At 43.7% G+C, this 278,313-nt stretch overlaps 19 protein-coding genes and 1 long non-coding RNA gene across 29 annotated transcripts; 7 read left to right on the forward strand and 13 right to left on the reverse strand.

Moving 5' to 3' along the window:
• Positions 1-13,558: 13,558 nt before the first annotated feature.
• LOC139928419 (SUN domain-containing ossification factor) lies at positions 13,559-29,397 on the reverse strand. Its single transcript, XM_078287807.1, has 24 exons — positions 29,195-29,397; positions 26,147-26,261; positions 25,724-25,849; positions 24,435-24,679; positions 24,002-24,109; positions 23,392-23,530; positions 23,172-23,289; positions 22,827-22,951; positions 22,639-22,706; positions 22,384-22,491; positions 21,931-22,036; positions 21,360-21,380; positions 20,778-20,833; positions 19,681-19,763; positions 19,244-19,309; positions 19,075-19,140; positions 18,695-18,785; positions 16,618-18,009; positions 16,349-16,436; positions 15,895-15,999; positions 15,287-15,444; positions 14,813-14,904; positions 14,433-14,488; positions 13,559-14,289 (listed from the first exon to the last, which is right to left on the reverse strand). Exons 1-24 carry the CDS (start codon positions 29,257-29,259, stop codon positions 13,822-13,824), a joined length of 4,065 nt encoding a protein of 1,354 aa, XP_078143933.1. The 5' UTR covers positions 29,260-29,397; the 3' UTR covers positions 13,559-13,821.
• Positions 29,398-32,720: 3,323 nt separating this feature from the next.
• On the reverse strand, positions 32,721-50,522 carry dnm3b (dynamin 3b). Of its 4 annotated transcripts, XM_071920974.2 has the most exons (21): positions 50,362-50,522; positions 48,272-48,345; positions 47,905-48,054; positions 46,814-47,017; positions 46,205-46,303; positions 45,385-45,545; positions 44,851-44,993; positions 44,521-44,656; positions 44,245-44,312; positions 43,390-43,528; positions 43,131-43,217; positions 42,847-42,917; positions 42,515-42,569; positions 41,629-41,658; positions 40,706-40,819; positions 36,456-36,565; positions 35,352-35,466; positions 34,722-34,886; positions 33,895-34,127; positions 33,572-33,745; positions 32,721-32,822 (listed from the first exon to the last, which is right to left on the reverse strand). In XM_071920974.2, exons 1-21 carry the CDS (start codon positions 50,520-50,522, stop codon positions 32,780-32,782), a joined length of 2,532 nt encoding a protein of 843 aa, XP_071777075.1. In that variant the 3' UTR covers positions 32,721-32,779. The 4 variants fall into 4 exon arrangements, with proteins under 4 accessions (XP_071777075.1, XP_071777076.1, XP_078143579.1 ...); XM_071920975.2 differs by lacking the exon at positions 41,629-41,658; XM_078287453.1 differs by lacking the exon at positions 41,629-41,658 and having other exon boundaries at positions 40,706-40,828.
• An 8,630-nt stretch (positions 50,523-59,152) lies between these two features.
• Positions 59,153-61,732, forward strand: LOC139928418 (myocilin-like). Its single transcript, XM_071920971.2, has 3 exons — positions 59,153-59,636; positions 60,288-60,392; positions 60,661-61,732. Exons 1-3 carry the CDS (start codon positions 59,153-59,155, stop codon positions 61,461-61,463), a joined length of 1,392 nt encoding a protein of 463 aa, XP_071777072.2. The 3' UTR covers positions 61,464-61,732.
• A 2,086-nt stretch (positions 61,733-63,818) lies between these two features.
• On the reverse strand, positions 63,819-66,560 carry LOC139928425 (polyisoprenoid diphosphate/phosphate phosphohydrolase PLPP6-like). Its single transcript, XM_071920978.2, has 2 exons — positions 66,075-66,560; positions 63,819-64,554 (listed from the first exon to the last, which is right to left on the reverse strand). The coding sequence occupies exons 1-2, from the start codon at positions 66,451-66,453 to the stop codon at positions 64,166-64,168; spliced, it is 768 nt and encodes a 255-aa protein (XP_071777079.1). The 5' UTR covers positions 66,454-66,560; the 3' UTR covers positions 63,819-64,165.
• Positions 66,561-67,144: 584 nt separating this feature from the next.
• On the forward strand, positions 67,145-71,328 carry LOC139928420 (peroxiredoxin-6-like). The gene is made up of 5 exons (XM_071920973.2): positions 67,145-67,276; positions 68,004-68,160; positions 69,071-69,220; positions 69,392-69,538; positions 70,194-71,328. Exons 1-5 carry the CDS (start codon positions 67,185-67,187, stop codon positions 70,320-70,322), a joined length of 675 nt encoding a protein of 224 aa, XP_071777074.2. The 5' UTR covers positions 67,145-67,184; the 3' UTR covers positions 70,323-71,328.
• Positions 71,329-71,858: 530 nt separating this feature from the next.
• Positions 71,859-83,544, reverse strand: fggy (FGGY carbohydrate kinase domain containing). The gene is made up of 16 exons (XM_078287746.1): positions 83,481-83,544; positions 82,891-83,098; positions 82,482-82,593; positions 81,737-81,888; positions 81,344-81,432; positions 80,811-80,926; positions 80,456-80,584; positions 79,219-79,322; positions 78,310-78,417; positions 77,053-77,114; positions 75,626-75,782; positions 75,368-75,442; positions 75,098-75,218; positions 74,635-74,729; positions 73,506-73,567; positions 71,859-72,458 (listed from the first exon to the last, which is right to left on the reverse strand). Exons 2-16 carry the CDS (start codon positions 83,086-83,088, stop codon positions 72,377-72,379), a joined length of 1,662 nt encoding a protein of 553 aa, XP_078143872.1. The 5' UTR covers positions 83,089-83,098; positions 83,481-83,544; the 3' UTR covers positions 71,859-72,376.
• Positions 83,545-86,374: 2,830 nt separating this feature from the next.
• Positions 86,375-88,563, forward strand: LOC139933436 (transcription factor Jun-like). The gene has a single exon (XM_071927513.2). It carries the CDS (start codon positions 86,729-86,731, stop codon positions 87,668-87,670), a length of 942 nt encoding a protein of 313 aa, XP_071783614.1. The 5' UTR covers positions 86,375-86,728; the 3' UTR covers positions 87,671-88,563.
• Positions 88,564-88,884: 321 nt separating this feature from the next.
• Positions 88,885-93,744, reverse strand: tada1 (transcriptional adaptor 1). 2 transcript variants are annotated; one of them, XR_013507103.1, is made up of 9 exons: positions 93,652-93,744; positions 93,069-93,160; positions 92,887-92,952; positions 92,387-92,481; positions 91,449-91,661; positions 90,853-91,004; positions 90,442-90,598; positions 89,793-90,303; positions 88,885-89,745 (listed from the first exon to the last, which is right to left on the reverse strand). XR_013507103.1 is itself a non-coding variant. In XM_078287508.1 (8 exons), exons 1-8 carry the CDS (start codon positions 93,723-93,725, stop codon positions 90,151-90,153), a joined length of 1,002 nt encoding a protein of 333 aa, XP_078143634.1. In that variant the 5' UTR covers positions 93,726-93,744; the 3' UTR covers positions 88,885-90,150. The 2 variants fall into 2 exon arrangements, 1 of the variants encoding a protein (XP_078143634.1); XM_078287508.1 differs by having other exon boundaries at positions 88,885-90,303.
• A 5,604-nt stretch (positions 93,745-99,348) lies between these two features.
• Positions 99,349-108,316, reverse strand: angptl1b (angiopoietin-like 1b). Its single transcript, XM_071927514.2, has 5 exons — positions 108,187-108,316; positions 104,271-105,106; positions 102,479-102,672; positions 101,052-101,322; positions 99,349-100,795 (listed from the first exon to the last, which is right to left on the reverse strand). Exons 2-5 carry the CDS (start codon positions 105,070-105,072, stop codon positions 100,608-100,610), a joined length of 1,455 nt encoding a protein of 484 aa, XP_071783615.1. The 5' UTR covers positions 105,073-105,106; positions 108,187-108,316; the 3' UTR covers positions 99,349-100,607.
• Positions 108,317-110,578: 2,262 nt separating this feature from the next.
• On the forward strand, positions 110,579-122,101 carry LOC139933443 (protein zyg-11 homolog). The gene is made up of 14 exons (XM_071927520.2): positions 110,579-110,611; positions 111,537-111,702; positions 112,134-112,942; positions 113,254-113,394; positions 113,498-113,674; positions 114,111-114,175; positions 114,487-114,586; positions 114,991-115,041; positions 115,511-115,672; positions 119,451-119,498; positions 120,070-120,270; positions 120,374-120,426; positions 121,094-121,191; positions 121,597-122,101. Exons 1-14 carry the CDS (start codon positions 110,609-110,611, stop codon positions 121,776-121,778), a joined length of 2,256 nt encoding a protein of 751 aa, XP_071783621.2. The 5' UTR covers positions 110,579-110,608; the 3' UTR covers positions 121,779-122,101.
• Positions 122,102-129,463: 7,362 nt separating this feature from the next.
• Positions 129,464-135,040, reverse strand: LOC139933440 (leucine-rich repeat-containing protein 52-like). Its single transcript, XM_071927516.2, has 2 exons — positions 134,392-135,040; positions 129,464-129,792 (listed from the first exon to the last, which is right to left on the reverse strand). Exons 1-2 carry the CDS (start codon positions 135,038-135,040, stop codon positions 129,464-129,466), a joined length of 978 nt encoding a protein of 325 aa, XP_071783617.1.
• Positions 135,041-138,161: 3,121 nt separating this feature from the next.
• mgst3a (microsomal glutathione S-transferase 3a) lies at positions 138,162-140,524 on the forward strand. The gene is made up of 6 exons (XM_071927518.2): positions 138,162-138,309; positions 138,785-138,909; positions 139,130-139,203; positions 139,346-139,403; positions 139,546-139,618; positions 139,760-140,524. Exons 2-6 carry the CDS (start codon positions 138,793-138,795, stop codon positions 139,891-139,893), a joined length of 456 nt encoding a protein of 151 aa, XP_071783619.2. The 5' UTR covers positions 138,162-138,309; positions 138,785-138,792; the 3' UTR covers positions 139,894-140,524.
• Positions 140,525-143,928: 3,404 nt separating this feature from the next.
• Positions 143,929-147,080, reverse strand: LOC139933435 (uncharacterized). Its single transcript, XR_011785598.2, has 3 exons — positions 146,729-147,080; positions 145,276-145,596; positions 143,929-144,024 (listed from the first exon to the last, which is right to left on the reverse strand). It is a non-coding gene; the product is annotated as an uncharacterized LOC139933435 (long non-coding RNA).
• Positions 147,081-147,364: 284 nt separating this feature from the next.
• LOC139933433 (importin-13-like) lies at positions 147,365-159,142 on the forward strand. The gene is made up of 21 exons (XM_071927509.2): positions 147,365-147,762; positions 148,459-148,584; positions 148,873-149,519; positions 150,052-150,192; positions 150,300-150,441; positions 150,866-151,032; positions 151,297-151,417; positions 151,557-151,704; positions 153,133-153,314; positions 154,079-154,105; positions 154,288-154,422; positions 155,261-155,407; positions 155,977-156,057; positions 156,232-156,369; positions 156,493-156,589; positions 156,668-156,720; positions 156,810-156,876; positions 157,258-157,316; positions 157,529-157,618; positions 158,100-158,281; positions 158,536-159,142. Exons 1-21 carry the CDS (start codon positions 147,691-147,693, stop codon positions 158,630-158,632), a joined length of 2,919 nt encoding a protein of 972 aa, XP_071783610.2. The 5' UTR covers positions 147,365-147,690; the 3' UTR covers positions 158,633-159,142.
• Positions 159,143-159,156: 14 nt separating this feature from the next.
• fzr1b (fizzy/cell division cycle 20 related 1b) lies at positions 159,157-166,848 on the reverse strand. 3 transcript variants are annotated; one of them, XM_071927512.2, is made up of 14 exons: positions 166,804-166,848; positions 165,005-165,190; positions 164,683-164,784; positions 164,477-164,540; positions 164,237-164,364; positions 163,661-163,743; positions 163,355-163,538; positions 163,051-163,116; positions 162,848-162,950; positions 162,144-162,325; positions 161,636-161,869; positions 160,648-160,752; positions 160,344-160,436; positions 159,157-159,753 (listed from the first exon to the last, which is right to left on the reverse strand). In XM_071927512.2, exons 2-14 carry the CDS (start codon positions 165,080-165,082, stop codon positions 159,712-159,714), a joined length of 1,464 nt encoding a protein of 487 aa, XP_071783613.1. In that variant the 5' UTR covers positions 165,083-165,190; positions 166,804-166,848; the 3' UTR covers positions 159,157-159,711. The 3 variants fall into 3 exon arrangements, with proteins under 3 accessions (XP_071783613.1, XP_071783612.1, XP_071783611.1); XM_071927511.2 differs by lacking the exon at positions 166,804-166,848 and adding an exon at positions 165,569-165,738; XM_071927510.2 differs by lacking the exon at positions 166,804-166,848 and adding an exon at positions 165,478-165,566.
• Positions 166,849-171,717: 4,869 nt separating this feature from the next.
• Positions 171,718-199,165, reverse strand: LOC139933444 (3',5'-cyclic-AMP phosphodiesterase 4B-like). Of its 3 annotated transcripts, XM_071927522.2 has the most exons (14): positions 199,097-199,165; positions 198,982-199,018; positions 198,099-198,169; positions 197,099-197,148; positions 187,802-187,914; positions 179,461-179,554; positions 177,315-177,538; positions 177,037-177,135; positions 176,452-176,616; positions 175,481-175,580; positions 175,024-175,178; positions 174,800-174,922; positions 174,512-174,694; positions 171,718-174,390 (listed from the first exon to the last, which is right to left on the reverse strand). In XM_071927522.2, the coding sequence occupies exons 1-14, from the start codon at positions 199,126-199,128 to the stop codon at positions 174,040-174,042; spliced, it is 1,797 nt and encodes a 598-aa protein (XP_071783623.2). In that variant the 5' UTR covers positions 199,129-199,165; the 3' UTR covers positions 171,718-174,039. The 3 variants fall into 3 exon arrangements, with proteins under 3 accessions (XP_071783623.2, XP_078144085.1, XP_071783624.1); XM_078287959.1 differs by lacking the exons at positions 187,802-187,914; positions 197,099-197,148; positions 198,099-198,169; positions 198,982-199,018; positions 199,097-199,165 and adding an exon at positions 183,093-183,292; XM_071927523.2 differs by lacking the exons at positions 187,802-187,914; positions 197,099-197,148; positions 198,099-198,169; positions 198,982-199,018; positions 199,097-199,165 and adding an exon at positions 180,155-180,931.
• Positions 199,166-230,587: 31,422 nt separating this feature from the next.
• leprot (leptin receptor overlapping transcript) lies at positions 230,588-233,463 on the reverse strand. The gene is made up of 4 exons (XM_071917662.2): positions 233,337-233,463; positions 232,893-232,968; positions 232,568-232,754; positions 230,588-232,282 (listed from the first exon to the last, which is right to left on the reverse strand). The coding sequence occupies exons 1-4, from the start codon at positions 233,350-233,352 to the stop codon at positions 232,166-232,168; spliced, it is 396 nt and encodes a 131-aa protein (XP_071773763.1). The 5' UTR covers positions 233,353-233,463; the 3' UTR covers positions 230,588-232,165.
• An 8,911-nt stretch (positions 233,464-242,374) lies between these two features.
• Positions 242,375-249,620, reverse strand: LOC139926103 (phosphoglucomutase-1-like). The gene is made up of 11 exons (XM_071917688.2): positions 249,363-249,620; positions 248,057-248,219; positions 247,419-247,565; positions 246,819-246,944; positions 245,221-245,411; positions 244,945-245,099; positions 244,607-244,722; positions 244,272-244,407; positions 243,167-243,350; positions 242,878-243,006; positions 242,375-242,609 (listed from the first exon to the last, which is right to left on the reverse strand). The coding sequence occupies exons 1-11, from the start codon at positions 249,618-249,620 to the stop codon at positions 242,520-242,522; spliced, it is 1,695 nt and encodes a 564-aa protein (XP_071773789.1). The 3' UTR covers positions 242,375-242,519.
• A 1,831-nt stretch (positions 249,621-251,451) lies between these two features.
• LOC139926110 (angiopoietin-related protein 3-like) lies at positions 251,452-255,268 on the reverse strand. Its single transcript, XM_071917701.2, has 7 exons — positions 254,762-255,268; positions 253,778-253,888; positions 253,145-253,265; positions 252,658-252,771; positions 252,420-252,515; positions 251,901-252,173; positions 251,452-251,660 (listed from the first exon to the last, which is right to left on the reverse strand). The coding sequence occupies exons 1-7, from the start codon at positions 255,266-255,268 to the stop codon at positions 251,452-251,454; spliced, it is 1,431 nt and encodes a 476-aa protein (XP_071773802.2).
• Positions 255,269-261,904: 6,636 nt separating this feature from the next.
• Positions 261,905-274,471, forward strand: LOC139926127 (KN motif and ankyrin repeat domain-containing protein 4-like). Of its 2 annotated transcripts, none has more exons than XM_071917722.2 (10): positions 261,905-261,945; positions 266,651-266,730; positions 266,817-268,310; positions 269,430-269,505; positions 270,551-270,874; positions 271,129-271,213; positions 271,359-271,578; positions 271,783-271,925; positions 272,153-272,353; positions 273,657-274,471. In XM_071917722.2, exons 2-10 carry the CDS (start codon positions 266,712-266,714, stop codon positions 273,747-273,749), a joined length of 2,655 nt encoding a protein of 884 aa, XP_071773823.2. In that variant the 5' UTR covers positions 261,905-261,945; positions 266,651-266,711; the 3' UTR covers positions 273,750-274,471. The 2 variants fall into 2 exon arrangements, with proteins under 2 accessions (XP_071773823.2, XP_071773822.2); XM_071917721.2 differs by lacking the exon at positions 261,905-261,945 and adding an exon at positions 263,523-263,614.
• Positions 274,472-278,313: the final 3,842 nt, after the last annotated feature.

Here is a 278,313-nt window from a genome sequence, read left to right on the forward strand (position 1 = left end):
ATTCTCTATCCACTAGTTAATTATGATGAATGATTAATCATTCCTTATATAAGCTCCAGAACTCCTCACAACCTATTTAACACACTGTCAACACTGAGCTACTACCCCGTCACAGCTTAGTTAGGGAGTCGATGTACAGTATAGACTTGGGGTAAAAAAAGAATAAATTGAAGGGCAAATAAAAAGACATGGAGGCTTTTCTCGCATATGTACAACTCATGTAATTAGGGTCATAATGCCCCAGGCTGCTCAGCTGTACAGACAGGAAAAATAATTTCATTCATGAAGGAGGGAGAGCAGAGTATTTGGTTTTCCATATCAAAGAGGTTTGGGAGCATTTTGTTTGAGAGGCACATTTTCAAATTCTACAAATTCAATATTCTCTTTTTGATTAAAATTCCGAGGGTCTGCCCAGCCTCTTCACTTGATTGGAGCGTCAAGGGGTTTCAAGACAAAGACTGTTCAAGGTACTGGATTCAACTCCTTGAGGCAATTGTCAGCTTCGAGTGTTAAGTGCGATGGGAATCTGTGGGGGTGCACACTGCAAAATTTTTCAGACAGCAATTCCCAAAAGCACAGTGGGTTCATGTTCCGTGTACAGCTGAGAGACACAGCAGTGTCAGACAGAAGGCTTGCGTTTTAAGTTTGATCCCTTCTGTCTCAGGGCACCAGCCTTACAGGCTGCATGGCCTTAACATGGCAGCACACACACTGCTCCTCAGTGTTACCATTCACCAGAGCAAAAATGTCTATCAGATCAGACACATTAAGAAGCTAATTGTCCCCCTTGGGGAGAACTATTCATTATCTAAGCCAGTGCGCCATCCAGTCAAGCAGGAGTAGAAATAGAGGCCATGGCAGCCTCACACATACAAGCATGGTCAGTGGCTCCATAAATCACTAACAGGCCTCTACAGACAGTTAGCCTGTGGTTGTTACTACCAAGCTGTGCGTGGTATCCCTCTGTAAACAGTAAATTCCTCTGTGAAATTGTCAAGTACAGTAATGCAATTAATGGCTGGAAGTATCAAACATATAGTTTGGACAAGGTTTTTTTTTTTCCTGAGAACACAACCTGCAAGCAAAAATATTTCAATTCTGATTTGGTCTGTGTCTCCGATAATAAATTCAGAGAAAAGCATAGACCGGAGAGAAAAAAGCTCTTCCACCCTGAGGAAAGGCAGTGCTTGCCATGGTGGTGCATTGTTAACATTATCAGTAATATCCAGTGACTCCTTTTTCTTTGAGAAGAGTGACATGGATTTTTTCGTCTTAAAAATTGGTTCCAGTGGGAGCGATGTTGGACTCCATCCAAAAGGGACTTATTAGCAGGTGAGCATTTAATGCTATTCACCCCTTTCCAGTGAACACACAACAGACCCTGCCCCTTTGAGCTTTAACGAATAACTCTCCTCTTTATAGGCAACGTGTGTCTTTATTTCCACACACAATTGAGTCATGATGGGATTACCCATTGTGTATAGCTGCAGTCACAGGATTAGGGATGACTAGGGATGATGGCAGAGGAAACACCGTTCTACACAACGACTGCACAACGCCAGGCATTGGCTACACTAATGCCAGCTTGGCAAGCCGCCCCAAGACCTGAGATTATACCATTAGTATTATCAACAGATGATAGTGCAATATCCCCCTCTATCTATAGTAAGATGTTCTTTGTCTGCAACATTGTCAAAACGTTTCATCACTCACTTTTCAACCCAACCCACCGACTGAGAACCAAAATATATCAGAGAAAACAGGCTGGGAAGCAAAATTATAACAATAAACCAATAAACATCACAATCATCGTTCAATGTGGCTGGAATATGCCCAAGATACAGTAATACTATGAAAAATCAGAATGGCATATTCCCTTGAGCTTCTGAATTTTGCGTATTGTGTGAGAATACAACACCTTTCCTCGACATAATGTGTCAGGTTTTAAGTAAATCGCCTCCTTCTTGCTTTTGCGCACACCAGCGTGGCTACAGTCACATATTTGTGACTGTGTGTGCACGTGTGCTTGTACATGTGCACAGAAGAGGAGGCATATGACTGTCAGAAGTGATGTGTGACAACTGGGTTTGCATGACATACCATTATCACGACTCTCACACCTCAGGCCTGCGTGTGTGTGTGTGTGTGTGTGTGTGTGTGTGTGTGTGTGTGTGTGTGTGTGTGTGAGAGAGAGAGAGAGAGCAAGCCATGATAACAGGGTACACCTCATGTTCCTGTGTGCCTTGTAAGAGAGAGCTGCACATCTCTGCTGGCAGATGGGCTCAATACAAGTAAAGCAGTGCAGCAGGCGCCATGGGAACGATGACTAACAATGCTGCTATTACACCTCTCTACAAACTGGTAATTTAGTGTAATGCTAGTCAGTGTCACAACAGCACCGATGCGCATTTCAAACACTGTCATGTTCGTCGGAGCCTGCAAGCCGGCGGATCCGCAACCGGCTCTGGAGACTCCGTGTTTGGGGTTAGATGCTCATGTGACGGCGCGACCCCTCGGAAACTGAAGTCACGCTGAGAGGCAGAGATGTCAGACGCGGCCCATGATCAGTGGGGACAGTGTCCAGCCGTCCCATGCCAGCACAAGCCACTGTCATCGGTGTGTGTGTGTATTCTGTCTGGAGAGCGGAGGGGGCGCCAAGGGAGACACAGTGAGTCACACCGGCCTTGCAGCTAGTGGCGAGATTGAGGGAGAGAGAGAGAGAAAGACAGAGAGATAGAAGGATTATGGGAGTCAGTCATCATCACACTTGTCCCCACATCATCCCCCTCCTCCCGTTACAGCCGACGCCACCCTCTGTGATAACGTCACACACACACACACACACACACACACACACACACACACAGTACAGAGTGCATGTTTGCACCGGGGTTACACACGCACACATGCATGCACGCACAGTTATGGCAGTGTATGAAAGAAGTAGCCTCTACATCAGAGTGTCAGAAGAGCTTAGCCATAATGGGCAAAGCGGGCTGCAGCTCTGAATCAAGTACTTATCCAGAGCAGCCATCCTGTATAATACAGTACTCACATTTAGACCAGGCATTCAGAGACAGTGGTTAAAAGCTTGCGCAAATTATCATGTTTTAGTGTCTCTGTCCTGATGCGGGCTTTCCGGCGGTGACAGGTCAGAGCATGCAGTGTTCTACAATTTGGATTTCAGAGATTGAATAGAAAATGCTTATTTGCTCCTGGCTTTGATCGGTCCGGGCCATTTATTTGCCCATGCGTGAAGTGTTATGAGCGGTCTAGTATTGATGCCAAAAGTGTTATAAGCCTGTGTTGCAGTGTGAAAATAATTGCAGCCTTTGAAACATCTAACCTGCCTGCAGTATGGCGACTGCGCGATGCGGCTTATCCACCGCACAGATAAAAAGCTTTCGCGTGCAATTACTAAATTAGTCGAGAAATTAATTTCAACCCAGTGAACTGACACAGAAACGCACTGAACTGCTAATCTGGGAGCAGGAGGGCTAAAAAATCCTTTGGAATTTAAAGTTTAATGGATTAATGATGTCAAGGCTCTCGAGTGGATAGGACTGCAGCACAAAGTAACTCTGGAGGAATTAAATTGCTTATGGGGTATGTCAGAAAGCAAGCCTAAAGAGTCCCCCAGTAGTTGCTTTTCGATGTGGAGCATCCGAGTTCCGCCGTCGGCTGTGCAGCCCTCTGTCTGAGCCCGACGCTGGCAACCATACATAATGTATCACCCAGCTAGACGCAGAACTATTGTAGTAATTCTCTTATGTCACTCGGTTGGCTTTTCTTCTCCATGCGGGGGTCTGTGAATGGGCCGGTGATTCAGTGAAACAAGGTTTTCTCCATGTATGAGATGGACTATTGCTTCCTAAGAGCATCATGTAAGGGGCACCTATAGGACGTCACTGATGGTTCAGTCAGTGACGGATGATTAGTCATAGCCTATGAGTCTTAGGCCCGGAATGAGTCGCTGGGCTATTTCTGATGGGTCTCCACGCGGTAAGATTAACGCGATGTTTTAATGAACGCGGGCCCGAAGGCGGCAGACCGAATTTCTCATTTCGGCAGGAGGACATTTTTTAAGACAGCTCAAGCTATTGTCTTCAGGCGCAGTTCACATGCAGGCTTCAACATGAACGTCTGCTTGGTGAGAAAAATGTCGCACAAGAGCAGAATGTTGTCCATAAAAAAAAATGAAGAGAGCGCTTGGCCCGGCGGAAATGAAGGTCTCTTTGGGAGGGAAAACACGCACACACGTGATCACAGACACACAAACACACAAATACACGAGCACTCACATGCACGCACGTGTGACCATGTGGATCTGGGGAAGCTGTGCTGTTATGAAATGTGACTCAAGGGAGCAGACAGAGGTTGTTGTACAAACGGCACAGATTTGGAATCATGCAAGACCAGAGCCATTCGCCGGCTGCAGACGAGACACAAAAACCTCCTTCGCCCACCAATATTTTCCTCTTGCTTTGCGCTTTTCACAGCAAACAGCGCAACAATGGTGAACGAAATGAAGTGAAGAAAATGAAAATTCTGTTTTCACAGCAGAAGTAAGGTGTGGGGGAAGACTGGAGAGTGGAACAGTGGAGAGGGGGACACAGTCAAGAGAAGATCTTTGTCTGCATTGTCTCATACCGGGAAGTAAAATTAAAGACGTTATGTAATTAGCCTACATAACAAGAGAATAAATGTCTCTGAGGAAAAACCTGTGGGGGCATATTCTTCCCTACCACCTCCTTGCTGTAGCCTCAAACCAAATAAGCACCCTTCATTACACTATGTATGAGCTGAGGGGCGACACGGCATCAACACGTTCCAATACAAGCTTAGTGGATGCGAAAATGACTAACAACATCCCGCTGCATACCCCCAAACCTAAAGGAGGAGAGAGAGCTTTAATTATAATAGACTGAGAGAGGCTCACTGGGGCTCGGGGTGCTCTCTGTCTCACTCTAGATACATATCAATTAAGGTATTTTTAGTCTTCAAGTTGCTGCTCCTTCTCTCTCCATTGAATTCTTTAAAGAGAAACAGAACTCACTTGGGGTATTTTCATGATCTTGGAAAGTTCACCTCAGATGTGCCAACAGCAACATTTCTCACCCAAAGCTAGAAAACAGAGAGCCAAGATAGCGACGGTGTCATCGCAAGAAAAAGTCCTGGAGTCGCTCCGTTTCTGGCAAACGGGAGACTTTGTGTACACGGCGACAATACCCCAGGTAATTTAATGTTTTGTGGTTCTTAACAGTTGGCGTTACAATGAAACGAAGCTCATTTGGCTGTAAAAGCTCCAACAAACATTCCACGGTCCACAGAGACGGTACCTAATTCATTGTCAGTAGAGCAGCACCAGGTTTTGTCCTTACTGCTGGTGGAGGTTAGAGCGTTGGTTCTTTCTTTTAGCTTTTGGCAAGTAATCCATTAGGCCAAATATTGATTAAAACTCATAATATACTTGAACTCTAGCAAACAGCTTAACAAAGTCAGGACAAAACATTTAAACACAACATATAGGCTGCAAATATATATAGACTTTGTGCAGAGAAGTCTTAGAAATCAATGGCACAACAGCGAAGATGCCTTCTGTAGGGATGAAGATTTGACAGTTGTCATTAACAACAGTCAGTATTTCGCTTGTATGCACTGTAAAAACTGTCTTCACTAAAACAAGAATAACTTACTCGCTCACTGAAAGTGCTCATCTCACTTCAATGTTTAAACACACGGTAATGCTATAAAGTTAAGATTAGAGGGCGAAATCTCCTCTCTTTCTATTCATTTGGTGCTGAAACTACCTGTGCCTCCCCACTCCTGTTGTTGCCGGAAAATACATCCTGCTCTGTTTTCATAAAATGAGCTGAAAGGACAAAAATATCAGCCCAACACAACCTTGCTCGGGGGGAGCGCATCCAGTCGAGCCGGCCCTCCTCATCCCCGCTGCGTGCTTTTCTCACCTGGCGAGTGTCTCCCTGGGGAAGGTGACAGAGGTCATGAGCGCAGCATGCCGGGGCTGGTGCGAGAGCAGAGGCCCCCGGGGGCAGACCATCACAACCGGCACCATCATCACCATCATCATCACATCTTCATCTGCAGGACCCCCCCCCATGGTGTGTAACCATGGCGACAATCAGAAAGAGAGGGGGGGCCACTCACTCTCGAGGCCATTGCAATGTCAGGTCAGTGCATTGGCCTTTAAACTGTGTCTCTGCTTTTACACCACTGTGTAAGGATAATTAATTTGTAATAGGGATTTAATCAGTCATAACAATTAGTGTCCTAACACTGGCTAACACTGAATATACACTACCAGTCAAAAGTTTGGACACACCTGGTTGAATGTACTATGTTTTTCATTCTCTTAAAGCCCTTTTGATCTAAAGGCTTCTGCTTAAATGCTTGAAATGTGTTTCTTAGACAAATATAAATAGTGAAGTTGATCCTATGTATGAATTTCTTTCCAAAGCCTTTGCCTTTCCATCAAGGCAAAGGGCGGCTACTTTAAAGAATCTAAAATATAAGATAGTTTTGATTTGTTTAACACTTTTTGGGTCACTGCATAATTCCATTTGTGTTATTTCATAGTTTTGATGTCTTTACTATTATTCTAAAATGTGGAAAATTGTATGTGTGTGTCCAAACCTTTGACTGGTAGTGTATTGTTGGGTGTCATTTTTTTTTCTTTTTTTTCCACTATGACTAACATCTGATATTATCTTCCATGTGTTTGTAATGATTCATCACTCTGGGACCAAGCCAAACAATTAATTTTACATTGTAGACTGCCAAGGTAAAGCGAGAATGCCAACAGGAAAAAACAACCAGTTCTTCTCAAGGTTTCCAGAGATGCAACGGTTTTTGTAGGACACTGGTGATGCTCACACAATGTATATTTTATGTATCAGAGTCTTGGGTAGAACATCTGAGATCACAGACAGTCCATTCAGACCTACTTGCCATTCTGTCAGCACACCCAGACCTAAAAAACACGCCAGAAATGCATCTTGAGGTACCTTGGTGTGTTTTGAGTTGGCGAATGCACTTGCATAGTAAGCAGGGGGTTTCAGTCCTGATCCATGTGCCGCACTGTCACTGCTTTTCCTGTTTTCCTCCCTGATTCCTGTTCTACTCAAATAAAATTCTAAATGAGGGCAGACTGCCCACTCTCCTCTAAAGAACTGCTTACAGTGACTGCACACACTGCAGTCAAAAGTTTGGACACACCTGATTTTTCATTATCTTAAAAAGCCATTTTGATCTAAAGGCTTATGCTTAAATGCTTGAAATGTGTTTCTTAGACAAATATAAACAGTGAAGTTGATCCTATGTATGAATTTCTTTCCAAAGCCTTTGCTTTTCCATCAAGGCAAAGGGCGGCTACTTTAAAGAATCTAAAATATAAGATAGTTTTGATTTAACACTTTTTTGGTCACTGCATTATTCCATTGGTGTTATTTCATAGTTATTTCATGTCTTTACTATTATTCTAAAATGTGGAAAATAGTTAAAATAAAGAAAAATGTGTGTGTCCAAACTTTTGACTGGCAGTGTTTTCAAAGTCCTGTAGGCTACAGGTGAAGGAGAGCCATAGTTGGAGAAATGAAGCCTGATGCCAAAATTAAGAACACCCCGATATGACTTAAAATGTCTGGACACATGCAGCTGAAGACTGGGTACGGCTGTATTTAGAGACGCGAGCCGTAGAAGGTCATCTTTGGCATCTGGGTTATGACTCATTCATCAGCAGCAGAAAGGTTAGGCTACATGCTTCTGTGAAAGTGCATGTCATACATGATCATTCTTCACTCTAGGCTGGGTGGTGAGCACCCGATCCTGTGATTAGTCAACATGTCACATCTCATCTGTGTGTGAGTGTGTGTGTGTCTCATCTGTGTCTCATCCATGCGGGCTTAGCGTGAGAATACGTGTGACCCGGCGAACGCCGACTCAATATTGTATGTCCATATCTGTGCTCGTGTTACATGAATACAGGATGTATGAGTGTATGTATGTGTATGTGAGGGTATATCCATTATTACTCGCACACCTCAGGCCTGTGCGTATGTGTGTGTGTGTGTGTGTGTGTGTGTCAGAGCAGGCCATGATCAGAGGGAACACCTCATGTTCCTGTGCGTTGCATCAGAGACGGCGGCAAATCTCAGATGACAGAGAGGCACAGAGGAAATAAACCCATGAAACATTAAGCAGAAGATCCCCCGGAGGAGACTGTTATTCATATACATGCATCTCCAGCTCAGGGCTTATCAAATGTGGCACGTCTGCCGCAGCTATTTGAATGGCTACTCCGGCCCTGCGCACTGGGCCTAATCACAGGCGCATGGGAGCGGGACTGCTGCGACAGCGGGCTTACTGAGGGGAAGGCATGGCCGAATTGATTTCAAGTGGCTGCCAACGTCTTATCGGCCTCTTGCTAAGCACCCCGCTAAACGGCCCTGTCAGAATGCCATTGTAGCCTAACCATGAAGAAGATTTAACTGCTCCTAAATCACACTACAAGTGTGTTTATTGTGATGTCCGACACTGGAAGGCAGGAAATTGGGGATCGTGGAAACACAATGGCCGCTGTGATGTAAAGAAAAAGAGGGAAATGAGCAATAACGCTCATAAAGAGCGGCGAGGGAGGGGAGGGGAGAGGGGAAGCTATGACAGAAATTGTAAATCCGCATTTTTATGCCGCGGTCTCAAATGGTATCCGCAGAACATCAAAGGACCCCCCCCCACACACACACACACACACACACACACACACACACACACACACACACATCTAAGAAAGCCCAGCACTCAAAGGATTATTCTCCTCCAATCACACATGCTCACACTGACGGGATCCTCCACTCCTCACTCCCTCCCACAGGACAGAGAGGCAGGGGAGGGAGGGAGAGACTGTGTGTGTGTGTGTGTGTGTGAGAGAGAGAAAGAAAGAGAGAGAGAGAGGTACAGAGAGAGAAATGGAGACGAGCGTAGGAGGGAGGAGGTGAAGGAGCGTCGGGGAGAACAAATATAACTAAAAGCGTCGGTGAATCAAAAAAGAGATCTGGGGAGACACGGGGGATGAAGTGAACTAAGGAGGAAAATGGGTAGACGGAAAAAGAAAGTGAAGGTTAGAACCTCTGGAGTCTGGGAGGAGTGTTTGACCTCTTAAAGGACAGAGCGGCATTCTGGGCCAATGAGAACTGACACTTGAAAAACCTAACACACACACACACACACATTAACATCAGTGACGTAGTGGCAAATACAAAGCTGGGTGAACTATGACCTCCAGTCGGTGACCATCATAAGGCACACATGCACCAATATGAGCAAAAATCAAGTATATTTTCAGAAAAGCCTTTTTTAAAACACCACATCCTCACTCTGAATTTCATATTATAAAGATTTATGTCAGACTATAAGACTATATTCTGTAAATAAAAAGGTGGGTAAGATGAGTTAGGATGGGTTTAAAATTCCATTACATCCCTGATTAACATATAAACACACAGAAGTGAGAAAGTGAGCGTGAGCAAGTCGACAGTAACTTTATAGGCGTACTATACCAGCATAAAAGCAGCTATAACCGCATACTGAGAGTAGTCCATAAAAGACCTAGTGATGAAAAAACAGAGTCCCCGGGAAAAGAGGATTGCAGCCCTGCATTTACAGATAATCTTTGGGACGAGGGAGGGCAAGAGAAACCTAGGAATTCTGTTAACAAAATGAAGGAGAAAAAAAAAAGAGCATCAGGCACGCTTATCTCTGAAAGGCTCCTGCTACCCAACCGGGTCAGATGAATAAAGAGGTTTTAACCTAATTTCTCACATCCACCACCACTCTCACCCTGCCTGACCAAAGAGAGAGAGAGAGAGAGAGAGAGAGAGAGAGAGAGAGAGAGAGAGAGAGAGAGAGACAGTGTGTAAAAGTAATAAAATTAATCCAGTTTTTATACAGGAAAATACAGCTGTAACCATATGATAAATGCTTTTGGTTGAGGCTGCACATCAAAAGATCCCGTCTTCAAACGGGTTTTCAGTCCGCATTCTGTTTTCCATGAAACACTTCAAGTGTACACTCCAAAGAGGGAGAATATTTCCTGCTTTGGGAAATAGGTTGTATATTAGAGTCCAACAAGTATATTTTAATGTTATAACAGAAGATAAACAGGATAATAAGTAGAAAAGCAATTCCCAGCGGTTTCAATGCCTCCACGGCGGCAAACACTGAGACAAAAGCAAATGAGTTGGCTTGGTGGAGGATGGGATTAGCCCTTCAACTATTCTGCAATTTACTTAGCCATCCTTAGTAATGACTCATCAGATGGAAAATGAGGGGATGGTGAATCAAAAATCATATAATGTAGGTTTTAACCAAAGATTACAGTGCCCCCTGCTGGACATAGCACAGAAACACTTATATAAGAGAGGTTACTGTAGTTCAGGTTTCTGTTACCACCAGGCCTGCTTCAAACAGTATAGTAACAGTTACAGTAATACAAATGCACATTTTTATTTATATCTTTAGTTTAGATAATTCAGATGTCTTGAAATTTGGTTCGCATGCTCCAAGGGAGATTATTAGCATCAATATTAAGTTGAATAGTGATTGATGCTTGTGGCCAAGAGTCATCCAGCAGGTAAGAAACCCGTATGCATGGAGTGCCAGAACACTTAGCCAATCACAGGAAAGTATTTGAATGTCAGTTTATATAATGTATAATATACTTTTTTAGAATCAGCTATCTTTCAGACACTTGGTCCTGATGCTGTAAACCCCCACCCATCTGGTACTCAATCACAGACACAAAGCATTATATGCAAATACTATTTGACTAATACTTCATGAAGTCATAGGATAATGAGCTATTACCTTTAAATAAAATATTGTGACATTTTACCGATCCCCACAGGCAAATTGTCTTTTCACCTGTCCCCCTTCAGGGAGGTCAGAGGTCAGGGTCAGTGACAGAGCAGCACCTCTGAAGCTGGTAGGGATTCAGTGACTTGCTCAAGGACACTTCAGTAAAGTGGATGCTTGCCGCAATAGAGCTTGAACTCAAGTCGTCCGGGAACTCAACTGCTGAATGCCTCGCTTCAGTCAAAGCATCCCTCAGTGGCATTTGCAGCATCCCTTGGAGTGAGCATCTAGCTTGATTCAATTATAGAACAAATTGCATAAATGAAAGCAATTCCTAAACTAAATGTGACTGCCATATATGAAACAAGAAAAAAAAAAAAAAAAAAAGCTTTGAGGATTTAATGAAAATCAATCAATAAAATGTGTTTTTTGGGCCATTTTTGAGGAGGCCATTTCAAGCTGAAATGGTGATGCTGCTGATATTGATGTTGATTTTAAGTGCTGATATAGAGCAGTGTAAGTGTAGCTGATTATAGGTCTGATAAGTGCCAAGAGCAGCTATAGAGAATTGAATTTGTCATCAGGTTGTTGACCTGATCCAACAAAAATATCAGTAATGGGAGGTGCCCACCCATTTAACAACAGTCTCCTCTTTGAACATCCTAACAAGGTTTAAACACAAGCACTAACCTTATGACACTAAAGATGAGTATCCTACACCAGCTCCTGTGTAATGGTCAAAATATGTGAAATTCTTGCTACCATTTTCAGCTGCAGACAAATAATCACAAGGCATTTATTTGTCTACAGGTATGATTCAATTGTCTTGGTAATGTTGTTCTTTGCAGTGAGACCCGACTGAAAGTCTAGAAAAAAGCAGACAAGGAAAGATATTTTCAAATACAGGCAAGGTCTCAAATGCTTACTCCCTTGTACAGACAAACATCAAGGGCGCTCCTTTGGGTACTAACTCCCCTCCAACCACACTTTTGAAATGATGTATTATAATAACTACGTTACATCAGGCTATCAATAAAAATCAAAAAAGCTCTTCTTTCTGGGCTGTTTCTAAGTCCCCCCTTCCCCCATGGTAACTCTGTCTTCTTTCGCTTTTCAACAGAAGGCTCCTAACTATCTACCACTTCATAAACACAAGATGAATGAATAGATATGGTTATTCATGGTGATGAGGTGTTTGAAGCTTCAGCACCTCGCCTTTCCATTGAAGTGTTCTTGGGACTATAGATGGCAGGCATCAGAAGACATCGACACACACAACTGCTCTTCAGTCTCATATTAGGTACTTTCTGGGTCTTCTTTAGGCCTCCCACTGGTTCCCCATCTGCTCCCCCACTTCGTCTTTCTCCTCAGGGTCACACTGTTACTTATGGCTGGCATTGTGATTAAAACTTCAGAATTTATTTCCACTGCAAAGGGTATAAATGCATTTGTTTCTGATAGGAGAGACCCTTCCAAGTTGTCTGGTCTGGTTTTGTGTTTCAGCCTTCTTTCTGGAGATTTTTGTAGTTTTATCCATATAGCCTCTTAATTGGTTGAGTGGAGCCCACCTTTAGAACTCCTATTCCACACAAGCAGTATTCAAATCCAAACCAGCAGCCCAAATAAGTATGCATCAAAACGTTTAAAGTGACGATTTCTGATAGTAGAGGTCCATCGAATTGCAACGTGGAGCTGCTCAGTGGCCACCAGTAGAAACCTGGTTGTACTGGGCAGCTCCCAGGTGTGAATGTGTGGAACTGTATGAATGTGAAGCAGGGCCTCGCTGGAAAAGAGCATGAATCAGTCACCTTTCCCTAAATAAAGGTTAGAAACAAAAAAACAACAACAATAATTTCTATGCAGTAATGAGTTTAAACTCATTCTATTTTCTGATGGTTACAGTCTTTCCAAATAGTTTATAGTGCGTCTATGTTTCAGTTTGTTTTTTGTTTTTTTTTCTCAGTCCTCTAAATCTAGCACCCGGAAGCTTTATTCCTGCTGGCTTGCCATTCAATTTGGCAGCTGGCAGCAGCAATAAAAAGCCATAATTGCTGCTGCCATGTGCTTAAAATCGCTTGTTGCTGATAATACAAAAGATCCTTCGCACTCGTCTGGAGGAGCTTTTGTAGTTTTATTCTTTGTAGCTCCTTTGAGGTTGAATGAGCCCTGTACTAAAGCTCTTCTTCTAGCACCACTTACTATGTACAGTGTGGCAATAGGATTAAACTCACTTTTCTGTGATAGTATAAGCCCTTAATAGTTGTTTGTATTAAACTTTGTGTTCTAGTCTTTCTTTCTGACTCTATAATATAATATAATATAATCTCATTTGTAGCTTTTCTGCAGCTCTATTTTTTATTCCACTTTCAATTTAGAAGTTGCCAAATACTGATGTCTTTTGCCACTTCTGCTGTGCTGTAGATCCAAACTTAATATTATTTTCTGTATCAATTTCTGTGCTTTTATTTTGAATGCAAAAAAAAGGAAGAAGTCCTATTTCTGCTCATCCTTGCAGGTTTGAGGCAGCTCCCTCCACCACTCCTTTGTCATCTCTCAGGCTACTCAGTGTCAAGCAAGCAGCAGGTTCACAAAATGTTTGATCTGGGGAAACGGTTAAGTTGCAGCATATTGACAACAGTTTCAAAATGTTATTGAATCCCCTCAGGAAATGTGCTCAAGTGAGTCAATATTTACCATCAGACAGAAGAAAAGATTTTAATGGTAAGCTGGGAAGACATTTGATTGGTTTGAGGCATAACAAATATAAAAGTCTGACAAGGATTTAACAGAGAACATGAACTGAAAACAAAACTAAAGCTAAGAGTGAAGGGATTGTCTCATGTCAAAGCTTTAAGCTTCCTGCTGCTACAAGAAATAACATCCACCCTCCTTTCAGGAGAGTCTGGCGGTCAGTGAGGGGGAGTGGAGATTTTTTTTACAGTTTTTTCTACGTCAAGCAGGACCTGAGAGGGTGGCATTTACCCCGAATGTCCCTGAGCTCTGCTCTGTTTTCCTGCTCATGACGTCCTGTAGGGCGGAGATGGGCAAGGATTCGCTCTTGTCCCTGCGGGGGGCCTGAACCAAGTCCACCACCACGTAACCAGGCTTGGGACGCCTGCGTCTTAATGCCCGTTTCTCCGCCCTGGTCTTGGGTGGGGGGAGGCCGTCGCAGATTCGATTGCATGCCGTGGCGATACCACAGAAGGAGGGGTCGTCCGAGTGGGAGGAGCCCTCGGAGCTGCCCTCTGAGGGCGAGTCTCTAAAGGTAGGCTGAAGTAACCGTCTCGTAGGGGACGTGGGGTTTGCGGTGAGAGGCACACCGTTACATACGACGGCTCCATTAGCCAGCTCTGGAGCAGCGTGGAGAGATGGTTTCAGAGTCTCCACTTTCTCACTGGGTTTTACCTTACTGCGTCTCCTCTGTGTGGGTGAGAAAGAACAAGAGAGATGCAGAAGGCTCATTTAATGTGAACGCTCTTATGCTGCTATTCAATAAATTACCAGTATGAAATCTCTAAGACAATGCTCATATTCTGTAATGCACAAAATCCATCTTTACGCACCTTTCTATTAGCTGCAGAAAGCCTCTGTGTCTCCTCTGTGTTCAGCATTTCTGGACCTGTGAGCCAGAGAATGAGGCACATTTATACCAGGCTAAGCAATGGGTAAGATCAGGACTCAAGTGGGTAAGATCAAGACTCAAGTGGGTAAGATCAAGACTCAAGTGGGTAAGATCAGGACTCATTGGGTAAGATCAGGACTCAAGTGGGTAAGATCAAGACTCAAGTGGGTAAGATCAGGACTCATTGGGTAAGATCAGGACTCATACGCCGATATTTACAATATATGAGGGGGAAAAAAAGACTCACACAGATGCTCACAGGTTACAATGATTATTATCCCTGTGGCACTTATGTGGTACAACAGTTACAAATGTACTTGCCTTCGGTGGTGGCCAACTGGAATGACTCAGAGTGTAGCAGCGGATAGGACGCTCTCCTCTTCAAGCCCGAGTCATCACAGGAAGAGAACTGCCTGTTCAGGAAACGGTAATGAAAAGAGTGCATGTAACATTTGTTAAGACATGATTTATGGCTCTGTGATCACTTAAGATGCCATCTGCAATGTTTTTGATGAATAATTGTATCAATAAACTGGCTTAATGAATAGGAGTCATTAATGGTACTGTAACCTGTGTGTGTTAGCTAATAACCCATTTGGCAAAGCTATTAATTGCTCATTCAAATCTGCCCTCTCCACTGCAGCTTTTCCTTTGCCGTCATGGTAATGTGTTCAAAGATGCATCTTTCCCTTGGATCCATTTTTTACTGTACTGAGTCTTGTTAAGCATATGATACTTGTGCATGCCATTATTTGTTTTTCAGTACAAAGTAACAGTGTACAGGTGACTTGCTACCTTTCAGGACAGCAATAGCTGTAGCTCTTGGGGATGGGCGGCTCTGGTTCTGTGTTTGGCGGCATAGTGGAGATGCGGCAGTGGTTGGCACACAGCAGCAGTCCCAGGAACAGACACAACATCAGAGACAGCAGCAGGTAATTCTGCCTGTCTGACACCTACGAGACAGGCCATCGATTATCAACAGCTCATTAGCAAAACGCCGGTAATGCATGATGTGACAAAAGGAGGGACAGAAAGTTACTGAGGGGGAAAAAGGGTGTATAGCCTGAACAATGAGGCATGTAACACAACACTCATTCATAATCTTTCTTGTAGCCTAATTAAAGTAGGAGATTTGGTCTCACACCATTTGTGCCACTTATTGTTGAAGTTGAAGTTAGGACTTTCAGAAGTGGAATCAGTAAAGTACTAAGGCATATATTAGCCTAAAAGATGTTTCTTAAAATGTGTCAGGACCCAGGTCTGCTTCTGCTGAGCAAGAGTACTAGTACATCTTAATGAACCTTGGTCCTGAGGGGGGAAAACTAAATTTACTCAGTTTGGATCCTGGGCTGAAAACCCCCTGATTACTGATGAAGGCTTTCTGCCTGGAGATTTGTATCTACCTCATTCTGCAGCTGGCTGACCCTGACAGATAGGTTGAGAACCAGCTGAGTCACGTTCTCCAGCTGGCCTTGCAGCAACTGGATGGACTCTGTCTGACGCTGGTCCTGTGGGGGAACGGGACAATAAATCAGGTGGCCAACCACACACACAGGCAAAACACACACGCATACAAACACACAACAATCACATATTCGAAAAGGTATGTTAAGGCATTATCAATAATTAAAAAGGTAGAATGCTTTCTAAAGAAACAGTTTTTCTATGGCCATTTTGCATTCATCCTAGCAAGCATTTGGTTAATTCAACTGGGATGCATTTGGAAGCAATCAATTCGATTTCCTCCTGTTTGAATAAATATGGTAGAATGCTTTCGGGAAACCTATTCCAAATTTCGATATAAAACATATATACAGCAACTTTCTAGACCAACATTTGTGTCTCTCCACTGCTCACCTGCTCTTCTGCTATCCTGGAGGTGTTTTGGAGTTTAATGATGGTTTTGTTGAACGCCCTCTGCATCTCCTCCATCTGCTTTCGATACCTTGAAACAAAACAACGTGAAAAAAGAATGGAGGGTGTCATTGCATTAAGCAGTCAACTAGTAGCGGCCTCAACTCAAGTTCAAACTTCAAGAGTCACTGTTATTACCACACTTACTCAACCAACTGAAAGCAGTCTGTCTCTATTTGTCTGTTGTGCTAGTGTGTGTCTCTGTTCCTCACCTCTGGCTGAGCTGCTCCAGGTAGCGTCCGCTGAGTGACATGTTCATCTCCAGGGCCTTGATGCGGTTGTTGAGTCTCATGAACACGGACTCCTTCTGGCTGGAGCCGTGCACCTGGTTCCCGTTCGCCTGCTCCACGCCGTTGTGGAGCTCTGCATAGATGTCTGAGTGGGGTTGCGAGGAGGAGGAAGGAGGGGAAGTTGGAGAGGAGGGGCGAGGCAGCTGACCGCTGCTGCTAGATGATGTAAAGATGATATCTTCCACGAGATCCTCCATTTTGGTTTCCGTGGTGACCGAGTGGCCGCTAGAGGGTTCGGGTTCTGCGACCGTGTTTGGAGCAGGGTGGGATGCTTCGGCGGGAGCGCTACCGTTTTCTGGTACAGCTGTAGGGGCGGGGTGCTGCTCTGAAGGGGGAGAGGTGGTGGGATGGAGAGCCTGAGATTGATCTATCACATCTGGGGTTTGGATGGAGGTGTCTAACTCTGGTGGGTAAAAATCAGTGTTAGGCTTCTCCTCTGTTGGGGCCACTGAGATATCATCCACTGTGGCACTGACACTGGATTTTGTGGAGGCGGAGGCGCTGATCGTGGCTGAAGGCTCCTCATGCTTCTCTTCATCCGGCACATCCTGGCTCTTCTCTGGTCTTAGCTCCTTGGGTGGCTCTTTAGAGGAAAGCTGTGGCGGATCCACAGTAGGGGTAGGCTTGGCAGAGGAAGAGTCAGTGGTGCTGGGTTTGGGGAGCTTTGCGGTCTGACTGGGCTCCAGCAGCGGAGGCTCAGAACTGGACTCTTTCTGGGCTTCTGTGAGGTCCGCTGGAGGATGTGGCTCCTCTGATGGGCTGGCACCCCTCTCACCAGGCCCAGGGGCATGGTCTTTTTCCTGGGGCGGATGTATCTCATTGTGGTCCTGCTGAGGTTCAGGGCAGGCAGAGGGGGAGAGGGGGAGCTGCCATGTGGGTGTTTGGATGTGGGGAGGAATCGTTTGCTCTCTCTCCATGGTTTGGCATGTCCTCTTTTTGGACAGCAGGGCTGAGCATTGCCGCTGGAGATACTCTGGGAGGGAAGCCGAGCAAGAGCAAGAGGAAGAATATGGGGATGATGAAGATAAAGCGAATAGTGCACAATAGTCTAAGCTTTCTTGCTGTCGCTCATGCTGCTCCTTTTTCTCCCTCTCTTCCTCCGTCTCTTCTTCCTTATCCAGAAGGGTGATGGTAGAACTGATAGGTTCTTCCTCATCTTCCTGTAAAGGAGTGACAATCTTTTCCTCCACTGGGGGGAGCTCTAGTATGGTAGTATCAGTAGTGGGTATTTCTGGAACAGAGGGCTCTGGTGAGGGGGTTTCAGTTACAGGGATATCAGGGTCTAGGAAGGTCTGTGCCTCTTCAGAGTCAGGACTAGAGAGGAAGAAGGACATTGCAGTAGATGTCAGAGTAGTAAAGTCAGGGTGCAGTAAAATAGCCAAGAAAGACCAAAAAAATCACTTAAAGCTCAACTTCAGAATATCTGAATAGCATGAATAGCCTCCTCAGCTAGTCCAGCAGCATTATCCCTAGTGTTTTACAGAGTACTGGTAATGAAAAAGCAGATTTCCACATTTGAGAAACTGTACTGCGCAATATCAGATTTGAGAAATGGTTCTGTACTGGGGTTTTCTAGAATTGGAACCTTATTTTGTAGTGTTTCACATCATTGTACCATTGTCAACTTGCAAAAAAATTCAAACCTACAAACACATATCCTTGTAAGTTTATTCAATTACAAAAACAAATTAAGTTGGCTATGCATTTTACTAGAAAAGCATGACTTGTATGCATAGTTCCATGAATAAAACTATGCAATTTTGTTGCTTGCAGATGACAGCAGGCAGGGATGTTGTGTACTTTTTGCAGTTTCAGTCCCCCCTCCTCAGAAACACTGGCATATTTACAGAAATATTAAAAACAGGAAAAAAAAAACATTTTTAAGCAGGTTTTAAGCAATTTTACATGTTGTTTAATGAAACATGTATGTACTGTTTGAAAACACTAGTTCATGGTTACAATACTGAGTGATGTCATAAGATTGCTGGCTGGTACTCACACTGAGACGAGGTCTGTAGTGGAACCCTGAGTGGTGGTTTCAGGTTGGGATGCTGGCTCAGTCATGTTCAATTCCTGGGACGAAATGTTTCCTTCAAAATATAAAGAAGAAACATTGCATCAATGGTGACTGCAGTGACAGTGACTATGACAAACTACAAAAGCCAAGATCACCAGTTTACCAACACAATGCAACAACCTTCACAGTAGAGGACATCAACCTTAGGATTTCAACAGCAAATATTTATTTTTATCTTAACAAAAAAAAAAAATACAGCGCCTGCATCTCTCTCACAAAATGGAGGTTGTGAGATGAAATTGCACGTTAAGAGCTAGCGGACAGAGAAACCCAAATGACTGCATGTGATGTGTTGGCCATACCTTGCATCTCCGGGCCTCCCCCGAGAACGTTGACGGCAATATTACTGACCATGTTCAGAATGACATCTAAAGAGACAATAAAAACGCCAAGACTTAACACATGGTAATCCAGGTTTGGGATCGTAGTTGTGATCTAGATGCACTGGGTATCCGTGTTCGCCAGACTTACCCTTAGCTGATCCAATCAGATTGTTGGAAGACTTGACTTCACCTGGCACGTACCCAGGAGGATAATCTGTAGGGAGCAGAGCCTTCATCAGTGCAATCTAAGCATTTTTATTAATCTAATAATTCACATCAATCTCACACCTATACATGTTAAGGTCATTGTACAAAATGCAATTGTAAAACCACTTAAGATTTACTACACTGGAAATAAAGGCAAAGGCTGAATAAAGGCTGAATCCACTTTGTGTCTGTATACACATTGATGAGAAAACACCATTGACACAAGTGTGTCACATTAACAAAACTCATTAATTGATAGGACTATACTGAATAGAGAAATTATGCAACATTGTAACTAACACATTGTATTGCTTCAACTGACCACAAGCTGAGAACAACGCTAGTTGGGATTTTAGCTATTAAATATATGACACTCACCTAAGTCATCATCCTGATCGTCTGGTCTCTCTGAGGGATCTGCTATCTCCTCATACTCTTCTACCATGCTGGTCCCAAACACCCTGGAGGACAAAGCACATCAATATCACTATAAGATCATTATATAAGAAATGTAACCCTCCAACAACTAAAAAGGATTCCTAATAAAAACTAAATATGGTTAATTTCTAAAGAGTCTTCAATGGCCACTAGGGGGCAGACAGAGCTACACTAAAAGCCCTGCAATACATATGATAAATGGGAAGTCATCACTACAGCAGGTCTTTCCTCCTCAACTTAAGGAATTTTAACACAAATATCAAACTAGTGTTAGACTAATCACACACAAATTTGGCACGAATTTTGAGACAGTTGGCACAAACCTTGAGTTATTAATAATTTATCTAAAATTAGACAAATCAGATGCCCAGTATACTAGTTTACTACTCCCTAACAATAACTATTTTGAGAGGTCTGATGGTAAGCACTGGTAGTAACAATATGTTGTGGTACAAAGTGTTGGTTTCCATAATTTCTACTACTTCTGCTATGCCCGACCTCAAGCCACTTTTACTTTTACAATTTGAGGAAGTGCCAACTTCAACAGCGCAGCTGGTTCCATATGCATTAGTTCTCCTTAGTCCTACCTAATGTTTAATAGTGGGGTGAGGTGTAAGGGTAAGCTAAATCATTACAAGCACTAGCCCTTTATTACATAATATAATTTGACACCCTCTTCCATAAATTGAGTTTAGGCAATATGTATATTTGACCCCAGAAGATAACACCAGAAAGTGTTACTTCAAACACTTATTTCCATTGTGGAAAACAAATCAGTAATATCTTACATAAAACCCAATGACAATAAAATAAAAGAAAACACAAAAGATCATGGTATATACATGGCACAAGCAAAATGTTGTTATTACTGGCCACTTTTCAATTTGTTCCAGAGTAAGGTTCTCACTTCCATTTTGAACAGCTTATACTTGTGCAGGTACTTTTCTAGAGAGAACAAGTCATATTTTACGCCGTCTTTAGAGTATATTATGAAAGCTTTACATTGCCAAAGTTTGAGCCATTTTATTTACACTCACCTTATGAGACTGAGGGGACAGAAGTGTTCCGAGCCAAAGTGAGAGACCAGCTCCACCTAAAAAAAAAAGAATAATAATTGAAAATGATTCACATATTGTAATGGAGATGTGCGCTGTATTATGCTCCAGGCCATTCACCACTCTCAGCAACAATCATGTTATATGCAAACTGCAAAGTCATGATTTTGTTTTGTAGTAAAATCAAAACAATGGGTTCAATTCAAATGTTGATAGTGAGTTGTAAGCGAGTGCATTGGCAGTGAGTTACTGAGCGAGTGCAGTTTGAAGCTGTGGGTGGATCAGTGTTAGTTAAGTTACATTAACTGACATAATATGCTTTATTATATTAAAGTCAACAGGCATTTCATGAATAATCAAATAGTTATTAGTGTGTGATAGGATTGCCCTGTACACACTCAATTTTAAAGGACTATTTATTGCAGGAATAATGTGCTACCAGCGTAAGCTAGTCCTGATTCTGTTTAAGCTTGTTCACCCCACTCAAAACACAGAACACATTCCCCTCCACCTTCTCTACTCAACTTACTCAACCACAGACCTCTACAAGAAAAACAGGCTAACCTTTATGTACTTGGTGAACATCTGAAGCAAGAGAAACAGAAGAGAGAAACAATTAAAGAGATGTAAACATGCATTCAAACAGGACCAAAGAGTGTATGTTGGTTTTGATGAGAGACACTTTAGAGGCAAAACTGCAGTGCTGCCATTATCTCTCCGACTCAGCTATGACCACAGCTAGAATGTTAGATATATTCTGTCCAAATTGGCTTATTCACATTTTAGGCATTTAGCTGATGCTCTTATCCAGAGCGACATACAATGTGAGCAACAGTAGAATAAACTTCCATTTTTATACCACCAACAAAAATTACAGTATTAGCAACTAAAAACATTTTGTGCAGAGGTCAGGACCCTAATGCCCTTGCAATATTCTATTCCACTGACCAAAGAAGAAGAAATGGAATAAAAGCAAAGGAGGCTCATTTCATAGCCAGTGTTTGATCTGAATATTCAGGCCTCTGGTTTCAACTACACTAAAAGATTACAGTGATTGCTCTACACTATATGAACACAGAATAAAGTAAAAGGAACAGATACAGCGGTTGTGAGACCAGAAAGAAGTTGTGCTCACCTTGACATATTTAGCGTAAAGATGCTCATCCAATGGGAAGCTCTGGACTGTGCGTTCATCCCGGGCATGAAAGGTCCCCAGCTTTAGCCACTTGTTTGTTGGATATCTGAGGAAGCAGAGTCATCCCACACAGCAAATTCAGTCAACTGGCTATTTGGGAGCCATTGATTAGAGCAAGGGAGCTCATTGGAAAGTCCGATACTGGTGCTGGTTTTGATAATTCAAATTTTATATCAATTCTGCTTGTTTTGATACCTTTTCTTTCTTTTCTGTGTAACATTTTCTAAACAGGATCAGAGTTTATTTTTTTCAATAAAACTGGGCTAGTAGAAAGTCAGATATCTCTTTGTAAGAAATAGATAAACATCAGTACGGTGCTGATATTGTTTTTATACCTATGACATAACAGAAATTTTCCTAAATAGTATCAAATATAGTAGCTGCAGTACAAACCTATCGCTGATGGAGACCAGAAAGTCTTTGGGAGTGGAAGAGAAGAGCTCAAAGTTAGCAATGTCCAATTGCTTCACCTGGATGGGCTCACAGAGCTCAATGATAAACCTGAGAGAGAGACAAAGAGAGAGAGAGAGAATGGAGAAAAAATGAGGTTTAGTTGGGACTGACAAGGAATTATCTCTTGTTGCTTTTTTGGAAAAAGAGCAGGAATACTTTTTAATGCAGTGATGCATTAACACACATAATACATACCAGATTTTATTGCTACAGGGGTTTAGCATGTACAGGTCCATATTCTCCTTCAATACGGCTGAGGTGCTCTGTGTGGAACAAATCAACAAATCAGTATCCGCTTGTATTTGTCATCATGACAACTACCAATACAATAGACAGGATCCTGTGTTGATGGCTATGTAGAGAGCATATTATCATATATACACCTTAGCTTCTGGGTTAGAGCCAAGGATCTTAGCTCCACACTCCACTGAGGCATAGTTGTTGAAGTTCTTCTGCACCTTCTTCACAGGATGAGAGCCCCCGTTGGTGGAGGTATGAGTAGCCTGAGCTACAGAGAAGAAAAAATACAGAATAGAGAAAATTATAGGGGAGTTTTAAAAATTGACAGGATAGATGTTAAGCTTAAACTGATCTAATTGTCCAGTAGCTTTAGGTAAAATAAGAATCATCTTAATTTGCTTAGTACATTTCATGTACACAGAATTTGATCTGATCTTGCTCATCAAGCTTTACATAGCGTTATGAGCGGGGACAATATACACTCTTACTCTTCTCTTTCTCCACCTCCATCATCTTCCTCTTCCACTCATCAAAGGTGGGGATGTCCTCTGGGTCTTTGCTGCTCACAGTGGAATCTGTTTCTGTGACGACGGTGGAGCTCAAACCCTGTCAACAATAACGAGAATGGGAACACCTCCTCTGGTATGGCAGAGATACGAGAGAAGAATAGTTCAAATGGTATCCGAGTTCAGGATGGTCAAGTCGTACCTGTTCTTTCAGCATGTGCGATGTGTTGGCCTCCAGACGCTGGGTGCCGTGACCCGACTGAGGACTCAGTGGCGGGTCAGTGTGGGTTTTGGTACCCGCAGTGTGAGCATTGGAAGTGTTCTCCAACACCACTGGAGGACTGCAGTGGGGACAAAAGAGCATCACTGCTTTGTTACAGATGGACAGTTACACTTGTCTTTTCAGTGCAACTTTTATCATCACCACATCCCAAGGTGGTCGGGCTTATTGGCTCATATTATGAACAAAATCTGAGTTATGAACATGCAGACCTGCCAGTTAATATGTGATCAGATGATAAAGGTTGGATTGAAAAGACAAGTGTAACTGCCACAAGAATAACTCATAATGGGACAGGTACTAGTAAGGTATAAAAGTTAGTGCAAGAACAAGATTATTATGCAGTGGCTGTCCTGTCCTAACAATTAAAAAGGGCTCCAAATAAAAATTATTAAATGGCAATTAAATTTGACTCTAAAACACTTCATCATAGCTAACATTCATGTCAACTTTGTAACGACACAAGAGAGGTGTTATTTTCTAAGGATTCTCTTTAGCTTACTAAATAGGCCACAGAATCAACAGCACCCACCTAGCGTCGTCATATGGGTTGGCCTCTTCTGCTTCACAGTCAGCTGGGGCCACGTCAGCATCACTGAGCTCAAGTGCAGGAACTTCAGATACAACATCGTCTGAAACACTGAAGTGAGACAGTAATCCATGTTTTATTTTATTGTTGTCGTTACGCTTGGGAATTGATTAAAGTTGAGCAAACTTTGAAGCAGCAAGCTTTCAAGAAAAAAAAACATTTAAAAGGAACTTATACTCATAAGGTACTGTAAACCGTAGCAACTAACATGGCATTCTCTGACAGACCATAAAGGGACAGCAGACCATGCATTTTTCTCCTGTTGTCATTTTTACAGCTAACTGAGAGAGGTTAAGCAAATTGAACAGCTCTAAAGATAAAAAGAAAAACATTTTAGATAAGCCTTTTAATGAGCTTCATTGTACTTATGGCCTGCCTGTTAGGGGTGTCATCCTGGGTGGTGAGGATGCTGGGGTGGTCTTCAGGCTCAGCAGCAGGGGTAGTGACAGGGCCAGCGGATGGGGGTGAGGTCTCAGAAGAGGAGGCAGAGTCCTGGTCTTGAGTAATGGAGGTTTCTGGAAGTTGTTTTTCTGAGTCTTGCTCAGGTTCTGGCTCTGGTTCTGGCATGCCCTTCTCTGGCTCAGGCTCCACTTCTGCATCAGGCTCCTCCACTTCCAAGGCCTGACAGATAATCAGAAAGATATTGAGCTGTCAGAGAAAAGTTAAAACGGTTAGCCCATTAGCCAGAGCAGGAGTGAACTACCAAAACTCTTAATGCTTTGCATGTTCCAGGAACAATCGATGAAAAGAATTGGCCAGGCATACGAATATGCATATAATTGCATATCCAAGTCTGAATCTGTTGTGCTACTCAGGAGAGAGCTAGAGATTACACAATCCAAACAGGCCTTTGGCATCATTACTCACATGTATTAAAGGATAAGGCTGGTATTTTTTAATGCATTGCTTACCGTCAACAAATGAAAATAACAAAATCAGCAATGATTTGGTTTTGCCAGCAAGTCTCGTCCATGTAGCCGGTGCCCAATGCAGCCATGTCCCAGCAGCCGTAGAACTCCATTGTATTAAAAAAACGATTAAAAACACGTCAAAGAGCCATGCCGTTGCTCTGGGCAACATATTTCATCATCACGATGCACCGGGCCAGCCGACTTTTTCCTCAAACAACTTAATAAGCCGGCTGTAAACATTTTGCGATCTCAGGAAAGTAGTTCCGTAGCACCGAAAATAGTCCCCGGCGTAATGAAGAATTTGTTGCCATTTGAATTTGATTTGGTAATAACTACAACAGTCTGACTTTTCATGGTAACAGTTAGCGATTTTTAAAATTGAAACTATGTCTTTGTGAGCTGTATTTCAAGGTTTTTAGCTTACAATTGGAGCCAATGACTTCCGGGTTGACGGCTAAAAACGGTACGTGGGAAGTCAGAAAGTAACGGGAGTAGAGCAAACGCATTGTTGATTTTGTTATTTTCATAGGATTTGTTGACGGTAAGCAATGCATTAAAAAACACCGGCCTTATCCTTTAAGCAAGTCTCATAAGGTGTTGCTGTGTTCCAGCACAGAATCATGCATAAAATTAGTTTTTGGGAATAGTCTTGGTGACAAGTGGAATCACATAGTCTCAAAGTCCCAAATACGCATGTTCATGAAAAATATTACAGATGAAATTCCAACAATATAATTTCAACAAACATAAAAACCTCTGCATCTTGTTCTTTGTTGTCCAGTCCCTGTGTTGTCAGCTCCTCCTTTGGCTGGTCATCTCCCACTATCTGCTGCTCATCTTCAGACAGAGACTGGATATGTAACACCCAACTCTCCTCAACCTAGAGAAAACATTAACACACACCAGGAACAGCATGAAGGGGACGGTGTAGTCACAGAATCCAAATTCCCCACAAACTTCAGCCACAACATGTCCATTGGTCCATATATTCAGATGTTGTCTAACTGCTGGTATTTTGATTTGTAGCTGGCGTGGTGGCGGGCCTCCTATGTGGCTGAATACACTAATAAAAACTTAATGGAGTGTATGAGATGAGTGAGTCGGGCATGCAGGAGCCTGTGAAAGGCCTGCATAGTGAAGCAACTGTTTGGTTGTAGGCCTACACAGCTAGCGCTACCTTGTGATGGTGAGTATTTTCCTCTGGCTCTTCCTCCGAACTGATGTCCTGTGTGGGCAGGAGCCTCTGGGCCTCTTGGTGCGGCTCTGTGCAGCCGACATAACAACTAGGATGCCTATGGGACAAAGAGAGGCACAATCAGAGACACAAATAGAAGCATTTCATTGACTTGTCTGAATATGGGTCATCTTATAATGAGGCAAGGAAAATCCTCCTGGAATCTGGGAGAGAGGCTTAGATTGGAAGGATATGGGTATTCATAAGCTCTCGAATCAAGCAAGCTCAACATCAAATTTGAATGTGGTGAGTCATAAACAGAGGAAGCTGCTGCCCAATGTCAGTGTGACGCAATGAGAAAGACCAGGTGGCCTGGACACCGACGTGGACAGTTTATCTTATCTGTATGCAGAGTCAGGGAATGCTCTCAAAGTCAAAAGACACACCCCAAACCAGTGCCATGTTGCGCAGAGAAAAAAACAACACAGAAACAGCTGTGATTACATGTATTCTGAAAGAGAAATTGTTTTTTGCATAACTGTTTTGGCTAGTAATTAAATTTTCATGTAATATTGTTTGAAATATAACTGTCAGCAAAATACTATCTGGTAGAATAATGAATGGATAACATTCACCTCTTTTGTATGTGATATTTATTGCCTAACTTGTGTAAAGTATATATTAATACCTCTACTTTACTTATAAACATAAAGAACACAATGCTGTTGGGTGACATTGTGTCAGAAAAATGGTCACAGTCACTATGTCCACTCCTGGCAGGAAAACAACAATAATCAGTGGTGACAAGGCTTTAAACAGTTGCAATGATCTCACATTCCTACAGGGAAAAAACTCCTTGTGCTCCAGTTTCAAAGGCCACAATCCAACACCATCATCGTTCACTTTGTCAACAATCCAGGCCATTATCTACATTCTACTTAGGATTTCAGGTCAAGTATTTTACTTGGCCACTGGGCTGGCTGGCGCAACTCCTTTGTTGATCTGACTCAAAAAGCTAGACTGGTCATAAACACTGAAATGAACAACAGGGCGTTTGTCTACTAATTGAAAGCCAGCAGCCATAATGTAACTCCCAAAGGAGCAAGAATGGTTTTAAGGCATGGCTTGCATGAATAATTGAATAAATAGCTATGAACAAAGGGTTAAAGTAGTACACTTTACATACAAAGTGGTAGGAAATGCTTCATCTAGGCATAGAAAAAAGTGCTAAAAGCGGATACAATGTTTCGTTTTACAAATATTGGACAATTTAGGTTTATCCTTGACAATGAAATGGCTATTCTGTGTCTGAGTGGGCCTACTATATATTATCAGTTGTTCTATGTTAGAGACTGACTGGTGAAATAAGATTTAAGAGTAGTATGTGTCTTTGTGAGATTGCAGCTGCTGTCAAATACTTAAGAACAGATTTGATGTGCCAGCTGATATCCTCTGCAAAAATATGTCCCTGAAATATGGATGACATGGGATTAACTGGCACAACAGAGCTTCAGTGTTGCCATGCATGGTTCCTCACCCTGTTCCCTTGACAAAAACAATAAAGTCCCACTTGAATTCCAGGGGTAGGAGTGCCACTCCTGCCAGAGCCCCTCCTCCTGACTAGAGAGTGAACTGGATATCAAGGAGTGGGCTGCCAACTATGCAACCAGACGAAAGAGATAAACACGTGTGACACCAGTGCAAAGATCAAGTGTGTGTGTCCATTCACTTCACAGTCCTTGAGACACATGTCTATGAATGACAGACCATTCATAATGTCTGGGTAATTGCAGAGAAAAGTAAGTTTATTACAAAGCTCAAGCAGTCCAATGAGTCATAACCGCCATATGACATGATGTATCATTAATTACTAGAGTCCTCAACATATAACAAAATCCTACGCAATTAGTACAAGATAGTACGGCTTTACTCAAACAATGATTAAAGTATCCTTCCACACACTAAAAGGCTTCAATCCCGCTCCATTGTTTTCATATCTTTCATGTTTCTTCAGAACAGCAACAGTTTTTGTTAGGTTCATTCAACAAACAACCAATAATTTGGTTAAATTCCCATGGTTACATTACAATAGGACATCTTCACATGTCTTCAATGTCCTCTGCTATCAGATATTCACAGGCCACGAATGCAGTGAGTCACAATGATGGTGAATGTAGGCCAGGTCAACATCATGTACATAGATGTTAACACTATATTACATCATCTCTCCCTCCCTCCCTCCCCCTCTCTCATCTACTAATTCTAATTTACAGAAGTCAGTGTGTGTTATGTTTGGTTGGGATCCTCTAAGCATCATGGCTGAAGCCCATCATCATCATCCTACTTAATCCCACTCTCTCTCTGCTGGCTGGACCGTTTTCTGAGGCGTTATCAGCTTTACTGAGACCTAACAACCTGCAGCTTTCAAGATGACTGACGTGATAGGCGTGAAAGGCCTGCATAATCCTGTCAAGATCTGAGGAGCAAATCTGTGTAACGTCGGCTAACGTTAGCTCTATGACAGTATGGGTCACTGGAAAAATCAACGGCCACTGACTGCATTTAGATTCAGCAGCACCAGGCAGACTCAGTCCACATTGTTTGGGACAGTCATTTTATGGATGTGTTAGTCAGGTTTCTCTCATAAACTAAGTTACACATAAGCTTACCAGGTAGTCCCTGGATGAGTTTCATTTCAGACAGATGACACAAACTTAGGGCAGCTGATCAAACTAAGTCTACTAAAGGTAGATATATATATAAGTTGAATGACATGGGCTGTATCAGTCTCTAATGGGGACAGCTTGTTTATTTGCTGTGTTATAGCTAGCTAGCACCCTGAAATAGCAGCTGAAGCTAACGGGTAACGTTAACAACACACAGCAGAGCCAGGTGCCACATCACAGCATAATAACGTTAGCTAACTAGCTAATGTATTCTAGCTGATGTTAACGTTAGGTAGCCAGACAATTTAGAAGCATAGTCAAAGTTTGTCAACTGAATTATAATAGTCCATTAAATGAAACCAATATAACGTTAGTGATAACTTACCAACGGACTAAAGCTACAAATAGCCACACTGACAAAACTCGCCATAACAGTGGTGTCATCATCATCCTCCTCCTGCTGGGACCGACATCCTCGCCGTGGTGTGAGAAATATATTGCAATTCTAGCTAGTTGTCTCTCTAGCTATCCTTTTAGCTACACAGAACATTCATTCACCCGCTGTGGTCTAGTTGGCTTGGCTAACGTTAGCTGGTGAAGAAGTGTGATGCTTGCTGTCAGACACACAACCTGCTACCGACTGTCAGTCAGTGCGTGTCAGCAGCGTTCTGTCCAATGACAGGACAGCGAAGCTGTTGCGCAGTTCAAACTGAGCCTTGTGTTGAGAGGGCGCGTTTTGTAGCTTCTGGTTGCCCGCATGGGTGGAGCTTCGCTACTTGAGTTTTGGAGCCCAAAGACTAATGCTGCCTTCAAATGCTGTCAGAAACATCGTTATTATGAGCTACACGCACATAAACGACCCAGCAATGTGGTAAATACGATTGGGGAAATCGGAATTTGACACAGGAGTCGCCGAGATGTGACGTTTAGATGGCGGAGAGCATGGAAGCCGTGTCAACAGCTGATGGTAAAAGTGAAGTATCAGCTTTCAGACAATAAATTAATTAAAATATCAGCGTTGTTTGATTTCTGAAATGAAAAAATAGCACCAAGAACTGCGACTGTCGACTATGTTATTATTATGTCTGATCAAAACCATGTGAAAGTCGTATTTATGACCGGTGCTCGGGAAAGGAGTAGCCTACCTCAGGGCAGCATCTCAGATGTGGTTTGATAGTTTATCAAAAGTATGATTAATTCAGTGAACTCATATGTACAACGTGATGCAGCAAATAAGTTCATAGTTGCTACATTATGAGCATTAAAAGAGTGACTTACAATCCATACCTGGTGATTACTGATTGTATGAAACAGTCCAATATCTAAAACAGACGAGTGAACCACATAGGCTACAGTGTGCGCCAAGAACTGCATGTTCGTACTAGTCCAACTGTCGAGTAACGTCTCAGACAAATATAGTTGTATAAGTTTAGACCAGAAATCCCAGTCTTCTTTTTGTGGGCTTGAAAGGAGTCCGCTTCACTGCAAGTGCTTTTACACAGAGCTCTGCTGCTTTTGAGTGGAGGAAACATTTTCATTCTTCATAACCCCTGCATAACCCTAAATTAGGCCTATAGTTTAATGAACATAAATGAGCACATGGTCCTTATTCTATTTAGCAATACGGTCTCTTTGCTTATTGATAACACAATTAAGGTTTTGTGTCTTTGGCTTTTCAGCAAATTTTATATTCACGGGTTTATCGCTTGTTTTGTTTTGGAATGAAAGGTTTTATTAACTCACTAATTAAATTATTTATAATAGGAAGACAATTAAATCATTACCAATTAAAATCTATTGACCATAAGGATGACACAGTAATTTGTTATATCATCCAAACTTTATTTCTATTGTTCTATTTTTTTTCTTTTTCTTTTATCAGTTTAACTATACTTAAGATAAATGGATTAGATAAAATGATTGAATCTTTGATTTGTTTATTTATTTATTTTTATATTTTGTGGAAACCAATTGTGATTCTATTACATAGGCTACATCTGAATGGCAAATAACGTGTACAATACCGTCAATAAAGAGCAATAACAAATGAGTTATTAGCGCTATCTTCTGGCTAAAACGATGTACTACTCTACTATATACTATCTTATTTGTGAAGAGCATCTTATGCTTGGTGCATGCCAGTAAAGGGTCTGCATAGAGAATATATTTGCTGGCCCAAACACCCAGTAGATGAGACAATAAAGACTCCACTGACAGAGAAAGACATTATGAGGAAGAAGTTTATTGAGGAGCGATACAGAGACACAGAAAATAACAACTGATGCAATTCCCCAGTTAAACGTTATGCCCTCTGCTAAACAATGCCGCCTCACTACTACAGGAAACCATGTCGTTGTTGTTCTTCAGCTGGATATTTTAAGTGTGTGTTTCTCTTTCTACAATTAGCTTTGGCAATACAGAATTGTAATTCATGCCAGTAAGGCAGTCTAAATTAGAGAGAAGAGAGCATTTAGTGAATAGAGACATAGAGAACAATTAAAGCGCTAGGATCCTTGATGAGGTCATTATAGTCCACAGGTACAGTACCTCCTTATCATTACCTATATACATCAGAACACAGTTTAGGCCCACGTACACAATAACAAACTGACAGAGAGCACTTGAACATTGACAATACCACCTTAAGCTCTGACACAGATGCTGACTGACTGGCCTAACTGGTTGTGAGAGCAGGAGAGGGAGCAGAGAACAGAGGGGTTCGGAGCAGGGGGGGGGAGTGCTGGTTTTGTGATGTGCATGGAGTTGCATGTGTCGAACCTGAGGAAAAGGCTAAATGGAAACGTCTCAATGCTTGTCCTTTGCTCGTTCGCAGAGGGACTTGCGTTTTTTTGCCACATTAATTAGCGTTTATTCATCTATTTTTTTTTCCAAGCGGCAAGGTGCAGTCCCACCCGTCTTACCAGTCAGCGTCTGAATTGGAGCTTAAGGCTGCAAGGGTCACGACTTGACCATTGAATACAGCACAGGTGGACACCTATGACGAGGTTGAACGCATTATTGAGGCTGTTTCCATATAGAGAATACTGAAGGTGCTCCTCAGCCTTGCTATGTGTGTATGGCTGCTACTACAACACAGGAACAACTCACAAAAGTCCAACATTAAATTACCCCCAAGGGTTTATGATTCATTATTAACAGCTTTGACCATGAAAACAAATACAACTGAAACGCCAACAAACGTGCAGACAGACGGCACATGCACACGTGTCCTCGCGCACCTCGCACACACACACACACACGCACATACACGGTATTACTCGCACATACACACACAAATACGCATGTACACACACACATACTAAGATACAACTTCTGTTCCTAAGAGAACATCAAGCCGATAATGAACACTTAGGGGGCATTGTACAATAAATAATACAATACTAAAACAAACTGAGCCTACATATAGGCAAATTAGTCCCTCCCCCCATACACACACACACACGCACACACACACACACACTCTACATACACACACTCACATGCAATAAAAGCAGCTTATGTGCCATGCTGCATTTTGGAATGAGTAGGGCAGTACCACTGCTGAGCGTATTTTTCATGTATAAGCAGCAAGTGGGGGATGGCGGTTGACGCGGTGAGGGGGTTTGGGGGGGAAAGAGGTTCCAGGACCGAAAACTTGGGTAGTGGATCTGCTAAGCAAACCTGGACCACGGGCGAGCAACAAGCGCACGTACACGTACACCACAAGACAAAGTACCATACTGTACATAGATATATGGACATCGTCACCTGGCGGGAATTCAAGGGTCGAGGGGGGGTGGGGGGGGTGGCAAAGACTCGGGTGTCTGCACTAGGGAGAGACCAGGATCGCAGAGCCATGGCTAAAGAGAGAGAGTGAGAGAGAGAGAGGGGGATGGAGTGGGGAGAGCGAGAGGGAGAGGCGAATGGAGGCCAAGGCCCACAAGATGTGAGGAACCCCCCTGTGAGATGATTATGGTGGGGCTTGTCTTGTTGGTGACGGTGGGGGTCGCCGACTGGGAGGAAGAGAAGAGAAGAGAAGAGAAGAGAAGAGAAGAGAAGAGAAGAGAAGAGAAGAGAAAAGAAAATTAGTCTTCAAACAAGTTTCAAAGATACAGTACTAACACCATGTCTCACACACAGCAGCCAACACTGATATAACAAAAAGCTTTATTGGCAGGATCAAGTAGTATTGATTGTTGCCAAAGCATATTACAATAGTACAGGATACAATAAGGTACAATATAAATGAATATAGGAATTAGAGGCAATATATGAATTACAAATTTAAATTAAAATACAGGAATTCCTAATTATAAAGACTCTATGTTAAAAATTGTTCATATGATATATATGATTCTATGCAATGCTATGGACAATACTCATATGCAGTGCATCCTAGACAATTTCAATTATGATCTTTTTTCATACTTTGGACATTCTGATAGGAAGCGCAATTCTGTTTCTACATCTCTGGGCATCCGTTCTTTTTTATATCTCCCTCTTTCAATATTTATATTATGATCACTAATCCTTAGTTTTGTAAGGATTTTTCGTTCTTTCACATTTTGAATGTCCAGATAATGAGCTAATTCAGCTTTTTGATGACGAAGGGAATAACATTGCATATCATTGCAATTATCTGTTCTGTACACAGTAAGCCTCAAACCGCTTCTATTTGTTAACATCACCACTATCACAAAAAGATAAGAAGAGCGTGTTCCCTGTCTTCCCAGTAGGTGGGGTGTGTGAGGGTTGTACTCACCTGGGGATGCTAGGAGGGGCCCTGTTAGGGCGGCTGGGAGCCTGGGGGCTGTCGGCACTGTTATTGAAGGGCCCCAGGGGTCCCGGGCGGTTCGGGGGTGGGGGGGCCCCTCGGGGAGCCGGGCGCTGGCCCGAGGACATCCTCCTGGGGGCGGTGGGGCTGGGTGGGGGAGACCTGCGGAGAGGGAGGAGATAAAGTAAGGAATAAATGCTTAGGAAGGAAAGAACACAGCTTATCTAGCTAATCTCACAGAAGTCAGGGAAGTGTGACTGTGTGCGTGTGTGTGCGTGTGTGTGTTTGTGATCGCTTCCATTCCAGTTCACCTGCGGCCACCGGCCCCGCCCACCCAGGAGCTGTCGACGGGCGGAGGCAGGGGGGTGGTGATGGTGGAGGTGGAGATGTCTCCGATGATGGCCAGCGCCTCCTTCAGGGCGTGGTGGGTCCTCAGCACCTCGTCCCTCCTCTGGGCCTGCTCCTGGGACTCGTCCATCAGGGCGCTCTGGTCGCCCGCAGAGTACAGCTGGGCCAGCAGCTCCGCGTTGATAAAGTCCTTCACCTGGTGGCAGGGAGAGGCAGCGCAGGGGGATGAAGCATAACGGCAGGAATGACGAGGTTGCAGTCAAAATGATAAAACAATAGGGCAACTGGCAGGAAGTTCTGCTAAGAAAGGAACAAGGAAAGACACAGCCCTTCTGACAAAAGCTGCAATGTATTTTTTTTTCTCTGAGAGTGTCGGTGCCGCTTCAGGGCGCCTACATTTTGGAGTGTCGTCCCTGAGGAGCTCAGACAAGCAGAGTCAGTGCTGTCTTTTAAATCACTTCAAGACTTATTTCTACAGATGTGCTTTTTATGTAATGATATTTTTCTTTCCACTATTGCTTCTTTGTTTTTGCCAGTTGTCCTCTTCTTAACTTGTGTAACCTTGATTCTGTGTCTTTTTTTTGTCTTGATTGTGAAGCACCTATATGAGCTATAAAAATAAAGTTATGAACATTATAAGTAGTAGTATTAGTAGTAGTAATAGTAGTAGTAGTAATAGGAGCAGTAGCAGCAGTATTAGTAGTGGTAGTAGCAGTAGTTGTATCTTTAATACAGTAACAAGGCAGGAAAATCATCTGAAAGGGTTGTGAATGAAGGACTTCTTATTTACATTGTTGATCATGAGATGCATGATGGTCTTGGGCATGAGGTCCCGGATGCACTTGTTGACGATGGCCATGTAGGAGTCCACCAGATTACGGATGGTCTCCACTTTACGCTCCAGCTGAGGGTCCATGGAGAAGTTCTCTGAGGTGGTGGAGCTCTCACTCTCCACCTGTAGGGGGAGAAAGGGGGAATATTACTGCAGGAAAAAAGAGAAGACAGTCAAAAAGAAAGAGGGACTTAGATAGCCCATGGGATTATATTGTATGTATTGTATTGTATGAGATTGATGATCTGATGCACAATGGCATTTTTTATTCTTTTTTTCCCCTTGTAAAGTAAAGATTTTAGAAGAAAATTTAGGAAAAATGTGTTATCTTTCCATCATTGCTTTGTAAAATAGAGAGGAATTCCCCATAGTTGTGAAATTGATTGATGAACTGAAAAACAAGTAATATAGTAAATGAGAGATAACGTGACAAGTGAAATAGGATAAACAAATAAATGATGATATTTTAGGATTAGACAGAGTAGAAGAGATAGAATACAACTTTATGGGTTAACCAAGGCTGAGAAACTGCCACACATGCACTGAACAAACAGATGAATTAATCAATCAATCGATCAATGGGCTAACCGTGGTGGTCTTCTCGGGGTAGACCCCAGCACGCAGGAGAGAGGACTTCCAGCTGTCCACATCGTCCTGAGAGTCACAGGCCAACTCCAGGGTGCGATTGTCCTTGTACACATTCCTGACCGCCACAACACAGGAGGAGAAGAAGATGTTACTCTGCTTCCAGGTCACAATGAAGCATGGGTGGGAATCACCAATGAGCTGATCTTGGTTCAAATTACAGATACAACAAATGTGTCATAATAAACTGCAAGATACTGGCGAGGAGGCATGCATTTAATTAAATAAATAATGAAAATACATCTTTGAATGATTTGATGATTTAACAGAATCCAGCTGATATTGCTCATAGTTTTAAAAAAAAAAGGGGGTTTGACAAAAGAGCATGCCAGTCCTTTCCTATGGGATATGTTGTTATTTAGCCTCATTTTTTAGGTTTTGAGCGGCTGATTTGAATGGCTGCAGACCAGAGCATCGTATTCTATGACATACTGTACATACCTTCAATTGAATGTACAGTAGAGAATAGATTGTTTCCCTTGAACAGAACATCCTGTACCAACTAACTTCAAGCCTAATACTGTACATCTTCCACAGGTCCACAGCCTTATGATGCAGTCCTATCAGGGTAATCGGTTGCTTGTTTTCCCCACTGAATATCCTCATCTGCCTACTATTACAGCATTAAGATGTTCAAGTAACTCTACAAGATTTTTTTTAGGTTTTCCAAATGCTAATTGCTCTCCAAAAAATCTGCATATTTTGGTATTTTACGATTCTGAGTGCTGTCCTCAAGTATCTTGTTACAAACTGCGTTCTGATTCTTAGACACAATAGAAATTACTCACAAAAGGAATGTCATACAGTACATGTATGGAAATACTGCCCTTCTGTGGAAGCTTGCCTGGATGCATACATGCATAACCCAAAACATATTTCCACCGCTCCGCCAGCACACAGGCCTTGAACTCTCTGCCTCCCTCTACCGTGTGTGATTGCTATCAAGAGCTGTGTTTTATTGGCAGCTACATGAGCGGCAAAACCATTAAGTGCTCCAATGGAAAGTAGAAAATGAAAACGGGGGCATTGTGCGGCCTCTCCACTGACCTTGACTCTGTATTGAAAATAGAGAATATGTGCTTGCTGGACATGAAGCTCTTCTCGACGTCGCGGACCTTCAGGTTGTCCAGGGGGAGCATGTACTTCTTCTCCTTCTCCTGCGAACAAGGAAAACAGAAGGAATGGATAATGAGCGTTTTTTACAACTCTGATACACACAATCTGCTGTCTTTGGTGTTGGTTTGTTTTTTTGCACCAAGATACCGGCCGCAAAAAAACAAGTGTCGGTGATAGAGAAAGGTGAGAGGGGGTTTTAAAAGAGGAAGAGAAGGGGGTAAGATAGGGGAGGAGGGGAGGGGAGAGGAAAGAGGGGTAGAGAGAAAGAAAGGGAACAGAGAGGGGGGTGGGGGGGGGGTGACAGGAGGGAGGAGGAATGGGGGAGAAACGAGGGGGGGGGGAGTGGGTGGAGAAGGGGGGAAGCGGAGGAAAGAAAGAAACAGAGAGAGAAAAAGAGAGAAGAGAGAGAGAGAGAGAGAGAGAGAGAGCACATGTGGAAGTCATTACAGTGTGGGTCAAGACGCAGTCGTTCTTCACGGTGCGTTTTTTAAACCGGAGAGGGAGCTGAAGGCTGAGGAAACTCTCTGGCTACGGTGGAGAGAGAGAGAGAGAGAGAGAGAGAGAGAGAGAGAGAGAGAGAGGGGGAAAAGCACCGGAGGAGGCCAGAGAAACGCACAAACGTTCGTCTTCCGCGGTGGAAGCCTGAGCGAGATCCTGAGAGGGCCTGGGACAGATGCTGAGGGTAAGTTCAAGGGGTTCAAGAGGAGAAGGAGCGCTACCACTATTCGGTTTACCCTCCATCCTATAGCCTCCTTCTTCCCTCGCTCCCTCCGTCTCTTTCTTTTATCCCTCCCCCTCTATATTTCTTCAATATTTTTTCTTTCCATTCCAGAGGGGCCCACTTCCTGCCTGATTTTTTCTTTTTTTTTTTTTTGAAGAGAGAGAGAGAGGGGGAGAGAGGGAGAGAGAGAGAGAGATTAAATGACAGCCTGGCGTTAAAACTCAACATCTGGTAGTGCTTAGCAGCACACAGAGAACCAAGGAAGGAGGGAGAGAGCGGAGAAGTTGGAGGGACGGCCCGGGCTGAAGAAAGGAGAGGGCCGAGGAGAAGGAACAAGAAGTGGATTTCCGATGAGATTTGCGAGAGAAAAGCCCGCGTCTGGTCCGCCGTCCCGGGACAGAGACGGTAGAGGGTGGCAGGTAAGAATTAAAGGGCTGAGGAGAGAAGAAGAAGATAGGGCCAAGAAAAAGCGCTGCAGACCCTTTCTGCGTTGTATTCCCCAAGGGGTCACTACGGCCCATATATGGTCACACGGGTCCCTCCCTCTTCCCCTCTCTTTCTCTCCCTCTCTCTCTCACTCACTCACTCCCCCCCCCTCCTTCTCTCTCTCTCTCTTTCCCTCTTTTTTGTAATATCCCCTCCCTGAACGTGCAGCCAGTCTGTCCCAGTCGTCTGAGCGAATGTGCCACGTCAAGGCTGGATACTCTACATGGCCGGCGTGACCAAAATGGACCGCGAGGGGACCGAGAGGCGAAAAAGATCAACCCAAACAAACAAACGGGCCGGCACGACGTACACCAAAAAAAAAAAGGGGGGAAGGCGGCGACGCGGACCTGGGGGGCCCCCGAATCGCCGTTTTTTTGGGGGGCTCCGTAGACGGGATCCCGACTCCTTTGGTGCCAAAATGGAGAGAGAGGGCGAAGGGAGGGCACAAGACGGCAGAGCTGCGAGCATCTGGGACGGCAGAGACACCGCAAGGCCTGGCTCTGACTCCGGCTCCGTCCACCCAGTGTTCAGACTACCTGTTCATTGTCATACTGGTGTACAGTAGTCTGCACATTGGTTAGACTGGGCACGGACCCTCTTCTGTCAGTCTGTCTCTCTGTCTCTCTCTCTCTCTCTCTCTGTCTGTCTGTCTCTCTGTGGGCCCGCTGTGTGGGCATTCCAGGTTTCAAAGATGTGTTTTTTTTTCATCTGTTCCTTACTCTTCGGCCTCTGTTGTTTGTATTTGTGTCTTTTTGTTTTATTTGATTCCATGTGTACTGATAGGCATCCATGCTCTTCGTCTGTATTTTGTCCTAAGTGCATTTTAACACCCTCTTACTTCCTTTTCACTTTTTTTTTTGTGGAATAAACATATATCACAGATTTTCTACACTAACTGTAGATTTTGACAAATTGCTGTGAAAATTAAGCTGTGTAAAGATCTAAATCTCGAGCCACAATGCTGGAAAGATTTAAATGTAAGGCCAAAAAATGTGTAACGGCCTCATAAAATAGTAAGCTCACAAAATTGATTGTATAAGAGCTGAATGAGTAAGTGTGCAGGCTGCTAGCCTGGTGCTCTGATGAAGATGTGGTCCACCGGAGTGGGAGGAGCCACTGTGGCTGCAAAGAATCAAACACAGGCCAAAGGAACGGGGGCCAATCAATCAAGTGGAGTTTGAAAATACAGTCAGACACCTCCAGTGAAGTTATTTAGGTGGGTGGCCAAAGCAGACCTGGTAGATTTAATACAAAGGACACTGATGTATGCTAGATGGCTGTGGTGTCAAATGACTGCAAAAGGCTGGTAAGAAAAGTATTTTGCAGATGGTGCAATAAATACCTCAGCTAAAGCCCCCAGTGCACAAGGGATATAGACTGAAGTTGTTTTACTTTGACTATAGAGTCAATTTAAGAGGTCAGATCGTTATGAGTCTGTTTGTGTTTGTAAGAATTATGAAAAGTGAGAGAATGGACGTAAAACGTCTTAACTTAGAAGTGTTTTTTGGGTGTTATTATCTCTTTAGAAGTATGTGGAATATAACGGACAGTATAGGTATTAAACAGTGAATGGATGGAATGGAGTTGGTCATGAAGTAGTAATTGGTTATGAAGCTGAAAAGTTCAGAAACAGAAAGGGGGGGATATTGATATTTAATAGAGGGGTTTCTCCCCACTAAAACATTGGAGGCTGATGTTTGGATTAAAAACTTGTGATTTTCCTGCCAAGAATGTGCGCAGTTCCAAAGTAACTGCCAACCACACCAAGAGAGGGAGGAGGTGTGTGTGTGTGTGTGTGTGTGTGTGTGTGTGTGTGTGTGTGTGTACATATGTATGTGTGTGTGTGTGTGTGTGTGTGTGTGTGTGTGTGTGTGTGTGCATGTGTGCCTTTGACTATAGAAAGTTCAAGGAGTGTAAAACAGAAATATACAAGGCGAAGGCAATGGAGTCTATAATTTCCTACATCACCACACTAACGTATCAAATAACAATCTGTAAACCCAACGCAGTGCAGTCCATGTGCTGTCTGAGCTGAGTATGCTTTCATTTATTTCTGTGTCTGTGAGTGAACATTTGGTTGGAATTGGGACCGTTCCAAATTTGCAAAAAAAGAAGCAAATGCCTTAACTCCCAGTGGAAAGAGGTGGAGAGAGAAGAAACACAGACAAAAGGGGGAAACTACAAGACAAAGGGAATGAATGGAAAGAAAGAGTGAATGACAGGACTAGGTCTGAATCATCTACGTCCTCCATCCAGTAAACTGCTCTATCACGATGATGATCGACGCTTAATCAAAGACTATATGCTCACAAACTGTAAATTGTCCTGTCACATATGCAATGAGTAATGTTACCAACTGACCGGCTGCCATCCAACAGTTTAAATTGGAATCATCAATCACAGCTGCCACGGGGAAAAATGTGTTTTATATTGGAGGCTGGAGAGGACACTATTGTCTCTATCAATCTGTCTTTTTCATAAAAAATGTACTATACTTCTGTATTTTATGTACTAAACAAGGTCTGTTAAACAAACCAGCAAGAACAGCGACTGGCTGAGGGAGTTGCAGTGTGTCTGCCTGTCTACACTTGCTGTGCAGAATATCCTCCAACCTGTACAGCAGGCACAGACAGGCAGATAGACATCAGCCTGCCAAGCCAGCAGGATGGACCACATACTGCATCCTACCAACACAGGGTCACCATTGCCATATCTGAGATGATGATAACTGATGATGATAATCCAAATAATAAAAATCTGCTTTAAGATGGACAACTTGTCTCTCCTCTTAAAAAAAAGACCAGGATGAGAAAACCAGCAGAGCCATGTTGGGCCAAAGAGTCCATCAACCAAAGGATCAAATCACTATGGTACATTATTCCTCTATAGTATGTATGAAGCTGGTTCCATTCTGCACTACATCAAAATATCAGAATCCATCCAGTGGTCTTAGCTGTAGCAGGACTAAACTCACCTCATCATCCTTGAACCAGGAGAGGCTCTCAGCGGTCAGCACAAACCAGTACTCCTTGGCTCCACCCTTGATGATGCTGATGTTGTTGATGGTCAGCCAGCCTTTGCGGATGACCTGCAGGGAGGGTAAGGTCAAAGGTCAGGTATGGCTGTAGTGTCAAAACAAAAAAAATAGGAAAACAAGAGGGCAACGACAGGAACTCCTCATCCCATAATTCATAGAAACAATTCACCCACTTCCAGTATACAACGACGAAACCGTACAACATCTTGTGGGTAAAACTCACCCAAATCAATCTGTGCAAACCATCAATGCATACAATGCAATGAAATGTGGGGACGCCAGGTTAGGTGTGTAAATGTGTGTGTCTTGGTGAGTCATTCAGACCCGAACTTGTGACAGTGTTTCAGTGCAGTCTCATTCAAGGCACTGTGTTCACAATGCCACAAACAAAGGGCTGTGTTAGCTTGTTAAGTGACCATTGTGTTAAGTGCTTCAAGCACACAATAAGGCATGTGTGTGCTAAGTATCTACAGTGTTAGGTGTTTTAACCCTACAAGCCCCACATAAACAAGCCAGTGGGCATAGCGCCAAGTGATAATAAGGTTAGCTGAGTGTCAGTCTTGGACAGCCTAAGACTCACTGAGGAGGTTACCCAAATCATTATAAAGCCTTTTGGGCCTAAGCACAAATGAGAGAGCTGTTTTGTGGCTGGAACTGTGACAGGAATCTTATATTTAACCCTATGAGTCCTTGATGTGATCATTTTCATTTCAAATTATCAAATCTGGGTTACACAGGGTTAAAGCATGTTTTTTTTTTTTACTTATCTAATTTATATCTAAATCTAGCTGGCAACTCCTTGTAGTCTGCGGGCCGTGGGGGGGTGTTAGAGAGTAAACTGTTAGAGAGTAAACTCTTACAATCAGGCCTGAGGCGGGAGGAGAGGAGGCCTGCAACAGGAAGGAACGGGGGGGATTTAGACACCTGGTGGCACTAGAAAACGCAAGGCAACTTTTCTGGTGCAACATCTCTGGCAGCAAATTTCTCTGCCAAACAGTAGCCTATACAGCCAAATGCCATTCTTTAGCAGTTAGCAGTTCTTTAGCGGTTAGGAAAAACGAGATTGCCCCACTCCGTGTGATGTGACCAAAAAAAAGAGAGACGTTCCTAGAAAGCGGTGCTGGAGAGCACCACACAATGGGCAGAAGTGTTACTGCAGGCAGAAATGACATTGCAAACCATAACCCACAATGAGTGATACTCACCAACAGACACCCATAAGAGGGCAGCTGAGATTCTCACTAAGGGATGGGGATGAAATGCAAAGTGGCACCTTGATGACACAGGAGGGGTTCAAACAAAGGGAGATGTCTCAACAACAACACCAGTGATGATGGTGGTATAAAGTTATAGCACCCGGTTTGATTTTTCTTTTCTTTTTTTTGCTAGGATCAAATCATACCACCACACACCAAGAAGCAAACAAACGACTGTACACAAATGGTGCCCCAAATCAAACATAATATACTATAACACAGCATGCATGGCTAAAATAGGAATGAATAATAATAAAAAACACAGAGGGTGCAGGCTAAAATGTACCTACGGTATAATGTGTGCTGTGCAAAGGATTTACATGAATGAAAGAGAACATCTTGGCTCATATCCCTTTCACTTCGGTGTCTCTTTCTCTCTTTGTGTTTTCTCTGCAGTAGCCAGCCTCCCACTGTGTGGGTGTGCAGCACACTCCCTTGACCTTGCGCTCCGCTGTTTGTGTGTGACACACAAGACATGACAAACGCTCACCTGATTTCCTGCCGAACTCTGGCTCTTATTAGTCTGACTGCTCCTCTGCTGCGCACTGTGGCGGGGGAACAGCGCAGAGACGGCAGGAATAAAAGGATGACAGGGAAAGAGAAAAATATAAGAGACTGATAGTAGATATAGGGGAAAGAGGGAGAGGGAAAACAACAGCAGAAGAAGACAGGGGTAGGTGGATTATCTTCAATTATATATGTGAGTCATATGTCTAAATGAGCCCCTTATGAATAGTCTATTTCCACTACCCCATGCTACTGCTCCATCATAAATACATTATCATGGAGTAAAGCTAATGGATGGCCTCTGGAGACATTTACTTAGCGAAGCCGATGAAGTCTTCGTGGTTAGTGTTGATGTAGGAGAGCTGCACATCAATCAGCAGCAGAACCTGGAACCATACACAAAACATAGTGCAAACCATTCTTATATTTATAGTAGTCTATATATTACATAGAGAATTTGGTTTGTAATTCCTCAAAATTAAAAGAATAGATTTGGATGTGATGCTCCAATCTGAAGAAGAAGACTGAAGCTTATTTTGTGTGTGTGTTCATGTATATACTGTATGTTCGTCTACACAGTAGGAGTCAGTAGGTGTTACCTGGTCTTTGGCCCGACTCTCTCTGTCTCGGATATGGGAGGTCACGATTCTCTCTGTTTCTTCACGCAGCATGGGGAAGCATTCCAGCTGGAAGCACATCACACACCCAAAAAACACATCAGCATTCATCCTTCCTCTGCTCCTTTGGTCCGTGTCATTCTTCCATCTCCCATCCCCCCCATCCTCCATCCACCCATCTATCACCAAAAGTCTCATCCTTCCTTATGTGTCAGTGCAAGAAACGGTGGGGAGGAGTTACCTTGTTGGAGCACTGGCGCACGGTGTTAATCAGCTCCTGGATGACCATGTCCACACACTTGATGCAGGGCTCCTTCAGCTTTACAATCTGCTTCTTCACAATGGCCTCAAATGCCATGTCTGGAGTGAACAGCCCAGTCCTGGAGAAAGAGACAGACAGGCACAATGGTGAGGAACAGTGCTTTTCTTGTATTATATAATTAGATATAATACATAAGTAATATTTTTGTAGCAGTGTTATTTTGGTTCCAAATCCAAACACTGCTTTTGATCCCAGTATTGGTTCTACTGCCAATTGTAGCATTAAAGCTGCTCTTATTGCAATATTTTATTGTGATAAAAATGGTAATTCTAAAATTTGGACACTCAACTGTTTGTGATTTTGGAAGAAATCAGGGCTAAAATTTGATGTTTCTTTAATGTCACAGTCTCAAGCATGGGTGGCAATTTTTTTGGTTGCGGTGGCCTACCGCTGCTGAATGAATATAGAAACACACAGAGGCTGGATGGAAGAAAAAAAACGACACACTCCTCCCTCGCTCATAGATTCCCATCCAAACCATGTATTTTTAGACTGCTGGCAAACCAAATCCAAACATCTGTTTTGTATTTTTGTTAACCTGTCATGATGTTGGCCATGTCAACTTCTATGTATTTGGCTGCATCTCCTGTCAACAAACTGTAAAGTGGAGTGAATTAATAACTTTATAATGCTAACAGACATAAAGTAGGGACTGGTTGCGTTAGCTGTAGGCCTCCAGTATCTGGATGGCCTGTGTGTCTCCTGGGGGAAACACTGGTGAGAACGTAGAGAATGAAAAATAAAAGACACATAGTTTGGTAAACAAGCTCCCACCTGATACCATGGATGTTCTTGATGGCATAGCTGATCTCTCGACGCATCTCCTTCTCATCACACTCCATCTGAGGGGGGACGGAGAGAAGAAGTTAGAAGAGAGAGAATGAAGGAAAAAGAGAACAGGGAGAAAAAATGAGAGAAACAGGAATCAGGATGAAAACAGGGAACAGGTTGAAGGTGAGAGAGGGGGAGCGCAGAACAGAGACCAGAGGAAGAGAGAGACAGAGAAGACACTGCGGCCGGTCTTCCAGCCTGTTAGTGCAGGTGCATCACCTTGACGAGCTCGAAGGGGAAACGCTCGTGGAAGATGCGGTTGATTTTAGCTCCACCGGACAGCTCCACGGTGTCCACCTGGTCTCCCGAACCTTCAATCCTCTTCTCAAAGTCCACGGAGAACTGCTGCACCATCCTGAAAAAGAATAAAATCAAAAAATACGGCAATGACTTCTGATATTGAGAATGTAAGACAAAGAAAAGGTATTGGGGATGGAAGGATTTATTTCTCCAGAGTAAATTGATTCTGCAGTACGCATATTTTCCTATGAAGTACAATGTAAATGCACTTGTGGAAAAAAACAAAACAAAACAGCGAGTGGTACTGACTGCAGCAGCTGCTTGGTCTTGCGGGACGGGTCATCAGGCCGGTATCCCCGGTATTCCTCGGCCTCCTTGTCCAGGGCCAACAGCTGGGACTGCAGCTTGCTGCGGAACGCCGGCAGCGTGTCCCGGATGTGGTTGGTCAGTTGCTATGGAAACACGACGCCGGCCAACCACAATTAAACAAATTATAATCGCATGTGACGTCACTAAGGAGATTATGTTATCGGCGTTTTGGCTCTACAGAGAGGTTTCCTAATCTAGACTGAAACGTAGAGCGCATCATTTCATAATCAAAGAGGAAACAACACTGATCCTTAAAAAAAAAAAAAAAAAAAGTAGAACTGTTGTGGAATGCCTGACTGAGTGACACGCTATATTAAATTATTAAGTTGAACTTTAAAGAGCTGATGAGTTTTCCATCTACTTGCATCACCCAGGTGGGCGCGCCGCACAATGGAAGCGAATAAAATGGGCCACACTCTTATTAATTATGTAGAGTGCGCTTGGGAAAAGCACTGGGAATAAATCTGGGATCACCTGGTTGAGCACTTTCTGCAGGCGGGGGGTGCCCATTTTTTCAGCCATGTGCCTGTATGAAGGGTGGGACAAGAAGAACTTCCGCTCGGCCTCCAGGGCCATCTTGATATCTTTCTTCCCGTCAATGTCCTTTTGACTGCGATTCACCACCCCGATATAACCTGGGGATGAATGAACAGAGAGGCAAATTGAGAGAAATAACGGATGATAATCCTGGGGGACAGAGGACTGAAAGGCAGGGAGCAAGATAAACAGAAACGAAAGGAGTGGAGGTGCAAATCAGATGGAGGATCAAAGATGGGTAGAGTCAGTTATTGCATATTGCGATTTAGAGAAACACAGGAAGAGAGTGTGAATGTGTCTGTTCGCACCACCATTATAAAAGCATGTTGCTCAGCCAAGCTTTGTTCAAACCCACAGAACTTTATTTTAAATTCTAGTGAAGATCCCAAGGTTTCCAAAGATACCAAATATGTCAGGCTGAATTACAGGAGAATGTGTAAAAAATGATGCACAATACATCTAGATTTCTTTCATTTGATGTAATGGAGCCATAAAAAAAAACTTCTGTCTCTGGTTTGAATATATCACTGAATATGAGCACGCTATAGCTTCAATGAAGCACTGGAACAAGCAGATACATGTATGTGTTACTGTTGTACAGTATGGAAAAACTGTTTTTCTAACTTTGAAGGTACTTAATGGGAAATTTAAGGGGAAATCGGAGTGCAAGGGGTTAAAAGAGACTGACATCGAGAAATAGGAAGTGACAGCGTGAATCTGGCTCGCATAGCTCACGATAACACACACACACACACACCTCGTCGCAGTGGCAGCAGCTTGTTCTCCAGGATATCTCGGGCATCCGTGCCTTCGTCCATCAAATCCAGCTTGGTGATGACACCAATAGTCCTCAGACCTGGTGAGGGGTCAAAAGGTCAAAGGGTCAGGAGGAGCATGATGGAAATCTAGGAATACTTTTTGCAAGTTTTCTATTGGAATACAAGTGACAATGTATTAGAGTACAGAATGATGCCGCCTTTGCACTTGGAGAAACCATTCCCAGAGACACATCTGTCTCATTTCATCATACATTAAATATTCAAAATCCTTTTCCTTCTCCTCCACTTGCGCCCACTCCTCCTATTTCCTAACCTCCACACCTTTCTACATCTTCCTTCCTCTATGCCATCCCATGTCTTACTCCTCTTCATCCCCTCTTTCCCTCCTTTCCTCCTCTTCCATGTCTCTTTTCTGCCTCCTATTCCTCCCTTTTGTATCCTCTCCTTTCCCCTCCCGTTTCTCCTATGTTGTGCTCTTCCTTTCCTCCCTTCCACCCCTTTTCCTCACTTTCTTTCCCTCAATTCCTCCTTCTAATTCCCTCCTACCTAGTTCAAACAATTTCCCCCTCCGCATTTCCCTGCCTCACCCTGGGGGTCGACCTCCTTTGCCAGTTTAAGGGCGTCGGAGTTGGCCAGGTCGGTGTTGGCCGGTGTGACGGCCAGGATCAAGCAGCTCTCCCTGGAGATGAACTGCATGATCATGTCCCTGATCTGCTGCTCGATGTCCACAGGCTGGTCCCCGACCGGCACCTTGGTGATCCCCGGCAGATCGATGAGAGTCAGGTTCAACACTGCACAGTCAGAGGAACACAATTCATTTAAAAAAAAATTACAAGATTTATCCACACATCTACAAAAAAAATATACAGGAATACAGCATGTATTCCATACTATTTACCATAGTATTTAGCCTATATGTCAGCTCCATCAGTAGTCATCAGCATGATCAACTCCCTCACAAAACCACATTTACCACTGGCAATTAATGGGAGAGTGGCTTTCATTTTAATGTAACTCTATTTCAGCATTCAAATATGTTATTCTGATGTCCTAGATGTTTGCTCTGTATTGCTAAAACGACGTAATGTTCATGTGAACTTTGCGTTTGCTATCTAGTTTTGAACCAGAAAATATAGTCTTATTCCAACATCATCACTATGGGTTCTTGCAGCACACCTGGATATAGTCAACTTGCTCACAGTTTCTGATTCAGTCTGAATGGAGCAGCACAAGTGGCGCAGCATCACACATTAGGTGGGTTGAACAAAGTCTCTCTCATTTCAAGTTCATTTCATTTCTTATCTCTGGCGACAGAGGATGCTCACTGTTAGAGAGCAAACCATCCAAGGACATCAATATAACACATCTGAATGCTGAAATTCAGTCACATTAAAATGGAGCCTATACAGTATCTGTTTAGCTTCCACGCAGACTAGCCTCCTCTTCACTCCTCATCATGGGGATTCATTCATGTGTCGTGATTTAGCCAAATTCATTCCAAAACCATATTCTTTTTTTGACAATGACCCAGTTTTTAAAAATATGCACCGCCAGCTATTCATGGAAAGAACAAGAATGCGATGACTCACAGCCTGTCATGGTCTATTTTGACTCTAATGTGTTATTGTGTGCTGTTGCATGACAGTGAGAGGAAGGAAGTTGAGTTGGGGCTTCGCACCGTGTGGGGAGTACACCCGCAGGTTGATGGGGACGGGGGAAATGCCTTTGTTGGCCCCCGTGATGCGGTCGGTCTCCGACTCGATCTCCTGGCGAACCTCGTCGAATTCTGTGAACTTCTTCCCTTTGCAGTGTAGGAATTCAGCCCATTCTGAGAAGATGCAAATGAAGAATATATAACTGAGATTACTGGTGTGTGGGAGAGAGATTGTGGGTGCTGCGAGTGTCTCAGAGGAAAATAACGCCAGTATGAAAGGAAAACAAAGCCAGCAAAAAACAGTGCCATTTGCAAAGGAAAGAGGGGGGGGGATTGGTTGTGTCTGTGTGTGTGTGGGTGGGTGTGGGTGTGTAAGTGTGTGTGCGCCCACCTGCATTGGCACTGATAAGCTGCAGAACCAGGGGCCTACGGGTGACAATACCAGATCCGCGGGGCAGAAAGTCCCTGAGGAAAGACAGCCAATCAAAACTCATAGTACAGAAACAGCCAATGTAAATGCTGAATAAAGAGTGTGGGTGTGGCTGTAGGTGGCATAATGATATCGTCTTCTTCAGGCTTCTTTCTTTGAACTCTTGAAGGGCAAGTTGCTTTGAATTATTAATCACACTACATATGATGGCATGCCAACTGTACTTCATAGTGTAGGACCTTCAATGTCATTCATAGGTGTGGTTTAAGGCTCTAAAGTCGATCCAATACAGTCTAGAGAGGAACGGGAGCTATTTTAAAACACAACAACTCCCGTAGCTTTTAGCTGCTGCTGCTGCAACAACAGAGTGCCTCTTAATAAATGTACAGGGAAGTCTGACCTGATAAACAACAGGTCAAAATGAAGAGCTGCATCGCTGGCAGGTAGAGGAGCTCTCTCATTTAAAAACGATGACTTCACTATTTAAAGAGTCCACATCCACTGTGTGTGTGTGTGTGTGTGTGTGTGTGTGTGTGTGTGCCACCTGACCGCCATCACAACTAACTCCCATGCTAAAGACCTGTTGTGAGAAACCTTATTAACACATATCGACCCCTCGGATCTCCCTGAAGTAGGTTTAGTTACAAAGAAAAAAAAAGGAGTCCACATCTTGTCCATTCAGCGCTGTGGGGCCCAGCTCTGGACAGATGGGCCATTACTCAGCATCACAGCTCTCAAGGATGGCTAGAACAGGACAAAGTCTGTGCATCCATCTGGAACTATAGATGGATGTCAAGCGCACCCATGCACTGGCTGGTCACACTACAGAGAATCTAACTTATGGCATGAGTGTGTCTTTTTACAAGCATTTATTTGTCACTAATCAGCTGGCACACGCACACACTCAGCAGCAAAAGTAATGTCACAAGGACCAATGTCACAATAATTGAACCAAATTAGAGAGTCAATTTTGCAATAAATTCTGAAATTAAGTGATTAGCGCTAGTTTCTACTGCTAGAGAAGTACGTTTACTATGGGGAATTATAAGGAAACCGTAATAACCCCTCAATTAAAAGGTCCTCAATCTAAGGAGATGACTCGCTTCAATTTGTTACACCCAATTATATCACAGAAATGAGCAATTGGAGACCACATTATTGTTGCAGCAGTGTGAGATTCTTGTAGCAGACTCCAAACCCTGTGTTTCACAACTACAACATATAGTGTTAGCTCTCTAAGGATAATTTTGGTTGTGGGACCTGATTCTGATCCTATTTCCAAACTTGAACAGACATTGGAATTCATGCTGGCAATCGGATCACATAGCTGATTCTCATCCTATTGCCAGCATCAATTCCAATGTCTGTTGAGGTTTGTGAATGGCTCTGACCTCGATAGCCTACTTATGTTGAAAATACAGGCATTTTTCTGCAACTGCTCATTATTTATTTGTTTGGAGTGACCAAAACCCTGGGAGAGATGTTGAATATTCATCGGCCGTTCCATTTTTTAGCAGTGGGAGTAGGCACTGCAAAATAAATGTAGGATGATGTAGCTTAAAAACAGGCTACATGCACGTCAAACTGACTGTGCGTTGTGTGTTTTACACCACAGACAACATAACAGCATCCCTTATTAACGGCACACACTGATGCCATTTGAAAGGATTGCTGGTCGCTGTAAAGAAAGGGATATTTCTGGGGCTGCATGTGAAAGAGCCTGCCTGGAGTTGGTGCTGATTGGGCTGAAATCCCACTGGTGTTGCTGTAACCCAAATACTGCCTCCCCCGCCTATAGCATAAGACAGGAGTGTGTGTTAAAAATAAAATGGTGATGACCAGGCTCTGGTGGAGAGGAACAGAACGGGGCTATCAAACTGAAGGTCTCTGCCCATCACTCTGTGGTCTGTACCGCAGCTGCACAGCAGTGACTGAAGGCTGGGGAGAGATGGTGTGAACTCTGCCCGCAGAGATTGGCCCGGTAGGCCTCTTATGTCATCCTCAAGGTTAACGGGACGAGGGATTATCCTATTTCTGTTGGTCAATTTTACCTGCCTACAAAGTTCTCCAGCACGGAGCTTTTCCCTGCGCTCTGGCCGCCGACCACCGCGATCTGCGGCAGGTCGAGGTTGCAGGCCTGCCCGATGGAGCTGAAGGCGTCCTGCAGCTTGTTGACCAGCGGGATCAGGTCCTCCATGCCACGGTTTCCCATGGTGCCTTTAGACGGAGGGACTCGGGATCAGCGAATGGAGAGAGAGAGGGGAGGGGGGGAGATGTGGCGCTGCTATATTAGTCCAGGATACCGCGGTGCTTGTTGATGTAGTGAAGTCATCTAGCCGCGCATTGCCCCGAGCCAAGCGAGGGTCGGACCGACTGGGGAAGCGGGGGAGACAGAGAGAGAGAGAGAGAGAGAGAGAGAGAGAGAGAGAGAGAGAGAGAGAGAGAGAGAGAGAGAGAGAGAGACAGACAGACAGACGGACAGAGAGAGAGACAGAGAGAGGTGCAGAAAGAGAGATATGAACAGACAGGGATAGACAATTGCGCAGTTGCTTACCACCACCACCACCACCATAACCTCTCTATCTCTCTTTCTCTCTCTCTCTGTCTCTCTCTCTCTCTCTGTCTCTCTCAAACACACACACACACACGCAACGCACACACGCACACACACGCAGTCAGCCACACATACTTTCAAGGGCATTTGGAGAGTGGAGCTCCACGGGCTCCGTAATCACACTGACAAACCCGAGCGCTCAAAGCTCTGCAGAGCAAACGCGAAGAACGACTAAATAAATAAAAAATAATAATGCATGACGTTGAATGCGCTGCTTACAGACAACACGACAATATACAGTTTAAAAGACACCTATCGGTTCAAAATATATGAAGAATATAATTATTCGCTACGATATTATTTTGTTATTAGCCTACCCCGCCTCAAGATTCCCTCGGTGTTTTCAGTGTCCGACGGTCCCGGTCGCTGTCCAGTGCTGAAGCGACGCGCAGATCAGGCAGCAAAGACAAGTGACAAGACCCAGCGCGATTATACAAGCACCACCTGCTATGGTGGGGCATCAGCTGGATCTCAACGTCCTGTGCATTAATTGCGTTCACCTGTGAGCGTCGTTATAGTCGGATGGACGTCAGAGCGGTCTCATCCCGAACACAAATTCGCCTTTGACAGATTAATCATTTTTTCCCCTTTCCTTTCCGCGGTAATTGCGAAGCTGCGCCTCGCCTCGGCACCCGATCGACGCGCCGGAGGACCAATGAGAGCCGCGGATTTGGAGACGAGGCAGACAAACGCGGCGTCTCATTGGCCGAGCGGCTACAGGTTAGGCCTGTCGAAGCCCGCCCCCTGTTTACATCCGTGCCATTTCTGCCGTCGTGACTCATGCGGCACGGCTGCGCATCGCTGCAACAGCAGGACTGGATGCGCTCTCGTAGATCCCTGCAGTAAGAACAGAAACCGGCTGTCGTAAATTTCATACATGGGCTATAGGCCTACTGTCATTTCATATATGGTGCAGTTATTTTCTGTCGCCCTGCTTGTTGTATACCAAAACAATGCAGCAACACAACACGTAGGCTGTTGCATCCTGTATTACACTGGCGTTGGAAAAATGAAGCCTACAAGGTTTTGCAGCAAGTGGGTAAAAAGTGTGATTTAGTCCCTCAATGCCACTGCAGGCCGAGGCTGGTGGAAGCTGTCATGCGGAAAGGACGCTGCCATTCTGTCTTAACCTCACTCTAGCCAGCATCTGTGCCACATAAAGAGCATTATCTCTCCTCCACTGGCTGTGAACATCGGCTCTCATCAATTTTACATGTTCATCCTGAGCAGAAGGATCTATGAGGAAGGATCTCTCGGACGATTATTGCTCACAGGTTGAGAAGACACCTGGCAGGTTTGGACCGCATAACAGCCAAGGCCCTGTGCGCCACCTCCGTACTAAAATACGTCTATGAAAGTAAAATCCTATTGGTTTAGTCGTTATTTGCCCTTCCCATTATGGTCAGGCCACCACAGCTTGGTCCTGCCGACACATCACGCTGTAGTGTGTTGGAATGTCAGTAGGTGGCAGTAGCGGCCTAGACTAATCACTGAGGTCGGTCTGTTTGGGCCTAATAGACTGTGATTTATTGGTTCTCTGATAAACACCCTTAACAGAAAGAACAATAGTAATCCTAAATAAATTATCCTGTATTATATTTATTATAATTCTATATTGAATTTTAGTACGGATATCACAGCAAAACTATAAGTCCCTATAGGAATATTATATTAAGTGTCTGGTCTTCTGAGAAAGCTTTTTCGTTTTCAGAAAAAGAGTGGAGCTGACTGAATATATTGTTAGGATATTAGGAAGAGTTATTGACAGATTGACTGGATCATAGCTGTGCTCCATCTCAAGTTTAACCCCTGTGACTTAAACTGCCAGAGAAAGGATGCCCCAGTGTGAGGAGAGGTATCCAGTGACTCTCTCTCTCTCTCTCTCTCTCTGTCTCTCTCTCTCTCCCCTTCACTCTTCCTTCACTCCTTCACCCTTCTCATCTTGTGACAAAGATCCTGTTTCCTGAGGTATCTGGGGCAGCAACAGAGTTCATCTGTAGGTCAATGTTTAAAGCTGAGAAATATAGGTGGAGCTGTTTTTAGATCAGGACCCGGCAGGGCCATCTCAAGACTGACCTGTCCACCTTGTCACCTGGCTGAGGGTGTATGGGCCTGTATGGAGCTTTTCCTGGGTACACAGCACATCACAGTTAGAGCACAGCAGTTTGAATCTCAAGCAATCAGATACACATCTGAAGTAAATATAACTACTGGACTGTGAGCCTAGTTGTCACAGACGGAAGCACTTTGATATAGTATAGTAGCCTATAGTATAGTATAGTATAGTGTAGTGTAGTGTAGTGTAGTTTAGTGCAGTGTCGTGTAGTGTAGTGTAGTGTAGTTTAGTGCAGTGTGGTGCAGTGTAGTGCAGTGTAGTTTAGTGCAGTGTAGTGCAGTGCAGTTTAGTGCAGTGCAGTTTAGTGCAGTGTAGTTTAGTGTAGTGCAGTGCAGTTTAGTGCAGTGCAGTGTAATGCAGTGCAGTTATGTGCAGTGCAGTGTAGTTTAGTGCAGTGCAGTGTAGTTTAGTGTAGTTTAGTGCAGTGTAGTGCAGTGTAGTTTAGTGTAGTGCAGTGTAGTTTAGTGCAGTGTAGTGCAGTGCAGTTTAGTGCAGTGTAGTTTAGTGTAGTGCAGTGTAGTTTAGTGTAGTGCAGTACAGTTTAGTGCAGTGTAGTGCAGTGCAGTTTAGTGCAGTGCAGTGTAATGCAGTGCAGTTTAGTGCAGTGCAGTGTAGTTTAGTGCAGTGCAGTGTAGTTTAGTGCAGTGCAGTGTAGTTTAGTATAGTGTAGTGTAGTGTAGTATAGCACAGTATAGTATAGTAATTCACTTTCAAATCACTCAATTCAAAATGAGTCTACAGTGAGTATAACAATATTTCTACAACAGAGGATTTTTGAAGAAAAAAAAGAAAAAATAAAGGAATCCACTTTGTGAATTGATAAATTTGAAACAGAATTGAACCCAGCCCTGCAATGAATTTATATTACAACAAACTATTTACATTTGACCTCTTCAACTAACATGGCAGACACCACTTCATCCCTATTAAAACGTCCCATGGCCCTCACTGCTCAGTCTGAACAGAATAGAATAATATTAAGTCCCTCAGAGGGATGGTTATTTTGGGTCTCTTGGAAAGGCATTACTTACTGGCTACATGCATCCTAGAGCAGAGTATTACAGATTTTACCATGCAGTTTTACCATGCAGATGGATGGTGAAAGTTGTGTTTGTGTGTGTGTGTGTGTGTGTGTGTGTGTGTGTGTGTCTGTGTGTGTGTGTGTGTGTGTGTGTGTGTGTGTGAGTGTGAATGTGTATGTGTTTATTTGTGTATGTATGTATGTGTAAATTGGATTAGAGACAAATGACTCGGTGCTGGTGGAGAGCAGCCAGAGGTTATTGGCTTGAGGTCAAAGCGAGGCCGGGGAGAACATGTTGGTCCCCATGCGCCAATCCGTCGTCACCCCGAATCATCCATTACCCATGCTCCATTGCAGCGCTGTGTTTGGACAGAGGACGGGGACATCTGCTGAGCTCGTCAGCGCTCACAAAATGATCTTACTGTAACCATTTTGAGCAGCACCAGAACAAAAGCGAGTAAGATCACTGTTTTCTACCGATACAGCGTAGCCCTAAAAGTCCCAGACACTGGACACAGTTGTTAGAATTGATACAGCCTTAGATTTACATGTTTCCAGAGATACAGGGAATTCAGCTGACCTTGCCTCTCCTTCCTCTCTCAAATGAGATTACAACAAGGCCACTGACATGTGCCAAGGAGAAATATATGAGCTCCTGTCATCAAAAAATGAAAACACATCAATGTTTACATTAGGAAGGATTGCAACCTACAGTACATTCATGGCTCCACTTGTTCAGCTGTTCTGTGGGCATCAAGCCTAAGGGAAACAGAGTTATGATTGACTCACCTTCTCCATTTTCCTCTTTTGAGCTACTTTGATGGCAAGGTTGCAAAATCTTGGCCTGGTCTGCACCGGAGACAAAGGGCCCTGTTGTTAAACTGTCATCAATGGGGAAAAACAGTTGCCCCGTTACATAACATGCACCTTAAAACGGCCCACTCACATAATATTGCATGACATTACACACACACACACACACACACACACACACACACACACACACTCACTCACTGATGGAATGACAGTGTGTGCTTGAAGCAGTGGTGGGAAAAGAGGAATTTATTGAAACTGTTAAATGTATGTGTTACAACCAGAGGAATCCCATAAACCTATACTTATGAAAAAACGTGCCTGAAGGGCGATGCTCTGTGAGGAGACATTACTGGAATTACAATGAGCAGGAATTCCATTATTTTTACACTGTATATTTAGATGATGTAATGTTAGAAAAACAGAGACACGCACTGATTGATGGATAGGTTACAAGGCAATATTTGGGGGGATAAAGATGTAAAATATATGGAAGACATCTTTGTCATTTTTTCAGTATTTAAATCTACAACTTTGTTAATCTATTGAAGTAGTTATCTGCGAGATCATTATGTTTTTATTTTGGTGAAATCTTCGTTGTTAAGTAATCATTGCTGTGTTGTTTTTTCACCTTCCCAGAGATCACCTGTCAATCAAAGCAAAACAGACATGAAAATGGCATGGATACTGCTGCAAAATCATTGAAAATATGCAGTTTTGACTCTGTATGGTATAAATTACATCAACATCAATATTTGGATAAAGTGTAAATACAATGTAGCTCCTAAAGCAGTTACAGCATTACGGCATTGATATTTTAGTAAAGGTCTACAGTGAGATAAGTAAGCACTTAGCTGCCCATCTGGCTCTGCCAATCTGATCTGTATGTTTATATGTGTGTGTGTGTGTGTGTGTGTGTGTATGTGCATCTATGCGTGCGTGTGCGACTGCCTGTGTTTTCGCAAAGGACATTCTTGTGCCATGCCAGTCTGTCTGCATCTCTAATGAGAGCCTGTGGTGTAACACCTGTATCGGGCTGTCAGAGACCAAACAACACCTACTGCACTGTAAGGCGGAGCGGTTAGTGATCCACTGTGATTACACCCTCGCAGTCAGCAGACAGCAGGCTAGGTTCTAATGCTTTACCACGAAAACATCTCATGCCGACCCCCTGTAGGCCCATTTAGTGAACACTCAACCCCCACCCCCACCCCCCCCACCCCTCCTCATCCAGAGCTACTTTACATGTCGTAAACACTTATTTTCCCATTACTCTGTCACTCGTTCACTCCCTTTCCCAGCAGTATGAATCAAAAGCAATGACTCATTTACTTTTTGACAGCTTACATCACAACACGTGCAAAGTGTCCAGACTCCATCGCACTCTCTCGGTGTCTCTCACTTAGAAATACCCGGTCTCAGGCTCAGGCTGTTTGTAGTTCCAATGTGAGCGCTGAGGCATGCTGGGGAAAACGGAATGTCACCTACGTTCAGGTGAGAGGTCGTGCTCCGAGGGTGTGAAACTCCGCTGAGCGTTCAGTCGCGGCCTGAGGATGGACTGCTTCATGTCTGCCTCACCTTGTATATCACAAAGCCAGTCTGGCGCTCATGTAAATGCGCGTTATGCAACACTTCACACCTGTAAATGCATGTCTGGCAAGGCAATGAGCAATAATCGTTGTGTGTGGGTGTTCTTGATCTTCATCTGCCACTGGAAAATTATGTTGCCATTATCTTAATAGCTACTGACTGAGAGTGAGAGAACTGGCACGTCGCCTAATTTGCCACCAAGCTAATTTTCCCTTTCTCTAAATTTCCTTTTGCCTGACTTGTAAATCAATGGAAACTGATCAAATCGTACTTGATGCTGTGTAAACAGCTCTGGTGGCAAGCATTTTATTTTCCACTTTCTTGTCCTGATTCGGCAATCACACTGTTTCTCTCATCATCTGTTTTGTTTTTCCTCTGCGATGCCAATGTCTCTGACAGTCCCTCCTCTTTTTCCTGTTGCATAATATTATGTAATTCGTATTTAACCAAATGTAGCTGTAAAGTGTCCCTTCAGAATTAAACAGTGGAAATCCTAAGCAGCCAGAAATTCTGGGATCGCACTTTTAGGGGTTTTTAAAATAGTTGGCAAAATAACTATGATGCCTACTATTTTCCTCCCCTTTCTCCATCTGATGATATCACTATTATTTATTCTCTTAGACCTCAAATATGAATTCATTCACAGTTCATACTGGGTTATTTTGCTAAGAAATTTAATATTTATCTCCATACAGGTAAATCACCTGCCACAAACACTGTTCTACACTGTAGCTGCTATGTGTGAGAGCTATGTCAGGTTTCCCTTTTGCTATCTTTAACAAATGCTCCATTAAAGCCATAGTAAACATGAAATGCTGCAGAACATGTTATGGCTGAACATCTGGAACAGTGCAACAGCTCCAGTTACATGCCAAGAAACTTACATTTGCATCGTTTCAGTACATGGAAGCACCATATGTCAGACATCCATCCTAAGAATAGTCAGAGGTAGCGAGAGACCAAGCCACTGTAGTATACTGGAGGAGCCATCATCATTAGAAAGTGCATTCTTAGCTCAAGATGTGCGTGTGCAGCGAGTTCTGGCTCCCATTAGAGCTTCGGTGTATTAGAAGGTTGCCTGTGAAAGAGGTTGAGTGTACTTTGTGATCCTCCGTCCTCTTTAGGGCCGATGGAGGAGTTGGGACTAAGTAAAACCGGATGCCCGAGTCGTAATGTTATATAAGAAAAACACACCTCAGCGGTGGAAGCACTGTGGGACACTGCTGAGTTTTCATGGGGAGTAAAACGGACAGCGGGCTAACCAGGCGCTAGATTCTTGTGGAACCAAACACACGGACACATGCTCCTACAGTAGCTGCTTCGGGAGTCGTCAGTATTTCAGTGAAGTATTTGGTAGGGCAGACTAGTCGATTAAGGGAAAAGACGAATGGAAAGGAGGCGTGGGAGACATGAGGAGAAGTGTTACCAGCTCATAGCAGATACTAATGGCCTTTACTCCTTAGAGACCAGAGTAATGTTTTTTGCATATTTGCACTGGGCACCATTGACTCCAGTGGTGATATATTTACTATTTCCCCTCTATTCTCTCTGCCTTCTGAGCTGTACAACACCAACAGACCAGACCAAGTCCCTACAGTCCTCTCTACGGGGGCCCCAAACACACATTTCACTTGGAGACAGAGGGACTGGGGAGAGTCGGGACACAGGTGGGCCACAGGCCTCGGCACGTAAAGAGAACCAGGAGGGATGACTAGTATGCAGTAAAACGGTTTGGTTTCCACTATAATGTGTCCACTATAAAAAGCCCTGAATTCATGGTCCTTATTGATTTATGGTTCCACGGCATGTAAGGGGGGCTTGTGGAAAGTACAGGTTTGGTAGGAAGAAAGGAAGAGCAACCGCACCACATCCCCGTTCCCAGCCAGACAGCCAGCCTATCCTCCTGTGCCAGACATCCTGCCCAGCTGGCCTGGCAGTGGAGGGAAGAGAGAGCCAGTGTGCCCTCAGGTGTGTTGGAGAGCCAGGTTGAGCCCGGCTGGCAAAGTTCTGCCAGATTTCTGGACCTGCTGGGAATCCGACAGACAAACTACTGACAGACCCTCTCCTCCCTCAAGCCCAAATCTAACACCATACCCAGGCCATAAACTCCACTGATACTGGACTTAACAGCTAATTGCACGGTGGTTAAATAGCAAAACGATCCGTCACGGAGGTAAATACGGCTCTCATTTTCAGGCGGTAGACACATAAAGAGATGCTGTCCAGTCAAAACAACCTGCAGACATACCGACTGCTGGGACTCAATGGGACAATTCTCCACAGGAAAAAACAAACATCAAATTGTGTATTTTTCCACTGATTCTGTGTGATATTCACGTTGCTTGTCCCATTCAGCTGCCCACCACCCCCCAAAAAACACGTGGAATTTTATACACACTCCACACCCCTCAGCTATCCCCTTCCCTGACACACTCCTCGTCCCCTCCCACTCTCTGACAGTTCACCGTATAAATATCCTACTCTCAGCATTACTGGAATTCAGACACTGACCTGCACTGACCAGAGATACTCAGGAGAGAAGAGACCGGCTAAACAAACACAACAGAGAATATTAAGAGTCTAAAAAAGGGAGGAAAGAGGGGGAAAAAGGCACTGAACAGACAGAGAAGGAAGAGAAATTATCCATCCCTAAAGCAGAAGATCACCTATTCATTCTGAACCATCAGAATGTGGCTCCAGGTGTTTGTCCTGTATCTGTCCTGCTTGACGCTGGCTAGCCAGAGCCAGCGGGACGACCGAGCCTCCCTGCGCCGCTCCAACGACCACACCGGACGCTGCCAGTACACCTTCACCGTGGCCAGTCCAGAGGAATCCAGCTGCACCGGGGGCGGCGGGGCACCGGAGACGGAGGGCGTCCTGTCCCGGCTCACCCTGCTGGAGGCTCTGGTCAGCCGGCTGGTGGCGGGAGGGGAAGAGGGAGAGGTCGGGACCAGGGTCGAAGAGGGAAGTCTCCAGGAGGCGTACTCCCAGGTGACGGGGGAGAGAAACCAGCTCCAGCAGGACAAGGAGCGTCTGAGCAGGCAGGTCCAGGAGCTTCAGAGGAGGGTGGCGGAGCTGGGCCAGGAGGCAGAGACCCTCAGGCAGAAACCCTGTCAACAGACTCATGGTTCTGGAGGGGGGCAGCATGAAATCAGCCAGAGACCTGCCAGCGGTATGTACATCAGTGACTAAAAGGAAGGCACACACAAAACAAATCCTGAATTTATTTATTAAAGGACAGGTACACCCAAAGGAAAAGAGATAAGATGGATAAAACAGGACAGGAGAATTAACATAGTTTTACTGTATGTATAGTGTTTATTTGCATGTGTCACTGCAACTAGAAGTGCCATTTCAAGGAATTTGTTGATGTTTTTTTGATGAATGTCCATGTGGTTGAGGAGGCTATGAAAAGTCTCCAGGGGCAACAGGTCAGGCTGCAGTTAGCTGTCCCAGGTTAGGTAAGGGGATTGGAATTTACAACACAGACTCTTCTTTTATGGCTTTGTCACTCATGCGTGTCCGTTTAAGCGTGTGATCGTTTTCAGGAGAGCAATAACCAGGTTATGGGGGAACCTGCCATGCTGTGAGGCAGATAAACGAGGCACTTCGACTTTGATGTTGCCAGTGTGTGTCAGGACTGACTCATGTTACATTGTAACTATTTATCCGTTTGTGAGTCTGGAGCTTCCAAAATGACCAATTTAGACTTGTTTATCTGTAGCTTATTAGTATAGCTATAGTTTATTTTTTCAAATTAATAATTGCACAATAGGCAAAAAAAATTCATTCTGCATATTTCTACTTTGTTCTGTCTCTCCAGACCCGGCCTATGAGTTTGGTAACGCAGCCTATCAGGAGATGAAGGCTGAGGTGACAGAGGTTCCAGCATCCCGCCTCATTCCTGAAGCAGGTCACAACTTCACAGGTACAGTTTGGGTCATATTGATATTTTCTGTCCAGAAGTACTTCAAACCACTGTAGTGGCCTATTATAATAGAACATCCTGCTTTATGCTAATGCAGCCAGTAGCCGTTTGGCATTCCACTGTTGAAAATGACTCAAATACCAAATGCTGATGCAAATCAACACCTTTGTGCACATTGTAAATATGCAACAAATGCAAACCCAGTGTTTTGACGTCCCAACTCTAAGATAATTCTTGTAACTCTCTCTTTCCCTCTCCCTCTCTCCAGGCTGTGGAGAGCTGGTGTCAGTGGGGGAGCCTGTGCTACACAGGAAGGCCGACGGCATCACAGGGAAGTATGGCGTGTGGCTGCAGGACCCCGAGCCCAAGGGCCCCCTTTACACCAACAAGACCGTGTGGCGCATTGACACCGTGGGCAAAGACGTCCGTCAGCTCTTTGCCTATGAAGACATGGAGCAGCTCTCCCGCGGCTTCCCCATGAAGGTGCTGGTCCTGCCGGAGCCCGTGGAGAGCACTGGGGCGACGATGTACCGCGGCTCCCTCTACTACCAGCGCCGCCGCAGCCGCACCCTGATCCGCTACGACCTGGCCTCCGAGAGCCTGGCGGCCCGAATGGACCTGCCCCACGCCGGCTTCCACGGCCAGCACCCGTACTCCTGGGGCGGCTACACCGACATCGACCTGGCGGTGGACGAGCGGGGCCTGTGGGCCATCTACAGCACGAGCAAGGCCAAGGGCGCCATCGTCATCTCCCAGCTGGACCCCGAGAGCCTGGAGGTGAAGCAGAGCTGGGAGACCAACATCCGCAAGAACACGGTGGCCAACGCTTTCATGGTGTGCGGCCGTCTGTACACGGTGGCCAGCTACACCGCGCCCAACACCACCGTCAACCACGTGTTTGACACGGCCACCGGCGCGGGGCGGGCCGTCGCCGTGCCATTCAAGAACAAGTACCGTTACAACAGCATGGTGGACTACAACCACGGCCAGAGGAAGCTGTACGCCTGGGACAACTTCCACATGGTCACCTATGACGTCAGGCTGGGCAGGGTCAGCCATGGCAGCAGCTGAAGAGGTCAGGCAGAGGGACTGGTGCCTGCTGGACTGTGATGAACCATGCTGATGCAAGAGGATGTGAATGACATGAAACACATTAGCATTTAGAGTGGTCTTTGTACTAAGATTATTATGAGGCCGCTATGTTTGTGTGTTATTGCCTCACTAGAATCTATTTTTTCTACTTAATGTTTGTATATAAGATGTATCCTGGCAACAAAGAAATATTTCTGTCTCCCAAAGTGGATCTATGATAAGAACTCCCGATGATCTCAGTCATTAATCCAGACAGTAAACAGTTTTAATATTTTTTTGACCTTTTTCATTTTTAATTTAAAGTTGTGCAATATTTTTTTTATGTTATTTGTTATTAAATGTTCATGTCATATGTTATCTGTTATTAAATGTTCATGTCATTTATGTTCTCAATAAAGACTTAGATGATACATTTTTGCTTGTTTGTGTAATAATTTGGTTTGCAACTTCACAGATCCACGGACTGAAACTTTATGCTACCAATTATGCCCCTAATATGAACATAAGGGGGTAATGCACACAAAGGATATTCAGTATCAACATAAAAACTGTCACATATACAATTCCTTTACAGAGAGTGCACAAATGCACATGTATGAAGGGACACTACCCTCACAGGACAGGTAACTGTTTTTGAAATTTGCATGTTACATCCTTTTGGTGTCATTGGGACATGGAGTATCTCCAAAACATATTTGAGATCACTTATATTTATGGAGTTTAGTGAACAAGGTATCGTGATGTGCTGCATCATCATCTTAGATGGTGTTTTTGCTTTGTTTTTGCTAAATTCTGTAGCTTATTTAAATTATTTTGTTGTCCTAATTGATGGGACTATTTTTTATGGTTGGTAACGTATTGCAAAAGGATATGAGGCCTTATTTTTAGTAGCCAAAAGTGTGTTTGCTTTTGTGGTTTCACTGTGGGCTGCAAAAGAAAACTGAAAGGCTTAGATGTCGTTCAGCCCCTCCTTCACAGCTACAGTGCTGCAACTGGCTTAGATTGGCAACACATACTGACAATAGACAGTACATATCACTATACACTCTCAACATTCAGTATATGTGTGCATGCTTGAATGTATTCAGAGAAAGCCATTGTGGTTGCAGTTGATTCTCCAAAAGATCATGCCAGAGCTGCATTTGTCACTCTAAAAAGTGTGCAAAATTGTGTAAATTGTGTGTGAAGCCCCATTGCAGGGTGCATCCCCTCAATTCTCTAATGTTTCATAAAATCTGTACATGCAAAATAACAAGTCTGCTAAGGGCGGATTAATAAACAGTTTTAGTAATTTGGATACTGCAGCAAAGGATTTACAACAATCTCATTATTTGGGTATGCCACACTGTCTGAATACACATACTGATAAAATGCTTAATCTATACATGAAGAGTGATATAGTCTACTGACCTAGACTATATAGTCTACTGTATATTGCATGTCTTGCACAGCCCCCTTGCACTGAATGTGAAGTCCTGTTTCACCTAATTATATTTCTGCAAATTTACCATACTATCATACTTTGGGAATAAAGTGATTATGATTATGATTAGATAGGTCATCAGTTTAAAAGGCCACAAGCCATAAACTCCTATGGCTTCAACTGAATTGAACTGAATTCAGTCAAACCAGCACAAACCCAAATGCAGCCTTCTCCTCTCCTGTGCTGCCATCTGTGGACAACTGGCTGCATCTGCATTGTGCATGCAGGCCTCCCAGCTCCAGCGCCTAACAAACACTTCATTCCTACAGCTTTAATTAGACACCGGACAAAACTGGAGGGCTCGTCTGGGCTCTGGCCTCTCTAATGGTTTAAACCCAGTGCTACATAAACTCACCAACAGAGCCAAGAATTTTTATGGTTTAGGCTGGAAATGGAACTAGCGTGGCGTGTTAAAACGGGAGAGGGTGGTTAGCGTTTGGGAGTCACCGGCACTGTTTAACAACACTGTAAGAGGAGATGGGGATGAATTATAATGACAGTCAGGAGACTCTGCAGCAGCTGATGGAAACTTTGGTAAGTGGTGGGTTGGCTTCCCCCCACCCACACTCACACTAATGCGGTGCACCCCACTGTGGGTTGTGACGGCTCAGTACAATACCACACACTCTGTATAGGCACTGTGCTGCAGCATACTAAGGTGAAATGCTCAATTTGCCAGGAACCAGACCTTTTATGTCACTTTTGTACTACAAACTCACACACTACTCACTTTCTCTCACTTTCTCTCTCTCTCTCTCTCTCTCTCTCTCTCTCGATAAGATATGATACCCAAACCTACTTCTGTGTTTGGTATACAATTCACTTTAATTGGCATATTAAAAAAGGTTCTAGTTAAATTCTCCTTTGGTTTCAGCACTGTGAGCATAAGTCCATGCATCATAAATACCATTGTGCAAACAGGTTGCATGTGCGTCTCAATGTGATACAAAACCCAAATGACTATCCATCTCATCCAGTTCAATATCCCCATTTCTGTGACCTTAATGCTTGAAAAAGAGAGAAAAATCAGCAAAAGAAGTACAGATAAAATACAGATACAGTTAAACACTACAAAAACATACTGAACTAAATTTGCTCAGATCTGATGAAAAATACAGTTCACTTTTTTAAAGACACACTGTCATGCTGCACGTTTTCCCCACATACATTAGATAAAAACAAATGTCCAGAGTCCGCCTTAAATCCTGTTGAGTCTCTCTCCCAGCCGCATTAGCAGCAGGTCCTGCAGGCAGTCCCAGGTCACCCACAACCTTTCCACCAGGCTGTACTGGCAGTAGCCCATAGCCAGGCCGAAGCCCACATCCGTCACGTAGTGTCTGGCCAGCAGCAGCCGGGACAGGCTGACCAGGGCGGCCCAGGCCAGCACCAGCACCCGCATGGAGGCCGTGTCCACCAGCTGGGCCAGGAGGAAGCGGGCGCACATGGCCGCTCGCGTGGCGTGGCCCGAGGGGAAGGAGTAGCGCTCCACGAAGAAGGTGGACAGGATGTCGGAGCGGCTCTGGGCGGGCCTCCGGCGTCGGACCAGGGTCTTCACCACTCGGACCAGCAGCAGGTCCAGTAGCAGAGCTGTGAGGAGAAAGAGAGGCAGAGAAGGGGTTCAGCTTCCATTGTAAGCTGAAAACTCATCTATTCAAGAAGAACCTCATCTCACCCTCTCCCCACTAAATGATATCCACTCACTGTAATTGCTTTTTTTTAAAGAAATCTATCTCTCTACTCTTTTCTTCTGTTTCTTTTCCCAGCACTTCTCTCTTACATGATCATTCCATGGTCACAGGAATATTGTAAGGAGGCTAAGGCCCTGACCTTTGCACTCCTTACTATTGGTTGCTTGTAATGTTTGTGAACTTCGAACTGAGACATATCCTATGGTTGCACTCATTGTGTTGAGTGTCAGCTAAATACCTAAAATGTAAATGTAAGATCTACAAAAAATGGAATTTAAGGAATACCACACCCAGTTAACAGTCTTACAAAAATCCTCTACATCTCTTTGAATTCTGTTAAAAAATGTAGCCCAGGTGAAAAATCATGGAAAAGGCCACCTCTTTCATTTTTAATTGATCTAATTGTTTCCCTGTTAGCCCTACTGTTTCCAAAATAGAACGTCATCCTATATCCCAGGTCAAGAATAGCTCTGGCATTTCACCACAGGACAATATCACAAGAATATAGGACGTGATCTCAAAGATGTCAGTCAACAAATATAATCCATACAAGCAACTAAAGCATCGTGCGCGTCGTGCGCGTGCCCGTCAGTGTCCACAGATGCCACCAGCTGGGGTTGAAAGGAGAAAAGTTTCCATGGCCGCATCCCGCCTCTGTTCTTCGGTATGCGTGAAATGTGTAGTGGTCACGGGGACGCAGAGCCGACAAACGGCCCGTAGGCCTACTAATGCAATATCTGACACTTCTATGGATTGATGCGGCTTTGGCCAGTTATCTTCTGCTGTGTTTCAATGGCCATTAACATTATTCTGCTTTGAACGGGGCTCAATACAGGGACTGACGGTCCAACGGGTTCACAGCGCATGTATTTTGAATTGTCAATGCACTGTGCGTAATAACGCACTGGTTTAGGCTACCCCTAGTGATGTGGCGTTAAATATAAATGTGCGTAAACTATGACCTCGTCACAAGGCAAACAACCATCAGCCTAAACAACAACAAAAAAACAAAACAATTATATTTTCAGAAAAGCTTAAATGCATTTTTCCCTCACAAGACCCCATCCTAATATAACTTCTATTAGTTTGATCTATTATGATGGGTGGGTTGACTGAGTTTAAGTGCACGCTCCACTACATCCCTTCACACTGAGTGCCAAATGCATGACTCACTATGAAAAATTAAAATTAAAAAAGTAAAATGAGTCATCACAATTAGCCTTTGAGTGAATAAAAAGCCTGTTGGATAATCATGAGGATTTCAAGCAATGGGCATGAAATAAAGCACAAAAAAAATAATTTATAACTTGTGATTGCAGCAATTCCAAAACAGTTTGGCCTCATCATGAGCTAATAATTGAATGTCGGATAATTCTTAACAAGAGGCAAACTCAAAACAGGCGACACACACACACTCACCCAGGGTCAGGTTCAGCATGATCTCCTGCTCCATGACGGTCTCTCCGCGGAGCAGGGTGTACAGGGTGCCGACGAGCCAGGGGATGGCGTGTCCGGAGAGCTCCACCAGCCGCACCAAGGGCCTTATGCTGCCCCAGGGAGACTCCTCACAGGCGCACACCCCGAGCCGCTTGGACAGCCACAGGTCTATGGCCAACAAAAACCTCATCGTTATAGTGAATATCGGCTGGCTCAGGCTGACTGAAAAGTCTTCGCTTTGCGCTCCAGAGGAAAAGTAAGAGCAGCCGGAGCCCCGGCGGCGGACATGGCACTCAGATGATGCCCGGTTTCCACAGATACCTCCGCGGCAGCTGTTCCTTCTGGACATGGGTGAGGACATTTTCGCTCGGCAAAGTGTACAAAGTGCCTCGATAACCTAGTCCTCCTTCATTTATCGACTACCTGTAGCCAGTGAACACTTTGATCCTCCGGCGCTCAGACGCAACATCCTCCAAACTGTAGACCCTGCGGGCGCGATGGTTAAAATGTTGCCAATTCGGTGCCTGACTGCTCCGGTCACGTGGCTAAAAAGCCACACTGCAAAAATCATCCCTCTTAACAAGCTATTTAACTTAGTATTGAGTCTTAGAAACTTGTATTTTTCTTTAAAAAAAAAATGAAAAAATCTGCCAGTGGGTTGACATAATTTCACTTATTTCCAATGCAAATCATCTTGTTTCAATAATTTCCATTAATCAACTGTCACTTTGATCTGCCGTATTCTGTCTTGTTTAAATACCAATACTGACATTTGTTTCTAGAGAATTCCTGAAACAAGTGAAACTACATTGGATAGCCTACCAGCCATCTCACCCCACTGACAGATATAGATTTTAAATGGCTTTGAACATTTTGTGAAGTGGCCCAGTGACACCTGAACGCATCATTTTATGAGTCTGCACTTCTTGTCTATTTTGTGGTCCCTACAGTTTTACAAACGCAGTGCAGTGTGGAGACATGTGTAAATACAGTAGCCCGCACGGTGACAAAGCGCCGCCTCCTCTGAACCCTGTGCTATCAGTGCTGTCATCAGAGCCGCTGAACAGACGGAACACCTCCATCGTCGCAAGCATGCCCGGGCTGCTCCTCGGAGATGTATTTCCTAATTTCGAGGCAGAGACCACCAGTGGAAACATTAAGTTCCACGAGTTTCTCGGAGATTCGTAAGTAGGCCTATAATAAGAGAGTTTAATGTATGTTAGAGAGAGTTCTACCTACTGGGAAGCTGGCATATTGAGTCCAGTTCCTGTTACTGCTCTCTGGCTTCTGCTTTCTGTATCCTTGTAGGCTGCTGTATGAATATGAATGGCACATTTGAGCCTATAATGATCCTATTGAATAGCCTGTAATAACATGTATTGTTTAAATGGTTTTGGCATGATCTACTCTGATACTTGTCTCATCATACAGATTACCAGAGATTCACTTATTGCCTTCTTGTCTGGGTCAGTTTGTGAGCTGAGTATGTGACAAGCATCAGGAAGCTGAACAGGACAGCAACCTAAAAATCCCTCTGGTTGATGCTGCACAATCACAATGCTGACTTCATGAAAAAGAAAGTCCTTCACGTCATCATTTTGAGTGACCCACATCTCACATCCTGTCAGTTTGCTCTCAAATGTATCATAGCCAGATTCAGCCTCCAACATCCCATTATGCAACAGTATTAACATTTAGTGTTTGTGTAAAGCACTGCAACATTATGAGCCCGGTTTGATGAAAGGAAAGTCTGAGTCAGTGTGAAATCAGTTTGTGAAATGTCAGACAATCTTTAAGCCCACCTCCCCCAGATTAGTTCCACACAGAGACAGTGAGAGGGTGGGCAGCAGAGACACTGGCATTCCCCTCCTAGGCCCTAACTAATCTCTCTGTCGCTCTGTCTCATTCCAGATGGGGAATCCTGTTCTCCCATCCCAGAGACTACACCCCTGTGTGCACCACGGAGCTGGGCAGAGTAGCCAGGCTGAGCAGCGAGTTCAGTAAACGCAGCATCAAGCTGGTCGCCCTGTCCATCGACGGCCTGGACGATCACCACGGCTGGACCAAGGTGTGACAGCTGTCTGCAGCTTTATGTGTAAAGGACGTGGCATTTTCAACACATCTGTGTGTTGAGTTTGGAGTAACACATCATATATTAGCACCACATATTGGCAAGGCATATGGGGTATTTAACATATAGTAGGGTGAGTTTGGAATTATAACGTTTTATCTGGGTAGAGGACAGCTCTGAGATGTACAGAATCAAGGTTTTGACATCCCAGCTAGTTTGTGATTTTTTTTTGAAGAAGGCTAAAACAGAGAAGGTCATTCTGGATTTGGTTCTATGAGGTTATATCTGACTGTTTACAATGAGGAAACCTCAGTTTCCTCATTGGAAATAAGATAAGAATGCATCAAATTAAATCAATTTTGGTATAGTATTAATATTTGAAAGAGCCCAGAAAAAAATACATTATGCAAAATTGCATCTACTACGTTTCAGGTCTTCTGTAAACAAAAATCATGTTAATATCACAACAAGCTATCTCTCTTTTTAAATATATAGCCCCCAAAAGGTTCTTTTTAAACAAACATAGACTAATATTCACAGATTAAGAATATGTGGATACCAAACTTTTGATTTAAAAGTCACATAGAATCTTTTAATTTTACGCTCATGATGTGCTGTATTGAAAAGAGTCACAAATGTGTTGCTGTTAGACAAGTTAGACATGCTGATGTGTTGAAAATTACAACCTTTTTTCCAAATGACCACATCTTGTTCAAAACATCTAGTTTCACTTTACTGTATGTGCTGCTCCACAAATGCATGTTTCCTTTTGCAGAGCTTTTTCTCTCTCTAAATAGAATTCCCCGCCAGAAGGCTAGACCCTTATGTAACCAAAGCACAGCTCCGTGTAGCACTGGCTGGTTGTAATTGCTAAGCGAGAGCTGGTGTGTGTCTCTGCACTAACTAGGACATCCTGGCATACAACAGCGAGGAGCCTGGCTGCTGCTCACTGCCCTTCCCCATCATAGCGGACAGTAAACGGGAGCTGGCAGTGGCCCTGGGCATGCTGGACCCAGACGAGAGGGACAAGGACGGCCTGCCGCTCACTGCCCGCTGTGTGAGGCTCTCTCTCTCTCTCTCTCTCTCTCTCTCTCTCTCACACACACACACAAGCTTGTTGATGACCATGTATTGCCCACAGACAAATCTAATTTGCCTAGACTGGCCTAGCCTACTCCCTTATCTACTTTACATCATGCCCTCACCTTCCATCTGTGTTTCTGTGCAGGTGTTTATCATCGGCCCGGACAAGAGGCTGAGGCTGTCGCTGCTCTACCCGGCCACCACGGGACGCAACTTTGATGAGATTTTGCGGGTGGTGGATTCTCTCCAGCTTACAGCAGAGAAGCGGGTGGTCACGCCCGCCGACTGGCAGGTATATAGGACACGCCTTCAGCTGGCACCAAGCTTTCATTTTACTTCTGTAGATGATTACATTAGATCAAGCGTACATTGAAATGATTTACCAGAGTACGGTACATGTCTTAACACGTACACTACCAGTCAAAAGTTTGGACACACCTGATTGAATGTTCTATGTTTTTCATTCTCTTAAAGCCATTTTGATCTAAAGGCTTATGCTTAATTGCTTGAATTTCGTTTCTTAGACAAATATAAACAGTGAAGTTGATCCTATGTATGAATTTCTTTCCAAAGCCTTTGCCTTTCCATCAAGGCAAAGGGCGGCTGCTTTAAAGAATCTAAGATAGTTTTGATTTAACACTGTTTTGATCACTGCATAATTCCATTTGTGTTAATAAATAGTAAAAATAAAGAAAAATGCGTGTGTCCAAACTTTTGACTGGTAGTGTAGTGTTGCCAAGGTTAAAAATCCTAACATCAGCCTTCACTGATATATTTTTTACATTTTCTTATATTTCTTTTAAATCATTTATTCTGTAAAACACATCCAGATTCTTGTTGCTGACTCTGCGTGTCTGAGAAAGAGAGATGATGACAATGGGAATTTCAGTGGCCTTGCTGCCATAATGAACTCATCATTTTTTTCTCTCTCTTTTCTCTCCCCACAGCCTGGAGACAGTGTGATGGTCCCTCCCAGCATGTCAGAGGAGGAGGCAGCCTCTTTGTTCCCGGCCGGCGTCTACACCAAAGACCTGCCGTCTGGGAGGAAGTACCTGCGCTACACACCTCAGCCATGACACGGGCAGAGGCACCGCTGATATTCAACACTCACTAAAAGGCACCTTTTATCACATGGGCTGTACCTTAAGAAATGCATTCTAATTACTAATGCTTAAAACAACTGAAAAAATGGTACAGCCTCAGTGACAAAAGGTGCAAAGTTCTACCTATTTTTCTGAGGGTGAATTCCTTTGTGGGAGGGGTGGGGTGGGTTAATATATTTTTTATATATTAAAGAATAGCGAAAACTTTTTATATATGGTAAAGGAGGTTTCCAGTTTTTGTGGCAGTGACAGCACCTGGTGTGAAAAAGTTCTGCAGAATTGGTTAAAATATTGGCATTTTCATATATATATAAATACATTTTCCCAGACACATCTCTTATAGGACCAAAGGAAGAGATAAAGAGGGGGGCAGTTGCCTTCCCCACTGTGGTGCTGTTCATACAGAGCATTACCGAATTACAGCAAGCTGATACTATTGACTCAGGGATAGAGGCATGTCCTGCCTGGGCTCTCACCTCCTTCGATAGATCTATAGGGTTGAACTAGGTTAGCTAGTATGTAATCACTATTCATCCCCCTCTCAATCTTTGCCTTACCAAACTGTGACATTCATTTTGTAGCCTGTTTTCAACACAGATTATTTAGCACTTGGGGTGCTGTTGGGGAATACACTGAATGTGCCAAATATCATGGACACTGCAGGTTGATTTCCCTTATTAAATCTATGCCAGTCACAAAGGAGGAGAGGCAGATAAAGAGAAGCAGAAGAGTTACAGAAGGATTTTTAAGCCTTGAGACAAACTGAGACGTGGATTGAGCAACTCAATATCAGGAAGATGCCCCTGATATTTTGTCCATTCAGTGATTCACTGATGGCCAAAACTACTTCATTTCAATGAAAGTCTTACGGACTGTGTTGTATCTGTACTCTAATGGTTGAGTGTATGAAGTCTGAATTGCCCCAATGCGGTGCCTTATGCTCAAGCGAAAAGAACGAATAAAAAACTTCAGCACAGCACTAAGGTTGTTCATTTTTTTTCCACTTCATATTAGACCAGAGAGTGACGTGTGGCAGACCGCGATCTATAACAGGAAGGTGATGCCCCCCCACCCGTTCATCTGGGTAGCTAGTCCTGTTTGATGCTGGCTGTTAACTCAGCTGTGTGGGATTTGGCGTTCCTCTCACCGGGACGACTACATCAGTGAAGAGATTATCATCTTTGACCCTGGGCACCGCTGGCAGCAGGCATCTCACTGGGACCAACGGACAGGAGGGTTTAAGGACAGTGGAGGTGTTAGATAGAGGAAAAGGAAGCAGGAGAGCGGGGGAAATACGTGAGGATCAAACTGATAAAATGAGCATGCAATGAAGAGAGATACAAAGAGAACAATGGACAGGGTGTTTAAAAAAGAATGAGTGTCACTGCTGAGTTGAAACGCACTGTAAATTATACATCGCAACACATTATCTTGGGGTGACTGTGAAAAGCACGTGGCACAATTCCGTAATCTAAATCATTTATTAGAAATACATTTTAAGATGACAGTACTTGACTTTTGATGGACCTCAATGGCTGCTACTAAATAACACTGTGTCACAGTTATGGTTTGGCCTTAGAACAAGCCAGTCAAACAGTATAAAATCTGTGGAGATGTCACTGCATTCGCTCCTCACCGCCTTCAGGCCGCACAGCAGCGGTGCATCTAAAAGACAGACAGTGGATGTCATCACTTCCTTCGTAGGAGTCTTGTCTCTTGTCGTCTGCCGTTCGGTTCCTGTAATGTCTGAAATGCTGCATGTCTGAAGTCTGAAATCTGCTATGAAATCAGACATTCAGAATCTGCTAACCCCCCCGACAGACATCCAACCCAAGGCAACCTAGGAGATATTTTCCTCCAGGGTATTGAGAAAATGAAAGAAAAAAAACTGGATTGTTATTGATATCGAGGATTGCAGCATAGTGTTACACTTTCCACTTGTCTTCTGTCCCCGTTCCCTTGACTCATCATCACTGTTATGTCACGGAGACTCAGATCCAGCGAGGCCTCCCCCCACCTACAGGGTGTCACCGGTGGTCCATGAGGGCCTGGTACTCCCTCTGGTGGGCGAAGAGGCGCAGGAACACCTTGTACTTTCTCTCATAGAAGCTGCAAAAAAACAGAATGTAAAATTTCTGGCATCAAACATAGCATAGTTATACACATTTTATATAATTAGCACTATATGTTTTGTTTTTGTGTGATAACAAAACATGCAGGCATCTTACACACGTCAGTTGCACCCAAAAGGTCTTTCATTAACCTGGCTTTGACTTGATGTTTACTAGTTAGATTGTAGATTTTGGTTACACCTTGAGACAAATTAATTCGCAAATAGTGCTCAATCTCCCTATTTCTCACATAATTAGTAGTTTCTGTAACTCAGTCAATCAATCTCTATTCATATAGCACATTTCATACCATTGAATGCACTGCAGTGTGCTTCACAGTAAAATAAAAGGTGCATAAAAAACAATAAAATGCATAAAAAAGACAAATAAAAAGGAAAGTAACAATAAAAACTAGAAAATGTGCTCAGTAGAGCACAGACCTCCGCCATGTGTGACAACCACCTTTTGCCCCAAACCACGCCCCCTTTTGGCCAGTCGACATGAAAAGTTAATCAGTTCTTCCTTGGCCCATAACCAACCTTCATAGGTTTTGTGCAAATCCGTGACCGACTTTTTGAGATGTCCTGCTAACAGACGGACGGACGGACAGATGCAGACGAAAACATTACCTCCTTGGCAGAGGTAACAAGAGACAAAATAAAAACAGAAACGGAATAATAAAAATAGAAGGGGAGTATAACAACATAAAAGGAATAGATAGAATAAGAGGGAAAAATAAAAGATAAAAACCAATATAGCAGTTCCTATGAAGAAACAAGGCTAAAAATGTAGGTCTTGAGCTTGCACTTAAAGATGTCTCTCTCTAATGTACAATATATGACATGTTAGTGTCCGATGACACCAAAATTGCAGAAGTTAGGGCATTCTAATTGAGTAGAATGCCATATTTCGTGAGTGATGCATTTCATTAGTACAAATTAATACATTTGTTATCCTGTGGCTCGTTAAATCAAGTACAAATATAACTTTTATAGTATATAACTTTCACCCGATGCTTTGTAAAAGAAACCCACAACTATCTCACCTCTGGAGTTCCTGGTCAGGCCGAACAACTCTTCCCACTTTAGCCATTTTCTCCATTGCCTCCTAAGACATGCATTGTACAGAAAAACATCACTCAATAAATCATTTCATGCACATTCAGTTTTTAGGCCAGGCATGACCCAGTTCCAGTAAGAACACGAGCCAACTCCAGCGGTTGTGGCTGTGACTTTATGACTTATGCAGTGTGGGGCCTCTCTCCTGTCTAAACCTCCATAAGCCAGGCGGTTCAGTGCGTCCAGCTCCACGGATCAGACAACAACAACTGCCTGGATAGTTATGACTGAAAATGGGTTGACAGGTGCAGCCTAGTCCAAACAATAACGTCTTATTTTTAGCATATCTGGCTTAAGGGCTCGGCGTTCCCTTGTGCCGCGAGCTCTGCTAGTGAGATGCCGTCGGGCGAAAGCTTGACCTATCCGCAGATTAATTGTCTCCTTTATATCTTACGCCCACTGTGCACAAGTCTGGCTCTCCTCCGAGACAGAGGCAAGCAGAGACGGCACTTTACCCTTTCTAGTTCCAGCAGATGGAAGCACAGAGTCAATAATTATCCGATCTGTGCTGTGCCAAATACAAGGTTTCGGTGTTATGTGTGTGTGTGTGTGTGTGTGTGTGTGTGTGTGTGTGTGTGTGTGTGTGGCTACATCAGGATACGAAATGTACTTTTTTTAATCTCATTTTTAGGGGCATTTTGGGGCCAACTATATTGAATATGAAATAATACATTTGCATTGCATATTGGCAAATAAACACTAAATTTGTACCATTAAGATTTGCTTTAATTTGAATCGTAATATACTATCACCTAACAATCAGAGATATTTTCTACCGCTTCAGGCTGCGTGCTCTGTTGTTTTCTGATCAAAAACCAAATGTGCTGGTCATAGGCTCACATGAATCACCTACGGTGGCCCGCAGGAGACAATGAAATCTCAATGAAAAAATGTGAATGGGGTGAAACGCAAAAAAGGCTACCCCTAGTTTAGGGGGAATTCTTTGGCCCCTCATTTTTAATTTCACAAAAATTTTATGAACTTTCAAGGGTATTTTTGCCCCGAGCCCCTGTTAATTCCTGACCCCTGTTAACATGTGTCTGTGTTACACTCCACCTGTATACTGATGTAGTCCCGCGACGCACATGCACCCAGGACTGCTGCTCCGACCAACACAGCCTCCGTCTGGTCAGGCAGCACCACAGGCAGTCCTGAACATGCAAGACAACAGGCCAGAAAGAAACGAAAAAAGTTAACCTTCTGGATTGCCCTAAGAATTTCCATGTAAATGTATATTTAGTATCTCTCTCTCTCACTTCCCCTTGCATCATAATCACTGAAGTTAAATATAGCCCAGTGAAATGTTGAAATAGGAAAAAAGTTAGTTTTCAACATAGCATTCTTATAATAGTAGAAATTCTTATAATAGTAATAGTAATTCTTGTAGCAACCGTGAAGGCTGGGCTAAAATTAAGTTCTGATGTATTTTGGGTGAAATGTCTCTTTATCTAATTTGTCATTTGCAACATTAAACGCTCTCAACTCCTGTAATCCCCCCTCCCTTATTATCATTTCATACCTGTAGCATTGGCATGAATCTGTACAAAGAGGGGATTTTTGCTCAGCCCTCCGCACAGGAAGAGGGTTGTGATGTCATGTCCTGCCTCCTTCATGGCCTCCAGAATATGACGCGTACCGAGCTGAAACCAGAGAAGAAGACACAGGGGGGGGGGAAGAGGATTACAACAAGAAACCGAATATAACCTTTCATTGTGGTTAAAGGTATATGATGTAAGCCAGAGGCACAGAGGAACATGCAATGTGACACACGAAAACACAGCGAACTCACAGCGAGAGCTTGCACAGTGGCCAAATAGAGCAGAGCCAGGTCATCTAGGGTTTGGGACAGCGACAGTCCGATCACCTGCAAAACATAAGTCACCCAACATGCAGTGCTTTCAATCTTCAGCCCTGCCATGAATTCAGATTCATGCAAACATAAAAGTAATTTAGCGGGTTCCATGGGGTAAAAAAGGTTGAAGACCCCTGCTCTGCATCATAATATTGGATATCAGCGGGTCCCAAGCCCTGAGCCCCGTCCCCTCACCATGCCCTTCAAGGTGGGGTCGGCCAGTGGGGACCTGTTGCCATGGAAGTCCGGCCACAGGTGAAGACTGGAGCCCAGCAGGTCAACAGGAGACTGGGCCATGGAACACAGGTGGGTGTTCAGGTAGGTGTAGATGTTCTCACCGGTTAAGGGAAATCTGGATCAACAGACGGACAGTAGTCGACATCATGAATTGTCAAGAGTACGGATGGACAATGAGAAATTCAGCCCTGTTCAGAAAAACCACCCATTTTGGATGCTGATGATTTGTTTAAGAAATGCTGCTAATAACAGACAGGGAGCAGATACACTCCCAGTCAAAAGTTTGGACACAGCACATTTTTCTTTATTTTTACTATTTTCCACATTTTAGAATAATAGTAAAGACATCAAAACTATGAAATAACACAACTGGAATTATGCAGTGACCAAAAAAGAGTTAAACAAATCAAAACTATCTTATATTTTAGATTCTTTAAAGCAGCCGCCCTTTGCCTTGATGGAAAGGCAAAGGCTTTGGAAAGAAATTCACACATTAGGCATCAACTTCACTATTTATATTTGTCTAAAAAACAAATTACAAGCATTTAAGCATAAGCCTTTAGATCCAAAGGGCTTTAAGATAATGAAAAACATAGTACATTCAATCAGGTGTGTCCAAACTATTGATTGGTAATGTATAATGAAAAAAGTAGGAAAAACGGCAACAAGCAATACCTTTTTCACATCACCAATCACATCATTGCACACTGATGAAGGTCCTAGCGACCAAAAAGTTGCAACTATCATAATAAAGATGACTTTTTTTTTTTAATGGAGAGAATGTGACGTCTCATCTTTCTTGGATCCTACACTCATTTAAAGCAGCACTTCTCCTTTAGCACGGTGTATCTACTTTACTACAGTTGTTACACACAGGAAATGATGACACGACAGTCTAGTATTCAGTTAGGTTGGTGCATGAGTAATTCCAAACTAATTGTGTGAGTAATTCCAGGCTACTATGATCCACATAGGAGGAATTAGAGCTGCATGGGCACATACTTGAGATAGAAATTAAAATGAAAATGAAATAAGAGTTGAACTGAAAATGATAGCAGCATATAGGGACACATTCTGGAGACTAGATATCAAGTCACACTAGTCACAACAGGGTACCTCAATAACAAGGCCCATATATGTGACTGTTATTTGTGAACACAGACTCTTGTTTATGTTGTGCTGATGTAATAACACTCATATTCATGCTAGATACGTCAGCAGCAACAGAATAATCAGCTACGAGAATTTGGAGACGCACAGCACACACCCTTACTAAGTTTCTAAGCTTCCTAAAGCTTCCTAAGCTTTATCAAAAGTCAGCTGGACAAGATGACTGTGGTGCTAAAAGGTTTTTGGGAAGCCCAGCCCTAGATGCATTAGCTGACCTCAGTTGCGCCTGTTCCTGGAGCTGGGAGTAGGCTGCATGGCCCTTCACCATGTGGTCAATCTGAGGGAGGGAGGAGGGACACAGAGTCAGAACAGAAAAGTCATAGGAAGGATCGGAAATGACACAGTTTACGTGCAACTTAGCATATCACTCATGGAGGCTTGATGCATCTGTTAACGGTGATTCTAGGGCTGTTCTATGGCTTAAAAGTCTACCTTATAGCTTTTCCTTGGTTTCTCTAGCAAATCTATGAGCAACCAACAGAGCTCAAGGGAAGGTTGCACAGAAGGAAAAAAGACAAAACTTCCAAAAGAGGTCTGTAGTATTTAAAAGCCTGAAATGACTGACCAAATGATTGTGTGTAAGAATGGCCCTGTTTACATCTGGCATTAACATGCATCTTGTATCTGGATTGTGTCTCGATATGATTTAGCTGGATTACATTTAAACCTGAAATAAAACAGTGACTACAGTATACACAGTGAAATCTGATTTCTCTTTCCCTCACAAAACAGACGGCTCGGCACTTCCTCTCATAATTTCCCTAAAACTGACAGTAAATGCCTCGCTTTGTTTGTTCCCGATCCGCGAGTATCATGACAATCAAGTATGTAACTAGGGCTGTGTGATAATTCAATATTATCATTTATTGTTTTTCAGTGGAATCATATCGTGATGATATGGTGATGTCTAAATTGATGATAATAAGCAAATTCTATTTAAAAACTCTGACATAATGAGGTATGAAACATTTTAAGGAATATTATTTGAAAATTTCACAAATTGTCGGACATCACACTTAACATTACCATTCGGTTCAATGGGATGAACTTTAATTTGATTATTTAAAACAAGATTTTGCATCCGTGAGCCATATCATGATATATATCAATATCGAAAAAAGTCCTTATGATTATCATGATACTGATTTCAACCATATCACCCATCCCTATATCTGAGCTGCCTGCCCCCTGTTTGATATGTGTGCATTTCCTCGTTGGATCTGTATGTGAAAGCTTACCTCCAATTACATAGTGTCTATATGTGGAGACACATTGCATTTACACTTTCTTGTTAATGTGGCCAAATGTGTCCCTGATCGAATCTTCAGTGCGTCTCGGGTGCATTTATGCCTAGATTTTATGCATTTGTACTCTGATTACAAGCCGCTGTTAATGCCAGGCTGAAGGGGGTCAGTAGCACCATGCGTTTATGTCACCCATCCATAAAGCTTTACAGAGGCTAGTGGACTGACCAGCCTCCCTGTAGCACTCTGGCCTCCCTCGTTGAGCCACATGTCAGGCACCATGGCGGACAGGCAGGGTCCCCACACCCCCGGGACAAACAGAGGCTGCTGGCTGATCTGATGCAGGTAGAACACACAATGCTTTTGTTAAGATTACATATTAATACAGTTGCACAGACATATAACCAGTGATTATACATACAAAATACATGTGCACTGCCCTACAAAAACAAGTAGTAACTACTATTCATACATTGTGTGCCAACAATGCCTTTTTCAGGACAGGAAATTACCTATGACGTTTTTCTCAGTTTCATTACTCATGCAGCGACTGCTGATTGGCTGTACTTAAAGTCTATATAAGATAAAATTGCAGTGAAAGTAGTGTGATCTAATAGATCTTTCTCCCGCACATAACACGCAAGTTCTAAGATATGAATGTAATTCAGCATGGCCCGGTCATTACTATGAATGGGGACGATGATTTATTTTACTCATCTTGACAGATTACTTATCTGTGTGACAGGATTAGTGTGCATCACCTCAGAGGAGTAAAGTCACATTCAAGAGGACAGAGGGCCTATTTTCATAAAAAATGTGTTGAGTATATGATCAGTTATTGGATGGGCTTGGATTAGTCATGTAATGACATCATCTTCTCAGAAGAGTATTGTGTGTAAGCGTCAGAGCAAAACACTGCTAGACTGCTTATCAGAAACAAAACAGGGGAATTTTACTTCCTTTACAGAATTGTATCCTGGAGCTTACAACCATATCCATGTTATTAAATGCATTACATAATGTCATGAGGTTTGCTAACATAAATTACCCTGAAAACAGAAATTGCTGTTGTTGTAATTACATTGTTTGGAAACAACATTTTTGATAACAGGAGACATGCAGCTCTGAACCACTCACTGCCATGTGACAGGTAGACGTCCCACAGATCATCGCCATGCGTGAGCTGATGGGCTGGTCCTCACAAGGCAGGTGGAAGCCTTTCACATCTGCACCTATCACACCTGGAAGGAGCAAAATTACTGAAATAAATACTCATGTTGTTGACATTCTTTTCAAGTCCTGAATATCTGAATATCTGCTTTTTCCACTGAATAAAAGCATCTTGGGATTGAATTTTTTGTGTTGTTCATTTTGGAAGACAAAGTTTACAAAACTCCAGTAAGAGCTCCACTGGGGACAAATCAGTCTGACTCACGGACCTTTGAAGTAGTTCCCCAATCTTCACATGGAATTGAGCAGTGACACTAACTGCTGGAATAATGTTTGCCAAGCTGGTTTGAGTTTAAGGTGGGAGGTACGTGTAAGGAGCAGAGGCCGGGGGTGTACATCACCGTGACATGTACAACAACTAAAAGTGCAGAGTGTTTTAACCTCTGACTGATACAACAATGTGTGATCGGCAGAGGTCACAGCTAGGGGTCGGAGGGCGGAGTTCATGAGCAGTTTAACTCCCTGAACAAAACCAGATGGCCAAGGTCTGATTTCTGGACCAAAGGAAAGGTCTGCTGCTACTCACTGATATACAACAGCAGCAATGATCAGGTGCCTTCCAAACATTTTCACCAAGAATGTTAAAGCTGCTCTAGGCAAGATTTTTATGTAAAACTACACCTGTCTTCTCAGCCTAAATCACAAAGTGAGGCTGCAGTAGAGAAGAGCGTCCCATCCCCACTAACTGAGACGCCATAGATTCTCCTAATTTGCCCCGATGGAATTCTGCTATCAGGTATGGACACTTCTCTGCTCGTGGGAAGTGGTGAATTGAAACTTAGTGAAATACAAACTGTCTCCTAAACAGTGAGCAGCGCTCCGTCCAGAGAAAGCTGGACTCACCAACGTTAGATCTTTTCCTCTCTCGTCTCTTTGGTTTGCTTTGGTATAAAGCATCACAAACCGGCGAGGTTGGTAAACATGAGTGTGCTGTGTAGTTGACTGACATCATGTTAAATGATTTCTGGGTATCAAGGTTCACATTCCTCTCGACCACAGAAGAATTTGATTTACCAGTTTAGATTATGTGGTTCTTCAAAAATGTTTGTTTTTCGTTAAAAGATCTCTGTTGGTTAAACAGCATTTCACCAAGGATTAGTCTAAGATAAATCTATGCTTGTGAAACAGGTCCTATAGGTGATACCTAGGCCTCCAGCATGAGCGTCAATGAGGGAAGAACCAACTGCAGTTCCCGGGTCCAAACCCAAATCAGCTGCTGCCTCCTGGGTGAGGCCCTCTCCCATCGGGGTCCCAGGAGAACAGGTCAGACTGCCTGGATAGACACAAACACAACAGCTTAAAGAAAAAAAAAACTCAAGTATAGACAGTGTATTTGGAAGGATCATAACAAAAACATTCAATAAAATGGGATCTATCATTGTAATATTTTCAGATTTTCATATATTCTTATTATATGCAATATACAATTAATTACAAGTTTCCTGTGTTATGATGCTTAATATCAAACAAGAAGTAATAAACTCGACCATTTCTCTGACCTATTTTGGAACAGTTATTTTCCAAGAGGTCCTCCAGTCCAATAGCAGTCCAAAAACTGGCATCCCATCCATCTGGAGGGCAATAGGTCCACTTACACACCAGAGTACATAAAGACCTGTGGGACATTGCAGAATAGCACATGCCTCACAAGATACTCAGTGAGGTGAGCTCCTTATTAAATGTCTCATATGAAGAATGGGGTCTGATGAAGGCCAGAATGTCAAAAACAGTTTGTCCATCATAAATTTAATATTTCTTAGAGATATCCTTGTTATCAAGGGCAACCACATTCTTTTCAATAGGCATTTGATACAAGGACAATGTAACGACAGGACAATGCAGCGGCCCACTAACAAACAAGAGCCTATTATAGCTGCATCCATTATACTCAATAATAACAAACTGTAAGTCATTATGTCTTTTTGCCTGTGTATCTATTATAACATTTACACATTCATATTACACATAGGAATAATTCAGTCATCACAGCTTCAGGTTTAAACAATCATCATCATGATGCCCCGAAGCTCACCTTGTCAAAGAGCCTGTTGCCTTCCAAGACAGGAAGTCTGGAAGGTCAAAAAAGTGAGCGGCTTCCTTCCAGCAGCTTTCCCTCAGGTTCTGGTGAAGAGACAAGAGGGAGGGGGGTGGCAATAAACTCCTGAGCGCCGAGCAATAAACAGCACATGCATGAGCTGATCGGTCAGAGCGCGACAATAAAACACTCAACGATGTGCAGGACAAGCTTGAAAAGTTTAGAAGCATCCGTCCATCAGATGCCTCCAAAGAAGAGGTGGGGAGGTTAAGGTTGAAGACGTCCAAAACGACAACAGGCAATAAACAGCATGTGCACACGCTGACCGGTCGGTACAGAGTGCCACAATAAAAGACAGAGTGAGCGGTGGTGACCTTTCTCACCTCTCACCTCTTTGAGCCAGAGCAGCTTAGGGGGCTGCATCTCTGGTGACATGACCCCTCCCACCCTGCGCAGCACCCTGTGGCCGCCGCCGGTTATACGAGCGGCTTGTTCCGCGGCACGATGGTCCATCCACATTACCACATTCCTCTGTCTCTCACCTGGAGGAAAGGCTGGGTTTTAGTGAAAGCAAAAATAACAAAAAAACACCTAGGACTGGTTTGACTGAATTCCACAAGTCCTAGTCCAAGGTTAGATTGTTCTTTTGTGAGACAAGTGAGAAAGCAAACCAACGCATAATGGATATCTAACATTTGGGCAGCATGGTGGCGTACAGAGTAGCGATACTGTCCTTCATCTCGAGTATGTGCTTTCTTTCATTTCACAAGCGTAGATAATTCTATCCTCAAAAATACAACCATTTTGTAAGTATTATAAACTTCATAAGATGATTCAGAACTTTGACAGTACCCGACAATGTGCTTTACTTTCATTGCAGCACTCATTTTGTCAGAGAGGGTGTCGTTTTGGATGGAAACACCAATTTATGTCACATATCTACCATATAAGCAGCACTTTAGTGCTCACTCCTACATTCTAAACAGGGCTTTGCACAGTTTCCCTAGAGCCTCCTCTGAGCGGAAAGATCTTCATGCCATTGGCTTATAATGGGACAGAGAGGACCTGAGTGCTGACAGTGATGTGTGAGGAGCCAAGGCCCGGGCAGGGCAGGGTACAGCAGTGTGTCACTCACCGTCCTGATTGACTGGAACAGGCTGAAAGTTCTGGTCCAAAACCACCAGAGAGCAGGTGGCATCAAAGCCGACCCCTCGAACCTGACTCCTCTCCACACTCTGGGTAACTCTCTGGAACAGAAGCACCATACAGTCTTAAACAAGGTACATTGTCTATGGAGTGATCATAAGTGGTCATGCATGATAGAATATATTACTTTAGCACTACTGTATAGTTCAAAATTATTATTATTAGTTTTTAAATGGTTTTCTGCACAAGTAATCAACACTAGGCATGCAGCAGCCCCTTCACATCTGATGTAACCTACCTAGAAAAAATGTAAATTTGTCTTCTCACGAAAGATCAGGTCAAATTACAGTGTTTCAGTGACATTGACACAAACCGCTTGTCCTTTTAGCTCCTGTTACCTGGACAACACTGCAGCATTTGTCCCAGATCTCAGTGGAGGACTGGACATAGTGGTCAGACTGGGGCTCCCAGATGCTGATGGGCTCCTCTGCGGTGTTCTTCAGCCGCCCGTCCCGGGTCACCAGTGCAGCCCTCACACTGGCAGTGCCCACATCCACCCCAACATAATAACACTCTGCCGGTGCAGGCTCTGCCATGTGGAAAGACCTGAAGAGAGGAGAGGAGAGGAAGCAGAGAGGGAGGGAGAGACCGGTTGTAGGCTGATCATTAACAAGATTACAGTGTCAACAAATAACAGGATGTTTTGCAGTAGATGCAAGTCAACAGAGACATCAACCTATATATTTCGCCCATTTGTCTTTAAAAAGTGTTATTTTGCTACATCTTGGCGCACCATTCATAGCATTTTTATGTATCCTTAAGTTCTCGCTGGGCATTGAGGGTGGTACGGTGCTGCCGCAGCACTGAAAATGATAGAAGGAATTTTCTCCAGGAATCTGGACAGAATTACAGCTCGAGTACGCACAACAGAAACAATCAACCACTGTGAACCTTTGCACATCAGCCAGTACAACACTTCTGAACTTACCCGCTAGCCAAAAATGTTATTTTAGCGCAGAAAACATCACTTTTGACTGTCTGACCAGCGTACTTTGAACGGGGACTCGGTATGTGAGAACGGAACGCGAAAGCGGCCAAAAAGGGCCTGATCGCATGTTTCTGGCGAACCCAATCCAGCCATATGGGTTCCTACGTCGATTTCCTGATTTGATTACTTATAATAGGCAAAGGATTATCTCTGACTCAATCTCTCTCAATAGCAGTTAGTATTACTGCAAGGACACAATGGAAAAATCACAGCAAAAATATAAACTACAAATACAGTATATTTTATAGGAATGTTATAGGACCATTATAGTGATAGTATAGGAGATAAAAATAACAATAAAATGCAATCAGGTCACTATAAACTCACTACTGAGTACCACAGACACACCAAAAGGCCCTATAGGAATATTACATTTTTTTTGTTACACACACATATCCAGACACACATCTAAGTCAAGTTTTGTGAGATGGCACCCACTTTTGCAGGATCTTAGATCTGCTGAAAACGAATGTGTCTAGCATAATTATTAGATTATGAGTGGAATGAATATAGGCAATACCCAGATCTATCATTACATTGAATGTGCACTGTTATAGAGCAATACAGAATAGGCCTTAATAAAAAAGTCAGATATAAACCAAGCTGCCATCAAAAACAATGAATCTGTCCAACTTTCTACTCTACTCCATTGTGTTTTTTTCGTAGAGGAGATAAACAGCTGTCTAAAGGAAACAGTGCTGGCTGTGATCAGGGTGTTTGGGCCGGGGATGAACAGTGGAGACGGAGTGCGGAGAAAAACCAAGCAGCGGGACAGGAAGAAACAGATGGTCCTTAACAAACACTGCGAGGACAATGTTTGAAATCTCATCTGTCTCTCTCACTGCTTGTAGTCTGTGTGTGTGTGTGTGTGTGTGTGTGTGTGTGTGTTCCCTGGCTGGTCCACACTTGAAGGTAATCTAAACTTCACTCTGTTGATAGATCAACACATGCAATACCGCCCTCTCTGTGTGTTTTGGTCTCATGGAAGGGTGTGTTTCCATGGGCCCTGGACCGGTCCCACCTCTGGACAACAAAAGCAGGCCTGTTGCGGGGCAGGCAGGGCCAACTCCTGATTAGAAAACTGCGTGCAGTGGAAACAGCTGGCCGGGGCAGGGTGGAGGGAAGCGGTGTTATCTAAAGGTGACCCCGTCGGGCCAGCCGAGGGGAAAAGCTGACAGAGAAACAGGAAGCACGGCCGGGGAGAGGGGGAGGGCAGCGGTAGTGTGATGGGAAAATACTCCTGGTGGGTCTAAACGCAGGTGTGCAGAGAGAGAGAGAGAGAGAGAAAGTGGTGGTGGATAGAAAGTGGTGTGGGAGAGGCCTTTCTATTTCACTGTCTGCTATGTGAAGAGAAAAGAGGAGAAACAATCAAACAGTATGAATTAGTGAAGAAATGTGGGTTTATTATAAGAAATCAGATACAGCCTGAAAAATGTGATTGTTGGGTACAATGAATGGCAGCTGTAGCCTGTGTGTGTGTGTGTGTGTGTGTGTGTGTGTGTGTGTGTGTGTGTGTGTGTGTGTGTAGAGTGAGAGACGCTCATGCTAGCTAGCTAGTCTCTCACACTAGCAGAAAGAAAGAAAGAGTATAGTTGGCTGCTGGACTACTGTTGTTGAGGCCTTGTTGCTTGCTTTCGTTACTGTGGTATTTGCACAATATACTGTATATCTTTCCCCCGCTTTATACCATTTTTGTTATGTACAAGTAAAAAAAAAAGTGTAGCTTCTACATGTATGTGTGCAGAATGAGAGACAGTCTAGCTAGTCTCTCACGCTAACTAGCTAGCAAGCTAGACTTTTGATGTTCATTTAATAAACCGTTATTTTAAAATGAGAAAAGCAAACAAGCAAAAACAAAGAAAGAATTGGTGCTGTTATATTACTGCACTATTGTTAGTGCTTTGTTGCTTACTTTCATTACTGCTGTCTGTGGTATAAGACACAAAAGTTTCCAAAGCATTCCACTGCCGGAGCTGGATTTCTACTTCAGGGTGTCAAATACTTCCAAATGGGTGTTGCGCTGCCATGTTGTGAGGACAAGCATGTCATCTCAAGAGTGTTGACCTCAGGCAGCCATCGCTCCCCCAGTCTGTCTGGGGCTGAGCTCTGTTAACTTATTTATAGTTGGCTTGAAGAGAATGTGTTGAATAATACAAAGGGGGAGGCCAGACAGACTGGACTGTGGCATTAGTACAGCTGCACATTTACCACTAAGGGCCCTATGTGGCTGAACTATAATGAAAAAAAAAAAATGGAATGGAATTTAATTTGCCCAGAGGGGAATTGATCCTGCATGGGAGAATTATGCAAGTAAAGCATTTTGTAAAGACACTAGACAGCAGTTTTGGATCTGTCAGAATTATTAAACATGAAAACCCTATAAGTCAATACTGATTAAGATCAAAAATCATCTCAGTATAGTTTGAATGTACTCTTGTTTGTTGGTCTTTAAAATGTTTACATTGTATATGTGGTTATGGCAATATTGTTTCTGATAAAGTTATGCTAATTAAGTAATTAAATTGCTACTATACCTTAATCAAGGCTAAACTCAACACACCATTTGGACCAGCCTAGTTAAGAATGGGTAACTAATAATTGAGCGGGTAACTAAATATTCAAAAACACTACGTAATCCCAGAGTACATTGCTCCGCTTTCTGCATTACCTAATCCCATAAGCCATCGCGGGGGGCGGGGATATGGCTAGTTGTCAGAGCAACCTGCATGTCATTAGACATACCCCGCCCTCCAAATCATCTCCAGCCAATCAGAGGCTGTAGAAATGACATCATTGTTATTTTCAGTAGAGCTGCAGCTTAGAGGTGGATAAAGTTCGTCTCCACGTTGGAAGTGATAGAAAGTATTATCCCTATTCAGGCACTGTGTCTACTTTATGAGAAGAAAAAGACTACATCAAAGAGGATACTTCGGCTGTGAAAACACTGTCGCCGATTGGGGAACACGTTTTTGTTGTTGATGGTCACACGGCTCGCAAGAGAAAAGTTTTCACAGGACACAAAGTTGTCAAGTGAGTTGAACTTCAACAATAGGCGGACTCTGTCCCAAGGCAGTTGAGAGAGATACCGAGTCGCAATTAGACGTCTGTAACTACTCGGTCTTTTTGGGGACAGTTAATGCTTGGACTTTTGAACGGACAAAATCCTCCCTCAAGGTAATAAAAACTTTATGTCCGCCAAAATGGAAGCGACATTCTACGACGAATCTGTGAATGCCTCCAATTCACAGCACGACGGGACGGGAGTGTATGGGTTCAACCCGAAAACCCTCAAACAGACCATGACCCTCAACCTAAACGACCCGAAGAACTTCAAACCCCAGCTGCGCTCTAAGGCCATCGACATCCTGACGTCCCCCGATGTCGGGTTACTGAAGCTGGCCTCGCCTGAACTGGAGAGATTAATCATCCAGTCCTGCACCGGGCTGACGACTCCCACCCCGACCCAGTTCGTCTGTCCCAAGAATATCACCGACGAGCAGGAGGGGTTCGCCGAAGGCTTCGTGAGGGCATTGGCCGAGCTCCACTACCAGCAGCAGATACCCGGTGGCGGTGTCAACCCTGACGCACAGACCGGCGCCGCCAGCGACATGGCATCTGGCTCCGCTGTGTCCGAGAGCGGTATTCCCTACAGCTGCACGGTGCGCGCGGAGCCGCCGGAATACACCAACTTGGGCAGTTTCAGTCGGGCTGTCGTTTCTGCGTCTGCACCTGCTGGCGAGAGGCACCCATCTAGTTACTCGGCCGTCCCGTCCCAGAACCACATCGAGCACTCGCGGCTACACGCCTTCAAAGAGGAGCCGCAGACGGTGCCCGAGATGTCCGGCGACACCCCGCCGCTCTCCCCCATCGACATGGAGACCCAGGAGCGCATCAAAGCGGAGAGGAAGCGCATGAGGAACAGGGTGGCCGCGTCCAAATGCCGGAAAAGGAAGCTGGAGAGGATCTCCCGGCTGGAGGATAGGGTCAAAAGCCTGAAGAACCAACACACGGAGTTGGTTTCCTCTGCCAACGTCCTCCGGGACGAGCTGGCCCTGCTCAAGCAAAAGGTCATGGACCATGTTAACAGTGGCTGCCAGCTCATACTGACGCAGCAGCTCCAGGCTTACTAGACTGCCAAGGGAAGGGACCGAGGGACATTTCTTTGTGTTGGGGACCAAATGCAGCTCCAAGTGGCCTGATACAGTCTTGCAGGGGCGTCAATTCACTAAACCCTAGGAGTCCCTGCATTCAATATCATTTGCCACCAAAATATCCAAACCCGCCTAGGCTATATCCACTAAATTTCTGCGGACAAAGTGGAGCAATGACTGACATGACTGACAAGATATTTTTATCTGGTCAGTGTGATAAATTATTACACGGAGGTCATCAAACTATCTTGCACATAACGCTCAGGGGGAACATTGGTCCTAATTTGCTCCTCTGATGTGACTTTTTCGATATGGCTTCCAATTAACTTTCTGGGAATTTTGGCTTGATCTTTGCTCTTCGTTATAGTGAAAAACTAGAAGATTAAATTGGACTCAGTCAAGCTTAGGTAGCTGTGGCAAGTGCCAATACCTCGCCATGGCCAACTGACGCCCATGCGGTCCTGCGCCCTGACAGAATGACGACAGAGCCTGTGTGGGATCAAGTTGCCATGGCCAGAAACACAAAGTGAAGCAGGCCTTGCCCAGCGAGTCTCCCACTATGTCCAGTAGCAGTTTATGCATATAGACTTGAGTCTAGCACTGAGTTTTCTCACCAGCGACGATATGTACAGAGTAACACAATAATTAAAAAAAAAAGCATTGTTTCACACCTTTACAAGGACACTGACTCATAGGTGTGTAGGGTTTACTGACAACAAACTGCCTTACTTTCTTAACCTTTACATTGATACGACTTTGTGATATAGGTGTAACGTCTGTTAGACCTGAAATAATACTTTGTAATACTATTTTTACGCCGTCTTTTGAGCACTTCAGAACTGTACATATGACAAAATAAAATGTTGGACACATGCGTGATGTTTGAGTGCTTGTTCCTATTGAATACCGTGTTAGCGGCAGGCAGGTTTATGATAATTAGAGAACCGAATACAGCCTGTATAGGCTACACATTACATTAGGTGTTTGTTGTTGGAGGAACTGGGCCGGACAGGATATTGAGTCACTCCAGTGTAGTGAAGCTCTTGTAATGGTTGGGGACTCTGCTCGACCGCCCATTGGACAGCAAGGTGTCGGAAGCGAGCTGCAGGCGAGCCAAATATGGCAAGAGGCGCTCCGTGCGCACTGGGACGGGTGGGCGTGCGTCTGAATCACCGTCTCCCACTACGACCGGTGATTCCTGGAGGCGGCCTATAAAGCACAGTCAGCTCTGTTTACACGCGTCAGAAAATGACCTGAGGTAAAATATAAAGATTTTGTTCCATAGAATATTTTCATAGTGTTAATCTGTTAGCCATTACACAAGACAATTTGTATAAACAGTAGATAAAACAAGATGTAATGCATTTTATTTCATTTTCTTGGCCATTGCCCTTAATAGAAATTTCAAACAAAACTTGTAGAAAAATGTACTAACTTATATACATTTATATGGTTTACCTGAACTACATGAACACACAAACAGGTATCCAAGTGCATTGAGACATAAAAACTCACTACACCCATTATGGACCAACAATATCGATGATGGAACCTCACTGGCCTTAAACCAGAGACCATTCAACGTTTTTAGGAATACTTGTGAGACAATTTGAACATACGCATGTTAATGAGGAGCATAAAACAGGAGGCTGCTGTGTGTGGCAGTTTTTAAGACACGGTTTAAATCTTTTTTACTTACTGTACGTTGTAACCTCACATTTCAGATTTCAGGTGTTATCCATGCTTAGGTACACTATGCTACATGACAAGCTGTCCAGTATCTTTCTTAATTGCCACAGGAGCCTCATTATCAGCTGTGGTGCATATCTGATATAATGAAGGAACATGAGACAGCGGTCAGTATTTGATTCATAATCTAGGCCACTGTATTACAGCACAGGTCTGGTAGACCTGTGATGCAGCACGCCGTGGGCAACTCACCTCTGCCTCAGTCTGTTAAGTAAGGCTTTTAAGTAGCACATATACCGTCTTATACACACACACCTCAAAACCAACACTGTGCAACCTGGGCAGGAACCTTACTTTTTTGTTCACTGGTCACAGTTGCTGGTAAATCCAAAAATTAACCAGCCACTTTCACTATTTTACCTGGCAATTCGATTTTCCCCATAGAATAGGACTTCCAAATCATGGTTGGTTGCCTGCCAAAGTGGCTGGTGGACCAGACAAACACATTGACCACAGCTATAATTTGCCAGCATCTGGTTGGTGGCTAGTGTTAACTGGTCTCCCTGTGTCCAACTGTTTAGATTCATCTTGCTCTACTCATGTTCTATCCTTCTGTGCACCGGGGATGTGATGTTTCAGGTTATTTTCAGGTTGTCAGTTTTGTGGACACACTTTTCTCCATCCATCCATCTCAATTTGGAGATGACAGTTTTCCATTTGTTGTTCCTGATCACATCCATAGTCCATCTTTTCTCGTGTCACAGTGTGTCTCAGCTGACGAGCACGCCCTCTTTCCCGGCGAGGCGCTGCCGGTGCACATGGTCCTGCTCCAGCTCTTCGTGGCTGGGGTGCCAGAGCCGCGACAGGATGCGCTCCATGTTCAGGGCGTACATGGTGTGGGAGGGCATCACACCGCGGTGAACCTGCATCAGAACAAATGAGGTGTCGAGTTTCAAAAGGATATTAACCCAAATGAACCTCTGATAGATAAATGATGGCAGACCAGAATTAATAACAACAAGAACAACAATAATGTTGGCAACCACTATTGTTTCTCTAACCTGTAAAGCCTCCAGGAGATCAAACATGCTGATTGGAGGGAGGGGTGCCGGGAGACTGTCAGCAGAACAAGCCAATAAGTGAACGGCTTGTTGCTCCGCCTCATCAGGTGACACTTGAGGTGGCGGGCCAGCAGGAAGAGAAGCGCTTGGAGGGGGGCTGGAAGAGAGAAGACACAGAAATCGCTATAGGCTGAAATATGATCAGTGTCATCAGTAGCATTTACTGACACCAAAATAAACCAATTAACTGTTTTACTGTATGGAGAGCAAGTAGAAAGCAGAATACCGAAGTGCTACCTCACAGAGTAGCAAGAGAGACATGTCTTTAGTTCTACAGTAATTGCACTCTCTTTTAGATGAAGCTTGCACATGAGACTCAATAGCTGAGGAGAGCTGCAGCGCTGTCCCTACCATTCAGTAACACTGTGGTAAGCAGCAAGGCTGTTTTTCAGATAAGGCTGTGGTGTGACATCACTCCCAAAGGCATAGGGGAAATGACCATCGCGTAACCGGTATGCCTTTCTCCGGGTGACGACGGCAGTCAGGACATCTTTCAAGTGGTGCTGAAATAAAACGGAGCACAAAATAAGGCTTTGCTCAATCCCTCGACAGTTGTCAGTCATCTTGATAAGTAGTCAGAGCAAGATAAACAAATGTCTAAAATAGACACTCATTTAGGCTTCTGTGTTTGCTTTGATACAGGATGCAAATCTATAATCCGCTGTAATGCTTCGTCTGCCAACATGTTACAGTGCCCTGTAAGTGAACCTTTGCTAGAGATTAACTCTGAGCTAATAGCAAAGGACGTGAACTCGCAATGCATAGACACACACACCAATGCACACAGAAAACACACATCCACATCTGCTTGGACACACCTACGGATACGCAAGAGTGCACTCACACATATGGCCACACTGCATTTGCACAGCACATAGGCACACACATCCACCTCTCTTCAAACTCCCACACACACAGACTCATATTCCATCACCCCCACAACACACCTCCACAGCGCAGATCATGGTGTTGACGGCGTCCTCCGTGACATTATCCAGGCCCAGCTCAAAGGCCGTCACCATCATGCGGGCCTCCAGCTGGCCCCGTGTGGGCAGCAGCAGAGTGTGGGCGCTGAGACGCAGCTCCTCCTCCTCGCCCCCCACCTCCCGCGGGCTGAAAGGCTGGGCGGCGCTCAGGGGGTTCTGAGGCTGGAAGCGATGCTGAAGGCACAAAGAGAAAATACAAACATCCAAATGAGAGAGGCTGCCATTTGTTCAGTTACCCTGAGATTGGTGAGAGGTGACCAACACTGAAAATACAGACATGTAATGTTATCATCGGCTATCTTTGGTCATTTAGCTTACTTGGGCGTGGACAGGGCTGCTTTTAATTTAGGAAGGGGAAGAAAGAGTACTAAAACATCCTAACTCTAGCTAATCTTGCTGAAATTTGACTTAAGTAAAAGTAAAATTACCGGAGTAAATAAAGAAAAGCTCATTTAAAATGTAAAAGTTACTCAGCTGCTTTTTAGAAAAGAAAATATTGTTACATGTGATCTTTCCCATGCAATTCTAAAAATGATTTTAATGGGAAAAATTAGAAATTACACAATAAAGTGCACAAAAAAGCCAAAATACTCTTCTCTTCTTTGCTGACTGTTCACTGTGAATGGCTGCACAACTGGCCAATTTACACTGGTCCAGTTTCGGTTGTTTATGGAGAGCCTACAAAATTTGTACTCCGTAATAGATGTGATTTAAAATATAGCTAAATACAACACTTCAGTGAAAATGTACTTAAGTAAATGTTAAATTATTGACTTTAAAAAAGTACACAAAAAAGCTACTTAATTACAGTAATGTAAGTAAATGTAAGTAGTTACTTCCACCCTTGAGGTTAGGGTTACACAGCCTTCACAGTGTTAACTCTGAGAGTAAGAACTTACATCAAATTTTTGTCTGGAAGAGAATTTCTTCTTTCCTTTGGGTTTGCCAGGCTTTGAAGCAGAGCCACCTGTCCACTGTAATGACCCGGCGCCCTCTGGAGGATGAAAAAAGACATTGAAGACACAGATGAACAAAAAGAGATGCTGTTAAAAAGGAGTAAGTCTCTTTAGTGCAGTATTTCTAATCATCAGTATTCATGCGCTCACACAGGTTTCTGAGCAGTGAATCATACTATCTGTCGCACTATTCAGTAACTGACTAACTTGACAACTTTGGCTTTATTACCGGGTGTCTGAAAATTACATTTATCAAATCTATTTTAATTAAAGCACTGTGACAGATGTAAGATATACTTTTAACTGTCTGGATGTTGACAGCTGACCGTGTCACAACAGATAACAGATAAGCATACTGAAAACTGGAATAAAATGCCACAAGAAAACTGCAGATTCAGAGAATGGAGTAAAATTCAACTTCTATTCTTGAAAACACAGCCTACCTGGCGTGGAGACGATGATTTGACAGCGTGTGAGAATGGCCAGGAGGAAATCATTGTGAACATGTACTGGGGAAAGAAGAAAATGGGGAATACAGAATAAGCAACAATACTTTTTTTTTCTCCAGATAACATCCGTTTAAAAAAAAAAAAAATTTTTAAATGCAGTTTTCCTGCCTACTGACCATTATCCTGTGCCAAGAGACGACGCGCCTCAACGTCAAACTCCTCCTTACTGATCTTTTGTTTGAACCACAGCTTCAGGTTTGCCCAGTAACTGCGTGGAGGAACAACGGAAAGAAAGCATTAATACAAAGCATACACTTCACCTGGAGTTCAAGCAATATGTGCATGTAACGTTACAGCTAGTTTTTATTTGACATACGGAATTCGCAATTGTCATTTCACAACCAAACTCATGTCATGGTCTCTCGAGTAATTTTTGCTTAAAACAAACGTATAGACACTGTTTTTACATTGAAACAAGATGTTTTACGTCATTGAAAGCTATGTAACGCTAGCCAACTTTACACTGCAATAACGTCAAGGTGGATGTAATTGGTAATGTTCAACATGTGATGAAATAATTAATGTGTTAGATATGTGTGTGTGAGTACACATTAAAACTGAAGAGGGATGCTGCAGACGTTAGCAAGTGCTAGCAAGCTGCTAGGTTAAACAGCGCTCCACTCCAGCGGCAAACCTAGAAATTAAGTCACAAACTCGATGGCATGAATGGAAAACAAACACAAACAGCTGTATACTTACTGCTTGACATTATCGCCGATAGCATCAGTTAAATTTTTCTTTGCAATCTCAAGCTCGCTAGCATGGGCTGCCATAACGATTCATAAAGGTTTACAAAGACGTCATCATTCAGCGACGACCCCGCTTTTTCTTCCTCAAAAGAAAGCTGCGTGCAGCAGCACCACCTATTGTTGCATACTGTGTACTGCAGCGTGAATAAAGGTCGTCCCAAAATGGGGTCCTGGGACCACCAGGGGTACTTGGTGGGTTTCAAGAAGGCCCCAGCGTACACAAATTAGTTTAATTTGACTGTTACTGAACTCACTTTAAGTTAGCACAATGTGAGAATGAATAAAGTTGACTGTTTTGATCACCATAGACACTATGGTTATCACAAGCAGCTGTATTAATTCTGTACCATATATCATATCTAACAACAAAGGACAAAATCTTATCAAATGGGGCTCTGTGGTCTGGTGTGGAAAAAAATCTATTGATGGACTTTTATAATGGTCCATGTTTCTCATATAATCTACAGTATATACTTACTAATTATAATGAAGTACTTCAACCATCCTGTCATCTTCCACACTGTGGAGCCCACAGACACAGTTAATGGTAAGGTAGTAAAAGGATTCCACCACTAGATGGTAATAGAGTATGGAATAAGTTCTCCAAAGTCCAGTCCCTGTAGACATCTTGGAACAGCTGAGCTTTATCATGCGAGTGAAAAAAGAATCATCCCAATGCATTTGCAATTAGATATCCACAATATGAAAACCATGACAGCTACACTAACAACATGGTTTAAATCAACACATTTAAACAAATTACAGCAACAACCTTCAGGTGCATTTCCCCTGAAAATGCATTGCCTTTTGGAATAGAATAATTGATGTATCCTAATGACATGCTTATTTGTGATATTGATATTAATAACTGTTCCATAATAAGCCCCTGTTTGATTCTTCTACAGCTCATCTTGAATATTCTCCTATTTAACTTATAATTAAACTAACTAATACCACATTAGGAGTTCTAGATACGCTAAATTCCCTAAAGATAAGTGAAAAAGGAAACCCATTATTTTGCACATTGAACTTCTTTTTAACTTTTTAATCTTTTCCATGTCTAACTGAGGGGGGAAATGCACAACAAACAACTATAAATGTCTCTGAACTGCTGTGTGCTGCACCAAGCTAGCACAGTCAGCTCTGCCAGTAGCTTTTTATTGCTGGTGTAATGTGGTTTCTGAAACTGGGCATGTGTTTTCAGAGCAGCAGGATCCCCTGCTCTGTGGCCCATTATTGTTGAGATCGACCATGTTTAGTTTCAGAATGACCTGTTGTGGTGTTATGGGCTCAAGCTTAAGAGTAGGCGCAGTATAGGTGTGGTGTAGCTGTGTGTAGGTCTGATCAGTGCCAAGAATGTGACCCTAGCTACAAACACTTGAAAATTGCTTTTTACAGCTCAATAAAAGCAAATCTGAAAGAGTTTAATTTTGCCCTCCTAACTCCAGAAGTTTTATTCTTAATGATCTTGGTTCTCTGCTTCCAATACAAAGCCAGTGGCCAGAAACGAATGAGTAATTTTTAAAATAGATAGAGAAAGCCATCAATCTTTTATCCCGTCTCATTAGGACTCTCTGTTCCTGCCTCGGTCAAAAGCCACTCTCAACTAGAATTTGAACTGGTGCTGAATGAAGAGAGCGTGTATTCTGAGTTTTAGCATCTTTACAGTGGTTAGCAGTAAAGCTCAGCCAGGTGTGGCCCTCAGCTGCATTGCAGACCTGTTAGTTCCCCATGAGTCAGAGCCCTCCTGACTGTTCCTCAGTGTGAGTCAAGAATCAAGTGGTTGTGCTTTTGCCTCAAGTCACAACATCAAGTCCTTTCAGTACATTTTTGTGGACTTGCTATAATGATTTGTTATTGCCCGCAATTTAGCTTGTGTTGTTTTCTATGATGTTTTATTCTTAAGCACTCTTTCTTTTGAATGTGTTTCTCCATCTTTATTTCTTTTTTTGATATATTTTACTATTCCTATTAAAATATATCTACTAAAATTACTTAAACTACTAAAAAATCTATCTAAAATATATTCTACTATTCCTGATTGTAATGACTTTTTATGAAGTGCTTTGTATTTTCTGCTCTTGGATAAGTGCAATATAAACTGTACAAACTGTGGGACTGTATTAGATTGTAAGCCAACAGACACTGCCTCCTGTGGGTTGAGAACTCTCAATAAGGCTTAATTTTCACCACCGAAAGTAATATCATCAGGTCAAACAAATAGTGTTTTATGTGTTAGATGTGGAGGTGTAATGATAGCTGAGGGGTGTACAACTGTAAAACTGATGCAAGAGGCCATTTCTTCCTTTTTCAATTAGAATTATAGAAAATTCACATCGTCGTTGCTGGCAGATGAATGAAAAGACGAGTCTTCGCGCTATAGAAACGAATATAGACCTTTTTCTCTCTCACTGGACAGAGTGTCAAAGTTTTCTATGGTTCCTTCTTCTGTCGTCCGTGGCTCATTGGCTCATGCTTCTCCTCAGCGGGGTGAGGCTGTGAGGCCCTTTTGTTTTTCACTGTTTTAACTAGGGCATAAAAACAGCTGAGTAGTTCGGGCAATAGGTCCTCTGGCTCCGTCTCCCCAATCAGAGAGACAGACACGACAGTCACGTGGCCTGTGGCCTCAAACAGACCTCCGTGACTCATGCCATTCATCAGAGTAATTGGAATCATACACAGCACACATACAGTAAACCGTCTTGTAGACCATTAGTGAGCTTCTCCAGTCTGCTGACTAACTTTGAATCCACAGTGGTTTGAAATGATGATTCACACTGAAAGGATATCAGTTTATCATATCAGAAGTTTCAAGGTTTGACTCTAGTATCAACAAACATTTCATGCCAAGCCGCATGAACAATGAAAGTCTGCTGTTGAAAGCCGATCCCCACGGTCCCCGAATGAGCACTAATAGACGTTTTTAACAGACTAAATATCTGTTAACTGGCAGCTGAGACTTGGCCGGAGGAAGAGTAGCACACTTCTCCAGGCTCAAGTTTTCCTCTGTTTGTTATCTCTGGAGCACGTTCTGTGCTTAGATTTACTTCTTTGCGCAATTAAAATAAATTGCATTAATCCTCGGCACTAGCTTCTGCGGTTCACATCTACATGAAATATCGTCCTACGCTTTTAGAGTTATAAGGGAGAAGGGGAAACTTAAGCAGTGTCAGAGTGAGCCTTCCCAGATCCCCCGACATCATCATCCATCTCAAACGAGTGTCAGTTAAGCTCTGAGTCTGAGAGGTGGTTAGGAGCGCGAGTTCGTCAGGGAGTTGTTTGACTGTCTCAGTGAAGACAGGAATTAGTCATGGTGCTTATTTTTAAAGAAAACAGCTCCACGTCCCTTGCGTTGATTTGCTGCTTGACACTAACTGCGCTTTTGTGGGCTAATGAGTCACTCTCACGGACGTTCCCAACAGCAGATGCCTTTTAGCAAACGCCAGTGAGCCGTGGAGCTCACTGGTCTTCCAGAAATCTTCCGAGCCCGGTGCCATTTTGGTGGTGAAATGCACAGACACTGAAGGTTCACTCTGTGACAAAGAGGGCTTTCACCTCTGAGTCCTCCAACAGTCCCCCAAGGACCACACCGCAGCAGGGTTCAGCCATCCTCAGCCGGCTGGCCAGGTATCCGAGGTGGTACGGCCTGAGTGTGGTCCCTCCGCCCGAGCCAAGGATGTCACCTTCTCTGTTCCAACCTCGGGTTTTGGCCCTGTGGGGTAATCTTGCATTTCCATACCTCCAGGAGGCTGTGTAAAGTGTGAGGGTTCAGTGTGTGGTGGGCAGAGTTATCGGAAGACTTCAGTTACAGCTCCTGCGGTGCGAATGACGGAGGATCCCAGACAGCCAGGCAGTAGCTGGGACCTGTTGGCCTAGAGGTTAGAGAAGCAGGCTTGTGACCGGATCGTAGGCGGGTCGAATCCCTGGCCCGGCTGGGGAAAATGTGGGTACTGAAGGTGACACTCAACCCCCAACTGTCAGTGGAACTGCTCAGTTGCCAACAGTAGAAGACTGGATGTACTGGGCGCGTCCCAGGAGGAAATGTGTGGATCTGACTGAATGCAAAACAGGGTGTTGCTGAGAAAGAGCAAGTGTGCTCAGTTGACTTTCTCTGGACAAATAAAAATACATTTAAATGTAAAAAATGATCCCTGTTGGGTGGGACTGCCTAGAGACTTGACCATTTGAGCTGTGCACACCCTAATAAAAGGGTTTATGTGGGTTGATGGGGCATGGTTAACCATTCTCATATATGTACACTTGCATCATTGGACTTGTACTAAAAATGTAAAATCTCAGACACAGACATGCATGTAAACACACAAAAAGCTATATTAACGATAGTATAAGCTTAAGAAAGCTGCATGACTATGATGTGACAGGTTAAAGGTTATTGTCATCATTTCTGCTTTATTGGATGGTAGAAGAGAGAGAGGGAGAGAGAGAGAGAGAGAGAGAGAGAGAGAGAGAGAGATGTGACTCAGGTTGTGAGGCAGGCTTGTACTGCTGACTCGCCTTTGTCTACTCATCCACAGAAAAGTGTTACCACTTGTAGTAAGATGTCTTTGCAATGTGCTCATCTCTTACCACCAGATGTCTTCACTCAAACACTCACTGTCACATAGGGGCACACACACACATTCAGGATAGACCTTACCATCCAATGCAAATATGAGAGCGATACTGTAAGAAGAATGTGCCTCAGAACCCGCTTTCACCCCTTGCTTTCATAAAGACTCACATGAACTGTTTGAATCCGCTATGGGAGAGTGAACAAGGCTTCGGTTTATGACTCACACACACACACACACAGGTAAAGCTTTGAATTTGCAGTGCATCTAATCTCAACAATGACTGCGATGCACTAATTGTGCCTTGGATAACAGCATAAATCACCATGGCAGATGAAAGGAGTTCTTGTGAAAGAATGTCCCCTCAAGTGACCCTACATTTCTCCAGTTATTGACTGCTCAGTTGTGTAATACTGTTTTGCAATGCGAACGCCAGGTTTTCTGAGTCATCTGTTTCTGCCTTTATTGCTGTTTAATTTTAACATCGTAATGTCGCTTTTTATTAGGGACTGTTCTTCACATGTCCATAAACATGTTCCTTTTATAAGTGTTCAAAGTGTCCATCTGGGGTTGACCACTATCCTTGCACTGTTTTCTTGCTTTGTAAAAGTTTGGGTGTGATGGCCATTGCGGTCAATACGAAAAACAATGCAATGAGGGTCTATTTTCAGCGATGAGACCAAAGGACATTTGCCTTTTCATGTGTGCTGTGGATTCAGTGCTGTTGTCGAGAGCAGACCCACCAGTTCAGCCCCCCAGTCCCCCTCTCCTCTGGGATGGTTTCCCCCCTGGGATGGAGCCTTCCCTCCCTACCGGTGATTACAGACTGCAGGGAGCCGTGACTTTTTCAATGAAAGATATTTAAAAAAAACAAAAAAACATACAGTTCAAGCACTTTTGTGTGGAAAGAATGTAAATTTCTCTGTATTTAAAAGGAAGAGGGAGGAAAAAAATAACTTTGGAAATTTGGACCGGTTCCATCCCAGTTCGTCCCCTCCCCTCCCCTCTCCTCTCTTTTCCTTTCCTTTCCCCCTCTCTCTCTCTCTGTTTCCCCCCCTCTCTCTTTCTCTCTCCCTCTTTTTCTCCATCCTGTCTGGCTTTCAGCAATGTGTTTCTCGTTGTCTGTCCCAATGCCTATAACTCTCAACCCGCTTGGTCGGCATATTTTTCGTGCTCCAAAACCACTCAAAACAAAACGTAATTCCATCTTTTTTTTTTCCCCCCTCAACAATGCTTGTTTTTCCCAGGCTCATATTGAAATTTAATCATCAGCAAAATGAGAAAAACATATAACAGCAATTTCCATACCTTATCAGCCGTGCAAGCACACTTTGAGAATGATTGTCATAAATACAGAGAAAATGAGCTCTCTCTCTTTTCTATAGGATCATTTACTGTTTCCTCAGGACGCCTGGTCCGTTTCAACTGTTATGATAGCTAATTGTACACATAAATTATCCAACATTTCTGGCAATCTGCATTAGGAAAAAGTAGTTCAAAATACAGTAAAATAGGTCATTGTAAATACAGGGAGAAGACATAAAACCAGTACTGTTTTTGCACAATCAAATGAACAGTGTTGTACATAAAACATGTAGATCACCTTCATTTCTCCAACTCATTAAGTGGTTGGTCTGATAATTTTAGGTCTTATTAGTGAGTGGTAATAGAAACAGTCATATAACTCTAAATCCATACCAGCAAAATCTCTTTTCCAGCTCCCAGCAACTATAGCACAGCTTAAAGACCGTGTATGAGTGTTTCCCCCAGATGTTTTTCTTGGCGAGGTAGAAAGACCCGCATTTAGACCCTGTGACACTAAAGCTTATGAATGAAATCAATACCAATGGAATTCTTTCAGGAGGTGGCACCTCCTCTACATGGGTTGGGTTCCTGGTAATGAGGAAAACACTGCTGTTTCTTAATCAGGCAGATAGCTTACATTATTTTGCTGTGCAACACTCCTTAAACCTTTGGTAAACTGCACAGGCAGTTATTCTTAATTCCCCCTGACCATCATAGATATTCACACATGGTGGTTAAAGGAGCTATATGGCTTTTAAATAGTCATGTCTCCTAACTCTGTCTACCTCTTCATCTATTATGATATAAAGAACATAATGTTCATACAGAGTCCATGTCTGCTACAGGAGGCAGTTCCAGTCACTAGGTTGGTAATCTCCGTAGACTTACGTCCACCTTTTTCCTGGGATCATGGAGCCCTCTATTCAACCAATTACTATTGACATATACTGCAATTACAATTTAGCATGAGGTCCAAGTATGCCCTCTCCTCCATCGCTGCCCCTGCACCAGCCTGGCTTACAGCATCTCCTCAGTCTATGGGCCTGATCATTATGCGTACAGACTTCATGGAGTAGAAGCCTCCGCCGTAGTCGGCCCAGAAGATCCCGTCCTGGAACTTGCTGCGGTAGACCCCTCCGTTGTACCAGACACCGTTCAGATTGGCCTGCCCACAGGCGTTGTACCACCAGCCTCCTTTGTGGAAGTGGGCACAGTTGCCTGTGTTGGGGGTAGAGGAAGAGTGATGGTCAACTCTGTGAAGTACAACAAGTACTACTACAGTATGGCTTTCATACAAGGAATGATTCACGGAACCGCAGACGAATAATTGTGGTCTTCAGGAAACACGTGCATCTGGACTCAAACACAAAACAGAGACACTTGAAAATAGAGACACTTGAAAACTCAGGAAAACAGACACACTGTGCAGTTCAAAGGAGGCTACAACACTGCACGGGACCCCAGCATCATCTACCTGAGAAGGTATCCTTGTCGCGGTCCAGGGTTGTGAACTGTTTGCCGTTGTGGCTGCTGAGCGAGTCCCCGGCGTTGCCCTGGTAGGTGCCCAGCCTCAGGCGGTAGCCCTCGCTCTCTGGCTCCAGGTGGAAGCTGCTGTACTGAGCATAGACCTTCTTGCCCATCCAGTCCTCCAGCTCCACCAGCAGCTTGTAGTCGCCCTGCCTCCCCAGGTTGTAGATACCTTCCAGACCAAGCCAGTACTCTCCGTCTATGTTGCCAAAGCCACTCTGAGTCACAGAAAGATTACAAGGAAGGTTACAGGAAGATTACAGAAAATAATGCGAGTTGTTTGTTATGTGGTATTCTGTGGAGTTTAGAAACATGAGAGTTGTTTAGGAATATAAAACCTCCGTTTGGAAGGGGCTGTGGGATTGTATCAGTGCAAATGATAATTGCCTTTTTGATGACTTTTGACCACGGTAGTTAAGACAAATTACAAAGCTGATGTTGAAACAGAGACACAAGCACTGTGGCAAGGAAATGCCGCTCTGTCTTTGAAATTCTTCAGACACACATGTTGCAGAATTTATGCTGGAAAATGAGAATCAATCTTCAGGCTAGGCTCCAATGGTTCATCTCTCAAACCCCTACAGATCTCTTGGATCACGGCTAATGGCGATACTGGCCTGTGCGCTTGTGTTGAATAACCACGACCAATCTATGTCTGGCAGCGTGCCTCCAGAACACTTCACATCGTAGGGAAGGTTGTGGTTTGTGATTGTGGATTAACTGGTTGAGCCAGCAGATGATGAATGATGTAGGGTTTCAGTCAGGGGCCTCCTCTCTGGTGCTGTGTGTGTACATGTGGTGGCTTTGTGGGAGAGCGGAGAGGCAAATCAATGTTGAAGAGAGCAATTTAGCTTGCCGTTAAACATGCACAAGCCTGGCCAGGCTGAATGGAACACTGAATCACCAAGGCTGCCAACGCTGATACACTCCATCTCGTCCTCACAGAAAAAGACCCTTGATGAGTGGGCCTATATGGTATGCTGGAGCGAGCCAACCAGTCAACTACCCGGCAATCCATCCAGGAAGGCAGCATAGTAGTAGCGGTTTTGGAGAGAAATGCCTGCAGATTGAGCTGTGGAACATACCTTCCTACTGGGCCATCTAATGTTTCATAATGGGAATCTCAAACCAAATGGCCTCGGACGAATAATGCTGCTGACAAGGCGCTATATTTTACAGTAAGTGAAAACACAAGGATTCTGGCCCTAGGAAATATTCCCCAGGACCCCAGATGGTTCCTCTGGAAAGGTCATATAACGGCACCAATGTTGTCTCTGGATGAACCACACGTTCTACGGGTCGTTCAGGAGAGGAGGGAGAGAAATAAGATCTATGGGGAGCGAGAGCGAGCAGTGGAAGTGTTATTGTCATCACCTTGTAGCTATCCCAGTTCCTGAAGAAGTTAACGGATCCGTCTCGCCTGCTCTGGATGACGGTCCAGCCCCCGTTGTCCATGCCCTGTTCGCACCAGACCTGCACGGGCCTCTCCGCTTCGTCTGGTTTGATCAGGTACATGCCGCTGGTGCTGTGGCCAGCCTCCTGAGCCTGGAGACAGTCTCGGTATGGACCTGAAGGAAAGTATGGTCAGAGAGGGAGACAGGCAGTAAGACAGACATGAAGATAAATACATCAGACCTGGGTAAAATACTTTTGCAAATACTTTGTTTTAGCCTATTTTGGTGCCAGAGGGTTGAAGATAACAACATGAGTGCCAGAAAGCTTAAATGATAAGAAAGCATTTAAGCCAAGGAGTGAGTATATTTCAACCTGGTCTGAAACAGACAGAGGGTTAGGTAGGTAGGCAAACAGGCACACAAACAGAGAGGCAGACAGGAAAATCAAACAAGCAGACAGTAATAAAACCACACTGCAGTAGGTCTACAAAGACACACTTGTTTACTGTGTCCTCCCAGTAACAAACACCAGAGGAGCCATGGGAATCATTAAGTCAATTCATTAAGGAATGATTTGCATCTATTTGTGGTTAAACAAACAAGCCAAATTAGATATCGCATTCACGCACTGTTTAAAATGGTGTATGTCTGCCTTCTTTTAAGGTAATCCTTATTAAAAGATTTTGAATTACAAGCAGATGTGTGGCAGTGAGTTTATTTAGTGGGGGAATAATCCCCACCCGGCTTACAGTATAGAAGTAGTCCACCCACCTTTCGGTTATGAAGTAAACCAGAGAGTGGCTCTACTTTGTGGTTTGCAGGAACATATCATGCCAGCCTGGGTTTTGTCTATGTCTCACATGCAATGGAAAAGTCTTGCAAAGGATTCATTTTCATACACAGCTGCACTGAAATCCTACACACTTTATTATTCTTGGGCAGGAACAATCTAAATGTGTCAGGAATTTCAGCTGATGAGTAAAATCGCACTGGTTAGGTTTTTTTTTTTTTTTTTTAGCCTTTCTTTGCTTTACGTCCCCCACCTTAATTTAGACATTACAGCATTTTTATTTCCATCGTGGGCTGTGTTGTTTCTGGTGAGCAGGGCACCTAGTTCCAGCTGAATATGCAAATCTTTAACCTTTGAAAATGAGGCCATAGGCCCACCTGCAGCCTCACTCAAAGTCAGGGATTGTTTTGTTAGAACTGGTAGCCTGACTCATGACTGGTTTAAATTTTACCACACCTGTTTTGGATTAGGAATGGATGAATGAATGGATGAGCGAATGAATAAATGAATGAATGAATGAATGAATGTATGAATGATTCAACTTCAACTAGGGCTGGGCAATATGGTTGAAATGATAATCATTGATTATCAATGATTCTTTTTTTTCAATATTGATATAGGCTAGGCTATATCATGATATGGCTCACGTATGCAAAATCACATTAAATAATAAAATGAATGTTCATCCCATTGAACCAAATGGTAATGTTAGGTGTGATGTAAAACTGAAATTTTTCGTTTTTAAAGTTTTTAAATAAATTTTACTTGTTATCATCAGTTTAGACAGCAGAATTGTGTGTCATGTATATCCCAAAATCACCATATCATCACGATATGATTCCATTGAAAGACGATACACGATAATATTGAATATAGCCCAGTCCAAATTTCTCACTCAGCCTTCAACATACTCAGCTAATAGGCACTCACTCATTCACCCACCCACTCACTCACTCACTCACTCGCTGCCGCCCTCTCTCACCTTCAGCACTGAAGTTTCCTGGAGGAGGTTTCTGGACTTCCAGGGTGCTGCCTGTGGGAGACGGCCCAGAGCGAGAGCCCCTCTCCCGGGCAAACGCTCGGGTGTTGTCCCTCTGGATCTCATTGGTGAAACGCGGCACGTTGACGGGAATGTTCTCAGGCACCACCTGCACCAGCGGGGGTCCCAAGGGCGGCTGCTCGTGCCTGCGGCCGTACACCTGCAGACAACGCTCCTCCAGGGCTCCGATCAGCACCGACTGGTTGTTCACCACCGCAGACAGGACCGCGTATCGGGCCTCCAGCTCCCGGTACCGGGAGGCCAGGCGCAGCGACTCGGCGGTGGCGTTGAGGATGCGCGTCTCCAGCTGCGCCAGCTCCAGGGAGTTGTCTCTCTTCCTGATGATCTCGTGCAGCAGCTGCATGTAGAGCTGCGTCACCCTGGAGTTCATGTTCCTGCTCTCTTTCCTCAGCAGCTTCATCTCGTTCACCATGTTGCCGTCCACGTCCACCACCAGCTTCAGCGTCTCCATCTCCCGGCGCTGCTTCGACAGCAGGTCGCGCACCGAGGCCACATCCAGGCGCGTCACCCGGTCCTTGTCGGTGGAGTAGCCCCGGGCGGCGCAGATGGGGCCTGTGATCTTCTGCTCAGGGACCAGGAAGGTGTAGGAGCACTTCTTAGGCTCTCCATTGTTCTCTGGAGCCCTTCGTATCCGGGAGAGGATGGGGTTCTTGGCGAGGCCCTCGCTGCTGCTCCAGAGGGACAGACCAAACAGGATAAATAGGCTCCACACTCCAGATCCCATTCTTCCTCTCTTTACCACCAAACAAGCTAAAGATCTATAATAAGGACAGAGAATTGGGCCATTATACTTTATTTGATCCAACTTTATATAAAGAGGTTGGATTTTTTCTTCTTTTTTTTTGCTATACCACACACTAGGCCTATATGTACATTTTGTTCAGTTTTCTATTAGACACATCACTGGTAGTCTGCACTTTAATGCAGATGTTTTCTTTTCTCTTCTAATCCAATAGAATCCAATATAACCATGGGACCTGCAAAGCTTAAACACTCAAAGAGCAAGTGTTGAAATGACAGAGGAGCTGGCATTCAGTCTAGACTCAACACAAGGGTCCTGCTTAATTATGAAGCGAATGAACGTTAAAATGTGAAGTGAAAACGAGCAGACTATGACAGGCGGAGCAGGCATGACCCTCACACATCAGTATGCAGACCTTGGCAAGCTGTGCCTTATGGTTCCTTTGTGGTTCAGCGTAGAGCAGTGCCGCCCAGCTCAAATCTGTTATCACAACTCATATTCTCAATACATTCCCTCATGGCTTCTCTCTTATTATGGCCCATACCACGTCTGTATCAGGTGTCCGGGTGTGTGCAAGTGCCAGGATCTGTTTTTCATATTAGTGTAGATCCCCCTGCAGCTTCCTCGAATCTCTCCTGCAGTTTTTTAGCATACCCACATTGGTCTGAGTGGAGAACTGATGTCAAAAACCATCAAGTCTCTCAAAAGATGAGACTGACAATGAAAATATTTTGTAGAAAATGGAATTTATTTGGCCACGGCCTCGGACAAAACTGGATCTGTTCCTCTAATGGCATAAACATCCATTGCCGGTCTCTGACAGATTCATGAGGTGTAGGACAATATCAATCTTGAGCACAATGGCAGAAGTCAGCAGCAGGTTATCACTGGGCCTCGCTCACTCATTTTAACTTGTGCCATTTTTGCCTGGCTGGTACAAATAGATAAATCTGAATTTGGGGAATGAAAGTGTCTGATGTGTATGAGAAGCAGCAGGAGGAGCAGGAGTCCCTGGTTTATGAGTAATGTTTTCTGGAGTCTATTTTTGGAAGGGAAGCTTGTGTTTTGATCTTATTGGTTCTGACAGCACAACGAATGGAGCAGGGGTGGGTGACGTTCAAAAATGCATGCTAAGTGAAAGATCCCTCCTTCCATATTCAATAGCTGGGCTTGGCTCTGGAAGTGGAGCTCATGGCGGGCCAACTAAAGACTGATTCTGGCACTTGGGCCAGTCCCAACCAGAAGGCAGTCTGTGGAGGATATGGCCAAGGAGGTTAAATAACCTTCATCTAACACTTTTGACAGCCGCACAATATGACCCACTTCACATCAATGCTCATCAAACAAATCCTCTGAGGATTTTAACAGATGCCAAGGAAGCAGAACTAAATGAGTGTAAGACAGAGACAGCAGGGGCTTTGAATCATTTCTGTGGTCTCTTCTTGATGTTTGGTTGCACTGAAGAGTCCCGGCCACAGTTAATGGGACAGATCCCAGAGCATTACCTAAGCCCGAACTGCTGCTGTAGCATAATCGTACCCTTTTATCATTGTCAAAAGAGAAAAACATGCTTACCTCAAAGAAAATAGATGATATCAAGTTTTTGTGTTTTCATAAAGCACAATGAGTTATTGACAGAAAGAAAAGTGCCTGAGCCAAGATTAACTTTCCTTAACTACTTCATTTGGCTTAAAAGTTCTGCAGCACACGATTTCTAAAACTCCTCCAAAGCCAGTATTTTAGACGCAACATATGGAACAAAATTTTGGGGAACAGCAAAGCTGCAGCGTGTTTTGCCTTAGATTATAAAGCATTTGAGTTGCTGACAGTCAAGGAAAAAGGGATTTTAAAGAAATCGGGCCATGTGTCACAGCTCAAAAACACCTTGGCACTGTCAGCCAGTTATTATTACCCAGAGAGCAGTTTTTCCTTTCTCTCCTTAATCACAGGTCATCACCCTCCATAACTCGGCCTCGGCCATTGGCTCGCCTGCGTGGCTCCACTTCCACACAATATGAATCTCACAGCCCCCGGCCTGACACGAGTGACAGTGTTTACACAGAGGCTCAGTGTGTGTCTCAGCCGGGGCTGCGAATCTCATCCGCAGTTATTACCACTGGGACTCGGTCTGTCGTTAACACCCTGCTGGTCTTCATCAAGTCAGCCGCAGCAGACATTTTTTTTGCGGACTTATTAAAAGGGTATTTTCCCCCTCTCCCTCCTCAGAGCCAGACCTGACCAGACCCAGCCACCTCATTTATATTAATGGAGGCGTTAGCAACCAGACAGGTCAAACTTTGTGGTGGCTGGCTTTCCCAGCCGGGAGGAACATGAGGACACTGCCAATCGGCCCACTAGCTGTAAGTGGCACTACTACTCTAATTGTCTATTGGTGAGCTCCTCAATTAAAAGATTTTCTTTTGAATTAAAGACCTCTCCCCTGGGAAATGCTGGATAACAGCGTTTGTGTTCCCATTCTTTTCACAACTGTATTTCAACATATAAACCAGATGCAAATCCAGAATGTCTCCTATATCCAGTCAAACTTTGTGGCGGCTGCTGCTCTGGGCCAGCAGCAGACTAGAACAATGCCAATTAGCCCACAAGCTATTCTGATGGAGCCACTGATTAGATCTGTCTACTGAATGGACGACATGATCCAAAATCTTTGTACATGTGCAGATTATGGCAGTTTAGATTAAAAATACACATGCAGTGAAAAAAACATGAAGGAATGGATGGATGTTAACAGAAGTTAATGACTTTAAAAAAGCTTTTGTATTGCTGAAATAAATCAGAGTGATTTACAGTCATTCCACAATTCTACAGAAATTATGAAAATCTACAATTTCCCTGAAAAATCGGAAATCGACATTCTAACTTGACGGCTGTAAATCATTAAAACTTCCAAAATTAAACTTTTGCATTTGATCTTTATTTTGACAGCTCAATGAATTCCAATTAGTTATTTACAATGATGATCGGGAAGATTTTAAAATTTCAGCAGTTGGAATACTTTCCCAGAAAGAAAAAAATACATATATCATCATATCAGTCACTAAACAGCCTCATAACAGAAGTGTAAAAAAGTCTTACCTGTGTCAGTGGGTCAGTACAGTCTGGTCCAGGAGGTGCAGGTTGGACCCAGGTTGGTCTCTCAGTTGTGTTTCCTATGGAGACTCATGCTCTCCATTCTCCTCGCCTCACTCTCGGTCTCCCTCTGCCTTTGGTCTCATTGAGAATGAAGGCCTGCATACAGCTATGGCACAAGCAAACACAGTCCACTAAGAGAATAGTAGAGGGTGGTCCATACAGATTGGGCAAACAAGGGGGGTGGGGGGGGGTTGGGGGAGGCTGATGGTGTGATTTTCAGTGAAGTTTGAGGAGAGCTGGGCCTGCCTCCCTCCTCTGATGTCATGTACAGTTTAGGAAGAAAAGCAGGGCTCCTCCTAATATAAGGTTGCACAGCAAAAAAAAAAGAAAAGAAGAAAAAAAAAGTAGTTGAGAAATGAGGTGATAAAATGTGATTGGCCTGGAGTCGGCGAGTGGTGATGACACTGACACTGCTTTAGATCACACACACACACACACACACACACACACACACACGAGAATTTCAGTGTAGCTGTCAGGGTTTAAATCTCATAAGGTCTTGTTCATGGGCTTAGTTTGTCTCCCATGCACGCAATCTGTCTGTCAGCCTTGCAGATACAAAGTGTTCCATCTATCTGAGAAGTTGATAACACACACTTAAACTCTCTCTCTCTCTCTCTCTCTCTCTCTCTCTCTCTCTCTCTCTCACACACACACACACATTCTCATCCTCATTCATACAACCACGGCGGACATTTCTCTCAGTCTTATTCCCCCGTCACAAAGCTGTTTTCTATCAACTCTAATCTAATGACTGAGTGATCCAGTAGCTTCATCATAATAATAGGAGGTCTGTTTTGGAGGGGAGCGCTTCCCCTGTGTTTGTTCCACAAGGATGTGTGCGTGTGTGTCTCTTGTGGCCGTCCAAGAGCTATTGGCAGCTGTGTTTATTTGCTTATGAGGACAATATGCAGAGGTCTTCGCAGGCAATGAGAACGCCTCTCGGCTAAATGTTTTGGATTAAGGAGGAAGTACAGGCTTTGATGCATGGGGATTCTCTGCGGGGGAATACTTTAGCATGTGGGAGGACAGATTCGCTTAGAGGCAGGACATTCATAGATGTGGGTGTACGCCAGTGAGTGTGTGTGTGTGCGTGCATTTAAGTGTGTGTGTCCGGAACATATGTGTGTGAGTGAGTGTGTGTGTCTCCAAGGTGGTCGTCTGTATATAGTAGAGGTCGTCCTATCTAAATAAATGATATATAGGAGAACATGTGTCGGGAGGAGAAGGTTCCTGAAAGAAGCTGAGAAAAGACATTACATGCTAATTCCATTCATGCCTGGAAATGAATTTTCTGTAACCGCAATACATTTTTAAAAAATCCTACTCTTGTCTTATTGTATTCCAGTTCTTGAAGGAAAATGAGTCGAGGCTATGGAATTATGACAAATAAAATTGTTTTACGGCCCTATTAATATTCTTTGTAGTTCGTTATGGAAGCAACAGTTGAATCCAGCTGTATGACTGAGTTCCATGTGGATTTATTCCATGTTTCATATTGAATAAAGGGCAATAGATAACCAAGAGAAGACTGATGGGGATAGTGACAGACTTTGTGTTGCTATGTAGATTAGATTTAGAGATGAATTGTTCACTATTAAACATTCACTTCTCACTATAAATAAAACGATCAGTCAGACTTTTCAAGTTTTATTAATCTGCAAGGGGTTCAAAAACTCACTGCAGGCCATGATCCAGTCTCCAGCTCTCTCTGTGAGCCCCTCCTTGTGGCTAAATGAGTTACCTACCCTCCTTTTCCTTTCCTTAGAGAGGGCTTTAATGAAATCTATGGATACTTTGAGTAGTGACATGCAAATAAGTAAATATGTAAATAAGTAAATATAAGTAGATAAGTAGTAAATTTGATAAATAAGTAGATAAATAAGTAGATAGATAGATAGATAGATAGATAGATAGATAGATAGATAGATAGATAGATAGATAGATAGATAGATAGATAGATAGATATGCCTACATACATATACATACATATAGGTTAGAGATATATAAGTGCATAAACAAATAAATGAGTGAATAGAGGAATGAACGATTGAATAAAGAAGCCAACAAACTGTCAAAGTGCAACCCTCCGTTTGATGACGTCAGAGGAACTGACCAATAGGAGGCGACCTGGCTGTGACAGTTACACGCTCGACGATCAGCAGCAGCAGCAGCGACTGTAACCAGAACTGGATAATACTTTATAACTTTATGAATATATATCACTAAATGAAGTGGCCTCTCACGAGGGAATTATGGTCCATAATAATGCTGTCGCTTGATTGAAAATGTTCCTGAGAGTCTAATTATCTCTATTTGAGCCTTCTTGTTTTTTTTTCTTCTTTTGATTGTTTACTTTCCAAACATGGTGAGTGACACACACGTCCCCCCCTCCCCTTCTAAAAATTGCCTATGTTATTTTCGTGCTCTCGTCCCGTCTGCCAATGACAAATGTTCATACAGTATATACCTTTGCTGAAGGGCCTTACTTTTGTCCACTTTGCCCTACAGAGATCAGTTGGATTAGGTGATTTAAACGGGCTTTACTTGTGTGCAGTGCCTCATCTGTTGCGGATAAAATTAGACTCCTGCGGCGTGTACAGATCCTATGTCACTGTGGGTCTGTTTTTTGCCTTGGGGAGGAAAGCCTATGAAGCAAAGAGAAATAACTGTCTGGTCATATATGGGTTTTTCTAATGTCTTTAATGAAGTTGCTGCACACACTGCAAAAAAACATTCATCTTAACTAGTCAAATTTTAGTCTCATATTCAGCCTTCAAATCTGATTTTTCTTATATACCAAGAGAAAAATTCTGCCAATGAGGTGAGATAACTCCACTTGCTTCCAATGCAGTTTCACTTGTTTCAGGAATTTTCTAGAAATAGTGTCACTATTTTGAAACAAGTCAGAAAAAGGCAGATCACTGCACTGCTATCAAGAAAATGACACTTGATTCTAAAAAATTGTTGAAACCTGTTGATTTGCATTGGAAACAAATGAAATGATCAAACCCCATTGGCAGATTTTATTCACTTATTTTAAGAAAATTACGATTTTAGGACTTTAATAGACTAAATGACTTGCTAAGATGGATATTTTTTGCAGTGCACAGTCTAATGAATGACACCCTTAGAGGTCATATAGACAGTTATAGCCCTATTACATAGTCTTATAAGTATTCAAGATTTTTATGCCTAGTTAAATCCACTGCACTTGTCCTTACACCTACACTGTCTTATGTAACAATCCGGTAGCATGACTTCTGCCTGCCTGTTCTGTTGATGTGTTGCAGGATGCGGACGGCCCCCAGGCCCTGTGTGACCTCTGCCTGGCTCAGGTGTGCCGCAGCCTGGACGCTCTGTGCAGCCGGCGAGCAGACGGCTCCCTGCGCCTCAGCCGGGCCCCGCTCCTCCCGCAGGAGATGGCCGACCAGCTACTGCGTAAGATGGCAGCTGAGGGTAAGCCAGGAGGACGGACGAGACTCCAACAGCATCGGACAGAAAGACTGAGGGCGACTGTGGCTACCAAGTAGTGCCACGGTAGTTCTGTGTCAAGTTGGAGGAAAGGACAGAGTCAAAGTCAAACCATGTTGCAGTCTGTCTTGTTCCCAGTCATGTAGTGGTGAATGAAAAGATGGGTTACCAGTCAGTCCAGTCAGTGATCATCTTAAGGGAAACAACCATATAAACAACAATCAATTATATGCTCAGAAAAGCATTAATTTATCCCATCATGATATCACTTAGATCAGTTTACTACCTAGTATGCTGTGTACTATGAATTTGTCAAGCTGAAAAGGTAGGTAAAGTCTATTCCGCATATATAAAGGTGGCTAAACTGAGGTTAAGCTGCTTGTTCCTACAACATCCCTCTGTTTTCTTCCTATAAGGTCTACTGAATGACAGAACCGTCGGGATTTTCCGAAACTGCAAAGAGCTCCGCCTGCGCCGAGCCTCCATCCGCTGCTGTCCGGTGTCCGCGGAAGCTTTCCGCCTGGCCCTCTGCCCTCACCGGCTCCAGGAACTGGACGCCTCCTGGGCCCCCGGGGGTCTCACCGGGGCCGACATCGTCTCGGGCCTGGCTTCCAACCCGGAGTGCAGATCCAGCCTGCAGAGGCTGTCTGTGAACGGGCTGCATCTGGACTGGGAGTCTCTCGGGGAGGACGGAGGGGGCCGCGTCGGCTTCAGCTCCCTACGGGGGCTGAGGACGCTGAACCTGGCCGACACGGACCTGACCGACGCCGTCCTGGAGGACATCTGCTCTCTCCCTCAGCTGGAGAGCCTGGACATCTCCTGCAGCGCCGTCTCTGAGCTCACGGCGCTCCTGGAGTGCAGGGACACCCTGAGGTCTTTGATCGCCCACAGGCTGCGTCAGCTGGATATGTCGCCTGCCAGGCTGCTCTTTGTCCTCGGCCAACTTCACGCTCTCAGGCATCTGGACTTTTCAGACGACCACTTTGCAGCGATGTCCGTGGATGACAGCGACGGGAGGGAGGGGGATGAGACGGTGCGGCAGCTCCTGGAAGGGAGTCCCCAGGTCCTCCCTGCCCTTGTTTCTCTAGATGTGTCGGGGCGGAAGAGAATCACAGAGGCGGCAGTCAGAGCATTTGTGGAGGCCAGGAGCGGGCTGGTCTTCTTGGGACTGGTGGCCACCGGAGTTAGCTCCTGTGATGTCCTCTCTTCACGGAAAAACTTAAAAGTAACCAAGGCTCTGTTTCATTCCAGTAACTCTTTATCTTTGAGGATCGTGGCATTATTTCTGAGGATCTAGCACTGGCATCAAGCATAGAGTTGAGCCATTTCTCTCATGTGTATTTCATTCCAACAATAAGACATTTGCTTCCCCTTCTGATATAATTAGAGATGTGAGGGCATCAGAGAATGTTATGGTTATAGACACAAGCTTCACTCTTGCATAAGCTTCACATATTGTCCTTGTTGCACTATTTTGTATATTTACTAAATACGTATTTCCTGTCTCTTGGCTCTCTCTCTGCTGTGTATGTCCAGGTGACTGGAGAGGCTAATGAGAGCCAGGTGTGTGAGGCCCTGAGAAGGTACCGTGAGAGGGAGTGCTTCATACGAGAGGCTCTTGTCCATCTCTACAATCTGACCACGGACACAGACAAACCCCGACCAGATATCCTCAAGGTACCACAGTCCCGTCCGCTCTGCTCTCTTCACACGGGACATCTGGGTCATTATAATTGAACACTATAATTGACTATGACTCAGACCTCCTGTTTTCCCGTAGCTGGTGTTGAGCGGGATGCAGAGCCACCCCGCCTCCCTGCACGTCCAGCTGGTGGCCACGGCGTGTGTGTTCAGCCTGACCACTCAGGACCTGGCGGAGGCCATGCCCGTCCACCTGCTCAGCTCCACTGTCACCCAGCTGCTGTACGCCATGAAGAACTTCCCCAGCCACCAGCAGGTAAGGAGACACGGTCAGTGATTCAGATTACAGCTCCATGTTGACTTCATGTAGTTACAGAACAGCAAAATATAACAAAATGTGGCTCAGATGGGTCTGTTGCTACCAGACCTTGACTGAATATCTACTGCTCCGATTGTTGGATTTGATTACAGCTCCCACTCTCCCAGCTTTGCACTATATTTTTAGTTTCTGTATAAGAACTCATACATACACCCTTATATTTTGTATATATTCTAATTGTTCTCTCTCACTCACTCACTCTCTCTCTCTCTCTCTCTCTCTCTCTCTCTCTCTCTCTCTCTCTCTCTCTCTCTCTCCCACATACCGAGACATATCATTTTATAAAACACTATACAATGAAATATACATTCTAATACAGCAGATCTTTCCCCCATATGTCTGTTCATTGCCTAAACTATTTCCATCCCTCCAGGTGCAAAAGAACTGTCTGCTGGCTCTTTGCAGCGACTACATCCTTCAGGACGTCCCTTTTGACAAGTTAGTTTACTTTGTATCAGTTACAGTACGTTGTATCAGTCCATGCTTATTGCAGTAGCCAAGAATACCCATGCTCTCATAGAGTTGCATTATATTTTTTCTACCAACAAATTCTGATTAAACTAAAAACAATCAACTTTGTCTTAAAAAGTAACTATGTCAAAAAATGAATAGTTTTGCCAGATGTAAGAGTAGGCTGCAGAAAAAGAATAGAGACTTGGCCAGGAGCTTTGTCTGTGCATTATTGGTATATTTTTATAATACTGTGCTCTGTCTTTGTGTGTGATATCCTTGCTGTGTCCATGGTTCAGGTATTTAGCAGCCAAGCTGGTGATGAACTGGCTGAGCAGCCATGAGGATGCGACCCTGCAGAGGATGGCCGTGGCTGTCATCTCCATTCTGGTGGCTAAGGTCAAGACGCTGCTCACTTACTGCACATTACTCTACCACAGGAGAATAATGTGGCACTTGTTACTCCCACCTGTTGGGAGCTCCATGCCTTAAAGATGACGTCGCCTCAGCAACCAGTTTTAAGCTTTCATTTAGTCCAGTTTAGGATTTATAGGGCTAATTTCCCTGTGAAATCTAAGAAAGCCCTTCCTGTAGACCGGTAAATTATGCATTAAAAGCAGTGACAGGATGTAATAAAATATATTAAGAGAATATCCGACAAGGGTTACCTTGAAACTTGAGCGAGCGCCATCTCAAATTCCATCCAGGGACGACCTTAGTGTTCAGCGAGCTTTATGGTTCCTGTTGGACACTCAGGAGATTGGCTGGGACTCAAACCACTGATCTGTCTGTTTTATTTACAGTTATCCACAGAGGAGACCACACAGCTAGGCACGGATATCTTTATTGTGAAGGTACGCTTACCCTCTCAGGGTATTTAGTTTCAAACTCACACAACGTCCTTGGCTTAGCGCTAGATATGTGTAATTCCAGTTCTTTGTATCTCTCTCTGTCTCTCTGTCTGTCTTTCTCTCTTGCTGTGTTTTCCATGACCTATACTCATTCAGCCTCTGTCACTCCATTCCTCCATGCACTCAATCCTTCTCTGTTTACTATTACTCCGTTACTCAATACTTCTCTATTTCTCCCTCTCTTTCTCTCTCCATGTAATCAAGCCCACCTCTCTCTCTGCTTCAGTCCCTTTCATTTATCGTGTGTCTGGTGTCCGAAATACATTGTATTCAAGACTGTACGCCTAAATTCCAGTGGATGTTTCCTATATTCCTGCAAATTGCAACAAAAATTGACAAAAATATCTCTCTCACCCCCCCTCTATCAATCCCCTCTGTCTCATGCTCTCTCCTTGTCTCTGCGTCTTAACAGCAGCTGCTGGGTATTGTGCAGCAGAAGGCCATGGTGGGAGTGGTGGACACCACTCTGAAGTTCGCCCTGAGCGCTCTGTGGAACCTGACGGACGAGACGCCCACCGCAGCCCGCCACTTCATCCAGTGCCAGGGCCTGGAGCTGTACGAAGAGGTTTTGGAGGTAAAGGATCCCAGAAAACACTGATACACACACTAAAACGTACACTAAAAAGTACACACTGCTATATAGACATGCGTACAGATACATTCGGTAACGCTTTATTTTACACCCCGTAATTACGGTGTAACTAGTTTGTAATTATGGGGTACTAATAAAATAACAATGCTGTAGTTACAGGGTAACAAAACAAGAAGTCCAGGAATTAAGGGGTAACAATTTTGTAATTATGAGAGATTATAAGGATTAGAATATAAGGTAGTTATGGTGTAAAATAATTACAGGGTACAATAACATAATTAGACGGGACAAAACAAATGTTATCGGTGCTTGTTCCCTGTAGCGTTACCATAATGATAATAATTTTATGGTTTGTTTCTTTTTTAGTTTTTTTTTTACAGAACACAAGTGGTATATTAAAAGCAAAATGGACTCTCAGTGAAAAAACAGCCACCTTTAGAATAAATATTGATCATATTGTTAGTAATAGAGGTATAGAAAATGTTAATGGCCAACATATATTTACTAATTCCATTACACTTTCACTGCTTTAGGCTACAGGTTACCCAGAACTGCAGGAATAAAGGTGTGTTTTGAAGAAATGCGCAAAGACATTGTAACAGTAGTGTGCAAATAAATGTATTCAAATAATATGATTCAGTTGTTCAATAGTGTAAAGTGGAAGGAAGATGACAGGAGTTCAGAAGTGGACTGCAGGTGAGAGGGCAGTCAAGCAGGACTTTGGCTCATCTGCTTCTGTCTGGCAGGTCTGTTGGAGCGGCGTCTCTGATGTTGCAGCCATGTTGTCAGCAGATTTCTTATTCTTCCTCCGGAATATGCGGGATAGCCAAGAAAAGAAGCCACGCTTCTTCTTCTTTGGTTTTGTTGACAGGCTGTCTTTGGCACTGGGACTCTGAGGTCCTGCAGGTTCGACCAGCTGGACGGGTGGAAGTGTCTTTTCCAGGGTCAGACAGGACAGATCCTTGGTGTCCTTTACAGTTTCAACCACAAGGCTTGTTGGAGCTTTGACCTCAACCTGGATGGCGGGAGCCTGGGACTCCTGAAGCAGGTTGGTTGATCCTTCCTGAAGCAGGTGAATCAGGGTGTCTTTAGCAGGAGAGACGGGGAGAACCTCCTCTGAGGTGGAGTTATTGTCAGGTCCAGCAGAGAGGACAGTGACTTCTGTTCCCTCACAACATTCAGGTTGATGCAGGACGGTCACAGATCTTTCAGCAGCGGCCTCAATCTGTGCACAAGGGATGACCGTTTCACTCTTGATGATAAAAGAACATTGTTCGTCCTCCTTCTCCAAGTCCTGGAGGAACAGCATCAGTTTAGAATCAGCTTTGACGATTGGCTCCCATTCATCAAGGTGATCTTGAGTAGGGGCATGGTGTGCAGCGCAGGCAGCCATAAATGTAGAACTCACTGATGAGGAAGCATTCATGTGCTTTTGATGAAGTTCCTCCTCCTCCAGGAGGACTGAGAGGAACTGCATCAGGTGAGAATCAGTGCTGCTGACAACAGGTTCCCATTTGTCAAGCTGGTCCAGAGTCGGCCCATGCTGTGGGGAGCAGTCAACTACAAATCTAGAGAGATGTGATGAAGCGTAGAGGAGCTCCTCACCAAATCCCTCCTCCAAGTCAAAGTGGGATTTGACCAGTGGCTCCCACTCATCCAGGCAGCCCAGAGTGGATCCACAGGGTGAGCAGCAGTCAGCCACAAATCCAGATGTGTCACATGGGGGAGCATAGAGGTATCTCTTTCCAACTGCCTCCAGGTGGTAGTCATCGTCAAAACCAAAGGGGGAGTGCTGAAGCAGCCTCAATCTCTCAATGATTTTGAAGTCATCAGTTTGAGCCTCATGGGACGGAGCCTCAACAAGGCGGAGCAGGTTAGACTGAGCCTCAACATGCTGAGCTGGGTGGATGGATGCTCCAGCATTACCTAACACTGTGTCCTCGGTCATGAGAGGAGACTCTTTCTCTGTGGGAGGAAGGTCTCCTTCGTCCATATCCAAGAGAAGTTTGTATGCTGATGAAGCTGTGCTGGCTATTGGTTTCCATATATTGAGGCTCTCAAATCCACAAGCAGGTTTGGAGCCGAGACCAACAGCAGACTGAGGTGAAAGGTCACAGTCGAGCTCAGCAGGAACTCCAGAGAAACTAGAGGCTTCAGCATAAAGGTATTGCTCCTTGTTCAGGACTTTCACAAACATGCAGTTGATGTTTTCATGGCGATCGTCATTAAGGGCATTGAGTCGAGCAACCATTTGCATGGATGCTGAAAGAAATGCAATGGCAACATCTTAATAATCAAATAACCATGAGGCCACCTGATGTAGCTTCATTCAAGGTCAACATGCTTCATCATAGCTTCATCTTATGCTTTTCATCATAGTTTTGTTTCAACAACAAATCTAACTGAATTTACAATGTAAATCAAATTAAGGAAGAACTGGACACAAATGCAAATCCTTCAACACAAACTAGTCTATCCTGACTGTCTGTCTCTGTTGTGTCTCTGTTCAGCAAAATCCTCTGTACTAATCTTTTCCTTGTAAATAATAAAAATATAAACACATGTGGCTTACCAAGATGGAAATCACTCTCCATGGTTTCCTTTCTAAAAGGCAGATGTTGTTGATGTTTCTCCAAATGAAAGCAACGTGAGTTTTCTGTCTCAGTGTGCAGGTGAACACCGATCAGAGATGAAACTGTGAGTCTGAGTCTGTCTTCAGGTCAGTCTGTCATTATGACACTGACATTCTAAATTCTATGAACTCTGCTGCATTGTGTCCGGCTGCATTATGATTCATCAGATGAAGCTCAGGCTCCAGTAAACTTTGATGACAGAGATGTCTCACTTCGTTCATGGTTTATAAACTACACATGATTAAAAAACACATAACTGAATATTTGGAATTTGTATTAAGATACTGTATTTTTTATGCAGAAAACATCTATTTAATTGCGAATTCCTATTGCACTTTCACTGTTTTAAGCCACAAGTTAGCTCACTCTAATCTTACTACTACCTACTTTTGTTACTACTATATATTACTATTACCTATTACTACTACCTAGTACTATCATATCTGAGGGGATACTTTAAGAAAAAAAAAGAAAAGTTATTCATCTCCAATTCACCTTTTCAGGTGTGGAATTTCTTTTTTCCAGAACAACCTGTGCATCAAACCGTGTAGTTACTAGAAACATGGGTAGCACTTTACCATGGCCTTTTTCCAGTGCATGAACCTTTAAGCACCGATAACATTTGTATAGTCCCCCCTAATTCTGTTTGTACCCTGTAATTATTTGTTAAGTATGCAGTAATTATGAAAACAGTTATATCATAACTACTTTATAAATCTCTCATAATTACAAAATTGTTACCCGTTAATTCCCGGACTTCTTGTTTTGTTACCCTGTAACTACAGAATTTTTATTTCATTATTACTCCATAATTACAAACTAGTTACACCGTAATTAGTGGGCTGTAAAATGAAGCGTTACCACACATTTTACCTTACCCACACAAATGAATGCAAAATACACTAAGTAATACATTCTTACATACTCTCCCTGCAAACAGAGAAAGCATATGGTTCATATACTGCTCAGACAAACACACAGAAAGAACCGATCCTGCATGAGCAACCACATACCTGTGCAGGCATGGAAAGGATACTTTCCTATATTTACATCCCATGCATTTTGAAGAGATATGCAGTATACAAAGATCATTCATCCCCTCATGCTGCCCCTCTTTTGCGTTGCAGTCCTACTACACTGAATCTTCCATTCAGCAGAAAGTTCTGGGCCTTCTGGTGAGTTCAGTGTGTGTGTATGTGATGTTTGTTGTTGTTTATAGTTTTAAATATTTATTGTGTGTGCCACAATACTGCGTATTCTAACATCAAAATCCATATTTCAATGATTTTGGTTTGTTTAGACATGATTTTGCTGTAGCTGCAACATGACAATGCGTGCTAAAAGGGAAACTATTCTTACTTTAAACATGAATTTTGCCATCGGGCTCGATCCACTCAAAATCCATCTCCAGTGTTTACATCATTTCCTTGTTTGTGTTTTGCAACCATTCCCACCCGCAGGGCCTATTGTGACAACAAGGAGCATCTGAATTTGACAGTCCTGTCAACTAGCTTCATATTTTCCCAAACCATTTCAACTTAATTGTCCAGCAGGAATAAACATGAGAAATTGAATAGTTTGTTGTGCATGCAAAATAAGCCTGTGAGTTTTTCCAATGCAAATAGAAAGTTAGGCTGCGATAATACTGTGGATGTGCTCTCTGCCACCTGACGCCTCTGTGCAAATGCTACATCCTATATTATTATTACTATCAGTACTACTACTATCATACTGCCTGTGCTGCAGAACAACATAGCGGAGGTGGAGGAGCTACAGGGCGACATGATGGAGGAGGACCTGTTGGAGCACATCCTCACTCTGCTGCAGGACTCCCAGGTGGAGGTGGGGGTCCGCTACTTTGCCGGGGGGATCCTGGCGCAGCTCGCCTCCAGACCGGAGGCCTGGACGCTGGACGAGGAGCTCCGCAATACCATCCTGGAGCAGCTGGTGTGTGTGTGTGTGTCAGAGAGAAAGTTTTGCATGCTGGTTTTCTTCTAACGTACAGTAAATGCATCTCTGGCTCATCTAACCTGTCTCTCCCTCTTTGCAGCACACTTCCATAATGACATGGACCCAACCAGAGAGAGAAATGGTCTCTTATAGGTGAGAGAAAAACTAACTGAACTAAACAGCAGCCTATTCAGAAGCACTACAGCCCGTTTTTCCCATCATGCCAAGCATTTGATGTTATACTGTGTTCCAAAAGTAGGTATGCAATTTAAATAATTCAACATTCAATTGTTACAACAGTTATTAATGCTAAAAATGATACTTCTAGAACGTTAATACCAGGAAATAACACGTTAGTAAGACTTCTGTCCTCACTTGCAAGTGTTCATATTGTTTCCCATCATTGTCAACACATTCTTGCAGTCTCTCTGCAGCGCTGTTACACACTGTCTTGACAGTTCTTTGTCTGCATTGATTTAATGTATATAAAAATGTATACCTGTCGTGCTGCAAATATTGTTCGCAAATACCTTTAATGGTTGCTTTTAGTTTGCTTTAGCATAGGTGCCATACAGGTGGAATTTGCCACACAGAACATTAGTGCCAGAGAAAGTTAAGACAATCCCAGAAAAGTATTTGAAAGTCAATGTATAATACTTTTCTGTGATTGACAGCTTACCTGACACTCTGCTATGATGCAGAAACACCCTGACTGTCTGGTACTTCAAGCAGGATTAAACCAATGCTCAGAATTACTTGCAAATACAATTTCACCCTTCCTCAGTGTGCTCTCCCACCCACCCTTCCACCCATACTGCAGGTCGTTCCGTCCTTTTTGCCCTCTGCTCCAGACTTCCCAGCCCTCAGGAGTGCAGCTGTGGGCAGCCTGGGCCGTACATCTGGTCTGCAGTCAGAACAGTAAGACACACAAACAGATTACCGTGGGGTTACTTTCTCTGGAAGTGTGACTCTGGGGAATGTGGGGTGATCTCCTGTGGGTCACCATATTTAAATTAGATTGTATTATGTGATGGTTGTCTGTTTGACATGCAGTATGTGTATTGTGATACCCATTTAGATGTGAAATGGAGCTGATTGGGAAACCAAATTTCATAGTTAACTCATTTTGTCTTTAATCAATTTAGTTTGCCACAAAATATTACACCTTAAGTGGATTAATACAAACTTGTCTGGTGCATTACCAAGTGAAGTAGTAGTGGGGTCGATCACTTTGAGGCCTTTCATCTGGGCTTCTTTTCTTTCTCTTGTTCTTATTATTTCCAACCCCATCTCTCTTTCTCTCTCGCTCCTTCTATCCTCTAGCCACACATTACAGCAGTATGCTCCAGAAGGAGGGCGTCATTGATCTTCTGACGGCCTTGGCCGCACATCCCGACACACACAGCGACATCAAAAGACTAGCAGAGGCCGTCCTGTGTATGGTAGAGGAACGGCAGAGTCACTCGGGGCCCTTCAGCAACAAGACGGGACCCCAGAGTTCATGACAGAAGTGAGAGGATGATGAATGGATTTCTTTTGAGCCCAGAACTTGCTAGAGATATGAGGTTGCAGATATGTAATACTAAAATATAGATAGGTAAAAAAAAACGTTAACGTCAATCATCTTGGAATAAATATTTATTGTGATGAATTATGTATTATGAAAGTCTTTAATATAGATAAATATAAATGAGTTTTTGATGATCACTGGTTGTGCAGTCAGTCTGAACTCTTTGGCTGGGCTAGAAAGTTATTTGTCATAATCTACATCTCAATTCTGGAGAAAATGATGATGCAGCATGAAATCTGTTTGAAAGTGAAAATTGTTTACAGCGGGAGAGCAGCGAATGCCCTAATTAATATTTGCACTATCTTGTGGAGAAATGACTGCTTAGCTTCAAAACTCATGAGCTTATTTAAGTGTTCCAAATAAAAGTGGGTGACCAAAGCTTGCGTGGCTGAATCATGCAGAGAGCCTGAGACTGTCACCAGAGGGCGCTTTAGCACTGCAGCTCCAGGGCTGTTCTGTCCTCAAGATATGTTGAGCACATAGACATATTGTACATATATAATATGCAATCATTAAGAGTATAGATTCAAGATCATACGTGTCCAGTGGCAAGTTCACAAAACACCCTGAATCGGCTGTGTTTTTCTGTCTGTACTGAGGGTCTAATTATAAAGCAGTCATGCTCCAAATCAAAGAAAGTTATCTCTCTCTCTCTCTCTCTCACGTATCCTAGATGCTGAATTCATTATACTTTATGTAACACAGCTGGGGAGACGGAACTGCTTGTAGGCATCTACAGAGTCTATTCTAAGTTGGCCTATTAATAATTCCTTTTGAAAAGTGGATTAACAAGCTCACATGAATATTTGAGCTGCACCGTCGTGTTCAACTTTTAAGTGTCAAATCCCCTCGATTCACATTTTCAAATCCCCTGAAGCATTTTAAAGGGATCTGCTAAATGGAATATGACTTTCGGTGCTTGTGATTCAGTTAGACAGAAGCCATAGTAAGTCTTAATGTTGACTGTAGATGCTGAGCTAGGGTCAGATTTATCATTTCCTTGTCAGTGGTACACATTAAAAAAAGGAGCTGCAGTAAACTGACCCACAGACAGTGTTTAACAGCGACTCCAACCCCTGAACATGAAACTCGGTGCGGCGGTCTCGTGGGATCCGGGGTCAAGTGCCCCAGTGAACTTGGTGTGCCGTTACTGTGAGAAGTTCAAGTCATGAGAAGTGTGGGAAAACACCACTGCTGTCCAAAGGCAATAAGTTATTCCGTGGCGTGGCTGGTGATTTACTCCTGGTATCAGTTATGCACATGGAAAAATTAATGTAGATGGATCGCGTGCGAGGAAGTAAGGTGAACAGAGAAGACTAAGGCTAATAGTCGTGTGCCTTGTGCTTATCAGGTCTTAAGTTTCTCTCTGTGTCCCAAAGACCCCATCAATATTCAAGTGATACACGAGACAGAGACAGAAAGGCTATCAGAAAGAGTTGTAGGGGAGAGGAAGAAAGAAGGGAGGGGAGGTAAAGAGAAGGATAGTAAGCGAGGGAATGGGCAGATGGTGGAGGCGATGGGGCAAAGGGTGAGACGGAGGGGTAGGAGAGAGACAAAAGAGATGGAAATAGAGATGCACATAACAAGAGGGAAAGTGACAGGTGCAAAAACAGAGCTTAGGGCCCGAAATATCTTAAAAAGAGAGACAAATAAAGAAAGGAAGTGATAAAGAGAGACATGTCGGAGATAAGGGGAACAGAGTGAGGCGACGGAAATTAAAGGCCCTTTTTCACGCTCCACAATTATTTGCGCAAAAAATATACCACAGACCAATTTGCAGATTCCCTGTCTCAGTCTGAAATATCATTGTGCAGCGTTTCGGTCGGAGCTTAGTGTGAGTAAGCATCTCGTTATCTCACTTGTGCAGCCAGCTCCATCGGCTTAACATAATTGTGAACCAGTCTGGGCCCCCAGAATACACTAATGTACAATACAGCGCAGCTGTAGCTCAGCAGTGTGTGTGTGAGCGTGTTGCATATGTGCGTCTGCGCCTGTTCGCGTTCACGTGTGTGTGCCGGCTTTTGCAGCGTATACATATATATGTGTTTGTGCGTCTGTGTGTGTCTCTGAGCTAACTAGACCCCAGTGTACACCATAAGGTCAGCATATGGGTTTTCGACTCGGCCGCTAATTAAACACCCGCTGACCTTCTAAATACCCACAGAGCAAAAGAGGGAAAAAAGTAGATTTAAAAGAGCAGGAAGAGAGGTCAAACAACAAGACAAAGCAAAAAAAAAAACACTTCTCCAGGCACAACTGTGACGCACAAAAGGACACACCATCTCCTCTCAAATGACCTTTTATTGCTGGGGAAGGATACAGAGTTGGCAGGCCCCTGAGCCTGTGTGCAGATATATAACAGCAGTAAGAGACCAACCTCTCTGCCAAGTGGAGGCAGCTGGGGCAACTGGCTTCCTCTTCGTCGTCAATCAATAGCCACTGTACCAGAGGAGGCCGAAGTCGAGCTTGTCGATACCAGGGCCGATAGAAAACGTTTATAACACGGGATTGAACACGCTTGATTTCATTCATGTGAAACGATAGAGCCCAGCTGGATGTGACAACAATGACAGAGATGCTATGGGGAAACTGAGAGAAATGAAAATGGAGAAAGCCCTGGGCAGCCCGCTTTGGCCTGTAATGAAAACCACGTGTCTTCACATTGATCACTCATTCACCTGTGTGGTACAGTAGGTCTGCACCACTTATTCCTCTCCCTGTGCCTTTATACTGTCAGGATATATAAGCTAAGTGACAAAAAACAAAGGAAAAGAAGGAAAAGTACAAAACAAGGAACACTCATAATACACTCATAATATACTATTTATATGTTTACAATTGTAAGCATAAGAAATGTAATTAACTTAATATAAGTTGCAGCAGTATATGTACTATATGTCCAGTTCCAGCTTAGCACAGCAGTGTGGTTGGTTTGATTCAGCGGTGCGGTTGACAGTAAATTGGTTCTGCCATGCATATGTGGCAGTGATTAATGATGAAATATTGTTGAAATAATTGAAATGCGGACACCCAGTTACCAAGCGCCAGCCACTGGAAATATATTTCTCATCTCTAACTTTGGTGTAACTCATTCCAATGCTCTGTGACCAAAGGATTTCCTTCCTATTCTGTTTGTGTGTGTGTGTGTGTGTGTGTGTGTGTGTGTGGGAGTAGATGTGTGTCAGAGGGCAATTATAGGGTTGGTTAGAGTTGCTTTTACTTGATGTCACAGCTCACATCTTCAGGCATTTTACAGTGGCTTTTTTGCCTTCAGCCCAGTAGGTGTTTGATTTAATTGACATGCCATACAAAATGGTGCAAAAAAATACAAGCTAAACAACCACAGGCAGTAAACGGGGCTCTGGGACCTTCTGGATCCCATAGGTGTACGTGGCCTATAATGCACCGTAACACCCTCGCCTGTGTGACTCACTGAGCTGTAAGAGACTAGCCGGCGTCTCTTACAGGACGTGCTGTTGACATGACCGTGGCTAAATGAGGCCGGCCCAGTCCTGAAGCACATGCTGCCCACTACCTGACCCTGGCTGCCCACTGACGGGACACACAGCTGCAGTGCCTCAAACACACCTCCATTCAAAGTAGACAATGTGTAAATTGACAACAGTGCCACTATATGTCAAGTTCAATATTGGATTTCGGGGCTTTGACTATGTCGAATGCTGCTATTCTGTGAAGTGTGAGTAAGAGGTTTAGTGAAAGTAGTGTATTTATATTGAGAGCGCTATAAGTCAGGACCAAGCTTCTTATAAACTCTTATACATTCTGCATTCCTGGGGGTGATTCTTGTTGGAGTCAGTAAGGGAGGCAGAACCAACACATTTCTGTGTGAGTGTGTGTGTGTGTGTGCATGTGTGCGCACACATAAGTCTGGGATGAGTTTGCTGTATGGGGGAGTGAGAAGTGCAAGATGTTGAAATAGTAGTATTGAAATTCAGCACATTTAGCTGCTATACCTCCAGGTCCATATAGAGGAAAAATTGTGAATACTAACAGGGATTTTTCCTTTAGACTGTGTGGTGGGAACAGCATCCATGTATGTGTTTATCAAGACTGGGAGATATGTGGGCGTTCCCCGTCATTCCATCTGGGTCACTGTGGCGACATGAGTTAGGGGCACCCAGCTATCCTATTCCTCGGCCGCACCCTTCCCCTCTTGCCCCACCTCGTTGCCTCATCGCTACGCTTAGCGGAACGTAATGTACCCTTACAGCTGAGACTATCCGGGATATGCATGTATTATGTATTATATGTAGATATAGATGCAAGTTCATTACACAGACCTCAATAGACATGCACATTATGCAAAGCATTTTGGATATACTGGAGGAACCCATGCAAATATGACATCACCCACAGCCATGAAAGCAACCAGCAACCTATAGCTGAAATGTTCTGAGGCATCTGAGCATACTGCTTTAGTAGGCAACTTACAGTTACAGTACATGGGTCACTGACTTGGATTCATACTTGTGGCATACAGTAATGCCATTCCATTAAGTATGTTTGGGTCATTACATGCATAGTTATGCATAATGCTATGAGACAAGATCACTGTCTTACACCCCCTTACATGAGGAGAGTAAGCAAACGCACACACACACAGACACACACGATTCATTCCTGAGTGTCTTATTTCAGTGGTGTAATACAGAAGTATTACACTCATACCAAAGGCCTGTCTTCTTGTTTAGATCCAACGCCACATGTAGCTGCAACAGGAAGAACTACACAATAAAGGTCAAGCAGGAAATGAACTTAGCACCCGACAATGCCGCTCAACTATTCAGAAACAGCATGTTCATACTGTTGGTTCTTTAGTTACACCAATAACATTGTGCATTTAGTTCAGTTTCGACCAATCCCAACAAATATGCACATCAGTGCCAGTAAATGTGTGAGGAAATGTTTTCCAGCAGTTTTGCAGATATAGACAACAGATGAACGGATCTGCCACTCTAATAAATCCAACTGCACACGAATACTTCTGGCTGTACCACCACTATCTCACTCCTCACAACCTAATATGCACAGTACAAGTGCATAAATTGATAGTTTACCAAGTGAAAGCAACTTAGAACCAACATAATTATACCTTGCTGGTACAGTGTCAAGTTGTCACTGTTATTAATTTGTACTTGCCTACATCTTGAGTCTGAACACAGCGTAAAACCTGCAATGAAATGGCAAAAAGTGGCTCAATTGTGACAGTCCCAAACACCCTTAAGATGTATGCAGTTGAATAACAGTGGTGTGATAAAGCCTATTGTGGTAGTTAAAACTTGAGCAGTAATGAATATTTATTCGAGTATCACCACATATTTGTGTTTTAGAAATCTTGCACAAACAAATTGGAACTTTTCAGCAAATGTCTTACCTATACAGTATCTTTGTTGTAAATACCCACAGAGGAAGGCATCCAGAACCTCAAGCAGCCACTTTTAGCCACAATGTAGATGTCCCTCTGGGTTTTACACTAGCTGTGTGCAGACTCAAGAAGTAAAATTGAATTACAGTGATATTGTGAGCTGGTTCGGGTGAAAATCTAAGGATTTTTCCCTTACTGCAGCTGTTGTAGGGATGAAGGGAGAATCACCTCACCTAAGTTTATAACAGTCACTGTCAGGGCCAATGGGGTGCTGCAGCCAGAAGACTGTAGGGGAAAAATATGTCAGTGTTGATTTATGCTGTATTCCATACAACCTTGTAGTGGTTGTAACATGAGGGGTATCAGTCCTCAGACAAAGCAGATGTTGATATCAGGGTTCAGTGATATTTGTCATTCTTGGCTGAAAGGAATTTCCTACTGTGCTTCCTCATAGCATTAGCTGTGTTATTGCTGTACAACTTCCAATGGCTGTAAATTCATTACAATATACACACCAGCGTTGGGGTAAAATCCTTGTCAATTCAATCAATTCAAAATGTAAATAAAAGTCTCTAATTAACTTACTAATGATGGAGCATGAATTACTCTCAAATGATTACATTTAGGAGCTCTGTGGCATTTCTTTTAATCTTTTTTATCTTGCAGAAAATCCCCTTTCCGATCTTAATGAATTTAATTTGTCATTTGGCCCCAAATCTGATACACACCTAGTAAGGCTTTTCGGTGCATCAACAGTGCATGCAGAAACAGAGAGGAGAGGACACTGCATCCGAACCAGTTACCCAACAGAGAGGATGGAGAGGAAATTAATTATCACATTCTCCTGTTTACCTGCCATCCAGCAGGGCCCACTGCCAAAATAGACCTCAGCAGCAGGCACATGTTGGCTGGGCCAGCTCGCAACCTCGCACTCATATCCTCAGCAGAAAAACCTCCACTGGAGATCGTTTTTCTGGGCTAATAGATGAGGGAAGGTAAACTCCCAATACAAAAACACACACCAACGCACAGACTAACACACTCGTCTGCTCACTCACACTTACAAATATGCATGAGCACACTCACACATACAGCTACTCTGCACACTCTCTTGTGTGCATGTATATGTGCGCATAAACGCACGTATAATTACAGAAATATATCCTATCCTTTCATACAGATGAGTAACCACACCACTCTCACTCTCATATAGAGGCTCTGTGTCACAGATCTCCTGCCATGGCTGGCGCCATCATGGAGGTCCACTGGAGAATTGGCTGTGTGCAAATAATGCTAAATATATAACAACCAGGCTAGAAGAAGATAGTTGTAGTGTAGGTGTAGATCCATTCAGTAATGTTATAAGTAAAAGTGAACTGTCTGATAAGGAGTTTTTTTTTGCAAATACAGTATCTTGACACAGGAGACTGTGTCTTAAGCTCTGAGTTTGGTCCTATCTCTACTTCAAGCACAATACGTTGTAACTTGAGAAGAGTCAGCTACCTTAACAAACAACTGGTTTTTGATGACATTATTGAAACACAAAATCACACTGTTTTTTCAGTAGCAAAATCCCTGTTGAAAAAAACAGCCGAGCCGAACTGAAGCTGGTTGATGGTCTGAGCTGGTTTTTGATAGGTATTACTGGTCTTTTGCTGGTCTTAGCTGGACAGAGGTATGCTGGTCAAGGTGGTAAATGAGACCGACGCTGGTAGACCAGCATAGACCAGCATGTGCTCAAAATATACTGAGCTGGTCACCAGCTAAACCAGCATTTACAGTCAGAGCATGACCAGCATAAGCTAACCTCCAGCATAACCAGCATAACTGGTCTAGGCTGTTGTTTTCAGCAGGGATGATCACTTCCCAGTCAAAACCAGCACAGAAATAACCATGTCTATTGGATGTCTATTGGATTCTGTTGAGACGGCCAAGTCATACATTAGTGTTCATGGCTAACGTTTCCCAAGAGCTGAGGACCTCCACTATGGCAGCCAGAGTGTGCGATACGTCACCTGAAGGCCCTCTATAGATGAGCAGAATGACATTCCCACTAGAATGGTTCATCTCACTCTCTGACAACCAAGCAGAGTTCTCTGTTAAATCCTCTCTTTTCCCTTTCAGACAAACTCAGTTTGATTGCAGGTTCATTACAGACTTCACAGACAGTTCTGGAAGTTCATCGGAGGCACTATGGCTAAGGGGATGCTTGCGGGCAGGGTGGGACCAAGTGATCAAACAGTATGTGAGGTTTTCAAATTCCCGTTGCCATGGTTACTTCCGGCCCCCGTGGCGCGAGCCGTCCCGCCGGCCTCCCCTTCGTCTTCCGGATCGAGCTGTTCGTCTTTTTTCTTGATGTAGCGCTCATAGAGTACCATGATGACGCCCATCACCCAGGCAGACACGGTGCCAGCGGCAAAGATGACAAAGCCGATGACGATGAAGAAAAGGTAGTCCCAGGAGCCCAGGCTCTGGTGGCACAACGTCCGTAGCTGGAGGCCCACCTCGCCCAGACGGCGGCTCTGCATGTCAGCAGGCGTGCCGCACACCGTCTGGCCCTCGTCTGCAACATAGACACACAAGGTACAAAGGATATGGGTTGATCATAGAACACAGAATGGTACACATCAAAGTTGTAGATAAGGAAGTATACCTGAAACACTGGGATACACAGGAGACAGCAATGCAAGACAAGATTTTCCTTTATCTGACACAGGAAAACTCCTGGCTGCTGCTATGACAATGGGCCACATGCATAAAACATGTCAGCTGTCCTAACATCATTCAGACCCTTCAGTCATCTTGTTCTGAAGTAAACATGCATGGTGTGGATTGCTTCAGGCTTCTTGACATCAGTCCAAGACAGTGACATGGTACACATGGTCCATTTTCCCTGAACAGCAACCAATAGAACTGCAGCTATTTTGTCAGTTCTCAATCTACAAATTGTTTTTATATCAAAGCAGAGTAGTTCAATGGCAGATGTGATACATTAAAAATGTGTTTAACTGCAGATCATCAGTGCAAATGAAGTAACTTTACTCCCTAAATCCACAGGAATTCTAGTCAGCACACATATGCAACCTTAGCTTATAATTAGCATATGACTGAAAGGATCCTTTGAAGTTGTGAGGGCTTCATCAAAATGCATAGGTAACTCTGCAAGGAAAAGTGATATCAATATTACATGTCATTAAACAGAAGGGACTGGTAAATAATTCAAGCACATTACTACATATCATTTTGCATAACATTTGTGAGAGGTGTATGGCAGCACTCGGAGGTGAAGGAGATATCCATAAGACACCCAGGTCCACACAAATAAAAGACTAACGTAGAAAACTGCACCATAACAATATTGTCGCCCTTATCAGAAAACCACGAGGAATTAGAAGCTCCCTGTGCACTAGTGTCTCGAGTTGATACAGCATTAAATTACCACAAATTCATGGGCGAATTATTCAAACTCCTTTCTCCCCCACAGGATTTGAGAGTAAATCAGGCTTTTGTGTCTCCCCGGCACTGTAGATAGTCAGGTGTCTCGTCAGCAGGCACTAGGTGGGATTACGCATAAAACCTTTGCTGCAATCCACAAATCCTAATAAAAATGTTGAGTTGGTTTTCTGTCAGACAACTAGATGGATACAACTTCAAAGGCCTATCAGTCAGAATGTATTCTGCATGTAGGGAAATTAAATACGCCACATGATGGGTGCTGATGGATGTTGAACTCTGCGGCGGGTGACAAGAAAGGCATTTGGCAGGAAAATAATCCCGAAGCCTGAATGTTTTGTTACAGTGAGCAGAAACTGGATGCAATACCCTGAGTGCCATCTCCATCTCTGCGGCCGCATGTTTTTAATGGGCTTTTGTTGTTTCACAGCTTTTCGTGCTTGGGGGAATTCCCATAGGAGGAGATCAAAAGACTTGGAAGTTTCTGCACAGGGAACTGTGTGCTGCTGTGCCCCTATTTCTCCACCAACAGCCTTCATTTAACACACACTCATTGTGCTGGCATATTGTGCTATGACGAATCTGGTTTGTGCATACATATAGGCCAACTGAAAAGGTGAATATTTCAGACAAAATGGAGACACTTTGACTCTCTGCACACCCTTCAAGACACTGGAGAAAATGGTGGACCATCACAGACTAGACACGTGTAAAATGAAGGTAGAGTCCGTGTATTGTATTGAAAGCTTCACTGCCTTTTGAGTTACGCAATGACTGTAGAGAAACACCCTCAGTGCACAAAACAACACCTTCCTAATATTGTTCCCCTTTTGCACCGCCCATGTCTCACTTGTCTCAAGTCATAATAATCCCTCTTTAATCTGTCTTGTCCCCTTCATCTACATCTTCCCTTTATAACTGAAGTGGATTTGCCAGGGGGGGGGGGGGGGGAGGGATCAAGCTGTAGCTTTCGCTTGGATTCACTTGACCGGTTTATTTCATAGAAAGAGCAAGTTTCGGAAATTTTGATACACTCTAAATCTAAATCTCTGTTTCTTCTTATCCCGAGAGAAGCTATTCAGTGGCTCCCAGATCTGAAAAATAGCATGGAGCTGAAGAACACGAGGACAGTATGCTTCTCTAAGCCGTATCCACCACAGAGAATTCGAAGCCTGCTCTGATCCCCTGAAAGGCGCCTGCTGCGCAATGTTCCCACAATATACTGTCAGACTCTCATTATAACACACACACACGCACACACGCATCCACACGTGCAGACACACACACTAGCAGGCTCTCATACACATGCTTGCACACACACACACACCCACCACGAGACTCGACACAACAAGCAGCTACATTCTCATCTTCTTTCCCGGCCCTTACAGTTTCTTGCCAGAGTCTGCATGTGCGTGTGTGTGTGTGTGTGTGTGTGTGTGTGTGTGTGTATGCGTGTGTGTGCCTCACAGCTAGGAAGGAAACCCTTCTGGCTTCAACCCCCAAAGGGACTGGCATCAAAGGCGAGGGCTTTCCCTCTCTCCATCCCCGTCCACGCTCCACTCTATTTCTAGACGCTCTCCTTATATAACAGCAGAGAGAGAGTGCTAATCTAGCCAGGAAGGCGAGACAGAGGAGAATCTGTTAGTTCCTTCCCGAAGGTTTATTTCTCTCTCTATTGATGCGTTTCCTAAGCCGAGGAGACAAGCGAGCCGTGTTGCGTGGACCAGGTGAGACTCAGACGAGAGATAATAAGGCTTATGGAGACGGAGCTCACTGCCTAAACACAGACGTCTCCAAAATGCCGTCCTTCTGTTTCCCCCCCAAGCCCTATATGTACGCTTTATCTGTGGCTGTGTGTGTGTGTGTGTGTGTGTGTGTGTCTATATGTGTGGATCTGTGAGTGTGTGCATATGTGTGTGTGTGTGTGTGTCTGTGTAGTTGAGTGTGTAGGTGCATGCCTATGTATTTGCATGTGTGCGTGTGTGTTTGTGTGTGTACATGCATGTGGTCTGAGAGAAAATGCTAACGGCAGAGAGAATGAGATATTGTCTGTGCTATTGTCTACATGTGAGAGGGAAAGAGAAAGAGGGAGAAAGTGTGTACATGTATACATAAGAGAGATAGAGAATGTGTCTATGAGTGTGTGTGTGTGTGTGTGTGTGTGTGTGTGTGTGTGCGTGCGCGTGCGCGTGCATGTGCTTGTGCCTTTCTGGCAGCTGTCGCTGGAAGAGACTCCACTCCAAATTAAGCTAGACAAAAGGCAATGAGCAGCAGGAAAATAGGACAGCTCTTGCAGGACTCATTTTGGATTCTGCCTAAGCTGCAGGGGGACCATGGTGAACTGCAGAGTGTGTGTGTGTGTGTGTGTGTGTGTGTGTGTGTGTGTGTGTGTGTGTGTGTGAGAGAGAGACAGAGAGAGAGAGAGAGAGAGAGAGAGAGAGAGAGAAAAGCAGGGGATGCCTTTTTAGTAAGTGTGGCGAGTGTATTATAGCTATGGCGTTAGAATTATGACTGGCCCTTTTGCTCAGTAAGATACACTATAAATAGCAGCTGCCCTTTTTATATATTGACACATCCACACAAAGCATAAGCATAATAAGTCAAAGAAAGGGAAATCAGACACATCTATCAGCTTGACAGTAATAAAACAAAGGGGGGATCAATATTTGATTCGGCACCTATGTGCTTCATTGATCGCACTTGCAGCACAGTGTCCCAGTAGCTGAATAAAATGGAGATTGATTAGTCATTTCGAGTTGAAAGAGTTGGCCCATGCAGAGACTCGCTACTTTTCCTCCCAAACTGCAAATTGCACAGGGGAATTAATGAATACAGCTGCCAATGCCAAGAGAAATCAGATGGCTCCCTGCCCTCTATCTCGTTTCAGCCCCTTTGTTATTTGATACTCTGAAAGCTGCTACGCTCCACTGCAGTCACCTGCGTCTCTGCCCACTGAAAGCTGAGAAAGGGGTGAACTTTAAAGACTTCCATAAACTGGATATAGTTGAGGTTATATATACAGTATACATTACACACTATATTATATATGAAATGATATATTCATGATACACGATACACTATCCTAATGTTGAATATGTAAACTTTCAACACTTCTTGCACCTCTCACAATAATAATGTCCCATAGGTGATAATGGCATGAAGTACCTGTCCTGTGCCATCAGAAGTGCAGAAGTGACTGGGAGTTTTGATGTGACATGTTGTAAGGGAATCCAGTGAGGGCTCTGCATGTGCTTTAAAAAGAGTGTGAACATGGAAACATTCCTTAAGGGGCTGGAGGAGTGGGGCGCTTAACAGTGACATGAACAGATGCTCATTCAGCCATTTTAACAGGAGCCAATTATCCTGTACATCATCAAACACACTGATTTGGCTAGGTTTTTCTTTTCTTTTTTTCCTCCAGAATACAAAATGTATTCACTTTCTGTGCAGCAGAGGCACTTTAAAATAACTGTTTGGCATGTGGGGACCCACAAGCAAAAGGCCCATGGTTTACGCCATTATCCCATAATATATGACTGGAGTGGATCAGTGGATCAATCCTGATGTCTAATCAGATAAAGGGCTTTCTGAGGCACTTGATACAGTGGAAAAGAGCGACAGTAGACTATTTTATGATGATGTGGACTGTGGAAATCTAGAACAGAACTGCTGTAATAAAACTATATCCTATACTTGCCGGACTCATCACCTTGGAACTTGAAGCCCTCCAGGTGGACCCACAGACAGAGGTCCTCGTTGTCGCACTCGCAGCTCCAGGGGTTCCCGCTGAGCCCCACGGAGCGCAGGGCGGGCAGCGCGATCAGCGAGGTGATGTTGAGGACCGTCAGATTGTTCCGGCTCACGTCCAGCACCTGGAGGGCCGCGTTCTCCGCAAAGGCGTCCGGGTGAATCTCCGAGAGCCCCGGGTTGTCCGTCATCCTCAGCATCACCAGGCTCGCCAAGGGGCCGAACGTCCTGTCCTCGATCCGGGTCAAGGTGTTGAAGGAGAGGTCCAGGTAGGCGAGCTTCCGTAGATTCCCGAAGGTGGACTCGGATATCTCCGTCAGGGAATTGTTGCTGCAATCCAGGTACACCAGGTCGGAGAGGTAGTTGAGCGCCAGCGGCGGCAGCTCCACGATGCGGTTGTTGGAGATGATGAGCTGCCGCGTGGCCAGCGGCAAGTTGACGGGGAAGGTGGTCAGGTGTTGCCCGGCACATTGAACCACCAGCTGGTCATCACACACGCAACGGTCCGGGCAGCCCGAGGACAGCGCCGGGGATGTGGTCACCCCCGTAGCGAGGATGAGCAGAGCTATGAGCCGCAAGGATTGCGCACTTGGCTGCGGGGCAAGACGCATGACACCGCTAAGGGCTTCATCAACCCCGTTTGGAGAGAGTCAAACGCAGTCGCATTCTTCATTGATGCATCCTTACCAAGTTGTTAGTCACAGAAATTTGTCCACAGAGGTCAAAACTGACGTTTGCCCGTGGCCACTTCTTGCGCGTAATGTCTCAGTTCATTCCGAGAGTCCGTGTTGTGGCTCCAGCGCGCATCCTGTATCTTGAACTTGACGACCACAAGCCTTCATTCAGTTCCAATTTTCATTAATTTATCAGACTCCTCTTCTTTTATCTCAACATAACTATTCACAAATTGTGACTGGCCACAAAGTCTTCTCGTGCTGCGTTGCGCTGATCACGGTCGGTTGTTCCCCTTCGTGTTTGCCGTCCTCTCTCTTTCCGAAACTGAATCCAAATGAGGGGGACGCGCTCAACTGTATATGGGGGGCGTTGTGGAGTGAGCTCACGCTTTGGAGTGAGCTGGAGTGAGTGTGGAAAGCTCTGTGTGGCGGAGGTAAAGGAAGATCAACAACAAAAAAAACAAAAAAAATCGAGGCAAGCAAAGTGTAAACTAATCCATGCATAGGTTACCAATGTGGAACCTATGTATTGTGTCAAAGATGACCTACTTTAGAGTGCTGCAGCTAGGCATGCAGTAATCAGCCTTCACTCATGCCTCAGGTGTGTGTGCGTGTGTGTAGTGCACAGTAGTCTGTGTGTGTGTGTGTGTGTGTGTGTGTGTGTGTGTGTGTGTGTGAGGCTGCAAATTACCCTGTGTCTGTGGGTGTGTATGTGTGTGAATGTGTGTGTTGCATAGGCATACACTAATCAGCCTTCATTACATATGCCTCAGGTGTGGGGGGTGGGGGGGTGGTAGTGTGTGACACAAAGAAGCAGAGGCACCTGACACCTGGGACGCATGATAGTGCATGTGATCAGATCACACATGTTAGGCTTTAGAAACGAGAGAGGGTCAGTAATAGCACTGAGGGATGGGTGTCTTCCCCCTATATGTTTACAAAAAGCTTCTCTGCCTCAGGTCTACGCACACTACAAACCACAGGGCTTTTACTATAATGACTGACATGCCAGCCTTAGGCCACCCCTAATGCAACTCTGCCCCGCTACAATCAGCACATGATGGGATGGGATGGGACAGGGTGGTCTCGGGCAGCATGTGTATTTCTCTCCCCTCTAGTCTTGGTACGTGTCCTGAGTCTATTCCTGGTTCTGTGTGTAGGTGTTGAAGTGCTGAATCAGACTCGGCGTGATGGAGGAGGAGGACAGATGTGCTGCTGGCAGTCTGTGAAAGAGACTATACCCAGAGTCAAATCAAGCCCCAGCTATCATCAGCACCCGCTGCTCCATGACCACGCACACATACACACACAATGCAAATCGAAGCCTAGCTGTTCATGTAATTCTGCCCCTGTATCAGAAAATAGACCAATACGCCTATAGGCATGTATAACCTAATGCATTTCACACTTGCCATCCTGTGGATTGTCCTAATCCACACAGCTGTCTCTATGTCATTCAGATGTTCAGTGACTTTATGGTGACATCTAGTGGCAAGTACTTGGTAGAACATCTCTATTATGTTTAGTGTAGTGAGCAGCCACTTAGCAACACTTGTCTATTCTTATATAATTCATTCTATCCATGCATTTTGTTATCCAGCTGGGCTGGTTTCCACATGATTCTTGATGGTATTGGTAGCAACTAACAAGTTTTCTTAAATAATAATAAGTAAAGCCTTAAAAAAAATCCATTATTGTGAATAACACAATAAAATGGAAGACAAAATATTCTGAAATAGTATATACAGTTGCAACAGAAAAAGAGTCCAACTAGTCTAATTACAGCTACACATAGTAACATTTGTGATTTGTTATCTTTCCAGTAGGTGTAGAATTGGTCTGTATAAAGGCAGTAAAACCGGTTCTTAGTGGGCTGCAATGCATCCAGTAGCATTGCCATTATAATGACTAGGCAACGTCTAGAGCTGCTGTATGGAGATTATTTGAAATACTTAGTCTTGCATCCAGAATGAATGGACAGATATGGGCTGAAAGCAAATCTCTTCAAGAAGTGGCCTACCCCACATCACTTCTCCCCATTAAATCATAACCCCCTCCCATATCTTTCTCTACTCACTCTAAAAACATTCTAATAAAAAAAAAAAACTCCTCTACCTCTTTGGCCTTTATTCCTATTTCTTTTGCAAGCACTTATCTCTTACATGATCATTCAATGCTCACAGAAATGCTGTCACACCCCTGACCTTTGCACTCCTTACTATTGGTTGATTGTAATGTTGGTGATCTAGGAACTGGAGCTTATTCTACTGTTGCACTAATTGTAAGTCACTCTGGATAAGCGTGTCACCCAAATCCCTAAAATGTTCAATGTAAAAAGAAAGGTAGCTAACAGAGCGATACATAAAGAGGAAGACCATTTTTAGTCAAAGTCATAAGCTATGTTTATGTACTGTAAGTGGAAGTCTAAGGTATAACTGGCTGACAACCTCCTATAGGTCTTGGTTATTCCAAGTTGGAATTATATTAAAATTGCGAATTAGGCTACTTTATAGCCAACCTATATGTAGGTTATGGGCTGTTAACAGTAGCAGCAGGAAACAAAACAATGTAAAAACCATCCTCTGTGAAGTGTGTGAACTACAGCCTGAGAAGGGGAAGAAGCAAGAGCTCTCACTCTGCCAACATTTCCGGGTACCATAATCGTCACCTGAAAGCATGGCGGGGGAACATAGCAGAGCAGAGTCTGATGCATGGTCTGCTGTCGTATTTGGCATTAAAGAAAAAGTTGCGAGATATGGCCTACTGTTGCAGATATCTTGCATGGAAAACATCTTATATCACATTACACAAGCCGAAAGTAGCCTAAACGTAAAGTATACGTTTGTGTGATGGGTAGTTTTCGAGAGAAACCAAACAGCTTTGTTTCAGATGTGTGACATAGTGGTCGCTATGGTAACAGCTTGTGCAGTCTGTCTGGGGCAAAGTTGCAGAAGGAGAGCGCATGCCCGATGATTAACGGCCACTTTTGCGGACTGGAAGTTAACCACCGAGTGATTCCTCACTAAAACATAGACGATCTTACCCGGGTGTCTCACGCCCTCCCCGCCTGTTTATATTCTACGTCAGGCTCTACGCACACGGACATTGAGCTACGCTTTGATTAAGAAACTACAGTGTAATCGGGTCGGTTACTGTACTTTCCCTTGCCTGCCGTAACCCACTGCACCTCATCTTTGAAATCTAAGGTAAATGCGTCTGTTTTAATGGGATTTTCCGCTTTTGCTCTTAAACTTGTCATCTTAACCACAGAAGCCTATGCATGCTCCACTGGTATCCTCGATTGACCTCGTCCTTGGTCTCCTGTGGTCCTTTGCCTGCATGTTCTCTTCGTTGAAATGTGCAGAATCATATTTTTGAAAAGCTGCGAGGACACATTTAACAACGGCCAGAATGTGTTATGTGTTCATATGCTTGAATAGATATCTCAGCGTTTCTTCTTTTCCCACCGACGGTCGTCTTGCCTAAAAAAAGCCCCTTTTCCTTTTTATTGACTATTAATAGGAATGGAAGATGTGTGTTATTAAAATAAAAAAAGTGAGAATTAATACTTTTTAAAATAAGATAAAATAATAAAATATATGGTTTACTGTTTCAGTATGCCTTCCTCTTGATGTTAAGTAACCAAAACTAACTAGAATGTATTTCACTTTCCTCTTCCAGGTGTCAGGATGGTGGTGCTGTCTAAGGAGTATGGATATGTGGTGCTCACTGGCGTTGCCAGCATGTTGATGATTGGACACTTGGCAATGAAAGTTGGCAAAGCCCGCAAGAAGTACAAAGTCTGTGTGAGTAGAGTGATTGAGGTTAGAATGAATATAAGGAAAGAAGTAGTCAACTATTCCTCATTCAGGCCCTATAATATAAGTCAGTGTAAGAATCATTGCCACAGACTGGAGCTTTCCCCTTTTAGTTGAACTTGAAGTAGAAGGAGCAGCATCTTGACCCACCCTTCAAAACAAACTAGCAAGTCTACAGCTTGCTGACATTGTTCTATTTATTTGACAGTATCCTCAGATGTACAGCGATGACCCAGAAACTGGAAATATCTTCAACTGCATCCAGCGTGCGCACCAAAACACGTAAGTAGGCTTAAACACAGTGTGACTAGCCTACCATTTAATAGCACACTTTCACTTACAGCTGTGTTGCATTAGCCTTTCACCATACCTAGGTAAGGCTAAATGAGGTCAAAGTTAACATGCTGTTATCGCCTCCCACCAGTCTGGAGGTCTACCCCGCCTTCCTTTTCTGCCTGGCTGTTGGTGGCTTGCATTGTCCTGTGAGTTCAATATATTATATAATGTTGATTCTTACTGGCAGACACTGAAGTGGAAATATTAGTCATTTGGATTGTAAAATGGTGTCTTATCAGTGTGTGATCTCTGTGTGTGTGTGTGTGTGTGTGTGTGTGGCTACCACAGCGTCTTGCCAGTGGACTTGGAGCGGTATGGATCATAAGCAGGGAGGTGTATGCACATGGGTACTCTACAGGAGGTAAGACAGTTTTTTTAGTGCTTCTTTGGAGATGTTCACTGAAGTCTTACTGTAGGTTTTGTCCAGCATGGCTCAAAAGAAAGTTTTTTTATTCTTGTGGATGCCAGTACTCACCCTGCTGTTTCATTCATACCCAATCAGACCCTAAGAAAAGGATGCGGGGGGCGTTCGGGAACGTGGCTCTGCTCGGGATGATGCTGACCACTCTCAGCTTCGGCCGCTACCTGCTGGGCTGGACGAGGCCGCGGATGAGGCTCTTTGGCTGCTGCGATTGAGGTTTCTTCCACATCCCGCTCCGCCCCCGCTGAGCACGGCGAGGCCCTAAGGATGGGCTCACACAATCGCATTTGAACCGGGCCCAGTCTGGATTAACTACCATACAGAGAGAGTGCTAACCTCTGACCAGTTTTATCATTTTTAGTCATGTGACGTTCATGTTGTCAAGTGACCTGACCGGTTCTCCTAGAAGGGTTGATTAATGAATGTAGGCGATATGTCCACAGGTCAACGCTCCCACGTGATTTCAAGTTCTGCCCGTTTTTCTTGGCAGCTTTTTCAGTCCACCCTGATGTGGAAATTTTGTGTGAAATGGCCACTTGAGCCTTAAATGTGCCCTAAACAAATAGAGATTCTATGAACAAAAGGGAAATGTATTTTTCATGATTGATGGACATAGTCTTTGTAACAGCGTCTAACCTTATTTTTACTCTTACTAAGCTGCCAAACTCAAGTACTTAACACTCATGAATGCGGTCAACATATTAATAATGGAAAACGGTTAAGCAAAAATATTGCCGGTGTCATGTGAAAACCTCCTAATTCCATTCTTTGTGATTTTCATATTTTCACTGTAAAGGATTACATGCTCCTCTATGGGTTAATAAAAATTCTGAAAAGCTTTCAAAATGCACTCAAATACAATGTTTTTACCAGACAGTGACGATATTAAATATTATCCATTGGTTCTAAACAACCACACTGTAATTTGTGTCAGTGGGGGTTGAGCTGGGTGTAGATGCCATGTGAGTTTAGGTTAACATTGTGTTACAGGTTTGTGTAAAGGGAGTGGCACTCCTTACTAATCTGGGTGATTGTTCAAAGTCCACATTGCTTGTTTAAACAAGTGGATTCATAACTCTGCAGTCAACGACAACATCTAGACAACTATAGGCAACTGTTGGGCTCAAACACACCCATGAAACATAATCACGGATGATAAAAAATTTAGCATCAGCCCATGGCTCGGGTTACAAGGATGCAGAATTCTCCAAGATCCCATCCCACTCTATCAGCATGTGCAACTGGAGTCTCAGAATACGGGGGTTTCTATTTTATTATCAAACAGCAAGTCCTTATAACATTCATTTCTGACAGTCCACTTTTCAACTGCATTATATCATACATCACTGTTGGCACTTTAACAGTAAGATAACTCACAAGTCACACCAGGTAAAAACTCCAATAGCTTCCAGCACATTTGCAAGACACTCTAGTTAATATAGATACAGTAACAACAATCTGGATCGCACTAAACTTGAAAATATCCCAATGCTGCAAATCATCGTCTCCAATTCACACATTTGAAGGAGCGCCTCGTGTGACGGGAATACACACTAAATAGATCATTTATAAATATGACTTACATATTTCTGATGATATTTAACAATAACAGTAGTTATACTTCACATTTACATTTTTGATCATGTTTAAATTTTCACCTGCGTTGAGTGTAGCAGGGCCTCTTCTCGGTCTCCACTGGTGAATAAAACATTCGTCATCAAAAGGAGCACAAACAAATCCGAGTTTTATACCAACATCGAAACCAGGATGACATTTTATACGACACGTTCAAGTCCTGTATAACTTATGACTGATCTGGAGTGAAGGCCACAATACTCTGAAGCATCATTTGATATTTCCCACCTAGAATTTGGATTATACTTGGGTGTTAAATTTGTACAACTGAACGATAAATGGCTTCCTAGAGGAGTGAGCTGTCTTTTCTTCCAAGAATATGGCTTTTGAATAATAAAATCACCTTCCCGTTGTGATTTGCATGTAGATTTTATGTAAGACCTATGATGCCAGTGTTAAGACAACCTGTGCTACCAGGCAATTTGGTTTGAAAGAGCACTTCTCTAATATTTGGTCAGCTTGGGGATTACATCTGGATACTCTCACGGCATTTTGGGCATGTTGGAGACTTTCCAAAGGCCCGAAGCACTTACTGTCTCTCCCATCCCGTCTTTGTCCCTCGTTATCTTATTCCTCATTACATAACCTGACAGCATTAAGCCTGAGGTTGTCTATTAAATTCATCGGACACTTTATGCAACCTTGATCCACGTTACCTCTGATCTCCCCTAGGGGGCGTTCATGCCACATTAAAGTGCTGTGCATACATTAGGAGAGTCAGTCAGAGAAAACAACTGTTCTCAGTGGACTAAAGATTTCCAGAACTTTAAAGGGAATGTGAAAATAATGTTGAACCTCAAATTGAAAGGACTTGATGGTCTTTTTGAGAATCCTACGCATGGAGCCACTGATAAGCATTCAGCGCTGACACGAGTTTCACAGTCAGAGGGGGAAACTGATCAGCGGAGGATATCAGGGGGACGCAGCTGCATCCAGGCAAAGGCTCTGCTCGGATCCACCATGGTCATCCTTTGGTGTCTGCTTTGCTTCTGATCTGGGGAGTAGAAGTGACCGATGAGGCGCTTCCATCAGTAGGAATATCTGGAGAGAGGCGTGTCCTCCATCAAATCATCCTGGAGGGGGTGATGAAAGAAGGTGAATTGTGCTTTCAGTGTGGCTTAGTTGTTTAGAATGACTATAGCAACAATAAGTCCTCTTCAAAAACAAGTCCATACAATAATCAGCTACAGGTGAATATTTTAAATCTAAAAAAGGACAGGAAACCACACACTGTTAGAAAAACACTAAGGCTCAAAACTAAAACAATCAGAAAAATGTGATACATAGGCGTGACAGAAAATGCAACAACAAAAAGGTCTCACACTTATTTGTTGTAACACAGTGTGCAGGTTCCTCTCCTCTTTTTGATATAAGTTGCTTTTTTGAAATACGTGTGAATCCGACACTGAATATGAGATCTATTTGTGGAATAGAGTTCATGCAATTTTATAGGCAAAGTGAATTCACATCATATCATCATACATCTCTTAAGGAAAAAAACAATCAGTTAATGTTTTCCTCAAAGAATTGGCCTCATTGATTTTTATCATATGGTTGTTATTTGCCTTGTGATTATCTCCCTTTGTATTTACCACTACATTGTATTGTAAGACATATATATATACTCTAGTTTACCATAGGTAGATCCTGCAGTCGATGGAACTCCGGGTGGTCGGTCCGCTGGCGGAACTTGAGGAAGAGGATGACGGAGATGATGGCAGTGGTGACGATGAGCACTGACAACAGACCGGCTATCAGGGGGTCCAGAGGGGAGCTGGGGCGGTGCGGCCCCTTGAAGTCTACATGGCACAGGGAGGGAATAAAGGTAATGAAACAGTTACTGTAAACACATTTTTAAGGTAAACTGATGGAATTAAGTGAGTGATTGCAATAAAGTTCTATTTAATTGCATTCTATGATCTTGTCCTCAAATCTAATAACTTCAAAGTGATTACTGCCTGAAGTTTATTCAATATGTATGACACATCGTATGTACTACCCTATACTGTCTATCCTTTCTGCTGTCCTAAACTGCTTACTTGCCAACTGAATTGAGCTTATCGCTGTTGTCCGGTGAAAATTGTATTTCCAAAATGTCAACTTTTCAGGAAAGAACAGCCTTGTTTTTAGCTTGATGTCCATGCATTTTTCAGTTTATCGATGGGGTTTTGAAAGGTTTCTATGAGCCCAAGGGTTGCAGAAATTTTTCAACCCATAGAGGAGCATGTAATCATTCAATTTAAGTTAAAACATCAAAATCACCAAAATTGGAGTTACAAGGTTTTGCCCTGACGGCGACAATATGGCAAATGAAATTTGTAGACTACAGCGGAGCATATACAGACAGATGCATTAGCTAAATATTAATAAATGACCGATACACGCCAGACAGTTCCTTTTTCCAATCCCGTTACCTTCATCTCCCACGTTAAGCTCGGATGGGACATCCTGATGTGTGGGCCCAGCAGGGGCGCGGGCCGGGGCAGAGGTGTGAGGGCGGCATGAGGTGGGTGGCTGTGTGGGGGCGGGGGTCAGGGCTTCAGACCGGGGCTGGGGACCGGGGGTTGTACCCTGGGGTGACGGGGCAGAGCGAGGAGCGGAGGTGGGGTGGGGATCTCCGGCCAGGAGGGTGGTGCCATCGGGGGTTGAGAAGTGTCTCAGTGGGGTGGAGCTTGTTAGAGCGGGAGGGGATGAAGGGCTGTCTGGAGCAGCTGAAAGTGGGGAGACAAGGACGGAAGTATGCAGTGTCAGTTTACAACAATACAAAGATCATTTTTCTACAAGCTACAAGGAGGAGAGTAAATACATACGGCGGCCAGTTTATTAGGCACGGTACGCCACCCCGTAACCCCAGTTATTGTTTGACTGAACATTAGAATGGGTAAAACATGTCGGTCAGAAATGGATGCCCTCCTGCACTTTTCATGCAGGATAGAATGAAGGATTTACTGAGATTTGTGCCACAAGCAAAACATCCGGTCAGTGGCAGTTCTGCAGGCAAAAGAGGTCAAAGGAAAATGTCATGGATTGCGTAAGCTGACAGATGGGGCCCGAAAACGTTAAATAATAAATAATAACAGCAAAGTGCAACAGTGGTGTGCAACACACTGTTCATCAGGTGATAGACGGTCATAGTATACTGTATGATGCTGGGCCGGGTTTTAAAAGAACATCTTCACACTAAAATTGTCCTTGTTCCATTGACTTGCAATACAGCAAAGATGAACTCACTGTTCATAAAACAAACTCACTTTCCTGGTCACATTCCAAAAGTTGAATTATGAAGTAATTAAAAGTAGTCAGTGATATAATTTGGAGCTTTTCAAGTGATGAGAAACTCCCGACTGCGGCCTCTGCCGAGCGACGACCTGCACATTACGTCTACAGGGAGAGACAGAGAGGCGATGACAGCAGCTAAAGAGTGGGCCACAGAGAGTGTGATCTGGATTGTGTCATGTCACATTGTGTGTTATTTCTGAGCTGCTCAAAGAGGCGACATGAAGACACAGCCAACAGGGGGGAGTTATTTTTATCTGATCTGTAAAAGGGCACCTCTTAAGTCATGTTGCGACACACAGAGACACAGATACGCACACACACACACACACACACACACACAAACACCTTTAAAGTCAGTCTAGTCATCCCAGGCAGACATGAGGCCACTGCCCTATATATGCTGTTCTATGAGGGGTGTCTGTGTGTCTGTGTCTGTCTGTGTTTGCAAACAGTCCTACTTTTAGTAGGTTGGTTTATTTGAAGACTGATGAGCTACAATGCTCAGGAACATGATCATATTAATAAAGTGAATAGACTGAAATGGAAATGTATAGATGTACAATTGATTGTGGACATGTTGACCATAATTTCCTCTCTGTGTGTTATTTATACCATGTGAGAGTGCATTGTGTTAAAGTGTGCATCATATAAGGGTCTCCACTTAAAAGGTTGATCTTGATTACCTGGGAGAGAGGCGGTGGGCTGACCTGGGCTAACAGTCATGACAGTTGGTACAGCTGTATGCTGAGATCGTGTCGCTCCGGAGGTTGCGGTCGCCAATTTATTCCTGTATGTTGTATCTGTCGCAGTCTCTGATTGGACTATCCCTCCGGCCTTGGTAACGGTTGTGGCTTTAGTTGAGGTTCCGTCCCAGCCTGCAGGGTCACGCACACGCTGTGGGACCTCATCTCCAGCATCCACTGGCAGGACAGGGGGTGCTGAGGCTCCAGCCTGGCTTGGGACGGCAGTCGGGGTGAGGACGGCAGGCAAAGGGCTGCTGAGACCTTTAGAATAAAGATAAATCCCATTATAGGAATGAAAGGATACAATTTTTGCTAATAACACAAAGCACATTCACAGTTTCCTTCAAGACTGGATGTGTGACATAAGATTCATTTCCAGACAAACATATCAGAACACTAATATGGATTCAGCATAAGTTACTGTATTTCTTTAATAGCCTATATGTTTTTTATTTAGCCTTTGTTTTACCAGGAAGTCCCACTGACATTCAAAATCTCTTTTCCAAGGGAGACCTTGCCAAGGAATGGCAGCAGGGGGCTACACGATAAAACATAGAGTAGTAAACAATACAGTAGAAAATAAAGTAATAAGTAAGTAATAAGTAATAAGTAAAATAATAATAAATAATAAGATCACAATTTAGATCAGAAACAGGAGCACACATCTTGCAGGTTGTGTTTAAATCTTTGTAGAATGAATGCAGTTTTAAGTGTTATTGGCAAAGGTCTTCTCTGATAGTTTCTTATCGGTTTGTTGTCTCTAGGATGTTGCCACTTTATTATGTGACTGATTGATTTGGGTTCTGTCCAGAATTTAATGAATCAGGTCAAGGGAGCATTGCCAAGTGGCCAGAGATTCTGTCATATATCAGTTTGACAGCGGTCTAATTAGGTCTGGTAATTAAGGAAATGAGATAACCTGAAAGGTCTGAATTACAAGTGCATTTATTATGCATGCAAGAACGTATCCAAGTCATAAAATAAATGGAAAACATCAGGTCTAATCCTTTATTAGCGCCTGGGTGGTTGGTGGACCGTAGACCAAATGAATAATGAGGATTACATTTAGCTCACTCTAGATCAATACACTGGGTGAAGAGAGGAGATAACCTGTGCACATCATCCAGTCGAGGTGTTGGGTCTGGGAAGCTAATAAGGAACCTGCACAACGTTTATAGGCTAAATGATACAAATGCAGCCAACAGTGTGCGGGGTCAGTATCAACTTTCTGTAACACACTGCCGAGAGCATCATGTGCTCAATCAATAACGAGGCTATCTCACGTCAGCAGGATGTCAAGTCTTACCACATCTCACACACACACACACACACACACACACACACACACACACACACACGAAGACACAGACACACACCGACGATGACACCCTACCTTTTGTCTGCGATGAGCCGGTAAGGACCACCAGCGCGCAAAACACCAAATTAATTGCAATTTTCATCTCATTCGCCGCGTCCTTCCCCGGAGATCGCAGTGAAAATGGACCGAGTGCGCCCTTTCTCCACACCAGCTCCGTTCTTTGCGGGAGATCGGGGTTGTTTCCGTTACGTTATTTGACAGGGCACATCATCAGCGCTAAAAATATCCTGAGGGAGTCGGGCAGAAGAGAAGTAGGGGTGGGGCTGCATGGCAGGCGGGCGGCGGCGGCGGCGGCGGCGGCAGCGGCATAGAGACGGTCCTTTATTCTAATGAGCAAAGTGCGAGCGATCCCGCCGCCAATACACGTTTCACTCTCCACCTCTGTGCTTTCCCTTTCAGAACAATTCACTTCAGCATCTTTCCCTCTGACAGGCATCATCTCTTTAGTACTCGCAGTTCTCCGCCGCGAAGGCTTGGTGGCGCACTCCGCTCAGCTGTCAGTGCGTCAGATGCGCAGTTGTCGGTGCGTCCAGGCGCGCCTGTTGCAGCCACAACGGTGTTATAACATTTCAACGTGCATTGTCAAGCCCGTGGACGAGTGTCACTGTTTTCATTCATGCCGCCGGCTCGCTGCGAGTCTACCATTTGGCTTTAGAGGAGTTTAGTCAGTGCCTACTTACACAGCTGCCAGATCTTTGTTCATAGTGATGTGAGACAACAACTTTTAAGTCCCCAAAGAGGTCAGTATTTCGTCACGCATGAGCGCACTGCCCACATACAGTACAGTTAACAGCAAGATGGACAGCTGAATGACCCACCTCGTCCCTTGTCGGTGTTCTTTTACACTACTGGACAGTGAGCGCTCGTTTTATTCTATTTATTTATTTTTTGTACCAATCAGGCTTTAATTTCTAAAGGATAGCCATAGGACAACAGGAGGAAACCTTCTAATTGTTTGGTCTCACACGCTGCGCCAGATGGAGCCTCCAGCCAGCCCGGGAGAAAGCCCGGTGGTGGACTGGGACTTATCGGTGGAGAATGTGGAGTCGGTAAGTTGTCATTCAGCGAAAAGCCACTTTATTGAATTACTGTTTATTGAATTACAGATGCGGCTTCCGTAACAGCTTTAGGAAACACTGCCGCTAAACTGATTATGTAGGCTACAAGCAAAACATAACCAACCAAAACCTAATATTCACATTCATAATTCACATTGCTGGATATATTTGACACAATAAATCGAGTAACCATGCAACAAATGAAAGGCGAAGGGCAGTGTGTAGCCGATATTGTAGTTCAACACAGGGTTTTTAGGCTTAAGGACGTTTTGTAACATGATACCAGCTATAAGCATATGCTGTCCTAATAATAACCATCACCATGTGCTCTGGATTAGTTGCCATGACAACACATATTTTTTTTACCCCTTTCAAACAATTGGTCATCCACCTCTGTGCATTTGTATGGTGCTTGCTGTAATTGCGGCTCAGCAAGCAATTTAAATTTGCTCTTGTGCAATTGATTGGCTACACAATCAAAATAGTCAATTCCTTGTAGCCTAGGCTGTATCAGCTTGTTGCATAAGATAATATCTTCATGCAAGTACCATGCCTCCAAAATCAAAATACTGAAACAGAAAATAAAGGGTCATTCATTGTTGATTTTGATCATGATTTCTATCCACAGCGACTCTCCTTATCAAAATTCACAGGTTGTTCTGCTCCTCCTCCCCTCCCTCTCCCCAGGCTCTCTACCAGCTGTACTATGACCCAGACATGGAGCATAAGAATGTGGCCCAGAAGTGGCTGACCCAGGCCCAGACCTCTGCACAGGCGTGGCAGTTCTGCTGGGCCCTGCTCCGCCCGGACAAGGTCTGCCGCTTTCTGTTCTCTACCTTTTCTACTGTCACTTCCTGCAAAAGAAAGTACATGATGTGCTAAGGGATCTTGGGCAACGTTATGGTTAAGATAGATGGGTTGGATGTCAGCGTTCCCCCAAAGAGTGCCGGTTGGCGCAGCAATACACGGGGAGATGCTGGATATTTCTCACAGCTGAAATAAAAAGTTAATGTATAGTTATATCATACAGCAGCTATTACATCTCTTATAACGTCTGTATTGTGTGGATCTGTTCCCTGGCTCGTTGCTCTGTCATCACAGCTCCCAGAGATTCAGTTCTTCGGCGCCAGCACCCTCCACACCAAGATCTCCCGTCACTGGAGCGACCTCCACACGGACCAGCACCAGAGCCTGAAGATGCAGCTCCTCACCCACATCTTGCACTTCTCCTCGGGGCCCAAAATGGTGCTGACCAGGCTGTGTGTGGCGCTGGCCTCTTTGGCTCTCAACCTGATCCCACAGGCTTGGCCCCAACCGGTGGCAGAAATGGTGAGGGCGTTCCAACCGGAGAAGGCCGAGCCCGAAGGCGGCGCGGCGGCGGCGGCGGCGGCCGAAGAGGACCCCCACGCCCGCTGCCTCGCGCTGCTGGAGCTGCTCACCGTGCTGCCGGAGGAGTTCCAGAGCAGCCGGCTGGCTCAGGCCCGCCGCGCCCAGCTGAGGGAGGCCCTGGCTGGGGAGTGGGCGGTGGTGTGTCCCCTCTTGCGTCAGCTGCTACAGAGCCAGGACTCCCCCGACCAGGTGAAGGAGAGGGTGCTGCGCTGCCTGTCCAGCTGGCTGGGGCTGGACGTGCCGCTAGGGGAGAGCCAGGGACTGGTCCAGGACTGCTTCACCGCACTGTCCAACCCGGAGCTCTTTGACACGGCCGTGGAGACGATCGTCAACGCCATCTCACAGCCTGACTGCCAGAGGTGAGGTATAAGCTGGAGCGCAGTCATAACATTTCACTGCTGTAGAGTGTGTATGTGTTGTATTTTCAGGTGTATGAGTCAGAACTTGGTTGATGATTAAAGACCCCATCAAATGGCATCTTTACTTCCTGGATTTGATGCATTTCCTGTTGAAACAGGATGTTGGGGGCGGGACATAATGCAGTGAGGGATCATTCAAAAGTCTAAACCACTGGAATATGAGTCAGGGAGAGAAAGGCAGTTTTATTTGATGGGAGGGGTGCGGAGGGGCGGGATTGTTCAAAAACCTGATGGTTTTATTGGTTAGAAATCTTTATTTACGCCTACCAGTGCAGCATGAGGTCACCATGAAAGATCATGTGTTTTCCGGTAAGTAAAAGTAATGGGAGTTCATTTCATGGGGACTTTAAATAATTAGACTTTTGTGTGGAGCATTAGTCATGGTGTGTGTGTGTGGGTTTGTGTGTGTGTATGTATGCATACATTTTCATGCTGCTTGCATATGTGGGAGTACATAATTACATGTGTGCAGGTACACTGATGCTCTGGTGAACCTGATGCCTCTGGTGCTGGGTCTTCATGACCAGCTGAAGGCAGCGGCTCAGGATGGAGACATGGAGACCTCACATGGTATCTGTCGCATCGCTGTTGCTTTGGGGGAAACACACTCCAGGTACACACACACACACACACACACACACACACCCTCATCCTGTAACCTGGCTTCACTATTTGGTTTTTTTGAACTATTTGGTTCTTCATTGTGTTTATGTGTGACAGGATTTTGTTGGAGCAGGTGGAGCGGTGGCAAGAATACCTGGCCTTGGTCAACATGATTCTGTTCTGTACTGGCATCCCTGGACACTACCCAGTCAGCGAGACCACCAGCTCCCTTACGCTCACCTTCTGGTACACTCTGCAGGTATGGAGGCTGCATTACGTTAGAATGGGAATGTGTTAACAAGTTTTGTAGAGAACACTCCCTGAATCCTTCTCAGATTTCCCTTTGGTGTACAGATAAATGTTAAGTTTCCCATAGTGGATGCTGGTTTTAGTTTCAGTTGATTGCAGTTTATTACAGTTTATTAATTTCAAGTTATTACACAAGCAAGTGGGGATCTTTGTGTGCATATTTGTATGCCACAAAACTGGGGCTTCATGGTTTTTTTTGTATGTACATCAGATGATTTTACATTTTTTCTTACTTAGTTATGTGTATATGTGAGAATTTAATTCATGCATGCAGCCGACTCAGAGTGTGTCTTTTTGATCACAAAACACAGAGATCAGCACTGCTTCTTTCATTTGTGTTGTAATGGTTTGGTTGTTATTCCTCCCGTGTTCAGGACGACATCCTGTCGTTCGACGAGGAGAAGCAGGCAGTTTACCTGCAGGTCTACAGGCCAGTCTACTTCCAGCTGGTGGACGTGCTGCTGCATAAATCCCACTACCCCTCGCAGGAGGAGTACGCCTCCTGGTCCTCTGACGACAAGGAGCAGTTCAGAATCTACAGGTAAGACGGGACACCGACGGCTGTCTTTTAAGGAGCTCTAAAAACTTTCAAGGTCTCCCACACAACAAACAAAGCCTCTGGACATAAGTGGACCAAAGGTAGATCTTTCTGTCTGGTGGCTATATTTAGACAGTTTATATTTGGAAGCACAGTTTCTCTATTACACTTGCAGATAGTTATTAACTCCACCTCTAACCAGTTCTCTTTTACATTGAGCTTTGAAGTGTATCTCTATGTGCTCCTATGGTTGTTTTTGCATTGCAGGGTGGACATCTCCGACACTCTGATGTATGTGTATGAAATGCTGGGGGCAGAGCTCCTCAGTAACCTCTATGATAGGCTGGGCAGGCAGCTGATGGACCCCCAACAGTCAGCTGTATGGCAGGTAATGTCATTCCCAGCTCCCATCGGAATACTTAACTGAACTGGAGAGCATGTCCAGTAACTCTGTCTGCCTACCTGTTCCAGAGTGTGTTTTCTCCTCTTCCTCTCTTGACCTGTCCCCACACCTTTTCCTTCTCCAGGACACCGAGGCGCTGTTATTTGGCTTCCAGTCCATAGCGGAGACCATAGATGTGAACTACTCTGATGTTATCCCGGGCCTTATCGGCCTGATCCCCAGAATCAACATCAGCAACGTCATGCTGGCTGACACAGTCATGTACACCATAGGTAACCATAGGTCTCTCTTAAATCCTTTATTCTTTTCCTATTTCTTCCTCCCACCTCTCTTTCCCTCTCCATCTCTCTGAACCTCCTCTCTGACTCTTTCTCTCTCTCTCTCTCTCACACACCCTCTCCTCTCTTGCACTATCCCTCTGACTTACCTCTCCCACTGATATACTGTATATGAAGTCATAGATTCTGCCCTCTTTTCATTCCAAATACACACAAACAGTGGTAAACGCCTACTGGCTCTTCGTAAGGTCAGACTTTTGAGAATGATGCCACACCCCTATATTTAGAATACGGGATGCATGTGATATGGGATAACAGCCCATGATAGGTTGACACATAGGTTAGAATATCACTAATATAATTTTGTCAGAAGATATAAGAAATGTTGGAGTCTTGTTTTATGCAAAGTTACTGTGAAAATCAATATACAAGCACTGTTCGGATACAATATATTTATAAAATAAACTACAAAATATAAGTTTTAGTCTAGTCTCACCAATGTAACCGAAGCTGCACGGGCATTTCAACAAGTATAACATTGGCTCTGGCACAAATGATGATGCCCTTGAGGTTAAAAATGGTGCCAGACTGGGGATGGATGAATGCGTGACATTTAGAAGTAAAACTGCACTGGGCACAGCATGCACACTGTAATTGCTATTCTGTGTTTGGGATACAAATGTACCAAGGTTAGTTCTCTTTAGAGGCAAGTCAGACTGTACAAACATCTGGTGAATATTAGGAGGGTGTTTAAATACAACACAAGGTAGATCCTTGAGCGCGAGTTGTGAGATAATTTAGGGTCTGTGCTCACCGAGTGCCTCTCTAATTCGTCGTCCCAAAGCCGAGTGCTGAAGGAAACAAAGGGGCTGATTACTGGGAGATAGGTTGCATGCCATTTTGGAGACACTGGTTTTACGTAATGTTGCAAAACCAGTTTCAATTCATTTGTATAACCCCTCTTCCTGAACCTTGTCTTTATGATATCTGCCTGCTTCTCAAAGGCAGTTTGTCAGCTGCAGATTCTGCGGATCCTGCTGAACTGACTTATAGAGACGCTTTATCTCAGAGAAAGTGGATGGAAACTATCCATTCTGACTATGTTGCTGAGGGAAACAGACAATTACAAGACACAGCATTGTATAAGAGATTATCTTCTGTAATGCTGTATTCTATATATAGGCGTGTGGCATCACTCTCAAGGGTTTGATCTGAAATGTTGTCATTAAAACTTGTGTTGGAGCATAAGAATGCGGACTATCTTCCTCTCTCTTTTCATTCCTAAAATGAAGCCTGAAGTCAATGTGTGTCACGACTTTCATGTTCTAGCAGCCACTGTACTGACACTTGTTTCTGCCACTTTGGTGATATTTTGGGTATGCTTATCCTTTTACTGGCTCCATGAACTCTCCTGCCCTCTAGGATCCCTGGCTGAGTGGCTGGCCGACCACCCGGTGATGCTGGGTGGCATATTACCCATGGTGCTCCAGGGCCTGGTGAAGGCGGAGCTGTCTGTGTCCAGTGTGTCCACTCTGAAGAGGATCTGCCGGGAGTGCAGACAAGACCTGGGCCCCTACGTTCACGACATCATGACAGTGTCACAGGTCAGAGAGACAGCTTGGTTATAGATATCACCATGTTTATAGCTGTCTTTAAAGGTGCTGCATGTAGCATTATTAAACATCAATACAGAACATTATTGTCATATTAATTGTAATACCTTTGTGTATTTTCCGTAAACAAATGAGACCATGGTGGAGTCGATTGGTTGCCTCTATCTCACATCAGTGGTATTCTTAGTGCTTCTCAAAGGCCACAATTAAGACCACATTTCCCATGAACCCCATTGATTGAAAGAGCATGAAAGAGCATGACTGATTGAAAGAGCTGACGTCACTCAATGTGCATTTGCTTTTCTCCGGCTTTACTGAAGAGGATAAATATGTTGGAAGTGATTTTTCCCTCGGCCTCTCACTCCTTCCACCATCTGCCATCACAAGAAACTCTGAAAGCTTTAGCTCTGTTTTTGCTGGAAGAACAGCAACCCACTTGCTGTTTTGTGCCATAAATCAGTCTCCCTTTCTGCCATAAAGTAATCCAGCAGATGAAATCTGACCCGATGGCACACAATGTAAAATGCTGTAGAGGCCGGTAGAGGCTGCCAATGTTCTCGGCAAATGTCTTTGTTTATGATTATTATACTAATTTCTCAGACTGACAAATGACTTATTGATGTTAAAATGTTAGATATAGCACCTTTAAGTGTGATTTCTTTGGTTTCTTTGGTTTTATATATTTTGTTTCTAGAGGAAAGTTTAGTGGAAATGTGTAAACTTACTGAAATGTGTATGTTGTTTTTATTTTCTAGGATGTACTAGTAAAAGAAATCCATAAGGTCAGTATACAGCCTTCAACACTTAACAGTTCCACGTTACTCTGAGTGCACCAGCCTTCTCTCTGATGACAGCATTTATGATATATGTGTCTGTATGTCTGCATGCACCGTGTGTGTGTGTGTGTGTGTGTGTGTGTGTGTGTGTGTACGTGTGCTGTATGTTTGTGTGTGTCTGTGTGCAGAGCAGCCAGTGCATGTGGCTGATGCAGGCCCTGGGTTTCCTCCTGTCTGCCCTGCCAGTAGAGGAGATTCTGGGCAGCCTGCACTCCCTCATCACCCCCCATGTCCAGAGGCTGGACACACTGGCCCAGCAGGAGGTAAGGCAGACTGGAAGAACCACATGAATACTCAGAATGACAATGATGGTGGTTGTGGTGATGATAATGAGAATACAAACCATCTTATTATTTTGAAGAAATTGTCTATTGATCAGTGTTGGGGTTAACACGTTACAAAATAATGCGTTACTGTAATCACATTACTTGTTCCTGTAATGGAGTAAAGTCTGGCATTACTGTTCCAGTTTCTGTAATCACATTACAGTTACTGATCTAACAGATAGGTGTTCCTTGCATTACATTCTTTAGCCTCTTTAACCTCTTTATTGGCGTAATATCTATCAAAAGATCCCCCTTGTCTTCTCCTGCCTTCAAGTCATGCTGGAAATATCAGAATTATGAATAGAGAGCACATGAATGAGGCAATAAATGATAAATAGAACTCGGAAAGTCGGAATTTAATGCTGTAGGCTCTATCTTTATTAAAAACCTTAAAAGAAAGAGTTTTAGACTACTTCTGTGGCTTAGGTCTACAATATTTATTGGCCCAATGAATGTAAGTAAACCTAGCACAAACGTTTTAGGGTGTAACACAAAAGTAGTGTAACTAATTACTTTACTTTACTTTTACTCAGGGAGTAATAAGTAAAGTAATTTGTAACTTTTAAGAAAAGTAACAAGTAATGTGTAATTTATTACTTTTTTCCAGTAACAACCCCAACACTACAGGCAGAAGCTCCCATTTAAAGCACATATTTGCTTGAAAATTCAGTTATTTCAGACATTTGACAATATCCCCACTTCTACTGCCCTCTTGTACTTTCTTAACAGAGCCTCTATATATGTCTGACCCATCCTCCTCTTTCTCTCTTTACAGCCCAACCCCACTAATAAACTGTCTATTATCCATATCCTGGGGATGCTGTCCAGTCTGTTCACCACTCTAGACATCAGCAGACAGTCAGACGGCCTGGAGGGAGCAGCCACCAGCAGACACACACCGTCCCAGGCCACACACAACCCGGTAAGCCCGGGTGCTAGACTGGCGCAGTGTGGTCACTGCACTTTGAGTGGCTCCATTGCCGTTGGTGGTGATAGTGCAACCTGGAAAACTCCTCCTGTCAGTGGCTGTGAGTAAGACCAACAAGCACAATGTGCGAGCGACTGAAATAGCATTGAAGTGCCGGGCCAAAATGAAGTAAGTTACATGTATCACCCAAATTAGAAAGACCAACCAGCTGCATCCCATTAATAAAATTAGACTTTCGTAGTATTGTATATCTCCATGAACACAGTTACTCTAGTGTCTATCTATCTACTGTTACCTACACTATCCTTGTATACTATTGCAACTATCTTTGGGATTGGTATGGGAAAAAGCATCATGTTTCTTCAACTGTCTCCCAATAGCAGGGTTATATGTGTGGAGGTTTGTTTATTTCCCCTCACATTGGGCCTCATTCACAAAAACATGTAAAATGTTGAAATGTGCTGAAATGAACTGAAATGTATTTAAAGACATTATAGCTCTTCATACAATTTTGTGTGTATATTGCTTAACAAATGAGGCTGAATCTTATTTCATATTTTCAGGTCGTGGTTGTGTTACAGCAAGTGTTCGCACTGATCCAGACCATCCTCAGCAAGTGGCTCGATGACTCAGAAGTGGTGGAGGTAGGAGGGTTTATACTGCTTGCATAAATATGTCTTTCACATATGTGTATGATGTTGTGCAATGTGTGTGCATGTATGAGTTTGCATGGGCGGACGAGTGTGTCACTGTGTGTGTGTGTGTGTGTGTGTGTGCTTACTGACTCACACTCTCTCACAGCGCTCCTCCTCCCCCAGGCAGTGTGCGGGGTATTCGAGAAGTCCGTTCGAACCCTCCTACATGACTTTGGCCCCATGGTGGCCCAGCTGAGCGAGATGCTGGGGCAGATCTACAGCGCCTTCCCACAAGCCTCGGCTCTGGACCTCGCGCGTCAGGTACGCCTCCGCAGTCCGGGGCCCGAGTGTTTTTTTTCAAGGTCGAGCGGCCCGTCAGCTCGAAAATCTGTGGGAGCGTCTGTCTGTGAAATACTGTATATCCGTCATTCTCTGTCATTTTAGATGGTTCACATATTTGCTGGAGAGGAACACCACATCTCTTCCATCAAAAGCCTCATTGAAGTGTTGACATCCGCTACTCTCACCATCTTTCAGCAAGGTAGTAAAGGGCCAAAGACAAATTAGATACATTTTTAGGCCAATCTTTGTCTTTGCTGATGTTATGTTAATTGTGCAGGCCCGAGGGATCATCCTGATATTGCAGAATCGTTTATGCAACTTCATGCTCAGGTTGGTGTGACTATACATGTCTATCTTTATACAGATCTGTGTCAGACAGACACATTTGCCTAACCAGTTTGTATATTTTTCACCATTAGATTCTTAAAAGGAAGCCTGATCTGTACCTGTCTGACCAGTTGGATGTTAAAGCTCTGTTTTACTGTGGTGAGTATCACTACATGTACATGGCATTCTGACATATTTACATGGATTACAGACATGACTGACTCATTCATAGCATCGTTTGAAGATCAGTGATTTCTGAGAAGCATGTCAAAGGAACTATGAGAATGAATGGCATGGCATGAGTTTACCCCTTCTAAATTTGTCTGGGGCTATCTGTGCTATCAAATTCAAATTTTGACCTTGCTAAGCTTGATAAAGTCTTTCAACAAAAAATACCATGTTGAAAATGCTGTATCAACTTTTCTCTCAAAATCTTTTTTCTTTTTCTCTGATCTTGAAAATCTGCCTAGAACAGCACTTTTGTGGTGAAGTAATCATTAAGAAATGTTCTTTTTATCTTCTCTCCTCTCTCCTGTCCAGGGGTTCTGTCACTCAAATTCCCAGAGACGCCCACGGTCAAATCCGCCAGTTTGTTCTTTGTGAGTTGAGGCAGGAGCATGCTTCACTTTAACAGTTAACTCCCAATTTTCTACAACCAGAATGTAAAAATGTTAATAACAACCACACACTGTCTCTGCTTTCAAGTTAAAGAAGCACTTCATTTAAATGTAACACCGCAATCTTTGTCAAACACATCATTTTAGCTCATCAACTTATACACTCTTTGTTATTTCTGCCCCGTCCCTGACAGACAGAGTTGTTGCCTCGCTGTAAAGACATGCCACCCATTGGGGAAGTATTACAGAGGGATGGAAAGCTCCTGACAGAGACCATACTCCAGGTGAACATGTCCTGATAAACCTAGTGAAGGAATATGCAAGACACGATATGGAAACTTCATATGAAAATATTTTTCTTCTGAACCGCCCTGCTTTTCAGCGTAATGGGATATCAATAATTTATAACTAAGATGATGTTGGAGATGAACACCCACCCACTAGCTTTTATGAATTGAGGAATGAATGAACAGAACTGTACGACCGCATCTGTGTTTAACAGGTCTTGTGGTAAGATAGCTCCTATCCAGCTTGCTTGTATATGATTAGTAGCCAGACTACTGGGCTTTTCTGTCTCAAGGAATGCTTACTTATGTATAACAGATGGAACATAGCACAATATGAAAAAGTCTAATGCAGGGGCTCTTCAAGGTTTTTAGCCTGTAATTCAAATCCAGTCAATGCAATGCAGTCTCTCTGTGGCATTCAGTCTCATTACAACATACTATGTTGAAATGGAAGCATCTCTCTTTGCTCCTGTGGCAGGCGGTTGGAGGCGGCTCCCCCCGCAGCCTGACGGAGCACTTCTCTGAGGTGCTGCTCAGTCTGAACAGACACTGTCCGGCCCTGCTGTCCCAGTGGCTGAAGGAGACACTGCAGACCCCGGGCTTCCCCTCTGCCCAGGTCTCCATGGAGCAGAAGGACACCTTCAGCCAGCAGCTTCTACGGTACTATTCAAACTATCAGTACTATCAGTGGCTGATTTGTAAAAAAAGGGTTAACCTGTCCCAGGAACTGGTGCTGTTTAATCCTGAAACTGTAACCCCAACTTTCCAACATTTCTAATTTTTGACACTTAACTCAGAATATATATATACCCCTTTCATCCTATGTGAGGTCATTAATATCAAGCCTATTTGATATTACTGGTGTAAGTGACATGTTTTGATAAACTATATCGATCCCCGTTTCTTCCTCCCAGGGAGCAGACCAACAAGCGCCGCGTTAAGGAGATTGTGAAGGAGTTCTCTCTGCTGTGCCGAGGCCTGCAGGGGACGGGATTCTCCGCAGATTACTAGCCTCAGCTCCCAGCTTTCCCTTCTGACTCCTCCTTCCTCAGCTAAAGTCTCAGAGAAAGATCGAGGGAAAGTTACCAAAAAACTATCTGAATGCAACCATAAATTGGTGCCTGGTGCTGTTGTACGATGACTGACGGAGCCAAATGTGATCGTTCAATTGTGGGTGACACTGGACTATTAAAAGTAATACTAAAATACTAAGGCAGAAGTGTGGATACACAGAAGTAGCATCTACACCGGGTTTCTGTTGTGGTAATGCTTGATTTTGCTGCCAATTAACTGATATTGGAATGAATGGGCCTGTGTGAGACAATATTTTTTTATAAAATACCTTTCTTTGTCAGTTCCGATATACAGTGAGAGACAAGTGTCTTGGTGACAATTACAACAAGTTGTTCCAAAGTGTCCTTTTTTAGCTCTTCTACATGGATGCACGTGGATCCGAGACGACACCTCCATCTTTATGATGATTGATAAACACCAATAAACAGTTTATTCTTTGCAGCTGCATGAGCAACTGTGGGTGGTGTTCACTTATTTATTGTCTTCTGTTGTATACTGTCGTAGATCATATACACACATTATCAAAATATAGAAATCCCCCCAAGCCAGGTCACAGCCAGGCCTCTTCTTCTCTCTGTGTTACAAAGGAGAGCCTCTTAGAAACGTGATGTCATCACCATTATATAGCTTATAACTCTTGTACACGTATACTTCTGCTAATATATAATAAAACATTTTTTCCATCACATCCACAACAGAAAAGAAAAAACAAAACAGGACAGACTTTGTATGCAGACAGCATGTCCTGACTCTAGGCTGCTTGTTTTCAAATCAGTGACATCGCTTCAGAAGGACGGCAGCCGTCGTTGGAAGTTGGAACCGCGTCCTCGGTAGAAAAAAAGTGGAATTGAGAAGTATTGTTGTAGTGGCGGTCGGTGCGCTGAGGGATGGTGCTGTGATGAGAGGGGTGGACTGCGTCTCTGCGGGCTAGAGTGAGAGTATCGTGGGGTGAGAGTGTGCGTTTCCTCCACAGCTCAGCCGGCTCCTCAGGAAACAGTCCTGACCCCGGCCGTTCACTATCGTATTCTTGTGAAGAGGTTCAGCACCGACTTTGATTCCTGAAGAATACAAACAAATTAGATTTGTTTATCTCACATTTACAAATTAGATTTGTCGATCTCAAATTGTCCTTGAAATTGCCTTAATTCGACAGCACGTGTACAAGGAATGTTTTCTTTGTGTTGTGTCATGTGCGGGGTTCCCACACTCACTTGGACATCACATTCAAGAGCTTTTAAATGACTTTCAAGGTGCTGTTTGGTGAAACTCAAAATTGGCATGTTCTGGGATAAAAAATGACGCTGGTCAAAATTAGACATCATAGAGGCCTCATGTTTTTACTCATGACCTTGTCGAGTCATGTTAAACCTGCAGCTATATCAACACAAAATATCCATCAGGATGTGAAGTGTTGATCCTAGGATGAAGAGACGTCCAGAGAGCATATTGATGAATTTGGGTGCCGTATTTGAATATAAAACATTCTTTCACGGCAATCCATTCATTTTCAAAAACTTTCAATGCCTTATTTTTCCTCAAATCCACACGCTTTTCCAGACCTGTGGGAACCCTGCATGTCGTTTGCTGACAACAGCAAAAGTGTGAGACTTGTACAGTATATCATGGATAAAGTGGCACTGTGCTGTACCTTGGTGCAGCGTGTTTTACTGAAGACGTTCCAGAAACGTAGTGTCTCATCCCCAGCGCCTGTAACGATGGCCTCCCCATCTGGTGACACAGCCTGAGCAGGGAGGAGAGAAAAGAGAGGAGAAGGGAAGATAGAATTGGTACATATATATTAAAAAAGCTGAGAGCTCAAAGTTACTGATAGTATGGATGAAGACACTGGAAACCTATACGCTCTCTCCGCATTTTAAAAACTGAACATGTGAATAAGCCAATAGCCCAGTTACGACAGCATCAACAGTGAACATGCATGGCTGCAGTCTCACCAGGTACAGCACTCTGTAGGAGTGTCCTGTCAACTTGGCCACCTGTGTTAGTGACGGATACTTCCACACCAGGATCTGGTTCTGAGAGTAGCCGTGAGTGCTCACCTGAGGAGAAGGGAAGAACAATCGACTGAAAATGCAAAACACAAATGGCTTTCTACTTAGCTGAAAGACCTAAAAAAAAAACACGAAGAAGAAAACATCTTAATGCTTAACCCTGGACAGATTTGTTACTGAGTGGATGAAAAGAAATTTAACAAGATGAGTCACACCCACACAAAAGAAAACAATTGAGGGTAGAGCTCTGTTGGTCCTTTTTTGAGATTCGTTTGCAAAAACATTGTGAACACAAAGCAGATTTATGGAGGGTCTGGGCATTGTTTGTATCCATCTGTACCTATAAATCACAGACTCGTTTTAAAAAGCTGACTCTGCATATATTTGTTAAAGTGTTGTCTGTGTTTGTTGTCTGTTGAAGTAAGCTGATGCAACAGAATATAGAAATATGATTAGCATTTAACATGTTACAGAAAAAGCAAGGGTGGGGCTTGTGGCAACTGATAATGTAATGTTTGTAATGTTTATAAAAATGTAATAAAAACTCCCTCTAAGTGAGCCTAAATTGAAATAAACCCTGTTAATGTATTAAATTGCCAGATAATGTAATAAAATCTTCAGACTGATAATTTAATGCATTACATTAGCCAGCATTAAAAGGGGTTTAACTTTTCACGTCTGAAGATGTGATTAAATTATCTGGCAATGTATTACATTAATGGGTTTTCATTTTATTACATTTAGACCAATTACATATAATGATTGGTCAACTGTCAGTTATATCATCCTTTGCTACAAGGCTACATTCCTCTTTGTAATTTAAAACAACTATGTATTGGCCAATATCCAAGTACAGAGGTAGCATCCCCAGGGTGGCATGTACATTGGTGCATGTGCGTGTGTGTGTGTGTGTGTGTGTGTGCCTCCTCACCAGCTCGTTGGCATGTTTGGACCAAGCCAGGTTGCAGACCTGGGAGCCGGTGTCGGTGCTCTGCAGGGCCTGGCCCGTCAGTGTGTTCCAGAAGCGCAGGCAGCGGTCGGCGGTGCCGCCCCCGGACGCCAGCAGCCCGTGCTGGTGGGGCGACCAGGCGATGGCCTTCACCGCCGCCAGGTGGTCACTGTACTGCTGCATTGGGAGCAGGCTGGAGCTGTTCCACACCAGCAACTGGCCAGGGGAAGAAGAGGAACAGGAAGAGGGGGACGTTTGGCGTAAAAAGGGAAGTTTTGCAAGATGAATAATGCTTGAATCAGTTCACTTTTATGGTCACAGGTCCTGTAAACTAGTCTCAGTTTACAGGACCTGTGACCATATTTTATTCAATATCAGTCACCAAAAGAAAAGAATTACTTTAGCTATTAGGCAGCACAAAAAGTCAGCTACTGCATTTTTAGAGTCACTGACATAATACCTAGGTCAATCTGAATTCTTCATCTCTCACCTTGTTGTCGTTGCCTCCGGAGGCAAGGTGCTGGTGGTCCGGGGACCATTTGAGGCCACACACCTCTTGCCTGTGACCTTGCAGTCTCCTCTCAGCGGAGGGAGGGGTTCTGACGTCCCGCTGCAGGATCACCCGGTCCCGGCTGCCCGACGACAGCTGCTCCCCGTTCCACGCCAGGGCACCTTCAATAGAAAGTGTCAGAGAGGAGGGTCTCATATTTCAGTGTGGCTACTGAGAATTCATCTGGTGTTTCTCACGTGATAATACCGACACATGCCTGTTGGTACAGTGGATACATGGGCGTTTGGTGTAATTCATAGAAAATTATCAGGGGAACAGTCTTTAAGCTGGAAGGCCTTGTGGAAGACTTGTGGAAAAACAAATGGGGGCATGTCTGGGTCTTTAAAAACCAAGTCCATTATAGGCTTAAGTTCAACTACAATTGCATATCTGCACGTTATAAGGAAAAAGGAGAATGTCCAAACAAAGCCATATAATGCAAAAACCCTAACCCCTAACCCTAACACATAAATTGAGTAAAACAGTACAACACCAAAAAAAGAAAACAGTCCTCTCGTAAACCTCTGTTTAAACATGCTCCTTTTTTCCTTTTCGTGTGCGTATTCCGTTTCTTTTCCTTAAAACAGACTCAAACAGCCTTTAACCAGCAGTCTGTAATCCACCTGGCTCCAGCTGTGACTGACCTACGCGGGCTGAGTGACCCTCCAGGCTGGTTAGCTTCCTCCCTCCAGCTGCATCCCAGATCTGGACGTAACCCTTGTGGGTTCCGACGGCAACCAGGCTTCCCTGAGACCAGACGCAAAGTCAATCAAACAACTGGAGCAATCACATGAACAGTTACACTTTCTCTCATACATTAGGAATAGATTCGGGGTTGCCAACTCACCCTCTCGTTCCAACAAACCGACGTAACAGAGTCTCCATCCACCGACAGGTCGCATAATCTTGTCACCTATGCGAGACACAAAATATGAACAATTTCCCATTTCCACTTTATTCCCAGCTATACTAGAAACCTTAAAATAAATCACTTTAATTGAGTCACATGACTACAGTATCTTGCTATTTCTTAGAGTTGTTTTTCAGTTAACTGTACCAACACAGTTCCCCTTCCTTTCAGTGGTGACTGAAGAAAAATGACAGAATAAAACTCAAAATGTCAAGGAATCCCTTCAAATCCTCCCCCTGACCTGGCTGGTGCAGGCACTCCACAGGTAGACGCAGGCCCCCAGGCCCACGCTGAGCAGGTTGCCCGCTGACCAGTCTACCAGATTGAGGTAGAAGTCATCCTGCAGCTCCGGGGCATCCAGCACCTTGAAGGGGATCTTGGAGATCTTGCGGGCCGGTTTACGAGGCGAGCGGAGCAGCTTGTGACTGCAGAGACGAGGAGCGAGAGTCGGGGGGGGGAATGGAGGGGAGGGGTGTAAACGGATGCCAGAAATCTGAACACTGAACACTGTGTCTCCTCAGCGTGAAGCAAGTGAGATATTTCATACCTTTTGTTACTAAGCGGAGAAAGGGAGTATGGTGAGACTTCGTTATCGCTATCGAAAGGCACTCTCTTAGTGTGGACAGTGTACTGTGGAAAAGGAATGAACACAAATTGAATTTAATTGTTAAATAGTTAATCATTATTTCATCGTAATAACCATTTATTTCTCCAAGAGTTTCCTTCTATCCAAATATTTCATTAGTTACTCTCTTCATTGATTTTTATATGTAATCTACCAGAGCACAGGGAGGGATTTTGCAGTGAATTCAATCTGATCACTTCACCAAATAAAAGCACTACACAGATGATTTGCACTGCTATTGGTATTGCAACATTTGTGGGTTTCCTCAGTGGCGTTATCATGTGTCATCAGCTAATTCCACATCCACATATTAAGAGAAAATCCTACACGTAGTGTCTTTGAGCGTCTACCAAAATCTGCTTCAGATCTTCAAGCCATCATTAGCATCATTAATCCCAAGGTGACAACTTCCTCATAAGGACGGCGGTCCCCCGGACTACCAGGAGCTATCTGGAAACATATCACTCTGCAATGGCGAGGCATTATTGCGGCTCGTACCCTAAAAAGGCTGTGAGAGTCTTGAGAGAGGACTGCGTGCCGCCGGTCATCCGTGTGAGGGTCTGGCACAGTCTCTATCCCTGCCCCCAGCAACTCATTCCTCAACAGAGCAGCGTACGCCACAGCATCTGGAAACACATGATGGAGAGATATGACAGAGGATAAACAACGACAACTGTTAGAATTCTCCAGAAGGGGTACAACTACGCTATAAAAGGCCGACATCAAGGGTTTCCCGACCTTTTCCCGAGTCTGAACTGGCGTCCTTCGCCTTGTGGTTCTGATTGGGAGAGCGACAGTTCTCCTGCAGAGAGAAAAAGAAGGCGACGTCAGCTACGGCCGCAGCCTTAATTACCGAGGGAGCGTAAGCTGTAAGTGTCTGTGCGGCACAGAGTGACAGGTCGAGGGAACGGCTGAGTGAACAGGGAGAGGTGCAAGGCGCTCACATTGGCATAGTGGAAGTTGATGCTCCAGTTGCTTCCAGCGCGAGTGGGAATGAAGCGATCCCCTGACTTGACACTGACAGGACTGCATGTAGCACCTACACACTGGGAGGAACAGAGAGAGAGGAACACAGTCATGGGACAACCAATATTGTTTGGGAAAGAATATATGCAAATAAGAGAGAACCAAATTATCCACATATAGACTGCCATCCTACTATCGCATATAAGTGTGTGTGTTAAAATCATGCTAAATTAGAGTGATCACAGATACATTTCCTTTTCTATAGCACACAGTAATATGAAGGCAAGCTCCTGAACTCACCTTGGTCAGGTGGGCCTCTGTCGGCAGGTTCTGGTGGTTGATTTGCCTCAGCAGCCGCCTCTCGTACTCTTGGTCCATCTCTACAGGGCCACCACCGACAAGCAGCAAGGCCCCTCTGCTGCCCTCCCCGCCCACTTTAAACCTCCGCTGCCTCCCGGCGAGGAGACCCACAGCGGATCCCCATCTCTGCGGGGAAAAAACAGGTTCACGTCAGAATGGAAACAAATGCGAACCAGCAAGGCTGTGTAACGTCTCTCCCGGCTGGGTTAGCACGTCCCCAAGATTTAAATGGCCTGGTTAGCCTGGCGTCGCTGCCTGTCAGTGGGCAGCCTTGAGGTTGTGTTACTACTATCGTTAGCTGGCTGAAAAACACACGTGTTCGGCATTTACCGTCAGTTATTCAAACAAGCACTAAGAAATGACAATGTATTTTTTCGCTAAATCGTTTCAAACTGCGCTTATCGTGCTCGCACCGTTGTCATGGCATCATTCCCCCTGCAAACAACAAACCCAGAGCAGAATGTGGTCAGCTGACGACCCTGCTCGATGGCGAGGTTTTCTTACCCGACTGGCAAGGTGGTTTAAGTGACCAAATGAGTTATCATCGTTGGCTGAGAATATCGGCGCTACGGCGGGGGTCTGATGGTGTTTCCTTCCAGATGTCAGCGGTACAGCGAAATGCCAACGCAACTCCTCGGTGTTGTTTATGTTCGGGACAAAGATGGCGACCGAATCAGCTGTAGCAGAAATTCTTTGGTTGACTTCTGCTGCCTGTGCCGTCAACGCGGTGCACGGCTCAACAGCGACGCCCGCTGGCGCTTTGTACTAACTGCATTTCAAAGAGGCCCCGCGTTTCCCCTTCCCCTCTATGGACACAGGGTGTCGCTGTCGCACCGTGCATAGTTTAGTGTTTAGGCTGCAAAATAATCTTCCTTGCAGTCTTGCTCAGGGTTTTGCCTTGCAGTGAATCCAAACAGCAGCCGTAGTGTGTTTAAGCACTAGTAGTATGCTTAACTGAAAACATGAAAATGTAATTGACTAATACTTCATAATGGCATCATACTATCCCCATGCCTGCATCACCAACAACAGGACATGCAGGACACATGGCCCCTGTCTCCTGGACCACCAGGCCTGAAAACCCTGGGTTCTCATGCAAATAAATGTATAACTGAATTTTAAAATTGCCCTCTCACACAGATATGCATGCTATCTCAACTTGTTTGCCTAACCTCTCTGATGGGGTAGGTAATGGTAGGTAGGCTAATGTTCACGGTTGAATGGTGATCACTGGCAGTGCGGGGGGAGGGGGTGTTACAGTTGCCCTAGAGCTCCTAGTGGGTCAGCGGAGACAGGGCATGGCATCTGTGGTGGCACTCTGATCCGCACGTAGGCCCGTCTGCCAGCCTGCCCTCTGATGCACTGCCAGGAATCCACCGCTCATTAACATGTTAACATGCAAAACTGGTTCAACCTACACAAGGTCATAGGCTACACACACACACACACACACACACACACACACACACACACACACACACACACACACAGACGTAATGTTTACAGACTGTCTCTCATCTCTTTTCTGTGCTGTCTACTGTCTCTTTCTTTGATGCACACGAACATAAACACACAAACACAAAATAGGCCTACATAGCACATACACACACACACACACACACACACACACACACACACACACACACACACACATGTGCAGAAACACACACATATACTACACACACATCACACATGCACATACATGCAGCCGCACAGACACAAACACCACGATTACGTACACTATCTGACCATCACCACATTTTGGTTTTAGACAGCCTAGTCACAACAGCGCTTCTTATCTGCATCCTCCATCGGCTCCAGGGAGCAACGTGCAGCCGGGGCCACGTTCGGAGGCCTCATGCCTACGTGGAGGGCAGCGTCTGAGTGGGGGGTGGGGGGGCTGGCAGAGCAGCTGTCTGCCCCAGTCAGGGCGGAGGCTCCAGAGGGGGGGAAACGCTGCAGCCTTATCGTTCCTGTAAGACAGTGCAGCTCAGTGGGCACAGAGGAAGCCGGATCGACGCTCGCTGACTGCGATGCCCTCAGATCCTTACTGGAACTCACAACAAAACAACAATAGGGCCCGGACTTATGTCATCTCATGTATGATGCCAGAAAAAACAATCCATGGTTTCAGGATGATTAAAATTGGGTGAAAGTGTACTATATAAAGAGGCAAAGACAGTGGGCTATCACAGACAATACATGTGAATTGTTTCTGATATAACAGCATGCCATCAGACACGATGGTTACGTGCTGGTATGTAACACACTGAGTTCAGGGAAATCTAGCAGGAAATTGTCGTATAACAACACCTTATCTTTGAATCATTTAAGCAGCAGCGCAGGGTTTCTGCGAGGCCAGGTGCGGGGTCAGAGCCCATATTACAGTAGTGTCAGATGGTTTTGGTGGCATCTCGAAAATCAAGATACAAGCTCCAGGCCCCTATTAGATCCAACTGATTTAGGGGATAACATGCAGCAAAGTTCCCAGGCTGGTTTCAAATCCAGGATGTTACAGTAATACACCTGAGCCAGCTGAGCTGCCAGAACGCCCCGTAGATCTGAACGATTTCTGATGGCAAGTTCACACTAAGCTGCAGCTCTGGTTTGACTGCAACAATGTTTATCTTGCCTCTATAGAGGTGCGTTTGTTTGACGATTTAATATTTTCTAGGCTTCTTGTTCACCCTTAGTTAACACAAGGATCCCCCCTCCTCCTCCTCCCCACCTCTCTCTCTCACTCTCTCTACCACAGGCTGTGCCACTGCAGCATGTTAAGTGCAAGAGCTGTGCATATCCTCCCACGCACTACTTTGACACACCAGAGAGCTCTCTCTCTCTCTCTCTCTCTCTCTCTCTGCCTCTGGCTGGGACTCCTGTGTGAAATAAGGACAAGCATTGATCTGGGCACAATCAAGAGAACAACACAGACTTCATTGCTGTGCACATGATTTGTTTAACAGTAGACCTCTCCGTCTCTGTTGGAGAGCCAACATAGATCATAATACATATTCTGATTGAATTTCACAGAGAGAAGCTGATGATAAAGTATATGTTGAGGAGGAGCCAGCATTTTGTATAGTTGCGACTTTATTATCTGCAATAAAATGGCCGTGCCAGGGAATAATCTGAGATTCATGTGTGGCACTATCTCCCATTTTAATTGTGTATGTAATGTCTGGTGTTATGATAGAATAGAATAGAATAGAATAGAATAGAATAGAATAGAATAGAATAGAATAGAATAGGACTTTATTGTCCCGCCAAAGCAGGAAAATAGTTTCTGGTCTCACCAATTACAACACAACATCACATCCATGTATGTCACATCAATAAATCAGTGCGTTTTCACTGTATAATCAATATTCATTGGTCCATCTTTTTTTCAGGAGGACATAGAACCGTCTGCCTCCATCTCCAAATGTCACATCTATTCATCTGCTATGTCAGCCATAGTTTTCAGTGTGTGTGTGTGTGTGTGTGTGTGTATGTTTTGTGCGTGTGCTCGCAAGCATGTAAGCCTAGCTGTGTGTGTGTGAATCTGTGTCTGCATGACTGTGTGTGTGCATGTGTGTGTGTGTGTGTGTGTGTGTGTGCGTGGGAACACACTCGGGTCTTTATGCGTGTGTCTTTGTGAGTACGCATGCTTGATGCTAGGGGTGAGGTTTTTGTCATGTTCTCGCTGAACGGGGATGACAGTGTGTTCCTGTGCGCGGCTCCGTCCCCACAGGGATGTTCCCTTCCGTGTCCTAACGCTCCCTGGGACGGGTGCACGCTGCCTCGGGAGCCCCGAGGAATCAGCACAAATGCCAGACTGGTGCCACGTCCTTAAACGCATCGTGGCAAATGTGATTTGACACAGACAACTGCTTCAGACACAGATTCATATCCACATGGATCTAATCATTGTTATATCACACACATCCAATGGTCCTATGATGATTTTATGATGATATAAAAAAATCTGGGAACACTTTAGATTAGGGAACATATTAACTATTAATGAGTTGCTTATTAACATACATATTAGTAGTGTATTGGTTCATTATTAGTCATTACAAACTACTTATTAGCACCTTATTCTGCATCATATTCTACAAGTATAGCCCATTAACTATGGGTTTTTCCTCAGTACCCTCCTAATTAATGCTTATAGCAGTCAGTAAGAAAGTTGTTGCACATGAATTGGACTCTTATATCAAACTGTGACTTTTTGCCACAGAGGCAGGAGTTGATTCATATAGCTCAGAGTTGGTATCTATATCGAGACTGTCTTATCCCTCTGAGAAAGGTCAAAAGAACACGTCATATTCTGGGTGTGTTTTGACATTTCTCATGGGTTTTGCTCATTCTATGGATTATATAACTGCTGCTAGGCACATTTCATGTATTTCTAGACATTTGAGACAGTCAGCTTGCACGCAAGAGCAAAACCACACAGAGAAACGCTGGCGTATCTATGATGACTGCCGTCGTGTTTGATAACCAGATGATTTGTGACATTTTTTTTTAGATGGGACGCATCCTGGTATTGTCCAAATCCTACATTTTAGAGTGCATGAAACACACACACACACACACACACACACACACACACACACACACACACACACACACAAACCCTTAGAGGAAAGTAACTGCCTCGTCTGATCTTTTCCAGATTCATCATTTTCTTTAGAGCGGGGCAGAACTGTCTTTTTCCGCTCACTTCCTCACCCATCTGTCTCAGCCACTCCAAGCTGATCTCAGCCATCCACAGTCCTGGGCCTCTATTGAATTACCCTGGAATGCCCCATATTACCCGTATTCCTCCCACTGACTGGCCAGTTGACTTCAGTCCTTACTGTCAACCCAAATAAAAACAAACAGCAGCTGGCAAGGAGAAACTCCAGGAAGACATTTGTTTTCATAATGTGGATATGGAGAGAGCAGGTTTGTTTTGCTGGAAGTGGTTCTCTTCCCCTCCGCCTTGGCCCCGGGCCCCGGGCGCTTTCAGGGCCTGGCTGCTCCGGTGGAGAAAGGAGGTTGACTGACCGACGACTGGCTCCACGTGCTTCAGGGGCCTCCAGCCCGCACCGAGCCCAGTTCACAGGCCTTGCCGCTGGGGTTGGGGTTGGGGCGGCCCGCCCTCTCCCTGTTGACGTAAGTCACTAACAGACCACAGGACTTCTGTTATAGAGTTTCAAACAAGCTCTCTGCCAATTACCATGGTAGTATGGACCTTGGTGACCACCATGGAAAACGCTCGCCCTCGTGTGCACCCGTGTTTACAGTAAACGCTCGCCTCAGTTTTGCTGAATCTGAAGGAAGAGGAAGATGGTTCAGGTTTCCTGTTGCTGTCTAGTTAGTCATGAACTCCAAGATAAACAGTAAAATCAAGATTTTGACTGAATAAATGCTAGATTACACATGTATGTAGCACATTAAACTCAGTCAAGTTGTATCCAATTTAAAGAATTTCTCAGTGTTTCTCAAACCTGGTCCTCTTGGTACTGAGTACTGTTATCCTGTACTGTATCCTACCAGATAGTTTTCATAGCTGAATAATCAGGGACTGTTTACACCTGGGAGGCCAGCTGAATGTAACTAAGTACCTGGCAGAACAGAAAACCAGCAGTACTCTGGACTGGAGCTTCTCTAGATTAATGGCAGTGTAAGTGTATATAAACAATACTTATCAAGATGCTATTTTGCAGTCTTGCTATCCCTTAGTTCTCAATGGATGAACCTCAAAAATCCATAATCATCACCATATATACAGTAGAATTATAACACACTTCGTCTTTGTGCACGAAATGAGTAGTGTGGTTCAGATTAGATCAGTAAGACTCTTGTGCTCTACAGTGCGTACATTAGTATGTGCTTCTTGTTTATGATTCCACAACTAAAATCTGTAAAAGTCATCTCTGGGTTCATGCTAATTTTACTCTGCTCGCCTGCATGTGGATCACGTATTTCAGATCCTTATCTCCGCGGGTCGAGGCACCGCCGGCCATGGGAGAGTGAATGCCCCGAGGGCCTCGCACATAGCACCACTATCTCTGCCCCTTCCTGTTTACACTGCTGCCTCTGTGTCCAGCCACACCAGAGCCAACTGGACTGGACTCAGTCAGAGGGAAGGGACGTCTCCGGATTGAAGCCTCGCGTTTTCAGCGATCCCCTCCGACTCGCAAAACCGGATTCGTGACGTGAACAAACCACAAGGGCAATTATAAATGCAGGATCACGCTTTTGTGTCGGGCCCTGGGGATTAGGCTGAATCGGGTGGTATGTGATTGAGGTCGTTTTACTGCTGCTGAAGGTAGCTGAGGGCAACACAGCTGGTTGCCTTTCAGTCACACTGTAAACTGTAGATCAAACATTCAAACAAAGCTTCACCCCCTGTCCACATGATCAGCCAGGAGGGATGGAAACCTTTTGAACTCTTATTAGAGGCTGATAGAAAACTGCTCTTTTCAACAAACAGATGTTTTTCCAACATGTGAAGATGGCAACCACAGACCAGAATCTACCATCTATAACAAATCCTTGTTTAAAACATTTTGGTGGTCTCAAAGGTATTAGCTCTAATCATGATCATATGATTCACTAATGCTTATGATCTACGTATTTGCATTAACCAGACAGAATAACATACAGAATCAAACAGAGAATTCAGTAATTCATGCCCATTTTAATAATCTGATAGAAAACATTTGTTGAGCACAACATACACCATCTTACCATACATTGTGTGAGGAAAACACTGAAAAAATACATTTGAAACAATGTCATATATTTCAGCAAATATGCTTATAGCTGTACAATGACCCGTCACCGTACACAATATACTGCAGTAACAATCAATCCAGCCTTCATAAGGATCTAGAAACAAAAGAACAAAAAAAACAAAAAACGTCCGACTTTCTCTGCCAAGCACCTCAAGCGAGATGTTGCGCGTTAAGACTTCTGTACAAACATTTTTGTAATTTCAAACTAAAACATACATTTGAAATTGCTAACTCTCCGTTTCATCAGAACATCAAGAAAAGGTCAAAATTGAACGGCATAACTTCATGTTATGGTCTTAGCAAAACCTTGCTAAAAAAAAAAAAAAAAAAAAAAAAAAAAAAAAGAATAAATCAGAACCACCAGACACGTTCAGTCAAACTGGGATTTGACATGTGGTAGTGCATATAAATAATACCAAATGTACAGTGAATATCATCAATCAATATCAATATTATCATGTACAAGGAAAAGATAATAAATACACTGTTGCAAACAGCTGAAGGGTCAGCACGACACGGCTGGGTGCAAGAAGAGATTGTGCGACTCTGTGATCGTTTACACACACACATGCACACACACATACACACACACACACACACACACACGCACACTGGAAAAGAAGTGTCATCATGTTGTGACGCTATATTGACCTCCCTACTCCGAGGGTTGCAACTACTACAACAATGTGGTACCTTTAAGGTAGTGTTGGACAGATCGGCAACCAGCTGCAGAACTGTCTAAATACTCAAAGTGCTGGAATAAAAAAACAATAAGATAAGACTACTCTATCACTAATGGGTTTTCTTGTGTTCATGTGTCTACAGTAATTCAAAGCTTGAAACGCGTCACTTGTATGTTCATTCGATTGGAATGCTGTTAGAAAATTTATGCTTAACCGCAACAGGTGTGTGTGTGTGAGCTCATGAACTAAAAGGAGGAATTAAAAGGTGGGAAATTCCCCCTTGACTGAGATTACTGGAAGAGCTCAGCGTAATATCGTGTGACAAGGTCGTTTTATTCTGTTCTCAAAATAATTTGGTTTAGTTGGCTGTGATTAGCCTGAACTCTTGATTCAGCTCAAAATTTGAGTTGCTTGATGAAATGAGTGGATTCCATACTCTGTTGGAGGATGTGAGGGATCGATTTGACTTCCGCATGGAGGATTGATATGTTACGATTAGAGACTCGTCAAGCATGGCGTCACACTTTTCCAAGGTGGCAGTGAATACGGCAAAGTGCTTTCATCACAAGATCTTTGGAGTTCTTTAGAACTTTTTGGACTTTGGACATTTTTACCAAACACAAAATATCTTTTTTCCCACTTTCAGGGAGACTGAATTATAAGGAAGTGAGTTAATTAACTTATGTGATGAATTATTGGAAATTAGTAAAATGTTTGGATAGGGGCTGTATCTATATTCACATACATCGAATAGAATAATATTTGGTTTTACATGTTTACATGATGTCTTGTGACTTAGAAAATAACTGATGCTTTGTACACTCTCTTCGCCCTGTGACACAAAGTGCAAATTGTGCTGGGAAGTCAAATGATTTTTAGAGATACATCCACTGAACACTTTTTGTGAGAACAAGCTTATACTATTGCCAGAACATCAGGAAGACTGTGTGAGACAAATATGTCCTCTTTGTAGAAAACACCTTTTACAGCTACATGAATGTGTCCAATAAATTATAAAAACACTTACAAAAGACATGGTTGTAAAAAAGGCACACAACGTCTTTAGACAAGTGTTAGAAAAAAGTAAACTACTACAAATACATGTTGACCAGTAGTTTGGTTGGACACTTTACCAGGTGGCGTCCAATCCCAACACAATACAAAGAATCTAAATGAACATAAAAAATGTCCTGAAGTGCAAGCTCAGAGTTCTTTACTTGTCCCAGTACATTGATAGATATCGTCCGCTTCACCTTCTTTACCTGTGAGAACCAGGATCCAGCTCTGCCTCTGCAGTTCTACAGTAGTCCCTTCTTTAAAGAATTGAGGCAGCACTCTTCTTCCTCCCTTTCCGGGGGCTCAAAAACAAACTGCCGCAGGGTTTCCAACCCTCCTCTGCAGGGGGGGGCCCACAGTCAGTCAGGCCCTCTTAGCCAGGCAGCTCCGAAGAGCCAGATTGCAGGATTGCTCCACTGCAATAAAATTAATTCAGCGAAACCCAGACAGCCACCGAGGGGTTCAGCTATGTCTCGGCGGGGGAGACGTCGCGCGTGGCCGTTTCTACCCCGTCCTGATCGTCGCACCCGTCGGCCGTCTCCATCATCCCGCTCTCCGTCTCTCCGCTCTGTCCGTCCTGGTCGTCCAGCGTCAGCTCGAACTGGAACTTGCTCCCCACCGGCCCGCCCTCCAGCTCCCCGTGCGGGCCGCCCTCCCCGTCGCTGGTGTAGAAGGGAGGCGAGGGGCTCTGGGGAATCATGCTCTGGTACCAGTTCCGGTTGTCCTCCAGCGTGTCCAGGATGTCCTGGGCGTCCGGGTGCACCAGGTCGGCCCACGTCTCCCACAGCGGGTGGACGATGTAATCGATGAAGCCCACCTGGAAGAGTTAAGGAGGGTGATGTCATTTAAACATTGACAACTTGGGGCGGGGAGCTGGAACGACTTTAACAGTTACTGTACATCTGTACTGTAATGATACTCTACTATGCGTTCTCTACCTGTGTTCTCTCCACTGAGGCGGTGTGCTTGTCACACATGGGGCTGATCTCCATTCCCCTCTCCCTCTCTCTGTCTCCCTGGTGGAAGAACTCGTCCATGATCCGGTCGGTCCACTGCCGGTACAGATCCAGAGACTTGGTCGGGTTGCTCAGGTCAGCACAGTGAACCATGTTACGCAGAACCTGCAGAACAGCAACCGTTTAAGCATCTGGTGTCACGGTCTTGGTCGTCTGAGTGAATGTGTGTGTGTGTGTGTGTGTGTGTGTATATACAAGCGTGCCTCATACCTGCATCCTGTCTGTATAGTTGTCCAGCAACAGAACTCCAGAGCTGGTGACCTTCTTGGTCTCCACCATGGTCTTCAGGTCAGCCAGCAAGCTCATGTGTTTCGACATGTCAGTTGCCAAAACCTGGCAGAGAGCAAGAGAGAAAAAAGGAAAATAATGTAAGGAAAGACTGAGGGATAATGCAAGGGAAACTCATCAGACAAGATATGCAGACGTTCCCTCACCATGTCTATGACCATCCTCCTGAGGGTCTGCCTCTGTTTCTTGGTGAGGTTTTGGAAGATGTCGCAGTTGTCCTCCTGCAGCAGCTTGAAGCCCACGGCCAGGTGGTGGTTCTCCAGCACTGACTCATCGTTGTACATCAGAGCCAGCTCCGAGTCTGCAGGCAGGGAGGGAAAGAGGGGGAGAGAGAGAGAGAGAGAGAGAGAGAGAGGGAGGAAGGGAGCAGAAATGACAGGAAGAGAGAAATTAAATGGAGCTTTCGCTTTCTAACTCCGGCCAGGTAACTATGGTAACCATCCCATGTCCCTAAAAACACACGATGATTCGAAGACAAATCCCATTAAACCATGCAAACATTTCTGCCTATTTTTTATTTTTTATAAATGTAGACTAAATAGATCAGTGTTGCAGAAATCTGTAAACGTTTGTGAGGGATGACAAGTACCAAAGAGGACTTACTGGTGTTGATGAGGAACTGGTTGGACACTCCTGGGTGGTCCACATCATGAATGGCCGCGGCAAAAATGGCCGCCAAGATCTCCAGATCAGTGAAGACCGCCTGCGTTTGAAGAGAAGGAGGAAGAAGAAAAGAATATAAATACAGCGATGAGCTTTACAGTAAAGGAACTGGCTTAACAAGGTAAGGCTTCAGACGGTGGTGTGATGTCAGTCCTTCCATTTGTCATCCTGTCTGGCATGCAGTTTCAGTGGCATGAAAGTATTTGTGACTGGAAGTGCCAGTCAAAACTTAAAACAATAATCCCCAAGTTATTCAATAAGAGGATACAGAGTAACCTTATCAGCTAGAGACCTCTGTCTGACCTTTGGGGTTAGAAAGGTTCACCGTAGAGCCACACATTTGTTACTGTCTGCCACAAAAGACGAGTTTCAGAGACTAGGACTAGGATGTAAACAAATAGGATGTAAGCAAATAGAAAATACAGTATCTGCAGGTTTTGAAAAGCCAGATTTAAGACTTTTTTAAGATCTTTTAAAGACCTTTTGTTAATGCTAATAGTAAATTTAAGACCAATTTAAAAACCAAAATGAACAAAGAAAGCTGGCAAAAACCAGCCTTTCAACATAACCACTGAAAGTTCTGAAACTATAAATGGGCAGTATCAGAAAAAAAAAAATCTGAAAAAATTAATTGTTAAATCCAATTGTGTTTAGTGGGCATACAGCACAAGGTGAAAAAACCTCTAATAACTTAATTTAGGACATTAATTCTTTTTAAGGCTTTAAATTTAGATTTATGTATTTATGTATTTATGTATTTATGTAGATTTATGTATTCTAAGACTTTTTCTGACTTTTCACGGACCCATGGATACACTTTTAAATCATAGGTGCTGCTGGACAGTAAGATATGAAAAAGGCTGATAACAGAGGAACAGCAAGTTGACCAGGACAGATTCAACGACACTCACATCCAGCGCAGGGGTGGACAGGAGGATGTGTGTGGACTGGGCGACGTCGGCGGCGTGCAGGCTGTTGTGGTAGGCCACGTCCGAGTGGTAGTGGTCCTCCAGGGTCAGCATGAACGTCACAAAGGTGTCCGTTGGAATCTTGAACGTCCTCATCAGGTCTCGCTCCTGCATGCCACACACAGACAGGAAAGGGAAAAACAAAACCTTAACAAGAGAAAGACACTACGGAACTTCTAAATGTTGCTGTAAGCAGATTGATGATCCGGCCTTAAATTCAATTTTGACGCCAATAATTGGCAAATTGTGATTCATATACTAGAGAGAAGGCAGAAAATTGAAAACAATCTGCGCCGCTGCCAGGATGATTCACTGTTAGAAATCAATTTTAAGTGCTCGTTTCCATCTAGCAGATGTTCTTAGGGCTGTAGTGATACTGACAGCTGAACATAACAGAGAACATACTGTACACACTGAAGTGGGCTATGTGTTGGTGACTCACCGCCCTCTTGCCTGCTATAGCCATATGTGCGTGCGTGTGTGTGTGTGTGTGTGTGTGTAAGCTTGCCCGCTTTTGAGGGCACTGACCTGAAAGATGGTGTACATGATGCATGTGAGCGGTCGGTTGTGGGAATGGTCTGCCACCCTGAAGATGTTCAGGCCCCATTTATTGATGTTCTCCAGGTCCTGAGAAAGAAGGGATGGACAGAGAGGACTTAAGTGAAGGTTTTCAGCCAGCACCATACACCACACCATTTTCACCATCTGTGTCTATCACTTTCCATCTTCTCCATGTCTTAATGCTAGGATGAGACTGGGGGAAGTTTCTCTCTGAACTGTCCCTTTCCCAGGTTTTATCTGCGTACCTTAGACAGCAGTTCCTCCTGGTCCGTCTTGACCCCGAAGCGATTGACGGTGCAGCCGGAGAGGCCGGGAGTGTGGCTGACCTTCCTCACCCCGCTGATCTGAGTCATCATCCCACCCTGCTGCTGCTGCAGCTGGCCGCCATGATGCCCCTGGTGGCCCTGCCTCCTCTTCCTCTCCCTGGACTTGGGAACTGGACACGGCAGCTCCAACTCATTCTGCTTGTCTGGGGAAAATGTAAAGGGGGTAGGACACAAGGGAGAAGGAGAAGAAGGGAAGCGAAGGAAAGGAAAGGGGATAAAAGGAAAAGGAGTAAGAGAGTGGTTTCAAATTCTCCCAAAGACAAAAGACAGACTAGACCAAGGGATGCTGGATTACTATCCTGGCCTGTGTTGCCACTGTACTGAGTAAACAAAGTTAACTCTAACCTCTCACATTCAGGCGACACCACATTAAATCATTAGCTCCACTGACAGTTACTCAATTAGCAAGGCAATCCTTCAATTACAGTCTCCAATATTAACAATCCCATTCAGTTCACAGCAGTATGGACAAACAATTGAAAATTAATCAATTATACTAAAACATTCATATATGTTGACAGGAATGTCCTATTGACATAATGGGTCACCAAGAACTAATGAGCTGTTATGAAATCTGAAAGTAGTTCAATGGCCCATGCATTCTGAGAAGCTGAGTGACGTCAAACCATAACAATCCGTAGAAATATGGAAAGTTGGCTCATATTAGGCAGAAATGTTTAGAGGAGGGAGTAGTAAGTATGCGGGTTTATTTGGTGCAGGTGATTCCACTTCCTTTCAGACTGAGTGGGATTCTCACATGCTGTGTGCAGCTGACACTGTGTGTGTGTTTGTGTGTGTGTGTGTGAGACTCCGTCTGTCTGTGTATGTGCACCACATACGCCGCAGTGAAAATAAATATCTCAGCTGCATTCTCTACAAGGCACAGGCACAAATGATCTCACTACACCTGACAGGTGCTAGCTGCAATGCAGATGACAACAAAAGTGCTAAGCTTCAAAGCCAAGCTGAGCCTCCTTCCCTCCTCGTGTGTTTGTCTCTTCTCCCCAAGTGCGGCAATCTCTTTCACCACGTTATTTCTAGTGTTGAGAAACATCTCATTTCTCCACCATCCACCATCCCTCATTCCTCTATTTCTCAATTATCCCCTCCATCTCTGTGTTGCTCCATCCTTCCCTTTTTCCCTCTGTTCCCCTTTGGGGTTTTTTCCCCCCCTCGGAGGGGAGAAGATGGAGGCATGTTTACCAGGCAGAGCAGAACGGCGCAGTGCGCAGTTAAGCAGAGGAGAAGGCAGACAAGCTGTGGAGTCCCAGTGTCAGACCTGCTGCTAACTGTAGTCCGTACACAAGCCTGATTAGCTGGATGGCTGGTTGAAAGGCTGGCAGACTGGCTGCCTGGCCGACCAGCGGACTGCGTTACTGGCTATAGTGGGTTGGTTGGAGAGTTGAAAGGCTGTTGACTGGATAGCTGGCGGGCTGCTGACTGACTGTTTAGTTGCTGACTGAAGCGGACTGGCTGGCTGTGAGTCACGAAAGCGCCACTAGGCTTTTAAGAGACAAGGAAACACTGCTGTCCTCCTGATGAATAATGCAGTGTCTATCTGGCCCTCATGGCTCTCTACACACACACGCACCAACTCGCCACTCTCATGGGTGCACACAAACACTTTTCTCCCCCCACTCATTGCCGCTCTTCTCTCCGGAGTGAAGTCTTCCCTAAGTACAGCCCCCTTTCCTCCCTCCACCTTTCTCTGCAGTGAGAGCGACTCTTTCTCTGTCTCTCCCTCTCTCTCTCTCTCTTCCAGACCAGATCAGACTGGTTTGAGAGCAGCGGTGCAGACCAACTACGAGGTTCTCCACTACTCAGCACATGCTTAAGGAACCTCATGACCTTGGCACACAGGCTATGGCATTCCCCGGAGGACGTTGGCTTGTTTAAGTCTCACATTGTACTGATGCATGTAGCATAGTGTGACTTATGTGTACCATTTTTTGGTACAATGCATGCTTCAATCTGTGTGTACGTGGTTGTGCGTGTCTGTGTGCATGCATGCATATTCGTGTGTGTGTGTGTGTGTGTGTGTGTGTGTGAGTGCTACCATGCTCACCTAGGAAGGTGTTGGAGATGTACTCTGACACTTGGTTGCCAGAGCGACTCATCTCTGACAGGTGGCTCAGCTCCCGGTTCAGCATCCTCTTGAACTGGAGTCATAGAAAAAAAAGAGAAAAGAACACATAAGATTAAGTGGACGCATAATAAAAATACTTCTAGAAAACACACAGGGAGAATCACATTCATTATGTCTTGCATTTTGCGGCCGTTTCCGAGCAGAGGAATAAAGCGTTTCCTGTTATTTTCCATTGGAATATGTCCCATGGGAGCTGGGCCTGTTTTTTTAGACACCATATAAGGACTGTGTTTATGTTTTCCGGGTCCTGGTTCGAGTTAGTCACTAAGCTTGACCGTTTAGCATTTCAGCATAAACAAACAAGACGCATTATCATGTTTATGTACAATTTTTCAAGCAAAAACAAAATGTGGCAGATTTTTCTCAACACACACAACCACTCAGCTAGCGTTGGATATTGCATGATGACAGAATTAGGCTAATCTGCTCAGAGGCATGTAGATATGGAACTGAAACAACAACAAAATCTCTGTGGGTAATGTGAGACATTTGAGCAGCTACAATGCATACTGCAAGACATGAGCATAACTGTACACAAACGAACACCCACGCACACACATACACACACACACACTCAGAGTCCCTTCCAATCCAGCTCTCCGTTGGGACACACCTTGATGTATCCCCAGGAGACAGAGAGCAGGTAGTTGGCCTCAGGCATGGTGCTGAGCTGTGCTGTGCCCCTGGCGCTCCCCAGCAGAAGCCCTGTACGCTCCTCTCTGAGTGGACCCCCAAGGCTGAGCTCAAACCTGCAGCCCGAAGCTCAAGGCACCAGCAAATCGCTGGCTTCCGACGCTCGGCTACGGTTTGAAAAACACAACGAAGCCCCAGCTGAACTCTCTAGAGAGGGGTTGCGACAGACCCCCGCATCCCCAGCCACCTCCTCATCCCTGGTGTCATCCGCCCCCCCCCGTTTTTTTCCAGGACGCGCTCGCAAACCAGCAGCTAGAGAGCGATGGAATCCCCCTCTCCCGGCTGTAATCAATATTTCCCCTTTCTGTCTTTTTGTCTCTGCGTCTCTCTTCCTTGCTGCCTCTCTCTCTAAAACCTCCCTCTCTCCTCCTGCCGCTGTCCGAACGGAATCCGGTGACACGAGGAGGAGATCCAGCGGTCTCCTGCCCGGTCTGAGCGAGGCAGAAGAGGAAAGGCGGGCTCCAAGAGAGGGAGGAAAGGAAAGGGGAAGGAAAGGAGGGGACGAAAGGAGGCGGGGTGGGGGGGCTTCCAGCCGTAGAGTCCCCTGTAGCAGACAGGCTGGTGGAGTCTCTCTCTCTCTCTCTGTCTGTCTGTCTCTCTCTCTCTGCTTCCCTCCCTCACTAAACACTAAGCCATGCACACCACTGCAGAAAACAGGAGCTTGGAGAATCCCCCCCCCCCCCCCCCCCCATCTCTCTCTCTCCTTCTCTCTCTCTCTCTTCCCTCCCTCCCTTCTCAATTCTCTCCCCCTGCTCAGTAATGCAGAACAGATCCAACGCATACTGCGCAATGTGAGGCTTCAAAGCACATCACATGGGCGACAAGACACAGGGTATTAATTGGCTAGTTTGGCTTTGAGTGTTCTTTTTGCAACAGAATAGTACACTAAGCTGCTGTAGACAGCGAGTCCTTCAGGGTAACGCTGTTTCGAAACACCTACTCATAGAATGTACTTGTTGTCGATATCAGTGTACTGTGTCTATTATATATTTTCAGTAAAACAGCGTGTACTTTTTTTGCCTCACTGCAGCAAGCCGTCTGTAGAGGGGAAGACACAAATGGAGATGAGGTAGATGTGAGAGAGAGAGAGAGAGAGAGAGAGAGAGAGAGAGAGAGAGAGAGAGAGAGAGAGAGAGAGAGAGAGAGAGAGAGAGAGAGAGAGAGATCTCAGTCTGTAGCCCACCAGCGTACCACCAATTGCACGACAACCTGAACGCCATGGCAACAGAGTCACGTGGCCCGCTCAGTCGTTCTCATGGTGGTCCCCCCTCTAAACACATCACATCACGCCACATACTCACACACACACACACACACACACACACACACACACACAGGCATGTACCACAGACTCAGAAACAGATAGACCCCACACACACACACACACACACACACACACACACGTACACCGCAGAGATGCTGTAGATAGAGGCACAGCTAGGCTACACACACACACTGCAAAAACACACACACACACACACACACAGTAGTTTAGCACACACTTCCTGAGTTAGGAGCTTCTGACCAACACTGCTGATATCAATTATCAAAATGGCCTTTCTTATCGAGAAATGCGCAACCACAGCCTGACTTTATCCTATTTCTAATACTCAACACACTGGAATAATGGTGCAGACAAACACTTTTCCTGACAATGTGAGTTTTCCTTTTAATCTTTTTGCCTCTTCTTGACATCCCGAATGAGCAAAATTACCATAATATGGCATATGAAAAGAATTTTCAACCGTAATTGTGCCTTTTTGCAAGCTTTTTTTTTTAATCCTTTTAATTCTCACAATGGGGCCTTTTTTCTTCTTACTGAAGCAGGCACTCTCTGGCCTCCACAGCTGTCTAATAGCTGTCAAGTAGACAGCGAACTTCTACTTGACTGTGAAACTTGAACGCCACTCTCAAAGCTTTGGCTGCACTCGAAACCCCCACAAATCTAACTGCCAGAGACAGTCCATAAAAATCAAAGAAAGCTCGTAAAGAAAAAAAAGAAAAAGAACTGAGCTTGGAATCAGGCGGCTTTATTCCATTCAAAGGGACTTGTAATTCATTCTTTAAAGCAGGGGAACGGCGTGTATTGTGTGACCTCTAGGAAATGAATCAGACAGAGCCACATGTCGCTCTGTGTTTTCCCCTCCTGGGTCATACAGTTCGGCTCAGACGCACGGCATATGCTCCAGCATGATGACAGGTCCATGAGTGTGCTCAGGAGGGTAGATTACTCAACGCATGGCGTCAACCCATACATCCTGTTATGTTAGCCAAGAGCGCTCACATTCAGAACAAGCCCTTTTCTTAGGTAATCTAGTTCCACATAATATAGCGAAAAAGCTTGTGGGTCATTCTCGGAAGAAGATGAGCCGCGGCCCCAAAAGAAAGTTTGCATATTCAAAACAGATGGCGATAAGATACTGTGTGGAGAGAGGTGCGTGCTGTGGATGCTGCTCTGCTGCTCTGCTCTCTTTGTGCAGTACGGCCCAAAATGACATCCTGATGTCTTAGGGTGAAAGCCAGAACACAATTTACCGGTGATCATGTTGTGATCAATTGAACTCTTCGGAAAATTGACTCAAAAAGTGAAATGATTTTCTTTCTAGCCCAATATCTGCACAGTGCAAGCTTTGTCTTACTGACCCTAATCCTAAAACAACCAAGCCAATATGAGACACACAATTCCCAATGTAATTCATGAAAAACACAAACTAAATACAATACTTGCCCTTCATCAATGTACCTTCTTAGATAAATTATTTTACCTTGGATAAAATCAATTCAATCAACCACAATCTCCATATGGCAGATTACACTAATTTACAGCACAAAACACAGTCGCTCCATATCCAACTCACCAGTTTCCAACTTGTAGGCATCCCAAAGTTTTTCTTACTCTTTTCAGAACAGCATAGTCCCATTGTCACTCAAGCAAAGCCAAAACACTGTAGGTAAAGAAAGCCTGTAAAGTTCCAAAAGAGAAAACAGCCCGGTTCAGCGTGTCTGAGACTGTGCCTGCCTCCTCTGTGTACTCTCTTCTCTGATGTGGCGTCAGACAGGAAACGTATAGCGATAAAGCTGACTTGACTGACCGGCCTCCACAGTCTATCTGAGATCGATGGCTCCGCCCTCCCTCGCAGGCCCGAGCATGTGTCCCCACCTACTTCCCTTTGCTCCTTCGCTGATAGACTCACTCGCTGAGGTCATTTACTGGTAGACATCCAGCTGCCTAGCATGGCCTCGGGCACCAAACAACAAACATACCTGAGCACTCGGTAAAGTCCCAGATTACAAATTCAGCAAACAGTCATGCTGACGTAAATTAAAAAATGATATGGATGTATTACTAAAGGACTAATCTTTAAGCACTGGCCCAGTTCTTACAGCTCCTTTGACCTTAGATGAAACAGAAAGAGATGGAGAGATAGAAATGGGCCTGATTGCACAGTTTGACCAACATTTTGCAATACCATGCAAGCTGACAAAGCCCAGACTTAGCCAATGTCAGCCGCCTCTGTCCCATTTGCGGCTGTTTACAGTGTCAACACGCCTAAGGACTTTTCACCATTTAGTTGCACTAGAAATACACATTTCCTAGACAGGAGTATGCAGAAAAAGTGTTACAGTCAAAACAAGATTCATATTTACCTTCCTCTTTATGCTTTATTTCCATGATAAATGGCAGCTTATAGATGTAAAACACATTTTATTTACAATTAAGCAGTATAATCACTATTGCAGCTCGTCTCATCTCATCCCCTCACCGCCCCTCCAGTCAAACGGAATCACCACACTATAATTTAACGTCCATTACCCTTGCTAGAGCTACTGACCCGCCGCTACATCTGTTTCAATAATTTTGTCATTTTTTCCCCTCCGAAAGACGGCGGCGCTTCAAAGCCGAAGTGACCACACGTGAGTTAAAGTTTCCTACTGGCTTGCGCTCTGCTCGGGGGCTCGCTCGCACGCTAACCCGCAAAGCGCCGCTCCTGCTAACTGGATTCAGATGGCAGTGTTTGTCCAAGGCCGTCACCAACGTCAGAATGGAAGTGTGGCTGGGGCTAATGATAGTGATGGGGCAGGGGAGCAGCTCCCCGCTCTGAGGTCACAGCGACCGGGCTGGCCGGCGGTCGGCAGGGTGTGTGGTCCCCCCGAACCCCCGGATACACCTGTGCCCTTGGAAAACGAAAGCGGAGACACCCTCGGTTTGGTCATAGGTGGACCGACGTTCTCTATTACATCCTCTCCACGCATGAGCGGTAATGGTGGTCATTAACTTTTGGGTTCTGAAGAGGAGCGGGCGCCTTGTCAGGTATCACGTCATGTTAACGCTGGAGCAGGAGCAGAAGCCTGCAGATGCTGCACACACACAGCCTAGATTAGTGGTTCTCAACGTGGGGTCCGGGGACCACCAGGGGTCCTTGAGGGTCCCCAGCAAATTGATGAATTGTTATTTCACACAATTAGAGAATGTAGAAGAATGACTATTTTGATCATAGTGTGTGTTATCTCTCTACCTACAACACAGATAATCGTGGAATTCTGGACAAAATCACATCTAACAATAAAAATATTCTCAGATTTGGGTCCGAGAGACAAAATCTCATCAAATGGGGGTTCGTGGTCCTAATATAGACTAAATTTGGGGTCCTTGGTTAAGAATCACTGGCCTAGATGATTAACGGTGTCACTGGTGCAAGAATGAAAACGATGTATGATGCCAATTTTGCAATGACTGTGTACATGGGTCCCTGCACAATTGCACAACAATTGAACACATTGGCAAATCTAAATTGTGATATCTTAATCTCTTGACCTCCACTCTTTCAGCGTGTATTCCTGAAAATACAGCATTGGTCAATCATAAAACTAGTGGCATTGGGCCATGCATATGGGAGGAATATGACTCACAGCTAACAATGTGCCATGTAGCATGCCTGACCAAGTGACTGTGTTGTTGTGTGCCTGCAGGGCCTCGGCCTCATTGTCTTGAGAGTCCCAGTGACGCGGATGACTGTAAAGACTCAACCTGGCTGCCTAGCCCAAGAGCTGTCTATTGTCGTCTGGTGACCAGGGAGCAGAGAAGCAGGAGAGGGGGGCGGCAGGGGGAGGGGGGGTGGGGGTCACAGGAAATAAAGAGACAGGAAACCGGGTCACGGTCACAGTCACCCGTCACAGTCTGACTCCCCTCCTCCTCTCCTCCATTCCTCCCCCAGACCGCAGCACCGCTGTATCGCCACTGTGTGTGTGTAGACTACTGGAAGGAAGCGGACAACGCCACCCTGGGAGTTTATATTCTGACGCCGCCATACTGTCTCCTCTGTCTGCGTTGGGGTTGAGTAATACTGTATATAGCGACAGGGGGATGAGGTCTGCACAAATGACAAGGTGTTGTAAACCAGCAAGGTTAAACATTTATGTGCATCAACGGAAAGGGAAGTAATCAGTTTTTCTAGTTCAGTAGTACTGCAGTGTGTTCATTCACTTTCAATTCAACCAATTCAGGAAGTGGATTTTCATAAAAATTCAATATACAAACTTTTTTTGGGGGGGTAAAATATTCCACTTATCCAGTCTATAATGCCAATTGTTGAGAATGGATGCCCTATCATTTGGTACAGTGAATTTAAGTTTCAAAATACATTGTGAATTAGTACACAAAAGTTAATATATTAGTATTTATATATTAGTTTTTCTTGTCATAAATTTTTTAGAACTTTAAAATTGTTTAAAGAAAAGTGATTTTGAAAACAAAATAGATGTCAGTATGCAGGATTTACTGAGTTGATATGAGTGAGTATGATAAAAGGTTAAGTTAAGAATTTATTGTTCAGCTCTAGACTCTAGTCCACCAAATACTGTACTAGAGGTTTTCACGGTGTAAAGGGTAACCTTTAAGCCAGGCTGAACTTTCCTCTAATGACTCCTCTTCTTCACTGTTAATTTTAAACCACGGTCAGGCCAAAGTGGTGTCTGTTAGTTAAACATGACCTTTTATAATGATGTCACTGGAAAAAGTGGGATCCATGTCCTACTAAGCTCAACGCTGCAACAGTGCCACCATCCACACCACACAAACAGAAATGCTAAATGTACTTGAAATGCATGCAGTGTGAATCATTCTGCATGCGTTACTCTGATAGCACTGCTTTCTCTAACATGCTCTGTGTCTGGTGAGGTCATTTGAATGTGGTAAGAAAATTAAAATAGAACAACGCCTTCCATGGAATACAGGCAGTAATGTTATTCAAAGATAACAGGAACTTGGTGGTGATGTTGCTTTGCAAGTGCGTCAATGTGGCAAAAAAGCTATTTACATTTTGCATATACCCTGCAGAGTGACAACTACTGCAACAAAGACCAATTGTACAGTCGTGCACAAGCCAATAAAGTCATCATCAGATGTCCAGTCCAGTCTCAATATGTTTGTGTTCTGCCGTCCGATTACAGAGCAACACCTACTGTGACAATAGTATCCACCCAACAAACCTAATGATTTCTATCTACTATCATAAATCAAAATTAGACTTGAGATTAAACTTGTGATACCCATTAATTAAGTGAGGGGTCTTTGATGTCAGACGTGGCTAATTGTGGGTTGAGACATGACATTGTATAGTGGTGGTGTGATGTGGTGGTGTGGCGGTTCCTGGGTGGTCTTATGGTCATCTGGACCTCAGTGGGTAGAGCATGGCATTGACACAGCTAACGTTAACAGTGTGACTGGCACTGTAAGGCACTAGGAATACAGGCATCAATCATTATAAAGCACGGCATATCACTGTTGTCGTGTGAAAACCTCGTACCTCCGGTTTTGATGAGTTTCATGTTTTCACTACACAATGGAAGGATTTCATGCTTCTCTATGGGTTGAGAAAATTCTCTGATCTCTTAGGCTGATGAAAGCCATTCAAAACCCACTGGATAAACTCAAACATTCATGGCGGTCAAGCTGAAAATGAGGCTGTTTTTCTTTGTTTCTTTGACCTTTTGGAGATTCAAGGTTTTCATCAGTTATATATTATCCTATGAAATCCTCAAGTCCTTGTCCTGCCCAAAAAACTTTTTTCTGCTTGTATTATTTTTTATACCAAGTACTCCTTTATTATAGATCATACATGAATATTATGGGGACAAAGGATTTATTTTGAATTATTCTGCTGCCTGTGCATTGTTGTTTTGGCACTTTATTATTAGCTGAGACAGAGGTTAAAGCTTATTTTATTGTTTGCAATCACACTCTAGTTAGAAGTATCAGAAAAATGTCTAAAATATGAGGGTAAAATGTTTTTGATTCGAGAATGATGGGAAATGTATCTTGCATATCAAGCAGCCCAAATGCACATCCACCATACATCAACTAACAGCAGCAACTTAACCCCCCCCCCCCCCACACACACACACACACACACATCCCTCCACTAAATTTGCTCATGCAAATGGTGGATAGACTTCAACTTTTTCAAGGCTCAGGTAATGTTATCACAAATGCTTCCCACAGATGACCATTTTGTTTGTCCATATATATACACAGTATATATACAATATATAGGGTAAATGCTCGTACCTTGTTGGAGGCCATGTCGCTGACGGAGCGGTAGGTCTGGATGGTCTCCAGCTGGTCCAGACACCAGTCCAGCTCCTCCATGGTCTCCATAGCCAGCTTCTGGTAGGACTCATCTGCCAACAGACACATGGACACGTACTCAGGACCCAGAGGATCCATATCCATGGCAGAGCCCCCCGGCACCATGTGCGGGGGTCCCAGGGTCACAGAGGGTTGTCCCACGGGACGTCCCGGGGACGAGGAGGAAGAGGAGGAGGTGTGCACACACAGCTCCTTCATCCTGTTCCGCTCCACCACTTCAGAAAGTTCAGGCGAGTCGTCCTCTCAGACAGACTGAGGCTAGAGTTACCGTTTGCCGTCTCGCTCTTTCTCTCTGTAGCTCCTTCTCTCTGTTGTCAATACCCCTTCTTTCCCTCACTCTCATGCTCGCTGCATGCCCCCTCCCATTCTGTCTCAATCCCCCACCCTGTCTCCCTCTCTCTCTCTCTCTCTCTCTCTCTCTGTAGCTCTCTCTTCCCCCTTTCACTCCCGCTCTCTTGCCCCAACTCTGCCGTGCGAACTAGGCGGTCTGCTGCCTCCTGCTGTTGATGTGCCAGTGACCCCCCTCCCATCCAAACACACACACACACACACACACACACACACACACTTCTCACATGAGGTTTTCACCCCTAAGCAGCAAACAAGCAGCAGGGCAACAGAAGATCCTGAAATATGGAGCAGGTTGATGCATCACTATGATATCTAATATAACAGGACTACGGGGACAAAAAGAACTGAGGGAGAGAGAAGGAGGTCTAGAAAGGGAAAAAGAGGCAGAGAGAAAAATCAGCATTTTAGGAGGACAACTTGCTTGACACACTTTTCAAAATGTTGCAAAGACAACTGCTACAACTTCCCAAACTTCAAGCCCTCTGATGTTCCCCAGTAACGGCTTCCTTTTTGAAACATGCAGACCACTTCAAGGCGGAGCTGCAACGGCAACTCAGCCTGCACCGCCACGCTAGACCGAACTGGCTCTCTCCTCTCTGAACCTCTCCGAGGGAGAAAAAAATTATATCAAACACCAAACTCTGTGTTTGCACAAGCAACACGAGAGGCAAACTTTGACTCCCTGAATTGGGGGGAGTCCAGACCAGGGTCTGACTGCGTGCCAAAGAAACCAAAGCGCTTCCTCTTTGGCCCTGAACTCGCACAAAACACGGAGCGGAATAGATGAATGATGGAGTGACTGCCGGAGACAATCAGAGCTGTCATTCGACGAAACAACCGTGTTTTTGGGAGTTATGACCCCGCGTGTGGAAGGCACGCAAGGTCTAGAAGCAGTATGGTGATTTATAAGGGATTTGAGATGATAAACCAAGAGGAAGCAAATTACAGCTACAGCCCCAGTACAGTATGCAGACGTAAAGCAGGGAGACTATATGTTGATTCAACTAATTTTTGCCAGGAGGGCGCTAACACCAAACGCATCTGGACCTCCCCACCTTCCTTTTTTCTGTGGAAAACACTGATCTCGACTTCATAGGGCTTCACACATGGAAGAGATTTACCCCATATGCTTAGCACAACAGGACAGCCAGCGTGCTGCTCCCCAATTTACGTCAATATAGTGGATCAAAGCACTTCAAAGCGCAGTGACGGAATACAGGCTCTGAACCACTGGCGTTTAACAAAGAACTCAAACGAAATCACATGCGGTGTACTGTGCAGTTGAGTCTGCTTCTCGCTAATGAAAGGTATCAGCACAACGTGATGACAGCGACTCTCCTAAATCACAAAGGAGAGACAAGTTGCGACTGTATAGGTTTAACTACGTTGTTGGACGTCACGCCATATGTCTACAGCACTGTTTCAGAAACTATAGGTTGGAACCCAGAGTGTCACAGGCTTGTATCCACTGGGTCTTCATGTCAAAAGAGCACACTTAACAGAATTCCCTTAACTTGAGTCCCAGGTTGGAGAATTTGGCTGCAATATATCATTGGCCCCTAAGCCTCATAACCCAAATTATTCACAGGAACCATTGGCATCCCATCCATGTTAAAGTTAGTGACACGGAGCAGAAAGTACGACATCAAAGCGGTGCACTCACAAGGCGGCGGCCTGTTGAAAACCAGGCACACACCAGCATGCGGCTGCCTTGAGCCATAGGGGTAGAGGAGACCGTGCCAAGAAGGTGCGACCACATCCTGCCCCCGTTCCCTCCGATGAGGATATATGGAGACATTAGACGTTTTCACGGGGCAGTCCCGACAACATCAAAGGCTCCATCGTCCGCACCGCCTGTATGACTGGGATTCAGTTCATTTTGAAGCGGGCGGCGATTTCGTATACAGACGGAGTCCAGAATTTGATGGCAGGGCCAGACCGAGACGGACTCTCTGAGCCTAAGATGGTCTAGACTGCAATACAAGGCTTTATTGGCTTCGGCCTCGTAACACAGAGGGGCCTAAAAACCATTTAATTGAGGCCGAACTAAACACACTCATCTGTTGTGTTTCCTAAAAACGAAAACGTATAAACCGGAGCCACCTCCGTTTAGCATGACTCATGTTACAGTCAATGTGTGAGCTGAAGTGGTGAACAATGGAGAGATATGCACACACACACACACACACATACAGCGGGAGTAGATGGGACTGTTGAATCCATCATCACCTCTAGTTGATCATAAATGCGGTGCTAAATGAGTCGAGAGACGTTACAGAGTCACCAGTCAAAAGGTGGTGTGACGCACTTTCACAGTCTGAAAAACCTGCTCCAACACAGAGCGCGACGTACTTTTCCAGACTACAGGCCTGGTTTTTTTCAGCGGAGGTCGATTTTTTTTTTTTTTTTTTTCGGTTCCTCCAGTGAGCCCTAATGCTTTGGCCATATGCTGGAGGCTGCTGAGAGGACAACAGACCTCAGTGTGCAGACGGACTCAGTTTGCCCCCCTCCCCTCCCCTCTCTCTCTCTCTCTCTCCCTTTTCCCTCCATCTCTCCACTTCTTACAGGGCCACAAACCAGCCTCTGTGGGAGCCATCAACTGCACTAACGACCGGGGCTGGGCTCGGCAACCCGCCCCGCCCCCCCCCCCAAACCCCCAACCCGCTCACATCCACCTCACACTGCCCCTTTCTGTGCTCTCACCCCCCTCCCCTCAAAAGCCTGTTTCCCTCGCCGTCTGGCTGCAGAACTGGGCAGCCCCATCTATTATACTACACACTGAAGAGATACAGCATGGTTTCAGCAGCTTACACAGCCTTGAAGAACAGCTGATGTTTGCACAAAGGGCCCGCGTTAATATCGCTGTGCATGTGATATTTGATTTTTCACACACGGGCAACTGATGTGTGACTAATGTGGCTCATGTCATGTTTTATCCATATTAATTTGACTTACAGGAAATAAAGGAGTCAATTACAACAGAGGTTCAATGAGAAAAGGTTTGACTCATTGATGCCGGTTGGAGTGTAAGCATTTCCGCAGTATCGGCACGTACACACACACAAACGCATACCTCGCTTCTCGACCTCACCGCACGATGAAGGAGAAAGCGATTGCGAGCAATGTACACACACTTATGTCGATACATGCACGTACTTGGCGGTGTTTGTGTTTGTCTTTGCGTTACACGTGGGGCCGAGGGGGGAGAGGGGGGCACAATGAATCAACACTGTATCATCCCCCCATGCGCGTCAACTACCTCACTTGTCCAGACAGAGAAAAGAGAGACAGACATACTGTATATGGAGAGAGAGAGAGAGAGAGAGAGAGAGAGAGAGAGAGAGAGAGAGAGAGAGAGAAAGAGAGGTTTGTCAGATCAGACTGAGACACAAGCGGAGATTCTCTACAGGTGAACAGAGTCAACCCAGAGTTATTCGGTTTAGACGGGAAAACACAATAAACTGTAAATACCTTAGATTTCATCAGTGACTGGCCTGCAGCCAATTTCATGCTGTTTGCTCCTTGACTACAGCAAACACAAGCTTACATCATTTGCATCATGTGTGTTTCTGTAAATTTATATATCTGCTTCCTCAGTTTCACGCTTTATTTACATGCACATTTTTATAATGGTTCCACTATTTCTTCCTGTATACACATTGATAATTTTATAACACTGTTTATGTATACTTAGATTTATACATATACATTATATAGCAAATAAGTTTATACATATACTGTATATTGTATATACTTAAACATATTTATTTTTTAGAAATCCATATTTAAGTAAGCAATTGAGACTATTACTATTACTATTACATATAAGTAACAACTGTAAGTAAATCCATGAATGTAAGTAACCCGTATTTCTCACATTTCCCACTCTTACAGTCTACATTTTGATATTTTAGTATTTAGATAACCCCACAATTGTTTATATTCTATAATATTGCTTTTATGGTTTTATTAATGTTTTATGACTTGAATTACTACTACTATTACTACTTTTATAGCTTATTTTTATATTCCATTTATGTGCTTATATTCGGTTTTCTTTTTTCACTGCTCAATCCCATAACCTCCCATAACTGCTGCTGCCGGTAGCCAATGTCCCCACAGAGATTGATGCTTCATCTTATCTTACAAAAACATTTATCAGATTACCAAGAAAAATTTCTCATTGTCTCAGAGCCAGAAGCCTGTTTCTCACACGCCCATTGTCAGATCATAAAAAGAGATAAATATAAGGTGTGTTAATTAAAATTCATTAAAATAAATGACCAATTTATAGAATGCATTTTGATATGATGTTACAGGTGTTGCATAATGTTAAGGAAGCAAACTCTGGGGAGTCTGTGTGGTGTGGTGGACATTCAGGTCCAACCCCGAAACCACACTATCGCTCTTTGTATTCTCTTGGCAAACAACCCTCACTGCTGATTGTGTTTCTTCATAGTTTACAAGTACGGCCTAATCTATTCACCTATCAAAACAACAGACTTCCACTGTAATACACACACACACACACACACACACAAACACACACACACACACACCGCGCCGAGGCCTGTTTGACAGCCCCTTCACAATGCACCATGGAGCTGTGCTGGCACGGGTCGGCTTGAGGGATGGGCCGCAGCGAGCTTTATGGCTGTGCTGACGTCAATGACATAATTCAAATACTTAACCAGGCTGCACGCTTCCAGCCCTCAGGATCCTCTGCTCTGGGCGGGCGCCTGGAAAACCAGACACAGACTCCCACGTGGTGGAGCGGAGTCGCTGCACGGGACGGGACTGGAGCGGACTGCCAAGCTGCAGTGACTGAGGACAAATTTCTTATGCGGTCGATCGATTCCACTGGCAAACAGTGCGTGGTCATCTGCCCGTCTGTGTTTCCATGCACTCATTTATGTATTAATTACTTTAAATATCAAGGAGTACACTACATTATATTGTATGTGAAAGACTTGGGATTTCTGAGAATATATATGTGGTGAGATATTTATTGAGCTGTCCCGCACATATTTAGAAGATCAGTACCTCATTGTGTTTTTTTTTTTTACCACTGAGAGTTTAACATTCAACACCAACATCTAGACTGTGTGTTTAAGACAAATGCTTTGTGCTTTGCTTTGTAAGACTGAGGAATACTGCAGTGTTTATCCACCTTGATCATAATGATATGAACAGTTATCAGAGCTGTTAGGCAGAGGAAATATTGAATTGAATGAAATATTTTAGGAGAAATGCTTGGAAACAGCAGAATTACTGCACAGTCATTGTAACCTGTCTAAAAAATTAGACAAGCAAAAGTATGAGTGGTTCAACAAAAAGTAGTGAGTTACATTTGAACAAAAAAAAAGGTTTTCATCACATATAGACGCTTCATTAATTTTGCTGTAAGAATGGAGACATTAGATGTTTTTTGCTGTAATTAATTAATTTTGCTGTAATTAATGTTACCAAAATAAATGACTGCAATAGAGTAACTGAAGAGTTTGTGATTTTGTGAATTTGTTTTCACCTCTGACATAAAATCTTCCACTATCATTAAGCATATATGGATTTCTCCTCTGCTATTAGGCTGTGGAGGCTTTGCAAGATGTACACACACATGCATGCGCACACACATACGCACAAATGTGCACAAGAAAGATGAGAAACCTGTGCAAACACAATGCTGCCCTTACTTAAAAGTGATTACTCATCTGCATTTACCACAAAACTGCAGATTGATAACCACATGCGATCCCGCCTCATTATGCTGTCAGAATAACCCGTTTCAGATTCCCGTCTCCCATTATTTGACTTTCATGACATGTTTACAAAATGAGACAAAAGATGGATGAGCAATGCTTATTGAGCGGGGCCCACACCCTGGGCATTTTACGCACAAAGTCACATGTCTGCGGAGTTTCAGGGCAAAGAATGTGTGTGTGTGTGTCAGAATGTAGTTGTTTGCCTCGGTTAATTCATTTTGCGAAGTCACATGGTTTGAGCTGCACCAAATTCGTGGGAACAGGCTTGGCGAGCTGCACAAACAAAGCTGCGAATGTAAAGAAGGAGGCATGCATCAGACAAAGAAAGGCAAACATGCATAGGCATTAATAAGATCTTAATGGGGATAAACTAATATGGAGGTGATTTCATGCCTGACTTGGTACTTGCCTGCTGTAAACATACATTTTTGGAGGCCAGTCAGAGATCAGCAGTTAAACTTTGCCATCCCCTCTAAGAACATAACAAGTTGCACATCCCCTGCTTGCTCAAACGACCCAGCCACGCATCCCGGAGCACTTAGCATCCGTGACGATATTCAGCTAACACCAGTGATAACCGTTACAGATTAATCACCGCTGCCTGACGGTCAAAGACGTCAGAACCGCAGCATTTTCCCTCAAAAGTACAATTTGTCAAGCATAATACAGTGAAAAGCCTATAATCTAAATCAGTCAGGCGAGAGTGAGCCTTTTGTTGCCCGGCTCACGAGACTCGGTGCGATGAGGCCAAGACGGGGCGAAGCGTAGAACTGTAAACTCACATGCGGAAAATAACAATCCCCTCACGTTACTAGAGAAACACGGCTAATGAGCGTAAACAGCCCCGCAGTGACGCAACTGCAACTGATCTGATTTCGGCAGACCCCCCCCCCCCCCCATGTCCACTTTCACCCAGTGACTGCGGTTCACGTTCCTGCTCTCTGTGTTTATTTCATCCGATTTGCCCTTTTTTTTCCCGCTGCTTTTCCCATATCTGTTCTGATTAAAAAGTTCAAAAATGCTGACGTCTCTCCCTGACCTTTACATGCGTTTTACCTCACTCTCTGACAACAATCTCTCGCTCGCTTTCTCGTGAACCCGCGGCATCTTTGTCTCCGACTGTAACCTCCTCCTCTCTCTCTTTCTAACCTCATTCTTCCTCTCTGAGAAAAGTTGCCCTGTGTGTGTGTGTGTGTGTGTGTGTGTGTGTGCGTGTGTGTCTCTGCCATTTCTTTTCCTCCCTCTACAGAGTTATTCACAGTCTCATAGAAGCTTTTAAGCAGCCATCTTCGTGGAGCCGTTGCCCAGAAAGACGCAGGTATTCTTTCCACTACAACGCTGCTCATTAACAGTGGGAATATTGCCTCATCCAAAAAACACAGACGCAAAACAGGAAAAATCTGTTCCCCTTTTCCGGTCAATGAAATTCTATTGAGTTGACGAACACAAGACAGAGAGCAGCATAGGGGAGGATATGAGGGCATCTTTCCCTGTGACATTGTTCATTGTTAAAGCCTCCTTGATGTAATATGTGAACAATCACCATTATTTAGCGGCAGGTGTATGTTTCTTGTATGATGATGAAAGTGGTATTTAAAAAAATATACTGTATTGGATATTGTATTTAAAAAAAAACTATATTATTCTGTCAAAACAAGTGTACTGCATCTCAGGTTTTCCAATATTCTAAAGAAATTCAAACGCATATCAGAGTCAATTATGTTTGTTTCTCACTGCATTTTCCCAGGTAGCGAACTAATGGGCGAGCTTCACTCATCAGCAGTTACTTTATAGAAGGTCAAGGTTTTGCAGAAGTGTGGAGGAGGAAGGACAATAAGAGGCTCGCAGTCGTCTTGTATTTTTTCCTGCCGGGGGACGCTCCCAACAGCCCATCTGTGCTGATAGGAAGTGGAGAGCACCCGTATGTGGGCCATATTGACGTCAATTGGCCCCGGCGGAACCAGTGCAGCAGAAACCAATACCCCCCCCCCACACACACACACACAACCACACACACACACACACCTCCCTCCCTCCTCCCCTTCTTTCCCCCATCCTTCCCTCTTTCACATCTACCTGATCTGCATCTGGACTATCAAAGATCGTTGGTCTTTCTTTCACTCTCTTTTTCTCACACTCGTTCTTTCCCCCTCTCAGGTAATTACGTAAGCGAAGCGCGCGCGGGGATTTTTCTGTTGTTGTCAAGTCATAGTTTCCTGAATTGATAACCATGAAGATTACAGCTTTTATTTGCAGGCCTGACAGGTTCAAGGATAAAATGGTTTGTGCTCGCAGTGTAAATATCGATTACAGCGTTTTCATGGAAATTTCGAGACGGAATAACAGTTCTAGTCAAAGTCTATCTGGCATTTGCATATAGTGAAATATGCTGAATACTTACGCTGCAAGGGCTCCAACTGTGTTGGCAGAAGTACACTCCAAGTATCCAGTGTACAGTGGCCTGAATACTGAGGCATTGTGTGCCACTTGCATGCGATTTCCATTAGATCTCATTCAAATTATGAATGGTGATGATAATTTTGTAAATCCTGAGAAATACTAGTCACAGGCCAGTAAAATGTCCAGCTCTGGCTTTAATTTATGGCAGGATTGAGACTCAGCTGTCTGTGACTACTGTAAAATAACATAAAAGTTCTTGACTTATTTATATAAGGGAATGGGTTTATAACAGGTGTTCAGAGCTACAGGCTTCCAACACATTTTTACAAATTCGATTGACAATTACATTTAAATTTATTTAAATTTTTTCTGTGTGTATTTCCATCACTTGGAGCAACATTTCCATGCCCAATAATTCTCAGTGTCTCTAGGTTTGGATATTTTTTTCTGAATAACTGACTGAACTGAAACACACTGAACAAGATGCAACTCAAAATTGGAGGATATGTAACTAGGACATATTTATTTTTGGATCCTTATCTCCTTATCTTAGTTTTTTGTATCTTTAGTATCTTTATGTATAGCATTTTAACCCACATGCAGCTAAGCTTGACATTTGACTGCCTGGAAACAGAGAAATTAACAAACCTCACAAACTACCAAAATGAATGTGTGAGTAGATTCACTTTCTTGCAGAACTCACCTGACAGACAAACTTTGGTGACAGGAGGCTGATTCGCAGCAGGAGACCTCCTACAACCAGACAGAAACAAGTCAGAAAGTATGAAAATGTGCCTGTGTGTATGAAACCCTTTGATATGTAACAAATGGCTGCATTCTTCTCTGTGTGATTTGGTTTCAGCAGCAGTTGTTTTCATAGCACAAACATGAAACAGATGCCTCTTCAGTTCTCTCAACTCTTTGAGGGTCACACATGGTCAGACTGTCTACCATGTGACAGCGTCATGTCTAACACAGTTACGGCTCATAGTGACCCCTCTATCTGAGGTCATATTAACTCCATGTCTTCACTGCTGGCAGGCTCGATGTGACTATTCTGACCCAGTTCGGTGATCACAGAGAGCTTTAGATGTGATTCTGCCAGTCAAGTGAGGCACACATCAAACACATGCCATGTCCAACTGCTACGTCGATTTTAGGATTTCAACACTATAGGATTTCAACATTGTAGATGTAACCAGGTCCTGCAAAACAAGAACAGGACTCTTGGGGAGAGTTGAGGGTGAAGTCTGTACCCGCTTTAGTCTGAATTTGCCAACTAGCGGCGCCGCTTTGAGAAACATCTATGACGCACTGGCGCCCCCAAGTGAGGCATGTTGACATCTAAAATGGGAGCATCCTATTTGTCCCCAAACAACTAGAATCAGTGACATATATTCTTGTCCTATAAAATTTGCATTCCCATTTTAGGGTGGACATGTAATTTTTTGATTTGATTTGAGATTTATTCCAAGTTAAATTGAAGCCGTCCCACACTGAGTTGAAAATCAAGTAGTGGTAAAAGATTGGGGTAATAAAGTCTCCTTCTTTAAGGCTTTCTTTCAGCACCCTAATAATGAAAATGTGCCCAGTATGGAAACTTTGATGCTTAATTAGCTGAAGACATTCTGCAGCATGCATTCACAAAAGGAGAAAACACTACTGCAAGATAGAAGGAAGAGAAAAATAATGAAATGACTTACTTATTGGATGTACACTGTACATTCGTCAAGGTGGTGAAGTTGTTCCTGACAGTGCGAAGACTGGCCAGAACCTAAAAGAATAAGAATGCTGGGGTAATATGAGCAACATATTAACTACATAAAGTTATTTTAAGTTACGTAGCCATCAGAACCATCAGTTATCTGACCATAAGGGGTATTCAATTATTCCTTAGAATGAATAGTCTTTATTGGACTGTTAGGAGGTTTATAGAAACGTTCAAACACTAGGATTTGACAGTCACAACAAGTTTCATAATGAGACAATATCCATCACATGACATTTTGACAGGACCTATTTGCATCCATCAGTGTGTCAACATTACTGTGAATGGTGACATAGTTAAAATGTCACCATTTGGCCGTCCTTGGATGGATTTGCACAGAATCTTGTGGGACCATTTCAAATAAAGGTTGAGACAGCCTTGTATTCATTGCGTGAACCCATCCAGAATTATAAGCTGTTATGAGATGAGACAAATCACAACCAAACTTAACTAACCAATACTTCGCGCTGGAGAATCAGCACCAAATTCTAAATTTTAAAATGTAGAATTTAGAATTCTAAATTCTGTCAATTTTTAAATTCTTTAAAATACAGACATGCATCTTCCCCTTTACTCAACAGTTGTGCCAAGTTTTGTTATGATTGGATTGCTTGATGAGTTATGGTCAATCCATCATGTTCATTGGTTAATGACATAATTTTTATCCAATTGGGCCCATTTATGAATCAGCTGTGTACCAAATTTGATGTTGATAATGTCATAAATTGAAAAAGCTTTTTCAAAAGTTTTTCAAAAAATGCTAATTATGAAAGAATCCAAAATCCAACAGGCAAGAATAATAATATAAGAACTCTTACCTGGGCAAATGGAGTCACAATCAAGTCTTCTCCATGCCTGAAATGAGAAAAGCTATTTAGCTCATGGTGAATATATCACAAAGGTCCATCTCAACGATTGATGCAACCAACTCACAGTTCACCGACGATGGAAGAGTTTCGAGACATGGACTTGGGCGAGAGCTCGTAGTCGCTGTCGGAGCGGTAGAGGAAGGACTCTCTGCGCTGGCCATGGCTCGCCAGGTTGGGATGTAAAACCAGACCCGAACCCGGGGACGCCTGGGGGTCTGAGGGGCTGCAGCACAACGACGGGCCATTCTCCACTTCAAAACTAAGAGAGAGAGAGAGAGAGAGAGAGAGAGAGAGAGAGAGAGAGATACATACACAGTGATCAGTCAGGAGAGGAGAGGAGAGGAGAGAAGAGGTGATACCAGATGAGAGAACTTATCCACTGGATAACTCTACAGGATGGAAAATATTAACACACAAATGAAATCAATTCTGATTATTAAATCATTCATAAACATCTCACTTGCATCACTACAGCAGCAACACCTACTGTACGTCACAACGTGCTAAAAGGTACACTGATAAAACATTACCTTTGTCCTTTCTACCCTGATCAAATCATCATCTACACACATTCGTCATCAGCTATTAAACACTTGCCGCTAAGTAGAGGCTTGCGCAACACGTTCATCCATGCAGTTCCTAGGAAAGAGACTGTTACATAAACCCTGAAATGATTACTCACCCATTCACGTCCTAAAACCCAAATTATTCTGCTCATTAGATGAGTGTGCCTCGCTGTTCAGTGAGACAGGGGCTTGTTTCACTGAGAGCTCCTGTGTTAGTCTGTCTCATCAGTGGAAGAAATGTGGATGATTGTCCATGACATTTCCATTCATTGATTCCCAGATTAGCCTCCTATGGTGTGACATCTGGCATAGATTCTAGTATTCTAGCAGTTGTAGTTGTAATAGTAAACGTATGAAACCTCACGTGTGAAGAAATGCTCAGAGCAAAAGAAGCCAAAGAGCAGCAAATCTGATAGATGCATTGTACATGATGTCCGTATACATAATACATACATGCACAATCCATCCACCCAGACTGCTGGAGGATGACACAGTAAAGCCATCATAGATATACAAATGGATATAATCTGTTAGTCACCATGGAGTATGTGGAGGAGAGGGCAGACTATTGTGCAACCAGATGTGGATCAGAGATGTGAGGTCAGATGGATCAGGGTTTAGAGGGGAAAGGTCAGAGTATCATTGGCCTGCGGGGACAACAGATGCCACAAACCATGAATTTAAAAAATAATACTCTAAGTCCTGTTTGTAGGTTAGATAATATGCACACGGAAGTTGGTAGATGTGTGAGTGTGTGTGTCTGAGCAAATGAGGGTGCATGTGTTCCACATAAGACACATTACGCTTCAAAAGTGTTGTGTTTATATTATTGTAGCATTTTAGTTTCCTATTGCAGCGATGCTGTCCACAACAACATCCCACAGTTGTAATCCCACAGCAGTGTTGCCTAAAACAACCAATGGCAGAAGTGTTTATCTCTGCCTCTCTCTCTCTCTCTCTCTCTCTCTCAAACACATCCCTTGGTACCCACCACTCATCAGCGAGTCTACAGTATATCTTTTAATGGAATGACCCAAAGGCCACTTCAGCATTTGCCCCATATTCACCCGCTGCCTCTGTAATCGGAGCAACATGTGGGATTATCCGGCACATATCCCACTGCGGCGCTCACAATCCAACACCTCTGCCAGAGAGAAGCTCAGATTCATGGAAAATGTGCAACACACACATGCACTCATGCAGAACGGTAAACGTCATTCACGTCGCGTTGTGCGTCATCTAAATACCCACTTCCATGTGCAACATTAACAACATGCTTTACCTACAGTGCACTAATCTCTTAATCTGACACACGCACTAAACCGCAGTATATTAACAACACACATTTTCTGTGAGTCCTGCTCACAGCAACGGTCTGGTACACATCACCATTTCTTTATTCAGTAACTGGAGACTCGCATGCAATTTCTGTAATGCATCAATTGCATGTAGCGATCCACCAGCTGCATAGTCATTCTAAAATATACGCATATAGAGAGAGAAAAGAAAGAAAGGCTCCCTTGTTTGCGGTAACAAGGAGAGGGAGAAGAAAGACGGAGAGAAATACTCCAAGAGACAGTATAGATTAACAAGTTAGCTTGTAAAGATGCATTCAAAAGTGAAAAAAAGAGTGAGAGTGCTGCGGAGTCACCTGGGTGCTGAGAGGTGAGCTGTGCTGACCACCTCCTCGCTGAAGTCAAAGTGCCCCACCCTGCATCTAGGAGACCTCCGAAACATTCTTCTCTCCCTTACGCCTCCTCACCGGACACCAAGACACACTGACACTGTGACCGCTCAGTCACACACTCGCTCACACACACACTGACAGGCCCTCCTTCTGTCCAGCACCAGGCCACGTGCTGGAACAACGTAGGCTTGGCAGACGCTAAAGGGCAGATCTGGGCTGGAACGCAGGGACCGGATTCTCACTCACTCTGTTTATCTGATCGCCTCTCCTTTTCCCTTTCTGTTAAAGCGCTGGAGATTAGTCAATGCGTTCATCATCCCACCCTCCCTTGACTCGGCTGCCAATGATGTCCCATCGATGCACGTAGCAAAGTGTTCTGTGGAACGGGAGGTATTACAGGGGGAAATCCATCCCAAATCAGCTGAAGATTTGGGTTGTTAGTTAAGTGAGCTCTAATGTGCTATACATATTTCCCCATATTTCCCAGGAAGATAGTTTCAAAATGTCAGAAAAGTCATCTATGTTAGCAAAGAACAGTGGAATGTCTTTGCCCTTTCACCTCTACTGTGGTTCCCATGTCGCATCACATCGACTTAAAACTGGTTCCAACAGGAGGAGAAGTGAATTTTTGATAAGAACGAATTAGTGGAATATATCGGACACCAAATCAACTTTTTCAGCTTTGCTAGAATTTTGTTGATAAAACTGATTTTGTCAATTTGCATGAAGGTTACTTTTCCTTTACTAACAATCAAAATGAAGGAGTGACAGAAAGAGATGAGGAGCAAAGGAAAAAGGATAGAAGTGCATCCTTCGCTCAATGCTGCATTATGAGGCTGAAGGCCACAGACAAAGTCTTTTTCCACATTGTTAGAAAATTCAACCAAAGTATTCAAATGGACCTCCGCTGGGCTGGCCTCGTTAGCCATTCACCTCACTTGCGGGAGCTGTGCATTGTGAATAAGATGTAACTGGGGTAGCACAGCAAGGGTGCGGCTCAGTCCTGCAGTGAAAAAAGTGGAGTGCAACGAGAGGCAGAGAGAGAGAGAAGGGGTGAGACGGTCAGAGGAGGAGCTGCTAGTGGGGCAGAGGGGAGTGGGGCAAGGTGCCACGTACTCTGAGTGGCTGTAATACATCCTGAGCCAAACACAAGCAAAGAGATTCAATCATCTCTCAATTCAAAGGGGAAATTAAAATAATTGTGAGGACAGTGATAATTGTGTAAATGGCCAATTTAGGATGATGATGATGATTTCTTTGTCAGACTGCTATCATTACAAAACAGCCCAGTGTTAACATACATATTAAAGTTCAGGCAGAAGACAGTGGTTTTGGGAGCTCAGGCTGAAACAGGCTAAAAGCAAATCTTATGAGTGTGACTGGGTGACGTCTGGAAGACTGAGAGGAACCAGAGCCTACCATTATTGTGTGAGTGGAAACAGAACAGAGGAGAGAGGGAAAGAGGGATAACTTGTCTATTAAGTATTGTACACTATTATACGCTCCAGATAGAGGAAAAACACTTCAGCTCCACTCAGCTCACTCTGTTCAAATGTATTCAATATTAATTATGTTCAATAGAGTCAACATTGTCACTCTGTTCAATTGTATGTCAACATTTCATCATTCAAACATTTCACAACAAAGTTTTCAACGCATAAATAAATGTAGTGATGAGCTCCATGTACTCGGATAGCAACACCGTATTTGGACCGATTAAGACTTATTCAATAAATTGGTCCTAATTAATCAAATTCCCCACTGTGTAATGGGCTCTAGACATCTGCAGCCTATTAGCATCAGCACACTCTTCATATATTATTGCCAGGCTCTACTTCCAGTGTTTTTGCATACCAATGCATCTGTTTGACTATTCAATCCACTGGGCTCTAACTTCTCCTGGGGCAGCATGCAGGGATACGGTTGGCTCAATTACTTTAAATAAACAAGAGTCTGAGTGAGTTAACAAATCCGGCTTGAATCATCACGCACCTGCCATACAGAACTTTATCATCAAAATCAATAGAGTGTAATTTAAAAATATATATATATGAGTTAGTTATTTTACTGTTCGTCCAATATGGTTGAATCTCTCTCTCTCTCTCTGTCTCACACACACACACACACACACACACACACACACACACACACACGCACCAACCAGATCCTTACCAGGTGTTAGCTACAGTGAAGCGCCTGTGTCGGCGGAGAGACTTGTGAACTTGCTTGCGAAAGCGTCTTGGTGAGCTGTGAGGTGAAGCTCTCTGGCCGACAGGAGGAACAACCCTACATGAGTCCGCCTGCTCTGGCCCAAACTCCCTGATTCCCCCACTGGCCTCCATTGGCTGCTCCTGGTTCACTGCTGTTTACTGGAGTCTGGTGTGGGAGAGTGATGATACCCTCCAAGTAATCAACCACTCTTCACTTGCAGCAAGTGTGGAAATCAGAGCCTTTTCTCACTGTTATCTCGCTAATATGTACTGACTTGTACAGTGATCAAGCCACATAAAGTCTCTCTTGCCCTTTTTAAAGATGAGATCTCTTCGCAATATCGCATTCATCACACTACACTAACACATTTTTGAAGTTATATTCAGAAGAAGTTTGGGATTGATGTGATTGGTGGATATCTCCTTTCAGACAAGCCCCTCTGCAATATTCATAAGGCAATACTGCGATGTCATCCTGTGCTGAGATTCCAAACATCATACAAGCTAATTGGCTAATCACTGACAGCTGGGAAATCACACACCAATACCCACAGCTGGGGAGCTTCCATAGTGACATGCAACAAACAGAGTGAAACTGTCCCAGCTCCTGACCCTTATTCCAGATGAGTGTGCTCCACGCTTAATAAGCAGTGGAGCAGAGTATGAGTATGCTTCAGATAAAAGCAACAGATGATGATACAGTCAATAGACAACAGCTGTAGGGAGGGTTCCCATGCTCAGATAATGTCCTGTGTGTCATGTGAGTCAGAGTAGTTGAGAAAAAAAGAAACAAAAAAAAATGTAAAAAAAACAACACTCATACATGGATCTATGTGGGGGATTTCCATACAATAATGATGGAAATTTCCAATCATACATATTTCCTACATTAATGCTTGCTGTTGCCTGAGAAGTGCAGCAAAATTTGAATTCCAGAGAACCAAGGTTATTATCGTATTTTTATAAACTCAAACTATCACTATGGCAAAAACTAGGTGTTAAAAACATTGTTGTAAACTGAAAAAAATAAAAATGAGACTTAACTGAAACTGAACTAAAACTATCTTGTTAACTTGTAAAACAAACTAAAATAAAATAAAAAACATACATGAATTTTTTTGTTGTGTCCACCCTTCTTGTCGGTAAAAAAGAGAATGAATTTTTGGGCAGAGAATTTATGGCTATTTTTGCTGAACTAGGCTACCAACTTGTCAGGCCCCCAGGTCAAAAATAGTTGGGAGAAAACGCTAGACTCCTGTTTGAGATTATTTTGAGCTAAATAATAGCTGTTGCAAACATATACAATATACCTGTTCTACATTTCTATCATTATACCTTTAAAACATACCACCTCTACCAAAAATATTAAAACTAGAACTGAAACTAAATAAAAACTCAACTACAACTAAACATTTCTAACAAATAAAAACTAAACTAACTCATTGCCAGCAGTACCTCATTGCCACATGCAGAGCAGTAGTGTTGTCATTAATACAGTATAGAGGTTTTACTTCACCACCATACATCACATGGTACTGATCTCCTGGAGGTTTGCGGCCTCACCTGTCTGGGTCGGCCTGTGTGATGTCGATGCGGGGCAGGGAGACGATGGGCAGGCTGGTGGGTCTGGTCCGGGTCCCTGTATCCTCTTCGGGCGTCAGCGACCTGCCCCTGTCCCGCTCCCTCTCCGCCTGTCGCCATGACAACGGGGGCAGCTGCAGGTTGCCGGAGAAACGCCTGTGGACTTTGCACAGCTCCACCCCCAGGGTGCTGCTGGTGGAGAACTGTCCCGCGGGAGGCTCCTCGCTCTCCTGAGAGGCAGGGAGACAAAAGGGAAAAATAAATTCCCCAAAGATTATACTTTGTGGTGAGATTTTGGCATTGTGAAGAAAATGTTGAATGTTGAATGGGAAATGTTGGTGGAAGGTTAATGTCTACTTGCACTGAACTCAAATGAGATTTGACTGTTAGAAAATTGTTATGATGGTGACACAAAAACAAAGATTAAATACAAAAGTTCTTCCACAGGCTATGGGAGTTTCACAGAATACATCTCTTTCAATTCTACATTTCCAACAGTACAACTGTAGGGGGCACTGTAGGACCTGGCCAGTAATAATCCCTCTTCTACTGTACTGTTTGATTTGGATTAAAGTCAAAATGAGATGAAATGAATCAATTCCACAGAGGAAACTAAAATGTCCAACTGTTCTTAACAGTATAAACATGAACAAAGAAAACAAAAACATTAAGGAAAAGACATAGCCTTTCAAGGAAATAACTAAGCTTCGACTATGACAACTTTATCATCAAGGGGGAACAATCTTTTCTTCTTTTAAGTCACTCTACAGGGATTAAAACAACTATAATGTTTAAAGACAAACTAAACAATCTGCAGCTACTGATAAAATTCCAGTTCCAGTTCCAGGAAAACAGGAGAATACCGCAGGAGGGGCTGATTTGTAAATACCCCTGCTTTAATAAAGTGCCCTATATTGGCTATATTCCCTTTTTTATGTTATTCATTAAAATTCACTGTTTGATCAAAGCCTATTTCAGGCCCTCGACGACCGAAGCTGCCTGTTGACATCTTTATGGAGCGGTGCGGGATATAAAAGTGTGTGTGTGATGTGTCTGGTGGAGTGCTATGACCCCAGTCAGGCTGTAATGACTGGCCGTAAACAAGAGGAAGCAGAAGAGGCTGCCGGTGCGCGGCATACATCACCCTCTGCTTTTACGCGCTTTGCCGCATGCAAGTGTAAATGAAACACACCGACAGCTCAGAATGAACAGGGGAGATACGGAGAAACGATGAAACAGGGGGGAGGAGGAGGAGGAGGATCGAGGAATTCCTAGAACCCGGCTGGTGCCAGCAAGATCCGTGTCAGTCACCCCACCTGCCCTCCCTATTGAAAGTGACTGACAGACAGTAATGGCAAGAAATAGGCCAAATGACAGAGAGAGAGAGAGAGAGAGAGAGAGAGAGAGAGAGAGAGAGAGAGAGAGAAAGTACGAGAAGTATGAGAAAATAATCCAGAAATGCAATGAATTTGAAATTCAAAAATAACAAAAAACGAATCTAACTGCAAATTGCATTGCAGCCTGCCATAAGCTGAGGGACAGCCAAGATGAGATTTATTCTATTTATTTATTATAGATGGGACGCAGAGGCGTTGCGTTCCACCCAACAAACAAGAGCCAGAAACAAATAATAATCAAAACATACAAATCAAAGTCATACATTCAAATAAACAGCTTCTCCATTCTCACTTTCCATGCTTTCCCAATGAAACTGGCCACACTAAAAACTTCCTCTCTGAAAAAGCTCTCCTCTCTGAAACTCAGGCTTCTTGTTTTGCATTTTCACAAATAAAAGCAGTCTTAGTTCCTCATATAATGTACAATGAAACAAAAAATGGAATTCATCTTCGACAACACCAAGTCCACATACTCCTCATCAATAGAATTGAACCTGCCCACCTCTATTGCCAGAGGGAGGGTACCAGTTCTATGTTTTATGTTACATAATCAGTTGGATCTGCATTTGCTTACAGTTATTCTTACAGTTTGTTATAATCATTTTGTTTGCTTATGACTATTCATTTTTGCCTCCATTATTTATGTAAGCTTTGGCGACATAAGTATGACTTCTCATGCCAATAAAACGGATTGAAAATGAGAAAGAAAGAAGAGACTAAATGAGAAGAACAGGATGAGGCCGGAAACATTTTTTGAATGAGAAAGGGGAGGAGAGAGAGGATGACAGCTAGAGAAACCAGAGACAGAGACTGGATTGTCGGTAAACACGGTTCTGCTGACTCCCCTGCTCCTTCTAGGAAATGTAATTTGTCTGATTCATTCTCCCTGTCCCGGGAAAAGGGGTGGCAATTGAATCTGGCAAAACACAACTCTCTCCTCACTCTGATCCGGGACTGCTTCCCCCTTATGCAATCGCTCTTGTCAAACACGCCGGGCCATAACCAGAGATCTAAATGGCATCCTGTCCATATGTCACAGTATTATGGCCATGTTTATCTATTAACTGTGTATTGATCGCGTCTCTAACATCTGGACATCTAATTCTAGTTCTTTATTGATTCCTTCTCTATTTCCTGAATAGCATTTGGAAAAGGAATTACTGCTTGTGTATTTTCAGTATGCATCTACACAGGCCAAGAGAAGAACAAGGACGCTGATATTTTGGAAAACAACAGTAATTTTAGAAGCCCTACTCATATTGAGCTGTGCCGGAACACTTTATGCACTGACCATGAAAGGACAGGAACTGCGATGAAAGGTAAAACACAATCAGTCTAAAATGGAGGTATACTGTGCCGCCAATGTCAAACAGAGGTGGCGTGGTTGTTTTCAAGATGAAGATGAAAGGGATTTCTTGGCTGTGAACAACTCCACCGCTCTCTGGGATGCTTCCAAATAGCCCTTCTTTTTAAACAAGGTGAAACAAATGAGACGGCGTTAGGAGGGAGGCTTTAGGAACACGGCATGATGTAGTGCCTGGATTCCTGGATGGAGCGGGCCAACAGAGAGAGAGAACGGCTGTCTGCTTTAATTATTAAGGGGCGATGAAATCTGAATGGCCTCAGTGGACCGTCAGGGGCGTTCAGTGTGTGTAGCGGGGCTTATGTCTTCACAGAACCACAAGTTCTCTGTGGTTTCTGTAAAATGGAGAAAAAATGAGACTGGCTTGAAAATGAACAACTAAAAAGACACATGAATGAATAAATAGAATTAGAAAACATGCACTATCTGCCTTATTCGGTACTTTGTGGCCAACTGTGGCTTTGGGAAATACTGAATACGGCAGGAATGGAGGTTGTTGAAGCTAGTCTAATATGCTGAGGGCTCAAAGTTCAAAATATGAATCAAGCCTGCACACACCTTCAATCATACCAGTGGAGTGGAATTAGCAATGTAAGTGCCAAGGCTTTCATTCCAGACCTTTTGAAAAATGAGACACCTCTCACTAAAAGGACTGCTGGCATGAAAGTAAAATCACTATTGAGTATTTCTGACATTATTAGCCATCTTCAGCCCTTTACTCACAAAATAGTAACATTATAGTACTATTTTCCACATTTTAGAGTAATAGTAAAGACATCAAAACTATGAAATAACACAAATGATTTAGATTCTTTAAAGTAGCCGCACTTTGCCTTGATGGAAAGGCAAAGGCTTTGGAAAGAAATTCATACATAGGCATCAACTTCACTATTTATATTTGTCTAAGAAACATTTCAAGCAATTAAGCATAAGCCTTTAGATCAAAATGGCTTTAAGAGAATGAAAAACATAGAACATTCAATCAGGTGTGTCCAAACTTTTTTCATTTAACATTGAGCAAATGAACATCAGGTAACTTTTTAGTATCTTGGCCTGTGAGCTCCTGCTGGACAGTGTCACAGTAAATGATCTGGCCTGCCTGTCCAGTCATAAACACTGGTAGCTTGGAGGAGAAACAGATGGGCCTCTCCGTCAGATCTCTGTCCCTCTTCCTCTTATCCACGTTTTCATTCCCTCCATCCTCTAAATGTCTCCCCCTGCGAACTGTCTTTTAACACCTTTCATCCTCATCCCCCCCCTGTCTGCCAGGCTCCCAAACTCCCCATCTCCCCCCCAACCCCCCCAACTCCCTAACTCTCTCTCTCTCTCACTTTCTCTCACATCCTCTCCCTGAACCGCTCTCATTCATCCACCCCCCCACCACACTCCAAAACACACACACTCCAACACACACACACACACACACACACACACACACACCCCACCTCCCTCTCTGCAGTCTGTCCTGCCGGAGAGCCGTCTGTTGTGTACAGTACAGTCATCTGTTTATGAGTCACCGTCCAACGCTCACACATTCTGCACCTCGCTACCTCGTTGTATTCCCACTAGACCTCGCTGTATTTCTGTTCACATGGAGGAAACAGGGGGAAGGTGAACATTGCAAAAAAAATAAAGGAAAATGAGGTAGTAAACTTTATGGGACAGACGCAAAATTAGGGGTAAAAAAAAACATAAAAAGAAAGCGCTTGGAAATCACTCAGTGGCTGTGCAAAATTGGATGGACGCATGGTTGGATGGATGGATAGATAGATGGATGGATGGAGGGAAAAATCAATACTTACATCGCCTGGTGTAACCCCCAGCACACTCCTGCTTTTCTTCATCCTGAGTGATGTTCAGCCAGACTCACTCTCTTTCTCTGATCCTCTCTCCGCACACACAGCGCTCCTCTGCTGCCTCTCCTCCTCTGGGCAGCCTAGTCCGCCTGCACATGAAGTGGGGAGGAGGAGGAGGAGGGGGGCAGAATGATACGATAACCGTTACAAAAGTTCTTCTCCTGAATTTGCGATATGATACTGCCAAATAAAATGGATGTGTTTACATGCCTATTACGTTTCTCAAATATCCCGTTTGCAAGAGCTGGTATAAGCTGTTCGCACGGAAATAAAATGACTGGGATATTATGTTACATATGAGGAAAACCTATCCTAAATTTTACCTTCACCTCTTCCACCCTGCCGGTTTTGCCGGAGGGTCCATCATTATAAACGCATTTTGCACGGCCAAGCCTTGTTCACACCCACTGAACTTTATTTGAAATTCCAGTCAAGATCCCAAGGTTTCCAAAGACATCAAATATGTCAGGCTGAATTACAGGGAAATGTGTATAGAGTGATGCATAAGACATCTAGATTTGATGTAATGGAGCAGACATAACAAAATTGCATCTTGGGTTTGAATATTTCACTCAGTGAAGTGTTGGAATAAGCAGATACAGAATATGTATGTGACACTGTCGTACAGTACAGAAAAAAAACGAACTTTGAAGCTGCTTAAGGGCAAATTTACGGGGAAATGAGGCTGCAAGGGGTTAAAAGGTATGAGCTATGAATGCTGCCAGATATCTCAGGGTTAAAGGGAGGGTTAAAGGATGGGGTCACTGTGGACATCTATCCAGCTCAATACATGATGTAAGTGCCTAAAGGTCTTTTCCAGTAGTCCGGTCCCGTCTGTCAGCCTGCTCAGAATGCAACGACTGTACACTCATCAATTATAGATTGACCTCAGCTGGCGGAAAACAACCGACAGGCAGGCATGGGTGGCTAATCTGTGTGACAGCAATCAATCAATACATGCCATGTCGTTATTGATCCCCCCTGTCAACCCATTATTTAACAGCCATTGTGCGGCTGTGTTAAAGTGCAGGGCTGTTGGTGAGGGAGGCAATTGTTGCTGCTTCCCAGCTGTTGTTAAGTCAAGCGGCATGAAAAAGAGAATTTCTCAGTGAATTTCTCTGTGACAGGAACAACCCCATCATGTTGTAGCTCAAAACAAACATCTATATGTGAGGCCTACCGGTGCTCTTGGTTACTGTGAAGTAAAACGACATGAGAAGAGAAGCGGCAGGGGATGGCAACGAGCTTCAGTGTGTTGTGAGCATCTGTAAGGTAGCCTCTCCAGCTGCCTGTACGCTGAATTACTCCATAATGTATGAGGCTGCATGGATGCATCCATTATAGGTTTCAAGAAAAGAACAGAAAAACCCTTCTTTTTTCATGATATAGGGATTTCAAGCTGAAGCCAAGGCTCCTCTTCTAAACAATAGTTGTTGAGCTTATGAACTTCACAAATTAGTGCAGCATTTTAGCATTTTTACACATCAGAAGTCATTTTTCCTCCCATCAGAAAGGTTTTACATTGCTCCAAAGCGCATATCATTAATGTATCAATATCAGGACAGCATCCTTTGCCAGTCTGAGTACTTGAGAGCTGGATTGGCAGCGATCCTGATACTGCAGATACTGTTGCTGCACCTCAGAATGAATCACTTGAACGCGCGCTCGAAGAAAAAAAAAACCCATTGAGAAAATCTTTTTCAAATACCAATCTGTCAAATAGTCTCCCTAAAAGGTTTCTCTCAAGTCCCATGCATCTCCATAAAGGTCAGGCTACTACAAATTATCACTGGATGAATAGACCTGCGAGCCAAAAATTACATTAGGAAACGAGAACAGAGGACAGGTGGAAAAAGGTTATGTCAAGTCATGTCAGATAAGTTCAGCGATGTTAGGTTGAGATCCGACAATAGTTCCAAAGGTTTAGAAGTTGAGACTCTTAGGTCGTTTTCATATTAGGTACGATTGCTTCGTACTGTGCCTGAGTCTGATTGCCCCCCCTCTCCACTCCCCCACCGCACAGCTTTCACATTAGTAATGTTGTTCCGTACCCGAGTACACTTACGTATCTACACACGCCGATACAGTAGGTGGCAGTATGCACCTAGTTGGTTTGCGATCCGCCAATAAACACAAAGAAGAAGAAGAAGAAGAAGAAGAAGAAGAGTACACTTGTGTCATCAACTACGTGACATTTGTTTATGTTGTCGCTCCAGTGTAGAAAAGAGCGCCAATCGCAAGATCCCAAGCCCATACAATGGAGTCGACCTTCGTTGTTTTCGTCTGCCCAAATTTCAAGTAAGCATTTTATTTCTTCAGTAGACCAGAGAGATCCTTTCACGGTCATTTTCGCGGTCATGTTTTGAACAGGACAGTTGAATAGTTATGACGTCACATTGTAAATAGCAGTCCACTTCCGTGTTTTGGTGCATTAATCATCAAAGGAAAAGTCCAAAAAGGTCAGGGTGCCCTCACAGACACCAAGTCCCACTTACAGTGTACACCCTGGTCAAAAGGCTCAATACACTGTAACTGTGTTTGTAACCAGCAACCAAGGGATTTATATAGTCCGATATGACATAAAGAGACCACTTATTGTGAATTCAGCTGGCTTACACTCCGTAATAGTTTACTCTTGTGTTTCGAAAGTTAGTTCTTAAAGGTTTTTGTGTCTCCAAGGGGCTGACTAGTTCAATGAAAAAATACAATGTTAGAGTTAGAGGATCATTAAGTGTTGGTTGAATGCTGCTGGAACCTCTGCTCACTGAGTCATCAGTGAAACCTACAGTGGGCTATTTGTGTCTCCCAATCAATACCAAGGATATACACTCCCCATTAAATGAAATTGTAAAGTACGGTTTCAATAAATGCTCAGGTGTTAGGGTCACAGCCCGGTCAAGCTGTTCCATAATGAACCATATTGGGAAATAACATTGGCTGCTGTGTCAGTCAATTTCAATTCAATTCAAGGTGCTTTATTGGCATGACAGTTCACAAACAAACAATATTGCCAAAGCATGTAACAAGAGATTAATCATCAATTAAATTATTACTGTAAATAACAAAAAAAATTAAGTAACAGAAAAATAATTCCATCCCCTCCCATGTATTATTGTGTGTGTGTGTGTGTGTGTGTGTGTGTGTGTGTTGCTGTGCCTCCACTGTCTACTGACTATCATTGTTTCTGTGTGTATGTCACTTGTGTTTCTGAGGAAACATAAACCAGCAAAATATCACCTTAGCCAATTAAAAACAGAACTTTTCACATACATTCATATATTATTCTTCACATTTCTCATTCAACTGTGTGTCCCTCTTCCCTTAAAGTGTGACAGCAATCTACAAATTTAGCAGCTAATGCTGCACACTGACTTTTCTCCCCACACAGGTAGGGCAGTTTGAGAGGATCAGGCACTCTTGCCACTGTATTGATACACCCATGGCGCTTGTGGCCTTTGCATGATTATACTTGATATTATACACTGCCTACTTAAATTTGGGTTAATATGTGAGTGTTTGTGTATTGTGTGTGTGTGTGTGTGTGTGTGTGTGTGTGTGTGTGTGCACTGGCGCATGTGTGTGTGCATGTGGGTGTGTTAGTGTGACAGTGACATTCACCGGGTGTGAATGTCACTGTCACTATGTGGGGTTTGATTTCCACTGGGGCCTCTAGTGATAAACATTTATGCACTCATGGCACTGTAAGGCACTTACACCAAAATGGCATATGTTACGTTATATAAGTAAATCCAGTGAAATTGAATTCATTATATAAATGTACAAAACTAACACTGTAACTGTCTTGTCCATCTCTATATCTCTAGCACATAGTCTTGCTATACATATTGTCTCACTAAACATGTTTTGGTCTCTGCCATGATTTTACAGTAGGATAACTGACTTACTAAGCTTTACCAGCTTTTGCCAATGTTTTGCCTCATTTTGAACCATTTTCAGTGTTTCTGTTGTGTAAAGTGTTCGTCATCTACACAATCTTAACACAGCCTTTGGAATATCATCCTTTTCATGGGGAAGAGTGATTGAAAGCACATCACAACACACTTCAAAAGGACACATCTGTGACAAACATCTCTTTTGAAGCTAAGGTTCTTCATCTACAAGAAGCTTTCGCTATTATGTGGAATTATTTTCTTTTGTCCGGGTGAAAAGAATCTTCCAATTTAGTCTGTATCAGGATGAAACAGATGCAACGCAAATATTTTCTAATAAGGCTCATCAAGACATGGAGGGAAGGGACGTGCCTGTGAGACTCTGAAGAGCCTTCAAACCTAAAACCCAAGACAGCACTAAGACCTCAGAAGATCTCTGGGCAAAAGGCACTGAATTGAAAATGTTGTAGTGTTGCAGCCCACTGTGGCGGGTTGCTGCCTCTTCCTTTTGGAGGAGCAAGTCTCAAGTGACCTCTCATCCTTGTAACCCCAGCAATAGGTCGTCCCCATGGCGGCTGCCTCCGCCTCTACAAGTAATTGGTTGTTGATGTGAAGACAGTAACCACAGTAACAGGGCACTTTGAAATAGCAGGGCAGAAGGCACGGTCACAAGACAGTGACAAGTGAACCCCAAGGATCACTGTGCGAGGCTTGTACCATCACAGCAGTAGGGAACAAAACTAACCTAAGCACACACTGCTTTTGTCTAATTTACAACTTTAGCACAATGCTAAGGGCGGGCTTGGCCTTGAGGCAGCCATTTCCTAGCTACATCTAAATGAACTCGCTCTCAAAAAAGGTTGACAACACAAAAGGTTTCTTCTTTTTGTGAATCTCCATCCTCTGCAGTGTGGGATTGTGTGGCTAGAGGAAGCAGCATGTGTTTGTGTGTTTGTGTGTGTGTGTGTGTGTGTATGCTCTATGCTGTCTCTAGAGCATTGGGGAGAGAAAAGTCTTGAAACACACATTTTACAGATGCAGCTTAACTGGGTCACCTCAACCAAACTTTTTTTCTCCCCCACGAAAAACAGATATACAGAAATAGTATGTTGGAGATATCTCTGTTATATATTGCACTGCCCTGCCCATATCCCATACAATCTTAATGCTCTTGCTTACAGCCTACGGCATGTAAATGGACAGAGCTGGAATGTACTGTAGCTTGCAACATTGTCATGACAACCAAACAAAGTTTGCGTTGCCAGCATACATTTTACACCAGAGGTCAGCCTGGCTACATTTCCAGACCCACAGACAATACTTGTTTGGATGTGACGTCACTCATCCGTTGGCAGTGGACAGAAAAGGTGCCTGTCTGACAAGTCAATCTATGTCACATGGCAGCCATGCACAATGGAGAGCTGTGGAGGGTGAGTCAGTAGCTGTCATACATTTAAAGTCACTGGACACCCACACAAAGGTAGCCTTTGTGGTGTCACAACAAAGGAGGCCCAAGACATCATGTGTTGACTTGCGTTAATATTGCGTTCAATTACTCCCCAGCCCGACAATGAAAGCTTTCAAGGCCATCTGCGCACAATGACCGCGACGAATTAACTTAGCGCTCGTCACATACATGATGTGAAATTCAGAGTGACTGCTCTGCATTCTTTCTTCTATAAAATGAATGAACCACTGAGACTCAAAAAGCAAAACAAAACATGACATACTTTGTGTTCATTAAGCAAATTCCCTAAACTTAAACATGTTTGATCCTTTCAGTGAAACCTCAGATGCTCAATCTCTAGATCAAATTAAGAGTGCTAAATAGAAAAGTGGGTACCATTGTCCACAAGACACTATAGCTCTGTACAGAACAGTCCCACTTTATCCACACCTCATAAACTTAAATTGGGGAACGTAGCAATTTGAACACATGACCATAGTTTTCTACTGATGACACACAACTGTGAATGCCAGTAAAACCTAACCACTAGTCTATGCCTCTTTAAAAATAGCCTAAAAGACAGTGAATGTCCGATGTCATTGGCTGTCTTTCCTCCAAAGTCAAATGCTCAGCACAGAACATGGGTTTTTATTTTTGACTCAGAGCTAAGCTTCAATGAACAAATATGAAAGATTGTACAATCTCATTTTATCATTTCAGAAATATCGCTAAGATATAGTTGTTAACCTTGAAAAGGCTAGCAATGCTTTTGGTTCATCTATATTCGACAGTTCCAATGCACTTTGGTGTAGAATCAGCCAAAGCTCACTACAGCCCACTTGCAACAAAATGTCACAAGACATCATGTAATGAACTGTGTTAATATCAAGCTCAATTACTCCTTGGCCCAACAATGAAAGCATTCAAAGTTTTGAAAAAATGTCAGTTCAGTTCATTTATTTCTCTGGAAATTTCACCATACAGCACTGAACTCCCTTCACTGCTAGCATGTTGAATTCAGAATGGATTTAAACTTTTCAAGTTTCATTTCTAAAGCAGGTCATGGTTTTGCTCCAGCTACCATGTCTGATCTTCTAGAAACACAGCCGAAGGTCAGGCAAATCACTGCTGACAGTTCCTAGATCTAGGGATGAAAAAACTGAAAAAAGTGACCAGGCCTTTGCACTTCTGCCCCAAGGCTACTGAATGATTTGCCTGAGGCCCTAAGGCTTCAAACCTACTGTCTTCTTTTAATCTTTTTAAATCTCACTCTTACAAGGTGGCTTTTAACTGCATAATTCATACTGCTTGGTTGTTTTATTATCATTAATCTGATTGTTGTGATATTGTGGAGTGCAGCTTTTTGTAACCTTTGTTTTAGAAAATGTTCTATAAAAATAAAGTTATTTTAGGAATAGTAGCAGTATAGAAAACAGTTAGAAAACACAGGTAAGCTGAATGGCCAAAATACACCATAATTTATTATTGCCCATGATGCAAAACACACCTGCTGTAGCACAGAGGACACTATGAACATTTCCTTCCTGACTATCTTGTGACTATGGCTGAAACTTGGATGAAACCACTACTACCTGAAAATCAGAAGGTCACATGAATGTGATTTAAATAAAAACTATGGAACCCATTGCTACTTTTTACTGACAGTAATTCTTATTCCTGGAGAGAACTTCTTTGCAACAGAGATCTACATTGAAAATTCATGTTAATCTAGCACTACACTCAACACAAGCCTGTGAAACTGGCCTATAGTGTTATTATTGGACAATTAATGAGCAAACACTGCTTATCAGCCAGTGATACAGACTGAGGCAGACTGGCTGATAGGGCTCCACTGCACTATAAGAGTTGTATGTAGGCTAACACTGAATGAGTGCCGACAAGCAAAGACTGATGTACACTAGAAGAAGCACACTATATAGTATTCCCTGGTGCACCTTGCTCCAGCAGCTCGTCGATTTTTGCCATCTGACTTCTTCTCTTCTTCTCACCTACAGACGTTTTGTGCTAAAGGCCTCTGAATCCTATCTGGCCGACTGCCTGCTTACACCCATCCAGCTTGATGTCATTCATTCAATAGTGAGAATGACAGCAATCAAGACGTGGCCAGACGTGGGACTGGTCAACTGTGTGTAAATGAATATGATTAACTATCTCTAAAAAAAAAAAAACACACTCACTGCTCACTTGGTGGAATGCATTTTTAGGCACATATTCTGTTTTCTCCTCTAATCTTATTCCGCCTACCCACACTGTATGTGTGGGCAAGTGCTGCACATAAATCAGTTGTTGCAGTTCATGCAGGTGTCCTTACATTTGCCGGCTGTGCCAGACATGTAAAATTAATCTGACAATATTATGTAAATGCAACAACCTATTTGCGCATCACCTGTCAATTACAAATGATCATCCTAACTTATTGAAATAATTACAACAGCTACAATTATTCATCTTGGCCATCCCGCTGAGAGAGACAGACATAGTTACAGCTTACAAACACACATCCCAGTCAAAATATTGATGAAATACAGGATGATGAAACCTGGTCCACCACAGCCATACCTAGTCTATTATGAGAAAGATTATGTTTGTCCACCATACAATGAAATTATATTGTGGGGGTGAGGGACCATTTGTTAGTCAAATGTTGGGATGTAGGGAAATGCAGGGTTGATGCATCTTCACACATCCAGCATTTCAAAAATTACACAGATTGGCCTAATGGGGCTATAATTAAAGGTCAAAATTTTTAACTGAAACATATTGTCTCAGACACTACTGATCTGATTTTGACTTCGAGGCATGACGCATTTTGGCACTGTGTTCTAGAATTTAACAAAATTACACTAATTGGCCTGATGGAGATGCTTTATTATAGGAAAGGTCAAAATTCATAACTTTGAAAGGCCCCACGCCTACATCATTACTCTGATTGACACAAAACTTGCTACACACATCCAGCTATCCTTACAAATTGCACTGATTGGCCTAATGAGGATGCTATAATTACAGTAAAGGTCAAATTTTTAAACAGCGATTTTGACGAAACTAGGAGGGATGATGCATTTTTGTCAAAATTTCAAACTAGTAAGTGCTACATCAGAGGTCCAATTTTGATGAAACTTACTGATTGGCCCAAGAGATGCCTGCATTATCTGTGGGGGACAACATGTTTACATGTTTCATCTGGTAAATAAACTCATGACAATGATGTGGCTACTTTCTCTATTGGATTAAAACATTTAAGGAGTGCGTAAACACACTGTTTTCAGCCATTCTCCGCCTAGTTTTGAAAGATGTGAAAAGTGGGGTGGGGAGCGACAGCGAATAGGATCAGCCATCTCTACTGTGACTGCGAAGCATTTGACGCTGCCTTGACATCAGTGATTGAGGTGTGGCCAGAAGTGCAACAGGGTTGACAGTTTCAGCCCATAGAGAGCAGAACAATGATTTTCTGCCCCTAGAAGCGGATGTGGGACTTAATTCAACATTTTTTTAAATTAAGTACAGGATTAATGCTTTTCACTATATCAAAGCCATATAACCATGTTTACAGCTCAAAAAATTTGAATCTAGTGCTGATTCGCTCTTTAAATATCAAAACATCTCAGTGTAAAACAGCAAAGAGACAAGTGCATGAATTCAATGAATAGCTTATGCTGCATGGAGAATTAAAGAATCCATTTTCCTTTACTTTTCTCTTGGATAATAGAGGGGCCCGTCACACAGCGCAACACTCCAAGCACTTAGCAAGGATGACTGGCAGAAAGATTACAGCTGTACAAAGCAGACCCTCGGTGACGTCCTTGGGGTGGACTCTAACCCTCTCACAGCAAAATCATCAGCGTTAATTTAACTCTGAGAGTGTAAATTAATCAACACTATGCCTGTGTTATATAAGTCCACACCCGTAAAAGTTAATTTAACACTTTTAGATAGTTTTGACCAGCCGCTCCTGAGCCATTTCAGTTCTATGAGTGAACAAACAACTCTGCAAGCCACACTTGTCAACTCCGAATAATTGTCGCTGAAAAATCAACAGATATTCACACAGGACAATGTGCTGTGTGTATTCTGCATTCAGAGCAGTGAAGCAAATGCCTGCAGAAATAAACTTTGGAGACTGGTGTGAAGGACAGGCAAAGACTGAGAGAAGAATTTGAGTTTGAGGAGCGAGAGAAACAACACACAAATTTCTGGCAGCTGCAAGATGACATCACTGTGGAGGCCACATGCAGGCAACCTGCTAGCCCACTGTACTGAGAGAGAGAGAGAGAGAGAGAGAGAGAGAGAGAGAGAGAGAGAAAGAGACAGCGAGAGAGAGAGACAGACAGAGAGAGAGAGAAAGAGAGAGACTGGACCATTCAGTTCTGCTGTCACACCATGAGTTTGTCATGTTGCCATTGTAAATGTCATCACTAGTCATATATCAAAGTCATTCTCTCAGTCTGGCACTACAATAGCTGTTGTTACCATGTAGTGGCAGCAGGTACTGATTTTAAGCCCAGCTGTAATGACTAAGGACTTCAAACACTGTCCCATTTGTGATAATGAGTTTGAACTTGCCAGCTGTCTTCATCGGATTCAAGTTTTGCAGAGAAATTGAAAACAATTGAAAAAAAAAAGTGTGCTTGGCTTGGAAAACAAGTACTGCGACTGCATGGCTTGTAATCTGGGTTGACCTGACTCACTAACTAAGCTGTTATACCTCTCTCTTTCTCTTTCTTTTTCAGTGTCCTATTTAGTAAAACTATCCAATGAATGAGCATGCTCTACCCCCTCTCCCCCTCCCCTCCACACACACACACACACACCCTAGAAAAGGAAATTAATAGGAAATTAATACCATGTTTCCCTGCACATGTAATAATAATAGGCATGTGGATATGTCACAGCCCCCTCTTCCATCCCGCTAACCACAGTGCGCTCCTCTGGTCATATTAATGAGAGCAGCATTCATCTCGGACGCTACCCGGCATCGCTCCGCTCTAATTAGAGGGAAGAGGTGGGTAAAGGCTAATTCATCATGAGCTTTTAGTGCTGTGCTACTGGTGCTCACACAAAGAGCTGCCACACCATTCAAACAGAGAGAAAGGGGAAATAATTGGGTGGACAGGATACATTTATCATCCGTGCGAGTCACCGTTTGATTGGAGATCTGACTGCTGCTGAATAAGCACAATAACTCACAGGGAATGCCATCCTGTCAGATTCAAGCCCCCTCACACTCACACTCACACTCACACACACACACACACACACAGTCTAATTAACCAATCACATTCAGGTCACTCCACTGAAAGCCCATTGAGGTATTGTGATTGAAGTGTTGCCTGTGTCAGCACTTCATCAATTAGCCATTCACTGGATGAAACTGTTAGGTAGCCTACATGGATTAAGGTGATTTAGGGTGAATTATCATAAATGACTTGGAGAGTGAGGACATAACAGATGGCTTGGCAGGGCCTGGGGGATCTGGGGCATGGAGAGGCACCTGCTGAGTGTCACCAGTTGACAACCTGCATGTCAGCATGCTCGTAAAACCTTCAGCTGTCTACTGTCTCGGTACAACTCACCAGATCAGTATGCCCCAGCACCCCCTTTTCATTCAGGGTGTCTACTCCAACAGACAATATGTAAGGTGTCCACCTACATGTCCCTTATTTCATTCACTCGTCAATAAAATATGTTTAAGTGATAGATTTGATTTGAAAAAACAATTATCCAAACCCCATCTTTCTATCATTCATTCATTGTCTTCACCCACTTATTCCTATACAGGGTGGCGTGGGGGCTGAAGCCTATCCCAGCATGCATTGGGCAGAAGGCAGACAAACATCCTTGGACAGGTCACCAGTCTATCACAGGGCCAACACAGACAGACACACACTCACATTCATGTCTATATGCAATTTAAAAGTGGTCAAGTGGCAAAAAGTGCTCATTTTCATGGAAACTGATCTCCCTCTGAAAACCAACGAAAAATAATGTCAAACATCAGAGGTGATACAAAAAATCTACTAGTTTCAAGTCAACACAAAACAAATGTCCTATAGCTGACATAATACTTAGTGTATTTGCACTAAATGATTTAGCCCACATTGCTTGTCCACAGCTGAATGTCTAATACCACAGCAGCAGTGATGTGAGGAGGAGCAGCTGACTGTCAGCCTGACAGACAGACAATATACCTCAGATAGATCACTTAACACAACACAATACTCAGCAGTGGCAACTCTGAAAGGAAAAAACCCTGACTACATGACACAGCAACAAGGACTCCTGAAAATGTTAGTTTTTAGTGACAAAAGTAGATACATACTTGCCTTCTGGCAAGCACAAAAGGGAACATATGAAGGTATTGGCTTTGCCATGTTGCCAAAGTCTTTCAAAGACAATGCAATAGAAGGTAGACTGAATGAAATACTCTTGGTAGTTTGGAGTTGTGAGAAAAGTCAGAGGCCCAGAGAAAAAGTTTGACAGCTGTTGTATGGCTTCTCGTCACAGTGGGACTCTGGCACAATTGCTATGCTTCTCTCAATGCATGGCTGTTATTACAATTGCAGTTTGTTTTACAAAAGCAGCACATGCACATACACACAATGCTGTCTGGATTCAGCACTAGCTGGCCTTTCATCAGAAGTCCCAGTTTGACAAACATTCAGTGAAAAAAGAAATGCCTCACACAGACACAGCATGCATTCATCAGTTGGAAGCCAAGCAATCATAAAAAATTTACTTAATGTACAGTAACAAACAATGTGAGGATAGCAACCGGATCAACTGTACCGCCGCTAACCAGCCAGTTAGTCAGTCACTCAGCCAGCCAGCCAGCCAGAAATGTTATCACGGCCAAACATCAGCCAAAAGCAAGAAGTTGGATGTATGCCCCCTGTTGTTTCACAGTGCTGGTGGGGCGGCTCATGTTGAATAAGAATAAAAGGACCATGGCCGGCTGAGTTCAGACCACATGATCAGACCACTGCAGAAATGCTGCTCACTGTCTCTCTCTATCTGCTCTGGGCTTAAAGGGAAATATCACTGGACTTCAGATGTGTAAAATGGCATTCCTTAGACATGTCAATGAGATTTCACTACTGTGGCACAGCTGACAACAGAGAAAAGCTTGACCCACTTTATATAATCTCTGGTCTGGGGTGGCAATATCAGTTTTGGAATAGATGTATTACTGTAAAATAAAAAGTTCAGACAAATATTGAGTCCAAAACACAGTGCCACATTCACTGTCACCAGAACAACTCCAGCCTGTTGACAATAGTAAAGACAATAGAGTCTCTGCATGTTCTGGCTCTAACACAGAGATTTTCAAGTTAATAGTGCGGCTAGTATGACAAATGAATGTGTAAACTGAGAATGCTGGACAGTGCAACATGGCCAAAAAACAAGATTTTGAAAGATTTAAGTCAGAAAAATGTATTCTAAAGATAGGACACCTTGCGTGAGGCTATTTACAATAAAGTAACTTGGATATGTGTTATCCCTTACAAAACATATCTATAGTAATCCCATAATACAATTTTGAATGATGCTACACAAATATCACAGGAAAACTTTACTAAACTTTACAGATACAACAGGTCAAAAAATGGGAGGAGGGGTCAAAAAGCGAGGAGGGGTCAGCTGTAACACCGTCAGTTTGACCAGTCAGAAATGAACTATGGTGGTGTGATCAATATTGTACACACACCCACTCCCTTCTTGAGCTCACAAGAGAACTTTCATGGTTCTGTGTGCAACACTGAGGGTTTTACACACAAAGACTGATAAGGTAAAATGCAAATTAAATAAAAGAGATTTTAAGTTTAAAAGTGAAAAAATTTGTCACATTGAACAAAAAAGATTTTTACAAAAGGTTTTGCCATTTATAAGAAAAAATAACTATCATTTAAATGTATCTTATTGAAAATTGTAGTTTATTCAAACATTCGTCTATATTATTAGTATTATTTCAGCAATGGTTTTTTTTTTTTTTTTTACATCCATCCCCAGTTAGTGTTACAACTTGCCCCAGTAGCGGGGTAGGTTGTAACAGTGGAACTCTTTATATTTGACCTTACCTCACATAATCTGTGACTGTGTAGTAGACCGATTGCTGTAGCTTGTATCAATGTTTGAAAGATCTAGCACAAACAACTACTGAATTATATATGATGAAACCAAAACTGTTACAACCATCCCCGGTCTCCCCTATTATACTGATACCACAAGAGATAAAGTAAGAGAAGGTCACTATAAAGTCACTATTGAGTACCACAGACGCACTATAAGTCCCTATAGGAATAGTCTGGTGATTTTTCATTTGGGGTGCGATAATGACCCTAACTGGTCCCATTTGTCTGGAGAACTGATGCTCTGATGAAATGATGGCAGCTTTCCACCAGTCTTGTCCCGACCTCATTTGACTCAGACCTCTTTTCCAAATGGACACTGATTGATTGTGGCAATGACACACATCACTTGGTTTATAGACCCTCCTCCATTACTGTGTTCCTGTGAGTTCACCCAACCTTTCCATCACACCTGCATTGTGCGCACAAAGGGAGATACCACATAACTCATAATATACACTGGATGTACAAAATGTTAGGGACATCTTCCTGATATTGAGTTGCAGCCCCTTTTGCACAATCCACATCTCGATTGCCTCAAAGCTTAAAGATCTTCTCTGTAACTGGTCTGCTTCTCTTTATCTACGTCTGCTCCTTTGTAATTGGTATAGATTTAGCAAGGGAAATCAATGAGGGATAGTGGCTATTACCTGGACTCACCTCATCAATGTGCTTCATCAAAAGAGGAAGTGTCCCTAATATTTGGTACATAGTGTCAATACAGTTTCAAAATAACGGACACTGACCAAATTGGCCGAAAAAAAAGTCGACTAGGAAGGGAAGAGAGATCTCGACAATGCAAAGTCCTGTGAGAGAGGAAGAAACACATGCAGACAAATACGTAACGTGATATGACTGAATCAAGACGTTTCAGTGGAGCTCAAGACTGTTGAACAGGTTTTCTCGAAAATAGCCAGTAACCTAATAACCTACAGCTCAGGTGGCAAAAGTTCAAAAAAAATAAAAATAAAAATAAAAAATCGTGCAACCATTGCAAGCCATTGGACTCAGCGTACGAAACCCCTTAATCCTGTGATAAACTTTAGATTGATACTGTGTAAATATCACAGCAAAACTTTAAAATATCATGCAAATATAAAAAATCTTACCGTTGTTGTATCTTTCCGACGCGCAGATGTAGTTTTGCACCGATATACGGTCTCCTCTTTCACTCCCTGGCTTCTGCAGGATGCACTCCGGTTACCATCTGATTTTATTATCTGCTGCCTTCGTTGCATTCGCGCTTGTTTCCCTGCCCAGCCCCGAACACGCATCGATTGGCTTTGGCACCGACGACGCAAATCCTTCCCTTTACCAATGGCTGTCAGCGCGCGCGTCCCCTCGTGCCTTCCCTCGCCTCACCTCCCTTGACTTACAGCCGGAGGGACATTGTCTGGATCTGTCCCTATTGGACCAGCTGAATCAAACTACAACACACACACACACTCTCTCACTCACTCTCACTCACTCTCTCTCTCTCTCTCTCTCTCTCTCTCTCTCTCTCTCTCTCTCTCTCTCTCTCTCTCTCTCTCTCTCTCCCGCCCTCCCCATCTCAGTGATTTGACTCCTTAAATATAGCAGTGGAGCTACAGTGTAACACCACTGTAATGACGAATATCCACATTGTCTGCTTCTGATTAAAATTTAGGACTAATTTATTTTCCCAGGTTTATTGGTCTATTGTAATTCAGTCAATTCATTACAAAGAACCATCCAATAAAGAAAATTCAGAGGGGTGCTATCCAAATATGACTGTAAAACCTAAAGTCACCATAGGAACATTGCTTTACAGTAATCTAGGAATTTTATAGGACTATTAAAGAAGTAGCATGGGAGATTAAAAAAAAAAAATACCATGAATTATTATAAGGTCACTAAATTCACTTTTGAGTACCACAGACACTCTGTAAGTCCCTACAGGAATATCATAGTAATTTTTCATTTTTATAGTGGGATGTCTTTACATGTTACATCAAAACTTTTTAATGTGTTGTTGCAAATATAACCTCACCAAGCAGTTACGCAAAAGCTTCAACCCCGTGCCTATCTGACCACAACTTCTTGTTTCAGGAGTTGTAAAAGCTGGCTATACGTAAATACAGTATGCATCTGTTCTGTGACCACTGGGCTCCTGGCAGAGCTGTGTTGTGTCGTGTTGTGTAGTACAGTGTTCTGTTGTGTAGTACAGTGTTCTGTTGTGTAGTACAGTGTTCTGTTGTGTAGTACAGTGTTCTGTTGTGTAGTAGTGTTCTGTTGTGTTCTGTTGTGTTGTGTTGTTGTGTTGTGTTGTGTTGTGTTGTGTAGTACAGTGTTCTGTTGTGTAGTACAGTGTTCTGTTGTGTAGTACAGTGTTCTGTTGTGTAGTACAGTGTAGTACAGTGTTCTGTTGTGTAGTACAGTGTTCTGTTGTGTAGTACAGTGTTCTGTTGTGTAGTAGTGTTCTGTTGTGTTGTGTTGTTGTGTTGTGTTGTGTTGTGTTGTGTAGTACAGTGTTCTGTTGTGTAGTACAGTGTTCTGTTGTGTAGTACAGTGTTCTGTTGTGTAGTAGTGTTCTGTTGTGTAGTACAGTGTTCTGTTGTGTTCTGTTGTGTTGTGTTGTTGTGTTGTGTTGTGTTGTGTTGTGTAGTACAGTGTTGTGTTGTGTAGTACAGTGTTGTGTTGTGTAGTACAGTGTTCTGTTGTGTAGTACAGTGTTCTGTTGTGTAGTAGTGTTCTGTTGTGTAGTACAGTGTTCTGTTGTGTTCTGTTGTGTTGTGTTGTTGTGTTGTGTTGTGTTGTGTTGTGTAGTACAGTGTTGTGTTGTGTAGTACAGTGTTCTGTTGTGTAGTACAGTGTTCTGTTGTGTTCTGTTGTGTTGTGTTGTTGTGTTGTGTTGTGTTGCATAGTGTTCCGTTGTGTTGTGTTGTGTTGTGTTGCGTTGTGTTGTGTTCTGTTGTGTTGTGTTGTGTTGTGTTGTGTTGTGTTGTGTTGTGTTGTGTTGCGTTGTGTTGTGTTGCGTTGCGTTGTGTTCTGTTGTGTTCTGTTGTGTTGTGTTGTGTTGTGTTGTGTTGCGTTGTGTTGCGTTCTGTTGTGTTGTGTTGTGTTGTGTTGTGTTGTGTTGTGTTGTGTTGCGTTGCGTTGCGTTGTGTTGTGTTGTGTTGTGTTGTGTTGTGTAGTACAGTGTTGTGTTGTGTTGTGTTGTGTAGTACAGTGTTCTGTTGTGTTGTGTTGTGTAGTACAGTGTTGTGTTGTGTTGTGTTGTGTTGTGTAGTACAGTGTTCTGTTGTGTTGTGTCGTGTTGTGTTGCATAGTGTTCCGTTGTGTTGTGTTGTGTTGTGTTGTGTTGTGTTGCGTTGTGTTGTGTTCTGTTGTGTTGTGTTGCATTGAATGTTGTGTCATGCTGTGTTGTCTCGTGCTGTGTAGTAGTGTTGTGTTGTGTTGTGTTGTGTTGTGTTGTGTAGTGTTGTGTTGTGTTGTGTTGCATAGTGTTCCGTTGTGTTGTGTTGTGTTGTGTTGTGTAGTGTTGTGTTGTGTTGTGTTGCATAGTGTTCCGTTGTGTTGTGTTGTGTTGTGTTGCATAGTGTTCCGTTGTGTTGTGTTGTGTTGTGTTGTGTAGTACAGTGTTCCGTTGTGTTGTGTTGTGTTGTGTTGTGTAGTACAGTGTTCTGTTGTGTTGTGTTGTGTTGTGAAGTACAGTGTTCTGTTGTGTTGTGTTGTGTTGTGTTGTGTAGTACAGTGTTCTGTTGTGTTGTGTTGTGTTGTGTAGTACAGTGTTGTGTTGTGTTGTGTTGTGTTGTGTTGTGTAGTACAGTGTTCTGTTGTGTTGTGTTGTGTTGTGAAGTACAGTGTTCTGTTGTGTTGTGTTGTGTTGTGTTGTGTTGTGTAGTACAGTGTTCTGTTGTGTTGTGTTGTGTTGTGTAGTACAGTGTTGTGTTGTGTTGTGTTGTGTTGTGTTGTGTTGTGTTGTGTAGTACAGTGTTCTGTTGTGTTGTGTTGTGTTGCATAGTGTTCCGTTGTGTTGTGTTGTGTTGTGTTGTGTAGTACAGTGTTCTGTTGTGTTGTGTTGTGTTGTGTTGTGTAGTACAGTGTTCTGTTGTGTTGTGTTGTGTAGTACAGTGTTCTGTTGTGTTGTGTTGTGTAGTACAGTGTTCTGTTGTGTTGTGTTGTGTTGTGTAGTACAGTGTTCTGTTGTGTTGTGTTGTGTTGTGTTGTGTTGTGTTGTGTAGTACAGTGTTCTGTTGTGTTGTGTTGTGTTGTGTAGTACAGTGTTCTGTTGTGTTGTGTTGTGTTGTGTTGTGTTGTGTTGTGTTGTGTAGTACAGTGTTCTGTTGTGTTGTGTTGTGTAGTACAGTGTTCTGTTGTGTTGTGTTGTGTTGTGTTGTGTTGTGTTGTGTAGTACAGTGTTCTGTTGTGTTGTGTTGTGTTGTGTTGTGTAGTACAGTGTTCTGTTGTGTTGTGTTGTGTTGTGTTGTGTCGTGTCGTGTTGTGTTGTGTTGCATAGTGTTCCGTTGTGTTCTGTTGTGTTGTGTTGTGTTGTGTTGTGTTGTGTTGCGTTGTGTTGTGTTCTGTTGTGTTGTGTTGCGTTGAATGTTGTGTCATGCTGTGTTGTCTCGTGCTGTGTAGTAGTGTTGTGTTGTGTTGTGTTGTGTTGCATAGTGTTCCGTTGTGTTGTGTTGTGTTGTGTTGCATAGTGTTCCGTTGTGTTGCGTTGTGTTGCATAGTGTTCTGTTGTGTTGTGTTGTGTTGTGTTGTGTTGCGTTGTGTTGTGTTCTGTTGTGTTGTGTTGCGTTGAATGTTGTGTCATGCTGTGTTGTCTCGTGCTGTGTAGTAGTGTTGTGTTGTGTTGTGTTGTGTTGTGTTGTGTAGTGTTCCGTTGTGTTGTGTTGTGTTGTGTTGTGTTGCATAGTGTTCCGTTGTGTTGTGTTGTGTTGCGTTGAGTTGCATAGTGTTCCGTTGTGTTGTGTTGTGTTGTGTTGAGTTGCATAGTGTTCCGTTGTGTTGTGTTGTGTTGTGTTGTGTTGCATAGTGTTCCGTTGTGTTGTGTTGTGTTGTGTTGTGTTGCATAGTGTTCCGTTGTGTTGTGTTGTGTTGTGTTGTGTTGCATAGTGTTCCGTTGTGTTGTGTTGTGTTGTGTTGTGTTGCGTTGCGTTCTGTTCTGTTCTGTTGTGTTGTGTTGTGTTCTGTTGTGTTGTGTTGTGTTGTGTTGTGTTGTGTTGCGTTGCGTTGCATTCTGTTGTTGTGTTGTGTTGTGTTGTGTCGTGTCGTGTCGTGTCGTGTCGCGTTCTGTTCTGTTGTGATGTGTTGTGTTGTGTTGTGTTGTGTTGTGTTGCGTTGCGTTGCGTTCTGTTGCGTTGTGTCGCGTCGCGTCGCGTCGCGTCGCGTCGCGTCGCGTCGCGTCGCGTCGCGTTGTTGTGTCGTGTCGTGTCGTGTCGTGTCGTGTCGTGTCGTGTCGTGTCGTGTCGTGTCGTGTCGTGTCGTGCTGCGTTGCGCTGCGTCGCGTTGCGTTGCATTGAATGTTGTGTCATGTTGTGTTGTGTCGGTGTTGTGTTGTGTTGTGTTGTATAGTGTTCCGTTGTGTTGTGTTGCGTTGAATGTTCTTTTGTGTTGTGTTGTACAATGTTGTTGTGTTGTGTTGTGTAACATGTTATGTTGTTGCATTGTTGTGTTGCGTTGTGTAACGTTGAGTTGTGTTGTTGCGTTGTTGTGTTGCATTGTGTAACGTTGTGTTGTTGCATTGTTGCATTGTTGCATTGAGTTGCGTTGTGTTCTTGCATTGTTGTGTTGAGTTTTGTTGTGTTGTTGCGTTGAGTTTTGTTGTGTTGTTGCATTGTGTTGTGCTGTGTTGTGTTCAAGGCCAGACTCGGCGGTCAGTAAGAACAATTTTGATGCCTTGGCAGTTGCCAGGCAACGGCTGTCCTGGAACAGAGATGAATGGGTGTCCCTGGGCTCTTTCTCTTTCTTCATCTCCATCTTTACCTTCATCTTTCTCTCTCTGTCTCTCTACACACACTCACACAAATTATGTTAAGTATAAATAAAGTATGATTTCATCAATTTCTAGCAGTTTCTCCCCCAGAGGAGACATCGCTAGCCTACCAGGCAGTGCTGTTATAGATTTATAGATGCAGTATATCTTCTGATGCACATGGACACAGTCAGTGATGTAACCTGGGCTCACTGGGTGTTTCTTTCAATATCTGTCTCACCTAAGCAACTCAGCCAGAAATGATCAGTCCTCAGCTTCTGTCCAAGTAGCATGTACAGTTGACAGATGGTTTCTCTTGCTCCACAGCCACCTTGAGGCCCTCTCTGACACCTCGTGCTCTGTGTTGGTTCTGATGCCCGTTGTCTTGTGGATTCCTGTCATGCCAAGGAGCATGAAGGTCCTGCACAGAGATTAGCCTGCAAACCCTGTGCAGCTCACCTCAATGGGTGCACACACCAGACCTGCCTGTGGGACTCAACCAGCCAGCCATTCTTTGCCACCTTCATCATTATACATCACCATCCACTTTCCCCTATCCCCTTCCTTCTTCACACTGTCTCTGCCCTCTCTCTCAAACACACACATAAATCACACACACAAGCAAGTGCACACAGTATGGACATTATGTATTGCAGACACACCTTGGGAATCTTCTTTATCAGTGTGTTTCACACAGCCGTGCTGATACAACCCTCAACCTCTCTGTGGGATGTCAGTCCACACAAACTGATGCTTCAGTTTGTGTGTCAGTACAGAGACTGAAATTAGATCACTCGAGTTGTATGCAGTTTCACGGTTGATTCCTATCACATCCTATTAAAACCTGAATACATAATGTTGGCTTTTAACCTCTTTTGTTATGCAGCATTCTCCCAAAGAGCAACGTTGCCAATCTGTATTCAATATCAGTGTTTGTATGTTTGGAGAGAGAGAGAGAGAGAGAGAGAGAGAGAGAGAGAGAAAGGGGGAGAGAGAGAGAGAAAGGGAGAGACAGAGAGTTGTTCTTCAGTAAAAATCATACTAGGCAAAACAGCATGGCCCTGTTTTACATATGCTGAATATTTCAGGACATCTAAAATATTTACCAACTGTTCACACCTGACTTTCTGTCAGTCAAACCTAGAGCCTGACTCTCTTTTGGACCAGATGGTATTGACCCAAACACACACACACACACCCTTACTCTCTCTGTCTCGTGGGAGGTTTTTACCGAGGTTTGCTACAGCCATTATAGCTGCTGTACTGTATAAATAGTATACAGGTGTCTGTTTGAATGCATCATCCATCACCAGTGCCCAGGGACTAGCATGGAGTGCAGCTTTAATGAAGTTAGATCGAGCTCTCCGCCCATTTCACGACTACTATGAGTCCTGTCAGCAAAACTCGCTGTTCATATCAGCACTTTTCTCATCACATCAACAGATGTAAACAGCAAGAGAGAGATGATACATTTGTTTCACTATACAGAGCTTTAATCAATGTTAGAAAACACAATGCAGTCAGGAGTTTTGACAGCTCTTTAACACTCGCTAGTGTTTTCAAAGTGCGCTGGGTCTGGGAGGCACAAAATATGAAGCAACAAACTTTCTCCATAGAGAAGGTATTGAACGCATGTCAGTTGTGAGGCATAGTGTTTTTCCCTTGTTAAGCCGTCATGTATCAGGAATTCTAAATCAGCAATTATATCAAGAAATCAGACTTAATTGAGTGTTTGACACTGACTGTAATTTCAAAATATTTCAGCAACAGCCATTATGAAGTGGGCTAATGAAACAAACAACAGAAAGTCACTAATAATCAATAAATGACATCTTTGAACAACTGACAGCGATGAAAAATAAAACAATTACAATTATAGATTTCCATTGCCCCTACTGGTGCAACATGTAAAAACTGACTCAAATCTCAAACGGACTGCTTTTTGTGTTAATGAAAAATATACATTGTGTATGACAGGCACTTATGAATGTGTGTATAGAAAAAACCCCTCTCCATTAGGACAACAGAGACAGCCTAAAAACATACATGTATATATACACTCAGTGTGTAAAAATATGATTCCCAAATTGATAACATGTCAATATTGTCAATATTATGAATTTCTTTGTCATCTGCAGGTAGGTATAAAGGATGCCAAATCTTTCTTTCTCTGGACTGTTCACTAAACAGTGCTTTCTGGGTTGCCTTAGTTGGCATCTGTGTATCATGACGCTGCACAGCACGGATCAAAAACCACAGTTCAGTGGTGAATATGCTCCATTTTACAGTCTAAAATGATCTTTGGTGAGAATGTAAACAATTGCATCAGGACATAAAGTAAGGCTTTATAGTCTTGCAGCAAAATGCTAAAAAAAAAAAAAAGAACATCTCAATACAAATATCAATATTTTTACCTGATTAGGAGCCCCACAACTAGTTGTCAGATAGAATGGATCAAGATAACTTGTTTTGACCTGCTGTTACATTGGAAACAGCAGTAGTGCTTACAATAAGCAAGCCATATTTCAGCGCAGCCAATTCCCCCTTGAACAGTAAGGACTGAGAGAATGCAGAGAGCATTGCAGTGTAGATTACAACAGAATTATTTATGAAGATCCCTTTATGATATTGTTTAACTGAAGAATAATGCATTGGCAGATAATTGCAATGAACAAGGTGCTTTGGGGGGTTGGGACGACGGTGAGACAAGTTAAAATAAAGGGGTTAAGGTGGATACTGATGGGGGTATAGCATAAGAGGGGTATAGGTATGGTGAGGTCAGAGTCTCTCTGGTCCCAGACACAAGGCACAGGAATAGGGGACACAGTGCTATCTCCAACCCCAAATCCCCCTAACAATATAAGCATCAGCCTGATAATATGCCCCTTAGTTTTGAAATTGTGGGCCCTATACATGAGCATCATCCACCAGTGAGTGCAGGAGACATTGTGCCCCTCAGTCTGCAGTCTACCTATCCATCTATCCACCCATCAACCCATCCATCCATCCATCCGCCCATCTCTCCGTCGATAGTCCACAGGCACTCTACCACTGCTCCCAGCTGAAGTCGTCCCCACCTCCAAACACGATGAAGAAACCAAGGATGGTGAGGAAGATGACAGCGTTACCCGCCATCACCAGACCGCAGGCACCCCACAGGATCTGTAGGAGAGATATATTTAAGTTGGAGTGGCCAGAAGATCTTCTGTGGTCATCTACAGGTTCAAATTTTGAGCCAGTGCTGGCACACTTATCTCTCTTTCCCGAGGTATTGTCTCTCTGCCAAATCTAATAAATACTGAAATAGGATGGACTAAAGTTAGTTTGTTATCTAGATAAAATAAATCAGAAAAAAATGTTGAATGTGTCCACCCTATGCTTACCTGCTTTACTTTTTAAGGTTGGACTGACCCCAAAAACCTCTGAACACATGAAAGAAGAACTCACTATTTGCTTGCGGGCTAGGACAACGGGAAGCCCAAAAGCTGACACAACGATGCCAGTGGTGAAGAAGTACGCCAGCTCCCTGCATGCATTGCTGGTGGAGTCAGTGTCATCACTGAGGCGTCTGGCTATGAAGGTGGGGATGGGGCTCAACACGTAGAAAATCAGGACAAACAGTGGCCAGTATACCCTACAAAACAAGTATGGAACGGTTAAGTCGCATTCATGCATGTCCAGTCAAGTCTGTACTTAACAGGAGTCTAGGAAACGGTTGCCAACACAGGGAAAGATATGCTTCTCTTACACTGAGATATATCCAATAACTTACCCAAACTGTTCCAGTGCACAGCCCAGCATTAGAAATGTCAGCCCCAAGGCACCGCTAAAGGACAAACTAACTAGTGCTGAGGGAAGAGAGACAAAAACGAAACATAACGTCTGTTGTAGAAAACACAGCTGTAACAGTTTGTATGCTAAGTAAACAATTAGGGTGAGTTTCGACTGTGATAGAAGAAACCAGTAGGAAGTGAAAGTATAAAACAATTAATGAAGAAATTAGATAATCATAACACATCTTTATAGCCACCTACACAATGTTGCAATGAAAGCTTTGTAAATGGCTCGGCAAGGCCAAGTGTCGTAGTTAACTGTTGAAAAACTGTAACGTTAGGCTGACAAAGTTGTTGAGGCACTGAAGATGAGGACGTCTGTAAAATGAACGTAAACGCTGCCCAGTGAGTGTGTAATGTGTATAACGCTTAAAATTATTTACCTTTAACACCGGCCATTGCAATAAATAGGCGACGTTTTCTGTCCCACTTTTCGTCTTTTGTGTATTGTTTATGTGCTCAACCTCCCGTTCTTGGTAGACTGGCTTCCTACTTCCTTCCCTTTCTTACTCATCAGGTGATTTTCTTAAAGGTACAGTAGCTCAATATTCTGCTTCACGCTCTGCACGCAGACAACAGGCCATAAAGTGTCAGTAAAATAAATAATTACATAAATAAATACAGAAATATATAATATCATATAATAATAATAATAATAATAATAATAATAATAATAATAAATTAATAATTGATTGATTTTATTCTTTAATTTCAAAAAAAGTAATAATATTATTTCATAATAATTGTTTTCATAATAACATGACTATATTTAGTTGTATTTTTATTTTATTTTTTTATTTATTTTTATTTTTTTTCAAATTGCTTTTATTTCCAATTACATGATGATATTATTCAGAATGTCAATCAAAGTGAATGGGGCGGGATCTATTTGCTGATTGGGTAATCCTTTGCAATCGATTATTTTTCCTGGCTCTGAGGCTGGTCTTGCCCCATGGGCCAAATGACTTTAAAAACTACATTAATTAGTTGGATGTTGAAGGGTATAGTCCAGAGCTATCATCTCTGTTGATCCTTAAGAAGCTCCTTAAGCTTTATTTTTATATTTGGAATGACATGTACACTGTTTATTGCCTATTTTGGTCTTGGCTTTGACTTGGTCTCAACGCCCTTTGGACCTGGTCTTTACTTGAACTCAACTGGACCTGGTCTTGGAATTGACTTGGACTCGATTAAGGTGGTCTTGACTACAGCGCAAAATGTGAATGCCCTGTTCTTTTCCACAGCTGGAGGTCCCATTGCTGACATCCTGCAGCAGGCCCTCCTGCCTGTGGTCAGCCACTCCAACTGCACCAAGCCTGACTGGTGGGGCAGCCTGGTCACCAAGAACATGATCTATGCTGGAGGAGATGGACAGCTGGCTAGCTGCAACGTGAGTCACATTAATTTCCCACAACCCCTAAATTTTATTCTACAGTCTCATGTAATATAGAAATGGAGTTCCTGTGAAAATATACCAGCCTTACAGTTTAGAATAGTTTTACACAGTGCAATAATGATTATTGTATATGTACAATTTCTAAATGTTTTTGCCATCTTTTGCCTCAACATCACGTCTGGTTCTGTTGCCCCTCAGGGAGACTCTGGTGGCCCCCTGAACCGCCAGAACCCTGACGGCTCCTGGGACGTCCACGGTGTGGTGAGCTTCGGCTCCAGCATGGGCTGCAACTACCCCAAGAAGCCCTCCGTCTTCACCCGCGTCAGCGCCTACATCTCCTGGATCAACAATGTGAGTGGAAATGGGCAAAATTTGTTAATATAATATGTGCCTTTTAATGGACGCTTCTGTCCAAAGCACCTTACAGTACAGTGCATAGACTGTGTTTTTTGGCTCCACTTGACAATGTTAGTGCAGTGCTCTCTCTGTTGCTTACAGCTCTGCAGATAGATTCAGCATACTTACGCTTTACTGTCTTTGTGACAAGGCAATTAACGTTAAAACCCACAGCTACTGATGGGCAGCCATTTCTTGGTGGTGATTATGTGGCTCTTAATGTTGGGCTGAAATAAAAGCAGGAAAATGGTTTTACTTAAAAGGAAATCATTGAGTGTTAAAATGTGAATATTCATGAAATTCCAAGTTTCATACTCAACTCCTACTCAAGTGGCAGATAGTTACACAAATTTGTAGGAGTGTGCCCAGGTGTAGAATATCTATCATTGAAGTGTTGTCATGGTCTCCCCCTGTCTGCCATGATCTGCCCCTTTCAGCTCTAGTGTCTGCCCTCTTAGCCCTAGCCCTTGTGTCTGCCATGGTCTGCCCCTGTCTGCCCCTGTGTCCTGGTCACCACCCCTTTTACTCCCCAGTCCTGCCATCCTCCTGCCAGCCACTAGATGCCCTTGGTCTTTCCTCCCTTCTCTGCTCCTTCCCTTCACACCTGCCTGTAATCAGCTCATCACCGGTCTGCTCGTCTGCTCACCTGCTTCCTATCAGCCCACAGTATTTATCCCCAGTTTGCCATCCCCTCTCCGTGGAATCATACACTTTGTTTTTCCATGGACTCGACTACCGTTCAGCCTGCCGGCCAGACTCCAGCCTTCCTGCCTCGCCTGCTTCCCTCGTCGGATCAGTTCGGCTCCCCGCTCTTTGGAGCCCGCTCTGCCTGGCTCACCTCTGCTCTTTGCCTGTCCTGCCTTGGCCCAGCTGCATGCCAATCCTCAGCTCCAGGGTTCCGACTGCCTGCCTAGGCCCTCGCTCCAGCTTCCAGCTACCAGTACAGTAAATAAACTGTCTTTTGAACTGTGCTCCAGCCCCTTGTGTCTGTGTATGCATTTGGGTCCTCACCACACCTCACCGTAACAAGTGTCATTCAAGTGACATTAGACAGCATACTTTGAAAACCAATTGTCAATGGTAGGAGTGCACAGAAATCCCTATTATGTAGGCTATTCTTTATGAATATTCATGTTGCAAATAAAATCCTCCTTTCAAACTTAGCATAGGAAATGCAGTCATTTACCAAAATGAAATACATTGCAAAATGCACATATTATCATAAAATATATACACAAGAATAATATAATCTAAATTTCACTTTTAGACCTTTAAGTATGTGTGGCTCAGATGAGTGTGGATTAGATATACTGTGATTAAGAAGCATCCAGTCCTAGCCTGGTTCCAGACTCCTGACCTGGATTGAAGGAGAAAGGGTCATCTATAGACCCATCAAGGTATGTGAGCATTGTTTATTGCAGTTAAATTGTAAAGATTTTGATCTGATGTATGAATGTAGCATATAAGAGGCTTTTGAGTGACATTATCTAATTTCCTCCAAAGGTATTGTTCAATGTACCGGTGTACAGAGAGACTGTACAGCTCTGCTGGGAGTGGAAGTACTATGAAGTACAAGTAAGAACCACTTTTGTTTCAGGCCCGCACAAACTAAAACACCTGACAAATTCTGGTAAAGTGTCTCCTATGATTATACATGAGAACATCTGATGTTTTCTATTGTCTTGTAGAAAAAAATGATGGTGCAGTTTTTGAGGCTTCAGCAACAAAAGCAGGTCCCATCTGAGCTGACAGCTGAGGACATGACTGACTGGCTGGTGGAGCAGGGCAAAAAATCTCTCAGGGAGCGGTGAGACTTACTGAGACATACAGACAGTTTACCACTCAATCTATCATCAACTCTGCTAATGTTAAAGGAATAGTTCACCCAAAAATGAAAATTCAGTCATTATCTGCTCACCCCCATGCTGTAGAAAATCGGTTTAATATTTGATACCCACTTTAGTCTCTGTTCTGTATGTATTCTGCACAGTGTAATATATGCAGCGTTTATAGTTAAAAATGGCACATTTTATGGCATTTTTCATTATTATTATGACATCAAACATTAATATGGGTGCTCACTTATTGAATTTGACAATTAAATACAAAGTAATTGCTTCAAAACAGTGTTTTTGCGCGGGGTACGTGCAAACGTGACGTTTTTTTAAATCAACAGCTAGAGTGGCGATTTCAGCTAAATAATGGTGTAAATGTCGGTCTTTTCAAGTCACTTTGGGATCTTTTGGCTTCAAGAGACTTGGATTATGCTGTTCATTTTTGGGTGAACTATTCCTTTAAGCTAGTCTGTTACTAGTGAGAAGAAAATAGAGCAACAGTTAAGATGAACCTTCTGTTTTCTTTCCATTTGAAGATTGTGGAGGTTTGATCTCGAGAGTTTTGATAAAAGTGTCCAGCCTCTCCTCACGGTAAGACCAAGATAATGAAAAGACTCAGTTAGGAGTAAATTATCACACAACACTAGATTGATCCTGTACATATGTCAGATCTTAATGGTGCATCCCATTTCTTGTTTCAGATGTGGGAGGTGAACATCAGCATGAAAATGATGGTTATTGAGTTTTTAGCCCGAATCGTGCTCAACTCACCTGAAGCCAACAGTCCTTGTTTTCAGTAAGTCACATTTATGAGATAAGATGAAACTTGAATGATTCCTGTGGGGAAACTGTCTTTCAGAAAATGTGTATTTCAACTCATTTTGAGCGACTCTCATCGACAGAGACCCTCAGATCATCTGTCTGGCTGACAAAGCCATCAGGAGAATGATGGAGAAGCAGCGGCCCAGCTCCAGCCTCCTCGGCCCCCAGGAAGTGGTGATGCTGGTTGTGCCCAAAGTGCTGCAGGGCTTCTGGATTAATCCGGCGATCCTCTCGTCTGTACCCCCGCTGCAGCTCAGCAACCTGGCCGTCGGACTCACAAAGGCCGTTGAGGATAAGCTCTCTGCCTCTCTGACCTCCACGGACTGTCAGCCGCCTTCTCCCGCTCCATCCGAGATGAGAAGGTCTTTTCTATCCAGACCAAGGTCAGAGAGAAGTACACTCCAGACGTCCTGCTGGAGAAGCTGAAGCGCTTTGGGCCAGAGCTGCTGACCAGGATCGTTGACATCACAGTGGGGGAAATCTGTGTGATGTTTGAGCCGCAGAAACACATGGAAATGTCTGTGCTGACCACCACAGAGGTAAGAAGACCTGCGCAGATGTATGATCGAGTAGCTGGATAAGATACTGTATAGTAAAAAAAAATATATATATATATATTTGCTAAAATTCAAACGGCTTCTCTCCCTCTTTAGGTGGAACTAAATGATTCCACCCAGTCAGCTGTAGTGGATGGAGCTGTGTACTCCACCCCCCTTGATAGAGATTTGAGCGAAGAGCCCGGCCTGGAAGAGGACACAACACCAAGCCCAGAAATGGACTCTGCTGTTGGTTCAGCTCCTCTGGTTCCTCTGACTCTCTCTGCTGATGCTCCTGTGGTTCCTCTGAGCCTCCCTACTGAAGCTCCTCTGGTTCCTCTGAACCTCCCTACTGAAGCTCCTCTGGTTCCTCTGAGCCTCCTTACTGAAGCTCCTGTGGTTCCTGTGAGCCTCCCTACTGAAGCTCCTCTGGTTCCTCTGTGCCTCCCTATACTGAAGCTCCTGTGGTTCCTGTGAGCCTCCCTACTGAAGCTCCTCTGGTTCCTCTGCGCCTCCCTATACTGAAGCTCCTGTGGTTCCTCTGCGCCTCCCTACTGAAGCTCCTCTGGTTCCTCTGAGCCTCCCTATACTGAAGCTCCTATGGTTCCTCTGCGCCTCCCTACTGAAGCTCCTGTGGTTCCTCTGACCCTCGCTACCGAAGCTCCTCTGGTTCCTCTGAGCCTCCCTGCTGAAGCTCCTCTGGTTCCTGTGAGCCTCCCCACTGAAGCTCCTCTGGTTCCTCTGACCCTTGCTACTGAAGCTCCTGTGGTTCCTCTGACCCTCCCTACTGAAGTTCCTGCCATTATCAAAAAGACCAAGAAGAAGAAGAACAGAGTCTGATGCTTCTTCCGTCGGCTGTTCCAAACACTGAGGAAAACGGCGTAGGAAACAGAGGGGGACTGAAATCCCACTGCAAAAAATAAATTCAGTGTTGCATTGCAATCAGTCCATGTCAGTCAAGTGTTTTTTCATTTACTGTGAATTGATGCATTATAAAATTCAGAAATTATCATATAGGAATTGCAATATACATATACAGTCAACTCCAGAATTATTGTCACCCTTCATGAAAATGAGCTAAATTTATTGTATAAAATAAATAAAATTCAAATTTTTTTTTTATTGATCTCAGAATCCAGAAACTGTATTGCTTTCATCATTTCCTGTTTCACTGGGGTCAAAATATGAGGTTGCACACATGTAAAATCCATTTGTCATCCATCACTTTGTGGAAAATCAAAGCGCGGAGACAGATAGTAAAATACCACTAAGCACAGTCAGGGCAATAATCAAAAAGTTTTAGAAATCTGGAACAGTTGCAAATTCACCAGGAAGAGGACGCATGTGCATATTGTCCCCATGAACAGGGAGGAAGATGGTGAGGGAGGCAAAGAGGAACCCAAGGATCACAGTTTCACAACTGCACAGTTGAGTGGAATGCTGAGGTTATCAAGTGTCAAAATCAACAGTTAGACGCCTCCTCCATGTCAACAAGCTCTTTGGAAGGGTTGCAGGATAGAAGCCCTTACTGAGTGCAACCCATAAACTGAAGTGCCTGAACTTTGCCAAGTATCACTGGAACTACAATTGAAATTGTGTGTTGTGGTCAGATGAGACCAAAATGGAACTTTTTGGCCATGCACACCATCGGCATGTTTGGCGACAAAAGACGACTGCATACAAGGAAAAGCACCGGATGCCCACGGTGAAATATGGTAGAGGATCTTTGATGCTTTGGGGCTGTTTTATTGCTAGTGGTCCAGATCTTGTTAAGATCGATGGCATAATGAATTCCACTTCCAAGTATCACAATGTTTTAGCCCAAAACCTGGTTGCTTCTGCCAGGAGGTTGAGACTTGGCCATGGAAAGACCTTTCAACCAGACAACAACCCCAAACATACATCAAAATCATCACAGAAATGGTCGCGGGAACACAAAATCGATGTTTTGCAATGGCCATCTTGTCTCCAGAACCCTAGTGAAAATCTGCGGTCTGAATTGAAGAGGGCAGTCCACAAGCACAAACCTAAGAATATCAAGGTTCTTGAAATGTTCTGCATGGAGGCACGGTCCCTCCCAAAATGTTCTCCAGCCTTGTCAGACATTACAGTAAGAGGTTATTGTACTAAACCATAAAACATTTTGTTTGAAGAAAGTATTGTGTTAAAATGAAAGTGTACGACTCTCCCATATGTTTGAGCCCAAAATATGACTCATTGCATGTGTTGCATGCGACCGACCGACCAAAACTTAAATCCGATTGACTCCAGATTTAAGTTGTTATAGTTGTTGTGTTCTAGTGGTTAAAAGTTTTATTTTGGAGTGGAAAATGCAGAAATCGGACATGTAATGACTCGGAAGCGGTATATTTGTTTACAAGTAAACGATGGTAAGTCTGTCTCGTCTTAGCTCTTGCAGTATTCCTGAACACTAAACTTGAAAACTTGGTCTTTGGTTTTACTAGTTTAGTAAAGGAAATGCAAATCTGTATTTACAGTAATTAGTCTATATATCCTGAAAGTGAAATGCTATGCTTTATTTTTTTTTATGCAAATATAAAAAAACATGCTTTATTATTTTCTCTTCTCCCTTAGGACATTCATTCTCTGTCCAAAATATTTTTTTTATGTAATTGAAAAAACAAACAAACAAAAAAAACAACAATGCATCCCAGCATTTTTGACCTCGAAAATGACATCTGTTGAGTGGTTAGGAGGACTGAACAGTCCTCAGATAAACATATTATTTTATATTCCATTCAAAATACTGTTCAAAATTCTATTCAGCTATATTCATCTCTCGTCTTTCATTGTTTCCAAATTGCTACCTCTGCTAAAGACACTTACACTACACCATGATGAGGTGAACATATTTTTATTACATTATGCTTCACTATTTTCTCAGGTAGTGCTGCAATCTCTGACCGAAATGTTCCGTCTATCACCGGCAGAAACTGAAACCCACGCAAAGGCGACCTCAGATAAACCCATGACAAAACTCCCTGTTCTGTCTCCCTCCTGTGGGGGTTCAGGTTCAGTTTACAGTAATATGGAGACGAAACTGGGAGGATACAGTACTTCAAAGGGCATGAGTGATCACAGAGCTGGACCAGTTGTCAGAGGACTGATGCTGCTGCTGTCCAGACAGCCAAATGGAAATCATGTAGCCACCAGAGTTAGGTTAGTTCCTTTCAAAACGTTTTCTATTACAGCTTCACCTGCTGACATTATGCTGTAGTTCACTGAAGCCCGGTAATGCAGAATGTTTTCAGTCACTTTTGGGTTTCATTCACTTTTGGGTGATTTTGCATGCAGAATCAAAATAATATGAAGTAAAACAATTTATTCTGATTCTAACTGGGTCTCATTTATATTATTAGATTAGATGAAACTTGAAATGATCCCCATTGGGAAGTGTGTCATTGCAAGAGCAAAATAAACTGCAGTTTACAGATGGCAATTTTAATAAAGTTATCATTTCATAACCATGATTAACCATTCTCATTACACAATTATCCATGAATTCATCATCAAAGTATCACTTATATTTCTAATTTATTATGGAACTGTGATCACATTACTGTGTTTGTTTTAGAAACTGGTAACATTAACAGTGTGTGTGTGTGTGTGTGTGTGTGTGTGTGTGTGTGTGTGTGTGTGTGTGTGTGCATGTGTGTCAGTCATCCTCCAGCTCCCTGCCACCCCACACACCCGACTTCAATTTCAGCAGGTCATTATTCTCTGAGTGAACATTAATTCCCTTGAATGAAGAAGCATGAATGAATCAAATAATAGTTTGAGGCTTTATGGCAGGATACACTGACTTCATTACTTTGAAAATGAGTACTGGACCTGGACGCACGCTGGAAACAGTTGCCGTTCAAGAGAAGACAGATTGGTTTCTGCTCTTGGGCTATAAACAAGTTTGATTACTTTCTTCCAGCAGTGCAAGGTACTCCTTTCCAAGAAATCACACTGTTTCATCTTGAGTGAGCATAGCTGAATTTTACTAAATATTGTGGCAATAGTCATTGAGATGAAAAAGGTATTAATGTTTTCACAGTAGAGTAGGAAATTAAACCGTTACGTTTCAGCCACAAGCTGCCTTTAATAGGACATTATGTCATGCTTAGTTGTTTTCATCTCTAGGATTGCTGGTGTTTTCAGAACAGCACTGCATGCTACCAATGACTCACTGCTGTGAACTATGACGCTAATAAAGGTGAAATCAATGGCATAGACATCAATTTAAAAGCAGTGACCAGACAGAGCACAAACTGTAGTCTATAGTGGAAACACTCTAATTCACTTTCAGCTGAATGATTAAAGATTCAGGCCGTCTTGCTGCCTGATGGGAAAAACTCACAAACCACACGTGAACAAAATAAGCAGCTGTTTATTGTGGTACAGTCACAGTCACTGAATATATTGATCCTAAAATGCAAACTACTGCAGGTTGTAAATATTGATACATTCTGAACTGAAGCTCGATTGATACAAAAATCTACATAGGCGTGCCGTGTCAGGGAAGAGGAATAAGGACATTATTTTTGGGATGGTGGGTGCAACATATGGGAAAAATCATGTGATGACCGACGGGCCACTTCGCCCCGTCCTCTGATGGAGCTGGGAAATTTTCAGAGCAATAGTGGCCAGGGGTCCCAGCATCACCTGTCCCAAACACAGATGAAAGAGTTAAAAACTATTTACTTATTTATTTAAACTAAGTACATGGTTTTCATAAGGAGCATATGCTATTGATACATGTCTCCATCAATGGACATCAGTGGACACACTGACATAAAGTGCTGTCCAAAAGATAGAAAATAAGGCAACTTTTGACCAAAGAGTGAAAATGTCTGCGGGTAATTTAATTCCAAAATGCACAAATTAACATACTTTCTTTTTAGTACTTATTCAGGACTTCGGCGCATAGTACCTGTGTGTCTTGCAAAATGTGCTCTTTCTCATAGCTGTCTATGTAGACTCGAACTGTCGCCCCACCGCTTCCTGTCCCACTGAGTCTGTAGATGATCCGAGAACCATCAGAGAAGATTATCCGCAGGCCCTGCAGTTAAAAAGCATTGAAGTGTTGAAGGTTTGCAGGCCAGTATCTCAGCCTCTCAGCCTCTAACTTTACCAACATAACCTAAACAACCAAAAGAAGGGTAATGCTGCAAACATTTGGCCAATCACAGGTGTCAGTTGGAGGTGTGTCTGTCCTGTACCTGGTTCCTGGAGATGGTGCTGTCTACTGGGTCTGTGTACTCAAAGTTGTCTGCTTTTTCCACTTGGTAGACTTTGTCTCCGACAGCAAATCTCTGCCCCACGAAGGACTTGTCCACCATCATGATCTCCAAATCCTCCATCATCTCACAGGCTGCATCTAGATCTACATCCTCGTAGTCATATCTGGACCAAGCAACAATAACAACAACAACAACAACAACAACAACAACTGTCAACAACAGAATATGTGTTGTGTGGATATGTTCCCATCTCTCAGCCTACCTTTGTTATCATTTTTTTCCATTACACAACACATTTTTCAGTGTTACATGTTGAGTTTTCAGTGCCAATAATTTGGATTTGACAAGTGTTGATTGGAGTGTTTGAGTTGTTTGTCCACTCATAGAGCTGAAATGGTTGTGGTCTGGGTGTTAAAAACTATCTAAAAGTGTTAAATTAACTGTGATGTATGTGGACTTACATAAACACTAGCATAGTTTTGATATTTAGACTCTTTTTAGTTAAATTAACACTGACAATTTTGCTGTGCAGCATGTTGTGGACATGCACAAAAGGACATAAAAGGTTTTTTGCTAGTGTAAAGATTTACATTTCTTTGCATCTTACTCAAAATGCATTTTTTTTAAAAGATTATTTGTAACTACAAGTCTGTAGACAACATTTATTGCATCTGTATTACAATTAAATGAACATCACAAGTTGTACATTTTAGAATTGATTTGGGCCTATGATAAACTTCAAGTTGATAGTATCTCTGGTTAAGTACTGATACCAACACTAGTCCAATGCAAAAATGTAGGCAAGCATCGGGTGATAATGTCAGAGTTGCTAATATATCTGCTGGCCTAAGTCTTCATTTGTTTTGCCAACTTTCATCTATCAGAACAGTGCAAGGCTTTTAAGAATGTGCAGCAGCATATATTTGCCACTAGATGTCAGTCAAGTCCTTCTGTATGCGTGTTCACATTTAACAGCAAAGAGGAACAAGATGACACAAAACATCATGGAACACATCTGAAGCACCAGGACACTGCAGGTTACAGGCCCCACATTGTTCTGCCTCGGTATCTGGCCACAGCTCACCTGGTGAAGTAGTTTCTTCCGTATTTTAGCCAGTGGTCCTTAACAATATCTTCCACACTCTGCCTCCTAGTAGCCAGGATGGACAGCCATGCCAGCACGGCCCAAAGCCCATCCTTCTCACGAATATGGTCTCCACCTGACATGGGGAAAGATGGGAAGATTTGTAATGAAGTTTACACTGCACAAACAAACATTGGTTCAACTAAACCCATCAGTAACTATTAGGTAATTCAAGGGCCTGGAATACCCAGGATTAGTCGTTCATTCAGACAAGGATTTTTTCCAAACAGTTAAAATGAAATTTCTGTAGTCAAAATCACTTGCTGGAGAGGTACCTGTTCCAAAGCTTTCCTCTCCACACAAAGACAGTCGGCCTGCGTCCATTAGGTTCCCAAAAAACTTCCACCCAGTGGGAGTTTCATATAGCTCTATTTTTGTTGCTTTGGCTACTCTGCAGGAGATACAAGGAAAGAGTATTCAAGGAAGGACAGTAAGCTTGAAACAGTAAAAATAATGTGTGCTTGTGCAATTGCATCTATATATCTACAGCAATGGTTTGATTGGCATGATTAAATCTGTAAAGTACTGTAGGTTTGACCTGGCCCCAACTGTTGATTAAGAACTTGCTCACAGGTTTTCACAATAGTATGTGAATGCCAGGCCGAGGCCTTACTTGTCTAAGGCTGCGCTGGTGGGCATGCTGCGGGCGAAGCCTCTCACCCCGGTTTGCTGGAAATAAGGGATGCAGAAGATGTTGGCAGCGATCACGGCCACCGAGTCAGATGGGGTGACGAAGAATCCGTGCTTACCCAGGATCATGTTACGGTCCTAGAGAGCCAGACAGGGGTTAGAAGTCAAGCGAGGAAAGGGCCTTGGGTCAGGCCCAGTTCATACCTTTGAACCTTTGAATGTCAAGTATCCATTCAAGGTTAAGTATCCATGCACACACCCCATCACCATCAAATGCTGCACCAAAATCATATTGTCCGTCCCTCATGGTGTCAACCAGATCTGCAGCGTAGGTGAGGTTGGGATCCGGGTGTTTTCCCCCAAAGTCCTCCATGGGGACACAGTTGATGGCAGAATTAGCAGGGGAGCCCAGCTCCTCACAGAGTATCCTCCTCACATAAGGACCTACCACTGGGGAGCAGACAGAGAAAGGGATGAGAAAAGACTGAGATTGGATTGACAACAGGGTTAGTGATGAACCGAGGTAATCAGATCTGGTGATTCTTGAAGTTACAAGAAACAACTTTATTACCTTTGTTAAATACTGAAAAAAGCTCAGAGCTCTATGGCTCTGCTTAATCTTGTGTTCCAATCCATTTAAAATTCTTTGAAACTTGATTAATATGGCTGTACCTTTGGCCTAATTACAGGAAAGCCATAAGAGAGTGACTGAAATAGAGAGAAAGGCAGGGGTCACCGTGGTAAATGGGACAGGGGTGTGTGGTATCCTGTTAAAATACGAACCCTATCAATATCAGAACATGTCATGACTTGCCTTCCTGTGAGAGGGGCTTATTGTGTTTCTGTGTGTACATGTAGGTGGGAGGGTGGGAAGGTTTCAGTGTTATCACTTGGGGATACTCTAAATGGATCTGGGACCAGCTTGAGTTTAGTAACCTAATCATTCTGAAGTCGACAGTTTCTACAACTGCGTGTCACCTCTCCTCAAGGCCGAGGTCATAATACGATACTTTTGAAAACTTTGTTGGGTTTCTATATCAAACTGACACGCTCTGCTCATCTTTATCATTGCTGTGAATGTGGTGGATGGGGTCGACTTGGGTCAACTCAAGATTGATTAGCACTTGCTGTCCATGGAATCAACATAACATCATGCAATAGTGAGATGAAGGGCCTTTAGACCGAGAGGCCAAACAGATTCTTGTGTACTGACCACAGGCTGTTTTATTCTGACTTGTCCTTCACCTTTGAGTCAGCAACATGCAAACAAGTGACGAATGTGAGCATCATGAACATGTTTTTCTTCTGAGAACACCCATGACTCACAAATACTTTAAAAACAAGTATAATGTAGAGCCTGGTTTCTGACAAGAACCTAAATACACTAAGACAGTATTTTGTGTGCCTGTGTTAGGGGGTTGCGAATAGGTTTTAATATTTTTGAATACATAATTTTTTGGACATTTTGGCCTAGATAGTTGAAACTATCTAGATTTACTAGATAGTTGAAAGTAGAGAAAGGGGGATGACATGCAACAACGGTCCCAGGCTGGATTTGAACCCAGGATGTCACGGTTACATGGTATGTCTCTCCTAAAACAGTGCTTAGAGCATCTCAGATGGGAGATGCTGTCCTTCTCTTTGCATATCATAAAAAACAAAAGTTGTAAAAAAAAGTTCAGTATCAAAGCAATAAGATAATCTCTATTCAAGCCAATAGAGCAAAGAGTATTTTAATGCAAAAAGAGTATCTCTGTAGAAGATAGTCTTTCCTCCATTTGTTTACAACAGAACAGAGAATATCTTGGTGAGATGAGATGCTCTTGGTCAGTAAAGACGGGAACAGGGTTCGCTCACCTCCATGCATGGCATCTAGTCTTATCTTGATGTGGTTTTCACCAGACAGCAGCTCCTTCAGAGCAGCAAAGTCAAAGACGTTCCTCAGCAGATTGGCGTAGGATTCCACCGAGTCCACAATCTCCACTGGAAAGAACCACAAACAAAACCAAAAAAAAAAAAAAAAGTATTTACTGTCAATGAACCCATGCATCATCATATAAGCTAAGACGTGAGTTTAGTTGAGCTCTTTATGCTTGGCAAATTTAATGACTGACAGAATGGTAAATGTGTCTTTAGGTTACACTGCAGCACATACAGGCTTGCAGCCCTTGAGCAGCACTATAAGAATGCAAGGCCTTATCTGTGCTAATTCTTTTTATTATACCCTGTCAGTGGTTCAGTCTGAATCACTAATTACTGTTGAGCCCTCAGTTATATTTATCGACTGGGAATTTACAGTTGATTTTGCAGTTGTCAAGTATTTCTGTAAGTGCCAACACAGCTTGAGGGAATCTGATCCCTGTTCTAGTATCCATCCACGTATTTGGTTCTGTTTAGTCTCTCATTTATCCTCTCCTGCTTTTAAGTTATGAGTGATAGGTTTATGCTGCTGCTCACCTGTGAAGGGTTTGAACTTGTTCTCCAGATCAAACATCTGTTTGCCCAGGGATGCCAGGTTCACCCGGAGCCCGGGACAGATGGCAAACTCCTCGATGGTTCTGCTGATCTGAAAGATCTTGTTTGTGACGGCCTCCTGGGCTGGTCCTGGACGCAGGGTTACACAGCAGAAGAAAAACCATCAGATTCATCAGATATTCACATGTATTGTACCGCAGAATTATAACTATGCATATTCATAGTATTCCCATTATCTCACATGCATTTCCTACCAATTTGGTGCTTTACCATATACACAACTCATTGGCTGTGGCTGTCATTTGATTATAATCACCTGTTAATTTATTACAATAACCTGTTATTTTCCTACCAAGATGGCCGTGTGGCGATGTAACAGAACACTATGAATACATTGTACATATCACATTATCACTATTAACACTATACTGATCTCTTTGACGTACTTTTTGAAATCTGTCACAGATTTTATGTCTAAAGTCTCAAACTTTATCTTAATAGTGTGTCTGTGCTACTTTTCTGGAACCACACCTTGTGAAATGTCTGTCTGACTTCTGTCATAACACTATTTTGCACTTGGCCGACACCTCTGCTTCCTTCCTCCTCTCCAGTTACCATACCTCCGTTTGCGGTATTGAACTTAATGCCAAAGTCTCCGTCAGGTCCGCCGGGGTTGTGGCTGGCTGTGAGGATGACGCCGCCAATGGCTTTGTATTTCCTTATCACACAGGAAACAGCCGGCGTGGACATGATCCCATGGTGTCCAATGATCAGACGGCCCACCTGAGGAAGTGTCACGCAGGTGTGCGCATGAGTGGGTGGGCATGTGCTTGTATCTTAATATATCGGAGTAGGGGAGGGCAGAAAATGCAACTGAATATCAGGTTATGTGTGCCATGCTTCATCCACGGATCTAACTGGGACTAGAATTTCATTTAATGGGCTGCAGTTGAAGCACATTAAGCACAGGTGCTGTCATGTGTAACTTATTTTAAATCCCTCTAAGTATACCCTCCATCTGTGAAAGCATCAGAAGCTCTCTAATTTAAGCCCGGGGACCTCAGAGAACACATTAGCGCTGCTGGCAGGGGGGTCGATAACAAAACAGGTTTCATACATTTCTATTTCAAGACAGGTTGTCCAAGTAGAGCTGGACACAGCAGTGGTTCCCTGCCTGTATGTACCACAACCCCTAAAAACAAAGCCAGCATTCCTGTTTTACTTCTCAGCATGGTATTCTGATATTCTGCTGTTGTATTGCATTGTACTGTAGTTTCTCCCTTTCAGTTCAGTTCCCTTTGCATTGTTGTCTCTTGCAATCCCTGCTTTACTGCATTGCTTGTGTTTCTGTTATTCACAGATACTGGCCTTTTGTACTTTGCACTTGATAAGGGCAGCAGCAAAGTCCTAAATTGCAATTATAACTGGATGCCAGCGTGAGCCCATTTATAGAATGGTTATCTGTGAAACCAAGCAATTTAAATTCTCACTTTTCAGCCTGTGTCACCTACATAGATAAATACTGCAGGAAGACTACAGGTGGCAAATATCTATTATTTCACAAGGAAAAGGATTCATCATGAAGATTATAAACATGATGATAACATAATAGCACAAATTTGTATTTTAGAAATATAGTTTCAGGCTCTTGAGAGATCTCCATTGTTTTTCCTTTAAAATATGAGCAGAGGTCAAAAGCTGCAACTTGGCTTGTAATTAATTAGACATGTGCCTGGTAGTCCAATGACAACAACTGACAAATACCTCTAACAGATGACAGGGGCAGGTGACACTGACAAACATCCAGTGATCCACGCATGGTGACACTTGGACACACATCCATGCACGTGCGCAAACATATACACACACACACACACACGCAAACACACACAAGGCAAGTAAATCCGCACACACGGTGACACTGACCCCGTTGGCAGCTGCCATCTGCACAATGACCTCAATGGCTGTTTGGTTGAAGAAGCGTCCGTCTCCCCCCACCACCATGGTCGACCCCTGGCGGTCACGCAGGTCAATGGAGGAGAAGATACTCTGGATGAAGTTGTGCAGGTAGTTCCTCCTGGACTGGAAGACATAGACCTTCTTCCTCAGGCCGCTGGTGCCCGGTCTCTGGTCAGGGTAGGGGGCCGTAGGGACAGTCAACACCTGCAGAGGACTGTTGTCCATGGCATCCAATGGAGGATCCAACCCACAACAATAGACACGAAGAGTGGAGAGCTGGGGAACCCGTTGTTTGGAGGAGAATCCCCCGTCAGTTGACAGGGGGAATGGTGCATAGGAAGAGAATGGGAGGGAAAAGTCTTAGCTCCTCCCATTATGTCACACAGGCTGGAAGTACAGGGGTAGAGGGGTAGTTCTGAAGCCCAAAATAACCTCTCAAACTAATGTGTGTGCAGAGTAACTGAAGACGCTCCTTCACACATGTGCAGGGAGATCACTGTCAAGGTTGCAGGCCCAGTCACAGGCCCTGTGTGTGTGTGTGTGTGTGTGTGTGTGTGTGTGTGTGTGTGTGTGTGTGTGTATGTGTGGATGGAAGTATTGAAGTGTTATGGCGGCAATTTGTCTGTGTGTGGCTGCAGCTGTGCTGGGAATGATGATATGCAAAGAGAAGGACAGCATCTCCCATATGAGATGCTCTTAGCACTATTTTAGGAGAGGATATCACTTTAATGTTTTACCCTTTCTCAAAGCCTAGTGTGAGAAGAGGCAGTGAGAGGGGTAATCGGAGAGTAAATAGAGGCACGGATGGTTGATATAGAATATGCAATCCATTCCAAATGCTAATTATAGGGGTTAAAGGTTTAAAAAAAGATGTGTATTCTCAAAACTCTCTTTGCTATAGTAATCAAATCAGTGTGGAAAGGGGAAGTCTTTGTGATACAGAACAGTGCTGCCATCTACAGTATATTAAGGAGTGTTGCTATAGTACAGTACTATAAGTGAGATCGACATGATTGTTAAGCCATAAAATAACATTTCTACCCATAGTCTAATGTTAACTCCCAGTGCAACATTCAGGAAGTTTTGGTATGTAGTAATGGCATGTACACACATTCATTCATTAACTAGACCTTGGCGTCAAAACGAAGCTGGTGTTTGATGTTTTTAGGCCAAGGATGAGCTCGCTGTAATGTCATTACTCTGGACCAAATCTCTATTGACACAATAAGGCCATCCTGAGCCTGACCAATCCCAGGACCCCAGTTAGACAATGAGGTAACACCCCATAATAACAGACAAGAGATCACAGAGTAGATTTGGGTCCGTAAATAGCATTTGGTACATATCTATGGATAAATTTCTTGAATATATTTAGACATAAGTTTGAAAAAGACATTTATCATCCTCTCTCATTATCGCCAAACTCACAAGTTCACAGCAACCTTTGGGACTTCCACACCAATATGAATATTAGCATTACATGAAGTCACCATTATATTTTTTTTATTTATTTTATATTTGATTTTAAGTTATAGAAAAATATTACATTTAACAAAAATACAGTATGTACAGTACAGATGCATGTATGCTGAGAGTCAATGTGACTCAGTGTGAAAACTGCTCATGGATGGCTGTGTGCATTCACTTCTCCCCTACTATAATGTACAACCTCTGAGATGCAGTGACTGAAAATACATCTTATGCCATAATGTGAGGATCTTAACAATCAGCTAAATTCTAACTACATTCCAGTATATTTCTCTTTCAGATTTCACAATTTATTTTGATGTTCTTATTATATAAGAGCCTATGATGGTCATAGGAAGGAACTTTACTTTTCCTCATTCTCTTGGCTGGCTCTGTGTTTAGGACACAATCCCACTCAGAAGTATACAGCTGAGTCAGCATCCTATGTAATCGACTTTAATCCTCCTATCCGCCCATGCCTTCCTAAACCATGGCTGCCCAGATGAAGCTTTGCCAAAGTTTCCCAAAGACACCACTGTATTCTGCTGCTTTGTTTCGATTATTTTCACAGGAGATCGTCGGCGTCGGTTCAGAGGAAGGTGCCCGTCTCGGAGGAAGCTGAAGTAGAGGAGGCGGAGGTGGGGCGGATGGAGATCTGGGTGAACCTGAGGGAGTAGGAGGCCCTTCGGCTCGGCCTCCAGTGGATCCCCCTCCTGCGCTCCGAGCGGCCCTTTGGCCTCATGGGGACGTACCTCCCGTTCAGGTTGGTGTCTCCGCAGGCGTTGAACCACCAGCCGCCTGGAAGATGACAGAAATCACATGGAGTACAGAAAAAGCAACTCTGATATGACTCTTCTGCATAGCATTAAATCAAACGACCCTTTAACAGCCTTTCATTGCATAGTTTAGTAAGGACCTAAAGTAAAATCATATATTCATGAATCCCCCATCTTTCCTCCTCATCTATTCAGATTCAGACAATGTTACTTTTTCACATTTGGATGAAACAGGTCTTTGACATGGGTGCACCAGTGTTACCTGTGTAGTTATGGGCGCAGTTGGAGTCCCGGTGGTTGTCATTGTCCCTGTCCTTGGTGGAGAACATCATGCCCGTGTGGTTGTGCATGGCGTCAGGCAGATCTCCGGACGGCTGAGTGAGGTGAATGGTGTAGTTGCTCTCAGGACCCTCCAGGTTAAAGCTGTATTGGATGAAGCGCTCACCCTGTTTCCAGTCCTCCAGCTGGATGTGAAGGACAGAGTTGCCCTGAGCAGCTAGAGAGTGGATCTTCTTGAGACCGAGCCAAAACTCTCCTGTGACACAGAGATCAAGAGGTCAGAGCTGAGGAGCATTGGCCTGTGTTAACACTCACTAATATGAAGAGGTGCATGCACTCTTGTATAAGAGCACAGCTTATTTAAAGTGCTTAGAAAGGTCCAAAACGTATTATCACAACGAGAAATAAAAGTCAATAAGAATTTGGCAGTTGGCGATTGGTTTGGCAACAGTACACACATGTGCTTAGAGTAGAGTCTAGAGTAGAGAAGAGCATCTCTCACCTTGAAAATCACCAAATCCATTTTCATACTTCTCCCAGGTCTGATCAAAGTTCACTGAACCATCCCTCCTTCGCTGGATGACTGTTGTACCACCGTCTAAATGGAAAGAAGGGATGAAGAGAAAACGTGGATGACTTGATTTAAGCAGGAGAGTCACCTTGGGCTCAACACAGACTCCATTAAATGTGATTCAACAAAAGCATATCCCGTGTTAGTGTTTCCTTTCTGTGAGATTTACCTTTGCTCATGTCACAGACAACCATGAAGGGCTCAGATCTGATGGGCCTGATGGTGTAGACGCCGCTGACTCGCTCCCCTCTGTTGAACAGCTCACTGCAGTCTGATGGCAGATCTGTCAGAAGGACAACCACACACATACTGTCAATCTTGAGGCTTCAAATTTAGCCACTGGAATACGGCCATCTAGAGGTTAGAGAGGTGGACTATTGACTGGAAAGTCTCCGGTTCAAATCCCCAGACTAGCAGGAAAACTCTTTCAGTAACTTCTGCACTTGAACAAGGCACTAAACCCCCAACCAGTTAGTGGCCAGTAGAAGACTGCAGCTCTCAGGTGTGAATGTGAAGCATCGATGAGTATGCAACGATGACACAATAAAATAAAATACGTATTACCACTGTGGTTCTTGAGCTTGTTGAAATAAATAACAGATTACAAATCCTGCTGTCACTCAATGTGTTTCTCCATGTTTTATGAATCATCTTACCCTTAATTTGTGTACTGTTAGTGGAGGTGGTGGTCAGATAAGGGGTCAGGGTCGGTGTCTCAGTGTTAAAGATGTCAGGCGTCCTCTCAATCGTCTCTTGGGCAAATGTGTTGGTAGTAAGCTGGAAAAGAAAATTGTTATGGAAAAAGAACACTTTAGCTTGCGGACATAATCCTCAGATTGACTCTTGAGAAATTCTGGGGATTAAACGGCAATTCCACACATACTAACTTTGGGTTGTTTTCCGCAAAAGTAGACATTTTCCCAAGTTTTTCAGATATTTTGCAGCTGCTTTATGAGTTTTGAGCTCTCAAGACCAAGGAAAATGCAATCCTATGATATCATTAAAGGGCCGTGCCTGAGATGGTTGAAAAAAGTTATGGACAGCCCCTTCATGTACTTCTAAGCTTTAAGAATTTAAATTATATAGTACAGCAGCAGCACTCCATAAAAGTTTCTTTCAACCAACTCAGGAAATACAATTTGATGATGTTGAGAGCTCATAACTCAAAAAGCAGCTGAAAAAAAAAATCTTGGGAAATTTGAGGAAAATGTGTACTTTTGCACAATAACGACCTAAAGGTCAATTTCGGTGGAATTGCCCTCGCACTGCTGTAACGGCATAATAAGCACCTTCTCCTCCAGAAGCTTGATCTTAATCCTCTGGTGGTTGAGCTGGTCACTCTGCTCCCTCACAGCCGTCAGCAGCTCTGTGATGCTCCGCTCCTGGCTGTGGATCACGTCCTGATGTGGAAAAAAGGGGAAAAATGGGCTTCTTCTAGAGAATGCTAATTTCATTTTTAATATAATGTATAGGGATGGGACACGATACCATTCGATATGGGGTTCACGATTCAATACAACCACGATATGATGTAATAAATAAAAGTTCTGACTGTGCAGAATTGTTTATTTCTGAGCCACAAATATTTCTAGCCATGGCACTGGCTTGTTAGAATGCAAACAACAATTTAAAAATGTCATTACAAAGTGCAAATAATCTAATTTTGATGGAGAGCTTGTGAAATTATGCTGGTCAAGCCTTCTCATCTGCGGTAACTACAGCAGAATAAAATGGAGCTAATATCGCAATTCATCTTTCTGCCCAACGATATTGTGCCATTTTTGTATTGCAATATGTTGAATTTCGATATATAGTCCCATCCCTAATGTATAATACTTTGAGTGGGTACTCTAGCAATTGTACATTGAGAAAACATGTTGAACACCATGCAACAGCATAGTACAGCATACAAACAGATGCTACTTCTTACTAACATATATTGTCTAACATCAGAGTATTTGGCGCACTGGTGCAATTTTTTTTATTTTAATATGACATTTACAATATAGTGTAATGGAGGTTTGCATTACCTTCAAAAAAGTCAAATTTTTGCTGTCATAATTTCTTTCTATGCAGAAATGTTACTTTAGAAGAGCTGGGAGAGAAGCTGCCATCCTACCTGGAAGGATTTCAAGGAAGGATTTGTCTAGGTTTCAGTTTTTAGTGCCACATGATCTAAATGATTATTTCAGAAGCCTTTTCACCTAACATCTGGACGGAACACTGTGTGCAGGCCCAAGCCTGTGTTTCCAATGTGACCCCAGGTGACTCACCTTGAGGGCATTGATCTCCACCACTTGCTCGCTCGTCACCAGGCCCTGGGACAGACTGCTCAGCTTCTCCTCCAGGCCTCCCACTTTGTTCTGCAGCTGGCCCCTCTCCACCAGGATGCTGTCCATCTTGGAGCGCATCTCCAGAGACAGGCTCTTGATCTCGTCGTTGTTGGCCTTCAGCACCACCGTGGTCTTCTTCAGCTCCTCCTCCTCCTCCTTGATCTCGCTGGCCAGCACCGACAGCTGGTAGAAGGAGCGGTCGAAGATGTTGAGCTTCTGGAAGATGTCGTTGATCTGTCCCTTCGTCTTGTGGACGAACTCCCGGAGGCTCTGGCCCAGCTGGAGGAGGCCGTTCGCCAGGAGACGCACGTCATCCAGAGCGGCGAAGCGGGAGCGGGTTTCAACGGGAGCCTCGGGCTGCGGGAGAGGCTCCTCAGATTTGCCACAGAGGACAGGCGCCCAGGCAGCCAACAGGACACACAGTAAGAGGATGAGTGTTAGTTTCATGTTTCCGCTGTAGTGCTGCTTCACCAGCTGTGTGCCTGTGATGTCAGGGGAGCGGCTGGCAGTCCTGTCTTCTCTCTGTGTAAAGGGACGCCACTGGGTGAGGATCCTGGGCTTTTATAGGCTGTCTGGAGTCAGGTCAATCATTAACCCGTTCATTCGATCAATCTCTGCGTTTAGGATGTCGTTTCCTCCTGCCCAACGAGCTGAGACTTGAACGAGAGAAGCCTGTCGCTTGATATTCTGCCAGCTATTTCAAATTTCAACAGTTATTTCCATTTTAAATTCAAATTTCATGATGTCATCAGTTGGAATGCCCTCAACAGTCACAGTTCATCTGTGTCTGCCACCTAGAGAGGATAATAACAGGGATTATTGCAGGGATTTGACAAAGCGCAGAGCCCAAATGAGTTATGTAATTATAAAGTTATCTCCAGGTGAAGTGAAGGATGTTGTGTATTTTATTCTATGTTAATATCATTTAACAGATGGTGGAGGTGTGAGCTTTTCTGCAATCCATATGCTCAAACCAATTCACAATACTTCATTTATTGAACTTGCACCCACTAGGCTGAATATTCTGCCACTTCTGAGGAGAGTCAGTTAATTTATCAACCACTTGCCCTTGAAAAGCACTGATACTGCTGCCATTTGTATCATCTGAGGTTGGACAGTGCAGCAGTGTTTTCAACTGACCCATAGTTACCTGTGGTGAGGCCATGGCTGGTCTCTCTGTACAGAAGTTATTGTTATGTTGTGTGGCTGGTTTATTTTTAAACAGGAAGCAGATGACCCTGTTTACATATAGTATCGATTAGGAAATCTGACTTACATGAGCTTTGCATTGCAATGTTTTGTTTAGGTTGTTTTGGTCTGAGAGAAGTAGAGTAGATAATTCAATGCATCTGAAGTCACTGGAGAATAACGCAATCCTAAATAAATATTCATCATTCCTCAAAAAGGAAAAGGATCAACAACAGTTGTTTCCACTCTAGGTTTAAAGACAGAAATAATACCTGAATAAATAAATACATTTGAATAAATTGCTGCTGCTTATTGATAAGATGAATCATTGCTTTAGTGCCCTACGGTGCAACACCATCACACTGGCTGCAAGCGAGAGTGACTGCTTTTCTGCAACAGCACTCTGGCCAACTTTACCCACTTCGCCACCACACACACACACGCACGCTGCAAGAAAATGAGAGTCATTCGTTACGCACATTCCCTGCAATTTGAAGTGGGAGTATGAGGTGGGCTATATCCACCCATCCATATAGGGTGATGACCTAGCTTCTTCTCTGTTAAATGTTAACTACCCATATGAGAGCAGGGTTGCATGGGCCCCAGGATGTGTACACAGTAAACACTGGCCTCAGCCCTGACTTCAGCCAGAGGCCCCGCTCTCTGCATGGCAGCTCATGGCTGCAGAATGGCTCACATTTCTGAAGCCCCTGCCTGACCAGCAGCACCAGTCTAGCTTCACTGAACAAGGGGCTTACGGGGCACGATGGGTGCAAGGGGGCGTGTGTGTGATAGACGTGGGAGGGGGAGTGTGAGCCAGTGGTAGTTATGTGGAAAGGGGTGGAGATGGAATCAAACTTTAAACTCATAAATAGGGTTTTACATCATTAACCTATTGGCCTACATTTTGCTTCATTTGATCATGACAAATACAGACACACCCAATCTAACCAGTGTATAGTAAGTCATTTAGCACAATCATAATGAAGACCTTCAGGAAGCTGGTCCTAGCACTTCAGACCCTTGGTGATGGACTCCATGGCACCATCCACATAGGCGTGGATGGTGCCATGATACTGTATACCTTCCCACCTGGAGAGGCCTGGAAGCATGGTCATGTCCTTTGATTTCTACAGTGCTTTCAACACTATCCAGCCACTCAGCTGCTCACAGAGAAGCTCAGAGTGATGCAGCTGGACAACGCCATGGTTTTCTGGATTCTGGATTACTTTACAGACAGGGAGCAGTGTGTCCGACATGCTGCAGAGCAGCACAGAGGCGCCCAGGGAACTGTAATGTCACACTTCTCGCCACTCAATACACCTCTGACTGCAGATTTATCTCTAGGTCATGCTAGCTCCAGATTTTTTTTTTTTTTTTACAAACTGGTGAAAAAGGCTGGAGGCAGCAGCAGAGGAGGGGATGAAGACTAAGCTGAACTTCCACCCCCTCTATGGTGAGCTGAAGCAGCTACGGAGCATCTTCATCTGCACTGTCTCTCTGATATGGACATATTTTTCTGTGCACTTATGCTTCCTCCCTCCATGTTCTGATAATGATAGTGATAATGAGGACAGAACATAATGCACATGCGTTATGCACATTGTGATTTTTCATGATACCGCCATCCAGACTTTTATGCACATATCCAAATCGGCACATTCTGTATATACTGTATGTTGTAGGCATCCGCAAAGTGAATGTATTGACAAGATGTATAGCTTTACAATGCACTTTTGCACACCTGGACACTTTTTTTTTTTTTTCCAATTGCATTCTGTAGATTTGATTGTGTATGTATGACACACATTTTGAACATCATGCATATCAGCTGTGAATTCACATATCTGTTTTCTTTATATGTCCTTCTCATTATTATGTATTGCATATACAGTATATTAATATTTTTAGAATGTTTCCACTGATTTCATAAATAATACATTGCTGTAATCTACTTTGTCTCATACCTTTCTTTCATACATTCTACTTAACATGTTCTATTGTTGAAATTGTCAGTTGTGTATGTTTATATAACCCCCATTTGCTGAATTCTTGTATATATTAGAAGTTGATAGGCCTACTTTAGTTTATACTTCTTGTTTATTTGCCTGTTTATATTCTATTTTTCTTGTATCCTATTACTATTTGCTGCTGCATCAAGTTGCCCAGGGCTCATTAAACTTTCATTTTATCATAATCTGGAATAATATTACACCACATAGTATTTATTTTAGCATCATTTTCCTTGGTAAAATTATTTTCTTCAGCCAAAGGATTGCAGCAAAAGAGACAAATGTGGCTGAACATGGCCAGGCTCAGCTGTCAGTTACTGCTTTCTGTTGAACTGTTTTTGGCAAGGCAATTTGGCTGCTGCTACAAAACAGATAACTAACAAGTCAAATAATTTCATAATACCAGTTATCTACAATAGATACAGACTGTTTACTTGTTTGTTCAAAGCAGACCCAAGCCAAATTGATTTTTGGAGTGACTGGCATATTTTTGGCACGTCCACCACACATTCCTACACACTCTTACTAAAGCCTTATTGCTTCTGTTGTGGATGCTGGTATGATTTCTAAACAACGGTCTCCAGTAAATTCTATTGACTTGCTGTTACTGAACTGGGATGGAACAGTCCAATTGAAGAGTTTCATTCCAAAGTGAGATATGCACCATTTGAAAGATTTAACACCTACTCTGACCCATTGCTGTTATGAAAATAAAACTCACTATTGAATACTATTGAAGGTTAATGCTATCCTAGGGCATATAATTATGAAATATTAACCTTTTAGGATACAGTCACTTGTATTTTTGAAATATTGAGCAATGAACTTCAGATAACATTTATTTTCCACATTGAACACAGCGTTTTGGAATTCAATTCTTATTCTTCTTCAACTGCATTCCATTACTATTTTCCTCAAAAGCACAATTACATACAATACACCATTCCCTCCATAACTTAGATTTAAAGATTTCTCGCATGGTTAAAAAAAGTACATGACAGTACATGGCCAAACCCTACATTATTAGTGTAGTAGTGATAGCTTGCATCAAGAAGACTCTATCAAAACTCTATGCCATGCAGCTGTAAGCACAAATCCACGTGAAGGGAGTGATTTATCAATGGGCATACCTTGACTGTCAAAACCTGCACGGACATTGACTTTATTGACAGACTTGAAATGCCGTCTGGCTCCAGCCAAAGAAGGATCTGCTTTTTCTCCAATTTGGTTGGTCAAGATGTTTTATACATTTTATTACAATATGCTGAAATGCTGCAAATATGAATGTTTCATGGGCTGTTTTTCATTTTCATAAAACTGACCCGCCTGCAAGCTATCCCATTTCAAGACCTTATAATTCTAAACTTTTGCAGTAAAATGTAATCACAGATAGAGCATAAGCTTATATGGATATGCTGTAGTATTTTCAGGCCTACATTTTATGACTTTGAATTCAATATAGATTTTGTGTGGCTACCAAATGCTGTCTGAAGCGCTACAAAAGCCACAGTACCACTGTGCTCAGCAATAACCTGACCAGAATTCAATATTTTGTCCCTAAAACTGCCACAAAAGGGCGATGCTAGCATGTGTCCAGACATCCTCCCATGAATATTAAGGACTCATGTTAGCTTATGCATGTGCTGACACCTAAAGAAGTTGATTTTTTAAATAATTCTGGCTGCTTTACATAAGAGTTCTGCATTTATGATTTTTAAGTCAGCTCACTTGTCCTTCTGGTCTAGAGGAGGTTCTGGACTCATAGGTCACTGTTACATGACTACTTACACACTGTGAATTGGCCAATGCAGCTACAACATATAACCAAATATAACCTGCAAACCCACTGCCCAGGAGTTACTGTTACATAATGGACTTCAAACAAGAGTCTGCTGTGACATTTAGATGGACTGAACATAAAGTAGAACACTTCCTATCTGTTTTGACGGCTTTGTGACGGCTTCAGTTACGTCGGTGTTCCTTTACATACAAAATCCCCAACATCTCTTAATCATTGACTAATGGTAGATATGTATATGAATACCGACTGATTCCAGTTGTGTGAGACTGACTTTAAAAGTTCAGGATCACATTATCAACATACTGTATAACTTCAGTGATTTTTTTGAAGCTCCAGACAGCATGTGATACACTGCATGATTTTTGCTTCAAAGACCTCCCCATCTGTTGGCAATACTCAACTTTCCTACAGTTATACTTTCCACCAGGAGGCAGCCTCTACAAGTAGCACCAGTCGAATGGGACAGAAAAAGTACCACCCCACACTGGACCTGCCCTATGCATTTAACTCTGTGGGCTCAACAAGTCTATTTATGCAGCTTAATAACAACTCCCGTTTCTACTAATGTCGGTCTTATTAGCAAATCGCAAACTAAATTCATACCCCGTCTTTACCCTCAAAACTGATTATGCAACTGCAAATTGTCTTCCGAAACTGCCTCGACTAGGCCAACATTTTAGCCTTTTCAGCCAAGTTTTCTGTTATACGCTGCAGTATGTGGTCAGTCCGTCAGCAGTCATTTGGTCCAATAAAGACTATTTTTTTTCCTCTCTCCCCTGAGTCAAACCACAATCCCTCTCGGAGTCAGTTGTCTGCTTGGGTAATGGAAAAGGAGCATTTCTCGCTAATTCCTTTTCCATCCGTCTTATGAACATGGCGCAGCAGCAGGCAGTGGTTACAGCTCCTCGAGTGGCTCCCCTGCTCGACGTGTAATAGAGTTTTCATAAACACCGCCCGGTTTCATTCGCTTGCGAGTTAAACTCACTTGGTTGGAGATGGTGAGCGACAGTTTTCATGAGGGCTCACTTCCACATGCTGATGGGAAATGTATTTCTCTTGGCCTGAACTGACAAACGGAGGCCCCAACACACAGGAGCACGTACACACACACATACACACACACACAAAGAAAATGAGTGAGACTGCAAGGGGAGAAAGGAGAGGGAGATGAAATGTGAGAAATAAACTGAGACAGACAAAATAGACAGAGAGAGCGAGACGGAGAGAAAGAGAAACACAGAGAGACTATTTTCCATTTTGTTTTTTTGAACCACCATAAGTTTGGTGGTAGAAGATGGGCAGTATTTGACAGGGGCAGTTGTTACTTATTGTCCAGTGCCCTTTTGAAAAGTACGGGACACCATTTGCCCCAGAGGAGGATGCTGGTAGCGAGTTGAAAGGCGACCCGTGAAGAATGAGAGGTATGCACTGAGAGAATTAACCCCCATGGATGGCACCAACCCCTCTGCCCTCCCCCCTATTTACTTGATTATAGAGGACAGAGACCACATAACATCGGATAGGGTTACACTTTCTGTATGTGTGTGTGTCACAGAGGGAGAGAGCGTGGCATGTGTCACATGAGGTGATTAAGTGATATGAACAGATTGGTAGCCTACACTGTAAAGTGACTCTGTTATTTCATCATACTCCATACCAGTCAGGCTATCAGGGGGGTTTATTTTGAAAACTCACTCGCCGTCACCAGGGTCTCAGGCGAGCGGCTGTCTCTCCCATACTAGGTGGCTGGCTACACCTCTGAACTCCTATTGGCTGATGGCTGAAGGGATGGGCGTGGCTACGTGTGTCTGGGCTCCCACTTGCCAGTCTCACTGGACAGGAGGGAGGAAGGCATGTCCGCCAGCCCCTCCCCGCTCTCTTACACACAGCACACCCAGCTTGTGTTATGGTAGGGTTTCACATTGGCATTTTCCAAACAGCCTCGGCATGCCACTCTCCCCTGACAGCGCCTCCCTCCCTCCCTCCCTCCCTCCCTCCTCAGGAGACAGACAGACAAGCGGGGCTGAACTGAGCTGAGACCAGACTGTAGTGGATTGTCTGACAAACACACCCTCGCCATCAGCAAGACAAAGTGGAGGAAACTGCTGAGCGCGTATTACAAGGTAAGCACCGGCTCTGATTTAATGTTCATCTCATTTCTGTTCCCCCCCGGCGGAAAACTGTTGAATTGGATTGTTGAATGCTGACCTTGAATGTCTTCAATCCACGACTGGCCGCTCTAAATTCAGGATCATGAAAGCGTTTGACTCCAGAGCGTTTTAACAAATTGTTTTGAGTGGACCTGTGGATCTGTGCTGCATACTAATCAGACTTGCAGGAGAATAATTGTGACTTTCATAGATTAAATGTCCGATTATATTTATAGATCATCATTTAGTATCTATATTTATACATACTGCACACCAATGATCTTTGATACATGCAAGAAACAGAGACGTGTGCACATACACACACACTGGCAGAACACTGTCTATTTTAACCTTGCCATGTTAAAATACCATGCTGTTCTTCCTTGCGTGAAGCCCCTGGCAGCTGTTTCATCCTATGTGCTTTGGCTCCACGTACCGCACACTGAGGCTGCGATGCCACAGTGCAGCAGTGACCCTGTTGCTCCTGGAAGAAGACCAGGACGACTGCATTGGTCCAAAATCCCTGGACAAAGAACATACAAACACAGCGAACCGAGAAAACACACTACAGAACCTGAGGGACTCCTAGGAAGTCTGGATGGAGGGAGCGGGTGAAGAATTTGAGAGTTTGAAAGTGAAAAGAAGAGACAGGTCGGGCAGAGAGGGAATGGGAGTTTGAGTCCAAACAGTTGGCTTTGGTTCCTAAATCAACTCCGAACAGAAGACAAGGTTTAGAGTTATGTGCTGGAAAAACCACAGTCTGTTCAGCCAAAACTGAAGGAGAGGAATACATTTTCTGGGAACAGACATTCATAGACAGGCAGACATGTGGACATACATACTGTACAGACAGGCTGATGGACATTGAGAAAGAAGGAGACACAGAGAGAGAAACAGAGAGACTGGCAAAGTGCATGGAGAGAGCTCTTTTACACATAGTTTTCACATCTCACTGGTGCGTCTCATGTTCAGGTCGTGACTTGAGGAAGTCAGCAGTCTCCAGTTTTAGAAGTCAGGCATTTACACATTATAGTGGCGTCCATAAACCATTTACTTTCAAAGACAGTGCAGGTGGGGGGTTGGGACAATATGATTGATTTTCCACAATGAACGTCCTTCATTTTTCTTCCTCAGTTCATTCCAAGCGGGGCTATGAAACCTTGAAATAAAGATGATGGATTGATGTCCACACTGCCATCAATTATAAACCACAAGTTGTGTGGTCTTCATTACAGGAGGACTGTGTAAACATGAGCATTGCAACTGATGTTGCTGGTACCATCATTGTCTGAACCAAAATGACCTGGTGCTTGACTCGCATTCTAAAACCGTATCTAAAAAGTGCCATTGCTCCTTATCTGAGGCCCCAACGTTTAACATTGCTACATAGGGAGGTGGCCTTCTCAACTGTGTCATGAGTTCATATTTAATTTGCGGTTTTGGTGAAGAATGCAGTGGATGGAGATGTTGTGATTATGAGGTTTATGCTGATGCGGGAGAGAGAGAGAGAGAGGAAGGGACGCATTTACCCAGAAGAAGTGGGCAGCTGTGGTGGGAACAGGAGGATGAGGAGAACTCCGATGAAGGAAAATGGCCGCTGGAAAACGCTGAGATTTCCTCATCCTAAGACCTTCGAAATAGGGTGAGAGCTTTAGCTGGATAAGAGGGAAACCTTGATGTTGAAAACTCCAGAAAAACTTAAATCAGTCTGAAGCCTGACTTTGGAATGAGTTCAATAATGTGCAGAGGCAGCAGTGCTGTGGCGCGGTGCAGTAGGATGGGGCCTGTCTGGGGTGAAGTGAATATTTCACGTTTCATTTCTTGGGTTTCCTGTGAGGTGGGCCTGCTGGTCTGAGCACAGACAATTAAAACCTGTGCCATGGAATTGTGGAGAGTTAGGCAAAGATTTGGGAGAGTTAGTGCTATATTGTTTCCTCTGTGGTAGCAAGGTCAGGAAGAAATGTATGAGTATGTCTATATTTATGTGTAAGAAAAAGAGGTCTTGTGTGCTACAGTATATGGTTTGGATGTCTGATGGCAGGTGATTGAAATAGTCTAAAATTAACTATGGTAGCTCTCACATTTTTTTCCAAATAGTGGATATCTCACATTGGGATGAAACTCTTCAAATGCATTTTTATCACAAGATAGAAATGATTTTGTAACGGTGTTGCCATCCTGTCGAAGTCCAACTGACAGCCTGCAGGCTGAACCTGCAGAGGGAAGGATTGAGATTGATTGAGATGTCCGCAGTAACAGCTGCTCTACTGTGCAGTGCTGATGGACATTTTGTGTGTAATGTCAGCACAGTATATGTGCTCAGAACTGCACAGGACACACACACACACACACACACACACCCCTACACATGCACACACAAAGAAAAAAAGCAACACATTACAACAGAGCTTGCACTCAACAGTAGTCTGTTTTCTGGATGGAAAGCTTAGCAATGCCTCACATTAGCTCCATGAACAGACATTTCCCCAGAACAAACACATTTTCTTGTTTGTCTCCTCGTTTATCTGTCTACCCAGAAGACACTCCACTGAATCATTATCTATTAGCTTTGAAAATGAAGACATATGTCCGGGTCTCTTCCTCTCTTGTCATGCATTTAAGCCTTACGCCCACATCAGGACTCTAGGCTAGACTTAGTCAAATCAGGGGCTGAAAGACTCCTTTCAACTTCATAAAAACCTATTGGCATCACAACATACTGTATCGGTTTCAATGTGTTCCAGTATCACGGCTCCAAAAAAACACCTTAGAGGTAAAGCCATGTTTGTTCTGTGCTCAGACAGTGGACAAAGATTAGCTTTGTGCCAAGATGCTGGGGGAAATCAGTCTCTCAGTCTCAGTGAATGTCAGAGTGAACAGCAGGGGAGGAAGTTGAAGCACTTTGTGGATTATATTTGCATGATGTGCTCAAATGTCAAGAATACATGACATGTTCTTGAGAGAACAGAACATACAGTGAGAAGGATTACATCCTTTACGTACCAGACCAGGTCAAATAATATTTAGAAATAATACTCAGTGTTTGTTTTATCTTCCTTGGAGCACCAGATGGGTGGGGTTTCCCCACACTAGGACAATACAGACAGTGTATGACAAGTTGTCAATCACAGACAGAAAAGCACACTAAATTGACTTTCAGATACTTTCCTGCAATTGTCAATTTTCTGGTAATAACTGTATTGTCCTACATGGCAAACTCCACCCATCTGGCACCAAAGAAAGCCAAAACCCCAGTCTGGTATGTACAGTACTGTGCCTGCTTCTCCTGCATGTACTGCATGTATGCATGTGTATCTATAGCATGTATCTATGAGTAAACATGCACATATGTGTGTGTGCGCACCTCAGCATGTATAAATGTGTTCATATATAAAGCATGTGCACTGTATCTTTAATGCTGAGCATTCGCACTGTTGTTGCTGTTCATTACTGCCCATCAGAAAGTGTGTGAATGATGGAGATCTCATTCCCAGCAGGGCCATTTGGTGGTGTTTGTCTGTTTACTGCATAGCTGACATTGTTTGGGGCTGTGGCTCGGTGGCTGTGGTGCCTCAAGAGGACAGCGAGCCGCCACAGAGGCCGGTGGTCAGGAAAGAGAGAGGAGTGAAAAAATGGGAGGAGGGAAGAGGTGGGGATAGGGGTATAGAAACAGGGAAAAGAGAGAGTGTGTGGGAGGGGCCAGGGGGAGAAGTGACTGTATACTCTTCAATATATCTACTTGTTAATGTAATTCCATTAATATATATTAAAGATAAGGAGAGAGAGAGAGAGATAGAGAGAGAGAGAGAGACCACAATTGAAAGAGGAAGGGGATAGAGGAGCCGCACTGTGAAAAGCCCAAACCACGCACTGTATAAAGGCTGAGATGAAACAGTGAAAGAGGACAGACAGTAAAAGGAAGTTACAGAGAGAGAGTTTAGCAAAAGCAAACCAGAGATTTCAGAGAAACCCATGGAGCAACTAGTGGGAGGCAGAGAGAGAGAGAGAGAGAGAGAGAGAGAGAGAAAGAGAGAGAGAGAATAGCAAAGGAGGAAAGTAGAGTAGTGAGTCAGAACAATGGTTGTCTGTATTTATGTCTGTAGGAGTATATTTTGTTCCACTGGCCATAGCTGCTGGGCTTTACAGGCTAGAGTTATTTTCAGCTCTCATCCTGGATGGCAGGGCTGTAATCAAATGAACATCAGGCCTGCCACTGTTGTATGCAAGCACTCTGATGCATGGATGAAGTAGTGAGAGTGAGAGAAAAAGAGAAAGCCTGGAGAGACAGAGAGCGACTGAGAGAGAAGAAAAGAGAAAGCATTTGTGTGTATTTGGATGCTTGAACGTCTTTGTCCTTGTTTGCACTAAGAGGGAGAATGAAAAGGAGGAAGATTGTGAATGGAATACAAAAAGGGATTATTGTTGCCAAGTTTATAATGATCTTCCATCCGGTCATAAAATTGAGGTTGAGTCTCCCTTTGAAAATACCAGAGCTAAACCTCAAGTGAATATCAATGCCAAATACCTCTGTTTTGCCAAAAAAAACAATGATCATGTTGATAGTTTATAGCTGAACAATAACCACTTCTGCCACTTGTAAAAAATCTCCTTTGTGCTTCTTTTCCATGTGTTGTTGGCATTGTCTTCTGTTTGATTTGATTTTGTTTGTTTTTGTCAGATACCAATGGTACAACCAGATTATGTGACAGCAAATATTTCACACAACTGAAGACAGCAAAATGATGGAAGGACAAAATGGTAAAATCCTCTAACATCACAGACGTCTTTCACTGAATCAGATTTTAACTGCTACAGATACTGAAATACTGTTTTAATGTTTACAGGAAATAGTTTACCTCACAAAACTACAGAGAATGGAGTACCAGGGAAGCCCCCTTACTCTGTGGAAACACCCTATGGCTTCCGACTGGATCTGGACTTCCTTAAATATGTAGACGACATAGAGAAAGGCAACACCATCAAAAGAGTCCCCATCCAGCGCCGAAGCAAGGGCCCCCGGTCCAGCACTCTCCCCAGGCACCTCAACCTCTCTGGGTGCGGCTACCGCCCCAGCCCCTGGGGATCCACTGGAGCTCTAGGTCCCAGGTCACGACTGTCAGATGCCCATCATAGCTACGCCGCCTGGGCATACGACCACAGGTCGCCACTCTCCCCCACAGGGCTCAAATCCCTGGCGGAGATGGAGGCCAGAATCAAGGCGTTTGATGAGCAGCCCCTAGGGGAACACATCAGGCCCCATCTCCTCCGAGCCTCCAGCCTGCCGCTCACAGTGTTACTGAGACAGGGATCAGAGTCCACCGACGACCCAGGCAGCCTCCGAAGTTCCAGGGATCAACTTGGAGGAAGGGACACATCCTGTGACGACATCTTCTATCCTCTAGACTACTCCTTGGACAACCCTCGCAACCAGGACGGCTCAGGGCTGCTGAGACGCCTGACAGAGGCCCTGGAACGTGTGGGCGAGCTGGAGATGGAGATGAGGGTCATCCCGGAGCTCAGAGCTCAGATCTGCATCCTCCAGGAGGAAAGAGAAAGGCTCCGTCTGGGCCTCAACCTGTCTGCCCAACCTCCCTCTGTCAATGGAACCGCAGACCCTTGCATCTCCTCCCACTACGGCACCTCGGACATCAAAAGGCAGAGGCATGAAGGTTATGTCATGTTTCCCAGAAACCTCAGCATCAATCAAGATGACTCTAACCCAACACACGAGTGGAGGACCAGCACAGACCTGGATGAGCTGCTGACGGTGACGTCCCTGCAGGCCAAGGTAGCCGTGCTGGAGCAGAAGCTCCATGAGAGCGGCCTGGAGCTCCAGAGGGCCTTGGGGCTGCTGAGAGAGCAGCAGGAGGAGAGCAGATGGAAAGAGGAGAGGATTGAGCACCTAATCAGGAACCCTGGGGTGTGCGTCCGTGCGGAGAGGGTGGTGGTAGACCAGGAAGGAGGTTCGGATGCATTCGTCAGTGCAATGACTGTTACCGCAAACAGACAAAGAAGTCAACAACAAAATTCTGTGGTTAATTCTAGCTTGACATCTACCAGAGAGAGTCCACCAGTACCTATGGAACTTGAGGAGGCTTCAGCGGACGGTATGGACTCAGCGGTGGCAGCCCACCACATAAAGAAGATCAAGAGGCTCCTGGAGCAGCAGTGGGAGTGTTTGTGTGCAGACAGGGAGCCAGCAGAGGAGGGTAAACCTCTAGAGCATCCGGACCCCAAAGTCAACTCCCTACAGCAGGAGATGATGGGACTCGTCCACATCCTTTCCTCCTACTACCCCCACCACGGGCACAGTGATGGAGAAGGGACTCAACATGGAGGTATAGTAGTCTACAGAGTGTGTATAATATCAACCTAATGATAAATTCTTGCCTGTTTTATAACACTCTAATTAATGCATATCATAGAAAACCAGTGGTTGGTTCGTAAAAACATTGTCATGAAGTTGGTCACCTTCTATCTGCACCTATTCAACTAGAATCAACCAAAATCAAAATAGAGTAGAAAGTACTGACTAGTAAAGAATAACATACAATATCAGGTACGATTTCCATAGATATAATGCTGTAACAACTTTACAGCTGTAACAACAGTACAGTAATACAGGAATAAGAGCAAGCAGTGTGGAGCTTGGAATTTTTTCAAAACAGCTAGCTCATTTCAATTTCAATACAGAAACACCATATGTCTTCAAAGCGTTGTTGAAGTCTGATTCATTTCATATCTGCATATTTCTCTCTGCACTGAGCTGTTGTCAAAATAAAGGGAAATGTGTTTTTTGGTCTAGTTTGAAAGTCAATGCTGAAAATCCAAATGTAATCCCACTGCCATTTAGAAGAGGCTTCGTCTTTTTAGGACAACTTGGTGTTTCTCTGTCAAATTGAGACCCACCATTTACTATTTGGTGTAAATTGATGGTTGTAGCTGGTTTGGATTTATGTAGGTCTGGTTTAATTGATGACTGAGAGACCTTGTTGCTGTTTATACCCCATAAAGCAGTTTCTGTATTGGAATGTCCTGACTCAGGTCCTAGGAGACCCAACTCCGAGCCAGTATTTCCTCTCACCACCTTCAGACCACAAGAACGGAAACACTTTGGACTTAATTACAAGGAAAAGTTGTTCTCACAAGAAAATTTCAAATTTGCTGATCAAGCCACTAACACACCTCTTGTATGCAGGTTTCAGGGTGCAAAATTCACAGAACTATTACCATTTCCTACCTCCTTTTTGAAAAATAATCAATACAGTCAATAATCAATATGGCAACACAGTTAGCTTTTATAATGACTCGATAAATGGTTGTATGCAAAGGAAAATACAAGCCATATTAAATATGTATTTAGTCAGGATGGTACCACCTCATGAACATTTAATGTTGTTAGAGTTGTTCTGGCCTAAAATATTCCATCACATCCCCTGTTTGTATCTTCTCTCTAGCCCCTAAATCCATCATGAAGAGAGACGGTGCTGCCCGGATGTCAAAAAACCTACACTTCGCTGGTGTTAATGACGGGTTAGTAAACAAGTCTGTCTGCTGACTTCAGCAACCTTTGGATTTACGATTATTGGTTGAACCACAGTTTTGGTTGACATATAAATACGAACTTGTGGTTCTTGAAGCTTGGGTTGTTTTGTATTGTGTTGTTGTGACAAAGAAAAAAGCATCAGGATTAAAGATTGAATGATGAAGCATGCCACGCCCTCTAAAGTCTTAAGTTAAAGGAGAGTAGTGTTGAAATTTTTGTTTTGAAATGTAGTATTTCCATGCCTTAGGATAACTGAGTTCAAGAGAACATTTGCTGTTTCCCATAGCCACAAATGAAAGAGTTTAGTTTATTCTACTCCCTAATTTGTGGTGTAAATCTCCATAGAAAATGAAAAGATGGAAAAGGTGACTGTGACAGTTTCCAGGATGGTTTCTTGGGGCTCGGGGGGCATATTTTTTGGTTCAGAACAGATAGTATTACTACAATATATGATCAGACAAATCTTCTATGAGTCAACAGTCTTCCTTCAAAATGAAGCAGCTCCAGGCATCACATACTTTCTTTGCTTTGTCTTTGTTCTTTGATTTTCAGCTTTGGAGAATTGGATACTAAACACTGATTGGATTATCCAAGGCCATATAATATGAATAACATATCATCAGTGTCTTCCAGAAATGTTGTATCTCTAAAACAGACAACTCAGTGATTGATTGGCTGTCACTGTTGATTCGTCACCTGGCCATGAAAAATGGCAGCTATCGATGACAACAACGTAAGGGGAAGATATGAGGTTTTTGTAGGATGCAAACAATATGTGAACTGAGTGGTATTCACCTTTACTGGGTGTCTTTCTAACATATTCATCCTCAAGTCTCACTGTTTTGTGCATCAGAATTCACTAGCCTCTTTCACTACTTTACCAGACAAACAGAAATGCTCCTGAAAAATGATGCCCTTTTTACTGGTCAGTGGCTTGTAAAATAGACAAATGCCACAGCCAACATTTACCAACATTTGGCTGCCGCATGGTGTTAATTTCCTGCCCTGGTTTCCTTTGTCTAATTTCTTAAGCCATGAAACAACAGCAAGCGGAGAGCTGGTCTGTGTGAACCAGAGCGTTCGTGACCATTCGCAGCAGAGGGAGAGACACATCAACCCTGGGGACATGGCTGGATCCCAGGTGGACGCGGACCCAGAAAAGACGGGGAGAGAGAGAGAGAGGCACATGAGCCCGGACAGACAGGCGATACCGGGTGGAGCGGGATCAAGGCGGACAGATGGAGGCAAAGCGTCTGCGGAAGCTGCGGCTCCGGAGAGAGCGGCCAAGATGAAGCCACCGCCCCCAGGGGAGCAGATGGAGAGCGACTCTGGCTCAGAAACAACCACCAGAGGCAGGTGAGGGGACCGGAGCAGAAGCCTTATCATTATTGGTTTATTTCATTGCCAGTAAATGCGGTTTTTGATGTTTACTCTCAGGGGAAAAGCTCCCATGGTAAATGTTTCTTTTTCATCTCTTGGGAATATATTCCTAATGCTATGAGGCAGATTTTCTCTTATAAAGGACATTCAAGGCTCTCTCTCTCTCTGTCACGCGCACACACACACACACACACACACACACACACACACACACACACACATCCTTCTAGGGAAACGGTGAGTGGGGAATTTATGGCGGCCTGTCAGTTCCTCAGAGACCACATGGACAACATGGATAACCCCAACGATGACATGGTATGTAGACTCCAAATATTTTCTTTCAAACCCCCCATTATCTAATAGTCCCACTTTCATTTAGTCTGTATTAGGCCAAATCCATGCCAGAAAGCTGCATCCAAATATAGCATTGTTTCAAACCTCCTCTCTCTTTGTCTTCCAGAGGAAAGCCCTAGTGGTGCTGTTTCAGAATTGGTTCGGTGTGGCGGCGGAGGAGACTTCAGTGGCCAATCGGGTGGCCGTGTACCTGAGGGAAGTGAAGAAGACCACGCCCTCTCTGCTGGCCTTCCTGGTCAACCTAGCTGATGACAACGGCAACACGGCGCTGCATTACAGCGTGTCCCACTGCAACTACAGCATCGTCAGCCTGCTACTGGACACAGGTACTTTCTGACAGCAAAAGCATAGAATGCAGTATAGAATAGAATAGAGAGGAGAAGAGAAGGATCATTGGTCCTATGTCCTTGCACTATGTCCTGCATTCAATCACTACCAAATCATCTGTGTTACCAGAGCTATTGTTCATGGGAAGAATAGGCTTATAAATATAGAAATCCACGAGCTCTACCTCTTTCTCCACACCACAGGCGTGAGTGATGTGGACCTGCAGAACAAGGCCGGCTACACCGCGGTGATGCTGGCCTCGCTGACGGCCCCCGATGGCCCCGGTGGCATGGAGGTGGTGCGCAGGCTCATGGAGCTGGGCAGCGTTAACATTCGCTCCAGCCAGGTAACACGGCCAAGTGTTAAAAATTTAACATGGGGGATAATGGGGTGGTAAAACATTTATTTCTCTCAAGTTTTGCCTAAAATGTGGGGGGATACTCCGACTGAGGCCAGTATGACCAGTAACAGCAGGGTGTATTCCAGCTGACTTCTTCTTTTTCCACACATACAGTGTTCCTTCATCAACATCTCAATCCGTCATCCTCTTCTTCTCTCTCTATCGCCCCCCAGACGGGCCAGACAGCTCTGCAGTTGGCAGTGAGACACGGACGAGTGGTGATGGTCCGCCTGCTGCTGAGCTGCGGGGCGGACGCCAACATCCAGGACGGCCAGGGAACCACGGCCCTGATGTTCGCCTGCGAGAGGGGCCACACACACATCGCGAGGCTGCTGCTGGAGAGGAGCCACTGCGACCTCACCCTTACTGACAAGGTGAGGTATGGGTTAGATGTACAGGCACGCAAAGGCACAAATGTGGGACAATCAGCTTTTTAAAAGGCACTACATGAAGCATTTTAATATCAATAAATCATTACCACATTCATTTTGAGACATTACAATAATTACCATAAACAAGCAAGACAATCAGTAGCAAGACTGGCAGCCGCTACTGGCTTCTACACTGCATTTTACATTGTGTACCACCAGGTTGGATTTCGTGGGTAATCTGCTGGATTGCTTTATGGCACAAAAAAGCAAGAGGGCTGCTGTTCTTCCAGCGAAAATGGAGCTAAAGCTTTCAGAGTTTCTTGCAATGGTATATGGTGAAATGAATGAAAGGCTGAAGGAAAAATCTCCTCCAACATGTTTATCATCTGCAATAAAGCAAAACATTTGGCTGAAGAAGCAACATCCTCTGCTACAGGAAGCAACAATGTCTTAATTCTGGGAACACAAGCACTAATAATAGGGTGAGATAGAGGCTAACAATCGTCTCATCCATGGTCTCTATTGTTTACAGTAATTGTACCAAAGTATCACAGTTAATTTGACAGTGATAATACTACAAGTAGCACCTTCAAGCGAATGCCCCCCAGCGAATACTAAATTCAGAACACACTGAAGGGATGACAGATTCATAGCTACTGTAAAATCCTGTTACGACTGATAACAAAATGGCATATCTACTTTTCTATACACGGAATTGGGCTCAAAAAGCAGCTTAGGTCTATGAAAGCTCACATTTTTGGACTCACAGTGTGGGGACTGACAGCACGGATGCAGCAGAATAGAGCTCTCCCAGGATTAATCAGGGCTACAGTGGGACAAATCTCCCTGGGCTGAGATGAGCTAATCCGCTAACAGTACCTTATCTCTCAGCCTGGAGGGAGGCAGAGAGGGGAACAGAGGAGAGGATGGAAATCTCCTACTTTTGTCCAAGTCTCTTTAAAGTAGAGTTTAAGAGGGAAAAAGCTGTCCATCGTCAACCACAACCAACCTACCTTCCTACCTTCCTTTCTAAGCCGCTCGTCACCTTGACACAAACCCACCTTAATTAGGCAAATTAAAGTCTAATGAAATCAATCCTTACACTCAAAAGATAACAAATGCAACCTCACTCAGTTTCTTTATTTCATCTGTCTTACATGGACAAAAATACTGGTATTTTCTAGTAAGCCTGCGTCCAGTGGTGAGATATGGATTCCGAATTCAAACCTGTCATGAATGCCTGTGTTAATAGCCAAGTAATGTTGACTTGATCGTAGTCTCCTGCTTTTCTCTCTCTCTCCTCCAGCATGGTCGGACGGCCCTCTCTGTGGCCATGCAAGGCTCCCACACTGACACAGCCGCCCTGCTGCAGGCCCACGCAAAAGCCAGAGCTTTCTAGGACTGGAAGCCATGCACCTGTTCTCTGCAGAAACAAAACCTTCACACACATTTCAGACACATGATCCACTCCCATCTCGTCTTCTCTCTCTCTGAAGCACTTCACAGACTTTCATTTTGTCCTTACTGGATTCTGTGGAGTGAAGACGGACTTCTGCACATCTGCATAGTTATCAATGGAACAACCATTACTTGTGTATAAGAGGCCTGTTAGTGTTCAGTGATCTGGCAAAGCTTTGCTGTGCCTTATGAGTGTATGCCATTACGAGTGAGTTCATACCTACAGTATAAATGTGCTGCGTTCCATTGTCTTTACTGTAAATGTCCATAGTTACGTCAGATCTTCGCACATCCAAGTAGCAGCTTAGCTCTGCAAACTATGCAATGAAAAAAAATATTTATTACGATTCTTTGATTGTATTGGTTACATCAATATGTTGATACTTATGCAAATTTCTGTGCTGGTAATACAATTTGCACTATCCCTAGTGCTTACCTCTTGCGGAGGAAAATTAGAGATTGCTATTTGCATTCCTATCAATTTTAATGTGCTCAGCTGAACACTTTTTCAATACAATGCTTGTGAAATACATGAAGGAATGCAAAATACATTTTCCATGCTGCATGCAAAACACATGAAGGAAAGGCAAAGCTTAAACCTGTTGCTGTCAATACACCAACCTGTTGATTTCACTCATTAGTAGTTGCAATATTGATGTATCAACTGCCTGTTTTTAATAAAAAGGAAGAAATGTATACCTGTGATATTGTATAAGTATGATTTTACCCAAGCAAACATACAGTGAAATACTATGTTTAGCTTTCAGGTTGCATTCAAATCTCAATCATCAGCTATATGTTGCTGTAGTGACAAACCTGACCAGCAGGTGGCACAGCTTCCCCGTCCCACTGTCTCAACAGCCGGCCAAATCACATACAGAAAACAACAATATGCATAAATCAGGAATTCTGAGATGAGCATATCCAAGGGATTAGATCTAATCCTTTTCAAGTGTGACAGACAATTATAGACATGACACCCACCAAATTGTATTGATGCCACTGCGAGAGGACACTCCAACACAATGAGATTCACCTGCATTCCAGCTGCATGGCGGCTGGAACGGGCCCAGTCAGGCATAATAAACCAGATGAGTTTGAGTGGCTTTTGTTCCCCTAACCTCCTGGGAAACGGTATGGGGGCCCGAGTTTTAGTTTTGCCGAGAAGATTGAGATGATGTGTGTGTGATAAGACAAAAGGGGATTGAGTGTAGCAGGGGGGGGGGGAGGCTCGATTTTTCTCTGTCGGAGCAAAGCCACCTCAATTCCCCTGAGGATTTCTCTGCCTGGCTGAGTGACTGTCCTGCTGTCGCAATGACCCCCGAGCAAACACCCTCAGAGAGAGAGAGAGAGGGAGAGACAGAGAGAGAGAGAGAGAGAGAGAGAGAGAGAATCAGCTCCCTATCTTTGTATCAAAGCAGACACAGTCTATAGCAAACAAACACTGCAATAGAGTGACTCAAGTATGGAAGCCAGTAGTGCAGTAGTCAAATATGCATTTTCTACTTTAAACAGACTAAATTTCCAGTGTTTACAGACGAACCGCAGAATGCATTGAGTATTTTGTGAATATTTATGTGCATATGAATCTGTGCATGAAACAATATGTAGGCTACATATGTTGGATGTGTGGCCTTGCACAGCAGAGTGACTGCCTATTGTACAGCTGTGTAGGTGTGAATATACCATCCCAACCCCCACCCAACCTGGCCTTCACGCCACTGCGAATAAAGGTGTCCATCTGGGCCTTTGTGTGGCTGCGAACATCTGTGACGCGCACACTCCTGTCTGCCGCGAGCTCCATTGTACTAATACAAATACCTATTGCGTAATATCCTAATAGGGTACGAGGAAACAAGGAGGCTGAATTTCAAGGCATTTGCCCTGCTTTGGTTTAATAATGATAATGGACCGGGTTTATCTAGTCTCTCTGTCTGCCCATGAATCGCTTTAATTGTCGCTGGGTGCATGAGGAACACAGCTGGGTCAGAGTGGAGCCCCGCCCTGAGAGAAGCTATTGATGTGATTAAAAGACCCTCCATGCCGAAAAAAAACCTTCTCCCTGAGCCGCTGGTGCATGATATGTGTCAGATATGTGTCATTAGATGATGCGAGAACATGATACGATGAAAAACACACGCTGAGGAAATTTTCAATCCGATTTTATATACCAATATATAGAGATATTCAAAAGAACTTCATTACAGAAAATCAAAAAGTGGAACCGGTTTGGCATTGATACAGATGATCTTTGCATGTACAATACAGTAGTTGGCTGATTGAACTCCCTGTCCTTCTCGTGGCAAAATACTGTAGGAAAATGAACAAAGTAAAGAAAAAGGCACAAATAAAGAATAAATCGTTTCATTAACACCAAAGGTTTGAGAAGCGTTGCAAAGATGTGGGGAAATATTTTTGGAGGGAACACCATGTTTCACGTGGGTTAACAAAGAAAGAAGGGTCGCACATGAAGAGGATGCTAAATGATGCACAGCAAGAAACAACACAAACCACTTTGGTGGATAATTCATATTTCTTACAATCAGGGAATGCAGTGCTCTCTTTTATACAAATAAATTAATATACCTGTCAACACTTTCAGTTATCTAAAATCTTATGTACAGCTTTTCTTTTACATAATTGTATAATACATTATCAAAAACCTTATGAAAACATATTTACAAATCAATGATTCAAAAAGCACCCTCGAAGCTTCTCCAGTGTCATACGCTCTCATGCATTCACTCACTATGGCACACACACACACACACACACACACACACACACACCAATATAACCACACACTGTACACACCTTCACACACTGTCATTCTTCCATGCAACACACCACAATACAGAAGGCATTCTAAGAGGGTTGTGCAACAAAGAGCATACAAAACGGTTCAAATATGGCTGTGGGATGAACATAAGCACTCACATGCATGATAATGAACACACAAACACACGCACACACACTCACACCACAATCTCTCTCTCCACCTGGCGCCTGCAAAATCCCATTTCATCCCATCTGCAGGAACAACAAGTGGAACCTGGGATTTGTTCTCTGAACGGAGCGACAGTGTTCTTGACGGGACGAAAACCAGCATGGACAGAGGAGAAGCCTGTTCGCTGCCGGGAAGATCCGAGCCGGTCTCAGCCTCATTACGGCAGAATCTGTTCTTTGTTTTCGGTGACTGCATCACGCGACAGGTCTTTGTCAGCAGTCGGCCACCTGCTGGGCCCTCCCACTTGGCACTGTCCAAAACCGTCTGCTCAAAAGACATCGGCCATCTCAGGAGGGGAAGAGCAGGCTACGGAATCCTGCTTGCTTTTGTGCATGTGTATGTGTGTGTGTGTGTGTGTGTGTGTGTGTGTTTGTGTGTGTGTGTGTATCCTGCCTGGAACGATGAGTGGCTGTATTGTCAGTGGGTGAGCAATTATGCATGCTGTTTGTGTTTTCTGAGGGCAAGTGCACATTGTCTCTGTTCTCTGGAGAACAGCATGAATTTGCTATCACTGCAGCATGTGTGTGCATGCGTGTGTGCGTGCGTGTCTATGCGTGCAGTGACTGTGCACATTTGCCAAAGAATAAAGCAGACGATGGAATGAAGTTCTTAAAAAACACAAATGGGGATTTTCGCCGACCGCATCAGCTGTGGCCTGGCGATATCGAAAGATGGCGAAGACAAACAACAACGATGATTTACCTCACTAAAAGCAACAGTCTATTGCTTATCTCAAGTCGCTTCACATCTAAAAATGTCATGGAAAAAGAAAACGCAACTCCTGGGAAGAAGCCAATTCTCTCCTTTCTCAGATCTAGAGCACTAATCTCTCATCCTCTCTGCTCATAGAAAAAAAAATAGCTCTAAATAAGCCTCCATCTTCTCCGCTCTGATCTGCAACCCTCCTGTACTAGGTCAAATAAAAAAAACACCCCTCTCAAATCAATGGTGTACAACTACACTCCAAGATATCATACAACCCACCTTAAAGGCTTGCCTCTAAGATAGACAGAAAGCACACAAACTGTGGGAGGCAGCCTCTGTTAAAATGCCTCATTTCAATCAGAGATGGGAGAAACCTTATCAAAGAGGAAAACTCATCCAGGAAAATGTGAGCTACAAATGGCAGCTTCAGTAATGGTGAGGTGTATGATTGATTGACATAAATTTGTACAGATTGTCCCATCAACGAAAGTGCTGCCCTAGTTTCAGACCTGCTCCTTCCTAAACAGTGCTCCCAGAGCTCCACGGTCCACCAGGAATAACACAAAGCCCAAATTGAAACATCAAGGACGGAAAAATAATTTCTGACTACCTCTGTCGCAAAAATATCAGAGACAGAAACCACACGGCTCCCTCAGCTGTGAACGCAAAGGAGAACTCCGAAGAGGAGCCAGTATGACTCAATATTCCTGCTTAAGTCAATGTTGGGAACACATTAGTACACATAATTAATTCGATAATTAATTCTCAGCATTGACCGGAGGAAAAATAGATC

The sequence above is a fragment of the Centroberyx gerrardi genome, chromosome 13, assembly GCF_048128805.1.
Source record: "Centroberyx gerrardi isolate f3 chromosome 13, fCenGer3.hap1.cur.20231027, whole genome shotgun sequence".
Classification (NCBI taxonomy): domain Eukaryota; kingdom Metazoa; phylum Chordata; class Actinopteri; order Beryciformes; family Berycidae; genus Centroberyx; species Centroberyx gerrardi.

Coding starts and splice junctions, on each gene's coding strand:
- LOC139926103 (XM_071917688.2), bottom strand. CDS start 249,620: ATGGACAACAGTCCTCTGCAGGTGTTGACTGTCCCTACGGCCCCCTAC. Junction 248,220..249,362: donor AGATGGCAGCTGCCAACGGG/GTCAGTGTCACC, acceptor ACACTTCCTCAG/GTGGGCCGTCTGATCATTGG. Junction 245,412..246,818: donor ACTAGATGCCATGCATGGAG/GTGAGCGAACCC, acceptor TCTGCTCCCCAG/TGGTAGGTCCTTATGTGAGG.
- LOC139933436 (XM_071927513.2), top strand. CDS start 86,729: ATGTCCGCCAAAATGGAAGCGACATTCTACGACGAATCTGTGAATGCC.
- LOC139933433 (XM_071927509.2), top strand. CDS start 147,691: ATGGAGCCTCCAGCCAGCCCGGGAGAAAGCCCGGTGGTGGACTGGGAC. Junction 147,763..148,458: donor CGGTGGAGAATGTGGAGTCG/GTAAGTTGTCAT, acceptor CCCTCTCCCCAG/GCTCTCTACCAGCTGTACTA. Junction 155,408..155,976: donor CCCAGGCCACACACAACCCG/GTAAGCCCGGGT, acceptor TCATATTTTCAG/GTCGTGGTTGTGTTACAGCA.
- LOC139926110 (XM_071917701.2), bottom strand. CDS start 255,268: ATGAAACTAACACTCATCCTCTTACTGTGTGTCCTGTTGGCTGCCTGG. Junction 253,889..254,761: donor TGGAGATCAATGCCCTCAAG/GTGAGTCACCTG, acceptor TTTCCACATCAG/GACGTGATCCACAGCCAGGA. Junction 252,772..253,144: donor TAACAGTACACAAATTAAGG/GTAAGATGATTC, acceptor TCCTTCTGACAG/ATCTGCCATCAGACTGCAGT.
- mgst3a (XM_071927518.2), top strand. CDS start 138,793: ATGGTGGTGCTGTCTAAGGAGTATGGATATGTGGTGCTCACTGGCGTT. Junction 139,204..139,345: donor CAGCGTGCGCACCAAAACAC/GTAAGTAGGCTT, acceptor GCCTCCCACCAG/TCTGGAGGTCTACCCCGCCT. Junction 139,404..139,545: donor TTGGTGGCTTGCATTGTCCT/GTGAGTTCAATA, acceptor TGGCTACCACAG/CGTCTTGCCAGTGGACTTGG.
- fggy (XM_078287746.1), bottom strand. CDS start 83,088: ATGGCAGAGCCTGCACCGGCAGAGTGTTATTATGTTGGGGTGGATGTG. Junction 82,594..82,890: donor AATGCTGCAGTGTTGTCCAG/GTAACAGGAGCT, acceptor CTTCTGTTCCAG/AGAGTTACCCAGAGTGTGGA. Junction 75,219..75,367: donor CCACTGTGCAAGCTCTCGCT/GTGAGTTCGCTG, acceptor CTCTGGTTTCAG/CTCGGTACGCGTCATATTCT.
- LOC139933443 (XM_071927520.2), top strand. Junction 112,943..113,253: donor CTTCACGGAAAAACTTAAAA/GTAACCAAGGCT, acceptor GTGTATGTCCAG/GTGACTGGAGAGGCTAATGA. Junction 115,673..119,450: donor TGTACGAAGAGGTTTTGGAG/GTAAAGGATCCC, acceptor TTTGCGTTGCAG/TCCTACTACACTGAATCTTC.
- LOC139933440 (XM_071927516.2), bottom strand. CDS start 135,040: ATGCGTCTTGCCCCGCAGCCAAGTGCGCAATCCTTGCGGCTCATAGCT. Junction 129,793..134,391: donor GGAGGGCTTCAAGTTCCAAG/GTGATGAGTCCG, acceptor TCTATGTTGCAG/ACGAGGGCCAGACGGTGTGC.
- LOC139933444 (XM_071927522.2), bottom strand. CDS start 199,128: ATGTCTCGAAACTCTTCCATCGTCGGTGAACT. Junction 198,170..198,981: donor TTGTGACTCCATTTGCCCAG/GTAAGAGTTCTT, acceptor TTATTCTTTTAG/GTTCTGGCCAGTCTTCGCAC. Junction 177,539..179,460: donor CATCTCCAACACCTTCCTAG/GTGAGCATGGTA, acceptor CATTTTCCCCAG/ACAAGCAGAATGAGTTGGAG.
- leprot (XM_071917662.2), bottom strand. Junction 232,755..232,892: donor TGTGCACTGGAACAGTTTGG/GTAAGTTATTGG, acceptor CTTGTTTTGTAG/GGTATACTGGCCACTGTTTG. Junction 232,283..232,567: donor TCCTAGCCCGCAAGCAAATA/GTGAGTTCTTCT, acceptor TCTCTCCTACAG/ATCCTGTGGGGTGCCTGCGG.
- tada1 (XM_078287508.1), bottom strand. CDS start 93,725: ATGGCAGCCCATGCTAGCGAGCTTGAGATTGCAAAGAAAAATTTAACT. Junction 91,662..92,386: donor CTTCCAGACAAAAATTTGAT/GTAAGTTCTTAC, acceptor TTGTGCCTTCAG/CATCGCTTCCAGCCTCAGAA. Junction 91,005..91,448: donor CCATGATCTGCGCTGTGGAG/GTGTGTTGTGGG, acceptor GTTTTATTTCAG/CACCACTTGAAAGATGTCCT.
- LOC139926127 (XM_071917722.2), top strand. Junction 271,214..271,358: donor ATAACCCCAACGATGACATG/GTATGTAGACTC, acceptor TTTGTCTTCCAG/AGGAAAGCCCTAGTGGTGCT. Junction 271,579..271,782: donor CAGCCTGCTACTGGACACAG/GTACTTTCTGAC, acceptor TCCACACCACAG/GCGTGAGTGATGTGGACCTG.
- angptl1b (XM_071927514.2), bottom strand. CDS start 105,072: ATGGGATCTGGAGTGTGGAGCCTATTTATCCTGTTTGGTCTGTCCCTC. Junction 102,673..104,270: donor AGGAAACTTCAGTGCTGAAG/GTGAGAGAGGGC, acceptor ACTTTCCTTCAG/GTCCATACCGAGACTGTCTC. Junction 100,796..101,051: donor CGACAAGGATACCTTCTCAG/GTAGATGATGCT, acceptor CCCCCAACACAG/GCAACTGTGCCCACTTCCAC.
- LOC139928425 (XM_071920978.2), bottom strand. CDS start 66,453: ATGTCCTCACCCATGTCCAGAAGGAACAGCTGCCGCGGAGGTATCTGT. Junction 64,555..66,074: donor CATGCTGAACCTGACCCTGG/GTGAGTGTGTGT, acceptor TTCTCCTCACAG/CTCTGCTACTGGACCTGCTG.
- LOC139928420 (XM_071920973.2), top strand. CDS start 67,185: ATGCCCGGGCTGCTCCTCGGAGATGTATTTCCTAATTTCGAGGCAGAG. Junction 67,277..68,003: donor CACGAGTTTCTCGGAGATTC/GTAAGTAGGCCT, acceptor GTCTCATTCCAG/ATGGGGAATCCTGTTCTCCC. Junction 68,161..69,070: donor ATCACCACGGCTGGACCAAG/GTGTGACAGCTG, acceptor TGCACTAACTAG/GACATCCTGGCATACAACAG.
- LOC139928419 (XM_078287807.1), bottom strand. CDS start 29,259: ATGATGATGACACCACTGTTATGGCGAGTTTTGTCAGTGTGGCTATTT. Junction 26,262..29,194: donor TTTGTAGCTTTAGTCCGTTG/GTAAGTTATCAC, acceptor TTTGTCCCATAG/GCATCCTAGTTGTTATGTCG. Junction 22,707..22,826: donor GCTCTAACCCAGAAGCTAAG/GTGTATATATGA, acceptor TGTTCCACACAG/AGCACCTCAGCCGTATTGAA.
- fzr1b (XM_071927510.2), bottom strand. Junction 162,951..163,050: donor CGGTTTGTTGGAACGAGAGG/GTGAGTTGGCAA, acceptor GTCTGGTCTCAG/GGAAGCCTGGTTGCCGTCGG. Junction 160,753..161,635: donor CCAAACATGCCAACGAGCTG/GTGAGGAGGCAC, acceptor CCTTCTCCTCAG/GTGAGCACTCACGGCTACTC.
- LOC139928418 (XM_071920971.2), top strand. CDS start 59,153: ATGTGGCTCCAGGTGTTTGTCCTGTATCTGTCCTGCTTGACGCTGGCT. Junction 59,637..60,287: donor CAGCCAGAGACCTGCCAGCG/GTATGTACATCA, acceptor CTGTCTCTCCAG/ACCCGGCCTATGAGTTTGGT. Junction 60,393..60,660: donor AGCAGGTCACAACTTCACAG/GTACAGTTTGGG, acceptor CCCTCTCTCCAG/GCTGTGGAGAGCTGGTGTCA.
- dnm3b (XM_071920974.2), bottom strand. CDS start 50,522: ATGGGAAACCGTGGCATGGAGGACCTGATCCCGCTGGTCAACAAGCTG. Junction 43,218..43,389: donor TGCGCCAGTGCTCCAACAAG/GTAACTCCTCCC, acceptor ATGTGCTTCCAG/CTGGAATGCTTCCCCATGCT. Junction 33,746..33,894: donor GGCGGGGCCGGTGGCCGCAG/GTGAACTGGAAT, acceptor CCCTCTCCGCAG/GTCTCCCCCACCCAGCCCCA.